The sequence below is a fragment of the Zosterops lateralis genome, assembly GCF_965231275.1.
Source record: "Zosterops lateralis genome assembly, chromosome: 3".
NCBI lineage: Eukaryota > Metazoa > Chordata > Aves > Passeriformes > Zosteropidae > Zosterops > Zosterops lateralis.
The window spans coordinates 26,554,132-26,842,489 of record NC_139764.1 but is presented as its reverse complement, the minus strand read 5'-3'; the positions used below and the strand labels follow the sequence as shown (position 1 = coordinate 26,842,489).

Here is a 288,358-nt window from a genome sequence, read left to right as displayed (position 1 = left end):
GTTTTTTCTTTCTTAGATCACAAATACACAAGAAAATCTGCACTGTCTAGCATAAGGATCCCAGTGAAAATTTGGTTTTAGGAGAGATAGGGAGTGAGCTTATTGGAAGACCAGTAAATTCCTCTACACTTCTTGTAGAAACCAACCTTGTGTCTTTGTTCTCAGGTGATGGATGAGTGAATTTGGGATGACATGTGCAAAGATAATATTAAAATTAATATTAAATATTACTATAAAATAACTTACTTTAGAAAATATAACAGAAAATATCATATATTATGTCTTTTTTGTGCAGATTAATGGAGATAGCTGATCTTTGTTGTTATATGCATTAGGTACAATTTATAATGTGAAAAATATAACTTGGCTGCTTGTGCATCTTCATTTGTAACCTACTGAATCATAGGCCTCTTGGAAATAAACTTTAGAAAGAAATATACACACAGACTGTAGAAACTCCTTTCCAGCAGTTCAAAGTGATGCGTACTGATGGGCTATGCTTGAAGTCAGAGAACATCAATGGAGAGTTATGCAAATGTTTTCTATTTTGTTGTTCATAGAATATCTGGCATAGATATGAATTACATGGCATGATTTAGAGAAAGATGAAATGTTATTAGATTTAGCATTAGTGATCTTCACAAAGATTATATTTGAAGTGTTACCACGAGAAAAGTTGCACATGAGAGATTGTAGTTTAAAGAAACTCCAAACCCCTACAAAACTACCAAAACCCACCACAAAACTAAGCATGTTTCCCAAATTCCAAAGAAACATAAATATGCATCAAGTCATGCAAACTGTGGTATAACTTAAATTCTTCAGTCAGAATTGTTCCAATTGACTTGAACACCTTTTACCACTAGAGAGTGCTGTGCAATAACTAAAATCTTTCCAGAAAGAAGTCTCCAATTGCATCTTCCCTTCTTCACACTGAACAGATAAATTATTGATATTCTACAAATGGCAAATTAATTTACACTTAACATGCAGACTTTAACTGTAGAAAATTGTTTGAGTGACATTAATGGTTTCGTTGCAAGTTATTTAAACTTTTAAGGTTATAATTTACTCGAAGTCATGTAATTCCTTATTTGACTGAATCAAAACAAAATGCTGCTGATGTTGTTCTTAGCATTAATTTAAATGCATACATTAAAAAACCCTCAAAAAATAACAACAGGAAAAAAAACCCAAAAAAAAACCAAACCAAAAAAAACCTACCCAAAAGTCTTTCTGATACATATATTGCTTTCCAGCTGTTATGTGGAAAGAAAGTTTGATGATAAATGTAGTTTTGAAGATTTTATTTTTTAAAATCAGAATTTTCTCAATTTATCTATTCTTTTCTTTCTTCTGCTCAGTTTAATAGTTCTTTATAATTCTTTCTGTGTTTCTGTTCTAGACTTAAAGACAGGATTTGAAGCAAGTGCTGATTCTATGTAGATGTTGTTTCTAAAAAATCTTGACTTTGAAGTAATAATTATACCTTTTTAAATCTGTATGATACTATAAGTTGAGCAGAAGTGAATGTTGTGCTTGTTGAAATAATAACATCAGATAATTGCCAAACAGGGAACTAAAATGTGGACTTAACTGACAGTGGAAGTACTTTAATTCCTGTTGCTGAAGTTAAAACCTCAACATTCAAGCCCAGAGATCTCATCAGGAATTTTTTTGCTCTTTGATACAGATTCAGCTAATAAAGGTGTACAAAAGTACTTCATTGTGCAGTTTTAAAAGGTTCAAATTTACTGAAATTAGCTGCTAGAAGTCTGTAAGAGTCTTGACTGCTTTTCTTGTTTGGAAATTGAATAGCTTACATTGTGTGAGCACTCAATAGTACAGTATTTTGTTATCAGTAGTCCATAGCTATAGCAGTTGAAAAAAGTGCTCTCCAACCTCATTAAAATGTTGGTCAAAATCTTTGCATAAGGTCTATTATTTCACTTTAATTACTGTCAAAGTTATGACAATCAGGATTCTTTCAAATTCCCCTTTACAGAAGCTCCCTTTACAGTTTTCACTAACAACCTTTAATGTCAGTGAGGAATAGCAGTGATGGTACAGCCACCTGATCTAATTTTCCAGGTGCTCAGAGCACTTCAACAAGCCTCTGCTTTTCTTGTCACATCCAGAAACAATATTTAAGAAAGCTTAAGACAGAGTGAGCAATGAAAGTAAGAGTGAATGTTGCCATATGTCTTCCCAAAAGGAGCAGGTACATGATATAAAGCTCAATACAGCCATTATGCTTATGTATTGAATGTGTTTCTTACTGAACCATGGGCTTTAATTTTACAATCATCTCTGACAACTGTGAAGTGATTTTAGGGTGAATTTTCATACATATTAATAGAGGTTGTTTGATAAGAAATACAGTGTTGTCACAGTTTGACAAATAAGCTGTAAATTGTTGTGTAATATAGTCTTAACATTTCTCAGAGATTTTATATTTTAATCAGACCTGATATGGCATTGCCTTAATTATAAAATTGTATCTTGTGAGAAAAACTAGTATGTTGCTACTAGATTTTGGCAAATGATAATTTTCTTAGTTAAGCATCTCTTTAGCCATGTATCTTAATGTTTTCTGTGTGTTTCATTACTTCAGATCTATTTCTTTTGCAATTTGTCATACACTCACATTTTAGCAATTTTAGAAGGAAAGGCATACTTTTTCCTTCTTTTAAGAAAAAGGAAAAGTAGGATAAGTATGTCTGCAAAACAATGCTTGTGCATAGAATTCTGATACTTAGATTTTACAAAGTTTTAAATAGTTATATTAAATTTCCTTAGGGTTATGTGGGTTCGTCTTTACAGGAATGTGTACGAATAGCTTGGGTAGCTTAAATATTGGAAAGCATGTACCACGCTTGTGATGTTCCATCTAGGTCAGTTGCTCTGCAGCTTGGTATGGCCTGGTGGCCTGAGTAAGGTGGTTTTGGAAGCATAGCTGCCTTGTTTCTGTCAGAAACATGTAATAGCATCTGTCAGGCCTGTTCATCTGTTGATGACCCTTTGCCTTCATATTTATTAGGAAGATGCCAGGTTATTCTGGTTGAAGTACTGATGCGGGAGTTGAGTATTTTGGGTGCAGTTCTGTACTTTTCTTCAGGTGCCTGGTGAGATTTCAAGTACAGGTACCCATGTACACCAGCTTCACCACAGGGCCCCTTGTCATCCCCTGCTTCATAGTAAGGCTGTGAGAAGTGCTCTGAGTTGGTGACATGAATTGTGTCCTCTCACTTGATGTCCTGACACACTCACTGTTAGAATAATTCTTCTTAGCAGTGAGGAAATATGTGTTTTCTACTTCTTTGATGCAATTTAGGGGGCTAATTAGTTCATAAGATGGGTTAGCTGTACATGCAAGTACAATCTGTAGCAAGATATTAGGAAGGTTGAAAAAGATCGAAGATCTTTTCCCTCATTCTTGGTTGAACAGAGTTGTCTTGCTCCATTGTGCTGGCTCTGGTGCATGTCTGACCTCTGCATGAACATTTTCAATTCACTGACCCATGACAGGGTAGTTTTCTACCCCCCAATAAGTTAAGTTAATTTAAGTGAATAAGCTCTGTCTGATAAGCACCAAAAGTGTTGCGAGGTGGAATTCCTTGGCCAGAAATTTTAAAAGTTGTAAACTTGAAATAAGGAAATTGGAAATGAAGTGAGACCCCCTCTCTTCAGATGGCAGAGAAGTTGTCAGCTTGATCATCATAATACTGCAGTCTAATCACTTGACAGTTTGTCAGATGATTAGACTCTTGTATTAATTCTGTCTTTGAATTTCTTTCCTCAAAATGAGAGAGAGAGAGCTCTTTGCTCTTAAATTGAGTAGGTCAAAACCATGAGACTTGGAAAAAATGACAGCTTTTACTTTTTCTGCACTAAATATATTATAGAAGTATCTGAAAAGTAGAGTAGCCACAGCTGAAATTTCCATTTCATGGACCTCTATTTAAATTTATTTTTTTCTTTTGTTGGTAAAGTAACATGAAATGACCATTAGTTGTTGAAGCATTTATTTATCTGGAGCATTTATTTCATTTTATTTCTATTTTCTTCTTTTTGTGGGTTTTTTTTTTGTTTTTGTTTTTGTTTTGTTTTGTTTTGTTTTTGTTTTGTTTTTGTTTTGTTTTTGTTTGGTTTTTGGTTTTTTGTTTTTTTTTCTTTCCCATTTTTATTTGAAACATGAAATGGCTGTCCATGTGCAACTTTATAAAGAGAAAAACATTTTGGATTCTTGTGACCTGAGTGATTGTTAACAAGAGATGTTCTGCTTACTCTGTGTTTCTTGGTTCAACCTGAAACATACTTTTCTTTCTTTGATTCCCTTCCCTCATAGGTTTTATTTATTTTTTTATTTATTCCCTTCCCTCATAGGTTGTGACTAATGCCTTAAATAATAACTACCTGACTACTTTTTCATATCAAAGCATTATGGCACTAGAGGATCTACTTTCTTTTTCCCAGGATGACATATTTTCATGGATTACAGGGGCAAAATGTATTTGGGAAGGTAATTTTACAAAAATTTTGGTTTAAGGAAAAACCTGTTCAATTTGGATGCTGTTAAACTGTATCCTGTAGTGTTTATAATGAGTTTGCTGTAATTATCCCTTGTGGCCTCTTGTTCTTTTGTTCTTTTGATGAAACTGTAAGGAATGAGATACTTGACTTTCATGGAGTCTTGTTCTTGCCTTTGCAGAACAACCTGAGTTGCCAGGCTATGTCCTGTCTCTGAGTGGGAGGTTGGAAATTATGTATCAGGAGATAACACAAAAATTATACAGAGTGTTTGGGCATGCAACACTCTACTGGTAGAAAGGAGTTTTTTGTGTCAGGACCTAGAGGTCAGGATATGCACCAACGTGTGAACAGCACTTAGATTTTTGACTATTCTAATCAATATTTTGAAAAGGGTATTTCATTAAGGTTTCTAGCAATCATTCTAACTTGTATTGCTTGGTGGTGTTAACAGATTTTCTGTGCTTTGTTTTTACTTGTCTTACAATATTTTACCTTCCAACTGTACTTCATGTTTTGTTTTCATAAGAAGGGGCACTTAATACAATTGGTCTTACCACTTACTATCATTGTTTCATTTTTGATTCTTAGTAATTTGTAGGCCTAATAAAAGAGTAGAGTAGATATCATGGATTACAATGTCAGTATGTTAAACATGAAGTTCACATTTTTATTTCAGGGTGGTGGTATTTTTCTACCTTTATTTTGCAGTTTATAGTCAGCAATATAGATAATGTGTCTTATTCTTAATTGATTTAATGGTAAATATCTTGATGATTGATGCCCTCAGAAGCATGTGTATTCATTTAAAATACAAGATAATTTTCAACACAAAGGAAATTTAAAAATGAAGTTAAGAAAAATCACCTTTCCAAATCTAAAGTGTGTATGAGTATAAATAAATTAAGAAGAAAAATTAAAACCAAGACTGCTAATTGTGCTGCATTTCTGTTTATACCTAGTGTCACCTTCAGATGTCTTGAACTTTCATAATCAAGTAGGGCACTGGTTTGGAAAAGACTGGGTGGGAATAGACCCAGCAGGCATATGACTAAACTGCTGTCTCCCTCATCTAGTTGATTTTGAAACAGCACCAGAAATTCTTGAATGTTGTTTTTGCTCTGTTGGCAGCAAATACTTGTGAAACTTGTTGAGTGTCCCATTCACCAGTACTGCTGATGGGGGGAGAATGAGTATCTGTTTTTCTTATTTGCTTTTGGTTAACTTTCATTGACAAGCCTGCATGACAAATGTGTACGTTGTGGTCATCTGAATGGACAACAGTGTTACACCATATGATAGACATATTATCTTTAAAGGTCAGAAGTTATTGTCGAACTTTCTTTGTCAATTTTCTTTACAAAGTTGCAAATCCAGTAATTGGATGTTTGGAAAGGCCAAAATCAAGGTGTTAAATATAACCTTACTTGGCCTCCTTATGTTTATTGTAAAGTCTTTCATTTATTGCTATTTTGCGTTGAACTCAGTTTACAATCATGAATGTTAAGTGAAGCCACAGGCTTCAGATATTGAGGAGCCCTACTTGATGGGTGCTTGAGAAAAGCCTGTTCTACCTGAAGTTTTGGGCATCCCATCAAAACTGCAGCCTGCAAAGCGACTGTGGCCAGTTCAACAGTGCAGCATTGGATCATGCAACTTTCCCCAGTTATGCCCTGGACTCTTGTTCATGTTTTACCCTGTAGTTTCATCCAGAGAAATAATGGAACATGTTTTCTGCAGTCAGTCTTATGCTATTTTTAATTTACCATCCTGATTTCTTAGCTCCAACTGTGCACGTGTATTATTTGCTGACTTGTATTTTGTTTTCCTCTGAGGATCCAGGGAGTCTACACATTTGAACAAATGAATTGCTCTCTTCTTGGGATAAAATTAGTTAACCAAGCAGGTTCAAAATCACACTGCAAGCACCAAAATGTCCCTTCTAGCTAGAGCAAACTTCCGCTTTTTGTAGCATTAAATACATTAGAATCTTAAATGTTTTTTTAAATGGATTCGGTTTTAAAATATGTTGAAGTTAAAGCATAGTAGAGAGTGTGATATTTATTGAATTTTTCTGCACAGGGGTATGTCTAATATTATGACTTACCAAAGCTTTATGTAATATATTCATAAATAAAATGTATAGTAGATATAAAGGAAATTAGTTACTAAGAGGAAATTAAATGCTCCAGGATTCATTTCATTAGAACTGTAACTTTAAGGTTTTGTTAGTTTTTTAAAGTATTTTGTTAGGTGTTTTATTTTATGGAGATGCCGTGCAAGTTTCTAAACCCTACAAGTGATGTACAATTGCTTTTGTGTCCCACAAGGCACTTCTAAATTTAACTTCTATTAATTTATATATTCTATTAATATAGAATTTTAGAGACATTATTATGGATTTTATAAAATCTATTCATTTATATTTATAAATTTAACTTATTCACTTCTATTTATCTAAATGTGACTTTAATGTCTTTTCACTGTGAATTTAAAATCATTGCCCATTGACATTTTATGTGGTCTTGTTCGAGCTATAAATATTTTCAGGATATAAGGGAGGTTGAATCATAGTGGTTCAGTTTTACGCTGATATTAGCTTAGCTTTGGTTATGCTACTGAAGTTTTTTTGGATTTTGAGTCACTCATATTTCCATCTTGGAGTTTTCTGTGAATATTTCTAACATATTAAAGCAACAGCTAAGCCCCTATCCTCCAGGCAATGATATAGAACTTTCCTTCCACCTAGCTTAGGCATTTATGAGCCCAGGTTTCATACGTGTGTAGACACACACACTCTCCTACTGCTTGTAAGGGAATAAACATCAATAAATGTAGGAGGAAAAGATCGGACGAACTTGTGCTGGTTGACAGCCAGCTAAAACATGAGCCAGCATGTGCCCAGGTGGCCAAGAAGGCCAATCCTGGCTTGTATCAGCAATAGTAAGGCCAGCAGGACCTGGGCAGTGGTTGTCCCCCTGTACTTGGCCCTGATGAGGCCACATCTTGCATCTTGTGTTTAGTTTTGAGCCTTCACTGCATGAAGGACATTGAGGTGCTGCAGCATGTCCGGAGAAGGGCACCAGGGTAAGTCCTGTGAGGAGCAACTGAGGGAGCTGGAGTTGTTTAGCCTGGAGGAAAGGAGGCTCAGGGGATACCTATGGAATCACAGAATAAGCTGAGATGGAAGTGGCCCACGAGGATTATCAAACTGGCCCTGCACAGGACACCCCAAAAGTGACGCCATGTGCCTGAGAGCATTGTCCAAATGCTTCTTGAACTCTGGAATACAGACTTGGTCTTGTGACCATTCCCTGGGGAACTGTTCCAGTGCCCAACCACCCTCTGGGTGAAGAACCTTTTCCTGACAGCCAACCTAAACCTCCCCTGACACAACTTCAGGCCATTCCCTCAGGTCCTGTCACTGGTCACCACAGAGAAGAGATCAGTGCCTGCCCCTCCTCTTCACCTCACAAGGAAGGTGTAACTGCAGTGAGGTCTCCCCTCAGTCTCCTCCAGGCTGAACAGACCAAGACCTCAGCCACTCCTCATATGACTTCCCCTTAAGGCCCTTCATCATCTTCACAGCCTTTCTTTGGACACTCTGTCATATGTTTCTTACATTGCAGTGACCAAAACTGCACACAATATTCAAGGTGAAGCTGGGCAACCAGCAACAGAACACGAGGACCAAGCTTCAAGTGGTGTCAGGGTAGTTCAGGATGGACATCAAGAAAAATTTATGCGTGGGAAGGGTTGTCCAGCATTGGAACACACTGCCCAGAGAGATGGTGGAGTCACCATCCCAGGAGCTTTTCAAGAAACAACTGGACATGTCACTTAGTGCCATGGCCTATTTGACAAGTTGGTGTTCGGTCATAGGTTGGTTTTAGGGATCTCAGAGGTCTTTTCCAGCCTAATTGATTCTGTGATACTGTGAACTCAGAGCTCTGCCCTTGAGAGTATTACATTTGCTGTCTTAGCATAGAAGCAAATGGTTAAAGCACATGGATTGAGTGTCTTAAGAAGTGGAATACTGAGAAGTGGAAGCACTTCAGGCTGCATGAAGGAACGTAAATGAGTAACTCAGTGAGGCAGGAGTGGGGAATTGGTGTGTACATAGCCAATGGATCATGGAACATAGGGAAAAGTTTTAATTGGATATACTAAGGTGTGTAGTTATTAGATGCGCAGGAGTCTTTCATGTAAGGATGCAAGACTTGCAGGATTTTTATGTGTGGTGCAGAGATTTAGCACTTCTGTTCACCTTTATTTGCAGACTAAGGTGGTACCAGGGATAGCAGAAGTCACTTTTTCACAGTTGTAGATCAAGCCTATACGCAGTTTGTACAATAAAGATATTCACTGATAATTTGCTATGGCTTAAACTAACTTTCATAAAACATTGCATATTGGAAGAACCACTGTGCATCTGTTGAGCGAGAAGAAACTGCAAATAAAGTGACATAACATTGCTAATACTTGTAGTCTTCATTATACTCTCAACATGAATGACAGGCAAATATGAGAAGTATATTATAAACAGAAGGTTCCCCTATTGCCAATAATTTTGTCAAGGAGAGAAGAGAGGTCCACTGGAAAATAACAGAATTTTAAATGACAGGCAGTTATTGCTGTTAAATGTAACAGGGAAAGAAGACATTGGTTCTCAGGAACCTAGCCAAATTCCTACACTTTTTTTTTCTTTATACTTTTTTCCTAGTAGAAATTTGACATTACCTGTCTACTGTAGTGAATATCTTGTAAGCAGCATTTGCTTTTTCTGGCACAGATCTTATGTGCTGTAGCACAGTATCCTCTGTGGGATGGTATAATATGGAGAGTGTAAAAAAACCTCCTGCTCAGGATGCACACACATGGAATGGCCCAGGGCAACTGCAGAGTTGAATCAGTGAAAATGTGAGAGAGTGGTATTATACTAGTTAAAGATCTTAAATCACCATGATGATTGTCATACAGAAATGGAATAGCCTTCATTTGCTTTTGCTTAATCCCACAAATAAATTTTAGTGGCTTGTTTTGGTTTTTAGCACTCCACAGTATAAATATACCAGCATCAAGCCTTTGTAAAAGGAACATTGTTTTCCTGCTCTCTGTAGAGTCATAGAGTGGTTCGGGTTGGAAGGTGCCTCAAAGATCATCTTGTTCCAACCCCCTGCCATGACAGGGACATCTACTGGACCAGGTTGCTCAGAGATCCATCCAACCTGGCCTTTAACACCTCCAGGGATGGGTATATTATATTAATTCCCCAGAAAATTTTGGTGGTAAAGTTATACTGGTTCTGTAGTTTTCCCCTGGTGTGGACATGTTGGTCAAAGTGTAATTTCAGTGTGGTTTTACTTTTTTCTGTATACTGACAGGGATACACACAAGATTTGTTCTTAAATATTATTGTGCTGGCTGGGCTAAAATTCTACAAAGAGCACTCCATTCAGTCCATGAGACTTTTTACTGTTACTTAATTCTTAGTAATTCCTTAATTCTTTGTAAAAATTCTGCTCAGCATTTCAAAGAAATATTTTTAATTTGAAATTTTTGTTAACAATGGGAATAATGCTGTACTTTAAAAAAAATTAAGTTTGCATTTTGAATAATAGGTTTATTGTATAGCAGACATTAAAAGAGCAGAAATGTAAATTTGTATAAAGTAGCATGAGATGTGGTGAATTTGTGATTTGTTTTGTGTATTGCAGACCATTGCTACCTCTGCTGGAATATCCAATTCAAAAAAAGAAAGATAAACCTGTTTAATCAAGTTTTGCCTTTTTTTCCTAAAAATAGGTTTAAGTGGTTTTCATTTGGACTTTTAATTGACATAGTTTGAGGATCAAATATATTGAATGAAAAATATTCTTTTCATGTGATATTCCTGGTTCAGGAACAATGTGGTGAATAGGGAATTTAATTGAAAATAGACTTTGTATCTGTCTTTTGCCAGAAGGTATCCATTTTAGCTTAAAAGAAAGCTGATTTAAATATATTTGCTGAGTTAGGCATTCACACTTCATGTACAAGCTTTGTAGCTATTTTCCTTCTCTGAGTCTGGCAGTAGTGCTGATGTGTTCCTTGCATCCTGTTTTTTAGCCTGCTTTCTCTGAGAGGCCAAAGTATTTGAGGCATTGCCATTCCTGCTAAGTCAGTAGTGTCTGAGGCTGTTACAGCATCATCTTTTATGTCATCACAGAATTGACCCACAGCTGAGGACAGTATGATAAGGAAAATGATGTATTCGAGGTGATTGCTCTGGAGCCTTATCTCTGGGAGATAAAATAAACATATTGAAAAATCAGAATGATAATGTGCCATTGAATGAGTTTGAAAACTGTGGTTTTTTTGGTCTGAAAGTATTAAATGTATCAAGTGTCTTAATAAAGAAGGCTGGAAAAAATTGCCTGTCCACCCGCTTCACTCCTACTGTCTTAGAAAAATAATTATCCTATTTAGAAATTATAGTTCTGGAGATGAAGTACTCTGACTGAAAGCTTCAGACTGAGTTTTCTTTGCTCTGATTTTACACCTGAAACTATATTATCAGTAAGATAATATTGTAATGGGCAGAATAGATTAATCTTTGAGATAAGCAAAAATTGAACTGAGTAATTGTTAGGTGGTTTCTTATCATGTCAAAACCAGAGTTTGTGTTACAAACAAAAGGGCGGTATTGTAACTAGCAAAGCAATACTGAATCTGCTGCTGATGTATTTTCTACCACCCTTTAAACGTGGTGGGTAACAGGAACAGCAGCAAAATCATAGTAATATACTAAATAGTGGTAAAATAAATGTAATTAATTCTCATTTTGTAGGCTTACAATATTTTTTCAAAAACAAAATTTGTTGATGTTACTTGAAATTGCAAAGTGCCAAAACACAGATCTAGTATTCTTGAAACTTCTTTTTGTCAGGCAGCTTCTAGGAATATGGCTCTCAGGTGTTAATTTGTCATTCAATATTTTTCATTTCCAAATATACTTTACTCGGTGTAATTTGCATGTTTTGATTGAGCTATTAATTGAAAAGGAGCTAGTGCTGACTTTGAGATGAAAGATGCTTTTCTGAAAATTGAAAGTGTTTGTTTGATTGCCATCTCTTGTTCATCTGTTAAACAAAAATATCAACAAAATAGAAAAAACAGCAAATAGATGACTTTTCACAGCGGTTTTTATTCTTATAATTTTTGTAATGTTAGCTCTATTTTGGTAGTGTTTATTCCTTTACTAAGGTCAACAAAAGTGTCAGGATCACTGAAGCTGTGATGATTGGCATGCTGTTTTAATGTCCAAACTGCACTGAATAGCTCAAAGTTGCACTTTAGCCTGGACTGTCTTTTGCATTTTAACTCTGTTGGATGGACTTGCAACTGATAAACTGTGATGAAATGCAAGAGCTTATTGTTATTTCACAGAGAAACAGCAAGCTACTGCCAGAATAAAATGTTTGTATTAAAAATAGAGAATGAACTGTTAGCAGAATAATAAGGTAAGCATGTAATTATTCTAGTTGAACATACAGTGAAGAGATTTCCTATAAAAGAAAGTATGATCCCAGGCTGAAAATAAGGATGGAACAGTGTCTTGTCTTTCATTTCAGTGTTCTTCTCCATGACATAAGAAATAGATCCCATAAATTCCTCAGCGGACTACAGCTATTTTCAGTCTTTGAAATTCTACTACTAAACTTAATTAACAGGCCATCTGAAGTGAATGAACATGAGTCCTTGAAGTTAGAAAACTGTAGCTTTACAGTTTGAAGAGCCTTTCATCAAAGGAAAGATGTTATGTTTAACAGTATGCAGACTTTATTTCTTACATTGAATTAAAGTATACAAGTACAGAGAAAAAGGGAGACATTAGTTTTGGCTTTAGGAGTTTGAATGTACTTTTCTACCTTAGCTAAAAATTACAGCTGGGAAAATGGGAGGGCCAGTAGTAGTATTAGCTAGTTGTTAGTAACCAGTAGTCAGTGCCTGGGTTTTAATCCTCTCTTGCTGCAGAGTTCAGCAGAGACATCTCCAAGATGTGTATTTAAGAGCTGCTCAGAGGGGCAGAGTGGGTCATCAGCAACAGCCCCAGTGGAGACTCACTTTCTTTTCTCTGCAAACCTGCCTGGAAGCCTCTGCCCTCATGATCAGGATGATGAGCATCGTCTATTCATGCTATGAAGTTTCTTTCCTTTTTTGTTTACAATCTGTGTACTGGTGTTGTGCTTATTCCAGTATAATTAGCTTGGGTGGAAAATGCTTCAGCAACTCTGCAGGACTTAGCCTGGAAGTGGTTTGAACAGTCTTTGTGGGTTTAAGCTAAATCTGCATGGAAGTACTGCTCTTCCCACACTGAAGTTTCTCCTGATCATGATTCCAGAATTGCAGTGCTAAGACTGACAATTTCTGAAATAATATTTTACAATAATGTTATGTTTTTTTGTTTCTTTTAAGATTTGTATGTCACATGGAGAAAAATTGAATATAAAATTACTGAGCTTTAAATAGGAAGAGCTGGTAATTAATCTCTCTTGTGGAATGGTGCTTATTTTTCTGTTACTTGATTACAGTCATCAAAGGATACTATAATAGATTTGAAAATTAAGCTTACTAAAGCACTCAACTTTTTTTATGAGGTGTATTATTGGATTTTGTCTTGTACCTTGCTATTTCTGAGGCTATTCTTGTCAGAAAATATGTCTAAAGGAGCAAATAGCATTTTTTTTTGCTTACATATTAAATAAACATGTGTTATTTCAACTGCCTCAGAGGGATTTTAAGTGTATCTCTAATCAGAGTAAAAATTTTGGGGGGTACTAAGTTATGGATTTGTCTCACAGGTTTCTGAGCTTTGTTCTTTGTTCTTTTTCCCAATCTCCATTAAATAGTACAAGGATACCAACGTGAAACATACTGGTATGTTACCAACACCATAGGCTATTGTTACTGAAAAGTAAAACACGTTGTAAAACATTTTTAAATGGGCAACCACTTATGTAAAGCAGGAATGCAGCTCTCAGGGTTTTGTTGCAAAACACATAAGATATTCTTATTGAGACAGCTGATTTTCTGTCTGCTCCCTTACCTTGAGTCTCCAAATTTTGAAACAATGGTAAAATTAATGTGCAGGTATTTGCATGAAACAAACAAATGCAATAGATTCTTCTTCCTTGCTTCCCATTTAGCCATACTATAAAGTAGTTATTTCAAATAAATAAAAACTGTGCATCATTTTACCTCAACATTATTACTTTTTGCAAACAGAAGAACAAGACAGAACTAATTGTCTTCCTTGGGTTTGTTGTGCCTTCCAGCACCCAATTTACATAGAAAAAGAAATCATTTTTTAAATATTTCTTCTCTTAATTTTATTATTTATATTTTTAAACCTCCATATATGATACAATGAGACAGACTTTGAAATGTAGTTTCCTGTAGCACTTAGGTTTAGGTAGAAAACCACAGATAATTTTTACAAACACTTAGCAGATACCAGTAGATCAGCTGTCACACTTCCAATGATTTCAGTCAGTGAATTTTAAAAAAATAAGGTGGACTTGTTTTTCAGAGCTGTAAGCATTCTGTCATGGTGTGTGTTGGACAGTGGTTTCTGTGCATTTCCAGTAAGATAAGCATTCAGCTGCAGAGGTTTTCCTCTTGAATGGGATCTTCTCAAGAAGTCAGAAAGCTGTTGGATTCCTCCCTCCCTCCCTCCCTCCTGTCTGTTGCATGAAGACAAATATCTTTCAATTAGTGTGGACAGAAAAGGAGAATTGAGGTGTCAATATTTTTTTTCTGTAGGAGGGTTGCAGCAGAATATGACAGTCTCTCTTAAAGTCTTTTCTCCTGCCTTCCAGTGGAGGTCTCTGAGAAGCCCTCACAGGTGTATTGTTAAGGATACTATTGCATCTGATTAAATGAGTGAACAGAGCTTTTGGCATTATGGATTACATTCTGTCTTAACACCAATTTAAACTAAGTGTTTCCAAATTACTTTTTTTTTTTTTTTTGAGATAAATGTTGAAAAGGTCATGTCATCATGTTTACTTCTTTCTCTATATGTTCTTGATTTGCGCTCCTTAAAGAATATTATTTAGTAAGGTGTAATTTTCCTCTTCTATTTTGAAGTTTTTTTACTTTTATACTCCAGATTGTTTCATGATATGCAAAAGTTAATTCCAAAATTCCTTATTTATTTCACTACAAGGCTGTAAGGAGCAATAGTGATGTTAGGGAAGAGGCAGAATTTGTTCTGTTCATAATAAAATCTCATGAAAATTGAAAGATATCAATAATAAGCTAAACTCTAAATAGCAGCTATTGTCCTTGAAAATGTACAGTATGTAATCTTCTGATTTCTTGACTGTAGTGCTTGCAATTAACAATTTGTAATTATAGAACAAGGAAGAAAGTTGATCTGCTGGTACCTGAAATTTATATTTAAATTCCCATTTTATTTCTCTACAGAAATACAAAACTTGCTTTTTACTAGAAAACAGCTTTTGAACTTGTAGTTGTAGCTTATGCCTATTAGCTTGGAAGACTTAGTGATTTTATTTCATAGAAAATATATAATGAGTACCAAACTTGTTCCTTTCCCATCCTTAAAAGAAGCAAAAAGAGGGAGCTGAGGAGCTGTGTCACACAGCAGTTCCAGAAAAATATTGAGGCAAGTAATTGAACCAAATTGTTTGTAGGCACTCGAAGATAAAGGAATTACTGTCAGCTAAACTGGATTTGTCAAAAACAGATAGTCAATTTAGTTTCCTTCTGAGGCAGAAAAACAGGACATGGATAAGAAATCAGCACATGTTATATTTTGACGTAAGTAAAGCTTTTGACAGTAAAACGGTATTTCCATACACAAGCAAGAGCTACATGGTTTACAGGAAAATATTGTGAAGTGAATATAAAATTTGACTAGCACCTGTTGCAATCATAGTTAAATAGAAATGGAAAATGGAATGATAATGTGAAGTGGGATTTTTATGAGGTCTTTCACGTGGTCCATACTACTCCGTGTATTAGGAATGTATTTTTCTTAAATTGAAGATAGCATGAAACTGTAAAAGAAGATACAGTTATGCAAAGGGCAGAATTAGAGTTAAAAGGGATCTTGACAAGGTGGAGACGCAGTTTGAAATAAATAGAACAGAGTTTCCTAAAAACAAGGGCAAAAATCTGTACATGTGTAGGGAAATATGATTTAGAGGAGGAGGGTAAGGAGTGAATGGTTGAATAGAGCTTCAGCACCAGAAAGTTCTGCAATTTTTAGTGAATGCCTAACTGGATATAGGACTGCAGTGTCACCTGCTGGTGCAAAAAATATTATTTTAATATATAGACAGGAGTAGAACTTGTAGTGTGAATCAGCGTCATTCACTCAGTTCAGTCATATCTGAATTGCTAATTTTGGACCCTTGAGGGAATTATCCTTTTATCATTAGAAAAGAAAAATTCCACTTCAAAAATGTGTGAAGAGTCCAGGAGAGAACACCAAGAACCAGCATAGTCTGACCTAAAAGAAAAGATGGACAGACTTGTGACTGACTGGTTTAGAGAAGAGAGGTCTGAAGGGAGATGTGAAAAACCTCTCAAAAGTTTTAAAAGTCATAGAAAATTTGGAGAATGGCCACTGACCCAAGAATTTGGAAACCTTTGATTTAGCTGGTTTTTTTAAATGCAGGTTTTTCTGCAGTAATATGTAAAACATTGAATTCCTTTTTCTAGCAGAATGGTAACAAATCTGCTGGAATGTATTTTTACCATTGGAAGATTGTTCCTGACTTATCAGACAATCATACAGTGTTTAAAATTGTTGCTGAACATGCTCATGCTTCCTCTTCTAACATATGAATGACTGTGTGTTGCTGAATAATCACAGCAAGGCTCATCGTCCAATTTCTGTCAGAGTTAGTTGCCTACTTGTAACTGTGCAATTGTGCATGATTCAATATCAAAGGATAACCCAGCCAGACTCGAGGAACTCAAATAATCATGCAGAGCTCAGGTAGAACCCAAACTGCTAACTTAAGTCATGTGAATAGTCTTTTACATAGTGTACTCTAATGGTAAATTGATTTGCTTCACAGGAGACTGTTCCTGCATAGCAACATCATCAGAAATAATAGCCTTTAAGTGATACACAGGACAGCTGTTTCAAAGGTTTCAAAAGGGAAGGGAGGGTAAGAAAGGAGGTGAAAAACAGCACCAGAAAGTAAGCAGATTCTGCATGTCATCATCATAGCAGATGAAACATTTAACAAAAGAATGAGTTAACTTATTTGTGCTTGGAAATTCCATTTTACTGCATAGTAAGAATTGTTATAATAGTCTGAGATGAATATGATACAATGGCTAAAACTTTTCCCAACTGAAATTAGTTTCTAATATGACTGGTCGCATGTCATGTTTCTATTACAAAGAACATAGGTAAAACATCTGATTTTTTCTTTATGGTGTTCTGTGGATTCAGTCAATTAGTTTCTGGGGATTTGTTCAAAATAATAACCTTAACCTTTTCATTTGTTAGACAGGAGACATAACTGGGAGAGAAGTGATCTTTACACTTTCTCTATGATTTGCAAATGAATGATTACAACTGTATTTCTGCAACCTTCTTAATTTTTTTTCCATTCAGTGTGCCATAAAGTGGTATACTGGTTTGATGTTTCTCTTTTCTCGTTCTTTTAGTAGAAGTAATGCATTATCTTTCATTGGAATTTTCTTTTTCCTAATCAAAATGTTGCCAGTCTTCTTTATTTCTTCACACAATCAGTTGTCTACCGCCTCTTGCTTTCTTCATTTCTTGTTCTCTTATGCTCTGTTTAGTTCTCTTCTTGAGGTGTTTTGTTGGTGTATTGATTAGTCTTTTTCAAACATCTTATCCCCTGCTTATATGTTCATTACAGTATCTGTGATTTTTTTCTCCTGAAATCAACTTGATAGCAATATTTCAAACTGATAGTAATGTGAAGTTGCAAATCTGTTTTAATGAACAAAGCACAAGGACAAGGCATATTGTGCAGAATTTACAATTAGAGAAAGAAAAGAAACAAACATGAATAACTGACTAGAATAAGAGCTAATCAATACAGATTACTCTTAAAGATGATTCTTCTTGAACAGTTATTTGTACAGTCAGTAATTTTGACAAGCAAGGTAAAGGGAGTCTTTTGCAATTGTATGGGCAAATGAAGTATGGAACTTGATAGTAAAGAGACTGTTAAAAAAGCTTATGTGAAATGGTTAGAAATGCAAGCATTGTTCAAATATTTTAAAAGGTGGAGGTGAAAATTATGTGTTAAGCTTTAGGATTAACATTCACTGGCATTTGTAAATTGTTCAGCTAAAGACCATGGAAGTACAGAAAATGAGCTTTAAGCAGAGAGTGGGGCCACTGCACTCCTTCTCCCAGCTGGGACCTTTCTCTCCATCGCTGTGACCTTTCTCTCCATCAAAGTTCTTCACCATAAAGAACACTTAAAATTAGGTACACCACAAACTCTTGTCTTGGGCAAATAGCTAGCAGATTTTATGTTGGATTCAAGGTTTATACTGGAACTATATAGGAGTGTAAAATTCAATTTTCCTTTCTCATGGATGGACGTTTAAAAACTGTATGAGCTTTAAAGGCTCTAAAGATAGATATCTCAAATATCCTTTCCTTCAGTGACCTGTTAAAACCATTGCATGTCAGAAGTGATGAATAGTTTTTGTGGGTTCTGGGCAGGTTCCTGATCGATTGGTTGCTAGTTAATGAGGGAGAAGAAGGGCAACTGCTGAAGTCCAGCTGACTGTGCGGGAGCACACCTGCCTTTTCTCTTTACCTCATTTTCTCTGTATTGAAGGAACCAATTGGTTTAGAGCAACCAATGCTGACCTGTTAAAATCCGGCAGTTTTCTGGCATTGCCAAGGCAATTAAATTCAGCAGAGCAAGGATTATAAAGGAAAAAATAAGAAAGGACTTGAAACTTTGAACTGAGTAAGAGCTACACTGAGATTTTAAGGTTGGCAAAAACACCCAACCCAGTATAGTTTAAAAGAATTAAATCATTATCATGTTCTCCTTTGTGTGAGATTGGGAATGCCAACATCATTGTGATTTGTCCTTTAAATCCTGTTTCTGTGACTGGAAATTTCTGCAAAATGTAGTGTATGTATTTGGAGGAGACAGATTGCTTCAAAATTTTGTACTGGTGGTTGAAAATTTCCCCCATTGTTCTCTATTGTATTCTGCACTATTGAACTCATAGGCTGTGTGTGCTCATAAAATGATTCATTCCAACTGAGGTAGGTAAAAATAAAGCTCAAATCCTTAGTAAATAGTTGTAGTTCTTGTCAAGTGTTAAGTTTTGAAAATTTGTAATATATTTTAAGAATTCAGTATTAATTTAAATCTTGTTTCCTTGTATGGGTGCCCTTAAAAGGAAATTAATCTGTTTTCTGTAAGAGTTTTGGCCTTATCAAAAGAAATATATTTGGCAAGTTGGAATTCACTCATATCAAATGCTAGTTTCCTGTTCCATATTGTAATTTACAGAGTCATTGACTGTATATGTTAACTGGCAATATTTTTGATGTTAAATAAAATGTCAGGATATCCCTTATGTACTTCTTTCCTCTTTGGAAGAGGCTAAAGCATTGTTCTATAAGGTTCATCCATTCTGAGTCCAGAATAACATTTTTAACATTTCTGTTAAGAAAATAAAATAAACCAGCCAAAACCATTCAGGCAAACCAATAATCTTGGGAAAAAAAATTAGACTATAATATCAAAGCAATAAAGCAAAATATGATTTATCTTTCCATCTGATAAGCTCAATTTTATTTGATTGACCTATGTTTGAGGGCAGAGAGAAGTAACCTTCACCTCTTTCAACTTCAGAAACATCAGAGGTCATGAAAATATATTAAGTTCCTTTAATGATCAACTGCATGTTGTCATTTTAACCATCATCACATCAGCATCCTTTAGCTCATGTTTGCCCTTGAGCAGATGAGCTGTGCAATCCTACTATTTCAAGCTTTTAAAGCATTTTTATTGGAACTTTGTAATGGAATATTGTGTTAAATCAACTTCTTAACTTGAAATCTGAAACTTCTGAGCTAATAGGTCAGGTCCTTTCTGTTTGTTAACTGTGGCTTTGTGCATGTTTATGAATATGTACATGCATGTGTATATACATATAAATAGATATAAAGTTACTATGATCATATATTCTGTCATGGGTAGGAGGAGTGGAAATTTTTATGAGGCTTTCTGATGTGCTATGTTTTTGAAACATTTATTCCCCCTGCAGTAGTCCCCGCCAGTTAGTTTTCAGACACAATTGTAGAAACTCTTTTTCTTTGTTTGAATATGTTGATCTACTTAAAAAAAAAAATTAAATGTGAGGACTTCAGAGGTTATTGTTAGATTGGTACATTTCTGCCCTCGGCATGGAGGGTGTGCTAATGATGACTAGTGCTAGTGGCTTTTGTCCTGAATGTATCCTCTTTTGGATATATCATCTGATACAGTTTTGGCTGATGGTTTTGGCTTTTTGTGGTAATTGCATATTAATAAGGCATGGGACAGGTTTAATGTTAATTTTCACACTGAATTTATTACAGAGTAAGAACACTGGGTATCAGTTGTATCAGTTATCAGTAAAGTGAGTTCTGTGTCCTATGGAGAATACTGATGCTCAACAGCTCTAGAACAGAAAATTTAAAAAAAAGAAGAGCCAAAGAGTATTGATCCCTTGATAGTGAGGAAAATCGGTCCTGGTTTATCCTAATCTGGCGTGGAGCTTAACTAAAATCATAGTGAACACACTAACAACGTTTATAAATATAGAAGAAATTTGGTAGGAGAATATTTCAATCTATCTGTTTTAAAAGGGAAGGGATATGTTAGCCATGTATGAACTCACTCTCAAAAATGTGTGGTTTAAACTTTAGGTTTTATGTCAAAACAAGATGCTTTTTCCAGGCCAAAATGTTCTCCACATTTTCAGCTTTTTTATTTGCATGAAGTTTCGTCTCTAGTCCAGAGTATTCATAAAACTACAGGTCTGAAATATCTCTTTCTGGAAAAAGACATCATAGCATAAAATATAAGTAATACCTCTAAAAATGTATTTTTGATGATGGTTTAATATTTCAAAAGTCATGAAGGTTTAACTTTGAGTTCTAATTTAAATGTGTCTCAGGTCTTCAGCTTTACTATTTATAAGAATGTGAGTGATTTCAAGGTTCAGTTTTTTGGTTTACAGTAGCGAGAATGTGAGTGATTTCGAGGTTCAGTTTTTTGGTTTACAGTAGGCAGATTCATAGACTTCACCAGTGCAAAGCAGACATGGTACATACCAGTCACAGTAAGATGCACCTACACTGCTGTTCATTTGCAGTGCACTAAAGCACTCTTCTGCATTTTATTTATTCATTCTAAATGTCCATTTTGGTTTATGTATGTGCAATATTATTGCTTTGAAACAGAGGTGGAAAACCGAACCTGTAGGTGCAGAACTAAAAGCATATATACAGGGTTTGCTTTTTAGAATACTGACATTCTGCAGTAATACTGAGTTATTGATAATAAAGATGAGCTTTGAATTCTTACTATTTAATATTGACAATGCACACCTAGCAAGATATTTTCAAAATTATGCTGTACTTGCTCATTGTTTTGGTTTGTTTTCATCTTTCACAAAACATAGTGAATATTTCAGTGTCTGAAACTAAATAGGTTAAGAGGTGTCACAGTAAAATCAGATCTCATTTTTATGGGAAAAAATTTTGTTACTTTTTGCCATGAGGTTAAATAGTATTTTAAAGCAAGTTCCTTTAAAAATGGGTTGAAATGAGATAAGTATAGAATAATGTGGACCTACCTATTTACTAATTTTCACTGCCTTTTTTTTTTTTTTTTTTTTTTTTTTTTCTGGTCGCTCTTCCTACTATTTCTGTTTGTTCCTTAGGTTTTGGGGTTGTTTGGTTGATTTTGTTATTGTTTTGAGGGTTTTTTTTTGTTTAAATATCTCTCCTAAAACACAAGTAGATATCAAGTCTTGTAGATTAGTTGATCTTCTCTTAGCATTATGCATTTTGTTAGATACTTGTTGCTCAAATTGCTTGTCATGTATAGTCATACATCTTTATACAAGATCTAGTTGTGATGTTTTCACCCAATAGTTCATGTATGGACTTGATCTCTATAAAGAGAGATCAGATATTGGGCAAATAGTTTTTAGTATTCCAGCTATAGAAAATTATTAGAGCTGAAATTTGTTCATGTCCAGTCCCTGTATTCCTGGTTTACTTACTTATTTATGGAAAATTAACAAATATAGTAGAATTCTTTGGTATAAGAGTGAACTTCAAATGCAGTTTGATAACACAGAAATCCCATTTCTATGGTGTATGTGTATAGCAAAATGAAAGCATGATCCTTACATGAGTTAAGCATCCATGTTTGAACTTTAATCTGGCTACCATGGATAATAATAGCAGTATTGAGTTGTAGGGATGTGGGTTTCAGCTACTGGGATTCTGAGGGTTATTTGTAAGACTCGTGTGTGTTTTAATCTGTAATGTATGGTGTAAACCCAGTGGTACTGTGGCATAAAAAATATAACTTTGTTTCTTTGTGCTTTGGTCACTTTTGCTAATTATCTGTAGTCCTGGACTCCTTTCTCCGAAACCAGTCAATAAACTACTCTTTTGCTGGCATTTTGGTGCTACTGCATCTTTTCCCTGAATTGATGTTTAGAATCTGAAAATTGAAGTATTTAGAGTCAGCTGTGTATATTTAGGTAGAAACAATGACCAGCCTTCTCTGAGCTAATAATATAATGTAATATAAAGAAAAGTATCAGAAAGTTTGAGTTTAGTTTAGGACTGATGCAGTTGAGTCATTAGAGGTTGTAGGACATCAAGAAAGCTCTCTGATGAGATATGTAATAAATGGTTAAGGTGTACATCCATCAAAAGATATGTTACATAGATCAATACTAGAATTACCTGCTAAATATGTAGGCAGCAGAGTTTTTAAACATCATTTTGTGATGAAAAGTACACAGGTTAATTATTGATTTCCAGTAAAATCTGGGGACCGCATTCTAAGTATATCAGGATTCATTTTGAATATATCAAATACACTGTTTCAGGATACATGACATGGTAGGGAGATGGGGTGCCAAGGTGAAGAAAAGATTGCATGAGCAGAGAAGTGGAGAGTAAGACATCTGAAAATTAAATGTGAAAAACTGACTTTCAGCATAGGTAAGGAAGGCCAGAGAGGCCAGGTGAGGAAGGTCAGATGGAGGAGCCTTAGTTCTGAAGTTCAAAGGTTCTAGTCCATGAAGGACAGAAAGAAGACATGGCCTTGTATTCTCTGTAAATTTTTAGTTAATGAAAATATAGCAATAAATAATATTGATTGCCTCCATTTCTAAATGGATATTTATGTCATTATACTGAGAATAATAATATTATTATGGAGGAAAAAGTACTGTTAGACTGATAATAGCCACCTAACTGACATCACTTACAACTAGGAATAAAGCCATGAAGTATAACAAAGAGCTACCTCCTGAAATATGTTTTCACTGCATTCATATATAAGAATAAAATGCATTAACTTATCTTTTAGTTGCATATCAAAATAATACAGTACCGAGTTCAAATTATTAGCTTAATAAAGTGAAGTAGATGATTTAAAAGGTAGTGCAAGACATTCAGGAAAATTGAATTGATGTGCTAATGAAGTTTATGTCTACAGAACTGAGATTCATATAACTGTGTGGTAGATTAATTTAAAAGGTACTCTTCCACAGAGCACTTCTATCACTTCTAAGGCAAGAATCATGTAATTTAGAGGGAAAAAATCTGCTTGAAGAGGATACAATACAACCTAATGCCTTTCAGTGGCCGTTTTTCCAATGTAATGTTGTAATGATCTAATTGGATTTCGAAGAGGAGAGAGTAGTGTGTGCTCATGGCCACTCTGGGAAGGCCACATACAAGGTAATAACAATGGAGAGCTATCAAATATCCTGAGGGTAGCTGTGTTGAAACAAGAACATAAATAGACTAGCTTAGCTGATTCCAACACAAATGTGTAACTGCAGGTTTCTGATGGACTGTACAATTGTTAGAGGTAATATCCTAAATCACTAATTTCATTCTCACTATCTTACCTGCTGTGCACTATAGGGAAATACCTTTTACTTATTTTTCTTTCTTGTCTTCTCCTATATTTTTTTCTTCTGAGTTTTTGGTTCAAGTATAGTGATTTATTTCTTTATTGAGAAGTCACATTCTAAGTGTTAGCTGAGTAAATTCAACAGCAGTCAAAAGTAGAAGTCAAAGGAAACAAGTTCCCATCAAACCAAATGTTGGAAACTGTCAGTGCTAGAGATGTGCTGCATAGGCAGAATTCTTCCAGCTGTTATTGGGGTGAAAACAGAAGCGTAACAGGTTTATGAGGTGGTGTCAAGGATATTGTGGTAAGCATTTAGATGGATCAGAGCACTTAGAAAATCTCCTTCACAGTTTCTTTAGGTATATATATGTATGTATGAATTTTTGAGCTACATTTGAGTGGTTTTGATCATAGTTCCAAACTTAACAGTAGAGGAAAAAGATTTATTTATTTGGGGTCCAGTACCTTTTCGAGTAATGAAAATATTTCAGAAACAGCTTTAAACTCAGAAAAGAAGTCATCTACATGTCATCTGGATTGAAAAAGGCAGAGGTTTATGAAAAATAAATAAGTCTGTTACATTAGAGGATCCTAGGTAGATCATTAAATTATTTAAGAATCCTTTATTTTGTCATAACTTGGCTCTAAGCCTATTGATCTACAACTTCCAGCATTTTCAGCACGGTTCTTACACTCAGTGAGTTTTTGAATGAGTAGATGAAACTGCTCTTTGGCACTTTTTAATATATATATATATAGCCAAATGTATGATGGCTTAATGCATTCTATCTTTTAAGTAGGCATCCAGATAAATCTTTGTTTCATTCTTGGATAAGAGATTCTTTGTTATTACTCTGGTGTTCTTTTCCATGGCCATAAAGCTTTCTTCACTACAGAAGTAGTCATCCTACAACTGTTCAATATTTTTGTGCACAGAGAAGTACTGACTTTTTCAAAGCTCTGTAGAATCTGTTATTAATTATTTGAAAGTCATTACTAAGAAAGATCAAGGCAGATTTGTTGTTGTTACTTATACAAATATGCGTTGTTGTTGTCGTAAACATGGGTTGTTACCTGTGCAGTGTTGATTCACAACTGGGGTGAGGTATTTCTATTTTTTATTCTAGTTTGCTCCAAGTAGATGTCTGGATGGTAACCCACAAAATGCTGGCTCCCCAATAATCAAAACTTTACGCTATTTATACATTTCAACAAACAAATGCATTAGCATTCACTGGTTAGCAGTTACCTAACTTTTGCATTAATTAGTACCCAAACCTCTATTTGTTAGTTTTATTCCTCACTTCCCACATTAATTACTCCGCATGTAGTGTTCTTCCTTCCATTTGAGTCTGGGGTCCATTCTGAGGAGGTGTTCAGTGCAACAGTGGTTGCAGTCTCCTGCTGGATTATTATCACTTAGAAGTAACCTATGTGCAGCTCACTCAGTGTTAGGGAAATTTTGGGCAGGTGAGAACTGTACTTTTTATTACACTCTAAAAGAAACAAAGTTTGGAAGAAAAGCCTTACTTTATTTTTCTGGTTGCCATTTATTCTCTTCTTCCATTGCACCCAAACTGATTTTAACATTTATGAAGTTAGATTTACAACAGTTTTATATTTTTAGGTGCTTAACCCCAGGAAGAGAACTTCTTGAGTGGTTATTGTTCCTTGGTTAAGGAACAAGTTGAAGAGATCTGAATTCAGTAGCTGAGTCAGTATATTTCTGTTCTCTGCAGGTCTGCTCACAAGTTTTAGTGGTGTATTTCGTAAACATGTCAAACAGAAGTTATTTTCATTTTGCAGGAGAACAAGAACTACATTTTAACATAATAATAGTATTTTCTTGGGGCCATGGCACTCAGTGTACCTTCAGTCTGATGGTAGTGTTTCAGTGAATAAATATCTGTTGTAATCAGTTTAATTGGTGCAATACTGCAGAGTGCTGGTCTGAATTAAACAGTTCTTACTGCTTATTAAATCAGCAAGAGAAATGTGGCAAATGTTATGTGATACACGTGGTTCTACTCCACAATTAAAACAAACCACAAAAAAAGTGGAAAAAAGAGACACAGTGAGAACAAGAAATCATTAAAGTAATTGTCTGTCTTCAACGCTCTGTCTTTAACCATAATTCAACTATTCTCACATGAACTTGAGTTTCTGGATATTTTATTATTTGTGTACTTATGTTGGAACTCACTACCCTTCTCTTTTGCCATCTCATTGCTGATGAGCTGTGTAGGAGTGTTTGTACAGGTTAATATAGACCACCTACTTGAAATCCAGATTTATGATCCTTCTTTCACTGTGTCATCAATTATTTCCAGTAAAACACAATTTAAAAGAACTAGACCTATGAAGCTTAAGAAATTGAATCTGTTGCACTGTCTATGTTTGACGAATAGTCCCATAAATAATATTTCTTTTGTCCTTTATTTTATAGTTCAGTTGAGGCCTGCAGTAGCTAAGAGTTGGGTCTTGAATATGCTGGAAAGTATAAGCAAGGATGTTTAGAAACACTGATTAACTGAGATAGCAATAGTATATATGTGTTGCAGATGATACTGCTAACAGATATCAGGTATTATATCAGATATTTCTCATCAAAGACAGAACTTGGTGAATTTAGAAATAATTGGTTGATACTTTCACTATTCTGTCTCATATCAGACATTTGTTTCACAAACATGAAGAATTTGTCTTATAATTTCCAATGAGCCTTCTCTTCTCTTTCATAGTATCTGATTTCATGTGAATTTCAGTCTTCGTTAATAATTTCTAAAATCATTCTAAAGAATTATCATAGTTTAAAAGTTTGGCTAAACTTTGTGTTATCAGGAGCAGAGAACAGATGCCGCACACTTTATGTTAGAAAGGAAAACCAAAGCAGTCAGAACTGACATTCCATTGCTTTGAGTGGGACATTACTGATGATTTTTTATTTTTAGTGGTTTTGTTCCTACAAACATTGCTCCTAATGTTGAACAATTCAAGTTGATGTTTCTTGTGATACAGTTCCTGTTGGCTGGTGTTTGTAAATATGCAAATCACTGGGGTTTAATAGTTGTTTAATACCTTTAGTTAGAGGACCAAATAGTTGTTTAATACCTTTAGTTAGAGGACCAAAGTTTGTTCAGTTAACAAAGGCATTCTTATCCCAGATTCAGACCACACTTGAATAGTAACACTACATGTTATATTGTTAATGTTTAAAAGGTATGACACATACTTTGCTTAATAAATTAGCCCAGATTTCAGCATTCCATAACTGAGTAGCAAATTTGAAATTGAGCCAGCAATACTTTGCATCAATTTTCTAACCACCTGCAACTACGAAGAGTTGTATCTGTAGGTACAAGTTTTTAAATCATGCAAATATTGATGAAAAATATATAAGCAGTCATTTTTACGTTACCAATACTTAACTGATTTCATTGGAATATTGTTTAATAGTTTTCCACTATAATTTTAACATAATGAATGGTAAGGTTTCTTCTATATATGCTTCAATGTATTTTTCTGTAAGTAAAATGTTACACTGTTTGGATAGGGGTGGTGGTTTATTTAGTTGTGCATTTAGTTTATTTATTGTGTGTTTAGTTTATTTGTTGGTTGGTCAGTTTGTTAGGTTGTTTTTTTTTTTTACCCTTTTATAACATTTAATTCTTCATGCCCATTTGTGATCTCCTTTTGAGAGCCCTGGAAGTCTTCTCTTATTCTCTTATACCTGTGAGCTCAAATACCAGAGATTACTGTGTTTCTGATTAGTAATGATTCATCCAAATAAAGTTTATATAAAAAGAATTCTTTAAATAATTGCCTCCTTTTAAAAATAATTTTCAGACTTTTCTTTAAAATCCACTCTTCTTTACCACTGTCTGTCAGATTTTTGTGATGCCAGAGCTAAATACAAATTTTTGTATGTATCTTCATTACAGTTTTATAGGACAAATTTCAAAATTACTTGCTTTATTAAGCACAAGTTAAAACTACAGTAATTTCTTTGTTGAGCTACCTTGATGTAGATTGAAATCAATCCATCTTTTCCTGCCTTCTGTCTTTCTGTCCTTCCATCCTCCCTCACTTTTTTCTAATACTTTTCAGGTATTTCTTTGTCATATTGTTCATATAGTCTGATGCTAGTCAAGATCTAGACAGCACTTACCGAAGTGTCATTGGAGCAAGAAATAAGTATTGCATGCTAAATTCACAGACTGGTGGAGCATGAGAACCTGGGTAAAATGGAAAATATTCTCATATTTCACTGAACAGCACTTTCCAGTATTTTCTTTTGTTTTATTTAGTATGTTTAAAAATGTGGAGGCTACAACGTATCTATATAATGAAGCTAAATCCTAAGTCAAAACCTCATGAGCATTTAATGTGATTCAAAGAAAACGAGACCTACTGAAGATGAGGTTCGCTTTGGAAAGAGTGTGGCTTCATATCACACTGGCCTGGAAAGTGTGCAGAGCCTGCTCATGTCTGTTCTCTGAATCACCCTGTCTAGTTTGTTCTAGAATTATACTTTCTGAAGAACAATGCTTTCTTTTCTATTTAAAAACTAATTTTTTTCTGTACAATTGAATTTATTAGAGTCCCATTTTATGTATTCAATAGAGGTGGCATAAAGATTAAGTGAGGGTGATATTTAAGTTGTGCTTGGCTTCAAAGTCAAATAAGGAATATGGTTTAAATTTAGATTTCTTGACATCCAAATCTTAATATCTTCTTGTGTTTTATTTTGTATTCTTATAGTGGAAGTCCATTATGAGATCAAGTGTAATTGCAGATTTCTGCTCATATCCAGATGGGTTCTAGGAAATTGAGCTGTTTAGGGTTGAGGTCTGACATGAAATAAAACCAGGTGAACCAAGTTCAGGTTTGAGAACTTCACTGGAACTAGAGATGCATACAGTGTGAAGGTGGAAGTTAAAGCAAATTATCTGAAATTTGTCTTTTTCCGTTTTAAAAAATAAAAATTGGAAACCATTAAAAAAGAACAAAGCATTTGTAAACTTATTATTCTTACAGATCATTATGTATGAAATACAAAACATATTATCACATTGTGGAAGTATTACTTATGTTCTGAAGCACATCAGTGTTAATTTGGTTATATCCTTTGAGAAGCATTGGTTGATTGGTTGACATAATGAGGTACACAAAGAATTATATGTCCTGTTTAAGTGTTATATACCAATATTTTTAGTCACTTGAATGCCCCATCGTAAAATACCTGCATACACATTCTGGCCCATTATAAAGTGAAATGTCTCATGTTTTCAAACTGCTTCACTGTCACTTGCATTTCCAAGGTGAAGATGTTTGTTACTGTCCAGAGTTTGTAGGTGTTAGATGTGCTTTTCCTATTGGAGTTCAATGATTTTGTCTTGTGTAAGTGTTTTATTTGATTTGTCACCATTGGTTTCAATATTTGCAGCAGGGATTTCCTTTGGTATAAATTAGACTTTATTAGACTTTCCTGTCTAAGTGCAGGAAAACTTGTCTTCTGTCAAAAGACAGATATGCTTTTCATGTTTGTTCTGGCTTAATTCTTTATTTTATGCATTTATTTATGTCCATTCTTATTCCACATGATTTAATGCTGGCAATGGATTTTTCTTCCTTGTTTTTTCTCTCTTCCTGCCACAGGTCTGTTGATTCAGCTGTGTGAGTCTGCAGGATTATTCGTTTTAGGGAGTTGTCAATAAATGGAGTTTAGATGGTGTTGACTAACACTGTTTCCTTTTCCACTAAAAAACAAACATAATGTCTTCTAATGCCCTTGTGTGTTGGGCTGTGCCTCACACATCTTTGTGGTGGTGATTGGAATGTGAATGTTAGTGTTTCTAAGTAGTTAGAGGAGGTATAAAGTATACAGTAATTCTAGCACTGGTGTCCCATACCAAATGCTTCACAAAGGAAAATTAAATGCCAATTTCATAAGAGCACATTTTATACATATTAGATTTAGTCCTTGGAGTTTGCTGTTGCTGTTCTAGGTTGCTTTGATAGTAATTGAAGAGTGGATATCAGTGCAAAATACCTTTTTATTTCCATTCCCTCTCCTTATTTAGTCTTCTGTCTCAATATTTTCAAGGGATTGGAATCTGTGCTTCATATCTTTTAGAATTTGTCTGTATCTTACTGCTTTTATTATAATGAAAGAGTAAAATTACTCCTAGAGTATGCATACTTTCATGCTTTGACATGTATGTCCTAAACACTGTTGTGATGATGTAGACAGCTGAGCTTGGTGTTTGTAGTCCTCCAGGGTATCCACAGCAGAATCAGTGGTGTGATCTGCAACAGCTGTTATCCGAATTATATGTGTCAACTTTACAAATGTAAAGAGCAGAAGTAAAACATAATTTAGTTGTTCACATATGTAGTCTCAACAGAGTACCAATATAATAATTTCATATAAAGGAGAAGAATTGCTCTGGGATAAATGGGAGATGAATGAGAGATGTTACCATGCAGATGCCTAATTAATCAACTCAGACAGTAGTTTAAAATTCTACCAAGATCCAGTAAAACATGTTGTTTCCCTATAGTCAAAACAATTGCCTTGGTAGTTAGGAAAAAACCCCACCAACTAGATTTTTCTGATGTTCTTATTGTGACAATTTTAGGGTCATGTGTTGCTTGACTCTGTGTGACTACAGAAGTCTGTGACGTATGAATGAAACTCTTAGAGCACTTACGTATTATCAGTATCCATTATTCTCAAAATGGGCCAGAAAATAAAAGCAAGGGGCAAAATTTTCATGTTGCATTCCTGTTTGCCATCTAAGGAAGTTCAGTAAAACCCCACAAATAGATCAAGGTCTTTTCTTCAAAGAATGATTTAGGGTTTTTTTCTGTCTTCCCGTCTTACCAGTTGAGTCTAAAGTCCATTGAGGGTTGAGCTAGTTGAAGAATTGGATTGTGATTCTTTTACTCTGCAATCACACAAAGATTCATAGATAACTTTGTGTCATATGAACTTGCCTTGTGGCTGACAGGAATATGAACAACTTCCAATTGCTCTGAACAAACAATCAAGAAGTTTGCTCTAATGATACAATACACAAAAAATCTAAGTAAATTAGCTTTTAAAGCTAATTATGAAGCAGTTTCTTGTGTTCCTATTAATCTTGTTACTTTGTTTATTCTCTAAGCTCTTTAGGGCAAGGAAGCGTAACTGAAAGATGTCAAAGTACATCTCCATTAGTAACACTCTGTTGGTTTGCCTGGTGCATTTTGTCCAAGCAGCACAACTCAATCAATACCTTCCTTGCCTGGTAGAGACAAGGGAGTCTCCCATGGTAAGCCAGCCTCCATGTACACTTCAAAATGTTCCTAAATTATTCCTGTCTTTAATTGAATTCTGTGCTTCTGTGGCTGGAGGGAATAAGATCACCTACTGTTGTTGAATTTTGGACATTACCTGTGTGTTTGGGGTTCAGACTGTGGCTGTGAGTTCATAAAAAGAAAGTCAGTTGGTTCACATGGGCAGGTCTGGGGAAACACCTTTTGTTTGCCTGTCAACCAAGATTCCTGTGATGCTCTTTGCAGGCACTTGGCACTGCTACAGAGTAACAACTAAGTTCTGCTTTACCCTTGAAACGCAGATTCATCTTTATGACTAATAAATATTTTCTCCACTTTTGCAATTTTATTTTTTCTACATAGACTGACTTTCAGGAAATTTGATACCATCATAATTGATTCATCTATGAGTTAATATAATTAGGCAATAGCATGTAATTCTTTGTTTCAAATTATGATTATTAAAATAATTTCTAAAATAAATTTGGAGATTGAGCATTAGCACAGTAAATAGCTATGATGGTTGTTTTATTGTTTAAAAAGAAAATCTCAGAAAAGATAACGTGTATCTTCTCAACTTGGTTTGATGAAGAACACAAGCCAAAATGATGCTGTTGGTGAGTGACCATTAAGTTAGAAATATAATTATACCATGTAAATGAAAGACAGACAAAAGATATTGCTTAAGATTCATGCATTCTGATAGTTGTAAATTGAAATGAGTTAAATTCATACAAAGCTTTCTGCAAGTGTGGGTAACCCATCTTGTGAAGTAATTGGTATTTGGTTTAGGTAGCTTTCTGGTTGCTTGTTCAGCATTTATTGAGAGGTGTACAATAGCCCTTTTGAGATTTTTCAAAATTTATAGTAAGAACTGTTGGATCTCTTCAGAAAATGCAGAATCAGCCTGAATCAAGGTTAGTGATTTTTTTAATGGAAGGTCAAGCCTCCAGGATAATGCAGCAGGTGAATAGGTCACAATGTTCAAGAGCAGCAATATTTGATTTACAATTGGATTGAAGAAATGTACGTTATATCACTAAGAATGAAACCCAGGGTAGCTTTGTTTCATAATATTTGAATGAGGGGCTTTTTCATTATTAATAAAAGATACATCAACAGAGGTTGATATCCTGTGCATCCAGTGCCAGAATTAGAAACATTCTTAATAAAATGGAATTAATTTCTGGCTTTTGAAGAAAAGCCTGACTCCTTTTTTGGGTTTGTCCTGGTTGTGTGAAATCCTTCACAGTGCTGAAAATTTGTTGGTAAAAGGATGATGATTATTACTGTTGTACTTATTGCTATTAATATTATTACTATTTTTTTATTATTTATAACCTCCATGAGCACGTATTTGCACTAACAGACCATTTCTGAAACAGAAGGTCCCTAATTTTGCTTTTCTTGGCAAATTAATCCAGAATCATTTTTAACAGATTCCACATCTCTTTAAAGATTCTTTTTTTCTTCTTAAATTGCACTGGAGCCAGCATCCTGACTAGATGCAAACCTGCTATGAAACTGATATTCTTTTTTACTCCTTTCTCTTTTTTTTAAACAGTTACTCAGTTCTTATGTGTCTGCACATTATAATCTAACTGAATCAATTATATTTAAGTGCATAGAAATTGGTCATGTTTAACTTGTGCTGTCTACCTTTTTTTGTTTCCCTGTAGGTATATTCGAATTGTTGGGACCCACAACACAGTGAACAAAGTTTTCCATATTGTGGCATTTGAATGCATGTTCACAAACAAATCCTTTACTCTTGAGAAAGGTCTGATAGGTAAGAGATAAAACCATTTTCCTTTTTCATGAACTGTTGTAAACACTCGTCTTTTAAAGCTGGCCATTACTGCATTCTACTTGTTTCCATCCAGAAGTCTCTAAATTGAGTTAAATAGTGTTGAAAGCGTAGATTTAATTGGCTAGTCCTTACAACTTCTATGAAATTCCAATGCTGTGGATTAATTAATGATGCTGCAAGAATGCTAATTTTCAAATCAACCATGCTGACAAAGCCACTGGTAGCTGAGTCAGTCAGTGCTGGCAGTGTGATTTTTCTTTGCATGTGGCAGTATGGTTGCTCATGCCTCCCAGTAGGTTAGCCTGAATTCTCTTACAAGAATGGACTAAGCACAGCTATTTATTGTAGTGATGATGGATTTGGACATTTAGGGCCTCTTATACAGCCTGGTTACAACTGCTGAAAGTAAGCTCTCGTGTGTTGATTTCCCCCCAAAGAGTCATAGACAGGCTTAGCCATGGCAGAACATTATATTGGCTATGCTGCTATTACTCTCAGAACACCAGCCTGATGGTGCTCTCTTAGCTCTGGGCAGCTTATATAACACTGATTTAAGTACCTTTATGTTAGTTAAGGTAGAAATCCCCAACAGACCAACGGTACTGAATGATAAAATGTGTCACAGAAAGACTTAATATTGATTTTTTTCTTAATAGTTCAGGTGGGGTGGTTTCTGTGCTTTCTTCCATATAAACTCATAAAAGTCAGACCCTGAAGTTCATTAGAGAGAGAGTATTTAGTAGTTGTCTGGGTGGGATTTCCCATAGTTTATTACTAATGGTGTAAAAACAAGAATTTCAGCAAAATTCTCAGAGTTCATGCTAGTTTTCAACATATATTTAAATTTTAAATATGTACCCATTATGGAAGGAAGATTTTTATATTGGCTTTAATTTTTTTCCGAAAAAATGGTAATATTTAGCTGCAAAAAACCAAGACCCAATTCCTTCAGCCTGTTCCCTGTGCATTATAGAAAGGCAAATGAAAAGCCTTCCCTTTGTTTTAGGTTGTGTACAAGTAGTGTTGCAATTGCTATTGACTACAAAATAGAATAAGCAGTAAGGAAGAACTGTGTTAAAAGAAAACATTCCTTCAGTAAGCCTAGTTAGCAGAGAAACAAAGTATCTCAGATTTGATAAAACCTTTGAGATAAATTTCATAGGTAGCACTGCCAGCTATAAATTTTTAGAAACTTCATACAAAATCAGTTAGTGTGTGCAAATACTTGTATGTATTTGATTTTGGATGATCAAATTTATTTAGCAAATGGTGAATTTGGGACTTAAATAATTTTTTTTGGAGTGTTAACACAAAGTTTGATCATAACTAGGCAAGGCAGTGAATCTGTGCATGTTCCTGTAAGTGAACTTACACTGTAAGTGACTCGTCTTTCATAGATTCAATTACTTTTTCTGGTTCAGTGATCATTCTGTGAGACAAACAATTTAATCTATTTTAAAACATTTCTTAAGTTTCAAGGGTAATCTAGGGGATGGAGACTTTATATGGCTTTATTAAAAATTCTCTGTGACAATGTTTTTGTAGAATCTTACAGGTGAATAGGCTTTGGGCAGCATAATAGTGAGGGTTTCTGGTCTTAATGGTGATTTTTAATCAAGGGCAGCTTTGCTGTTGTTCAGCGTAGGTCAGTCAAGCTGTTGTAAGCGTAACTAATTTGAAGTGATCAACAATAAGGAAAGAGAAGCCTGTAGGTTTCTACAGCTTTTTCATATTTCAGGGATGTTAGTTAATACAACTGATAGAAAATTGAAATAATAAATTGGGGAGTAGTTAACTGAAAGACTTAATATCGATTTTTTTGAGATGTGGATAGACTTCCAACTGCTGATTAGGCACCAGCAGTTGTATCCATGAGCCAGCAGACTTTGTGATGAGAAAGATAGATACAAATTGAAAGATTTGGGGACTACTTGAGGCCAGTCCAGTTGTAAAATGGAGCAGGGGCACCTATGACTGTTCGATCAGAATTTTTGGCCATCAGTATTGCCTATTCAAAAGTATTCTCAACAGCTTTGATCCAGCAAAGAGATATTATATCCATTTAAGTTATTCTTTTTTTCGTACCTGTGATGATTACTATAAGGCACCATGTTGTATGGCTCCTGTGATCAACCAGACTGTCTGTCCACGGTCCACTTGTGTGAAAACTCAGTATGAGTACCAATGGGTTGGCACAGATTTATTTTATTGTTCTGATGAGGATTTGTAATGTTCGTTTCTGTTTCTGAAGTGACCAGATACAATAAAGAGAATTGAAAGCAGTTAAGAAAAATTAACTAAATATATGAAAGTGCAGTAATCAGAGTAGATTGCTTTTAGACTTGACTGAGTAGAGAAACTTTAATCTTAAACCTTGAAAAGCAGTTCATTGGGTTCATTGCTTATCCCATAGGATATTAAATTCAGTATTAAATTAAGTTAGAACAAACACAGCTGCTGTTTCTCTACCCTGTTTTATTAAAAAAATGAAATATTGGTCAGCCCTCGAAGGCCATAAAGTCCTTTCAAAAAAACTACGTGACCTCTATTTCTACCAAAACAATGCTGAAGATAATATGCGATGACTTTGTCATTTGAAAACTCATTCCAAAGAAATGAGGCCTCTGAGGTATTTGGTTAGAGATGTTATGTGGAGCTTTGAGTAATTATTTATTTATTTTTTGTGAAAGATACTCAACTTGATCAGAGAGCTGTATATGTGAAGAGCATAATTTATCAGATCTATTACTACTGATATATAGTGGCTATGTAATGGCTGTCACTGTACAGTGAAGATTAGAAGGCTGGTAAACAAATAATAAAAATGAAGTGCTATTTCATGGTAACAACGATTTTATGTTGTTTTGGTTTTGTGTACCAGGTTTTAATGAAAAATTACTAACTTGACATATTATGATTAAAAGTGAATATGGAGAACAATTTATGCAGTCACTTTGTACGATACTGGATGTGGTACTGACATGTCCCAATGGTAGCTGAGTAGCAGTTTTGAAGCAAATGCAGCAAAAAATGCTCTTTATAGCACTGTCTGGTGTTTTTAAGTGTTGGTTTACATTTTGTTGTCTTGTGAAATGAGGTGACAGAAAGGAGTGTAATCATATGAAAATATTTCCCTAACGCAGATGTTAGGGTTGAGATGTATTTTTCTTTTTGGCATAGTATTATCTCTAAATGTGTAAGTTAACAGTTTTTCATATTAAATTCATGATATTAACATAACTCTTTCATTTAACAAGGCTGCAAATATTCTTTAATCTCACATAGTGCTTGTTTATAATGAACTAGTGCTTATGAAATTTTGAATGATCATTAGCCATTTAATCTAGAATCCAAAACAAAAGAATATTTTCACGAGTAAGAAACATACTCCTTTGGAAGCAGTACCTGGTGTCATCAACGTATTGTAGAATGTTCTAATCTGCCCAGTGGCAAGAAGTTACAACAGCAGTTAAAGGATTGCTTCTGTGCAAGGCCTCCTTAGGTTTCTGGGAAGTTTTTCCCTCCTTGATAGAAGAAAAAATTCCTCTTTTCTGCCTCAATGGAAAAAAGTGTGATAACTTCAGTTCCCTTCAGTGCTGAGGGGCAGTCAAGGATTACATTGGCTTTACCAACCTTCTGTCTCATTTTGAACCTGGTGAAAGTCATTGGGAGTGCAATGCGGATGGCTTTTCCATGAAGCAGTGTTGGTCTGTAGTCTGTCAGACTATCTGTCTATGAGACTGTTTTGTAACTTGTACATTACACATGAAAGAGAGAACAGTGAATAATGACTGAAGAGGAGAAGATAGATGTAAAACACTGGAATGTCCTTGGTCACCCTCTAGGGAATGCTGTTCAGTTCTTAGGAATCATCATGAACCTTCATTTGTGTGCTGTTCAATGCCTTAGGAGAACTTGTTTTAAAAGGGATAAAATGATACAAATAAATATTCACTTGTCTTTTACTCTGGCAGTTATTTAGAAAAAAAAGAAAAAGAACAAACAAAATTGAATGTGGAACAGGGAGAAACCAGTCATATCAGCTTCCTAGAGTGTGATTCAGCTTTGTAAAAAATTGTTTTGTCTCTCCCCAAGGAAGCAGTGAGAGATCCTGTTTTTTGTCTAGTTTAATGTTGACTCCACACAAAGCCATCATTTTTTTTTCTCTTTTAAAAAGGTTTACATTCTTCCAAAATAATGCAGGCTTACCCAGCAGTGTAAGTCAGCTCTGCTGCAGCCGTAGCTTTAGGAAATTATGAAAAGTTGAAGACAATCTATATACTGCAGGGATTTTCTTTCTTCAAGAAAGGACAGCCACATGGTCGATTTTGAAGAGAGATCTGTTCATATGGTCTCAGTTCTTTTTTTTTATCCTTTTCTGTCTTTTTCCAGTGCTACAAGGAGGAATGCACACTTCCTAAAACGACTGATATTTCTAAAATCCTTCTGCAGACATAATTTTTAATGAAAGAGCCCTGTAGCAGCCAATTAGTTGGCAAAAGTATGGCCAATTCTAGTGACTTGAATGGTTTTGTTCTAATTTATTGGATTAGGAATCATGAGCTGTAGCAAGTATCAAGTGAAAAATCAGCCTTCTCTGAAGTCTTTCTAATACAATTTCTGACAGTTGGATAAAAACATGTATTAGTGAGGTTTTCTTTTCCAGCTAAATATGGCTTGCAGAAAGCTTTTCACTGAAACAGGTGAGAATACTGTTGATACTTTTTTGAAGTTGATTTTTTTGAGCTCTTGATTTCTTTGAATAATTTGATTGAAGATTCAGATTGAATGTAGACATTTCATCAGCAAGTTTCAACTCAAGAAAATAGAAAGATTATGCGGAATGAAAGACAGGACATGTGGCTGTACTTTTAATTAACTGAAAAGTCTGTAGATTTCATATTTTTTCTACCATGTAGCAAATACACAACGGCTAAATCATATATTGAATAAAGATTAGACTTAACACATCTTTTGGCATGTGGGAAATGAGAGCAAAATGCCTAATACCCTTTTAATTCTTTAATACAGTATGATCAAACTCTGAAATAATCCTTGCATCCTTAATTCTCTTCTTCTTTAGTCTCAGCTTTCTGTTTTCCAACCACCCAGGAAGGAAACTTTTGTCAGCCTAGTAGATGTTCAAGGAGAGAAGGAATGCAATTTTATAGTGAAAAATTGAGTGATTGGAAGCTGAACATTTAACAGATGTAATCCTGAGAGCAAAATCACTCCTTCATACTAGCTAAAACAAAAATTTATTTCTTCTAGTGTAACTTCTTGTTTGTAATTTGTTCACAACGCTAATTCTGTGTCTTAAGAGAACTTACTAAAAAGAGCAGTTCTGTTGTAGTGATGACACATAAGGAGAGAACTTTTGACTATTGCCTAGAGTGCAGTATAAATATATTCAACAGTCCATAATGCTTTAAATTGCTTCTCTCCTATAAAATAAGCCCATGTAGTAGATCTACTGTCTCCCTGTATGTTTATTTTAGTAATTTATTTAAGGTTTGTTAATGGCTGATTCTGTGAATCAGTACAAACACCCACTTTGTTCTGTTCCTTCCTGTGTTGCAAAAAGTTATTTGAGGATTTTCTTTCATTTCCCCAGCCAGCCTCATTGTAGTGAATTCACAGTGGAGGGACAGAAAGCAAAAGCTGACCTGTCCAGAATGAGAGATTAAAGCAAGTAGTCTGCTCTCAGATAGGGAAGCCACTTGGCAGTTACAGCATGCACCTTTTTTTCAGAATGCTTCAGTGAAAAAAAAATTTTGGGAAAAAAAAATTCTTATGAAAAATCAAGTATACTAAAAAGACAAAGTAAGAGAAACAAGCTTAAGGAGTGATAAATACAGCTGAGGCTACAACACACTTTGGGTGCATTTTTATTTTGGAAGATCTCTAAAGACAGTTGTATAACATATCTGTCTTATCTTTAAATATAGTCAGTATAGATGACCCTTAGGCCATGTCTTGAAAATTGCAATCCTTTATAAAAATACTATTGCTAGAATTAAATATACTGCCAGTTCTACATCGCTTCATACTGCAGCATAAGACAAGAAGACAAGAAAGTAAGTTTTAATAAATGTTTGCTCCCACTGTCCTGTAACCTCAATCATCTTTTCCTTTTGTTTGCTTACAGAATGTGTTTGCTTTGCTAACACGTCTTTTCGGTTCCATGAAAGCAAATCAGACTTTTCAACCCAAAACTGTTGCATGAACAGTAGGAAAAAAAACCCCACCAATTTTTGTATTTGTAATTGTCTCTTTTCTCTGACAATATTGGTTACTCTAAGAGCTGGATAGCTGTTAGATTAAAAAAAAATAATAATAGAAACAAGTCTGTTGGTTTTGACAGTTTGTATTTGTAAATAAATGTCCTGAATTGAAGCAGAAATTCTAATGGGAAAAAGGAAGACAACCAAAAGACTTGAAAATACAGCACGGAGCAGAGTCCCCACCAGATGGTACTTTTAATAAATTTATCAAGCGTATATAAAATATGATAATGAACATTCAAAATAGGGAGTGGCAGACCCCCTAGAGAAAAGGAACAGGATGACACATTCTGCGCACTTCAATTAGTCAGAGTCGCTTTCTAATTAGCTGTTGTAAGGAAGACCACAGAATTATATTAAAAACACACCAAGACAGTTTCTGTACAGTTTTTAAGGACTTTTTTACTAATCAGGGTAACATCTTCTTACCCATCTTCTCCCATCTTTTTAGGAGGGTCGTGGGTTAGTGCAGAAATCTAAACGTGGGAAGGAGCAGGATGATGCTCAGAGGGCACAGAAGCAAAACATTGCATGAACTGAGCTGCACTGCATTCACTTAATTACTTAGATAGGAGTGTGTCTGGAATATGCCATGGAGCCTCAACATGGGCATTGATTTTGACTCTTTTACTCCTTTTTTTTTTTTACCAAGATTGCAATATCTTCCTCTTCCTATTGAAAAAAAAAAAAAAAAAGGCTCTATGTAGAAATTACTTTAAAGCCTATATAAAATGAATACACAAATAAGTTCCCTTACTCCCAGGGAGGAGAGGAAGAAAAGGAAGTCAAGTAATTTAATTCAATGCCAGTACTCTTAGTTTGCATTGTTAGCCTTTGCTTTATTCAGATTGTTCCCAGTGAACTACTTCTAATGTCTAACACCTGTTCTCCTATGAGAATCTGGGAATTGTTTAGTACCTCTTTTCAGTAACAGGGGAATCCGGAGATTTCAAGAATATTAAAGTGGAGGTTTTAGTAATGTTTTATGAGCAGACAGTGATGATAGTACATTCGATAATGCAGTGGCTTTTCCAGAACTGGTCGCTTTATCATTGTCTTGGATTACTACTTGGCAATGAGGTTGCAGTTTGTTCCTGTGTTCTTTAAGATGTTAAAGGTTGATTGGTGGCTTTCTAGAGATTATGCTTCTGATACCAGGAGCACAGTGAAATCACAGAATCACAGCTCTTCATGGAAAATTCTCTGTTTTTTGCATGCTGAAGACTCATACAGTTAACTCTGAAAGTTCTCATAGCTATATTTTCAGATATTGTATTAGAGGGAGATTTTATCATGAAAACAGGAAGAAATTATTTTAAAATTTCTAAAGTTTTTGCTGGATGAGGTATTTTTTCCCAATTGTGTTAAAAGAGTGCTTTCATATCACCAATACTGAAATCCATCTGTTAATTTACCAAGTTATTCTGGAATCAGTGCTATAAAAACTATCTGTACCACTTGTTCATCACTTGTTCATAGTTCGTGTTATGTGAGTTAAATTTCCTTCTGTTGATCATATTTTCTGTCTTTTTTTTTTTACCAGTTCTTCTCCAGAAATAAAGACCATTGGCATCTGAACTGTTTTCTGACTGTATGTCTGTCATCTTCGTGTTTTTAATTCACAGTTCCCACTGAAAATGTTGCAACAATTGCAGACTGTGCCAGTGTGATTGAGGGTGTGAGTCGCAGTCGCAATGCCTTATTGAATGGAGACACAAAAAACTATGATTGGGATTCTGGATACACGTGCCACCAGCTTGGGAGCGGAGCTATTGTAGTGCAGCTGGCACAGCCCTACATGATTGGATCAATACGGTAAGAGGATTTATTTTTTTCTAAATTAGGGGCCACAGTGAAATTTTTGCTGAGCAGTTATTTTCTTCAGAATGTATGACATTTGGAAATGACATTAATTAGGGGGCTAGTTCAGTAGTTGTCATTTGGCTTCTTTCTTCAGTGTAACAGGCATGTTAAAAATTAAATGTGTGAATTATATGTCAAGACACACAAGTGCAATTCCAGAAAATATTACTTTTCAGAGGCGTAATAGTAATAGCAGTCAAATTATAAGATTAAAGTTATATACTTATTTTAAAATAGAATTTAATTGCAGTCTCACTTATGTTAAATAGGTGCAGTTACTCTTATCCACTTCATTCTGAAAACAATTTTCTTGAAGAAAATCATCATGTCAAGTCAGCCAGGCTTCCTTTTTGCTATACAGTTAGTGCTAGTTCTTCCTTAAACATGGAGGGTGCAAAAAAGATACAGCAACCTGAACATTGATTTACAAGGCTGGATTAATGAATGTGTTTAGATTTGGGTGGAAGTTCATTGGGCTGTTTCTACTGTAAATGTGTGTATACATATGAATATCAAAATTTTGGATGATGTAGGGACTTAGGAAATAGATAGGAGAGCAGGATTTTTCACAGGTGAAAAGAAGAATATTCTTGCCAACTTCAGATTCCCTGACTATAAATGTTTAGAGTGTTAGTTTCATAAAATCAGGCATACAGTACCTTGTCTTAATGGCATCATGGTCTTTGTAAATTTAGACTATGTAGTCAGGGACTTAATTTGTATGCTCTGAGACAGTGAAATAAAGATTTCTGAAGTTCAGAGTACCAGTGATCAAAGACTGAAATCCCAGGTGAGTACTTGGCTTGCAACAGAGACCATGTACATAGATTTGTATTTCTAGGAGCCTCCTGTTAAGAGCTGCCAAGTGAGACATGAAAGCTCTTTTATAACTGCCAATTTCTGTTTTGTGTGGTTTGGTTTTGGCCTATGGCATTGTCATGATGGTTGTAAAACTTTGAAGATAAAGTTTGACATTAGACATCCAGGCAAATCCCTAAGCCAACAAAAGTAGTGTTTTATGTGTATGCAAGCTGGAGATGTTATGCATAATGCAAGTCCAGCATTGTTCTCACTGTGTGAAATGAGTAAGTGTGGTTGGCAAACTCCCGCCCTCATTTGAGTTTGGTGTTAATATTCTATTAAATATTGTATCTGAAGTAGAAAACCAAGCAGGACTCGGATTTCTTTAAATAGATAAATGAAGGTGTAATTCCATCATTTTCATGACACTTTAAGCTTAAGTAGCAGTTAAGGCTTTGGCCATAAAAAAGAGCAAGAGAAGAATATACTGATTGAAATGCATAGTTTTTCAGTTTCTCTGTCTTCCTATCTTACTCTTTTCTGTTATCCTTCAATTGATGCATTGATCTTTTCCAGTTATTGAAAAAAACTGACTTTCCTATAATAAATGCTATGCTATTGTTTGTTCTGGTGCAGCAGATTTTTAATAAGTTTCTTTATTAAATAGTGTGTTAGGTGAAATAAATTTTTGGTTGCCAGGAAATGATAACTATGTAATCAGCAAGTGTGTCAAGCAAATTAAAATAAAAATCTCAAACCTTACATAATTCAAAATTCATAGGCATTTAGTGATTTATGTGGTATTGAATTATACAGGTACAGGTTCAGAATCTCATCTTTCTTTGTCAGTTTTCCTGCATCTATAGTACAAACAAGATTAATAGCTTATTTAACAAAAATAACAATAAAAAGCATCATAGTCTGGGGTATCTTCTGGCAGAGGAGACTACCTGCATTGTCTAGAGACAGAAATGTTAGCAGCATGTCATTTTTCCTTTTTTGTGTACTGCCTAGAAGAGCTTTGGGTTGCAGCCTTGTCTATTGCAGGAGATGGGCAGCCAAGGGAAGCTGCCCCTTGGAGTGGGGAAGTGAAGTTTTGCTCTGCGGCATCTACAGCTTTGGCAAGGGTCTGGACAAGTTCTATATTAAGCAGTGCTAAAGATAGTGACAATGGTCTCTTTATTCAGCATCAGGAAGTCTATGTTTGGTACAGAAATCCAATCATATATAGATGACAAACATAGATGACAGTAAAAAGTCTTAGTATTTAGTATTAATAGAAGCAAGACAATTTTTTGGTTAACAGAATGTCTGCCACAACTGACCGAACGGTATTCACTGCCTGTTTTCCTGCTATTTGCTTGTTTGAAAACTCCCTTGATCTCATGCTCCCACCTAATAAAAAAAAATCTAGGAGCATTTGCTTTAGGCTGGCAGTACACCATGACTACAGAATGACATGAATTCTGCTGCCCTGAGAAACTGAGTCATTTTACCCATGGGTTTGGATTTTAAGTGAATAATTAGGAATTAAAGTATGTATCTTTTTAGTTCAAAAACACAAATGTGCCATTGAATATATTTATTTCAGAGAGGGTAAATATATAAACCTTTGAAAAAAGGTAGTAACTGCTTTTAGTCTATAGAAATGGGAATATCACTGGAGAGAGCCTCCAGGACATATGTTACCATGGCAACTAAATTCTGAGTATGAAAAAAACAGAAGAACTATTGGTGTTCAAATATGCCTTAGAAATGCAGAGAGTTGAATGTTTCAGGAATATATATTGTATGCATGCTTTCTGCCAAAGTCATTCCAATGTCCAAGAATCTTAGCACCCTTCAGGCTGGAAGGGACTTGAGGGAAAAGACATGTAGCGTCAGGTTGTTTCTCAAAGGAGGGTCAGTTATGAAAAAAACCCATCCCAATCAAGGGTTTATGCACTCAGATCTTGAAAATTTCCAGGTCAGGAAATTCCACAACTTCACTGGGTAGCCTGCCATAACCTGTCCTCAGATATTGACAAGTGCTGTTAGGTTCCTCCCCAACCCCAAGCCTCCTTAGGCTAAACAAGTCAGGCTCTCCAGTCTCTTGCACAGGGTGTGTGCTTTAACCTCATGAACACTTTGATGGTCCTCTGCTGGAATTGCTGAGATGTGTCAATGTTCTATTTGGATCCAAAAAAGGATTCAGTATGCCAGGCATGATCTAACAAGTACAGAATAATAATCTCTTTCCATTGTTTTGCTGGCTCAGTTCCTGTTACTCTGGCTCCATATGTTTCTAGCCTTCATTTCTGGGAAGGCACACATGCAACTAATGACACCTGTTTAATTTGACTCAGGGATTCCATGGGAGACCACGCTGAAAGTTTGTAAATATTGAGTATTTCTTCATGTATTTGTATATAAATTCGGAGCTCTTGACTTCCACATCCAAATTTACTCAGAAATTCTGAAGGTGATCTAATGACAATCACAGCTCAATACTATTTTCTAATAGAGAAGACATGGAAAACATGGAGATTTCAACCCATCCCCTTCAATCCAAATTATTCTATGATCCTCTACTGTTTTGGGGTTTTTTTCAACAATTGTTACTAAATTTGGTCTTTTAGATTATGAAATTTTAATTTAAGAGTTTTATTCTTTTATTAGTTCTCAGAACAGCTTGCAAGATACTTGGAACAGTTAACAGAGTAAATGTTAGTTTAGATGTTTTTCCACATAGCTGCCTGTGTGGACACAAAATACCTTTCTCCATTTAGTCCCTGAAAAGGCCCATATTAGTGACAGAAAAACTGTTGTTTTAATTAGGCACAGAAAGAGAGCAACTGGTGTGTGTAACATAGTAAACATAATTTAATTTTTAAATTACTAAAATGTGAATATTGCAGCAGCTGCCATACCACAATAACTTTCTGTCTAATTCTCCATGCATTTATCTGGAATAGAAATACAGTACTGTTATGCTACAGTCTTTGGCTGGTTTTTTCCTATAAATTAAAAAAAAAAAAGGGATTTGTTAGAGTGTATGTGGTAGAGATGGAATTCTATGCCATAGTGATTTTCATGTTGAACACATAGAAATACTTCTTGTCTTTAGAAAAGTACATGAACTGCTTATCCAACTTTAATATTTTTGAAGACTTTAATGCTAGTATAAAAATGATCGCTTTTCATATTCAGAATAGCCCTTAAATTAACAAACAGTATCAGTGAACTTGATTGGGTTTTCTGTTTGCTTATACCATCATCATATACATCTCTTATGCTTTCTGATTTTCCATACCACTTCCACTTAAGAAGCTTTTCTTTCTTTGCTGCTCATTTTCTGTGCTTGCCTGACTCGAGAATAAAATTACTCAGAATGAACGATCATAGGAACACTTAGAAAATATGCAGAAATTTTGTCTCCTTTGTCACATCTTTGTAGGAAAAAAGACTGGTTTCTTGCAGGGTAACTACTGAAACGTAAATATCTGCAGAAAATTGAAGGGGTTTAAACACAACCAGAGGCAAAAATGCAGCAACAGTTGTATTAAAAACCTCTTCCCATGTGGAAGGGTTTATTTCTTTTTCTTTTTCTCTCTTATTCAAGATGTGTCACTACCTCATGTTTTAATTTCTGTCTTTTGGGTTTCTACAAGTATGCAAGTGGTTTATGAACACGGCACTGTCACATACTTATCTGTATGTTCTCTGTAGTGACTTCCAGTACTCAGGAAGCAGGTGTCATCCTGTCAGGTGCACAACTAATATTGTTTGGTATTCTGCTAACACCTTGAGTATATGTAGTTATACAGCAGTCTGAACTAAACAGTGACAATCTTTTTTACAGAAATCTAAAAATAAAAAGTAAGAACAGACAGCAAGAAATGTTTTTTAGAAACACAGGGCAGCACATGACATTTAGGGACATACTGTTTAAGAAAGTACTGCAGCTTTTTTTTTTTTTTTTTTTTTTTTTTTTTTTTTTGTTTAGCAGGTAGCCAATATAATAATTTTCCTATTCCTAAAATGTGAAGTTTTATTCATATTTGAAAAGCTTTTTTTATAAAGTGAGGCATTATGAACATGTGATGTAAACAGCAATGTCATATTAAATGATTCACAGACTTAGACTTCAGATACCCAAAAAAGAAAAACGTTTAAATCTCAAAGTGTTGCAGGGTGTAAGCTGGATAAATCTTCACTCGATTTTTCTTTCTCAGTCCTGAGGGCAAGATACACTAATGAGCTAATTTAGCTTTTTATTTCAATATGGAAAGTCCTAAGAACATGGGCAATTTTGTTATAAACAGATGCATTTCCAATGGGTATAGTTCTGATTTTTTAAGTGGAATATTCTCCTTCCTTTCATTTAATATTCATCTTAGCAAAACATAGCTGTGCTAAAAAAGTTCAGCATGGTAATTTGCCTGTAATGTGTTGCAAAGATTGTTGTGCCTGGCATAAGAAGTGGCCTTTAGGTTCAGTGTGCACTAGTGAATATTCTAGTTGTCACCTGGAAGTTTCACTGCTTATCCAGAAAGGCATTTCAAGCAGAGTAAATTCAAAATAAGTTCTACTGTCAGTCTACGTTCTGAGTCTCTCCTAAAAAGCTACTAGAGAATAAATAACTTATTATTTTCCTTCAGAAGTATCAAAGAAACAGAAATCTCCATTTAGCATTCATGTAAAGTCACTTTGGAAAAGATGCTGCTGACTTTAATTCACTCATTGTTTGGTTTGTAATAATTCTAAACTGTATGATTTTTAAACCTATTTAATGAGATTAGGTTGATTTGGGAGAGGGCAATTATATATTTTTGAAAGGAACAAATATGTTCTGTTAGCCTTTTGCTTTAAAACCAAGCCAGCTCTGTTTTAATTACAGTATTGTTAGTTGAAATTACAGTCACCAGTGTGTTTCTGATATTCAAACTCTTGATCATAGCTTTGAAAACATAGATCAAGGAAACAGCAATGAGTCACCATGATAAAAAGGATTCTGTTGAAAAGCATAATTAGCTATATTTTGATAGCCTTTTTGAAGGAAAACAAATATATTATTTTTTATTATTTTTCCTCTTTTTTTATCATTTAGAATATAAATATTAAATCAATTCAGGACCTGTTGATCAGTAGTAGTTACCAAATAGAGGATTGTAATCAGTAAACTTTTTTTAGGAAAATGCACTTCTTTCAATGTCTTTGGAGACCTTTCAGCTGTAGAAAAGCAGAATGGGACTAATCAGATGAAGGAGAGGTGTTGAAGTTGGGTGGTTATGTTTTGGGGTGTGGAATTTTTTTAAAGTCTGTCATGATGCCACAGACAACACTTTACTCTTTTTTTTTACTAATTTAACTCTGAATTTTTAAATTTGCAAATAGACGGTATTCATATGTGCTAAAAGACTTATGTTCAAAGTGTTTTAATTTAGCTTCTTAAAGCTGCTTTTGACAGCATATTATTTCTGATAATATTAACAAACTGAATTCATAATCTAGGGAATTTGTTTGGAATCTGCTTGGCCACTAGACCTAATTCCACTTTTAACACTCGGATTTCAAAAGCTGAAAAGAAAGGGCTGAATTAGGTTGTTTTCCTCTGTATTTGGAGGAGAGGCAGACTTGGGAGACTGCACCTCGAGTACTGTGTCCAGTTCTGGGCCAAATATCTCTTACAACAGGGAGATAATGCCCATATAAAGAAAAATAAAGAAGTTAAATTTGACAGATGTGGGTTTTGATAATACTTTTGATAATACCTGATGCTTCCCTCTGTAAGACAAGTATGAAAATTAAAGGCTATTCAATATCACCTAGTTCCCTTCCTGAAGGAACGAATGTTTGTTGGACCTATTGTCTTCCTTTTTCTTCTGCCTTTTTAGCAATTTGTTTAACAATTCATTGCCTGTTTTCCTCTTCTGATGAACCAGGACTGGGAATTCCTATTTTCTTTTTTTTAATATAGTTGTGATATATTTGCCAAAACCAAGAAAATAGAATTAAGAAGGCAGCATAATCCTTTTACTCACCTAACTCTTTTTTTTTTCTCTCCTCTCCTAAACTGACTTTTTGAAGCAGATCTTTTCATCATGTCTAAAGAAGGCAGTGCCACGTGGCAAATAAATTAAAAGTAATTGGACGAATGTAATAGATTAGTGTCCATAAATTGGTTATTATAAGCCTGCAAGTCTATTATTTGCCTCACAATATTAAGAATAGAGACACCGTAGTTTGAGATGGAAAAACAGTAAAGACTTGGTTGAATGTTAGAGGTACATTCCGAAAGAAACAGTTACATTTAAAAAGGATTAAATGGAGAGAATAAAAGGCTGGAAAAATTTAAAGGTTAGTTTGATGCTTGTTTAACTTACCACTCAACAACTCCTTCGTACCTAGGTTGCTACTTTGGGACTGTGATGATCGGAGCTACAGCTACTACATTGAGGTTTCAACAAATCAGCAGCAGTGGACCATGGTGGTGGATCGCACAAAAATTTCCTGCAAGTGAGTTTAGTTTTTTTCCACTCATTGGCACAAATCAAGAACTGGAAATGGGTTTTTGGTAGATTTTTTCTTCACTACTTACATAGGTTACTGTGAAAAGAATGATCATTGCATAACTTGTAGATTAATGCAAGACTTTCAAACCAGAATGAATTTCTTAAGATCGGTACTGGATCTTCAGACAATCAGTTGGATTCTTCATTCATAAAAAGTCTGCCTACCATACCCTTGGTTTTACAATGACTAGAAGTTAAACTGTGTTTTTCTGAAGGTAACATGTTTATGGTGACCCCTGGTGTCAAACCACCCTGCCTGAGAAATGTGGTACGAGAGAGAAAAGAGCATACTTGGTAAAGGATTTTGCTAATCAAATGTCTTTCTCCCTTATCAAAAGGCATAAATGTAGTGTATGCCATCTGAAGAGAGTGGGGAGAGTGAAGATAGGAACCAAACCATAATAGACCACACACTTGCCAAAGCTTGACCTGATCTCTGTTCAAAAGCAGAGTAGCTGACTTTTGCACCTAACACTCTGCTTTTGAAAAGCACCTTTCCAGAGAAAAAGAGTGCTCCTTAAGCAGAGATTAAAAAGAGAGAAAAACTTACATTTTCATTTGAATACTTAAATCGGGAGAAATCAGGTATGATGCTCTCCACATGTATACTCTCCATTGCCTTTACTGCAGTTTCTGCTGATAAAATCCATTCCTCAACTATGGAAGAATAATTTAGTGCTAAAGACTCTTCTTAAACCATGTGATGATGGTTCTAATTCCTAGCAAAGAATGACCTAGATAGTGGTTGTGGGACTGAAATGACAGTCTGCAAATTTATGTATTACATATCCAGAAGCCAGGTATGCTCAGCATTCAGTGAATGTTGATGGGATGCGATTTCCTGATTAAGCCCTGGGGTAGCTCAGAATTATAAAAATCTTACGTCTTTCATTTTTCCTGAGTCAGTTTTCCATAAGATTTGCTTGCTTTCTTTGGACAAAATTCAAGTCATCAGCTTATATGGGGTCAGTCCCCACCCATCTTGTATTTGTGCCAACCAAAAAAAAATTGATTTTACAAATTCAGAGGCATTCTGAATTCTCAGTTTGTCACATCAAGCAAGAGAGTTACTTGGTCCTTTGTAGCAGCACTGCTGACACACATTTTTATAAAGTATATTTCATCTCTTAACAAACAGTGTGACTGAAATGCTTTACAATGCACTCTAGACATGTTGGTGAAGGAGAACTTGACATGTCCTTTCAGTGCCTGTAAAGGGCAGGGTATTGATGAGCAAACTTGGGTTCTGCCTGCAGGTCTGGAGAATGATTAAATCTTTACTCGTTCTCAAAGACGTCTCAGCGTAATAGATAAAACTCATCTTTTTGTCTGCCTCCAGCAGTGGGAGCACTAAAAGGCTGAAACCACAAAAGGGAGAGAAAGCAATACCAGGAATCTTTGTACACATTTTCCTTTTACATTTTGATATTGAAAGCCTTCTAACAGTCAAAAGGAGCACTTGCTTAAGTATGCACAGTGCAGGTGAAATTGCTGATAGACTGCCCAGTTCAAATATCTTTTAACCATGTTCAAATCACTCTTTTTTGCCTTTTTTTGTTATTTTCAAAGCCTTAGCCTTGAGCAAATAAAGGTACATCCCTAAAGTAAAGAAAGCTGCCTTCTTTGGGTACACTTCAAAATCTTGATTCAAAACATAGATACTCTGGAAGTTCTCAAAGCTGTGACTGCAGGAACAATTTTCATGTGGATTAAAGAATTGCATTTTGCCTAACTTCTTGCCCTGACAGATGAGCAGTCAGCTGGCATAATGCCAGTCTTTATTCTTGAAGTCTACACACACAGAGTGTCCTAGCACTGTCTGTAACTATCTGCTTTAAACAGATAAAAAGACCTGGTCATGAAGCTTCCAGGGTTCACTGGCCATCAAATTTCAGGTGATTTCTTTGCATCTGATAGCATTTTTTTATGTTCAATTTATGTCTCTTGCCTTTATGATCAGAAATATAGACTGATAGAAATATAGACTTTTTCAGTCAAAGAAAGCTAAATATGTTTCATTTTATATTCAGGTATGATTTGCAGAAATGCTGTCATTACTTCAGCTCAAAAATTACTTGAATTGTAATGGCAGTTTTGATAGCTAAGTACAAGTATCATATAAAAATAAATATGTACTATATTATCTATAATACCAACATCTTTTCTCTAGTAAATATATTAAATAAATATATAAAATGCTATATAACTGCCAAATACTACAAATGTTAGGACTGGTCTGTAAAGAACAGATCATTGTAATTTTGTACAGTGTATAATTACATACAGTACTGGAACACTCATTTTTTTACTGAAATGCAGTATGATATATAAAAGCTATACTGTTAATGCTTAAAAACAGTTGAATGTAGAATGGAAGAGACATCATCATTCAGTGGCTTATGTGCTGAATGAAGGCCCTCACTTAAAATTGTTGTGTAAGCTTTCAATATGGTGGTAGAGACTTCTAAATGAAGAGGGAAAAATTGAACTCTGACTGCACTGCCAGGAAAATGTGAAGAACTAACTTTTTGAGTTAGTTTCTGTAATTAAAAAAAAGAAAAAGCCCAGATTGAAAACCTGGGGAGGGTTGGCATGAAAACAAACAACTTGTTTTCACTAGATAATTTTAACAGCAACAACAAACAGAGAAGATAGAGTTGGATTTTAACCAAAATTAGCAGATGCTGGTAAAGCGGAGGTGGTACAGTTTTTCTGGTTTACTGTCATAGTGTAATGGTGAAAATGCTCCTGTTGGATGCAAAGTATTTCTTTTTTATCTGTCTGTCCTTCTTAGCATTGCATTGTTATTTTTAGTCTACCTCTGAATGCCTTCTGTTACTGATTTACAGTCTCACCAAGGAAAAGGAAGGATCAAACTGAAGTGCTTGTGCCTGGGTTTGACTCACCATCAGGTTTTGGCAGATAGTTACAATACCTACATTTGGTAATTTTCGTTAACCAGACTAGAGCATACAGGAATAGAAACAACAGTACCCTCATCTCTTTGTTCTCTGTGTTTTCAAATGTTGTGCTCCTCTCTGTTGGATGAAACAAAACAAATCTTTTGCTAATGTGGTCCAGTTTTGCAGCTATTTTTTATCTCAGCCAAATTCTATTTTTTTTAATGACTATTTGACATCTCAGCCTGAAATGAACTAGTCCTATGTTGGTATAAAAATTGTCTTCACTTAGACTTGTGTCTTTGTTTAAGGAAAATAAGAAGTAGATATGTCTTTCCATGGGACTGTGATTGCCTTCTTGACTGCAAACACCTCTCAGAGGAACAGTCAACTTTTACACGTATTCATGTCAGGGTAAATTATTGATTCTTTCTTAAAAGTGTGCTCCAAATTCCATCTTTTTCTCTTACCAATACTGGAGATGTGAGTGCAATAGAAGTGGTTGATAAGGTCTTAAGATCCTGAGCTTACCCATTCTGGCATTTGTCCTGTATTTAATATATTGCAGTATACTGAAGAAAAATAACTCATTTGCTTTCCAGTGTAGAAAATCAAAGTGGATGTAGTTAAAACATGGGAGAATTTCACAAGGATCCACATTTGAAGAGACAGAATACTTCAATGAGAAATTTTGCATTACTAGTAATATTCCCTATTAATTTTCCTGTCTTCACAGATGTGTGGGTAAGAGTTCTTTCTGTGGATAAGACTCTTTTTCCTTTGCTGTTTGTTGCTTCGCTTTCTGGCTACCTGTTCTTGCAGTGAAGTTACACTTCTGTGGAAGTCATTAGTCGGCTGTCTTGCAAGTGTTCTGTGAGGTCTCCAAATAATTTTTGCTCAATTGATGGCATAAAGGGTAGGATGAACCGTCTGTCGAACACAGACCTCAACAGACACCTTTGATAATCGGGAAGTGGCAAAAAAAACTATGAGAAAGAAAATTAAATTATGTTTAAAGAGCATGTATTGGTTTTGGCAGACTACTGAAGCATGAACTTCCCCTTTAAACTATCAGTGTGCTGCTTTAGGTTGTTTTAATGGCATTTTTAATGTAGTATTTTGTGCAAATTAATAATTCAATGCTCAAAGGCAGGAAGTGACAGGCTAGTCCTAACCTTCTCTTCTCCCAGTTTTAAAAGGCCGAAGAAAAAACTAGATGTCTGTTATCTTCACAGGAGAAGCTTGTGTACCTTCCCTAAGTGAGAGCCAATTAATGCATACTGGTTGTGTAATTGACAATTTTCACATGCTCTGTGGAGGCATTTTTTTTTTTTTCCCACAATAAGCTGTTTTTCTCTACACAGTATGACAGTAATGAAAAACAGTCATGTTCCTTTCTATTTTTAAAAACATTTATGATAAGTGGACTTGAGTGTGTTAGTGTCAAACAATGGAGACTTGCCCTTGTTAAGAGAATTTGCTGACAGAGTCTGAAAGTCAAATGAAAAAGAGAGGATACCAAAGGCCAGTAGAACCAGACCTCAGAGTGAATGACACTTCTGATAAAATAAACCTTGCAAAGACAAATACTAAATAGGCTATCACAGTGCTCGTCAACTCAGTATCATTCGTCAGAGTTCTCTTCTTTGTAGTTATTGTGAAATTGATCTAATCCCTTGGCAGCAAGTATAGTGTGTTCTGTCTAATACTGTGATGGAATTTGGAAGACAATGAATATTGTTTGTAGGTGGACAGTTCCAAAGCAGTTCTTACCAGCTGCCTGTATGGCTGGTTGAGAGTTTCTTGTGGCAGGCATTACTTGATTTCCAGGAGGTTTATAGCATACTGCATTATACACATATTTTTAATTATTTGTAATTCAGAATGTTCTGCAGTTATAAATGTGTAAAAGCTGCCAAACTTAATTTCACATTTCCATTGCTTATTGAGGTTTTTATTGCATAATACCTATTTCAAATTCTCAATTCTCAGTTTAGTTCCCCTCAAATCTTTTTTCTGTAATTTATGTATAAATATAATCAATACTTTCATGTGAAACAGCCTTTGGGGTGTGGATGCAAGATCGATTACCAAAATTTATTAACCATCTTCTGATCAATTTTTTTAGAATAATTTTCAACTTTGAGGTTTTTGCTGCTGTCCAGTGCTTCATATTTCTACCTTATGTACATTTCAAGTTTTTATTCACTGCCGTATTTTACTTGATAATAATTCACAGGTAAAGAACACCTAGAGAGATCTAGGTCATGATCTTAACAGTCCTAAACCCCTTTCTAAATGTACAGAAAAATATTCTCTGTGTTGTCTGAGGATTTCAAGTGAGAAAATAATCCTTCTCTAAACAATAATAGTGCCAAACTCAAGTTGGGTTTTTTCCTTGGGTATAATTCGGTGAAACCATGTTAATATCTATAATGATATGATTATTACATCTGCTGTTGAGATAATATTTGGAGTGTATGAATATCTATCCTTGTAACAGCACGTGGCACTTATATTTGTAGTTTCTTATATTTAACCACAAACACACCAATTTTTTATTCCTGTCCTCTTCTAGTTCCTGCACTTTGCTGCATGATCCTATTTCTAGAATTCCTTTGCATCAGTTTTCATTCATCATTATTCTCCTTAACTACTTCCAAAGAACTGTTTTCTTGGATAATAAAATGGCTCAAATGTTTCTCAGCTCTGTTTCCAACTGCCTGTATGCCTGCATCACATTTCTTCTGTTGTTTCCCACCAGTTTTGCCTGCATCTATTGTCTTGTCATACCTAGAATGAGAAAACAACATTTTTCCTTATTTCTGTGTAGTCCTTAATTCTGTCTCATTCTTGAGCTCCCAGGTGGTAGGGTGTAACAGGATAAAAGGAACCGCTATTTTACCTCTGATATCAAGCAGATTTTTTTGACCATACTTTGTACATTAAGTTAATTTCATGGCAAAAGTCTTCTTGTACCTCTTCTTCTGTCAAATGGAGTATATTTCAACTATGGTTCATCCTATTTATTTCACATGAAGAAAATTTCACAGCAACTCTGTGAAATCCAGATGCCTGCTCCAGGGTTGCTGAACTCACTGTAGCCACATTCCTACAATACAAAATGAAATATATTTAAGCAAGATGTCTGGGAAATTGCTACACTGTTAAGCTCAATTTCAAGTCTCACTTCAGAAAAATAAACTAAGAGTTCTCATTAGTCTGTTCATTATCCTGGTAATAATGCCTACTGGAACAAGTCAGACAGATATAAAGGGTCATTTTGTGTAATTATTGAGCTTTTAAGCCCTGCACGATTGAGGCATTGAAGTACATATTTTTCCCTGTGTTTATATCCTCACATTTTAGAAAGATTCTAATAAGGCAAAAGAAGAAAGACTCCAGCTTCACAGTGCTGGCTTATTAAGCACAAAGAATTAAGATTTCACAGAGAGAAACCAGAGTTTCCATTTCAGAGCATTAGGAGCCTCTCAGCAGTGTAGAATTTCTGCATCTAATAATTCATTTGCTAGCTTCTATTTTAGGTGATTTTAGCTTGATTGAAGAAAGGTCTGGCATCTTTAAAGTTACATTTCTTAACAGCAGTTCAGGATCACAAGGTTTTCAAATTGTTAATTTCGCTTTTCTGTTTTTTCACTTCTACCTTCAGTTCCTTGTGTTTGCTTTTCAGCCACAAATATACATGGATCTCTTGAGACAGCCTTCAACAGAGTAACAAGAAGCTACAAACTGCAGTGTCCTACTCTGCCTTAAATGTTTTTCCATGTACTTGTTCACTACAGCTCTGCATGTACCATATTCATTAAACTTTTCCCTTGCTCCATTTTGCACTGCAGCTGCCATGGTCTTGGCTCCTCTTCAGGCACATTGCTGTGAGGAGAGCTGTGAAAACACCACAATAACTCTGACATCACTTTGGATGTTAGCTCAGTTCCACCTTAGAGAAAATAGGCAATATCAAATAATATGCACAGTATCACTACCTGTTTCTTTTAGGTATTGGGTTTTTCCCCCATGCCAGCAAAGACTTGAATATCTCTTTGGAGACCAGCAAAAAATGGTTAAATTAAAAATAGATATTTGTATTGCTGTTACCATCTAGAAAAAATACTTTAAGAAGAAAAGGTAATTCAGTATATGTAAAATATTTGTAGTATAGTCTTCTATTCAAAATAAAAAATTGAAACAGTCATTTACTTTCAGGAATTATTATCTTGTGGCAGTACATTGGATTGCCTTCACAGTCATAAATTCTCTTGAAGATGTCTGTGTGTGCATGCATATACCCACATGCATGTAGACATACCCACACATGCACCCTCTCACCACCTCTATAAATAAATATTACTACAAAAAAAGTTATCCAAATTGTTCATCTCTCCTGTAAAACTGGCCCATTTATCTCCCTGAGATAAGAAAGGAATGCCTAATACCTGAACTGTTGTTTTGTGGCTGTTTTTTTACTTTGAAATTCATTATTGCTTAAGATAATGAACTAATGAATAAGAGATACCTAAATGTTCATGATCTAGAGTGTTGGTTTTTTGTCTGTAGCTCTTTCTTACAGGCAAAATCCTTAAATAATACAGCAACTGTTGGCATCTCCTTGTACTGTCAGGAGGCCAGTCAAGTGTTAACATGTCAAATCAAGAGATTTGCCCTGATTTGGTTGTTGATATTCAGAATCTAATTTCATCAAAACGCTGAAAAGTACAAATTTGTTTATGCTGGCCAAAACAGGCATGGTCATTAGGTTTACAAATGTTTTGCAATGAGATTCATGCGGTGTTAAGCCATTGATTTATTCCCAGTAATGTTTTTACCAGGACAGATTATAACATGAAACACGAAGTTAAAGAATTATTATATCTTTAGGTTAATCCTTTGAGGTTTTCTGCACTGTGTGGCATGTAGTCTATTTTTTTAGAGTAATGCTTTGTCAGTTTGTTTCATATTCTTAAAGAGATGATGCTTCCATTTTGCTCCTTTCTATTATGCTGAATTCTTACAGTAAGAATTTCTTATTTCTAAATACCAGTACAGAACATCATCATGTTACCTAATTTCATTCCATTATTTTCCTTCTATACCTGTAAACTAACTTTTCTTTCTTAATGGATTTCATATATTTCATGTACATATTTATAAAATCATTCTACCTTTTTCCAGATACATTGGTTGCTACGCAAACAAGTTTTGCCTGACTTTGTTTTGTGGTTTCATCATGATCATGTTTCCTTTCTTTTTAAAATTCTATTTGTGAAATTTTACCCATTTTTTTTGTCTGTAAGTTTTGAAGGCAGAGAGTTCCCAACTAAATACTAAAATTCAGTTTATCAGACACTATTATGAGGGATTTTCATTTTTTCTGTTCAAAAAGTAACAGAAGAAAAGTTGTATTTGTTACTTTTGTCTCTCTTGGTTCACTTCACTCTCATGTCTAAAATTACTGCAGTCGTGGATTCAGGTTCAGGGTTTTTAGTGGGTGAGTTTCAGTCTGAGGTCACAAGGCTTTCCTTTCTGACATTGAGGTTAATAGATAATTCACTGTGGTAGTAGAAAGGGTAACAGTTTTCCTCCCTTCCATTACCAAACCTCACTATGCTTGTATTGCTGTTGGGAGGAGGCACACGCTGATTTACTTTTTTTACTGTTTTATTCTTCTTAGAGGCTGCGGTTCAATTTACTGCATTCCTTGGAGGTTTGACATGTCAATTAGATGTTATCGACAGTAATAGAAGAGCGGTTGCTGTAAATGCGAAGTTTTTACGAGTGGGCCGTGAAATTACACCCAGGGGAATGTAAGAGACAAGTGCGATAAATAGTGTTAGTGTACACACTACAAAGAAACTGACTAATAGGGAGCATGTTTCTGCCTCATATCTCTGAAAGAATTGTTTATATATTTGTCTTTCATCAACTTTTCCATTGATATGAAAAGTTATGTAATAAAAGTAACCCACAGTCTGTTGTAGATTTATGGGGATGAGGAGTCTTCAAAGTTGAAAGCATCCCATTAATTGTATTATTGGGTATGTTATTGCATTGGATGGGTTTTCATATCTTTGCTACCAGTGTGAACATCAGGAGCAATAACTGTTGGTAATAAATAAGCACAAAAAACCCTGTTCAACCTCTGGGATTATGCAGACTTGTCATGTGCATGTCATGTGCTCTGATGTACGTAGCAGGAAGATGAACTCTCAAGTAACTCCAGTTCGCAGCCTACATCTGCTGTCAGCTTCATCTGCCATGCCAATACCCAAGGATGTGTGTGTAGGTACTACATGCACAGTTCTTGCTACAACATAGAAATTTGGCTATTTGGCTCATGGCATTCTGCCAGTTTCCAGAAAATTGGTAATAACTTAATTTTATGCAAAATTTTAAAATATAAACTATATGTTGGGGAGTACAAAAAGGCAGCCTATTGAAACAAAAAAAAAAAAAATTGTAAGCAAGCCAAATTATATGAACTTATGCAGTACAGAAATGCTAGCAGTTGTCTACATTGCTATGTGAAAATATTTGAAAATCGATTGCTTCATTTAGATAGAAAGATAATTTTGCCATTCCATTTTCCCATAGTTCAATTTGACTATATTTTAACATTTTCTTCTTACAATACCTTTTCTAAAACAGTGAAAATGCCAGTGCTTCAAAAGGCTTTGAAAGTGGGTGTTACTATATAGAGTCTTTCAAGTGAGAAGTTTTATAAAGATGTCAGAAAGCCAGTGTACACTTCATGAAATCTATTTTATGTCAGATTTTTTTTCTAGTAGGTCTGTTTTGTCAAGCCAACATTTGGTTTCTACAGCAAATTCTATGCAATACAACATTTATAGCAGTTTAGTAAAGCGTTCTTATAGAGGAAAGATATTTTGTTTGGATTGGTGCAAGGGACCAAATCATAGAAATAATCCTTCAAATAGCTACAAAGTTAGTTCAGATGCTTTCAGAATTATGCAGTCCTTAAGGGAAGTATATTTACAATAAAAACTTCTGAGGGAAAGCTTCCCAAAAGGTATTAATGCATGTTTTTACTTGTCAATATATAAAGCTATTATGTAACAAATACTGCAGTAGGTGACTTATAGTATTTATTATTGTTCTCACATTTATTCTAGACTCTCTTAATATTTATACAAACCATTTTTATTACCTCTGTTACTACTTAAAGTCCTTTTTGGCTGTTTGATTTTTGGGGTTTTTTGCCAAGATGCGTAATTAGGTCAGTTTTGCCTCCATCTCTGAGAGCAACACATAAAAAGTTGTTGGTTCCAGCTTGTACCTTCCTTGCTTCCTTAGGAGTCACAGGTTTGATAGGCCACCTTTTGAGAAAGTGCTGTCATGGTCACAGCATGAGATGGAAACTCAGTTTTGGCTGAGGTAGACCAGTGGTAGAATTTATCTTAATTGACTTCAATTTATAAACCAAAACATTGATGACCTTTGATTCCTAACAATATTTTCTTTCTCACGCTTTGTCTCCCCACTTCAGTGGCTTGGCAGGCTGGATGGCAAGAGGTTGGCTGAGCCGGCTACTCAGTCTGACTTCTTTATGGGTCTGTCTTTCTGAATTCCTGTGTTAAATTACAGCTGTAACAGGAGAGGGAGTATTATTTCACTTCATTGTTTAATTCTGTTGTGATGGAAAACATGGATTTTATAAGCAATTTATAAGGTAGCTGCAGACCTTTTTATAACAAAGAGTATCTGTATAACAATTACTTTTATAGCATTTAAAATGTGTACTTTCTGTGTTTATTTTATAGGTACTCCATAAGAGAGCTTAGTGTGGTATTCATTAACAAAGCAAGGGGTGTAACATATCCTGCAGAACATACTGTGGTACTCCTCCAGTCTCAGTAAGCTTGCTTATCTGTGCACACAGTTTTTTTATTTGGCAGCATCACATGCTGGTTACAATCTGCCTTCTTTATATCACTGCAGTCATCAGACTAATATATAGAAAAAGAACACAACTCTTCTTTCATTGTCCTGTTACCTGCTTTTGCAAATTCCATTAAAAAAATACATAGTCACAGTTGAAAAAGTCTACATCCAAATAAGCTAAGAAGTGTTTCATCACTTGCTGTAGAATAAGGCATATGTAGATAAATATTAGAAAGTAAAATGGAGGTTACATTTGCTTCCCAGTCTGCTTTGCTTTTTTTTTTTTTTTTTTTCTTGGAGCAAGGAACAGAAAAATGGAAGTTGTTTGTCATCTTGGAAAGTGAGGAGACAGGATCTGCACATTGAAAATGTACATGCTTAGCCTAAAGCAAGCCTTGATATGAATATGATATGGTTATTACAGCTTGATGAATGTTAGTTACGTGTAACAGCTTTCTCCTTTGTCTGACATCTTTAGCCTGAACTGGGTTTCAGCTCTGATCAGTGCTGCTCGGGTAAGCCCACAGTGTGGTAGTCTTCTGCAGTGCCACTGGCTCATTAGAAAACCTCAATAAAATATAAGCTTCCACTTCTTTCCTAATTTGTTCTTTCTGGAAGAGAATGAAATAATGGACAAGAATCACTATTTATGTCCTATTATGTGTAATAAATCTTTAGAAAGATAGCAACTTTTCTTAGAAATAACTAGGGAAATATTCCAAATGCTGAAAAACCCATTATGTTCTTTAGGAGGTGAATTGCTTTTTTGGAGCTATAGATAGGTTAAGGAATAGCAAGGTATTAATTCAATTTACCTGGACATCAGAATCTCTTGCATTCTTCTTGTAATAATCTATTAAGGAAAAAGACAAGAAGAAATATGAAAGCGACGTGATTTCTTGTGAGTTTTTTTCTTCCTCTGAATAGAGTGTGGTGAAGAGATTGTGAGATGCACAAAGCCATCAGGTTTTCAGCTGTTGCTGTTAGAGAGGTGAAAATTCTTGGCCCAAGAGTCTGTTTATATGTTTAAACAGAGAAAGTGATTTCCATTGCAAGGAGCTCTAAGTGAGACAGGCAGAGTCAGAGAATAAGAGAGCAAAAGATAATTATCTAAATTATGTTCAGGCTATTATAGAAGACGAATATAGTTAAAATGTAATTAAATATGACAGGCTCACAGGATGCAAGCATAGCCTTGGAATGCTAATCATCAATTACTGCATCTCCTTAGGGGAGTCAGGCAGAACAAGAGAGTTAGAAGTCATGTGGCTGAGGTGAGACGTAGAGTGTTAAACACTGTAGGACTGTAACAAGGCTAATTTCTTTTTTAAAATGGAGCTGCTAGCCAAGCAACTTGTAGTGCTGCATTTCAGCTTGAGGATCCTGGTATAAATCTGAGTAGGCTGCTCTGGTCCCAGGTCTTCTCTTCCAGATGGAAACCTCAGCTTGACACAGTGATTATTTCTGTTGTGAAAGCAATATCCAGAACTGCTGCAGACTGAGCCAGCAAGTCTAAAACAAATCAACCAGCAAGACAGGTGTCAAAGCATAAAAAATATCAACACTGCCTGAATATTCAATAAAGCTAAACCCTGACAAATATATTTGTTATAGGGTCACTAATAAGATGTACAGAGACACAAAAAGTCCAAAAGACAGCAATGTCATTTTATGGGAGAAGTAAATTCTGATAGCTTCTTTATGACCGTGTTGTAGGTAAAGACAGTAAAAGTATTGCCACCAGTTTGAAAGATTTGTTTATTTGGCATATGGAGAGTAAAGGTGAAGAAATGCTGTCCATTACACATGACTATCTTATCTATCCCAAGCTAATAACAAAGTGCTTTTGATCTGAATTAATGCTGCTGTTCCTGAGATAGAGTGGCTTATGTGTGAATCAATGTGAGAGCAATGTATAAAGTTTGGAGGAAATTTTTCTAAAGGCCATCAAAAGTGATTTTGAGAAGAAAAGGACAGACTTGTGTGAGGAAAGTGTAAAGCAAGCACATATGCATGACAGGACTAGATAAGTGATATGACTACAAAACAATTTGCAAAATAGAATTTCTACAGAGAAACTGGAATTATTAAAATAGTACCAGCAGAGAAAACTAGTAGTAAAAAAGGAAGGTTAAAAAGAAACTTGAGGATTACCTATGATGTCTTTAATTGAGGAACACCACTGAAAAATTGTTATGGCTGTATACATTAATAGAATTCTAAGTGAATTTGTTATATCAGCAAAAAATGCAAAAAAGAGGTCAGATATGCCTTGATAATGTTCTGTCAGTAATCTCTTTTCTCATATGGGTATAGTTACATGCATAAATTATCTCTGCTGCATAATTATACTGTAGAGATATTGCCTTGCATATATCGACATTCTCAAATGTACTTGTTGCAGTCAAATTCACGCATCTTTCTAGTGAAGGTTTGCTGTGCTTATTTCAAAAATTATTCTTTCCAAATCCATTTAGCTTGTTTTCTGTTTTGTTTTTCTCCTTTTTCAGTAAGAAAATAAAATGAGACACCTGATTTTCTCATTATGCAATCAAGTATAAATTCTTTAGTGGCAATATTCTTGATTTTTAATAACCCTTCTATAAATTGTCTATAATTTTGACTTTCTTTTTCCAATGGTGAAGGAATAAAATGGACAGTAAATGAATTTACTGAAAATGGTATCTATCACACCCTCAAGAATTTTTTTTTATTATTTTCTGTTATATTTTATTATTGTTATAGGAGTAATTATAATCCAACACTAATAATAGCATTGTAGCAGAAAGTAAGGATTTGCAATGCAGTGGGAAGTGAACAAACATACCAACTTCCTGGAGGAGTTGATCTGGAAGTATGTCATCAAAACAATCTCCAGAGACTTTTTTCTCAATCTCTCTTACTGTCTATTGTGCTCTTCAGCTGTATTCCCAAATAGGTGCATCAGCTTCCCTGGTATCACATAATAGAACAGACAATGGCATTTATTGCCATTGGAAATTCTGCACTGAGCTCTTGCAGTGTGTATTTGATCAGTGATCAGAAATAGTAGAAATAAATACAGACCCACTTCTATTCTATTCTATGGTGTCCAAAGTATTTTCTTACCATACAACACAAACTCTGCATTAGTGTCTAGGGAGCCACAGGCTCTTCTTAATAGCTTCTCTAGGATTTTAAACTCTTTTATTTAATGCAGCTTTAAAATATTTTCCCAATCACTAGAAAGCAGTCTGGTTTTTACATCGTTGTTCTCCTTGCATAAAGTTTGTGTGTGTAAATGTCAAAGCATATGCATAATGCAAGCTATGGCAATGCTTTGTTATGAGAAGTAGTGCTGTGATCATCTCTTTGCCCAGCCTCTCATCTTTGGGACTTTGTAGTTCAAGGTAGTAAGTTCTGTTTGCCCATGGAGATTGACCAACTGTACTAGAGTATTGTTAAAAGGGATCTCAAGAAGAATAATTCTCCTGTTTAGGGAGCAAATGTTTAAATCATAGCAATCTTTCAGGTCTTGAAACAATCAACAAAATAGTCTGTTCCTATTTTATATTTTATTTAGAGCATGAAGAAACAACCTGAGCTTTAAAATGGAGGTATAGCCACATAAGGGATATAAATAAACCATACCATTAGGTAGGTAACTGTCTGTCTCTGAGGCCTGCCACAGACCTGTTATCATGAATGGCTCTAATCACCCATTACCTCATGGAGTAAGACCAGTAAACTACTTGAAATTAGGACTTGATTGGATTTGTAATCTTCTTTAAGCAAATATAACCAGACAGCAGTGATAAAAGTAATAGCCAACTAAATTAAGCTGAGAAATGCTATGTTTGTGACAAAAGGACTTTTCCCAATAAGGGAAAAACCAAATGTCAGACAAATAAGTCAGCAATGAAGCTGTTCATACTGCCAGGCTTTGGGTTAGTCTGCTGGTAGTGAGTGGTGTTCTATTCCAGTTTTGCTTTGCTCCTCTTTTTCTTACTTGAACACTTCTGAAGCCATTCAGAACCCATTCTGGAAAACTATCCAGCTTTTTTCCATAGTAAGTTAACCAAGTTAGATCTAACTTCATTTTATTTCTGAAGCCTTCTGTGGCAGAGTCTAGATGGCTGAGAAGTTAAATTCTGGATTTTTTTTTTTTTTTCATATTTTATGACTATAAATGAATTTAAATTTTAACGTGTTCAAGTACCGAACTAGTGGAAAACTGGTGTCCAGCTGAAACCTCTAATTCCTGGTATTCTTTTTATTTGTTCTGTTTTACTGTGAGCACAAAGTTATGATGTCCTTTTCCTGCTGTGTGTTAGGCTGCTTGAGGTGTGGCACTTCACTCAGATCAGATGATTTTGAGTGAAGAGCAAAGATTTTAGTGGTCTCAGTGTACCTCTACAGTTCTCAGTCTAGCCTGAAAATTGTACACCAGCTCTGGAAGAGTGGTCTATTCTCCTCACTGCTGCAGTGTTAGGGAAATGCTCACAACCTGAACTGCAAATGATGTTTTTTGACATGTGTAACTTCCTGGAAAGACCTTGGCCCACTCAAAGAAAGTTTGGCTCCTCTTGCTCTACTGCTTCACTTTAGAGTGTGAAAAGGTGGAGGTTTTAGGTGGTTTGGGTTTTCTTTTCCCTACAGTTGAAATTTTCTTTAACCAAGCTCTGGTGATTCCTTGTGAGAAGTTAATAGGAGGATGTATTTACTTTTATTTATCTGACCTTTTATTTATCTGGTACAGTCAATATTAGTCAAGGCTTTTAGACTTTGATCTGGACCTTTTTTTCTTTGACCATTTTCTTAACTTTCAGCAACAGTATGATTGTTGTCCCTGCATACAAATTCTAGTGGTATAAAGATATGTATGAAATGGCACAGGCAGAGTCAAGACACTTAAAAATGAGGAAGTAGTGATGGAAATTTAGGCAATGAAAAGTGTTTCTCCATTTGCCCTGTTAAATGATAATAGTACATACTGTCACCTGAATCCATTCTGTATGTTTTATTGCAGGCTTTTGTGACTGTGTTCAATATTTGAATGTCTTTCTGAATTTTCTTTGTAGATCCTGGCAAACAATCACTTTTGATAAACAGCCTGCATCTTTTATCAGAATAGTTGGAACTCGGAACACAGCTAATGAGGTAAGGAACTTCTAAAAAACCTTATGTTCTTCATGAATATACAACAGCACAGTTTTTCATATCTTGCAGTGAAATTGATAAGGCCTTCTCAAATGTACATACTTCATCTTTTTGCTCTAGCAATCTAGCAAAACACTTGAACAGTGTTATTACCTGTTTCTCATTTTGACCTTTCCACACTGCCATCAAACACTCCTATTTGGTTTGGTTTTAAATTAATCCTTATTTTGATGAACAATTAAAGTACCAGTTGAGTGCACTAGAGAATGGTCTCTGATATACTTGGGTATCTTTTTAATTAATGAAAATAAGAAAAATCTCATTATTCATAAGAAAATCTTATTTGCATAATATTAACTTTAAATTAATTTTTATACCTGGTAGATCAGGTGACTAATAGTGGCCAAACAAGAGATTTTTTCATTTTATACAGAAAAAAATATTTTTATCCTAGCCAATCAAGTGCAATGTCATCCCATATTTGTTTACTTGTGCTTCTCTCTTTTGTAATCATTGTGTATTGTCTCAGATGAAGTCCAGATTTTACTCTTGACTTCAGTGAAACAATTTACAATATGTGAATTTAAGATTACATGTACGTCTTTGTGAGATTAGGACTTTATATGACGATATTAAAAGATGCACCAAAAGCCACTGTTTGTGTGTATAGACCTGCCTGTCTGTATCCCACACATGTATCTCACCACCAAACATAGTACTTTGGTGCTTTACACTGAGCTTGGGGTAGCACTATTCCATCTGGATTCATTAGAATTTGTCAGCTCCAGAGGTGAGGTTTTCCGATTGTATTTAGCATTTGGGGTTGCTGGTTCCTAAGCTCTGGGAGCACCATCCCATGGCATTGTCTGTGCCCAGCTGTAGCACAACCCTTGCAAACAAAAACAGCACCAGATATCAACATCTCAGGCAACTGCTGGAAAGTAGCTGACCAACCAACAGAACTGGGAATACAAATTTTTATTTTGTGTTTCTGAGCAGTGTCTCCCACCACATACAGTTCAGCTTTAATCAGTGAGTCCTTAGTGTCAGAAGCTGCCTATGGGGTAGTACATGTGTGAAGAAAGCTTCTTCCATTACTGATCCATATTGACAGTCTTGTTTCCTCTCATGGCAGTGTTTGTAAATTCCCACCTCTTTGTTAAAAGAGAATGAGTTGCATTGCATAAACTTAGCAAACAAGGAAACATTGCTTTCAACTTTTAATTCTTAAATGTAGCTTTAAGCCCTGAAGAGCAGTGGTTGTTTAGCCATAATTCTAATTTCAAATTGGTTACTATTTCCAAGGAAACATTGCTTTCAACTTTTAATTCTTAAAGGTAGCTTTAAGCCCTGAAGAGCAGTGGTTGTTTAGCCATAATTCTAATTTCAAATTGGTTACTATTTCCAAGGAATTTAATATCCTGTGTAATTATTTATATAGAGCACTGCATAACTATAGTGAAGATGAGTATGGATGGAGGTTACAGCTCTTCATGTAGTGTCTCAGTTGAATCATAAATTCATACTGTTTTCCTTTGTCTTTTCCTCTTTCCTCTTTTATCTGTAAAATCTGCATCTAACACTAATTTGGTTTTTTTAAAAAAATTATTTCTTCTAACACATATAGAAGAGAAACATTGTCAGTGTGCACATATTGCTAAATTACTTATATATATATATATATTAAACAGAGGGTCTATAGCATTTTGTCATAGATTTTAATTTTCCAAAGAAAGCAGCAAGATATTTTTCATATTTACAATTTAAATAGTAACAGTGTAACCAAAGTCTTGGCTTGTTCTATAATCTCAGTACTCTCTTCAGTACGAATACAAGCAGTGTCCAGAATTACTTGTCCACAGCTGGTTCGACAGTATGTCAAACCATTTTCATTTTAAATAAAATATACAGCATATTCAGCAGCATATTCCTATCAAGGAATGTTACTGTAATAGATACAAAATACTCCTTACTTGTTCTACCAACACATACCTTTGAACTTTCAAACACAATCTGTACATCTCAAAGGGAAGAGTTGATTTTTGGAATTTAAAAAAATCCCATAAAAATTCTCCATTTTGTGAATTCTTTAACCTTTTAAACTCATCTTTTCCTTTCCATGTTTTCCAAGTTTCAAAAGACATGACATATTTTTTGAACTGGAGTTTGAATAGTTTTTGGTACCTTAGAACACGATAGAAGTGTAACTTTTGTTTTCTTGAGCTTACACACATCCTACTTCTGTAGAGAAGAGAATTATTTTTCCTTGTCATCATTTATTTGTCAGACAGGTCACCTGATACTTTATGTAAGTTTTCTCTTGTTATTCCTTTCCAGTATTACTGACCTGGAAAGGACACCTAGTTGCTGATGTGAGAGCTTTATCTTACAAATTACTGCGCCAGTGTATTTGTACTTGGCCTTCCTGCTTTGTGTGTCCGACCTCTCTTAAAATACCCATGAAAAGTAGAACATGATGTGGGTCACAGGATGATCTTGAACTGTCATCTTTTTCTGTTGAGAGAAGCACATGCAAGATTGTTTGTTTTAGTGATACTGCTCTGAAATGCTTAATTCTGATACTGGATGAAGCAGCTGGGCTCAACTGTGCTTCTCAGGCTTCACACTCTGTATTCTTTATTCACTGAGGTGGCAGAGTAACTGAGAATAATGTTCCAAATTCACAGGTTTCTCAATATGCCACATGTTTTGACCATTAAGAATTTAATATGAAAGAATCAGTAAAAATGAAAGTTACAATTTAAGAATTGTGTACTTCTCACTTTCTAGACTAGTATTAGCTAAATTTCAGAGCTATCCTCACTATGTTTTAAAAAGCTGTATCACTGTGTAAAGTGAGGTTTTAATTGAGAAACACTATTATTGTGGGATGCAGTAAAGATACAGAATCTTCTGGCTTAGAGACCTCCATCACATTCTGTGTTTCCTTTCAGGGAAAGCAGCATCTTAGAGAGGTGCACTGATGAGAGAATGTTCTTTTCTGCAAGGCATTATCCTGAAAAGTGCAGCTGGAAAAATTTCAATAGCTGTTACTTTAAAAACATGGGAGTGGGATGAGTACAAAAGGGACTTCTCTAGAAGTGTAGATAAATACAAAAATTGGCTTCTCAAGAACTGTAACAGATGGAGAGAATGCATGCCAGTATAGGAATTAGTTCAGCTTTAGGAAAAAAAAGAAGAAATGCAGAGGAAAACCATTTTGTGCACGTGTCTATGTGTGGGTGTTGGTGCAGATTTGTAATCTGTTCATATGTGTATATATAAAGGCATAGCAATACATCTTTATGTGAGCATTAGTGTATATATATAAATATAAGCATGTATTGCAACGTATCTACATAAAAAACTTACACTGAGGGGCACAAGAAAATATAATGGGGATTAAAAAAAAACAAGCAGTGACTGAAGATTTTTAACATTCGTTTTATGTATGCTGTCAGAATTCAAATTAGCTAGCTACATCCTCAGAAAAGACCTGGGGCTACTGCAGACATGTCAGTGCAGATATCTACTCAATGTTCACTTGAGCAGGGGTGGTCAAAAAGAATAATAGGATTTTAGGTTGTATTGAAGAAAAGATAGAAAATATAGTATTCTGTAGTCTTGTATGAATATGTAGTATATCCATGTCTTGTTTATGATATTTGATTTTGCCCATATTAATTTCAAAGGGTCTGGGAAAGGGCAGTTAAGATTATAAGAGATTACCTTTGTGAGAAGAGCTTTAAAGACAAGAGTAACAGATGATGTCATAAAAGTAAACAAAGTTAAGACAATAAGTTTAAAATTCAGGATTTAATATTCATCAAGCTTTAGCTTTTAAACTACAGTGCATGGGAAAATAGCAAATTTAAAGCAATGTAAGAAAATATATTTCTGTTTAGTATGTGGCAAAGTTGTGCAATTCATAGCAATAAGAAATCATATGGAAAGAAGTTTTGTAACAATTTTAAAGAGTTCCTCCCCCTTCTCCTCCCAGGCTCTTCAAGAACAAGTAGAAGTAAGTAAAGTAGAAAATAAATTGGAAAAAATGCTTAAGCACATGGTCCTCTTACTCTAAAGATACAGTCACCTGTACACTGGTCCCAGGTATTGTTTGAATCATCAGAAAATGATCACTATTACAAATGGAATATTTCATCTGATGAAGCAGCAGCCACCTTGGATACTCTGAATGTCTTTCTGCATACTCCAGGACATGTCTGTAGAGCTGCCATTGTTATTACAGCAGAGGGCAATCTTGAAATAGAATCATGTTGGTAATGATTTAAATTTCATTTCTAGTGTGCATGAACATTCAGCCTCTTGAGGAAGTGATTAGATCATAAAATGTGTTTAAGACAATTAATATAATTGTTGTTATTATCCAATAGCATGTGGTGGGTATTTCTGGAAGTTGGTAAAGAAAAAAATTGTTTACAAATATCCCTATCTGCTTTGGAACCATCTTTCTGATTTTTAGTGCCATATCTAAAGGTTGGTATAATTTGAAGGCCTTCTCTTGTTCCAGTTTTGTCCCTGTCTAATGGTTATTGCCCATGAGTAAATGTTTTTGACCTCATGGTGAAACATTCTATTTTGGCTTTGTCACTGATCTGGCCTGCATACTTCTATTTAGACTTCCATATAGACTTCATCTTACTTTGATCATGCTTTTGCCAGCATTAAATTGTTTTGCTTTATCTTAATTTTTTGTTCTCTCCAGGTGTTTCACTGTGTGCATTTTGAGTGTCCAGCACAAAACAGTACCCACAAGGACGAGAGTAGTAAGGAAGTAGCAACAACAGAGGTGGGGACTGGTGGACAGTAGCTTGTTTCTCACCCTGTTGGAGCTGCAGGCACCTGGTTCCCTGCATTCCCCTCCTGGATCCACCTTGCATCCTCATGTTCACCAACCATGAAGGCGGTTGAAAGGGAGCTTTTGCACCCCCACTGACATTCTATGAAATTATTCAGAACCTTTTTGTGCTGGCACCTTTTCTTTCTTTGCGAATGAAGGGGACCTTCATGTGCTGAAAGCTGGAAGTATTGAAATGGAAAAGGTTTTTCCCCAAGGACATGAAGAGACTGTTTCACTCTCCTCAATATGTTCAAATCAGGCTGGTCTCCAAGGGGGGAGAAAATCGGTCTTCAATCTTCATCAAGTACCCCATTAACACCCTACCTCTCTAATCCAACCAAGGCAAGGAAAACAGAAGGAAATAAAAGGCAGAGCTACTCTGGAAATCTAAAATTACTCAAGCAGAATGGAAAGCATATGAAATAAGTATTTGTTCCCTGGAGGCTTTTATTAGCGAAAAAAAATGTTTATGGAACACATCAGTCCATAATATATTTTGTTTTTAAAGTGATTCTTCATCCATATTCCTTTGTAACTAGTAATCTGTTTTCAAAATAATTTTGATTCTGTATTCCACTTAGTTTCTTATTTTTGGCTAATAGCAAATGCTGTACAGTAGATTAAGGAAGTATCAGACATGTTTACCTGCTGAGATGCAAATTCTCTCATTCATCAGTGGGATGACAAGAAAAGCACTCATGATATCAACAAACTAATTAATGTCTCTATATTAATCTTGACCTTAGTTGACTTTTCAAAGTACAAAATTGTCATTTCCTACATTCAAAAGGAAGTTTTAAGTCAAACATCTGTCTTGAAGGAAATTGTATTCTTTCACTCCTGAAGATGATTATTTAAATTTTGCCTGCCTAAGACAACTTGCAACAGAACATCAAAAAATGTTTGGTTTAGAAAAGTGGAACTCCATCTGGTCGTTGACAAGCAGTTGTTCAAATACCGAGAGAAGAATTTGCAGATAATTTACATTTTTCCAAGAAGAGTTCTTTTACAGTCTGGAGCTAAAAATTCAAAGGCTGTGTATGCATTAACATTTCTCACAATCTTCATAAAATGTGATGCTTTTGCACTGTATTGTAAAAGATCTGGTTCTTACTTTACAGTCATCAAATTTGTTATCCATCCATATCTGTCTGGATTACATTGCCTGCTACTTTGCTTATTCTGTTTTCACACTGATGATGATGTAGTCTCTTACTCGCCAGATCTGCATGACTTTTAGGAAGAACTCCATGTCAGTCTTTCAGTATGGGGTAAAGAGATTTTATATTAAGACAAATGCTTATGTAATTGGCAAAATTGATTAGGATGCTTGTTGCTCCTTACAAAGTATATTATATTGGAAATGTCAGCTAACCAGTTTTATGAACTTGGAGTTTCCTGTGGTGATAAATAACCTTGTCAGAAGAAAACAAAGCTAGTGTAGGATAAATACGGTTTTCCTTTACATAACCATAGTGATAAAATGAGTTATATCAACATAGCAAATTGTATGTTAATTTATCACACTACTTAATTTGAAATAATTTCCCTGTTGGATACTAGTTGTGCTAAACCCAAGAAGAAATATAATCAGTGGTAGCAATGAATCAGAGGACATTTCAAACAAGAAAAGCATCCCTTTTCTTTCAAATAAAATTGATTAGGCTTTATCAATAATATTATAGTATTTTTCATTGCCAAATCACAGTTTAGTTCTGACATTTGCATACAGTTCCCTCCCTTTGCACTGCTGTGTTCTGACTTGTGAATGTCTGTTGGTGAAGATGGATGCCCACTGTGCTCTATAAAGCTTGTAATTCATGTGCCACAGCTGCCTTAGACAGTGCGGAGTTCTGAGGCAGGATACTGCTTGTGCCAGCCACCTCCCAGTCTGCAGGGCTGATTACCTTATGGCTTAACAGCCTTTGGAGCATGGAAGAATTGAGACCAGCTACTGGGGACACCACTCTCATGTTTAAGTCCAAAAAGTCAGAATTTTTTTTCCCTTTAAAAGCAGAAAACCTTTTCAGTTGCAATCCATGCTGGAACTACTGAGATGCCTGGAGCATGTTTTGCTTTTGGTATATAAGTCCTTGCATGGCAGTGGTGGTATTTCTTTGCAGTTCCATCAAGCAAGACTGCTTTTTTCAAACTGTGGATAAGCAAAGGGCATAACTTTCTAGCTGTTAGTATTTAGTAGCCACCATTGTAGAGAATGTAAAAAAACTAAAATTAAAAAATATTGTTCTGAGCCTGGGCTATCATAGAAAGAACGGAATTTTTCCATTTGTAATCTTTGATGTGCACAGTTAATTTTTATAATACAAATAACTCTTATAGGCTATAATCTATGGAACATCTGTTTGATCTTGTCCTGTAACTCATTGTGGAACAGAAATGTCTCTTTATTTCCCATGACATTCACTCTCTGCCAAGAATCTGGATGAACATATCTGAGATCCCCAAAGCAAACATTCTGAGGTCCTACAAGGCCCTTCAGTTTCCTAGCCCCATAACTCAATAAAAAGAAAAAATAACTTTGCATTGTCCCTTCATGCAGATGAATAGCAATTTTTAGTATTAGACTTTTCAGTCACAATGGTCTTTCCCAGAGTCTTTATTTTATTTGGAGTTGCTCTGAGAATCTGCCATCAACGTGAGCCCAGTGAGCTCCCAGGCTTTTAAGGCAAGCCCTGCCACAAGCCCTTCACACTTTGAACCTTTACCCTCATTATTTAAAGGTAGAATGTTTACAGAGAGCTGAACTCCACTGGGTCTTCTAATATTGCCCACCAACAAATACCCCTAACCTGTATTGCCTAAAAGAGGTTTCTTGTCTTAAACATGGTGTCAGCAATGTATTAGTAGTGACAAAGGAGGATACAACAACTGATTTGTGGTTTTGTGTGAGTGCTCTCCTTGTTTCTAATTATTGTCTGTATTTTTTGACTCCCAAGTTCAGATGTATTTCTTGTATATTCCTCTGAAGTTGTTTTTTTCTTTTCTTTTTTTATCTTTGCTTTTTCTTTCAGTGAAAGTAAGTTGTGCTGTTATGGCATAGTATCAGGGTTTATCAAACTGATGAAATGCTGAAATTATTCAGAACAGTCTAATCGGTCTTACTTTATTTAGAACAAGGTTAGAGCAGAACTGACCAGGTACTCACTGCTTTCTTATCAGAAACTATAAAATAGACCTGTTGTTAGAGGTTTGCATAATGGAGATAACCATATTGACAATATTAAGCCATTGATTCTATTTTGTCCTTCAGTATCTTTAAATTCCCCATGCCTCCTTTTCTCAATATTACTTCCATATGTTGAATTCAGGCTTAGACTTAACTCATGTGGAGCTCAGCAAAGGCCTTTCTAAAATCTTTTTATTTAGTTAACTTTTTCCAAATGAAAATAAAAGGGGTTTTATTCACAGAATGTAGGGGAAAATTATTATCTGAGGAAATTAATTTTTGAAGTGAGCAAACATTGTGCAGCTTACTTTTTTTCAAGATGCTTTTCAAGCCATTTCCAATCAGCTTTAAAATGAGTTCAAATGGCTGTTAAATGGAATTACAATGAGAGAAGTTAACACAAGCCTAATGTAAAAGACAATACAGAGGAGAAATCACTAATTTTGTTAGAGTAAGAACTCTTTTTCATTGCAGTTTCCTTGCTTTAGAGCTCCATTTCTTTCTTCTTTTCTCCATGAAAATCAGTTTTTCTTATTCATTATGACAACTCATGTAAGAGCTCAGTGCTTCTCAGCATTGCTGAAAAATTCAGTTTAATGCATCTTCATTTGTAATAATAATAACATTAGAGAATTTTTAGTTGAGTACCTGACTTGATTAGAGTTGGTTTCCATGAAAGAAAACAAAAGAAATCTGTAATTGTTTCAGTCTAATTAAATTTTCAGTACAAAAATTAGATTACAAAGTTAATGCCATTCTTGTCTGATTGTTGTGTTGTCGTAGTTCTGGTTATAAAGTGAGACCCACTCAGAGATGCTTAATAAGGGATTAGAACCTTGATTTCACAAGCTATAGATTGCATTTCTATAAGAATATATTAATTGGCTTATATTTTGACAGGTGTTTGTTAGTCTACTGTCAAATAAACAAGTGAATGGATTGGTAATTTTATTGTTGTGGCTAAAGTAGTGAGCAAATGATAGAGCCAGTAAGAGTTAATGTATCCAAGGGTAAACCCTAAAAGGGTTTAGGCTTGTGCATCATCATGTCAGTTGCTAGAGGACTAAACCATGCTTCAAAAATAGTGGATCCCAGAGGATGCTTGAGGCCTGGTTTCCATGCCCGTCTCTCAGTCAGTGGTTCTATTTAGGTTAGTTCTCTCTGAACTGATTCTTGTTGTTGTCAGTTGTACTAGTTGTATGTGTAAGAGAAAGATCCACAAAGCTTTTTTCAGGATACAGAAGGAAATGTCCTGGTTCAAGTTTTAGGACTGCTTAAATATTCACACAGCTATATGTATATTTATATGTGTGTATACATATACATACATATATATGTATATGTCTGTATGTATGTATATGTGTATTAAATTGAGGTTGTAGCTAATTATTTAGCTTGTATTTAGAATATGTTCTAAAGCTCCAAAAAAAAAAAAAATCTATGCAGGCAGATGTGAAATGCTGCTGTTGTGGTATGGCAGGATGCTGGTTACTTTAAAAGTGCTAATGTCTAAAACAGGTACAGGCAAACCAGTCCAAACTTTTTGTCCAGTTGTTAAATATTGGCCATTTGGCTGTAGTGAGGTGTGTGCAATGTAAAGCAAGTTAAATGCTCATCTCAAAGATGGATGCAGTCTGAAGAACACAGACATTACTCCTAGCTACCTTGTCTGCCATGGCTTGCAGTGTTTACAGAGTGCACCTTCATAGGACTTCTGTTACCTGCTGAAAAAACCCTGCAGTCTTTTTGGTCCTCACCAAGCTTTCATTGCAAAGCTTTGGCTGAGGTAATGACTAAGTCCTACTCACATTCCATGGTGGAATCCGGGTCTGTGTTTGAATGCTTACATGAAAAGTTTTTAAATCACTCTGCAACTTTCTTTAGATAAAGAAAGCCCAAATTAAAAAGTGCAGTATAGTATGAGGAAGCTACAGGTATCCTATGCCCATGTACTGACTGCCTGTGCAGCCACATACCCATCTTATGCTGCATGTGTTTAATTCCTATGGTATGTCCAGATGGTGGAAGTGAAGAATGAGCTCTGTACACCCATCACATTATCCATTTTCACACAGCCAGTCATTAGAGAAGTACTTCTCATATTTTTCCTTGCAGCCTAATACAGTAATACAACTTGGGGTTCTGAAAAAATTATAATTGATTATTTACATGAACATAAAGGAATTGAAATTCAGATTGCTAAATATTTAAATGAGTGGTGGCATCACCCTGCTCAGGTGTAAACATGCCCCTTCTACTACTTTAGGCCGTGGGCTACAACAGAGGAGGAAAGCTGCAGTATTGGTTAAATGAACTTTAATTCATCCTTTTTGTACTTATCATCTTGGCACATCTATTCTCTTTGTGCAGCTGCTCAGTTAAAACAAGTTTCTCACATTTTCAGAATTATCCTCTGACTCCTGAAAACTGGCAGACACACATCAACAAATTCAGTCAATTATATTAACTGGTCTAGGAATTTACAAAATTAATCCAATATAGTCTTTACACCAAATTCTATGTGTCCAAAAATACCAGCCAAGTCCTGAAATACCGAGTGAGTTGGGCAGTATTACTGCTCAGATGAGGATGTCTAAACTATCTGCCCTGTAGTCCAAGTGAGCAATAGTTATCACAGTATCTTCCTGTAGAGGAATCAGGGAATCACAGAATGATTGGAAGTGTCCTCAAAGATCATGGAGTTCCCACCTCCCTTCCATGACAGGGACACATTTCACTAGTCCAGGTTTCTCAGAAGACCCATCCAAGTTGGTCTTGAACATTTCCAGGGATGGGCATCTACAGCTTCTCTGGGCAACCTGTTCCAGTGCCTCACCACCCTCACTGTAAAGAATTTCTTCCTAATACCTAATCTAAACCTACTTTCTGTCAGTTTGAAGCCATTCCCCCTTGTCCTGCCACTACATGTCCTTGTAAAACATCCCTCTCTATGTCTCTTGTAGGCTCCCTTTAAGTATTGGACAGCCACAGTCAGGTTATCCCAAATCCTTCCCTTTTCTAGGCTGAGCAATCCCAGTTCAGCCTTTCCTTCATTCATGTAATTTGTGGTCTGCATCACCTATCTGTTGTCTCTCTACTCCTGAGCTATAGTTGCTAGGTGTGACATTTGTGGTTGATACCTAGAATCCAGTAGGTGTGTTTAACCACAGATGTTAAGAATTTTTTGTCTTGGCTCAAGATTGTTAGCTTGTGCTTTTGAAACATGGTCAGGCCACAGAATTGGCTTTTGGGCTATCTTCTATAGCAGTCTGTTGGATTTTTGAATTGTCTTCAGTTGCTAAAAGATGGTAAAATTCCTCTCAGGAATTTCTCATAGAGATTTGTCATGGTGAGAAATGGCTTTTGAAACAATCATGGCAGGTTCATTGCTGGAGAACAGGGGCAAGTTTCTTCTGCTTCTACAGGCCAGGATCCTGTTTGGGTTATTCTCCAGGTTTGTTTTTGCTGTTTTTAATAACAAGCATGTTGGTGTTGTGTGATCTGGATCTGTTTCAGAAATTGTGTCACTTACTCATTTTGAGAGGTAAATACTTAAATGAATGTGTTTATGCAGTAATACAAAGCTCATGAGGCTTGGATGATCAGATTAGAAATATCACTTAAAGCAAGAGCTGGATTTGCAAAACGAGCAGTTTGGGGGAAAGAAAGACTGGTATGGAATTATGTGGTTGCATCTGTGCATATATAGAAATGGAAATGTATGTGTTAAGCAAGTTGAGTGACTATTTGCAAAGATGTGTTTCTATATGGCCTTTTTTTGGTTTAAAAGATGGAATTTTGTTACGGAATCTATCACTTTCCTGAATATGAGTGCTAAAAGAGAACATAGGAAGTGAGACTTTAGTAGTTTTTATGGCAAGAGCAACACAAAGATGCTATTCTTCTGGTCTGAGCTAGTTCTGTTTATCCCCAGTCTTTTCTGCTCTTACTTTTTCCTACATACTTTCCCCAACCTGCTTCTTACTCTTTTATTTTCCTCCCTACATAGCATCATATCACTGTTGCTGAGGTGTTCCCTGTAATTTTCCTCTGTATTGTGATATATTAAGGAATTTTTAAAAATTATTTATTTTTACCTCTTTATCCTACACTGAATAAAATATTATCATCCCCTTTCATTCACATCAGACTCTAAAGGCAACTACCCCTAGCAAGTGCTAGTGAGCAACATTGGAATTTGTCTCTCTATTGATGTGTGAAATACTAGTCGTTTTGGGCCCTGTATCCATGATCTGTTTACAGTCTGTTACCCTTAAGAGGAAAATAAGTACGGAGTTTACTGTTGACTTAGGAAGTAGGTCAGGTTTTATGCTGGCTTACATAAGTTAAGTTTAAATACAAATTTTGAGTATCTCTTTCTCACCATGGTACACCAGATATACACTCACTTTGCTACTTGTGCATTGTTCAAGGCATTAATTGTACATAAATGTTCTTTTCTAAGAAAACTGCTTCATCAAGAGTGAACCTTGAAAGAATTCATAACTTTTCTGTGTTCCTGTGTGAAGGGATTTCAGCTGCCCAGGGATCAGAACATCACACTGAGCACATGAACTCATTTTGTGAAGTACAGCATTACTTCACAATTTGGACCTCATGTCTATTGACCTTGTCCAGTCTCTCATAAAATGTTCTTTTCTTTTTGCTTTGCTCAATTTCACTATTCTCTTTGGTTTTCTTTTTTTTTAAGTGAATATTAATGTTCAGAGCCAGGCTAAATAGAAGTTCAGCTTTTAGTGAACTTTTTCACTCGTTCCTTGTTAGTGGCTCCTCTTTCTTGACAGACAGTAATTTAAATCCATTTTACACTATGCTACCCTACCCTTCTCTTTAGCAATTATAATTGTATCTTGAAATTTTTGTGCATTAAATCCCTTTCCTTCTTTCTCATAGAGTGGTTCTAAACTACCTCAGACTTTGTTGTGAACAGGTACAAGTTTCAGCTGCAGTTTTTAGCCTTTATCATAGTCTTTGAATGTTCTTTAAGTGCATGTGTATGTAGCAAAATCAGCCTGCCAGACCCTGATTGCATTTTCAGGAATACTGTCCCAAGTGAGACATGTAATTGGGATGAATTCACAGCCACACCTGTTCAGGCTCTTGCTGATACCTCTTTCAAGAAAAGCTTTTCAGGAGCGCAACTTCTGGTATGGGAAGCGCTTCAACTTTCTCTTTGAAGGGACATGATGCTGCCTGCACTGGACAACTTCCACCTCTCTGGTATCGTGACAAGCATCATAAAACTGCATCATCAGGCCTCCATCCCTGGCTGCAGGATCCATGCTATTGCATTGGACTGTGCTCATCATATGAGAATAAACCCCACGTGGTGTGTTCTGATGACCTTGGTGTCATTTTATTTTCATTTGATACTGCGGCAGATGTGTGTTACCAACCCTTTGGGCTAATTAGGTTTCAGGTAAAATGGTGGTTGCAGAATGTGCTGCAGTGATAACTTTGGGAATTGTCTGGTTTTGTAAGTAATCCATTGAACAACCCGGCAAACCTCATTAGTACTGATTTCCTGTTCACCAGCAGACATGCACATCATCAAACAAGCATTTTGTAACATGGAATTTTCTATGAGCATCCAGAAAAAGAAGCATCCCAATTATTTTCTTAGTGGTAATGTGTGTATTTGTAATGAAAGTTTTAGAATTATTAAACTGCTGTAAGCTATTTTGTGCATGCTCTGGCATTGTATTAACAGATTGTATTAACAGCTGATAAGCAGGGGGCTGTGGCAAACAAGGAGTGCTGGCTGTGTATTTTACAGTTTCAAAGAGCAGCAGAGTGCCAGAGTAGATGCAGGACCAGACAATGCTCAAAGCAAAAAGTGAAACTGTTGTGCTTTGTATTTATTTCTTTGGGGATTCTTCTTCAAAGTATTTAACTTCACAGGAAAATATAGAGTATATTTAAAATAGTAACAATTAGAAATACACCTTTTCAAGAATGAGAGAGGTGTGATTTGAAAAATAAAGTGATCTTTTGTGCTTAACTGCTTGTCTGTAGTTTTGTTAACATAATGTTAGAACCTGTCTGATGCTGCTCACATATTGCATGTGTGAATAGAAGACTTTGGGGCAGAGCTGTATTGATTTCTCATTGCAGCAAGGAAGTTAGTAACCTCATCATTGATATATTAACTCAACACCATCTTAGTATCAACATAGAAAATGGTGATGATTTTCATGTGACTTCCAGGCCACTGGGCATCCACAAAGGTACTGCTGATGTTTGGACCAAGAGATGCTGGGTGTTGCTACCAGGATGTGCTGTGACACTCTGGAGGAAGTGTATGAATGAGTGCTTCACTTCATTTTACAAAAAAAGTGGACAAATACTGTGAGACTTGGGATTCTGTTTCCTAAAAAACAAACCAAAAAAGGTTTGATTTTTCAGAGTTTTGTAGCTGTAAACCCCCTTGGTGTCCATCAGACTACCATGAAAGCTGAAAGCATTGAACATTTGATTCATGAATATTAGACCTTTATCTTCCTGGCTTATCAGCCTCACATATCAAACAGAATTTTTGTAAGCCTTGCCCACCTTTCAGAACTTCATGCCCTAAAGCAGTGAGTGTTCTCCAGTCTCTCTATGTAGCTATGCATAGAGTACATAACCTCTGTTACCTAGAAAGTGGAGAGGTCAGACTCAAAAAAAGATGATACTAAGCTGTAAGATCAAGCTGAAGTATCACAGCAAACCAAACAATGCCATAATGTAATTAAATCTAGTTTCTTTTGTGCCCTGATTAGTCATACAATAGTAAATATGTTTGACAGTTATTATTAGATTTTGAGAATAAAAATGAAATTTTTAGGTGTCAGATCTTCCTATTCATTTTAAGAAGCAGATGTGTAGATTCTGAAGCATAAGCTGCCACTCAGCTCAGTTCCTAAATTGTGACACGTGGAAATACTGAGGTGAGGAAGCCTTAATTTTGAAATTATGTGTGCGTGATAATGTGTAGGCTCAAAGTTAGCCAGCAAGTGATATAATCCAGTCAATGAGAAGAAGCTCATGCTGGAGTCATCTGCATTCCATGTGTCCAAGTTAAAAGAGAGTCAATGGTTTTTACTGTCTTGACAAATGAGAGGCCTCTTGAGGCCTTTGGGAAATTTTTATTGCAGCCCTCAGCAAAATTTTGATTATATTCATGATAATGCAATTTCTAGTGAGTGCTGGATATATTAGATCTGGAAGAAAAACACATTAAACAAATTAAACACATTAAACAAAACATAGCAGGAAAAGAGGTAGGATGAGAACAAAGCAAAGAAGAAATATTCTTTCTCCTTGCTCTGGTAAGGTCCAGTTTATCTTTGTGCTGAGGTAGAATCATCAGCAGGGAGAGCTCATGAAGGGAGTGCAGACTGAAGGGGAAGTACAACTGCATTTCCAAGCAGTAGTGGAGTGCAGTCAGCACTGTCACTCCTACAGCCTGAGGAGTTATTTCAAAGTTGTTTCTAATTCTAAGTGATGGGCTCACTTGTTAATGAACAGTGGCAATTGAAGCTTAATGAAACACCATGACACATCATTTCAGTAGATACATCGATACAGATCAAATCACAATCATTTTATCTTTACAATACAAAGCCAAATGCACATAAACAGGACGTTTTTGTTGCTTATTCATTTTGTATTTTACCCTCTATTAACTGCTGCTTAAATATCCTCATAGGCTGTGTTAATTAAACTGAACATCCTGGGAAGTAGTCAATGGTTGCCTTATATAAGGCTCAAGGCAAAAAAAGAAATAATCATATAAAATCTTATTTGAGTCTGTATTTACATGCTTTGCCGTTCTCTTTCCCTTTTTCTCATCCAATAATATGCTGACCTTCTGCAGCCTGAAGTGTGTGAGTTTTGCCTCAAAAGCAAGAACTGAGGTGTAGAGATAAAAGCATATCACACTTAATAAGAGCAGACACATCACAGAAGTATTCCTTGTTGCCGCTGAGTCATTGAGAAGTGCCTGGTCTATGCAGTGCCACCTTTAGTCCTGTTTATGAGAGACTGTTCTTCGTTGTCTGCTTTTTAAGGTGGTAAACATTAACTTCAAGGTTGATGTTTCAATTTCTGGGTATTTTTCCTTGGAGACTGCATGACTTGGGGAGAAACTGAAATATTCACCCCCCTCAGCAACAAACCTTCTGGCTTGCAGAGAAGGCACGGGCTGGTTGTTCTCAATGTGTTCATGGAAACGCATCTGTAGCTCTGTTTGATCAAACACCTCTGTGTTTTTCAGATGTGAATGTTCACAGCATGTGTGTAAGGGAGATAGTGGTATTCTCAGCACTGAAATATCACCATCTCTGGAATAAAATCAAGTTGGCAAGAAGGAGGTGTTTTTATAATATAGAAGGTATATTTGGTTTTCTATCGTCTGAGCTTTTTTTTTTTTTTTTTTTGTGAGGGGACATTCTATGCCCTATGACAACTGAGTTCTTTTTGGAAATCTAAATATACCCACTAGATCACTGGTATCCTTGTGTTCATTGACTTCAAGGCATTAAAGGTATTTGTGTGTCAATTATTTCCTCTACAAAGCCATCCTGAGTGTTCCCAATGCGTGTCTGTTGAGAAGGAAATGAAGATGACCCACTCTTCTGTGCACTGTACAATAGCTTTTACATTTTCACATCTGCCAGGTCATATGTGTGCTTTTACCTGAGACTTGCTTGTCAGTCTCCAGTTTCATTCATAGTCCTTCACTCGCACTTGTGGTGTGGTTTTTAGGAGACACGAGCTGCTGCTGGGCAGCTGCATGTGCTGTATGTAGCTGATGAACCTGCCCCAGAATTGCCAAGGGCTTTGGTCACCCTCAGGATCACAGACTCAATTAGATTGGAAAATACCTCTAAGACTGAGTCCAATCTTTGACTGAACACCCCCTTGTTATATAGATGTTGGCATTAAATGCCATTTTGAGTCATTTCTCGAATATCTTCAGGGATGGTGACTGCACCACCTCTCTGGGTTGTCCATTCCAATGTTGAATCACCCTTTCTGTGGAGAAATTCCCCATTACATCCAACCTGAACCTCCCCTGGTGCAGCCTGAGGCTGTGTCTTCTCATCCTGGCACTGGTTGCCTGGGAGAAGAGGCTGATCCTCACCTGGCTACAGCCTCCTTTTGGAGATTGTAGAGAGTGATAAGGTCGCCCCTGGGCTTCCTGTTCTCTGGGCTAAAATCCTCATGGAGGTGTAACTGCTCTCCACCTCAACCTCCCTGATCTACCCTTAACTACTGCCTCGTGCCTTGGGTACTCTCAAACAGTTGGATCTACTGCCTGGAGCTCATGCTGGGCAAGAGCAGAGACTGAGACACAGGTGTGTTTATTTAATACAAAGACCTCTTTGCCTTGTGGGTGATACATACTCGCACATATTTCTGCGCACTTGATTTATGTAAATGGCCACCAGCAAATCAGCTGTGCTCGTGCACATGCTTTGCTAATGAGAGATCCCAAATTAGATACAAAGAATTTGTGAGCTTTGAAAGTATGAGCTGTTGTATCCTTAGGTAGTAAGCTTTGTCACAGGTTGCAGAATTGCTGCTTAAAAGCCATGTGAAAGTGATTCTAGCAACAATTACTCCTAATTGCCCTTGCCTTGGAGATGCATGAGACCAAGTCTGAGCTCTCTTCAGAGGTATTTGCTCTTTGATAAATAGCCATTTTGCAGCTTGATTTAATGGTTTCATTAGGCACATGTACAAAGAGATCATGCATAAACAAATGTACTTGCACATATCAATGAAGGGCATGGTAAGAGTATTAGAAATTTGCTTAAGGCACAGCTGAGGCTGCCTGGTGCAGCTCTATAAGTGTATTCTGTTTACAAGGCAAATTACTATCAATCCATCATTGCAGTGTGTTAAACTGATGCCCCTATAAGGATCTGAAAAGGTGTTGCTTTCCAGCAGTCTAATGAAATGAACACTTATTATGTGTATTTTAAGAAAGGAGAATGTGGTAGAAATAGATCTGTTTCTGTCAGGTATGTTCTTTATGCTGAATGCTCTGTGCTAAACCTCTGCATAAATATCCTTGTTGGTTTAATTCAGATGTGACATTATCACATTTTGTTATCAGTTGCTGGGCGAAAAGATATTTTTGCCAAGGTGCTGACATAGTATGGTTTTATTGCTACTTACGCTGCTCAGGCTTCACATAATGGAGGTGCTGCTTTATTTCATAGACGTATTTCTAAGCTAAAGTTTCACTATTAATAAACAGATAAATGGGGGTTTATTGATATAAATGGAAAATATGTCACAAGGATCCTTTAGCTGTGTTCTATGCTATATAGTGTTAGTAGAAGTTTGCTGCCAATATATAAACTTACATTATAGTTATATTTTGATTTATCTGGTTATTAATGGTAACACCAAATGGAAATGGCTACCTTTGGAAGTGAATGGAACAAGGGAAGGAATTGCCCATGCTTTTGATGCTGTCATAGTACTGTCCTGGTTAAAACTTAGTGGGAGAATAAAAAAGCACAGCTTTACAATTGAGGCTGTTGAAGAAATGTGGTTTTCTAACAAAATGTAGGTTTAGAACAAACACAGGAGACAACACAGGAGATAACAGTAAGGGGTGTTCAAATGTTCCCAGTCAACAACTTTCCAGTTGATGTGTACAGTTCACTCTTTCCCCATATGTTTAATAGTCCTGTTTTCTTGCCCTGCTCCCAGCAGCTTTCATCCTTCTGTAACTCCAGTGTGAAGGGCTTTTTGCCAGCAACAGTTCTGTTCACCAGCTCTCAAGTCCAATCTACAGAAAGGGGAATAAAGCACATAATTACTACACAGATATTTTCTTTCTTCACATTCTCATACAGGCTTGGTACAAATGTTTATTTAAATGGTGGGAAATGCCAGTAGCTCCCTTGTCAAAAGCATCACTCCCAGCTGCAGACCTGGGGGAGTATTTGGGCAGAGAACACTGAATACAGGGTTAGTACTTTAAAAGCCTTGAAAACTAACTGGGGAAAGTTTTGGCACAATTGTGATTTAGTGTTAGCCCCTGATTAGAACAGCCAGCAAGTCCAGTGTTCTTCCTACTTTTCTAGAACTAGGAGCTGTAGTACAAGCATACATACATTACCCTGCATATTTTTATGAGATCTGAATTCCCCATTAAACTGACCTTCCTTTTTGTTACAAACTAGACTAGGCCCCATGACTTACAGCAAGAAATCCTGTAATCTTCTAGCATTTGCCAGATTCAGGTGTGTTTAAGAACTTCCACTGTGCCTCCCATGGCACACAGCTGTTTGGGTGATGGCCCAACATGTGGGAGTTCTAGTACATGACCAGGGTGAATAAAACATCTGCTCAAAGAGGATGCTGCTTTCCCTTCATTTCATTGTTAATACTGGCAGGCTCAGAAACACAAGCCACGAGCTTACTGATACTCCAGGGCATTTTCTTTCTTGTTTTCCAAGTATTAACTCTGGACTGCTCCCAGTAGTAGCTGTTTAGGGAAATTACTGTCCCAATAAGTTAAATGCTATGATTTCTAAGCTTAACTGTTACACATTTCAGATATTCTCTCAGTGGGATAAGAAAACAGGAAGCCAGCTTATTATTCATCTTCAGAAAATGATCCTTTAGCCAGATTTATGTATATGAAACAGCTCTGAAAGGGCCTGGCACTTCACTTTAGGCTATCATATGATCCATAGTCAAGGAGATGTTCTTGTAAACATTGGAATATTTTTCCTCTCTGACAGAGATAGGAGCTGATTAAACATGAATATTCAGTGCCACAACAGCCAATTGACCTACAGGTAAGGCTGGTGTCTACCTGTAACAGTTTCTGAAGTCAAGAGATGACAAAATAATTTAGATTATCTGCTTTCTAAGGCTGTGAAATCCTGACTACATAGTTGAAAGTAGCCTGAACTTTCAAGCTGGCAGATACCTATATTAGGTGGATTGAATATGCTCTCTAATTGTCTCCACTGATTGCAGTAGTGGGCAGGCCAAATAAACCATGCTGTTGGGCAAGACACAGATTTATGTGCCTTCTGCTAAGACACCACAGAGAATGCTCATGGTTGCCTGAAGCAGTCCTGTATCAAATGTACTGGTTGACTTTTATTCCATTAAGATGCCTCTGTAAGATCTAAATCCAAAATGTTAAACATTTTCAACTTGATTACAAGTTTGTGTCAAGGTACAGTCTCTGTCACTAATATCACTTGCAGCACCTCCCTGGTGACGTAAGATCACAGTTTTGGTAGTCATCTAAGTGATGAAAATATTCTCTGCTAGGTACTGTGCAAAAGTGTTATTTCAGGTGTAGTTTGGAAGTTGGCTGGCCCATTTGGTGGCAAGGAAGATAATAACATTCTGTTCCCCCCTTAAAATATTCTAGAAACTATTAGGTAACAGGTACTTCATAGATTGTTCCGAGAATGTGAAGTAGCAAGTTGCTTTAACAGTTTTCCTCTTAAGTGAAAATAAAATTGCCCATTGTTTTTTGAGTGATTTTAATCTTAAGGTTGATGGGCGGATCACAGTCTTGTTTTTCTCAAGATTAATAGGTTTCCTTACCTGTCTTTCTCCCCATTGTTTTTCCTTTTCCACCATCAGAGCCCAACTACTAAAACGTAGCAGATGCTGACAAACAGAAAGAACCCCTTCTGCTCTTAATTTATCAAGAAAGTGCTAAAAAATTAGCTTTCTTGTTCACTTAATCATTTTGACAAGTTGACAGTACAATGTATCATCACTAGACAGGTGACAATGCTAATCCTGCAGCAGGTTCTCAAAGGAGATTTTTATTGTAAGAATTGACATATATTGTATCAAGGCAATCAAAATACATTTAGGAAAACAGCAATTTGCTACTTTCTGCAGTTAAGTATCTCTCTGGGTCTTTATCACTGTTGAGACAGAATTTCCACTAATCTCAGCAGCCTCAGAATGTGGGCTCTGGTAAAGCTGGCAGGTCCTTCATGTCAGTCCCCACTTCTGGAGCTGTCGCGATATTGACAGATAGGAAGTCGACAGATGTTTGCTTAATGGTTCTTTCCCCCGCAGGAAAAGTGGGGAATTGCCTTGGAAATTGCTAACTCACTTTCTCAAAGGGATAGACTGGTGCATTACAAAACAAATTTGACCAGTCTGTGAATGTATGAACTGCCTCCAGAAAGGGAGGGAAACTATTCCTAGCACAGATGCTGTCACACACTCTTGCTCTGTCAAATCAGTTCCATTGCTGTTGGCAAGGATTGGTTGTCTGATGTTTTAGCTGAAGGAAAACATTTTCTAAAACATACATGATTTGAGTGGTCCTGGACAGAAGACAGGAAGCAATTCCTGAGAAAACATCCAGGGTAGTGGGGAGAGGAAAAACAAATTTAATTTTTGTTTCAAGTGCATTTCTAGAAACTGTGGTAATCAGCATGGTATAAGGTTCAGGCAAAGAGAAATTCTAATTATCTCCTCACATAATGACTGTTTGTCCTGCAATGTGGGGTCAGAATACAGTTTTTATTCATGGTTCCCATAGTGGTGGTCAGAGGACCAGGCTGCAGATGGAGGGAACTGAGATGGCCGTACCCCTGTGTGCAATCAGGTGTTGGAAGTGTCAGCTGGCAATATATTACACTGCTTATTTTGCTCCATGGATTATGTACTGGGCCCACATGTTGAGATGCTTTTAACTCATGTACAGACTTTGATCTTTCTTTTTTTTTGCTGGTATTAGTGGGTTTTATGTGTGACCTGTGCAAGAAACAGCCCAAACTGAGGAGAATATCTATGCCTTGCTGATGCCTGCCATATGGTGACTTATCCTGAGATTTATTTTTTCTTGATTTCTCTGATATATTCAACATCACAATCCCCATATGGTTATTGCTTCTTTGTGTATTCCAGTGGGAGTTTATCTTTTGCTTTTCAAAGATTTGCCACAGAGACTATCCTTAGCAGAACAGCACTGTGTGCCTGGCTCATCTAATCATCCTCCCTAGTTAGGGATGCATCAGGGACTCTGTGTTAAATTGGGAAAGGCTTTTAAAGTTGAATATCTGAATACTGAAAGCTGTAGAAACACTGAAGAGCAAACAGAAGGCATCATATATTAGAGTATTCAGTCAGCTTTGACTTCCTACTGCCTACAGCTGACTATGACTTGATTTTCATGGCAAAGCATCACAGTAAAGAGATATCCCCTCCTCCTGAAGTGACCAGAAATATTTTCTTCCATTACAGCAAATTCAAAACATGCAACTTGCTCAAGGATCTTTGCTGAACTATTACAGTAATGTAGGACTTCATCGTAGTTCCACTCATGCAATATCAAAATATAAGAATATCTTGTTGATACTGGCAAGTCATATCCATCTAGGTGCTCAGTAGGTATCTCATAAAATTACAATAAAAAATCAAACCCCTGTTGTTCATCATGAAGCACTTTTCCTGCTGCTTCACCTTACCCTGAAGACCATGACTTTTCATGTCATCATACCAGGGGTATGTCCATGGTAGTGAGTAGTGATTCCATAAGAGAACAAGTGCATCAGCCTGCTTAAGACTCACCTTGTAGAGGGCAACATGAGTCAGTGAAGTCAGAAAACCGTGCTAAAAATTCATGAAACAGAGTCCAAAGAAATGCAGACCCAGTGGGACTCTTCAGGACACAAGAAAAATGCTGCTTCTATGCAATGGTTTCCAGCTGGAACCACAGTGAAAAGATAAACCCAGACCAAAGTTTATGCTGCTTTTTCCAGTTCCCAGTAGACATATCAGTGCATGGCATAGTTAGATTTATTCAATTACATGTTTGTAATTCAGACATCTGTTAGATTTTTATATCCTTAGCCACAGTAATAAAGAAGTTTCATATAATGTCTTATTACAATGGTATCAGATGCTGGAAAGCAGCACCGTGAAAGATGTCACTGTGATTTTGAGAGGTTCAGTGCATGCATATCATCAAGATTAATTAATGGTAACAAACAACATTAGTGTGAGAATTTTATTAACCTAACTGCCTTTGTTTTCAAAACAGAAAATATGTAAACAATTATAATAGTCTGTCCTTCAACCCCCAAGTCCACTCTACTTCCTTTCTCCCTCCCCTTGTTAGTCAAAATCAAGCAGATGGTGTATAGTGAAAGGCTGTGAATCAGGAAGGATATAGTCTAAGGTCTGTGGCATATGTAGTATTTATAGGTATTTCTTATACTCTATTAGTCCTTCATACCTCTAAAGCATCAAGTATACAGAAGCATTAAAAAGACAAAAATAGGAATAGTAGAATAATAAGAACAATTTAAAAAAAAACCACCTTCCAGGGTATCTTTCTGAGATTAATGAACTGCTCATAGATACTGATTGTACAACTACTTTCACCATGTAAGTCTAGACAGACTGGAAAACTCTTCACCCACTTTTCTATACTGGTAAGGTTATGTATGTATGAATCTATGCACATGTATGTACAAAAAATGCAGATGCACACAGACTCACACACAAAGAGCTTTCTTTGATCCAGCTCCCCAAGTCTCTCAGCTAACTGGAAAATACATATCAAAGCTCCAATAAAGTAGCTAAACCAATACAATGTCTTATATTTATCCACAATTTCTACTCTTCTGCTTCTGCCTCACACAAGTCACAGTGTTTGGCAATGTTCTGGCATGGTTTGAACTGCCATAAATCCTGGAGGAGTTCTGTAGCAAGGCCACACAGAGCTGCATGTTACACACTGAATCACACAGTTTTACCAAAGATGCTGCAATATCAGCTGCTTTCCTGAATTGCTTGTATTTATGGGGAGTGTTCATCAGTGATAGATAAGATCAATTTGTGCTGCTATCATCATTGCCCAGAGACCAAAAATGCAACGATTTTTCAGAAAGTCGTTCTGTTTCTTTACTGTACCATGTCACCTGGAAAATGAACTCTGGTAAGAACCATCAACAGAGTGGCACAGCCAGTGCAGTTTCTGGGCACATTTGAGAGACACTTCTGATCTCAGAATTGCACAATTATCTGGTTTACTCTATTACTCATCAATAAAACTATTGTTGAGTTGTTGCTTGCCTGGGCACTCAGGTACTGTAGCCATGAGCACTATCCACACTTAGGTAGTTAAGATGAGCATGGTAAGTTAAGGTTGTAACATTAAACTCTGTGACTGAATCAATATGAGTTTCTGTAATGTAGAAGTTCAGAAAAAGCTTGGAATGTAAAGGCCCCATGCAAAAGCAGAAGGAGGTATCCGTGTCCCAGCAATAGCAAAGTTAGGTATCTGAGAAATGGCTTGAAGCCAACCTCTTCCCCAAAGAGCTGGTATTTTCACAAGACTAAGGGATCTTTAAATAAGCAAGAAATACTCTAAAAACCTTCCTGAGCTAATGACTTTAGTGATGTCTGTGGTGAAATCATCTCCTGATCGGTTAGCTGGGTGGAGTGATTTGTCTTTACTTACACAAATGACAGGAGGTCTGTGAAACTAAAATGTATATATATATATACACTAAAATGTGTGTATATATATATGTATATAATAAGTACACTTTTGCTCCCAGTTTGCCCACATGCAATTTTTAATTCTGAGGCTAACACAAAATTCTTTGTATAAGAAGTCAAAACTGGTGGAGATGTGCAATAATGGAGGTCCATGAAATTGAGAATCACTGCTATGTTATGTTTTCTTCTTTTTAATGTGTTTTTAAAGTCACCTCAGTGTATTCTAAGGATCTCTGTGTTGCATAATATGGGATTCCTGTCTCAAGGAACTTGAAATCTAATTTCAAACACAGAATAATAGATAAGGTTGCAAAAAAGTAGACAGGTCTGTGGCAAAGCACTTCAGTCAGTGCAGGCAATTTTCCTGCACCTGAAAGGAGATGTCAGGTGAAAGTGAGAAAAGGAAGTGAGGTGGGAGTCGGTTGTTTTTCCCAAGTAACAAGTGATAGAAGAGAGGAAACAGTCTCAAGTTGGTCCAGGGGAGGTTTAGATTAGACATTAGGGAAAATTCCTTCACCAAAAGGGTTGTCAAGCATTGGAACAGGCTGCTCAGGGAAGTGGTGGAGTTGCCCTCCCTGGAGGTATTTAATAGATGTGTGGGTGTGGCACTCAGGGATATGAGTGTGTGGTCCAACCAGCAGTGCTGGTTGGACTCGATGATCTTAGAGGTCCCTTCCACCCTAAATGGTTCTATGATTCTAAATGAAAATAAGTTGGTTTTTTTATACCCAGAGGGCAGTTATGGATTTAAAGGGACTTTTCCAAATGTCTATTATATGAAAATAGAAACCACAGAATAGTGGTGTCTCTGTAGAAGACAGATTTTATTTTCATTGTAGTTTTATATTTAGAGAAAGCAGCTGGTATATTCTGTCCCAGGTGGCCTTTCCTCAAAATTTGCTGCAAGTACCCTACCACATAACAAATTTTACTTGGGATGACGGGGTTTGTTTTTTTTTTTCATTCATACCTTGAGGCAAAAGAGATTGTAACAGCTGTCTTTCATATTTCACCATGGTACATCTGTGTCTCAATTACTGTTTTGTCTGAATTTCCCTTTAGCGGGATTTAGATTACCAAACATGATTTAAAGCTTCACTATGCAAAAAAATCAAGACACAGAAGTCTCTGTATTTATACTGATGCTCAGTCTTGATGCATTTCTACAAAACAGCACAACTAAATTGTCTGGGACATCAGACTTACAATTTAGGTGGGCAGGAAGGAACATCTATGTTAAGGGGAAAATACTGCTGAGAGAGGGAGGAGAAAGTAATGTGTGAACCTGGGTATCCTAAATTGATAAATCCTAAGCTCTGCACATTTTTGTCTCCTCCTTTCTAGTTCTTGCTATTGCCCTTTTGGGGGATCACTTTATGGCATGCCTTTGGTGCAAGTGTCCCTTTGGCCAGGAAAGTCCCTTTTTGTCAGGAAAGTGACTATCCTGCAGTATAACCAGCAAGGATCAATACAGTGACAAACTGTTTTACTGTGAAGGGAGTTGATAAAACATAACCAATAAACTTCACTGAAAGGCTGGCAGGGCTGACAGTCACTGAATTCAAAGGGGCCTTGGACTTTGTGATAATCTTTTTGCTTGACTAATTAATGATTAAAGGAAACAAGGAGGCTCAGCACGTGAAGCAGAGTGGGAGGAAACTGCTGGCATGATTAACAGCTGGTAAAAATATGGATTTGAAATAATTGCACTGTTCTCCATGTTCATGGCCTCTTTTTAATCATTCTCTACAGTCCTTTTGATGACAGAAAGAGAACAGGCTAACTAACTCTCTGGCTAGCCTGAGATCTGTAGGAATCCATTTTGTGGCCTCTGATCAAGAGAAAGCACTTCTCTAATGTTTGTAGCAGGGAAGGAGCAAACAAGAATCACTCACTACCATGTCAAGCCAGGGATTTACAATCCATGATTATAGGAAAGTTTAAATTCTCTGTAGGATACAAGCTCAAAAATGGCAAATCTGGGCCTCATTTTAATAAATTCAAGAGTGAAACACAAAATAAACTTGCATTTCTGACTACTGAACAGGTCCCTGCAGGCATGTAGAGGATCTTGTATGACTGTAATTTAACTGCAGATGGAACGTTACAGGCCTTCATTTTTCTGATGTAAATTTTATTTCCAAAACATAGTTTTCTTTTTAAACATCCCTCCTGAAATGCCCTTTTTGGTGAATCTTGGTACATACCTCTGCATTCAAATGGGTTGCTCAGCCTGTTGGATGCTACTGGCAGGGCAGTGATTTGTCTATGGACTTTATTCATTCCCCTGTGATTATTAATCAGCTAATAACCACCTCAAAACTTCCTATAAGCCTCATCAAACCATGACATTTACTTCACCTCTGAAGTGAAAGTTTTGAATAAACATGTGTCCTCACAGCTTGTCCAGGAATTTAGGCCAGTACTGGAGAATGATGTGCAGAAGGAGGAGACAGTGCAGAGAACAGTCAAATTGAAACATAACACTCAAAGCCCCGTGCTATGTTCAGATATTAAGGCTAACACTGACTTTTCTACTCTAAAGGTGGAAGCCATTTTAAAGGTGGAAGGCTTTTCATACAAAGCATGGCAAGAGAAAAATCCTGCAGGACTGTGACAAACAGGAGTTTGTGCTCCACCGTAGAGAGAAGCTGGAAAGAAAATTAAAGGATAGAGGAGTGGAAAGTAAGGAAAAAATAGGAGGAAAAAAAAAGAGATGTGGAGACCCAGAACAAATAAAAAGGGCACTACAGATCCTTAAGAAAAAGATGGAAGAGGTATTAAAAAGGAAAACAGCCAATAGAATTTTCCATTAAGAAAACAGAGTTATTGCCTGGTTCTTTCAAAAAATGGAACCTCAATAAGCAAAATTACTCAGAATTTCAGTTTTTGTATCTCAGCCAAAACAAAGAGAAAAATTAGAAGCTGTGACAAAAATCAGGTACAGGAAGCCAAAAATCTGAAAGAAGCTTAGTTTTAGAAGGGAAATGAAATGTGCAAATATGCTTTCTATTAAATCAGCATGAAGGAAATCACACACATCAATGGTGCAAAAATGACAACCAGGGACATGGGCATAGAAGTAGAAGTAGAGTAGAGATAGAAGTAGAGAAATGGTAGTCATAATCAGCTAGTCCAAACAATTATTTATTTTTATTTCCCTCCAAAGTGCTGGGGTTTTTTTGAACATTAAATGTCCAAAGGATATCAGATTTATTACAAACTACAGTTAATTAATTTAGCACCTCTGCTAGAGAAACCAGTCAATTTTCCTCTGTGTCAGGTGGCCTCTCCAGTAGCATACTCAGCCTTGGCATGCTGCCTGGCATTCCCCAGCCTCTTGGAAATGTAAGACATGTGCTACTTTAGGTTGAATTTGTCGATCTTATCTGTGTGTAAATAAGTAAAACATCAGAGGCAACAAATGAGCTGAGAAAGAAGCTGTGCTTGATAAAGTCACATTTTTGGAATCTCTTGCAAGATGTATTCAACTAAGAATGGAAATGTGGATACTGAGCTGCTACAGTTGCAGGGTTTGGCAATTTGCAAATCTCAGCCACCTTTGTTCTTCCCGGATCCATAAATACTATTGGATAAGAGATGGGAGGGAGATCCTATAGTAGAATCTCCCTTATCAAAGGTGATGGGTAAACCTGTGAGATGAGAAGCCTACAAATGTGCTACTGGGTGCACCTGAGACCACAAAAAAATGATCACAATGTCTTGTGTCCAGTGCAGAGCTGAATTCAGTTGAGCCTAGTATCTGCCTGTATCAGAGCTAGGCTGCCTCTTGCTGTCACACTAGCATTCCCCAGACTTCCAGAGGTGCTTCACTAAAGCAGCACACTGCTAGTCTGGATCTGGGTCTGCAGCTGTGCCATGGCTTGAACAAACAACCAGGAACAGCAACCAGGAGGACAGAGCTGCAGTGCACAGGCAGTGGTTCTGCACAGCTTTAACTCAGATCCAGCTTGCACAGGGCTGCTGTGCACAGCTGTAATCAGTCTCACTGCTTGTGGCTCTGGAAGTTGTTCCTGCACACTATTCCTGACAGCCCACCTGGTCCTGCCATGTGGACCAGGCACTGAGTGACTTTGAATCCAAGGTTTACAGTGGGAGCTCCATGCAACACAAGCTCCATGCTCTGTGATTTCCAAGCCTCTGTCATTGTTCTCCACCTAAGCAATAATACAAACAGCCAACTGTCCCTGCTGCCATACTGGAGATCAACCACAATCCGAATATTCCAATCCGAGAAAACAGAGAGGTGACTCCATGGTATTAGTTTCTCCAAATTACAGCTCTGCACAAGGCTAGGATAGTGTGGAGGTGCACGGGAAGAAAGACTGCAAATGTATCTTGAACTGAACGTGGAAAAGTGCTTGTCTTCTACACTGCCATGATAAATCAGATACTTGACTATGAGTATTCTCAGGGGAAAAGTAGGATGAGCTTCTTAAATCAGCTGAAATGTATATGCAAGAGAGGCAGCTAAACGAAAAATCCCTTGAAGGGAATCCTAGGTACTCAAATATTTAGAGAGAACCAAAGCAGGTTTCATTTGCCTCCTGGATATAGTCATCTCCCTGGGAGAACATCGAAAACTGCGGGGGATAGCAGTAATCTGAAACATTCCCCTTTTTGGCTAATAAGGGAAAAAGGAAAATTCCATTAAAATGAATATGTAACCAACCACTAAAATCAGCTCTCTCTGTGATTCTAAAGCATTTAAAGGAGAGCTGTATTTTCACTGTGACAGCATTAATAGTTTATCCCGATTCTCTAATGGGTAAAGAATACCCAAACACCAGCATCCCTGCCCCCTGAATTACTTATTTCTTTTTTTATCCCTTTGATATCCTGAAGAAAGGACACAAAGGTTTTAGTGCAATTAAGCAAGAGGAGACAATGTTTTTAATAGAAGTGACTAATGTATGTCCTGGGAATGATGTGAATTTATGCCAAAGGAATTTTATTCCTTCCTCTGACTTATCTGATGGTGGAACTGCCCACGTGTGACCAAGACCATTAATCTCAGTAGGCACACTGTTCCGGAGTTCTGTGAGAAAGGGGCACGAGCCTTCATTAACCAGTCTGCTTTAAGGCAGCAGTGCCACGTTTCTAAGATGTCTTCCTGAAGCAATACTCCATGAGCCATAACCTCTCACTCTGTCTCTGTTTACTCATATTTGAAAATGAAAATACTGGCCCCAGCCTATCTCACTGGGGTTTCTGAGCCTGGATTAGCAATTATGAACTGTGATAAGACCTCTGGAGAGCTGACAGGGCATAGTATTACAATCATTTTTCTGCTGTCTTAAAGACTGGGTTTGTGTAAGTTGGTGTATGTATATTCCCCTGGTGTATGTTGCCCTGTTTTGGGGAGACAAAAGGGAGAAGAACAAGTCAGACACAGATTCAGAAATTCTTCTTTATTACTATATAATGAAGGGTAAAAGCACATTGATTCTTTTGACACATTCTTCTGGTTCCCATGTGCTAACTGCTGAGGCTCAGAGACTAGAATTTTGATTGATACCTCTGTGCCAGTACTTCCTTTCCATGAAGAATCAATTGTTCTACTTAACATGAAGCAACAGCCAATATGAGCCCAACATTTCACGTTTGTGGAAAAGGATTCAGAATGAATGTTAATAGAAAAGTTCTGGTTAAAAGTCCCCAGCTTCAGTGAATACCCATTTCCTTTGTTATGTTCATGGCAACAAAAAAGATTACTTGGGAACTGATAGAAAAGTATGACTATTTTGAAGGGTGCAAAAGTCAAGTATGTTCTGAGGGCTGGCATGATTGGACTAGAGATATTATTTGCAAGATTCCTACCAACCAGTATCTACATCTTGCTGCCAAGGCTTTTTGGAAGCTTCAGATTTTCTGGGGAGGTTAGATAAATGTTATTTTCCTAGTCTGTGTAATGGTGATGAGGGGAGTCACGAATCATCTCTCCTGGGTAGCCAATTGCCTTCATAGCAAGGTTCTGTTCACTGGGATCGTAGCCAGCCATAGTCAGCATGAAACAGGTTTCAAATCACCAAGGTTGAGAGGTAGAGTAAGCAATAGGCTAATCATGTTTCTTTAACAGGAAAAGCATAATGCTGTACTCAGTCCCATAATCTTCTCTCTCCAGCCTGCCTGGGAATTTCAGCTCTTTATAAAAGCTCTGGAAGAATAAATCCTGGCTGCCATCTAATGTGATAGTGGCACTGATATAAATGCAGACTGGATTGTCCATCTGAAGTTTCCCTGATTTATACATATTGCCCTTTTTCCCATATCCCACTCAAGCCTCTTTCTCAGAGTGAAACGAAATCATATTCCAAACTCCTCGAGCAAACAGCCCTCATTGTTGGCCACCTTAGGCCACCAGCAAGGAGGGCATGTCAGTCCCTGATACTGACATTACTCAGCCTCATAGAAAACACTTCACCTTCACAAGTTGCTCTGGGTTTTAATGAGCCACATTTAAGCAATTCATCAGCATCAAAATCCCTGTTATTATTATTTCAGCTGTGCCTCTGAGATAAGGCAGGTGGTAAACAGATCCAGTTGGACAGCGGATTTGACTGCAAAAAGTGTGCTTGTTCTTTGGAAATTTTATAGAGCGTTTGCTTGACTTGCCCTTTAGAAAAGCTTTGTTCTATTAGAGCTTCCTCTTTCCTGCCCACAGCTTCATGTTGTCTACTGGAAGCAGCTGACAAAAGCATCGCGTTCGGTTTTTCCATAAAGAAAATCCTTGATGTTCTGTTTGTGCTTTTGTTGATCTGCAGGATGCACCCTTACAAATGTTTTTTTGTGGGTACAGAGAACAGCGACAGACCACCCAGCCTGCCACTGTTGATCTACCTGAGCTATCTGCAACAAATTATTTACCCACTGAGTCTGAATTTTGTTTCTGAACAGAGAACAGTTTCTCACCCAGAGCTACTCACTGAGTATTTTATGTAAAGAAATTTTAACAGAGGGACTGTACTGATAGCCATCACTGTTTGGCACTGTAATGTTTGCAATCTAAAATCAGATTGATATGGGCTTGTTCCATGAGGTCATATAGCTGTTGGAAAATAGCTCATGTCTAATACATTCATCTCTCCCAAACTAATCATTAGCCAATAATATGGGCATGATTTAACTATTCATACTAAATGCAGAATACTCTTTGCTCCTCAGATGTGTAAGTTACGTCAAAACAGCCACATTCACTGTCAGCTGCCATCTGTCAGGTGGTTTTGTAATGTGGAGTTTTGAAAACAATTATTTTTCTACACTTAAAAGGCTGTTCTGTGGTGAGAGATGAGAGACATTAAAACCTTATTAGTAGATCTTTCATGATAGAAAGACCTTTGGGAGTGGCTGCACCCCAATACTGCTCAGCAAAAATTAAGACACACTTTCTCTGCCACTTGTTCATTAATGCTGTTCCCAACATGGTAGGAGGTTCAAGGTGGTGACATTTCCAAAGCTGTTTTCCTAGAGTGACAGTAGTGCCTCCAAAAAAAAAAAAAATACACTTTATTGTTATGCATACAATGCTCTTTCTTGTGGGGAAAGATGTTGAAAGCAGCTAGAGGTTTTGTTTTCTAATCTGATCACTAATTAGAGTGAATTCTTGGAAAAGAAGGGGTTCCAAAATTGATACTTCAGATGGAGATTTCTGAAAGATGGGACTGCTTGTCAATAGACACTCCAGTTTTTCTGTTGTTGCAAGTATTTTGAATGTTTTTAGTGCATTTGAAACATTTTCTGTTTTTATTCTCTATTCAGCACAGTTGCATTCATAACCCTCTGCATAGTATTAATTATAATTATCAAATTAAACAATACTGCACTATGTAGCCAGAAAAGGTTTGGGAGATGTTCCTGTTCCTTATACACAGATTAATCCCAGCAAGAAGCAGGATGACTAAAGCAGAGCAAAGCTTGCTCTTCACCTAATAATTACAGCATGAAAGTGCTCACAGAAATCCTTACAGATGGAAGTCCAGGAATAATATCTATTTGAGATGCTTTGAGACTAGATTCATAAAGATATCACAGTAAAGATTTTGCTGCTTTAAAGGGAAATTTTATTGGGTTTCACTTGTGCATTTACCTACGAAAGTCTTGACAAATGGCATCTTTCTTCTCCCTCACCCTGCTGTTCACTTGCTCCTGCTGTGGTGGGCTGAGATGGCATTAGGGGCTGGCTTATCACCTGGAGTTTCCACTAAGCCAATAAAACCACACCCACTACAAACTTGTTCAGGAGCCAGCAGTAGTCTGCTCCTCAGAAATATCTGTATTTGAAAAATGAATGAGTTGGAGATAAAAGAGAGTGTGTTAACTCTTCTAAGTAAATTATTTAAACTTGCAACCTGTTTCTATCTTTTCCATATGAAAAATTAATGTACCACAGGCCGTTTTGCATCTTCATGGTAAAAAAAATCATCTTTTTATAGGTTTATTCCTCTTATGGGCTTTCCACAGCCAGTATCAGTATTTCAGCTATCAATCCTCAGGCCTCTCTCCCCCATCCCTCTCCCCAAGGGGGACAATTCCATTAATGAGCATCTAAGTATGAACAGAACAGAGCAGGCCCACTAATCTCCAGAACACTGTGTGCTACTGAGAAAGAAAAGCTGAGTCAAAAATGCTGTTCTTAACATTTGCAAAGAATTAAATGAGGATTTTTTTTCCCATGTGCCGCATGGATCTTGCACTGGGCCTTAGAGTGATGCTTGCTAAAACTCATGGCCAAAATCTTCACCCTGGGTGAAAAAATTGGGTTTTTATGTTCAAATTGATGCAATACCTGATTAAAACCACCCTAATTTTCAGCAGTGCTGAGGAAATGCCCCTCCGATTCATTTCACTGGTAGTTAAGATATATCAGCACCTCTGAAAATCAAACAGTGCTTTAATTTACTGCTCCTCTATTTGAAAATATCTCCCTGAGTCTCCATCTATTTAAGTGGAAAACTGTGAAGCCAAGGGCACACGGTGATCTGGGCAGTTAATAATGTTCCTTGCTATATAACAAATCAATGAAACTCTTGGGAATAATGGCATCAACTTGGATTTAACAGTTTCATGACAGCATCAGTTTTCCAACAAATATTGGAAACATGGCATTAGGGAAAGGTGAGTATTGCCCTTCCCATCTTGGAGGAAAGGGAAAGAAAGAGGTGACAGTTCCTGATTTCCCTGCATTACCTTCAGTCATTCCTGAGCAACATCACAGACTTTTAGTGACCTGAAATGGCAGAGTCCCTGATCTTTCTAGGACAGAGCTCATCATTGCAGGTAGGAACTGATTCTCCTTTCCCTTGTGACCTGCAATTAGCATCTGGCTCCTGTGGGAAGCATTAATTTTTCTAGCCCTGGAAGTGCCTGTGCCTGCACTTAGAGTCTTACTGCATCTGCCCTCATCAGTGGCAGCTTTCTCTTCCCCATCCCCTGTGCTGGGTGGCTGTCTGCAAGCAAAGCTGTAGTGTTTGCTCTTTTACAGGACTGCCCTCCTGGGCATTCCCACATCTTTATGGCCCCATGTTTCAAGGCCTTCTGCTTCCCCTCATTATTTATTTATTGCATTTAGCTGCCTATTTGGCTGACAGTGCACTTTCTGTCCTTGTATACCTTGTCCCTTCCAATGCTCCACATATATTTTGAAGACAATTTTATTAAAAAATAAAAGCAGGTGAGTTAAGTAACAGATTGTGGAGACAAGACCTCAAAGGAAGATTTACCTGAGCTACAATACGAGCTTCACACTGTAATAAGCTGAGGCAATATTTGGTTTTGTTTCTTTTACATAATTTCTTGCAGAGTATCCCAAGAAAATGCTGCCTAAGTGCTGGGCAAGGAAAGATTGAAGGGAAAGCAACCTGCAAACTACTGAATGCTTTTTGATATCCACCAGCCAGAAGGGCAATAGTGACATATTAAGTTTGACATTGTGAGCTTGATGCAATCATGTAATTAAGGGTTGACTGCTTTGTTCCAGGACCTCAGTGAAATACAGTGGAAAGAACCCATTGGGGCATTTTGGGTGCCAGGTGTAATTTTGCATTAAAAACTGCTGGGGAAAGTTCTTTTCTCTGTAGGGATGGACAATCTACAATGGCCATCTATTTCTCCCCTTAGTATCAATAACGTGAAGCGTGTATTGAGAACCGCTTTGTGAGAAACCCTTTGATATCTTTGTTATCATTATCCATTGCTACGGCTTTATCTCTAGCCGCAAATCTGGCGTGTTTTGTACAGACGGAACAAACGATAAAAACAACTCGTTTTATTGAAAGGGACCATTCGAACTGGAAAGGAGAACGCTTGTGACAGGAGAGGTGGTTTGTCTGTCCCGGGGGGGAGCTGTGACCAGACACCAGGGGAAGGCGCGGGGCCCGGCCCCTCACGGCCCTCCCTGGGCGGGATTCCCTCACGGCGGGAGAGCGGCGCTCCCTCCCTGGGCTCCGCACCGGGCCCCGAGCCGCCCTCGCTGCGCTTTTCTCGTCTCCTCCTCCTCCAGGGCCCGCTGCTCTTCCCGCGGCCACCCCCTGAGCGTTTCCCCGTGTCCGGCCCCGGCCCCCGGGGTCGCTCCCCGCGGCCGCACCCGGCCCGTCCCTCATCCCGCCGGGCCGGGAGGGCCGTGCCCGCCCAGGGGCCGCTGGCAGCGCTTCTGCGGCCCCGGCAGAGGGAGCCGGAGCCCTTCGAGCCGAGGAGGAGGCGCGGGGGCCCTGGGGCGGGTGTTCTCTCTCTGGGCAGGGCATTCCCTGGCCCTGCCGGGGCCCTCAGGGCAGGGCGCCGCTGGGGGGGGTCACCGGGCCGCTCTACTGCTGCACCTTGCCATCCGTAATTCGTGTAATTTGATTTGACAGTGATTCCATCGTCGACAAGAGATGCCCTGTTAATTTGTTCGGTGTCTGCCGTTTCCGCCGGGTGCCCGGGGGGTTTGGGTTGTACCTGCTCCTCCCTGCCCACCTAAAACCACTATAGTCCTACCTGAAACCTCTCGTTTCATTGTAATATTACAATGAAACAGTGAAATTACAGTGAAATGTGTTTTCCGCTTCCCATCAGTTTAGGTTTGTACGTTTTTCCCCCACCACGTTTATATTTTTAAAAACAACTCGCTGTGTTTACCTTCAGATGCTCGCTTAGTTCAAGAAAAGCAAGGAAGTGTGGCTTCATTTTCATTGTACCAGTTTCTAGCTAGATACCAGAAGCAATTCGGCACAATGAAGTGCAGCACTTTAAATGCCAAAATGTTTTATTTTTTAATCGCTTCTCCTTGGAGCTGAATCTGAAACCTGTATCAAATCCCACTTGTGCTTCTTGAATTGGCTGTAGGAAAAGCTGGGTGTATCAACATGACTTGCAGAACAGTATTTCAAAGTTGGTTTGAAATTACTTCCAGAACAGTGTTTCCAGAACAGTGATGCACAAGATAGATCTAACCAATAGGATATTGTGAATGGAAGGGTTCATTATCCATCATGTCTCTTTTTAGAGCTCAAGTGTTTAATTAGGAAACATTTGGGATACTGTCTGGAGTTCTTTACTGAGCAGAGATACCTGTAAAGAGAAGAGAGTTTTTATTTCTTTCTTAATGCCTCCTCATTGTAGGAGATGAGATGAAGGTATCATCTTGGTGTACAACACCTTGTAGAGAAACTCTACAGCAGGTGAGAGATTGTTCTCTTTGCAACCTCACAAATTTCAAAAGTCACATCTCTCTCTACTCCCAGAAATACTCTAAGCCTGCAGTTCACTGGGAGAGAGGCACAGCACTTGTTACCTGTGTCATCATCCAGAAAATAATACATGAGAAAAGAAGATTTGGTTCCCACACAAAGTACTTCAGTTACCTGGGTGTCCAGAGTTCTGAACACATAGTTGTTTTACCAGTTAATAGTGATCCCTGAGGTAATGCTGAAAAGTGAATTCCGCCTTCTCTCAGGTGTGTATTGTAAGTTCTCAATAAAAGCTCTCTAAAAGCAGACAATTGTCATCAATAGGCAACAGCTGAGTGAAAGCTGTGGATTAGTAATTTGGGGTCTTGATACCTTATGCCTAGAACACAGCTAGGTGGCTTTGTTTTCCTCTTAAAAAAATCAAAGAAATAATGATCTGATCCTCTTTTTCAAGATTTCCTGTAAATATGTATATTTCTCCATACATCTGAATGGTAAGATGATTTTTTAAATTTTTCAGTGATGCAAATGGCTGCTTTGGAAATAATAAGATCATTTAAAAAATCTTGTTTTAATGTCTGAATCATGCCATTGTGTGAGCACAGTGAAAATCTCAGTATGGAGATTTTAAAACTAATGAAAAAATTATGTAAGCATAGACATGTGCCAGATACGGAGATAAAAGTTACAGAAAGAACTTCTAAAGTTGGATTTGCATATATTAACTTTGTAATTGTATGCACAACAGGCAATTACACAAGAGTTAATAAAATAATAGTAATAATGATTTGTACTAGGTAATTGGAATTTATGAAGCAGTTTCGGTGTCTCTAATAAAGCTGTGATGTCTTCAAGTAGAGCTAATGAGTATGATGGAAGTGACTAGCATGAATAAACTTAATTAATGTTGCATTTGTCAAGGAAAGATAGTAAAATATTTTTAAAGGTGCCTGAATATTAGTATCCTGATCATATAAATGGAAAACTGAGGTAGGAATGCCAGTCAGACTTCGATTTGCTTTGCAGCTTCAGTCAGAAGTGGGATACTACAGTCTTTCATCTAAACACCCATGATTCCTACTGAATAAAATCTTGGCTGCTCTTTACAAAAGCCACGTAAGGTGCTGGTGTGCTTCAGCCTTACATCCATGGCTGGGGCATGTTCCCCAAACCAGTGTTGTGTTTAGCTACTCGATTTCTTTTCTCATGTTTGCACCACTTTAACTCTACCTGTTTGTTGCTCTTGAGTTGAGGTGTGTATCCATTATTTTGAAGGAGTAGCCTGGTAGCTTTGGGATCAGGGTGTCTCTGTCTATGCCTTTGAAGAACAGAAGAAAGAAAATCTCTGAATGTGAAAATGTTTTTGTTAGGGCTCACTTTTAAAAATACTGGCTTTGTGCTTAGGGTTTACATTAAGGTTACTTTCTTTATCTTCCATATCTTGGGATGTATTTAGGACGTGATAGCTAGTGCTTTTTCACACCAAAAAAATTCTGTGTGATTTGCAAGTCAGGTAAATACCATACAAATAGAATGGTCCTTACTTTATGTGTTTTGTGGGGGTTTCACCTGGGCAGAAGACCTTTATGCTGGGAAGGGTTTGCTTTTCTTTATGTTCTTGCTTCATTGCAATGTCCATCTCCTAAGAAGGCACATTTACTGTAGGATAGGAGGAGACAGTAGAGAATGGATTCTTACAGCTCTCTCACTGATTGCATTACGTTTTCTTGATGCATAAATTTACTGGATTGCAATGGTGTGGATTATTGGTGGTTTGGGGGGATGCAATTAGGAGGAAGAGGGGCACACTCCAGAAATAAGGTAGTAGAAGTGCTGAGTGAGTCCAGTTGTTGTTGAGGTGTGGTGTTAGTGGTTGGGAGCTCTGCTGCCAGCAGTGAGTAAAGACTGCTGGGGGCACAGAGATCATGAGTCAAGGTAACATGTATTGGCAGAATTACGTATCAGTATTTTGAGAACTAGATAGATGGAATTAGGTTCTCTATTTCTCTCCTCTCCCATTCCTTCCTTGCCTCCAGCTGAGCTCCTAATGGAAATACTGGGGGGAGGGGAAATGGGATGCAGCAGAAGGATGTTTATTGCTGCTTGGTAGGAATGTAAATTAAGTAACTAATGATGTGCATGGAATAAATGCGTTTTGGTTTTTTTGTCTTACTTCTTAGCACATATTGCTACTCACAGCCTGTCTCTGCCCTTCACTCATACATAAGCATGTGTAAATTTGACCTTTTCCTAGGAAGGTATCACCAAACTGAGTTTTGTTTTTGAGCGTCTTCCCCTTCTAAAGGAACCAGAAATTTCTCCAGTCAGGAGTGATATGGCAGATCTCTGCCAACACTTGTCATGTTTATGACTACAATGCAATGTGGGAATGATGGGTTCTGGTTGCCAAAGCTCTGGGAATCATTCTTCTTTTTGAAAGTAAGAAGGTGAGATTTTGGAAAACGTGAGAGCAAATGGAATGGTGGTGCTCCTCCACACCCTTTTTGGGGAAGGACTGGGGAATTCTGAAATGTCTCTGGGTGTGGGGCTGACGGATGTTCATCACTTCCAAATGGGCTCCTCACACCACGAGAAACAGTAAAGGTGCCAGAAAGCTTCACTGATGCAGCTTTTCCTTAAACTGCATTTCTAGATGGAGTTTGACCTGCTATGAAGTGGGAATGTTCCACATTCTCCTCTAGCAAGGGGAAGTAAGAGGAGGGGTTCAATGTTCTTTGTTACTGAGCATGCTGTGTTTGGCACATGACAGAAAAAGGAAGCAAAGGGGTGATGGCCTTAGGTGAGATCAGCTCAGGTCTCTGGTGCTGACGAGCTAAGAGAATAATTGGACTGACACAGGCAGTAAAAATGAGTGATGCTACATGTCATGCCAATTGACCTTGGAATTTAACCTAGGACATTGCCAGTTTAACCTAGGAATGACAAAGAGTAGTTCAGCTCTTTCTGAAAACCAAAGGAACCATCAAAGAACTTTCCATAAATATAGATCATCAGCCTGCATTGTATGTGGATGTACTGCCTGCTTCAGCTGCTTTAGGTTTGCTATAGAAGGTGTTGTGACCCAGTCCCAGAGCGCAGTCTCGTGTCTGAGTTATGTCACACAGCCCTTTACAGCTCAGCTTCCTGATAGTGGCAGGTTCATTCTTATTGTGCAGGATTCTCTTCTTCCCTTGCTAAATAATCCAATTTGTTTCCACCCTAACTTCACTGGCCACTCCGGGGCAGGATCTTCAGACTGGGAGCTGTCTGCTGAAGGCTGCTTTGTTCTGTTTGGTACAAACAATTGCAAAACACAGTACAAAGCCTTGTCTGTGGCCTGCAATGTCTGTCCTCAAGAAATAATAAAGAAGATGAGAGACTGCTTTAAGGCAAAGCTGCAAAAAATATTTTACTTGATTTTTGGTTGGTTGGCAATGGTGGTTGTTTTTCAAATCTTTCCCTCCACTTCCTTGTTTTATCTTTCCACTCTTGCTTTGCCCTTATGCACAGGCTGACCCTGAGAAATAGGGATTATCTGCTAGGGTGGTAAATCCAGCTCCTTCCCAAGCCACTCTCGTAATTCTCACTGTCTCTCTGAGGATCACCCAAGCAGGAAGGTGTGAAGAGAAGTACTGGTGAGAAGGTGTGAAGAGAGGAAAGACTTGCAGAAACAAAGATGCTTTGGCACGAATAGTTATGATCTTTTCCTGCTTGGTTCATTTCTTCCTAAACACCCAGATCCCTGAACTGTGTATTCTCTGGACAGCATGTCACTTAATTATTTTTCACTGGATGGAAAAAAAACTATAATTCCAGTAAATTAAAAATAGAGCTGCAAATGGGCTTGGTTTGATCTCTGTGGTGTCTGAGGCAGAGGAACAAGATTAATTCCCGCAATTAGATGTTAATTGATGTCTGAGCTCGTCTATTCCTAGAAGCAGCAAGACCACGTACAGCATAACCAGCGCCATTAAAACAGCATCGCCTTCCCCCTGTGCTCAGCAAGGGCAGAGCGGGAGGAGGGCGGAACTCACATCTAAATAGAGCAGTGGGGGATGCTGTGAAATGAGCAGAAACTTGTGATGAGGGAGAGGGAGTGCAGCCACCTCAGATGGCTGTGAACTGGTGGTTAAATGCACAGGGTATTACAGGAGAACTGGGCTTTGTTTGCTAAACCTACATGTGCTTTATTTTCATTTCTTTGCTGGTCAAGTCTGCTTGAGATTCACATCATAAGCAACTACAAAGGTTTATTACAAAGTGATGAAATATGTAATAAAGAAAAGAAGGAAAAAAAAAACCCCAGAAATTTTCTTTGGCCTTTGGAAAACCATATACTAACAATTTTGATTAAATGGAATAAGAGGTCATTGAATCTGGTCTTTTACCTACTGTGTGTAACAGCTTCAGCTACATCCATTTCAATAATGAAATTCTGTTCCTGTGCTGCCTGTGCCTTATATATAAAGCACCATGCACTGTATATATTTCATTTTGTTTCCATTTTACAATACAGTAAAAATCTTTTTCAACTAGAATAGATGCTAGCCTTGGATACTGAAGTGCTGAATAGAATAATAAATCCTGTGCATCACTAGCTTGACTTTCATCTAAGAGTCTGAAAAAGCTTTATAAACATCAAGTAATCTTTCTAGCATGCACATTACAACTGGAGATTATTACCACTGCTCTGCAGCTATTATTATTATTTTGTATCATTGCATCTAAGGGCCCCAATCAGACTCAAGACTGTATTCTGTATGTGATGAAAAGTTAAGTCCCGTCCCAAAGACCTTTGAACAATTATTAAAAAAAACAGAGGGATGGAGGCCAGAATAATGCAGGGTAACAGTAGGAGGGGGGAAAAATTGCAACTTGGGAAGTGACCAGTGTTGGAACAGCATGATCCATCCAAGCACTGTCATATATCTTGTAGGCAATGCACTGAAGATGAGACCTGAAGAATTTTCTCAGTGACACTGTAGATTTTACTGTGTGACTGCTTTTGCTTTTAAAGGACAGCACAGAAGGAGCCTGAGGCACACTTGACTTGATGAGCAATTAAGTTTGCCTCAACATTAGGACAAAAATCTGCAGAGTGGAGGTAACTGAACTATTAAGGAGTAAAGGCTGTTGCATTATGTGAGGCAATAATATAAATGGAACCAGTAGGCTGAGGGAAAGAGGAAAATAGTGGCCAGCCCCTTGCCCTAACAGAGGTGACAAATGGAATGTGGATAGAACCTCACTGTCCCAACACCTTGTGATAATCTCAGCTTTGTATTTCTGTTTCCAGACATTGCTTAATGAGGAGTTTCTAGCAGCAAAAGGAAAGTACGAAGACTGTACCAGCATATATAGAATATTGTATTGTACAGCCTGGTCACCTCTGGCCAAACCAATTAAACCACAGCAGGTGCAGAGTGAATGCTTCTGTTGATTTTACAGCTACAGAAGCAGTTTTAGGAAGCAGCATGTTGAGGCTGTGCAGTGATTCTGTGTCACTCAGGATTGCCCTTGCATTCTCTGTGTAGTCTATCAAGTAGGACTTTCACTAGTGTTTTGGTGGAAGGAAGAACTTCCTTCTGGGATTTCCTCCTAGCCCAGTGCCAGTTACCGCCTGGGCTGCAGGGACAGTGTTTAGCTCAGAGCACCCCCTACATGGGCAGTCAAGGGAGGGGTGAAGTGCATCTAAATCATCTATGGCATGATTTCTTTATTGCTAAGCTGATAAAAAAGTATGCTGAATGTCTCTCAATTTACAGCTTCTCTACTGCAGCAAAATTGCAGAGCTAACAGAGGTTTTATACTTTCCATCTTGGGTCTCTCAAGATGCAGAGTTTGATGAGCATCTACAGAAGAGTTTATTCATTTTACCCTGAGACGTGTTTTCCCATTTCAGAGATGCTCATGCCCAATTCTTACCAAAGGCAGAGATCACACCTCTGACTGCTCCCAGCTGTTGAGTACAGAAAACACCAGGGAGAGGAGAGTGTTTGCAATTGCTGTGTGCTGCTGCTGTTGGACTGGACCTCTCCTTGTTTAGTTTCACCCTGTGACCCCATCTCTGTTTTTCTCGTTTGTTTTCTGATCACCTGGCTGTTCATGGGAAATCTGAAGCAGAATTTGCTTCCCAGTCCAAACTTAGACAGCAGTCTGCTTTTTTTGAGTAGATTGTCTCTACCGTCTGTCTCCTTTCAGCAGCTCAGACTGGTCCAGGTCATCCCTGATGTAAGAGTACAGATGTGCAAAAAGCTGTACCATTGAAAGGACAGCTGTCTGTAGAATATAAGAACCTGTGTCAACAGCAAACCAAGAGAACCCTCAGAGCCCTCACACTGCTTCTACAAACCACACTGTGGGATCCCAGATGCTTCTTAGGTACACACTGCTTCTCCCATCTCCACATGGCCACGTCACAGGACTCCCACAGGCTTCCTTCATGCCACGACTGCAGCTCACACCTCCAAAGTGCCAGGCAGAGGTCATTAGCCCAGGTTTGTTAGCCTGGGCCTTTTGCTATTCCACACTATTCCTGCTGCCAGACCTTGCTGCTGAGGTTTGCCTCAGGTCCTGCAGCCAGTGAGGTGGGCACATGAACCTGCTGAAATCTTGTGTTTGTGCTGTTCCTCTGCATCATCAGTGGGCTGGGGTGGCTGCTGTGTCAGAGGGTTGGGGTTCCTGAATCCTGGGCAGTGAATCTCTGCCTCTATTGTGTAAAATGTGTGCTTGAGAAACTCCTCTTGTGAAATTTGTGCTCTTTGCATTCTGCCATGTTATCCCTGGCTTTAATCTAGAATCCCAAAGACTTTGTGGTCTAGGGAGATGTCTTCTAACCCAAGATAATGGACTGTGATATAAACATAGGCTATGCCTTGAATGTTTCAAGTCAGGCTGACTTTGAAATACTGGCTGTTGAATCCTTCTCTTCCTGACTAGTGCCCTTCCAGAAAGCTATTTAGTCTGTCTGGGACTTGCACAGGTGAAAGAAAAGAGGGATGATTATTTGGATGACTGCCCTTTAACATCAATAAATGTGGTATTCCCTTTGTGTGTCTTGTTTTCCCATTCTACTACGCATCTCCTTGTTGGTCTCCAATATCTGTGTCCCATGGTGGTGCAGTGGGATTTCACAGCCATTTTAGTGCCAGACTGTTGTCATGAGCTGTGCAATATCTTCCAGCTGGTCTCTTTGAGGATGTCACTGGAGTTGGGGATCCAACTCAAAGGCAATCAGTCAAGCTAGAAAAAAGACACTGCGCAGATCAGAGTAGCATTTTGATTGGCACACTGGCCATCTTCCACAGGCTATGATTCTGTTAACTTTTGTAAGATAATGCAGGTTCAAATCTGGTCAGTTCTCAGTGGGAGAATACTGAGGGAAAAGCTTGTGCTGCAAGGAGTGAAGTTCATTGATGGAGGAGTTGGCATTCCTCTCTCTTCAAGGGCAGACAGCACTTTGCTGTGATAACAGGGGATGTTGTCCTTCTAGAAGTGCCATCATTCACACACTGCATGAAAATTGCATCTGGTTTATGCTGCACTTAAAAACTTCTCAAGGCAGTGAGAATCTTATTCTGCATGGCCTGTTCAAATTTCCATGTAAACAACTTCAGTGCTGCCTCCCTAAATCTACATTCCTATGATAACAAATGTTTGAGGTACTGTGTGTGAAGGCCTGTGTTTGAAGAGGAGAATGCATGAGAAGAATTACTGAAGTGCTGGTGATAGGTGGTAACTTAGTACAAGATTTTCAGCTAGGCCACGTGGAAGTGGTTTTACTTTGCAATGGTTTAAGGGCACACCATGGCCTGGGCTGCTGCTGCTGCTCAACAGACAAGCTCTGACCCACTGTACACCACAGTAAATCAATCTCTTGCAGCTCCATTCAGGATAGAGGCAGCAATCTCATTTGAAAATGACTGGGTTTTTACATGCCAAAGAAAAGTGCAGTGTTGCCAGTGTGCTCAGAGGGACAGTGATGAATCTTCTCTTTAATTCACACATTTGATGATTTTCCTGTGTGAAAAGGATTGGATTTTATTTACCTCTGTGTAGGCAACTCAGCAGGACAAGAGTGCTCTTCATATTAGAGATTTTCCTTTTTGAAAGAACAAATTGTTTGTGACTGGAGCTCTTTGCAATTGAGGCTACATCTAGCAGTAAAATTTCAGCAGTAGAGTGAATGTTTGGATTTTTCTAGTGTAAAGGATAATGAGATGTTCTGATGCTTTATACCATCTCCAAAGGGCAGATCTCTGATGCTTGTGGCATTCTAAATGCCACGTGAGGCATTTCACTGCTCTGATCAGGAATTGTTTGGCACCAAGGCTTTGCGTGGGATTTCTAATACTTCTTTGTTGCATTTAGGCTTTGGCTTGATTGCAGAAACTCCTAGCAAATACTTCTGATGATTTATTAGCATTTTTGCTGCCTTTTAAAATCTAAGATGAAAAAGAATGTAATGAGCCACCTAATCTGTGCAGTACTTGCTCTCTCTTTCTTACATATAAAAGGAACTGCTCTTTTTCCTTTTGGCACTAATTGACTTGATCTTCCCTTTATGCTGCTGAAGTTAAGATGCTGCTATGCTCTTGCATCAAGGAGGAAAAATGGCATGTACAAGGTAGGTCAGCTCAGCTACCACTGAGAAACAGGTACTAATTGCACTGATTTTTCACCTGCATCTTAAATGACAGAATTGCTTGAGAGACAGAGGGTGGGAGCCAAGATTAACTATTGTAACCAAACTTGCTTTTGAATGGAAAACCTTCTGGCTAATTTTTTTGCCTGCTGGGTGCCTGTTTTACAAAGCCATTAAATGATTCCAAATGAGAGAAAAGCCTAGCCAACATATGCCTTCTCAGCTGTCTTCTTTGGATGGTGAGGAGATAAGAAAGATTTACGGGTGCTGCATTGCTGTAATTAATGAAAGAAGATAAATTTATTTTTGCTATTCAAAAAGCACTTTGGTTCAGCATCTGACATTGACTGACTTGCACAGTTTGCCTGTAGACTTCTGGAATTCTGATCTCAGTGGAAAGGTATTGGAGAAGACAGAAATGGAACAAATTAGGAACCAAAGACTTCTTCATGTTAACTAATTGAGTATGTCTGTAAACACTGAACAACCCCACAATTGCTGCTGAAGCTATTGCATGTAACAGCTATGGAAATTCTCAAAGCATGTAGATATAAAACATGTTGGCAGCTGAGACAGGAAGCCGTAAAAAGGGACAGCATTTTAAAAACTTTTGGATTACAGGTTCCCACACCTCATTTAAAAACAAACAAGCTTAACAATAGGACTGTTATGCAAACCACGTCTCTCTGATTCCTGAACAGTGTTGTCAACACGTGCCCTTTCCATTGCACAGTAAAGAGCAGCCATTCAGAATGATCCGAGCCACTGCACAGGTTTTCAGGCCATCTGTCAAACAGTGCTCATCACTGGAGACCTGGAGTTACCTCTGTGCTCGTGCAGACCTGCTGTTAGCTCAGTTTCTCTATTATTGTCATTTGTTGACATCGAGACATGGAGGTTATGGGAAATATTATTTACGTGACTAAAACAAATGGTACGTTATTGGCAGCTACCCTCTGTCTAGATTTTCCTTTGTAAAAGGAAGAATATTGTCTTCATAGCTCTTCATGGCATATTTTTAAGTTGCCCACAAAATCTGACAGCAAAAATCCAGGTTTAATACTCTGCATTAAATTTAACAAGCTAAATTTTTCCCAGCTTTCCTATTTATTCTGAATGACTCTTTAGTTTTTCTTGGCTGCAGGAAATTCACTTTCTAGGGTGTACAGTAATGCAGGTCGGGCGCATCAGCTGAGCTGTCCTGGTTCTTGTAAACAGTTTTTGTTTAGCAGATGCAGGTGGTACCAGATGCAGGCCTTTGCAGCAAAGGGTGCAGCTGCTTAATTTGTTCCCTTTGTTTCTTGTGAGGTGTGTTGTAGTGGAGAAGCAGTGAGGAAGGGCTGCCTGTGTGTCTTGCAGCTGCTACATAAGGGTGAAATACTGTTGGAAGTACTTGTACTTTCTCTTTGGAGTGGTGGGGGAAAAGCCATTCTTCTCAGTTAGAAAATCTTCAGCAGGAAAGATCAGCAACGTGGGTAGGGAAACTCTAACAGAGAGACAGAGTCCCTCTCTTTTTCCATAAAAACGGTGATGGGAAAGGGAGAATGTACTCTGAAACTCTCTTATTGACTGCCTTACCATGCAAATCTCAGGTTTTTATCTATTTGAAGAAAGGGCTTATTTTAGAGTCTAATAAACTAGAACATCTCCTGGTTTAGAGATTAAGAGCTTTGTGGTGTACCTTGATGTGCTTATCTGAAAGAAAAGGTGGAGAGTTGTTCCACATGAATACTCAGGCTGTTTCAGGGTTCTGTCACAGCCTATTTTTCTTCTCTCCTTTTACTTTAATTGGACAAATGGAAAATAATGAAGAAGGTACATAGAACAGGCTACCTGGATCAATAAAAATGTCAGTTTGGCCGCATCAATGTAATAGGCAGGGCTAATGTCATTTGGCTAAATAAATGGGTATGTTTTGTGCAGCATTGTGGTTGTCTAGAGTGCTTTAAAAGCAAAGATAACAACAGAGCTCAGCAGCTGGCAATCAGTGTGGCCTGGTGATCTTAGAGCAGAAGATTTTGTCCAGTTTTCAGCAGGAAAGGGTCTTTATGCCCAAGCACTGGCTCTGCTGGGGCCAGAGGAGGGCTGTGAGGCTCAGCAGGGCAAGGCTGGACATGGTTTACCTGATAAATGGCAATTCTGCTAAATAAAAGAAACAGCACAAGGTTTTGCTGAAGTCTGGTCAGTGTTGCTGCTGTCTTTGTTGCATTGTGGCAGTAGTGTGTTGATACTGAGGTACTGAGCACTGTATGGATGTTAAATCTGCAGTCAGATCTCAGTACTGGATATGTCCAAGACCCACAGATTAAATTGTGACCAGAATTTAACCAGACAAGTACATGTAGACAAGTACAGCCTAACTGGTGGCCAGGTTTGCAAATCAGCTTGAGCAAAGCCTTTGCAAGGCAAGCACTGCACGCTGAGCAATGCCCCAGTGAAGTTCAGAGCTGCTTTTGCGTCTCTGAGGAGTGGAGGGATGGTCAGTGCTACCACAGCTACCCAGCTGTTTTCTGTGCTCTGGGTGGCTGCCTCTCTCCTGGCAGGAGACCCCTTTGTTGCTATAAAGCAGTATTTCTTCTTTTGCACACTTTATCTCCCACAGCACTTGAGCAGAATTCCATATACTGTCGTATCTGTGCATTTGATTTCAGTCCACAGGACTGCTATTAGCAGTACCAAACTAAAACTCTTTATGAAAGGTCACAACGTGTCACTTAGTCTTTGCTGCCTAAAGAGATGGCAGCAAAAATGCATTTCCATGGCATTGATATTTTTTGGGGTTTTTAAAAATTCTGTTAGCCCAGAAATTTACAGAAGTCTTGTGCAATTTCTGTGATGCTGCAGCATTCCCAGAGAGGTTTTCTTTTAGTACCAGTGGAATTGGGAGGAATCTTAATGGTCAGGATAATAATCAGGAACTTCTGGTTTATCTAGGATCTAGTTTCATTCCAGCCAGACACCAGAAGTTTTCACAGTTATTTGGTGTCTTAATTCTCAGCTTTAGTTTTTAGCTGCAATATGTGGCAGTTCAATACATTTTCTCCACTTATTAATAAATACAGATGTGAAATTGAAGTGCTACCAAAGACCTGATCTGTGGAAGAGGTAGCCTGCTGAGATGGGGAGAATTTCTACTTTCAAGGCTGCTAAAACAAAAATGAAAGGGAAGTCCTGTAAACCCTACCCTTCAGGTTCTGGGTCAACAATGTTCATGTTCTTCTTCAGAAGCCACATACTGACTTTATTTATATTTAGGGTCACAGACTTATTTTACTTTCTGCTACACACAGGTTATTCTGAAATGAATACTGACAGACAGCCTCTTAATAGCCTGTATGCAGCACTTTTTTGCAAGTATTTCTGTGCTTTACAAATTGGATTGCACACTGTGATCCCTTTCCCAAAGGGCAAATACCTCTGGGAGGAACCTGACACATTTACAACATCGCGAGCTAAATCAAACACCCTCTTAGTGTGGGAAAGAGGAGAATAGTACTCCAGCTAACCTTAGGAAACTTGAATGGCTTGTAAGAAGTCAGTGTAATGTAGTGCCCAGTCACCCCGGCTAGTGACCTGTCCTTTCAGTAATCTTCCATGTCTATTTGTTTTTCATTTCTTGTGAAAATGAAATACTGAGTCAAAGCATTAGTTCAGCATGGAGCCAGATATTTTATGTCGCACCTTGACATTGTGCAGTCACTGATGCAGGGCTCAGCTTGAGCAGAGAATGAAACTGTGGCAGAGAGATTTACTGTTCCTGTTCCTGAGGAATAGTCTTGTACCCAGAGGTCGGGTCACTGACTAAAACTTTCTTCTGCAGGCAGCTCTGTGTCCAAAATGATAAAATGGGCACAGTCAGCTGACTAAACAGAGGCTGGTTCTTGCTAGTTTTTAAAAACAGCAAAGCAACTTCCCTTGTTGTGTGTCAAGAGGACATTCCACCCGAGTTTTGCATCCCATGCCATCTGCACCAAACTTTCCAGTACCATCAAATACTGAGCCATCACTGCAGCTTTGGAGAGGAGTTAGTGGGATGTTGGGAGGATGTTTGTGTGGAGCATGTGTGTCCCTTTACTGGCCTTTGCTTGACAGATGTTCAGGACCTGAAACAAGATTTGGAGAATGGGGAAAGGGAAGGTTTCAAAATGGCCTTCAGCAGTCCCAAGCAGCACAGGGAGTTCTACTCTTTTTCCTTCCTCTTTAAGGGCTTTTGGTCAAGCATTTGCCATGTTGATCTGCCACTTTTCTGATAGGAGAACATGGGTGGATGTTATTGCAGAGGAGCTCTTAAGCCCTTTCTACTCCTGGAAGAGAGGGTCTGTAGAGGACAGAGGGTCTGCTGCTGGAAGAGAGGGACTGCAAGTCATGGCCAAGTGATGTAGGGGCAGAGCATGGAGCTCACACAGGAGGTGCCTCAGGAGCTCCAGCACTGCACAGTTGCTGTAGTGACAGTATCTTACACACAGATGCCCTTCTGTCCTGCCTACCAAAGTCAGTGTAGGAATGTCAGTCACGGTGACTTCTCTCCACAGTAGCAGAGGGTTGTACCCTTTCTCTGCACAGAGGCTGCTGCACAAGTCTCAGCCTGGCCTGGCCAATCTGAACTCCTTGATGCTGCATATGACTTTGGAGTGACAAGGGACTTGTATGACAATCACACCATGGATGGCATTTTTTACTGGTTTGGCACAGTCAGTATAGGCAAGCATAGAAATGGAGCTCGATTCTTTTATGTGGGTTAGTGTGGACTGTAACTCAGAGCTGGCTACCACATTCAGATAAATTTGGGATAAGTGGATACTTTAGGGCCCAGTATAACTTCTCTCTCCTTGCCGAATTACATGAACTAGTTGCTGAACTGCCTGCCAGGTGAAGGTTGCATTGTCTGTCATCTCTGAAGAAATAATGCCTGTGTGAGACTCCCCTGTGAGTGTTGTAGGCCCTATAACAACTCGAGAAATGTGACTGGGTTTCATATTCTCCAGAAGGAAAGATCCTTTTATTTTGGGGATGGTTATGTGCAGTGTTTAAGTCTTAGTTGGCCTGGCACCTCACAAAACAAAGGCATTTATTACACTTCTCCTTAAGGACCTACATGCCAGCAAAGAAGTAAAACAAAAGATGTTAGAGCAGCATTGTGTAAACCCATTATCTGTTGCAAACCTTTGAAGTTCAGCTGCCTTCGTAGACTGTGAGAGTTGGCATGCAAAGCTTGTGCTTCTATTTGTGTGGCTGTGCTGGCTGGCACAGGCAGGGCCCCAGCAGTCACAGATAATTCGTATGGAACAGAAGCATGGCATGAAAAATGTGCCTGTGGCTGGAGTGAGCCAGTCACTTTATCACTGAGGCTTTTCTTAAACTGAAGACTGTTTACCTGGCAGCTCTCAATTAACATGCTGATGAAATCTGTGCAGGAAGTTTACAGAGGCTCCTTGAGAAAATTTGCTACTTTAAATTTGCCTGGTTTTTCTATATTTAGGGGATCAACCCCTTAGCCATGTGCCTAAAAATAAAGGATAAAAACTAGACATTCTAAGACTTAATGCTTTCATTCTTCTCACAGACTCTGGAGTAGCAGTTATCTAGCAATGGAATTACACAGTATCCACAAACTGTAGTTCACCATTAAGCTCTCTCAAACAGAAAATTACACCAAGAAATCCATAAACAGTAAGAACAGCAAGCATCAGACTGTTTTACCGTGAAGAATTATATGGTGTGGGAAGCCTATTGCCTTTTGGTTTTTTTCTGCTGTTAATGCATTAAGCTCGCCTCCCATGGAGCTTTCTGAGAAATCAGAAATGTAGTGTTGTATTTGAAATGCATTGCAGTATTAGAATTCTATTTTGGTACACTTTACACAAAACTGTAATCCTCATAGTAGATATTTAACTCTGATATGTTTTATCTGCAGACTGTTCTCAAAATGATTGATCCTCCTTGCCTTTACTCTAGAAAGATGCTGAATGTTGGCTGAGGGAAACTGATCTGTGTTGATGTTAAATGACTGCATTAGGGCCGGTGTGAAATAAAAGCATTAATCTTTCCACCTTGCTGGATGTATGCAGACTGCATAAGGCCTAACATTTGTTTCAGTTCCTGTGGAGAGATTTAAGTTCCATAGGCTTGTTGAAGTTCCTTACCCACCTTACTGCTACCAGCCAAAGGCTGCTAAGAGAAAGCCACCCCAGAATGCTGCAGGCCAGCACTGTCTTGTTTAATACATCACATTTCTTCACAAAATAATTTTATTGTTTTGCAGAACAAACATGTTTAGAAAGAGGAGGTACAATGTACAGCTTGATTGCCTTCAGGGACTCATGGCTGATGGTTCTGACTCCTGAGATCTTTCGGGGCACAGCACAGAGCATCCCTCCAGCTGCTGAGCCAGGGAACGACTGGCACAGGCAATGCAGCTGAGGCAGCAGAGTTGGCTTTACCTTCATTCTCCACACGGAGAACAGCAAAAGCAAGGAAGTGCTTCTGATTCATGTTAACAAGTCTACTTGGGTCTGCCTAACCCATGGTTTCTGTGTTAGTCAGATTTGCCTGTTTCAGTAGTTAACACTTGAGCACTGTCTTTATGAGGCTTGAAGAAACCAAATATACCCACAGTATCAACCACATGCTAAAGGTGTTAAATCAATCACTGTGATTGATAAATGTTTAGCATTGCCTGGCAAATGATTGATAGCTTTATATTTTATCCACAGAATAGCAATATTGGGTTAACAAAAGAAAGAAAGAACTAAAGCAGAACAAAGGGACTTTTTTTTCTTGTTCTGGATGGGTATTTGGTACTTGCAGAGGTGCTATTAAACACTGCCTGTGTCTCTCCAGTGGCTGCAAGCTAGCCTAAGGTTCCTCAGATGGAGAAAGTCCAGGGTTAAGAGCAAGGAAGAAGAGGGTTGAGTTGGAAGTAGAACACAGCCTTAATGTTATTTGCTACAGTGTTTTAAAACAGCTCTAGGAATTTCACATATTAAAGAGCAGCAGTCATTTAACATTTAAAAATTAATGTTTCCATTACAGATGGCAATACAAGCCCCAGCACCTTTAGATACGTGATCATCTCTCCTGTTGTCTTCACACAGACTCTATCTCTGAACATGACAATTGGATGTAGGAGTGGGTATGCTGATGAGGGAAAATTTGCAAAAGGGATGATGGAGAAAAGCTTATAGAAATCATGGCAAATAAAGCAAGCCAGCAGGGGTGCTGAAACAGGCTGATAGATATTTATTGGTTAGTAAGTTTCAAATAGAACGTATTTACCTGCTCCCACTAATTCAGCAGGAGTTGCTGCTTCAGAGGTAAAGTATTTCTGTTAAGGCAGCAGCTGGAATACAATCAGCATCATCTTGCTGATCGTGCACACCCCTGTCATCCCTCAGGTCTCCGTGCCCCAGAACAGTGGGACACACACTATGGAGAAACACCAGAACTGCTGGCAGTCACTCAAACCTCCCACCTGCTCGAGGGAATGTTTTTAGAGGAATTGCAAATGAACATGATGGTGATTCCAGGGCCCAGGCTATAGTAGTCGACAATAATTTAACTACAGCGACTATTAACCAGACAAATTGAGATATGGGGACAAGCAACATATCACCAGAAAACAAGCTAGACAAGGATAATACACATGTGAGTGTGCTGGAAGTGAAAGCTGGCTTATTCCAGCATCATCATTCTGCTACAGCCATTTGATGTCCCAGAAGATTTCAGTGTATATAGGTCCATGCACAGGAAATACATGTAGAACTATTATTTTTGACAACACCTGAGACCAAACAGTCCAAAGGAGAAAACAAGGGATATACAGAGTGACTGGAAAATGGGTGTATAGCTGTAGAATTTGTAACTAACTGCTGCTTACCTGATGAGCATTTCTACCTATAGAAATGTTGGGGTGGGTGTGTGTAACAAAGGGCAAAGTCTGCTTGCAGACAGGACAAAGGTCACACCTCTGGCTCCTGTGCACATGACAGATTACCCAAATGAAAAGGATTCATGCAAAGCTGATACAGGAGGACGACCTAAAACATTTCTAGGTAGCCATTCTTTTACCACTCTAGTGTGGACAAGAGTTGTCCTGGCCAACAGTGATTAATTTTCATTTTAACCTACTGGAGCTCATCCTCTTCCTCATGCTGCTGCTAAATGCAGTGTGTTAAAAGACTTCTCCAGAAGCTGGTGTAGCTGAAACTTTCAGGAATCTAAAGCAAATCTGATATAAACCCTTCAGAAGGAGGAGGTGGGGGGGAAAAAGACAAACTGTTGCTAGAATGAACAATGAATTTAGCTGAGCTTTAGCTCACACTCTTTCCTCCCTCCTCTAAGAGTCTTGCATTTATGTGCTCCTTTGAAAAGTGGAGAAATGAGACTGAGCGTTTCAGGAGTCAACAATGAACCTTTCATTGAGCTGGCATAAAGCAGCAGTGCTGAGCACGCAGGCCCCTTTCAAAGGAAGATACAATGCTGTGCTTTTATTTTTTTGATTTTTTAAGGATTAGCTCTTCTTCAAAGAGATCCTAAACAATCTATGAAAATAAAGACACCGCAAATTTCCAAGTGTTCCTTTCAAGAACCCTAAGGAGAACTCTTTCTGGAGTTGCATCTCTGATATGGAGGATGACTTCAATACTTTGACTTCAGGTATTCAAATTTTTTTATTTTCCACCCTCCTCGAGCATACTGGTAGAGGGAAGGAAAGTGTCTTCTGCAACTCAGAAAAGAATAAAGGGGACTAAGCAGCAAGGAGACAGTGGGTGTTACCTGTCCTTTCCTGTGAAGGGAGAGGCACAGACAGGAGTAGGTCTCTATAATTTTATTCTCATAACTTACACAGTCACTGCACCGTGCTACAAGTTAGTAACTCACAGCATCCTACTGCATGTTATTGGCTTTGCACAAACCTAGCAGAAAGGAACATTCTGCTTATGGTTAAACCATTGCCATCAATACTTGCTACTATGTAAGGAACAAAACCCTTTTGTTAGAGGATGCAGTCATCATCATCATCTTTAAAGACCTATATGTATTTTCAGTAATCTCTTCCTAATGCTTCAGATGCATGTATTGAATTTGAAATAATTTACAGTTCGTCTTACAAAGTTCTGCTTGTTTTTCTTCCAAAGAAAATAGCAGCATATTGCAAAATAGGAAGGTCCAGTAGCAAAATATGTAGTTATTACTAAATAATCCATCAAAAATGTTTTCTTATTATGACGGTCCCATTTCATTTCTTTGCATACATCTGCTGCGGAATCGACTCAGACAAACTCTACACAGGTATAGTCACAAAGATAAAGCAAAATGATTTTCTGTAGTACCAAGTCAAAAAAAGCTGCTGCTGTTTGGCAAGTGATTACCTGCCTCTTTCCTATTCTGTGATCCAATATGACTTGAAGAGAAAGGTGGATGTGATCACTAGGCATTTGTCACTTTGCATCCTCTCCCTCCTGTTTTCATGCCTTCTTTTGTCCTTATTGAACTTGAGTGGAAAGATGAAGCACGCAAGATGAAGCACAGAAGATGATGTTTATGGGAAGGTGCGTGTGAACAGAATCACAGAACTGAAGTTTAAAAACCCCACAGCCCAACATCCAGAACAGGTAAATCGTGTCTGCATTGTTTCAGTTAACTGAAGAAACAGCCTGTCACTGCAGTAAAACACAAGGAGGTCATCACTTCTGTAGACCAACACCTGTATTTTCCCTGCTTGTACTTACATGCAGGGACTTGCAAGAACAAAAAAGTTGATGCTTCTTTTTTTTTTGGTGGGGAAACACTAAAAAGCCAAAAAGAGGAACATTTAAGCAGAACTACTTTCAAATGCCCAGCTGCACATGCTGACTGCCTCAACAAAAAGGAAAAATGAATGAAGATGAGGAAGTCCTTCTCACAGATGTATTTCAGGACCATTATTTAAGAGTGGCTCTTTCCAGCAGCAGTGAACTTTGTTCTCCCAAAACAGCTGCTGATAGTGAGAAGTAAAACCCATTATTGCACCAGTTCACCATGTAAAATGTGCACTGCAAATACTTTTGAGCAGTTTAATCTTATGCGCTCTTCTTTCACTGTGGTCCTTTGTGTAGTAAAGTATGTACAGACGCAGCCTTAACTAAGCATCATCTTATAAACCAGTTATACTAAAACTACATCCTTACACAGCAGCTCCTGCCAGCACAGCCTTTGTGTTGAACCACACGTATTATTTTTGTTCTTTATGCAGAATTCTATTCAGGTATTTAAATAACGAGCTAAACATCTGGTGCCAATAAAGATTTTCATTTTAAATGCAGTCTTAAATGTTTCCATTGGTTTTCTAGGCATAAAAGTTTTGAGGAGAATATGAATTTATTTCCAGTGTGAACTGGCTACAAGCTCATTGTTACATTAAGGGATTACTTTGCTTAGACCTCCTCTGATGGCTGACAATATCAGTTACTACAATACAACAGAGAGAATGTTACTACAATTTGTCAGGGCACTTAACTGTCTACACATCAACTGTGAGGACAGGTGCTGTCAGATATTACACTGGCATACTTCTTGGAGTCTATTATAAAATCTGTATTTTTATGACACAGTTAATATCAGTTTTCCTCCCTGGTGAGCCTTTGTACTGAAATAATCATTGTAAAAATTTTTTTTTAAAAAGTGCTTTTATCCCCTAGAGATTTATATCTAAGATGTAGCATAATCACAGAAGGAACTGCTGGTTACAGAATGAACTGAACACCACAGTGAGTACAAAGCCAAATATAAAGAGGACATTGTATTCACTAGGCCAGGGGATTACAATTTGTCCAAAAGAAAAGTCATGTAAAATTCAAGTTTTGAATATATTTATCACCTGCTGTTGAGTTGATAAAAGCAGCTAATACAACTTCTGGATTGCTGGATTTGCACCAGGGCTATTTTCAAGGTGCTGCCTGTGCACTACTGAAGAGCAGTTCATGTTCTCAGGTACTTCACGTTACAGATGTGCTGCTGCTCACTCAAGACATGGAGCTGCCTCAAAATGGAACATGTACACAGCAACACTCCCAGGTAATTCTTACTCTTCCTTAGAAGCCCTGGCTTGCACTTAGTCACAGGTTTAAAACTGGATGAAAAGGCAGAGCTGTTTTATGTAACTTACCTTTACTAGAACACAGCCAGCCATCTTGTTCAAGAACTGTGCAGCTTTATAATTGAAAGTAAGAATTTGAGAAAAAAAAAAAAAAAAGGGTGTATGCGTCCCATGAGCCAGGCACAATTTCAATTCCGAACGATTCCAAAATTTTTAAAAATTATTAGTTTGACATTCTCTCTCCATCTAATACAGTAAATTGTGGGATTTTTTAATTAGCCTTGTGTTTTAGCATCTAAATGATTAAGAAACAATAGTTATTCCTCTGTTTATCTATTATGAATATAGCCCATTCTGATTTGGAATATAGCTACTCTAGGTGAAGCTGTCGAAGTGCATGAAAGAACATTTAAGACATTTTAATGCCAATGATACAGTGTACAGGATGCATTTGACTTGAAGAGTATGTACAACTTATTCATTTGATTACTGTATCTAACCTCAAAGTTAAATGGACCAAACTGGCTACATTACATTTGCTTACGAAACAAATCCCTCAATTCAAACCCAGCAGGAATACTATCCTTCCCTTCCATGCCTGCAGAAAATCCTGTCCACCCTTCACCAATTGTAAATTCAGCTTGAAGTTACTGACCTAACCTTGGTCTTTTTCCTGTTCATATTTCTTACATGAATTTACAGTAGAGATGGTGCAAAATAGCAAGACCTGTTGGAATAGGCAGAAAGGAATTCAAACTTTAATCTGATTGGTTTAATTTTTTTTAGCATGAGGAAAAAGAATAAAGTTACAAGATTCTTTTAATATTTTCACAATGTTAAACTAAAACTGAGCTCTAGGCTACATGTGTAAGTAAATCTAGAACACAAAAGGGTTAAATAAGATCTTCTTTTAAGATACAAGAACTTAAGCTTTCTTTACGTTTAACAAACTTCACAGAACAGATACTGCAAAGGAACAACCCCCTCCCCAACTTTTTATTTAAAGTGAACATTGTCCATAATTCACATGAACTTTAAGTAGTGTCCTCTCAAGAGCCACCTTGAAACTGTCTGTGCACTTGTAACGAGATTAAAGAGAATATTAAGAAGGAACAAAATAGCATCTTCAGTATTAATGCAGGAAAGTCTTGTTTATCAATCAGAATGCCCATCAAATGCTAGGATAGGATTTTGTAGGAAAAGAAAGTGCGTATCACAGCAGCCGCCAAAATCCATGTTTTTTTAAACTCCTCACAGCAAATGTAAATAATATCATTGGACAGTCCCTCTCACCAGGACCACTTCCGGAAAATGCAGCCCACTACAGAAGCTTTTGCTGCTGGTTCATATTCTTGAATAAGAACAAGGGAAAAAAAAACAGCTTGCCTTCCAGACAGCTTGCATTTAAAATGATGGGACACTTCTGATTTGCTTCATGGTTAATGCTAATACAGTCAGATGCTGAGTGTGTGTGTGGAGAGACATTATATATATATGTGTGTGTTCTTTTTTTAATTAGTTGTCTCATTGTTAAATGTTCCTAACTGGCTACCAAAGTAACAGTATAATTTGGCCTAGAAGGAGTTAATTACCTGTAACAAGTAGAATGGAGGATGACTCATACAAGCTGGGGTTTTCCAAGTGACAGGTTACTTCACCCCCGATGTTTCAGATCTGCCCAGTATTTGAAGATGAGACAAAGTCAATCCCTCCCTCAGGTTTTCTTACGAATTTACCCACTTGTTAATAACTTACTAATCGACTGAGAAGTTAAATTCATTCAGTATTTAGCTGGGCGACATCGGCACGAATCATCTTTACCTGCATAAGCCCTGTGTGCAGCAGGAGACAGCCCGGTTATGGTGTTTGCTTTTATGTTTCCAAAGTGGCAAAGCTGGTGCGGTTGGGCTCAGCTCAGCGTGACACACCGGAACACAGAACCACCACGGCTCTAACCAGATCCAGAACGTTCTATCCAGGTAATGCTTTTCACATCCACTTGCTATACTCACTTTGCGGGATTTTCGTGGGCGCGTTCAGCTGCATAGAAGGAGGGCTGGTGGGGCCCCTTTGATTATCTCATTGACACTCTGAACGTGAGGAACACGAATTCATTCTGACAAAGGGTGTTTGTTTTACAGGTTGTTCCCCAATACTGTTACTGAATTCCGTTTGCTACAAAATGTCCTTTTTTCCCCAATATGTAAGTCTAGCTACAGAAAGTCAGTCTGTAGAATCCAGCCATGGCTACTGTGCTGTGAATTAGCCTTATTTGATCAATCATCAGATACCTGCACTTAGCAAAAGGCAAACAAGAGCCAATCAGGTTTCGGCCAGTGGGAATGGCTGCACTGCTCAAGGTATGTGGAATCTGTTCACACAACGTGTAGAATCTCTGTGGATGCCATGTAAAAAGTTATGCACCATTTACTGCTCCAGGATGGAGTTGGCTTTAAAGAGAGATCATAATTTAACAGAGAAGAAAGAAAAAAAAAAAAAGAAAAAGAAGAAAAAAAACCAACCCTGATAGGTTCTTTATAGTAAGATACATATAAAAATTTTTCATAAGAATCTCTGTCCCCCTTTTGGCTTCCTGGGAAGAACCAGAAAGGTGTTCCTACCCCAACAGAATCCCTGATGCTGGTGACACTGCCTAACTCAAAAGCCACACGCGATGAAGGCACGAGTGACCAGTCAGGTCTTCTGGGCTTAAGCAGCTGCATTGCTGCTCCAAGTAGTATTTCACCTCCTCAGGATTCAGTAGCAGTGAAGAGGTGAAAGGCTGCACATTAAACAGTTTGTCCGAAAGCCATGTGCATAGCAAACTTTTACACCAGCTTCTATACAACTATTTGTTTTAACTCTGCAGCTGGAATGTTTCCAGCATAAGGCTTTTAGAGTGACTCCAGCAATAACAGAAGCCTTTGGATATTTCTTGCTTTGTTTAAATCCACTAGCCATACTCAAAAATAATATTTCTTCATGTTTTATTTTTATACGGTGGCTAGCAGGCACCTTAGTAACCAGCCAGAGATCAATTTCAACCACCATCAATCCCTAAACTACAGTACCAGGACGGTTGGCTAAAGAAAGGAAACTGATTGGCTGTAGTCTGAAACTTGCCTAGTACAAGGTGTCTGGCTGACTTTGTCCTAAATAAGGCTAACATTAGTGAACTAAGAGAACAGCATTTGGTTGCAGTCTTGCACTCAGGAACATCCTTCGCCAATGCGTTGGCAAGATCTCCCTACTTTCCGATCCAGTTTCACCATTTTCATGATGGCCTCCTCGCGCCCGCGGCCCATGTGGTCGAACGTGCAGTCGTGCTGTTCAGGCAGGCGGTGCAACATGCAGAACACGTAACCTGCCAGAGGAGACAAGAGACACAGTGAGGGACTGCTTACAGAGGTGACATCTCACCTGAACCACAAGCGAAGGAACCCCACCTACTGGGGGATTCATTTCTCAAAAATTAGTGCCAGTTTAAAGCTTTCACTTATTGTCTTACAGGGCAACGAGTATTTCATCATTTTCTGCATTTTGTTGAGAATTTATCAACACAGTACCAAAGCTGAAGTCATATGAGAGTTGTGGGGTTTTTTTGCCATCCTCTCATCTTATACAGGAAACCTCCAAAATCATATAGGCTACATATGTCCACATAGTAACAAAGCTAATGCTTTTGTGTTTTAATCACCTTCGCTGAAATCTTTCCTACTTTTAAGTGGATTTCGATGCAATTTCTGACATTCATGCCTATGGTACTCTAGGGTGAGCTCCCAAGCAGATTTTCAAGTCAGAACTGTTTAATTTAAGCACCTTTCTTCCTCCTCACTGCCAGTGTTGGCAGTGACGGCAGGAGAGTTCACTGCTCCTTTGCTATCCCGTCTTTAGAAGCTTCTCCCCATGAACCATTCTGACACCATCCACAGGGGCGAACAGGCATTTGACACAGGGACATGTCATGCCACATCACTTTGCTCTGTAGCTGAAAAAATGAGGTTGTCTCATTGTCTAAAGCTCCTCGAAGTTACTCAGCTTTCCAGGGAGCACGTGACTTAGAAACATGCCAATACTTTTCCCTGCAGGTGAGGAGGGCACAGCACAGCCACCACTTTCTAGTCTACAACAGAAATCAGCTTTTTTCTTCTTTGTCCCTAACATTTTTTAACAGTAGAGAAACTGCCTCAAATTTCCCACCACCAAAATGAATGTTAAATAGCAGTAAGTGGCAGTAAGATGCTATAGGAGGGGAAAGTCACACAGGTACAGGGCTCACCAGCCCTCTGTATACACCACCATCTATGGTTCATACAATATCACCTGTGCTGGGATATTTTTCCTGCCTTATGGTGCAAAGAGTAACACTCTGCCTCTTACTTGAATGCTTTACATTACTGCTGCTCCTCAAATACTCAAAAGATATTAAGCCCACAAAATTATGATATTTGAGAGATGGAAAAGGATAAAAATGAGTGAGTGAATGATTGGGAGAATTTTGTGCATCTATACACACACACACATATATATATATATATATATGAGAATATGTGTGTGAAGCAATTTAAGTTCCTGGGCTGTAAAACATCAATTGCAGGAGAGAGCAACATGTTACCTTTATATTAGAGTGATCGTTAAGAAAATAAAGAAGGAAGAAGTGTCATACATGGAATTATTTTTAAAAAGTGAAGACAAATTGATTTATCTTTGCTCTTTGTTTCAGTAGCACCAGGCTCTGAAAAGACATGCCTATTATCTGTAGCTGGCTTTGAAACCCAGTTCCAGGAACAAAGCCAAAAAAGACAAGTTTTCTGTATTGGTATGTACAATTCAGAAATATGGATGGAAACTCACAGATTGAATTGATATGTATCTCACCCCTTGTGATCACTGCCTCCACTTCAATCTCAATCTGGGTCACACCACACTCAAATGTGACAAGTATCTTTCCTGAGGTGGCAAAAATTCAAGGTCTGATTGTTAAAATTAAAATATCCCTGGACTATAGTGCCAATACTGAAAAAGCATTTCACTCAGTTCTCTCTCACAGAAAGCAGGGTCTGAAGGCTTCCCTTATTTCTTGAAATGAGATTTCAAATTGCTGAACCAATGTCCACTGCGAGTACCAGAATCATAAACACCTGACTGGGTGAGCTCAAAATTCAAGTTCATCATCTTATCTGCTATGAATGTCTAAGAAGCAGATGCAAGACACCACAAAGATACAGACTGGGCAGAAGGTGTCTCAGTCCCTTCTAAATAAAAATTGGTTTTAAATCCTGGCAGTTTTACAGATCCTTTCCAAATGTTTAACAAGTGTATGTAAAAATGCCATCTAATGTTACTGAAAAGAGATCTTGAAAATGTATACAATCTTCTGCACTGCTTCACCAAGACTCTTTGACAATTCTGTAAATCTAGTAAGGAAGTACATATGCCACATGATTTATCACTTTTGAATGTGACCTTTCAACTGCCCCATCTCTTCCCCTTCTACAAAGCCTCGTACAGACCAGCACAGCTTCATGATGCTCCTTTCACCCTGCCACCCCCAATACAATCTATCCTATGCTTTGCCTGGTCTTGATTTAATTTTTGAACACCTTTTATTTCTTTATAGAGAACCTGTTTTCACACAGGAAAATCTGTGCTGCATGCTATATTTATTCCACATGACATATTATTTATTTTTTTCTGTTCATCAAGGGGTTTTTTGTGTATTCTTGAACAAAGTTTCAGTAACTGTTCACAAAAGAATGGCAAGTGATTTTTATATTTCCCAGAGTATTGGAATAGTATGTCTAATTTTAGCAACTAAATGTTCTAAGCCTGTTATTAATATATATATATTTAAATATGTACTGCTAATTAGAACAGATAGTATCTAATGAAAGAATACCCAAGCTCATTTTAAATGTAACGAAAATAGTTCTGCATATATTGGCTGATTTATGGAAGGGGGCTTATTCTGGTTGAATTAGCAATGCAGATCTCCTGGAAGCTCCATTTCCAAAAAGAGAATTCAGATCTTCAGTTTCATTGCTACAAATGCTTAAATCACTTTAAAGACTGGAATTTGTATTTTTGTAGGTTTTATTTAAAATTTAAAGGCCTTTAAAACACTATTATTCAGCAAGTAATTGAGTGACAGTAGTTCTGAACATTTTTTCATTAGTTCAGAGTGGGCATATTGAATTAAGTTATTACTGCTGTATCCTCTCCTTGCTTCTTCTGTGGTTTGAAAATCATAATGGACATTCTGTGGTCTGCATGTGCACAAGTGCCTGGTGTCGTATCAAGGCCATCAGATTTTACAGCAGTTCCATTATTATCTTGTGTGTGCTGGGGCAGAAGGCCAATAGATGCATCTGTATTTTGATCCTTAATGCCAATCCATATTTAGTAGAGGTGAAACCTTTTCTCTTGGGAACTCTGCTTTTATGGTTACAAAGTTAGTTAGATAAATGAACTCCTGCACTGTATTTGCGGTTAAGTTCATTATGGGATGGTATATCAAATACAGGTTGTCTCCCCTAAAGGAATTTCCTGCAGAAATGCTTCTTTTAGCACCCAATAACTAAAAGGCAAAATAAATAACTTTCTACTAGTGGAAAGAGCATTGCAAAAGGGAATCCATTTGCCAACTAAAGTTCGTTTACCCAAGTCATCAACCTAAAACATGCCAGACTTCCACTGCCAGCACAGAATATTTCAATCTAGTAAATGTAATAACACATCTCACAACACTGCAGTTGTTGTTTTCTGATGTTAGAAGTAAACTATGAATCACCCATTCCTCAGGTCTCTAATGCAAACATCTTGGAAAAACATTATGTAGCGCCTCAAAACATTTGAGCTCCTCTGAGCACAACAGAAACTTCTTCACAATGCATCATAAAAAAATTCCCTTCCATTACATTGCCAGAGCAGAAATGGCAAAAGACATAAAGCAGAGCACCACCCCTGCCTTACAGAGGAGTCACTCAAAGGAAGCCCAAGACTCCACAGCAGTGACTGTGAAACTGCTTTCATCATTCCTGAGGAACCTGGTGGGAAAGGGATATTGGAGACAACAGAAAACAAAACAGGCTTCCATAATCCAGACTAGAGAGTATCACAGACCTACACCCAGTATGCTGGGTGGGGGTAATGAAAAACAATCCCCTTTTCTTCATTGCTACACTCAAGAGCCCTGGTACATTTTTGAGTTTCTGAAAGTTGAGCCATTCAAGTATCACTGCTGACATGGAAAGGCAAAGCCCTTCATTACCAAGTACCATCAATCCTCTTAATTGTTCACTCTAGACATTTATGCTTTCATTGCAGGCACCAACTGTTTTGAAGGTTTAGCCTTCTGTACTACAGTTGATACATTCAAAGAAACTCCCACTGGAAGGTAAAAGAAAGTGAAGTCAACATTACCATAAAACCCTGAGCTTCTGATACTTATCATCTTACCTGCCCACTAGGATCAGTATTCATCACATTTTCATTCCCAAGTCAACAGGCAGAAGTTCAAAACTCTCAGAACTTGCAGCTTACACCATTTCCAAATTTTATTTAAAAAACAACCTGTGTTTGTATAGAGCCCTATACAAAGCCTATTCAAAAGCAGTCCTAGTAAAGTGCATTGACTTCTTCACAAGATATTTTACTTCTCTTGCAGATTTGAAATTCTAATCAACATATGTTCCAACAGAATTTAAAAATACCTTGTGACTTAGGAGTTGACGAGGCTGCAAAAATTCTCAACCAAAGCTTAGAAGTCAACTGTATAAGGTTAGAAGTAAACTAACTTCACCAAAGCTGTATTATCTAACAAGGTATTGTGAGAGTCTAAAAGTAGATTTCTGTGCAAGAACAGATTTTAACATCTCTTTAAACAATGAACATACCTGCAGGCTATCACACATCACAGCCAAACCAGGCAGATGAGCAAGCAGAGATCAGCTCATGCTGCTGCAGCACTGTTCAGAACTGCACACCATTCACTGCAAGTGTCTAATAATCCCCCAAATAACATTCATGCATCTCCCCCATTCCTTCCAACTGGAAAGATGATTTAATGTGTTGCAAATTATACTAATAAAACTGTAAGTTAGTGTGGGAAAAATATTTTTTGGTTTGTTTTTTTTTTTTTTTTTTTTTTTTTTGAAGACATAAAATAGGTAAGAAATGAATGGAAGAGTAGAACAAAGAGCTATGAAGATGCAAAGCAAGATCCTAAAGGCTTGAGTACCTGAGAACAGCAGTATGATCCAGCTTGCTTCCCTGTGTTCTGGAGGTTGTTTAGCAGGAACACACAGTAACGGAAGGACAGGAATGTGCACTATAGTACAGCCAGGCAAAGCTTCCAGTGCGGCTCCTATGCACTGTTTGGCAATATATTCTTCTCTGCTGGCATCTTGTATCATTTTCTTTTGCACAGCTCCATTCTTGTATATACTCTAATTACTTCTCTCTCTTCTGTGGGAATGTGCTCACTATCAGCTTTCATTACACAAACTCAAGGAATTTTCAGTTTTACTGACATTTTCTATAAAACCAAACCAAATTCTACCAAGCTAAACAGTTAGGTTTTGGAAATAAGTGAACTGAACTCTTCTGTTTCTCTTTCCCGGCTTTGCAAGTTGTCATGGACTATGATTGCTAAGTACCTCAGAATAACTTGGTTGGGAATCTTGTCATTCATTTCCAAAGGGAAAGGGAAGCAAGCCACAGTATGATGAAGCTTTTTAACCAGATAGATGTATTTATTAAAACTCCTCAAAACTGAGGCAGTCCTTTCTGTCACTTCCACTCCAAACTGAGTGGATCGGGAATGTTACCCTCCAGGTGTTCAGAGTTAGAAGTCTCTAAATATCAATTCACATTGTCTTAAGCATTGCCCTCTCAAAAGGCATTTCAGTTCCATGAATCTTCACAAACAGCACAGCTGCAAAAGGTTCACAAAACTTATTTTTCTAACCATTTTCTATGATCACTGCAACTTAAGTTTTCAGTATTTTCTTTTTCATACAGATTGTTGATACTTACAACTTCCATCCTGCTCTCAGTCATTGATAATCTCAGGTGTCATGGCAGAGGCATATAGCTCTGTGATATCTCTGGTGCTACATAAGAGTGCTCATGACATCTTACAGATTCATTTTGTATTTCTACTACTGGTTTTATGCTTAAGAGAAAAGAAGGAAACAAAGAATTTTTTTCCCTTCTTCGGTTTTGCTCTCTGCCATAAAGAGGGTAAAGCAATGTGTTTGTATCTATCTGCATTAGAGACAGAAAAAACATTTGTGGAAAGGACAAGAAGTGAATGGAAGAAGTTGTATACAAAAGAGAGAGGACAAAATCTTAATACAGTAACAGTCAATGGACAGCTATGGTTAAAGATTCTACAAGAATTCTTTCCACTGCAAGGAAAAGACTGTATTTCCAAGCTTGGTCACGTATAACCTGAGTTTCAAAGTTGTTTTCTGTCTACTTTCTTTAACATCATAAGCCTGGGAAGCTGCTTTGGGGAGTACACAGGAGAAGCACTTTGGCACTGTAGAGACCCTGCAAACAAAGTACATTTTATCCCAATTCGTGCTAATTTCAAATACACTTTCCTTTTTATCTGACTGCTTGCACAGATAGATGTCAAACTGTTTTTTCCTACGTTAAATGTGCCACAGATTTTGAACAGAGAATTTGTATCACTTTAGGATGGAGCACGTGCTGACTTTTAGGGGAATTTTTTTGATCAACAATTCTTAAGGAGGTTCTACAAAAGAATTCTATTCTATTCCTTGTCTTTGGAGCTAAGAAAAATTACTCAAAGTTTCCTCCTGTTTCTTTTGAAGACATTGTATTTGGACTGGGAAAAATTAAGATATGGCACTCCTCGAGACTGAATTCTTAATTTCGCTGTAGTGAACACTAACCCTAGAGAAGTAGGGAAAATGTTAAGGAACAGAACTGAGGTTTCCAGGAAATTATTTCTGACTTTCAAAAAATCCCTAATGAATCAAAGTCATAAATACAGCACATCTACATTGTAATAGCAAGCTGCCAGTAAAAAATGTTTGCTATGGGTCACGTCTGGCTGAGTATTGCAGGTCTCAGTCAGGACTGTGTCCCAGTTCCACGATGTATCAGAAGAAGACAGAGGTAAATCATTTGATTTGGACCAGATATTTTTCATGCATTTGAGAGTAAACACTTGCACATCACAACTTCACCCACTATAAATTTTTAAGTTAAGGCCATTATCTACTGGGGACACACTATCAGTGCAATTCAGGTCCAGGATTTCTCCCACAGATACACCATGCAATCAATAGTTCTGAACTGCTTCATACCTCCGAGGTCACTGACACAGTGGTGACAATGACATCTTTAGGCTCCCCTTCTGACTTTATACACCGTCCCTGGTTTTTAGTCTCACCTTTCACCCACAGCAGTCAGGCACAAGCAGCAGCTGTGACACCACAAACTCACTCTCCAGCCACCACAACTGCTGGGCTACTGCTCTTGTGAAATCTCTGAAGAACTGGGCTCTGGTCTCAGTTCATCTGTGATAAAGGATGCAACTTCCCAGAAATTTGCATTTTAATTTGTCATGTAATTGATTGATATAACTGGAAGAAACATTTTTCACCAAAGGCTTGTGCAATTATTGAACCACAAAGGCAGGGAAAAAACCCTCAACAGCCAACCAAAACTGGTTAAACTTTAATTTAATGAGAGAATTTTTAGAGAAACCATTTTGCTCCCAAGAACTTAAAGCATCAAGTGAGGTATCAGATAGTGAACATCAACAATCAACTTATTTTAAGGAGAGGAAAAGCAAGGTTCAAAATTAAAAGTTTAGACTTTAGGTAGGTGAAAAGTTTCCTTATTTAAATAACTGTGTGATTTTGCAATGATGTATTCAAGAGGAATTAGTATCAGTGCTACACTTGTAAAAGGAATATTCATTGCCACGTTCACACGACCAAGACACACTGAAATAATACTGCACCTGCCAAATCATTCCCAGTTCCACAAGGTTATATCCTGTAGTATGTGGGAAAATGAATCCAAATAACAGAATGTACAGTAAAAAAGCAGAATTATGCCAAAAAGGCCTCCTAGTGTCCAAAGTAGCTAATGAAGTACAGGTAACTCATACTAACAGGCTACACTATTGCAAATGTTAGTACTGCAATAAAATTAGATCTTCCATGGGTTATATCAGCTTATCAAGAGGCATAAGTTTCCTACTCAACAGATTTAGATTTGAGCAGTGTAGACTCTATAGATTTGAGTGGTGTGAAACCTTAATTAAACTGTCCTGAGAAACGGCAGGTGGATGACAGAGCTCTCCTAAGGTCAGAGCAGGGACTTGTGCAGTATTTAACACTTTACAAAGAGCTGCATGAGCATTAATACTTCTAGAATTCTTTACACCAAGCCCACCTGAGCTAATACACTTCTCCCAGAAGCTGAGAATTTAATTAAAAGCTGAAGTGTACCCAGAAAGTTAATTAAAATAGCAAGCAATACCTAGTGATTCAATAATGTATGTGTGTAATTTTGTTTAGCCCAATGAAAATGCAGGAGAGATAAGGCTGCTAATAAAGAACTGGAATGAATAATAAAAGGGCCTGTACTAATATCCAGTATGTGCTGCACTAATTCTAACAGTTCTCCTGGATCCTGCATGTATTTTGACTTCATCACTTGCTGAATATGATTCCAGGTTTGACCTTCGGTGTATTATTTCCTGAATTGTATGATTTATGCCCTGGGTTTCAGTAGCTTCCTAGAGGTTGCACCATAGTGATCCACAGTCTGGCAGCACAGCTAGGCTCGCTGACCAAACGGGAGTGAAGCACTTCTACTTCTTTTAAACCTAAATAAAATGTGTTTTATGTCTTCATTCCCACTTTACACCTTATGTCCAGGGTCTCTTAGATTACACCTGCTCCATGAAAGTCTTCTGTTACTGTAGCCTCTTGCAATCTATGTCAAGAGTAATTCTAATTACAGGAAAACAGAGTTCCATTCAGAAGCCCCATTTATACCACAAAGGAAAACAAATGCTTAGAGCAATGTAAACTTCCAGGGTTTTTTTGCTTTTGTTGTAGACTTACAAAACATTCCTGGCTCCTGCTTGTTCAGAATATGGCAGGACCCCTATATATTAAGATTGTGCCTATAACTTGCAAAACTTCCAGCAACTCAGGAATGTTTAACAGCTCTGAACACCTCTGTGAACATTTGCGTTTCAATACATGTAAAGATACAGTAAATAAACTTTAAAAAACTTACTGAATACTTGTTAGTGATTATAATATCCATTGATACAGTTTTTCTTGAAACTTTCTCCAAGGCCAGTAATACTTAATACTAAAAGGCCCTGACACAGACTAATACTATTCTTTCTACTTTTGAGGAAACTGATGCACACTGATCTTAATGCCATTTCCTTAGGACATCAATTTCCTTAGAACATCCACATCAAGTAGTCTCAAGCCTCAGTACCTACTGTTAACACCTTCTTATAAATGAATTATGTAATTTAGGGCCACAGGTGGTATTTTCTTCTAAGATAAGATTTTATTTATTTAGTTTGGAGGGGCAAAAAACTCTAGCTCCTAGAAAGAACCCTGACTTTTCAAGCAAATTTAGACAATTCCTTTCAATATCCTTTTTCTCCGCCCAGTTCTGATGCAGCAGCTGTGACTATGTTCTTTCCCCACTTCTTCTTGTGAATAATTTAGATTTTCATCAGAAAAATTCACACTCCTCCCTACCTAAGCTTTACCTAGTGGTCAGTTAACTAGATGGTAATGTTCCTTCAGGATTTGTCAGATTATTGTGTCATATTTTTGGGCCTTCTGTGTCTACTTCAAATATCAAACAGTACTAGAATTCTGTGTACAGCTATTGGTTAACATATGGACAAACATGTTTGAATCACTTTCAGGAGGACTTATCTGTCCTTTTGTCATAAAAAAAAAATTACTCAGAGACTGAGCAAATACTCCCCTAAAGGTACTGGAAGAGATATAAGGTGGTCTCAGATAGATTTTTATGTTCAAGTTCACTAAGCCATGGGTCTCTTGTGCATACAAAACAATTAAAAACTGCATCATCTTTCACTTTATGGATATACTTCATTCTTCTGTAACCACAATACAGGTATGTAGGGAAGAAGAGACACAATGTGGCACATCTACAAAACACTGATTTTTTTTCCCAGTACTGCGGTTTCCATTTGAAAACCCCCAGAAGATTATATACTGAAGGACTTACCAAATCAGTAATGTCAAAATAAACCCTTTGTTTTTTTTTTTAGAAGGAACACCCTAATTTGTTTTACTTAAGGAGAACTTGGGGACTTAAGAGCAGCCCATTACAATTACATGCACTGATTGGGACTACAGGAAGGTAAGGACACATTACTAAATCAACATTGCAAAACTTTGGTAGCACAATGGAAGAAACCGAAATCAGCACATCCTGTAAGAAACCCACATTAATTGAACAAGCTGGAGAAATATACTGGGGCCTCTTCAAACAGTATTTCATAATTCTTAATTATAAGGAGCATGAACTCCATTAACACCTTTAAAGCTGTGGACAGCTTTTCTGAAACCTAGACACGAAAGCATTTTTCTGGGTCCTACACTTGGAATCTGTGATGCACCAATTAATCAACTACTTTTTAATTTCCAGTACTTTCAGAATACGTATTAGTTAGAAAGACCAACATTAGCTAATAGCTCCTATTCCCCATCAATTAAATTGGAGTCTTGGAATAATACCTTCATAAAATACAACAACCGCCTCCCCGCACCCCGAGTTCAAACTTCAATAGACTTTGTGGGGTTTGGGGTATTTTTTAAATACTTTCAGCAACATAAGGTAAGATGCTGGACATTCCTGAAATGGCTGAAGCAAAAGAACTATTCTGGAAGCAACTCCCTTAGGAGAAGAGCCAACACAAGACAGCTGAATGTGGTACATCTTACAGGCTGACAGTAAGACTTGCCAGAACTGTAGTACATAACCAGTCACTAATAAGATTTATTTTAATACTTCTTACAGAATTGGCTGACTCATACTCTCCAGAAGCACTGTGCATATTTCATCTTAATCAATGGAAGTACATCTGTTATACCAAGACATAATCATGCCCTGAAACCATTTTGGTTTGTACCAGATAAACCTTAGCCATCTAGAAAGTGAATTTACCAGCACCATTACAAATTCTCCTCCACAGAAAAAGGTTCCATGAAAATGGAACCATGATTTAATATTTTACCAAGTTTTAAGAGAAATATTCATTACAATACATGTTTGACAACTTCGTATAAAGATGGAGCAGCTTATCTATTCAAATCTGTTTCTTTTTTCTTTCTGAAGATTATTTCTAAATTAACTGAGTAAATCAAATCACTCCAAATTTATTTTGGCACAATCCAAACAAGTGCTTCATCTCCTGTGTTTACAGACCAGTGGTTCTGTTATCAAAGTTAAGAATCTGCAGCTGCTTTTCTTCCACTTTTTTGATTACTCAATGACAGTGAGACTTGCTGTGATTTTATCTGCAAAATAGGTACAGTCTCTGCTGTGTGGATGCATTTTGTTTCTGCTGGTGCTTGATAGGAGTCTGTTTTTCTCTCCCTCCTATCCCTGTGCTTGGACCAAAACAAAATAAACCAACAGTAACACCAAGAAAAGAATTTAAGTAGATTCAGATATTAGAGATCTATACAGAACTAAACTAGAAATAGGGATGTGGAAAAATAAGCACTAGGAAGGAAATTTATGCCGTTCTAAAGGAGCAGTCTGTGGTGGGCCATGTGCTCCACACCCCCAGTTCCAGGTGCCCAGCACCCCGAGGTGGCTCTCTGGCCGACTGGCCAAGTTTGACTCGTTTCCTGGCTCACTCTTAACTGCTGCAGAGGTCACTTGGCATTCTTTCCGATCAAAAACAGACAAACATCAGTACTTGCCAACATCTCATAAATTAAAATTGCAAACCACCACATTCTGCCTTCACCTCTGCTTGAGGTTAGTGCTCAGAGCAGCCTCCCCCAAGAGCAGCAGGGAGCACACAGCTGTTAGGCCAGATGCATTCCAGGAAACTGTAGCTTCTTACAACATAACCTAGGTCAGTAAAATTCCAAGAAAAGCTTTCTTGTCCAGACAGGCAAGAAATATGGCTAGCAATTGTTTGACCAGAATGCAACATGACTGAACAAATATTTATTTTTTAAGTGTGATCAAGCTGGAAGGTTTCAACACCTTCCTATTCTCTTAAGTATCTCCTCTGGCCCAAGAACATGAAAAACATTATTATTCCTATCTGAGAAGCACACAAACAAATGGCATTGCCACTGGAAACTAAAGCCTGGCTTGCTTTGCAGGGCCCATTATCTCTGCCTTCCCACTGACTACCAAGAGACAGCTGGAGTCTGAGGCACAGACACACCCATAAGGATGTGGCCTACAAACACCAAACCCTTCTGACACAAAAGCTGCTGCAGAGCTGGCACACAACACTAATTTTTCTTTAACTGCTGACTAGAAGTGGATCTAACTGACAAATGTAAAATTCCTTTACTGATTATCTAGAATATCATCATGTTTCTCATGCAATTCCAATAACGAGGTCACTGCAGACTTCTGCATGTTGGCTTTACAGAAATAGTGGTACCAGAACTGCTTTTTACTGTAAAATTGTAAGCCTCTTACTTTCTGTGCAAATAATTTCTATAGATTAAAAGTTTACAGCTCAGTGTCTTTCTTAGAACTGTATACAACTTTATTTAGTAGCAATATACATCTAGTCAAGGAATTAAAAACCAGGCTTAGAAATTTACAGTGTGATTTGCAACTAATCAACCTGCCCTTTTTACAATACATTTCCAGAACTCAGTGTTTCCTAGCTACTTCCACTCACACATTCCCTGCCTCTAGTTTTGAAGCAACTCTCTGGTAACCACCCAGTTATGACACCACTGAGACAACAACTTCCTTTTCAGATCCAGGATCACAGGCAGTCAGTTGATTTCAGACTGCTTGCAGAAATGCTGCAACAGAGTGTAACTTTAAGAATATGATTCCTGCAGTTCTTTGATGATAAAACTGACTCCTATATCTAATAGTCATTATCCATTGTGAGACACTAAACTACTGGAAGGTCCATCCAGCCAAAACTAGAGAACGCTGCTGTCTGTAGGACTTGTCCACTCTTACTGTCAGCTACAAACAGTGCGCAGGAAGCTCATTTTGTTTTAGTGGTGTTGATATAAAGGTTACCCTGTCAGAAGCTCAAAATGAGAATTCATTTTAAATTTTCTCTCACTGGAGCTTGCAAAGTGCATCAGCAATTAACAATTCCTATCACTTCTCCCAGTTTGCTGTGTGAAAAGGCTCAGAACTCGTCTTACAAATTGCTCTTTTGAAGATCAAAGAGAAGCTGAATTTGTCTTGTGTGTGCTCTGGATGAGTTTGTAATTTACTGGAACTTTCAGAGGAGGCTTGGCAGCACACTCGTTTGACAGCCCCAGGGCACAGGATTCAGGGGAGCTCTGTGACTCTTCCCTTCTGAGTTCCTTCCTTAGCTTTAATTGGCACCTCATTAGAAATTAATGAAAATGACATCCTCTGTTCTTCCTGCTCCGGGCGTAGAACGCTACAAAAAGGCCCATCACAATTCATAACATATTCGATTTATACAGCAATAGCTCTTAAGCATTATTTATGAGATGTGAATTTCTTGTCAGCAGTTAATAACTTGAACAGAGCGGAAGAAGAATGAAAAAGATCTTGAGAATATGTGTGTATGAAAACAAACAAATCTTTCTACATCTGAAAAATGTTGTGTTTGAATTGCTGGAACTCCTTTCTCAGTAGTGAATTGTTGTTCTTCACAGCAAAGCCCTGCAGCACTGTCAAATCTGTCTAAAATTTCATGTAGTGTCAAGGGAACGAGCTCAGCAGCATCACCTCTCTCTGGACAGGGCTTACAGGAGACAGGAGAGCGAATACAGCAGCCTCCCAATGATCTCTGAGCCCGTGTAAAGCACCAGTCACTCTCTCTGTCTCCTTGCCAAAAAGCTGTGCCTTGTTGGACAAGTCCCAGTTAACTGGATCAGTATTTGCAGATATGTCCACATTAATATAAAAAATTGTTCAGTATGTATATATTTTCCTTTCTACTATGTCGCACTAAAAATCTCACTAGAGGACTCACCAGGACAAATAATCAAAAAGGAAGATGATTTCCAGTACTTTTAACATTAGGACAAGAAGATGTGCAACGGCAAACAATTAAATTGTTGGTCTGTGGAGTTTATTTGGATTTTAACAAGACTGTTTTAGACACAGCTTTGGATCAACACTTTTATGCTTTAAATCCTTTTTCCTTACATCCAGGCAAACCCACACATTTGTCATTCTGAAGATGGTGTCTGCCTTTTTATTGATCCTGATATCAGATCTTTTCTTAATGTTTAAAACTGGGAGGGGCTTCCTCCTTTTTTCCCATTGCTTCAGTTCAGGATTAAGATGCCAAGAATTTAACAGCAGTGGTTCAAAGCCCAGTTCAAACTATGTTCTATGCTGACCATTAGTTTTGAAGAGTGTACGTGCTTATTTTACACCAGTGGATTCTATCCCATCAGCTCCACCTGACCACACATCATTACCTGTGCTTCACATTAGGACAGAAAAGGATAACCCAGTCATGTGTGGATTTAGGAAATATTTTAAACAAATGAAAATTTGACAGATTTGTTCTACTGCATTTCCATCACCTCCTCCCAGGGTTTTTGAATGGGCTTGTCATTTGTGACCTAAAGCAACCTAATTTTACAGACAGCAGCACAAGTTAGCAAGATTGGTTTCTCAGGCAGCATTTTTGAAACTGACCAGAGGCACATGCTGCTGACTGGTGAAGCAGTTTGGGTGATGTGAAGCTGAGGTGTCCTATGTTGCCCAGTGGTAGCATTTTGCTTCTTATTAATTTGACTATGAAATGTAAGTGACAGAGGGTATATGCTCACATTCACATCACATCAGAGCACAGATAACACACCCTTACTGCACACAGTATTAATGAAACATTTTAACTGCACAGAAACCAAAGATCCCCACTCTTTTCAGCCCTGTTGTACACATGGAAATAGACTCCAGCCTTCTATTTTCTCATTAAAAGTATGGAATAGAAATGTTTATAATAGAAACTATAAACTATATAGGATGTAATACAGGAATGCAAATTTTCATCTCCTCACTTATTGCTGAGGAATTCAGAATTTTTTTCATATTCATGTTTTATTAACACATGTTATGAACTTTAACAGAAATACCTCCATAAAGCTATATATATCCAGTAGAAGAAAATTAAAGAATGATTCCTACAACATTTATATTGCAACAGTATTGCATTATGGAACCACATTATGAAAACTTGAGAGGAACCAATCAAATATATCTTTAATCCAGTTTACAGAAAAAAAAAAAAGGCAAGTCTTATGTTATAATTTTAAAAGCATTACTAATCAATAAAAGGGCTTTTTAAAAGTTGCTTTCAACTTAATTGCTCTCACATAGCTCCAATATTGCAGAATGCAGGAAAGAAACATTAATGATGTTACACAGTGGTTAAGCAATCACTTATCCAATCCACCTCAAAATTCAAACTTTCTTGCTCCCAGTATTAGGGACCATTCTGCTATTTCAGTCAGGTACCCGTGAGCCACCTGAGTTGTTGTATACATGACAACAGCAGACCAAGAGCAGAAATTCCTGCCTCTACCATGCTGAGCAGAAAGAGCCATACCAAAATGTGTCATTGATAGCCCTGAATTCCTTCAGTTTGATAAAAATGTTACCAGACACTTCAAAGTATCCTGACACGTTATTTCCATAACAAGAATTTCCACATTACAGCTTTTGATTTCATGTTTGGTGGCTTCACAGATAATGTATGTTAGTTCTGTGCCAGTGCTCCAGTAGTGAAACAAAGCCTATCTCATGTCCAAAAGAGCCCAACACAACAGTAATCTCTACAGCCTGAAGACAGACAGATGCTGAAGAAAACAAAGCATAAGAAAATCTTTGCAGCTTTTATTGCCTTTCTTCACTTGGCATTTGGTATTCAGTATAGGATTAACTGCCTTTGTAACTACTTTAGCCCACCCTTCCCTTCCACACTGCTGCTCAGAAGGACATGCCTTCTCTCCTGAAAATGGCTTTAACACAGGATTTTGTATTTCACAGGTGCAATGTGAATCACACCTATCATCTGTGCAGATCCTTTGGAAATTATTCCCTGTGTAAGACACAATGGAGTAACTGAAACAAACTTCTCCAAATGTACCAATACAAGCATTGTCAGAGAGTTCAATGCAACCTTCAACACATGATTATATGAAAAAATAATTAGCAGGTAAAACTACCACATGCATTATCACTGGGTCTAATAAGCACATTTAAACCAGTTAAGAATGCAATTGTTCCATGAAGGAGAGAGCATCTCCTTTGGAATCTAGTCACATTAATTATTGTTTCAGAAAGATTATTTGCATTTAATATGAAGCCCGAAATTAGCTGTCTGCATGGGCTTATCGTCCTCAATTCAACTATCTGAACAGTGTCATCAACTTTGGAAAAGCCAATTTAGATGATTTTAAGTGTACGATTTTAAATCTTTCCCCCCAAACTAAGTGTGAGAATAAAAATATTTTCAGTTAGAGGGGGTTTTTTGATTTAAGTTTTTAATATTAATGTAATTATAACATGCAGAAACAGATAGTGACCTATGTTCCTTTACATCCTATAGAAACCTTCTTTGCATATTTATTGATGTGCTTTGTGCTTCTTCTCCTGTCAAGTGGGTATGATGCCCTTCCTGCCTTACAGGGACTTCTGAAGTTAAATTCATTAATTTCTGGCATCTCTTGAGACAAGGCAGTACATCAAGGCCGAAGTTTTAAAGGGGAAATTAGACAGGAACTAATTATAACTTTTTGCAGTGGAAGCTGTAGCTTCTGTTTAAAGCACATATTGAAGGTGAAAAACACGAGTGTTGTCTGTATTTCCACGTGTGACACAGATGTGAGCACGGCTGCATTTGGAAGGTGGATGCTACTGACACACAGTACTCACCACAGCGACATGATCCCAGCTCCTGCTGGACTAGTTCCAGTTTTGTTTGGCACTGGAAGCATCGACGTCTACTCTTCTGTTTGGATCTGGTTTCTTCAGGCCTGTCATTACTGTCATCCAGTAGCCGTGGCCGTTTCACAGGAGAAGCCTCACTTTCCGACTGTGAATCTGTTGTATTCACAACAAATATTTTAGGAAAAATATTAGAATTTCCTTGCTGAGGCATCGCTTTAGGCAGACTGAAGGTATATTGCCTTAAGCTGGGGTCACCACCAAGCACTGTGATACCTCCCATTCTACTGCATATGCATGTTTTCTTACCAACCAAAATCAGCATCAAGTAAAGGACATATTATCTTTGTTGCCTCTAAGAACCCCTCCTGCTGTCAATACTGAATATAAAATGAACTGATTAGCTTCCTTGCAGCCTCGGCTGGGTCATACAGAGATACATGTAGAGCATACACCATCCTAAACAATTGCAGGCTTCATCTGTCATCTCATTTATTTTCTCCTGTGCGCCGCCTTTGGTGTCCCCACGCAAACTGACTGAAGTGATGAAAAACAACTGAGCACAGGTTTGACCTATTTCCTCCCTGGGCAGGAGGGAGATTTTTCAAGCACAGCTTGTAAATTGTATCTCTTATGACTGAAGGCGGTACATGAAAGCACCATACCATGCTTGCCTCTCTTTCCACATGGATAACAATTTAAATGTAAATTAGTATACACCAACAATACAACCCTAAACAAAATAAGCATGATCTGTACACACATTCTATAAATTCCAAATGCTCAGCCATTTCTAAAGTATTAGTCAGAATACTATTTGCATTAATAACTTCATAAATTTCAGCTTGTAAGAAAACGGTGTGTGGAAAGCCTTCAGAAGTTAAAGTTTACAACAGTCTTACTTCAGGTAGCATAGTGCCTTTTTTCCAGTCTTTTTTTTTTTACAATGGAGAGAGTATTGAAAAGGGTTCTAGAGTAGCACATGGAAGGCACATTACTGACCGAACCGTGAGATGCCCAAGCCTTGTTTTTGCAGCATGTCAGAGACATGACATTTCAGTGGACTGACAGCTCTGCAATCCAAGTCAGGCCAGGAAAGACATTTTCCCTTCTCAGATCTGAGCACGGCAGAATCAATGCTGTATTTCTTTGTAATAAGAGCTGCAAACAAATGTAATCCCAACTGTACTAAAAATTAAATTGTTTGTTGTAGTGCTGCAAGGAGCTGCTGAAAGACATTACTGTAATCAGTCATTATTCTACTGCATGATGGTGAACAAGGTAAAAAAAGCCCATTAGCTGAGTTAAATCCCTTTTGAACCAACATTAATCCAACAAATAACAGGCTAAATCTATCTTTTTGGCAGGATGGTAACCTATTGAACATGTCTGTACCATTATTCTAAGATTCCATTGCTTATGTCTGCTTTGTGCTGTCCTGGATTAGGCAGGAAAAGGTAACTGCCATGGACAGAACACTGTCCATAACCTTGTTATGTAGCTATCTTACCTGAGCCACTGCTTATCAACATCATGACTTTCCTTGAGTAAACACCTAAAGGAGTCAGACTTGGAATACTTGGTAGCTTCTCCCTTTGGGGACGCTCTGTTAAGTCCTGGCTCCTCACATGCAACACAGACTAATTCACATTTCTTACCTGTGTTTCAGTCCTTGTGTCACAGTATTTTTCCAGCTGTTGTACACTGTTACAGCCATCACAAATATACACCTTGCCTCACTGGGGCCTACTTTATTTCTGTCATACCACTCTCAAGATATGCTGAAAATGTGTCTGGCTTTACAAAAAGTATAAAGCCTCTGTATCTCACATTTCATAGAAGAGCGAATTGCTTTTTGCACTGCATACAGGTGATAAGTTTTTATTAAGCTGCAATGATTTTATCTGATGTGTGCCTCAAGACAGCTACCTTTTTGATCAGTGTCACAGATTACAATTTACACCCTACAAAATACATATATTAGGCCTAAACTAACATCCAGTACATAACGTACTTCACCTCTGCACGCTTGGCTGTGCAGGAGCCCTTGGCAAGGAAAGAAAGAAGTGAATAATGCATTAATACAGCTATGGAACAACTGGGCCTGTCTTAAATCTCTGGAGAAAACAGTCCAAGGGAAAGATCCTCTGAACAGACTGTCTGACTACCTGAACAGAGATCCCAGAACAGAACTCACACTCCAAGGCCAACAGTCCTGTTCCATGAACACTTGTTTTCAGAGTGCCCGGAACACCAGGCTGGCCTTGAGTGTTAAGGACACTCCCTCCAACAGGCAGATTCTGTTCTGTGACCTGGCTCAGTGTTCAGTAAAACCTGCTCCAGCCCACCTTGCTGCCCCAGATGGAGTTCTACATCATTTGCAGTTTATTCACTACTCAAAGAAACAGGTACATTGCCATTATGGAACAGCTGCCTCCCACACATCTTGGCTCCTGGAAATACAAGCTATTCTGGTAGCTCTCAGAAGCCAGTTTGGTATTCTGAATTATGCTGATGGAAACCATAGTGGTTTGCTGATCCTCAATTCCAAATAAGGGATTCATGGTGTGAGTCAAGCAGTGTCTAGTAAGTTAATGAAACCATATGCCTTAAGAGAAAAATAGCTATGTCAAGTCAAGCCAGTAGTCCTACAAATGGAAATACTTAACACACTTTCTGTTAATCGGTAATGACTAACTGAATAGTAACATGAGTTGGTCATTATCATAGAAATTATAGATATCTCGTTTTTTACAATGTGTTTCAGAAATAATCAGTTTCTGCCATAAACTAAAACATTTAGCACTGGGGTAAACTCAGCCTGGCTCTCAGGGACAGCACCATCTCTCTGATCACTGATTGCCCAGGGCCTTGAACACAGGAGTCCAAGCTAATACAAACCAGCCCCACGGCACACACACTTCCCTCTCCCCATGGGCAAGAACAGCGAGCAAGGAGAAAGCACAGAGCAGAGATTAGACCTTTTAGAGTCAGTTCTGTGTGCATTTCCTCCAGATCATGTTACTTTTCATGATACTGATACGTGCAATACAGGACACAAAATACATCTTCCAGCACCTGGAATCTTGCAACCTGAAAGTGCAAAGATCTGACAGCAAAACAGAATTGTCATACATAGCTTTACTACCTGGAGTGCAACTGAAAAAAACCCCCTAGGAATACAGGCTGAAGTGCTGCAACTAGAATCAAGAGCAAATTCCCAGTATGAACCTTTAAACAACAAAAAAAAGGCTAAGAGAAGAGGATTCTTTCAGCCAGTGACTCACAGTGGCTTTTCTCAAAAGGTTGGTTTGTTCAACAATTACTTCTTCCTTTGTTTCTAAGAAACATTTTCCATGCTCAACTTGCACTTTAGCATTGCACCCAAACCAACAAATACCCAGCCCGAGAGAAAAACCAAAAATGTTCTTTTACTCACAGATGTCAAAAATCATAAAACTTCTAAAAATGAACAATAAGGATGAGAAATCCCCAAAATTTCAGGGAGAAACTGCTTAGCAAAGTAACTGCCATTGACACACTCCCACTGCAATTTTAATTCCGAGTTAAGAAACAAGGATTCTTCTAACTGATATCTGATGGTGGAGATTCTGCTAATAGTGTATCAAACTCCCATTTGAAATGAGAGAACAAAGAAGTTCAGTCAGGCAAGGCTGAAACTGGAGGCTCGTCTGGAATCAACAAACAGAGCAGTGTTCTTAAAACTATTATGTCATGGACAGAGACTCACATTTATTTCTCACTGTCACTGTTCTAATCTTCATTACTCATGTTCTCCCCTCAAAATTTTTCAAAAAAGTCGCACCTGAGCTGAATTCCAGTCCCTTGCTCTCCAGCCTTGGAGGACTCTGGAGGCTGCATGCAGAAGGCTTCAGTTACAACCACGATGTCTCCTCCATGGCATTTCAGGGGAGAGTGGGATGCTCTAGGCCAACAGAGATGTGGGCTAACAAAACTTTACAGGGGAGGAGGAAGGTTGGGAGACATGGGGAAATAGTAAGAAAAAGAGCATCTCTGCTGCTGCCTTCTTCAAGAAGATGAATCTGTTTAATCTCTGGTTTCATGACAGCTTTTGAGGCACTCAGTCAGGTTTTTTTTCTTATCATAAAGAACCCATCACACAGACTGGCATTTATGATCTCAGCTGTCTGTGCAAACACCAGAACAAGCAGTCTTTAATGAACCCTCAAACATTACTGCCATCTCCCCTGAAACTATTTTAGAAGCAGCTTAAGCTGTTAAAACCTCTCTCCATGAAGAAACTTGCACAGTCACAGACAATAACTATGTAACATGGATTAACTAAAATTTGAGCAATAGCTTGCTGCCAATTTCTAGTTGTTGTTTGTTTTAGGTTTTTTTTATTATTCATTATTCTGTTCTTATATGAGGGATTACTTAACTGCCTGGCATGTTGATTATGCATTAAAAATTTCATCTAGAGAAAACTGCCTCTATACAAATCTTCCCTATCACATTTACCAGAATCATCATTTAAAATAATCTCTCTAGTTCAAATGAATCTAAAATTAACATAGTTGTTCCAAAGCCCTTTTGCTTGTTGACTGTTAATGAAGAAACAGAAACTCAAGATTAACATCTCATAAGCCGAGTCTGACAGCTGTGACTGCCTCAGTCCCTCCCTGTTGCTGAACAGTGCTGTGGAAAATGTTATCCTGAAACTCTGATATTTCATTGAAATGAACATCCTATCTTGTCTTCTCACACAATTGTGACTGCATCTCAAGGCTGTGCACCTCTTCAGAAGCACTCACACTCATAAGAAATGTATTTCTTTTGTGAATTCACCTCAGTGGTTTTTTTTAAAGACTACAGATAGATGTCTCAAAAATATCTTACATAAATCCTTTGGTAATATTTAACCACACAATCTCTTTTCTAGTATCATTGCAGGGCCCTTAGCATCATTATTTCAGAGATTTAGGCATTTTTTCCCCTCCATAGAGTTTAAAAGCAACTGCACTAAAACTCAATGTCCCTAAACAACGTGGAATCGAGAGACCACATGGGAACAGTCTCTATAGAACTCACATCCTGTCAGTTGCTTCTTTGCCTCAGGAGGCTCTCCATGAAATCACACTAGAGACTATAAATAACACCCATAAGTTGCATTACGTAAGTTACTATTTCTCATCCATCACCACAACCATGCAACAGTAGTTGTTTCCAGCTCTAATGAGTAAAAACAACCAATAAAATATCCCGACAACTTTCAGCCTAGCTGTTGGAAACACATAAATGGAGGAATTGCTGCAAGATGTTCCAAATGTGAAACATTACTGATGTGCTTCAAACTCTTGACAGAAAAATTCTCTTTCCCCCTTTGCAATAGAGCTAAGAAAATGGATTCCATTACAGACCTGAAGTGTTGGATTAATTAAAAAACACCCAAAACCCAACCAAACAATCAAAAATAAAAATGGAAAAACAAAAAAGGAACTTAGCACGTATACTGCTTTGGGTGTAAGTGGTATTTCTGTGTTCAACAACAGCATGTCTTCATTTCTCCAAAATAAGAGCTGGCACACGACATGTTGCTTGAAAAAGAGGATATACATATACATGTATGTATGTATGTATGTATGTATGTGACTGAATAAGTATTAATTACTATGATTTCAGGAAAACAGACAAGTGTGGAGGCATAACCATACACACAGTCTGGGTAACATTCCACTTGCACATAAGAAAATGCTTTCTTACTGTGGGGGAGAGCTGACACTGGCACAAGTTGCCCAGGTGGGTTTGTGGAAGCTCCATACTTGAAGGTACTCAAAACCTGACTGGACAGAAGCCCCAGCTTGCTCTGGGTGACTCTGCTCTGTATAGGGAGTGTGGATCAGTCTCCTGAGCTCTCTCCCATCCTCGGCCTTTCTTACTTCTAAGATTCATGGATAGAAAAATAAACTTTAAAATTATATACTAATTCCTTTCCCCCACTCACATTTTTTGTTCTCCTCTAAACCTGCATTGTCAGTATTATCACTTGGAAAAAGGAGGTGAACTATACTGCAGTGTAACTTAATGAAGGTGTTAACTACCATCTCTAATGAAACAGAAGAGACTAATCTAATGCACGTTGAAAATGTACGACAAATAGTGAACTACACAGGGTTCTGCATGCATTTTAGCTAAGCTAAACTGGGAAAAGTGTGAAAATGGCTATTTATCCTTTCCTGTGAATAAAATTCATAATTGTTAAATTATGTGAAAAGCTAATTAGTTTTCATCTCGTATTTAGGCTCCTATACTACATCTGTTTTATTTTTAAGCTTTTGCATTACTTTCCCCATACTCTCTGATGTTAGCATGTCTTTAGTTAATAGAAATGTTAATTTATTTCTCAAACATTTTTACTTATATATACCAGATTGCTTCAAACAAGCAGATATTTAAATGCATTCAGGCACCTGTACCGTACAGTTCCTTTGATGGATTAACTTTGGGCATTCCAATTAGTTAGAACATTTCCTAAGGCAATGGTCACCTCCACTGCTGCCGGCTGGCAGAAGGATTTTGTTTGTTTAGAAAACTACGTGAGTGGGGTTCCTTTCCTGAATTACACCCATGGGAGAAGTCTGCAAACTTCCAGAGCCACAAGAGATGAGCTTGTGAAGAGAGAACAGGTTGGACACTCCTGGCCTGCTGTTCCTCTCATGCTCCAAGGGCAAACACCTGAAGAACGTGTCTAAAAACAGCTGCTGACAGCAACATCACACACACAGTAACTGCTGGTGTGTACAGGCATGAGGTTGAATTCCCTTTGCCTCGATTACTGGGGGCAATTGATGCAGGGTAGAAGCTTGATACTATTCTAAGGATGCTAAGGGAAGTTGGTTCAGGTTCTTGGTGGGGGTTTTTGTAATGGCTCACAAGCATCACCTCATCTTCATATATTCAGACTATTATACAGAAGGAACCTTGAAAAGGCCAGAAGAGAAAAAGGGCCACAATGCTAAACTCAAAAAAAATTACAAAAAAAAAAATTTATTATGTCAATTTGAACTTTTTTTTCTCATTATTAAATTATGTACTTTAATAGTACAGGGTTAGGGCTGGGAGAGGGACAAAGACCAGCTCTGGTGACACTCGAAACTGGAGAACAAATGACATCCTATATGGCCTGAATAATCAGAACATGATTATTAAGTGAAGGGATAATGCACATATACAAATAGCTAAATGGAAGAACAAGACAAGTACAAAGAAAAAAGCCATAACAGTAATACACATGATGAAAAACCTATGAAGACAAATCTTGAACATCCTGGCCATTCCGCAGCACCTGAAGAGTGCTTACTAGTACTCAAATATGCATATTTACATATCTGAATATGTATGTAGAAATACACACAAATACGCTCAAACTGGTTCTGATAAAATAGGAAATTTAACAGCATTCAGCAATATCACAGTTTTGGTTTTGCTGACTTTAATGAGAACCTTCTTATGCTTTGTGAAATTCTCTAAAATATGATTAGCAAGAATAGATAATGCTATAAATATTTCATACTTGCTAGTCAGCTCCAGTGTGCATAAATAAGCAGTACTGCTCTGCTTCCAAATCCTAGTGGTATACTCCAGCTATGTCCTCATCAATCAGATGGTATACAGTATTCAGGAAGGTAATTCTTCAAACTAATAGCCTAAAACCAGTTCTATATAGAAAATATTTGCTCTGTTATTTTTCACTCATACACAGAGTTTTCCTTAGTCGACCCTTCCCCCACTGGTATAATGAGGGTTTTCCAAGGCTAACAGAGATATTCAGAAGAGGAATTGTAAAGAACTCTTGCCTGCTAGCAGTGGAAAAAAATGCTTAGCAATATTTATCTTTCAAAAAACTGATTTGTCTTTTAACTGCAGAACTTCAGTGATGTCATTAGTAACAGAAATCTTGCCATGAGAGACTATAGTTCCAAGGATAGCACCTGATTAATGCCAAGGGAAAAACCCTAAAAGCTCTTGTATTTTGATAAAAAATTTCCTGAATGCATTGTGAGAACGTTCTGAAATGTACAGCTAATTCATCTTCAAAGTACACTTAAGTTTTAATTCTGTTACTTTAAATAAAGCTTAACGATCAGGTTATATTTTGACTGTGTTTCTTTTTCTAGTAATTTTTTTGGTGGGGGAAACAACCAGCCCTGGCACAGGACACAATTCCTGTATATCTGATTGGTGTCTACAGTCCATCAGAAGTTGGGATGGTTTACCAGGCAGTTCTTACTGTTGGGAGATATTTGGGAAGCTTCTACACTAACCTGAACCAAAGACCAAGGGAGAAGAAAAACAGATCAGTGAAACTTGGAGGATGCAACAGTACATGCACTGTCTTGTAGCTTACATTCAGCTCTTTGTCAATCCTCTTTTCCTCCAAGATGTTGCTCTCATTAGTCATTAGTTATTCCTCAAAGTTCATGTTACAGAAATAATTTGGAACAGAAACAGGAAAAAGACATCACTTGTATGTTCATGGAACTGTCATGCAAACAACTTCCTCACTTTCTAGGAAGATACACTTTCCCTGTGTATATTGAACAGACTAAAGAATACTTCCAAAAGGCTTTAAAATTACCTTCATATATTTTTGAAGTCCTTATGGAAACTATCATCTAAATGAAAATACTGAAAGCTTGTTCTTAGAAGTTGTGTGATGCTCACGGAAATAACTGGTCAGAATAGAGAACTTCATCAAGAGTCAGATGAAATCTCTGGGGCACTCACATCAAAAAGTACAGTAGGAATCTGATCATGGATTTGCTCCCTGCAGCTTACATGTATTTTAAAATAGTAAAAAAACATAGAACTGAATTAAAAAGTAAATTAAAGTGGCTATTTGTTTCAAATATATTTCAGGCCAGTTATTTAATGCTTAATTTAATTTTAAAAATCTCCAGTGCAGTAAAGTAACTATTTTAAAATTATAAACTAGGAGTTTATAATTAGAAATTTAAAATTATGCATCTCATTTGCTAAAGCATACCTGTAAGGAAGCTGTCTGATCTGAACAGATCAGATCAGGCCGCTGACTGCTGAGGTAAAATCAATTCAATTCTTCAGCCTGACAGGAGACAGGTCTTTAAAGTTAATGATCTCAACTATTCTTTGTGACATTCTCCATACTGTCAAAATTAAAACAAACCCTAGGCTTACCAAATCCTCTTCCAGTAGAGTGTAGCTGAGAAATGCAAGACGTATAACCCTGATTTCTTTACCCTTGAAATTCATGGAGATGTGCTTTGTTCAAAGTTATGAGATACAATTTTTTGAGCACTCTCTGGTTATAAAACAAGGAGTTCAGAGCTGTTGGGAGAACAATATTAAGTAAGGGTAATAGATGCATATTCTCTCACAGTATATACCTACTGCCAAGAGATCATTTAATTAATCATAAAGATCTTGAGAGTTCTGAAAACTAAACATTGCATGAAACCATTAAAAAATAATCAAGGTTAAGCTTTTTCATTTTAAATAAAATGTACATAAAGGCCAAAATATTTGCTCTTCAGTTTCAACAAACTGAAGACAAATCCTTTGTCATAATTCCCTAAGACTTTGGTTAAAAGAGGTGGTAATATCTGAATTTTAAGACAATGACCTTTTAATTGCACAGTTTTGTGTTTGGCAACAATTTCATCAACCAGACTGAAAAACATCAGCCCATAGAGAAAGTGTGAGAAAATGTTGAGGGCAGCAGCACACATTTTTTCAGGACAGAAGAGTCTCATTTACAAAAGCACAGGTCATTTTTTCCTGCTCAAGGCCCAAGAGAACAGTGCCGCATGGACTGCTCTCCAAACTCTTTGCTTTGCATTGACCATCCCAATTGTCCCACCTTTCCAAGAGTCTCTCTCCTGGCTCTTCTCCACAGTGGCTGAGGCACTAAATGCTTAACTGTACTTCCAGACCTCAGTTCTCATTAAGTGCTATGAATGCTACTGAGATCAGACTAAGTATCTCTAAACACTCATATTGTATTTGTTTTCCATTAGTGTCACTGAAAAAATTAGGTTGCAAGGGATTTCTGGAGGTCATGCAGTTCAGCCTCCTGCTTGATGCAGAGTAAAACATCAAAGAAATTGGATCAGGTTGCTCAGGGTCTGGTCCATTTTCAAAAATTTTCAAAGACTAAGACTTCACAGCCTCTGAGGGTACCTATTCCAGCGCCAGCTAGAGGGGAAAAATCTCTTAATCAACCAGCTATACTGTTCCTAACACAGTTAATCCAGAGATATCACCTGGTACCTTTAGTTTGACATTCAAAATAATTTTCTTACTGGCTGACAATTCAATGTCAACTCCTCTCAGGAGATCATCCTGTCCTATTGACCCAAGTACATTTTCTTCCAAGTTGTTCTTTTTCACAGGATTCAGAATATGGAAATGAAAACAGATGAAAAATTTGAAACAAAAAGAGCAAAGAGAGATAAAGACAAGTGAAAGCTGAGGAATGGACTTACACAAACCCAGAAAGTCTTAAAGAGGTTATTTGGTGAAGAATGAAAAAGTTTCAAGGGCTTATCTGAACTGCACGAAGGATAAAAGAAGACGAATTTGGGTGATTTGAGAGGATAAATAAAGATAGTTGGAATAACAGTTTAAAGTACTTGGAGGATATTTTCTGTTAGGATGCTGAACTTGAACTGACCTCAGACAGCTGGGAGTACTATGAGGTACAGAGGTGTGTGTGTCAGCACCTGCTGGGAGCTCACATAGGCCAGGAGGCCCTTATTCCCCACCCAGAGGGAGATTTTGATTATTGTTTTTTACTTCTATTTTACTGGGTTGGGTTTTTTCCCTCTCCATAAGGGAAAAAACAGTTGATTCTAACCTATGAACTTCTGAATAACCAAAATCTACCTGAATTATTGCACATTTCTGCCACTGACACCAGCATAGACCAAATCCCACTTTCTGCATGAGGTAGTAGTGTCCTGGTTTCCACTAGAATTTTCTTCCTAGTAGCTGGTAAGAGTGCTGTGCTTTGGATTTGGGATGAAAAAAATGTTGATAACACAGTGATGTTTTAGATGTTGCTAAGCAGTGTTTATACAGGGTAAAGAGCTTTTCAGCTTCTCATCCCACCAGTGAGAGGGACTGGAGGGACAGAATAAGCTGGGAGGGGACCCAGCCAGGGACAGCTGACCCCACTGGATGCTCTGTATCTTATGGAGTCATGATCAGCACATAAACTGAGGGGAAAGCTGGGCAGGGGCTGCTGCTCAGGAACTGGTTGGCAAAAGCTGGTTATTTCTCTCTCCTTTTTGCTATTTTCCTTTTTTACAATTTATTATTATTTTAATTATTAAACTGTTCTTATACCCGGGAGTTTTCTTTCTTGGAGATCATGTAAGACTGCCTTACATGCTCTGAAGAGAACTGATGTGAGTTAGTGTGGTTTTAGGGAATAAAATGTTATAAAATGGGAAACAATAATAAGCATCTAAGTTATCGTGTTCATCTTTTTATCTTATTCCACAACAGTAATTTTATTTCTTAAGGCCAACAGTCTTTTCAAGAATGACTTCAACAGGCTGGTAAGAAAAAGGAGTTAATCCTAAATAAAAATTACTGCATGTCTTTTAAGTATTGATGATCAATGCAAAGAAAAGATACACCTAGGAGCCACTAAGTGTGGAAGTTAATTTCTAAGTAATACTGTGAAAGTTTCTATTCATCTCAGTTTAGTGTACTTCAACACAGGCAGATAAAAGTGTTCTTGTCCTAATACCATAAGATGATAAAAAAATAATCTATTTATTTTATCCTGCCTGTACTGAACAGACAGGAACAGGAGTGACTGTTTTCATATGCTGTCATGCTGCTGCACGCCTTTTCATTTCTGAATGCTGTGGTTTTTCCACTACTTGGAAGAAAATTCTCTTCAAAAGTAAACAGCATGAGTGATTAATGTATGAACTATGAAGATGCTTGCAAAACTTCTCTTTAGATCAAAGCAAATATGGACTAAAATTCAAGCCATTTTTTTCACTGCAGTTTAGTAAAGCGATGATTTAGATGTCTAGCACAGAAATGTGCCAGACTGTGATAGATAAAAATCAAGAAAGGCTTTTTTACAAAAAATATATTACCAATTATTGTGTGCTAACAAGCTCTTATAAACCTTCCCAGGAACAGCTGAAGTTTTTAAACTCGGAGGCAAGGATCATCACAGCTATAGCTGACTTTTAACAAACTATTTGAGGTATTGACCCCAAATGCATCACTTTGGATTCTCCAACTAACTCAATTAATCTAAAATTTGGGATGCCTTCACTGAAAGAAAGTGTTAAAGAAAGTTCAGGCGAACCATATCCACTGTTTTTAATGAACAAGGGTGGCTTTGTAAAGCTGAGAAAGATAAGAGTGGAAATAAATCATACAATTAGAGCAAGTCCTTAATTTTGTTTACTGCTATGACTATTACGATCCTTACCACTAGGAGAATTTTAATCTACAATCATCATAATGTTTTGAGAAGGCTCTTAGGTAACCAGGAGGAGAGGAAACCAATCTGTCCATCCAGATAGATATGGGAGCACAGAACAGATAATCCAGCATGTCACAGAAATAGGCAATAAGCTGAGGCAGTAAAAAGCCATCAACATACATCATCTGATCATGGTACAGCGTCATCTCCCAGCCTCTATCAGCTCCTGCTGCATCAATGCCAGTCCCAGGCACTTCATCCTGTTTGTAATTGCTGATGAGCAGCAATAAGGCCTCCATGCCTCAGCTCCCGTCCGTTCCACTTCAGCACCTACCTATTAGGTTGTAACTTTTATTTACAGCCTTGCTTGATGTGCTGCTCTATTAGTACAGCTGGAAACTGAGCAGAGGGAGGGGGAAGAGCGTCCCTAATGGGCACTATTATTGCTGGGGCTGGGTGATTTACTATGCTGCTCAAAGGCTGTTCTATCATCACTTTCCTGTAGGTGAGAGAGCTCCAAGAAGACTGGATTTCAACACAGTGCCCTCCAGAAGTCAAACACTAGAGAACACATTAAGAGTCCCTTGAAACGCCAATGAAAAACAGACCTCAAAGTTGGTTTAGTGCTATGAGGCCCCCTTCAGTAATCTTTTGTGTATTTTTTGCTCAGGAGCTTAACACTTTGGAGCAATTAAAAAAGAAAATCTAATTAGTGGTGCATGAGGTCCTTTTGTCCTTACTCAACACATAAGGTTTGATAAAAAAATGATCATATCAATGTAACGATTTCATGGTTTTGGCTCAAATTCAAAATCTGTGTACTTCTATTTCCACAACTCGACTTTCCTATAACTCCTCAAAGGCTGTCCTTTCAATTGTGCAGGTTCAACCTCAAAGCATTTGGATTCCTGGCACTGTTACAAGCAAGCACAAATCTTAGTACAAGAACATCAATAAATTCGAGACTTCAAAAAGGACCACAGTCCTGTTTAACAGCTTTACTCAAGCAGTGAAATAATTATTTCCATCTTCTAAACTCAAATTTTAAACTAGAAAACAGAGAGAAGACACAGATTCTCATCTTGTACAATATAAACACCACCACACTAATCTACCATATTGTCATAAAATGTGAGCCATCTACACATATAACTATACAAAATATTACAGATGAACATTTCCCATGAACTGCTACTGAGAAATAAAGTACTTAAACCTCACCACCTTTATGGATAAAATGTATGAATTGACTGCATCATTACCACATTTTATCTGCCTGTTTCTACTACCTTCTCTACCACACAATTAAAAATTAACTGAGCACACTCACACAGCTCCATCAATTTTTTTCCAAGTTTCTTTAAGCTGCATGAAAATGTTATAAAATCTGGCAGTTTAGAGTTGTGTAGTAAATCATCATTGAAGCAGTACAGCAGAAAAACAAGACTAATATGCTACTTGGTACTGCACTTTCCCAACACGGGCACCTGATACAAATGGGATGTGGATGCCCTGCAGACTGGAGCAAGCCTCCCAGTACCTGCCATCAATCATCACATTACCCAACCATTAAGAAACAAATCAAAATACATAAGAAGCTATACACCAGGCCACACATCTTTCTTCCTACAAAATCCTCAGACTGCCAGTGCTCAGAAGCCTTTGAGGCATCATCCAAACTAATGATTGCAAGGCTTTATTCATTCTTTTCATTATAATCCTTTTCCTGTGGGTACACTGGAATAGAAATACTTTTACCACAGTGATGATTCTGGTGAACAGGAGAAAAAAACCCACTCTTTGGTGTCATAATACTATTTTTTATCGGAACAGCTCCTTCAGCATGCAGGTTGACAAGTGCATTAGGTAAAACTTTTTTTTTCTCTATGAGAACTTTTCCTGTACCTTGACAGATTTATTGTTTTGATCTTTCTTCAATTGTTACACTCATTCTGATAAAATATGAAAGGTTTGTCTCCTTCCTTAAAATTTTGATGGAAACTTACATATAAGATAAGTAAGTCAAATTTCTAACTTTCCGTCTCAAATGCTGATTTAGGGAACTTTGGGGAAAAACTATACTTGAAGGGTGAACAGAATTACTCAGATAAAATCCAATGCAACATTTTTTCTTCAAAACTCTTCCAGGCAGAAGAATAACAGGATACTTACAGAAAACAGGCTTATAAACAATGTGTAATGTTGACCAATACTGCTTGCATCATTTAAGTAGCTTCCCAGGAAGCTGAAGTGATTCTAGTCTGAAAGTATCTCCTGGTTTTGGAGAGTAAATTTTCTTCACAGTAAATAATGGGGATAATTTTTGGCCTTGTGGTTAAACCCTAGGAAATGTTCACCTACATGGTATGCTGCTCATGCCTGAAGATGTCACAGCACTTCTGGGCAATATTTTATAGCCAATGTTTTCTTGTCAATTCCCATGACAACGTGGTAATTTATTTTAAAAATGAAAGTTTGCTAAAAATTCAAGATCTGGAAAAGAAAACTAATTCATTGTAACAGGTTTATTCATGTAAGGAACTATAAAGAAAATATGTAGATAACTGAGAAAATAATGTAAAAACCTCAAGCAAATTTGAGGTAATACAAAATCAGTAGATTTAGTTGACTAAAGATTATAGTTGTGCATCAAATTAAGGTCATCTCCTCATTTTCTTGAAAAATTCACTAAATGAAAAACATACAAGCACATACAGACCAAACAAGAACGCAAACTGAAAAGGAGAACTACTGAGCAAAGTTAGCCAAGACATTTTTCTATATGTCTCACGGTTTCATTTGCTTTACTCCAAGGAGCTTTTACTGGTGCCATTTGACACTCTAAATAATGAACTTACATTTATTTTTGCTAAGCACACACACGAAAAATTTCCAATGGTACTCTCAGTTTACTGTATCTGTAGCATCATAGCAAGCTTTTAAATTCTTCTGCCACGAAAAGCAGTTGAACATTATAACAGCTAACATTTAAAGAAAACACAATTTAGTAATACCATGAGCAAAGCAGATTAGTTTGCAAGGGATATAGTGGCAAACATTCCATCCTGTTTAGATACACCTCCATGGCTACACAGAAAAGAAAATCCAGTCTTCCCGTTTTGAAGAACTACTTCCAGTTCCAAACTCAGTTCTTTGGCAAACAACACTCACAGTGACAGATTACCATGTGTTACTTGAGAAGGCTCTTAGATAACCAGATTTGATTACCTGCACCAAGAACAAGGTAATGCAGCTTCTCTGTAACCTTCCTTCACTGCAGAACAAGCCAACACATCTGCTGCAAGCTAACAACGCTCACCTATGGAATAACTACAGTTCAGCTCAGCAAACAGGAGCTTGAAACACGTTTTGAAAGAATGACTTCAGAGGAAAATTCCCTTGAACTCCTTAAAGAGCAAAGGTCCTTACTCAAACTGGAATTCCCTTCCTTTCTGCACATAAATGCAAATATAGGCAAAAAATATTTTTGAAACACAGATTTCAACAATATTACCACTACCTACACACCCACCACTCCCCAGGACATTATTATTTTCAACAGTGGTGCTGGTGGAAAGGATGGTGTGAGTTCTCATTAATCCACATAAAACCAAAGCCAGGAGAAGACCTGAGCCAATGCAGGTAACTCGGCTGCCTGACTGAGCGAGTGCACACATGGTTCTACAGGACAGGTCTGAGGCAGAAGGAGTGACTTCAGCCTGGCAATGACCTAACATGTCACTAGTAATTCCAGCTCTGTGAGACATTATCCATCTACATCCTGCACAAAGAAATAAAGGCATCAAAAGGATCCAAAGCAGGTAAAATTTAGTCTCAGTGCAAAGATCAGTTGTCTATACTGCCTCTTCAATCAGGGAAAGTCAATGTACTTAGAACAGTTTTCTACTTAACACTTTGCATTTCAAGGACAGGATTCCCAGAACACCGTCACAATCATTAGACAATCTGATTACTCCTGCATGTCCTTGTTTTTACAAAGATTAACTGAAAACAGAGTGTATTTATAGAATTATGTTTAACAGGATTCTCAGATGAACTATCTGCCATACTTATCATTTTATATGTACATTTCTGTCAGCAAAACAACAATATTTGTTCTCATTTGGTATTTGCCAGATATGGTTATTACTCGTTACTATTAAACTATAACTGCTAAATATAATGCCAAACCTAATTCCTTGATCCCACAAAACACATACCTGAGTCGCAAGATCTTTTGGTTGGTGTGGTTAACGAGGCATGAGCTGTACCTGTGCATGGCCCACCTGGAAACAGAGAAGATTGGATGTCTCAAAACACCACCCATATTTAACATTTTCAGCCACATCAAGATTATACTTAAGAATATAAAACACAGAGGAGCACTTGTCTTTGGAGAGCACATATGGAAATAGTTCTACTCTGAGTACTTCTCTCCCAGATGAATCTGAATGTCTTGTGGTAAAAAAAAAACAAAAACAGATGAAAAGTTGGGACAAAGTTACACTTTTAAAAATATACTTTATAAATATTTCAAGAGACATTTTTAGGAAAATATATACCATTATTGAGATCCTAGAAATGTATTTAAGACCCACAAGTTACACAAGGGACAAAGTGATCACTTCTCTGATATCAAACCTTGTTACTGACTCCAGTGAGATAATGACTTTGCCTCTTATCTTGTTCTCATTATGTGTTCTAAGTGTGGCACAAGCATATGCTAAACAAGCTCTTTCCATGTTTAAGGTTTTCTGGCTCTGGACTCTTGCCCACTCATCTGGCATCTGCTTGGTAGTAAATTGCTTTCTGCCTTTTTTCTTAACATGCATCATCGTTGAGGGGTTCTCCAGAGATCTTGTTAAAATAGCAACCAATTGAGTGTACACAGTGACTTGCAGTAAAAATAAATAAATAAAAATAAACTCCATGCAGGGAAGCCAAAACAAATTGACAGTAGCATTACCAATGGTAATAACACATCATAGCTTTGAAAATTGGATATTATAAATGGCAAGATGCTAGAGAGCCTGAAATTGAGTTGGATCTATTAGAGTTTGGCTATCAAGATACCAATAATCAAGTTTGCACTAAACTGCTAGTGATTTGGTAATACTTGCTGGCAATATAACAGAGCTTAGTATAACAGGATAACTTTTAACATTAGGTCTTCATGCACTGAAAAATACTAAAACTACTTTTTCCTTCCCCACCCCACAGTCTTTGCATGTCTGGAAAGCAGTGCCGTGACTGTGGCAATGTTTTTATCTTTTCAAGTATTTTCAAGCTGGCCTGTTAATAAACTATTTTTGCTTCTCTCTGGGATGCTCATTCTTGAAGCTTTCCTTCATTTCTCATTTTCACTGAGTTTCAGGTCTCAAGCAAAGCATCAGGACATGGGAAAGTATTGAACCTGACATAAGAAATTGCTATTTGTGACAGGCAACAGCATAAGCAGCTGGCAGATGTTACAGACAGCATTGCAAGGCACTGTTGGATTCCCCAGGCTGGTAAGGAGGGAGCTGGTGAGAAATGGCTGAACTGCACAGGTAAGGGGAAGGGAGTGGTAGGGACCTCTCTGCAGGGTCAAGTCTGCATTTGAGAAGAAACAAGCTTGCTTTTGCAGTGAGGAGGCTTGGAAGTCCTGGGATGGGTCCTTTCCTAGCATCCTGGATGGATGGATAAAGCATCCTGGTGTCACCAAAGTGGTGTTGGCTTCAAGCCTGACAGGACTAGCAAGCAACAACCTCTTCTCAACAACCAGAAGTGGTCAAGTAAATAGAAATAATTTTTTACAACATAGTATTTTTTTTTTTTTTTTATATTCTGGCCTAGAAAAAGTAATCTTGATCTATTTTAGTACTACTACTGCAAAAGGCTCAAATAATGCTTGGTGTAGGGTTTGGTGCATTTGGGAAAAAAATCAATACTGAAACAGAATCCTTACCAAGTTTTCTAGTGAAACGTTCTGCATATTCAAAAACACTACAGAGCAGATCTGTTAAGTCAGTCTCTACATTCAGACACCAAGTATTTGGTTTCAATACAGAACATGTGCAAATAATAAATTCAACAGGGTATGGAATTTCAATGAACTGACTTTAGATGCAGCTGCCTCTTAAAATGCAGCAGCTCTTCTGTAAATAATTTTAGTTACATTCTCCCAGTTTTCACTGAATAGACAGTGAGAGGCATCATCACTGTGGACCAACAAATAAGACTAATCTTTTCAATTATTGTAAAGTAAATATTTACAGTAGCTGATACTTTCAGCATCCAGCCAAACGTAGGAACTTTATTTCTCACTCTCTAAAGTACAATAAGTTGGTATGTATTCTGCACTTCCCTTTGTCAGAGTTTTTCTGTTATTTATTCTTCCCTCATTAGGTATGGCTTTCATACAGCTTTGATTTGTATAGCACAGCACCAGAGTTTTAATAAAGAGTATCTTGGGATTTGCATGCATGTACACTAGTGCCTAATATCCAGTGAAGGCAGCACGTATTTTGCAGCATTTCCTTCTGCTACTCTTTTTGTTCCACCATTAAAATTGTCATGCATAATTCAGTACTGTGGGCTTGACTGTGCAGTTCTATGTGGAAGTCACTATGTGGAATCTTTTGGTATACATAACTGCTAATTCAGGCATATTTGTATTGTTTGAAACAGAACAGTGTATTTCTCACAGCTTTGATTAAAATTCTGTGTGCGAGAAAGAAAAGGGAAGTCATAACAATACAACACCAGTCCATCTTGGCTATTCACAAAGGTAGGCTTATAACTTCACATGATTCAGGATATATCTGCATCTTCACTGTCAAAAAAGTAAATTTTTCAAGGTTATTTAACTGTGCTACATAAAACACTTCAGTGCACAGTGAAAGGCCACACGTCTAGCTTCTAACACAACCCACACGGCTGTAAAGCTCTTTTTTGCTCAGCACAAACAAGACATTAAAATGGAAGAACAGAAGTATCTTTCTACTCTATATCCAATTAACAGATAACACAACAGCTTCTGCTCCTATTTTTTCCAGTGTATGGTTTCTGACATTTGCAACTCCTCTTTCAAAGAAAAGCAGCCACTGCCCGGGGATAATGTAATCCCCAGAGAAGACAATTTTAAATGCAAAAAGCCTAAAATTTACTGTAGAAGTCAGAAGAATTATGAGAATTTTGAGAATCCTCAAGTTTGCAAATTCAGACAGAATTAATAAAGGACAAAACAAGATAATTCAAACCTTATTATATATTAATACAATAGGTCTTGTTCATGTAGTTGTAACGTTTTTGGCTTCTGATATCCACAGGTCTCCATAACTTACTGTTAGCTGTACTCAAAATATATTGATTGGAAAAAACAGATTCAAACCAAATGTCTCTAATTATCCGAAGTAGTAAAATTTTATACATTGCTTCTATTTCTATGGATACATTAATATTGCTATTATTTACTACTGTAGACTATTCTAAATTCTGTATGTTTAAATTGTCCTTCAGAATGCCCTTCTGCATTGCCCACCTCCCGTCTTGAACTATGTTAACTGCTGCCAAGCAGTACTTGTCCTGAGGACATCCCTGAGTCAAGGCAACTTGTTGTTTCCCCTTCCTGAAGTCTGTAAAGTGAAGTGACTCCACTCGGTCAGAGCCTCCTATGCAGAAAAAAGTTAAATACTAGGGGGTTTAATACCCTCTTCTTGCTGTTCAAAGAAGCATTAAGTTTGAGCACAGGCAGATCTGAACAGCACTCAGAAGTTCTTACTGTGCAGAGAAAGAGATGCAGAATGGAGCAAATCTAAGTTAGCATGTGAGTAAAAAGTCTAAATTACAGTAACACATTGAAACAATTTCAGATGCCACAAAAACTGCAAGCCAGATAATGAACGAAGGTGAAAACTAAGTGGAGGAGCCTGAAGCTCAGTAACATGTGATCACAGTAACATAAGGACAAAGGAACTCCATTTTGAGCTTTTGGTACTGTGATGCTTCCTTCCCAGATAAGCCACACTGACTCTTTGAATGCAACAGGCTGGAAGAGGGTAGTAAGAGCTGGATTTCCTTGGACAGCAGTGCTCTAGCCAGGACAGGAACCATTTCATGACTATTTGTAATGCAGGAAAGAACCCACCTTGGAAAACCTGTCCAAAACAGCTAACCTAGTTGTACATTTCCTGAATTGGGCGAGACGTAATCTAATTAATCTACACAACTGACTCTGAAGGCAGTCATTGATTACGAACACCAATATATAAACAAATGAGAACATAAATCTCCAAGTTCAGTCTGCACAGACAGACTGTGCTATATTTAAGGAAAAAAGGCAAAAGAACTTTCCAACACTTAAGACCTGCTTATTTGCTGCAGAAGGGGCAAGATGCATGATCACCTAAGTGATGTCATTACTACACACATAAGAGGATTATATAACATAAAAATACTTTTTAAAATCTAGTTTTACAAATTGGCCTTTAGGTACTGTTGTAGATTTTTGTCTGCATGAAGCTTTTGGAGCAGGAAATGAAACCTGGATTGCTTTGTTGCTGAGTGGATGGTAAATTTAACAACTATAATGAGGTAAAGGGAGACAGGATTCAAATTCCCCCTTCTTCCCTACTATTGTCTCACTTTGTTACCTGTTTATCCTCAGTAAAAGACATAATATTCTCCTTCTTTGTAAGTTGAACTGTAAAATGTGCTTTCAAAACCAACAGTTAAATGTTAAATAAATAACATTTTATTTAACCTCAATAGCTGTGCAGCTCTAACCCACATTTTTCCAATGTGACTGTGTTTCTATTTTGTGTTCCATGGGGTCCTTTGACTCTATTAAATGTGACTGTAGGATACACTGTCTACTCTGTGATGTAAGGTGACTATAAATCAGAAGAACAATTAAAAGTAGTATAGCATCCCTGGTCTTCATTATGTTTCAAAATTTTCATGCCACAGACAGGGAAAGAAGTGCTCATTTCATAAATCTATGTGTCAGATCTTTGCTTGTTAGAAAATGTAGATATGTTCTTTATATGAAACTGAGACTGTATGGAATAGTTGGAAACTTACAGAAATATCTTCACTGATGAAAAGATGACAATGACACTTCTTATTCAAATTTCTAACTGCCTTTATGTCCTGTACTAATTCTAATAGCATTGGTATGCACCTAATACTGGTGGAATTTCTCAAAAGACAACTCAAATAGCCCACAGCTCAACACAGTTGTACATTTGAAAGCATTCTTACAAATTCCCAGAGAAAAAGTTCTTGCATCAATATTAAAATATATGTATTTTGTGATAAATATTAAAAAATATCAGATTCAATGATAATCAAACTAAAAGACTGAGTTAGTTAATATTAGCATTAAAAAACTGTAGAAAAGACTAATTGTAAATAGCTTCTAATGAAAACAAGCCTAAAAATTAAAAAATCCCGGATAATGTAAAACAACTTTTACTATTATCTAATTTAAGAAAAGCAAAAGCCTGAGAAAATAGGTAGTTCTTGTTTTGTGGCATAGAAACCCAAAAATGACTATAACATCAAAAAGTAGGCAGGTGCAAATCCTGTGTTAGAGGTGTGTCCCCACTTGCTTTAATACAGGACACAAAACTGACTACAATGAGAAACAACACATGACAATCTTGTGGCTTGATAAAGAAGATAATTAGAATTATTTGCCATCACCCAGCTGCAGGTTTCTCAGTTATGTTTGGGTATAGGTTTAATTTAATACTGGGTCCTGTGGGCTTCACTGTAGCCTGGTACAATTTTACTAGTTACTGCATTCTTTTAAATATGAGAAAAACATAGAAATTGGTATGAAAATAAATCAGGTTAGCAACAAAGCAAATTACTTTCTACGACCATTTGTGACAAGCAAGACAAACCCAGGCAGCTTCAGCTGTTTATACATTTACTACTTATAGAACTGGGTATGCACATAACCTTCAGACTGAGATGAGCAGAAAACAAAGTTGCCCATCGACTGAACTAGGGAAAAAACAAACTCAAAACAAAACAAAAACACAGCTCCCACTCCCCAGAAAAAACAAACAAACAAACAAACCCCACCACCACCACCACAAAAACAAAACAAAACAAACCAACCAACCAACCAAACAAACAAAAAATAAACCCCAACAACAACAAAAAGCCCGCAAAAACTAACTGGAAAACCTCCAAAGCAAATGAAGACAGGAAGTACAAAACTGACTCCTACTTCAATAGGCAGCTGAATTCTCCAAGTCAGGGCATTTACAAAGTATGCAATGAATAACATCCACGAACAACTGTATTTTTAAAAATCACTCTCCTTAAAATGCACAAATTGAAGTTAAGGATGTCATCATCATAACTCAAAATGTGAAGTATTTTCAGAGCACACACAGAAAAGCTGTCATCTAGGACTCTACTCACAAACCCAGGAAAAATACAAAAACAGTGAAGTTGTTATAAATTGGCAGAAACCTTTTGCATAGTGTCAGAGAAAAGGCCATTCAGCAAGAAAGAAGCAAAGAAAGAATGCACTTGTTTATCCATTTTTCACAAATTTATGTTGAAAAAAATGACATACATTTTTATTTTATTCCAAAGAGAAAAAAATACCATTACTTTTTGAGTGCTATAGCCTATGTGGCTTTTTACACAGTCATGCTTCAACAAGCAATAAAATTCAAAGTATAAACATCCAATAGGTGCAGTAGGAAAAAACAATCTCTCACCCTTCTGCCAGATATCTTTTATAGAAGCCTACTGCACCTTTGTCTCAGGACTAGTACACTTAATGTACATTAACTTTAAAATTATTCTATAACTGGGGGTATTTCAGTGCTTCCACTGCACAAAAATGCTTAATAAAATAAATGATTTTATACAGTATTTTTCTAACTGTATCTTGCAAATTTAAATGTTTGAGACAAAGGTGTCTTAGTTTTGATGTGCAATGGCTCAAATTCTGAAGGGCATCAGGAAACTAGCTAAAATTTACAGACATCCAGTCGTGAAATACCTTTGTATTTGGGCATCTAAAATTCAGCACAGAGAGGTAAGATGTGGTCAGTGATCATCACCATCTTTCTGGGCTGAAATCTCCCGTGTATTTTCTGACATTCATACTAGTAGCTCAGACCTTTGTTTATCTTCTTATAAATTCTTCAACACAGGAATGAAGAGCATTTAAGGCTTTTAGAAACAGCAGATATTCCTTTTGTCCTTTTGAATTGTGGTTCTTGCTCTTCAAGAAGGCCAAGAAAAGTTAAGCACACAATTAAAATAAAATCCTGTCAGCTGAAGCTAAAAACTACGGAAATACCAAATCTGATCAAGCTGCCAGAGTCAGTGTTCTTCACACTGACATTTCTCCTGTCACATAACAACACAGTTAATTTCAAACCTGCACAGAATCAGCTTTAGCTCTGCTCATACAGTGACAGAAAAATGATGTGACAGCCCCAAAGAAAGCACTGAAGGCCTGAAACTAAGCAAAATTATTCCATGTGCAGTGTGACCTTTTCTCTACCAAAATACATAGAACCTTGCTTAATAAGCTGCCTTTTTTTTTTTTTTTTTTTTTTTTTTTAAAGAATGTTGGTGGCTGAAAGTAAGGACACAGAGAAGTGAGGGCCATTGTCAAATCCATTTTTTCCTGTCTGCTAAAAATAATCAAAAACCTTGCCCACCCAATATGAAAAGGAAATCTCTGACAGAGCAACTGGCTGATATAGTGACTGATGCTGAAATAACTACCATTAGGAGCTCCTAAATGAAAGGAGGAGACAGAAGGAAAAATGACAACAGATGAAACTTATCTGCACATAAAGCAGCAGCAGAACAGAAGTTAGACTGATTTAACTACCTGTTAAGAAATGGATTAGTAATATCCATGCAGCTCTAGACTAACTAGAGCTATATCAATATCAATATTACTCTTTGTCTGCAAGTTTATTTCAGAAAATTAACTGCAACTGGTGAGACCTGAAGGTTTTGGATAGAAACAGGCAATTCAAGAAGTATTTGTGGATGGAGAAAAAAAAAGAATTCCATAGAATTCTCCCCTCACTAATTTCAACAGCATTTTTAAAAAATTAATGACCAGTAATATTTCATAAAAGATCAAATACATGTGAAGGAGGGGAAAAAAATCACTGAAGTTGTGTCACTGTCTCTGGGTATAAATTTTTAACACCTTTTCGTTGACTGTAAATATAATATTGAGAATTACCTTTCACCTCCAAGGGAGAGGGATATTAGAAGGCACAGCAGCCATTGTGGTAGGTAACTTCAGAACTGAGGCTGGTGGGAGATGGAAAGTCACTACAACCTGGTTGTATATGTAAGATACTCAGGAATGTAAATGCAACTCTCACATAAAATCAAAACAATAACAAAAAACCACAAACAGTTGCACACTGTCAAACTGAGCTCTTGCAAAATATAGTTCCAGGCCTATATAATTCATTCTGTGATAAAAAAGGGAAATAGCTATTTAAAAACAAGTACAAAAAACCCTTTCACTTTCTCTGATACAGAGTATGAATCTTATCACATGTGATTTCTATGATTTTCTTCAGTTGTTGTAACATGAATGACTTTAATTGCCTAAATGACTTGCTGCAATTTTGTCCCCTGTTTATCCTGTGGACTCAAGTACTGTGGCAAATGCCTTGATGCAAGACTCTCCCCAAAATCTTGAAAGGAAGAAAAGATGAGTGGAATGAAACATGAGGATCTTTTCTGATTAGATCAATTTTCCCACACTTGGATAGGGATTAGCACAATGATCCCATACAACTGATTTCTGGTGAATTACCACAATTCTGTTCAGAACAGAACACGGCTGTATATCATCACACGACAATGAAAAGTATCAATCTTTGAGAACACAGCTGTACTAAGAGCAGTGAATACTTTACAGAATATGCTGCAAAATAAATAAATATTGCACAGAAAAAGACACCCTCAAACTGAAATCAAAAAGACATTTAAGTCTGGGCATTCTTCATTAAAGGAAAGAACCTTGCAAAATAAGGTCATTATCCATCAGAAAATCTCCATCTGTATATAATTATTTCTGATAAATTATATTAAGCTTCATTAAAGGGGTAGTGGGGATGTGAAAGAAAGCAGAGCTGTAAATAAATCTCTCTACTGTATTCCACTTAAAAACATCCCAGCAGGAAGTCATAAAGAGAGTTTTTTTAATAGGCAATATTTTCAAATGCTCTGCAGGCTGTGCTGCCTAATATCCATCACGTTCAGGGTATGCTCACAAGCTCACAGCAATTCAGTATGAAGGACACTATTTAATTTCTTTCCCATTCCTGTAATCACTTTCCCACTTACCAAATCTTTCTCAGTTACAAGAGAAACACTTGGTTGTAACACAATTTCATTTCTACCTGAACAGATTTTCAGAAAAGCTGACCCAGTAAGCACCACAGCAGTACCCTGTGACACTGGCTAATAAGTGAGGAGGGTGCTGAAATCCCCTGCACTGTGAAGGCCCAAATGTGTTGCTGAAGCACAATGTGTTTCCCTGAATTCTGCAGGAAGCTAGTTTTAAGGCCTTGCTTTACAGCAGGTTAACAGGTGTCCCCTGAAGAAGCACTGAACAGAAAGAAGAAATGTAAGGGTGGTCAGCAGCAGCTGTGTACATGAAGCAGAGACAAGAGTTACATGGCAAGTTTAGTCTTATGACAAGAACTCATCACAGAACATTCACATTTGGACACTTGTATTTCTGACAATATTCTCAAATGCAGTAGATAACATCACAGTTTAAAAGTTTTACTTCAGTTAGTCTAATAAACCACCCAATCCCAAAATGATATTTTATGATTTGTCCACAGCCAACCTGCATAGTTAAAAACTCTTCATACCTGTAAACAGAATAAATACTTGGACAACTCAGCAAAACCATCCAATGCAAATAGTTAACACAATTGAACACAAGACGTTTTAGTCCTAGCCAACATTAGCTCTGTCAACATTATTTCCAGCAGTTGTCTAAATGTTCAAGAACCAGAGTAGCTCTTGCAAGTTTCCTACTTAAAACCAAGCATTTTCTTGTAATGTGTAGATCTATTCACTAGCCACAACCTAAAGTAATCTCAGTGCAAGACAGTTTCTCTCCACAGAGCACCTTCTAAAATAGATCTACAACTGGAGAAAAATGAAGCTACAAATTACACATTGGAGCTTAGATTGTCGAATGCAGATTTCGAAACTCAGTATTTTAGATGCAAGATGAACTTTATACAGAGGTTTAGAAAAAATTAAAAGTCAATTTTATCTCACTGTGTTTGCTAAGCATTCTAACTTACCTTCAGGGAGAATTTTTGCCTGACAGTTCAATAAAGACAAAAGATATGTCATGAAAGAACAGATAAATTACCACATGAAACAAGTTATAAGCAAGTAGCAGTCTAGATAAACATGCATTACAGTCAGTGTTACGTGCAACTAGTAATTAAAAACCAACATATTTAAAAGTCAAATTTCACAAGATACTGGTGTTGATGCTAGAATATACACATGATTTTACCACTAATGTGGAGGACAAGGAAGAGGCAAGAAGGAGCTTCTCCCAATTAAATTTTTTCCCACACATCAAATGGCTTACATATACATAAAATGCATCAAATGTAAAGTTAGTTAAAAACTCCTATTTGTTCTTCAGTTAAAGCTGTCAATGTCTAGTTTGTGAACACCTTCTAACCTTTCCCTTCACCCCAAAAACCAGGCCATTAACTTCCAGAGGGAGTCAGTGAAACATAAACCTGAGAACAAAGCAAAATGTTTATGCCTCCTCTGCTTTCACTTACATTCCTCTTTGCTCGGTGAAGTTACATTCAGTTCTGTCAAAAGTTGCTGGTTGGAGTTAGCGGCCTGCGTGGTTAGAGAGGTATTGCTGTTGTCACTGTTCGTTTCCCCAGAGAACAAATCTGACTGGCTGTTGCTTGTGCTGGGAGTAGAGTCATCGTCTGGCTGTTTCTTCTGGAAATCTATCAAAACCAAGATTTCATGTGTCATCATACTTGCTCCGTCTAATCATCAAATTTTATGCAAAACCCCCCATGTAACAAAAATAAGCCCAAAACACTGCCAGAGGTATCATCACTTTGATAAACACAAACAGTGGCCTTCAAATTTTTACTTCAGATTTTAAATATCTTAAAAGTTATTTCCTGGAGAAAAAAAACATTTTCAGAATACACAAAGGTCTTGTTTCCCCAGCCATCCAAGAGCATTCAAAGCTTACCACAGCACATGGAATCATTTTCAAAAGGGTTTACCCAAAGCATGTACAGAAACATAAAGAGAGCAGACATCCAGTGAGGGAAGAACCAAGACATGTAATACAGCACTATGGGAATGTTACACTTTTCATTGGCATTATATAAAATCCCATCAGTCACCGTTTTGGCAGAGCCAGTGTAGACAGCTACAGTTCCAGGTCAGCATAGGGAGATGGGGAGGGATTGCCTCTGCATCATTGGTTTGATGGGTATTTGGGGGGGAATGTGTGGGAGGAGGGGGAGGAAGGTTGGGGTGTTTCCTCCTTCCTTCACTTACTCCAACACTGGTACTAAAACTTGCCCACACCGATTCAAGAGCAGAGTAAGTTATGGAAGGTAAATCACTAAAATATATTAAAGATGTGTACAAATGATTTGGCTTCAAAGTTTTCTCTTTTTTATCAGCAAACGCCAAGTCACACTTGACTCCAAACTGCCCCCATAGTCCAAATCCCATGTGTCTGACAAATGTCACCCTCCAGCTTACTCTGCCTCCAACCCAGATTCAGGTTTGAGGGGAAATATTTTCAAATGCAAATCCTCCACCAAAAGCTTCTTCCCAAATCTGCAGGCCTTATAGATGATTGATTATAGCATTAGTTTACCAGCTACACTACTGGATTTCAGTCTGGCACACTTGGCCTCTGGGAAGCACACCTGCCAACCAAATAAATTTTGGTTTGCTTAGTATCTAGTTCTCTCACTTCCTGTAAAGAAACAGCTGAGGATGAAGTGCACCACCACTTGGTATGTAAGTACTTTTTTCTAAACTACATACAAGGGGAGAATTTATTCAATACACAAATACATAGATAAATCAATATTTGGTTGTTCATTATGATGTCATGACAGAGCAGAAAACAGCAATCTATAAATATTTGCAGATGATGATGTGTTAGAAACACAGGTTGCCAACATGACTCATTGGGATTGGGAAGCACTACAGTGAAACAGTCCCTAAATGCTGATTTAGGATTTAAGTGATTTGCCAGAAAAACTAAGTTTTTACTTTTGCTATGGAAGAGTCAGCCAGAAGTCCAGATAGGAGAGGAGCAAGCTCAAAGCCAGGGAAGAGGAGGAGAGAGGAGGAGATGAGGAGGAGAAGGGAGGAGGTGGCAGACAGGAAATCACCTACCTCCACAAGACACCTCTGAAAAACCAGTGGGAAGCCTTTTGTCAGGGATGAGGCTACAGGACTCAGGAAGATGTTCTACTCAGGCCTCACTAGTTACCAACAAAGTTTAACCCAAATTGGGCTTCTGGATTTCATTTGTGTGTTTGTGCAACCAAGCAGCTTCAGACCCTTTTCTGCAGCAGCCACAATCAGGCAGCTGTGTCAATTGTAACAGCTCAGAGCTGCCGCAGCAGCAAAATCCGCCGTGGCAGTGAAATGCTCTTTGCCTCCATGAACTCATGACCTCCTGTTCAGAACTAACTTTTACTCAGACTGCAAATCAATTAACTTTCAAAAAAGTTTTAGCCTGCTCACTTGAGTGGAACCCAAGAATACCTCCCACCCCTGTTTTAACCCCTTCTTCATTACAAGGAAGAGTACTTGAGAAAAGCCTTAAGACTGATGATCCCAAGCTCCTGAAACACAAGAACTGTAACTGAAGCTGCCTTGTATTTTGTCCCTCTGTGGGGGGCATTTGGCCTCTGTCAACCAGCAGGTCTCATTAACAAAAATAACTTGCAGATCACCTTCTCTCCCTGCAAGCCCCATAAAAGTTGGCACTGTTTCCAGGAGAGCCGAGCCTGAATAAATCCAGTTAAGCCTTAACTGCTTAACAAATAAAACAAAAACACACACATGATACAGGAAAGACCCTGGCAAGTTTTGAAAGGTAAGCTTTATTCTGATTAAAATCAGAATGCAATTCTGTTGACAGAACAATGACCTCACCTAATAATCTCAACAAGGAAAACCAGGACAAGAGTTGGCAAGACATTAATCACCAATTGCAGAAGTTCCTATTTAACTGGAAAGGCATGAGAAACACTTTAATTTTTTTTTTTAATTTTTCCTGAGACTTTCACTATACTAGCAAAATCTGTGCCAAAATGCACAAGGGTGACCAAAAGTCCATGAAAACTGCACTGCCCTTTCCCAGTTAATGAAATGCATCTTTGCAATTTTTAAACCTTCTCCATTTGTCAGAAAAGATGTTTTCTTTTTCCTCTTGACATCGTCTCCCTTTCTCCACTGCCTTCAGGTTTGGTGTTTTTAGCTTTTGGGGTTTTTTGGGGTGGCTGTGGTGGTTTGGTTTTTTTTTTTTTTTTTGTTAAACTGCAAAGTATCCTGTTGTTAATTATATGGTAGAGTCACATCAAAATAACACATGAAATTTTGCTCTTTCCTGCAAATATGGGAAAATAGTAGATGGAAAGATCTATCAATAAAATGCATGAAATGCATTCAATAAATTATTACTGCATGGGAGAGAAGCTGCTAGGAATAAGCAGCTGTCAGTCTTCAAGCTCCAAAATCCTTTTGTTTTGTTGAGTTCAAGGGTTACACACCCAGTATCTCAAAGTCCAGCAAGAAGAGAGTATCTCAGAGCTCTCATGCACTGGATATTAATACTAAGAGTGTTATTTTTGTTCTGTTGCTTAGTATTTCTTCATAAACAAAACAACCACTATGTGAATAGACAGACATGATACAAACATTCCATATTCTATATATACAATAAATTCTAATTGCTTAAACTAAAGGAAGGCAAAAAAAGCTGCATTTGTTTCCAGACTTCAGGGAAGAAGTTATTTTGCAGGACAATCTTCTGCCATTTTTATTAATAATGAAAGCCATTGCCTTTACAGCTTTTGATTCCAGCCCCTAAAACTGGAGTTGCCACACAAAATCACACCTTCTGCAAAACCCTAAAACTTTCAAGCTCAGTTGTCCAGTTACTGTTACCAGGTTACAGTGAGCAATCCGCAAGAGCCCACCTTCCCAGCATGTTCATTTCATCCATTGCCTCAAGAACAAGTATTTAGGACACCAAACCCCTTCCACCATCTAAAATACATGATTCTGTGACACAAGAAATCAGACAGTCCCAATTCCAGTACCTAGCCTTCTTCAGCCATCAATATCCAACAAAATACCTAAGAAAATCTTGAGTTCTCAACCTTTGCTCAACTATGGGCTCTGTGACCCTTCACAACTTCTGGTAACTCCTGTGATCACAATCAGTTAAAACTTAAGGTAAAGATAAGTACGGCCATCATCAGTATATCACAAAGCATTTCATCTGAAAAAGACAGGCATGTCAAAGTATTACATGAAATGATTTAATAGTAAGCCAGACTGTTTCCTCATTTGCACTTCTGCTATGGTATAAGAAATCACTTCATCTCCAAAAATCTCCTTTTCAGAGTCTAAGTTACAAACAATTCCTATTCTCTGACCTATAACAGATGTTTCCTTAAAAAAAAATAAGTTCATTCAAATATGTTATGGAAGAGATGTCAAAGGAAAGAGCATGCTAAGGGAAGAAAATGAGAGTCTTTAAAGTAATTATTTTAACTGATAGGAAATAGTACACTTCGTTACTCTTCAATCCTACAGTTCCCATAACACAGCAATGTGAACTAGCAAAAAGGTTATTTGGAGAGTGCTACCTTCTTACACTGCATTAAATGCACAATCTGCATGTTTTTTATTCTCAGAGCAACCTGTTCTTTTGCAGAGCATAAATTAATGTGTTGATGGAACATCCAATCTCTCCAACCTATAGCATCCCCATGTGCACAGACTTACTGTAACAGACTTACTGTAGTCTACTCAGAAAACAGCTCCACAATTAAAAGAAAGTGCTTTCTGAGAGTACTCTATGGGAAGTAACACAAATGTTATGACATTGAAACTGCTACTGTGAAATCTTTATGTTATGGCCTTATTTTCTTCTTCATGTGTCTGTTCACAGAACTGAGTACAGAGAACCTGTTCATGTATGGCCAGGGAATAGTAGTGAAAGTCCTAAAGATTTTATTTACTTACTGAGAACTCTTCGCTGACTTCTCTGGTTCATAGCTTACTGAAGGCATTTCAAGCGTCATTCATACATAACTACATTTTGCATAATAAATTAAGGTGAGATGGATAAAACCTTCACTTTCAGTATACACCTGAATGCAATCTAGAGCTCCAATGACAATCTGGCAATAAAACTCCACTTGGAAAGAGATGTTTTAGCTTTTTTCTTTTTAAGTAACATGCAGACAGAAAGATGCATTAGCCCATTTGGAGAATAAACACAGATATCTGGCTATTAGGGGAACGCACCAGGGAATGCACAAGCATTTGCATTAAGAGGTGACAAACAAAGTCATAAAACAGAATCTGAGGTATGTATTAATTATAGTAAATTATATTTATAAATATATAAATAAAATATATTGGACTGGAAAGTACAAAATTACAACTGCAGTATAATCTCATATGAGCTATCAGCAGATCTCATCGCTTTCACAATACAAAATACTGAAAGAATTAAGCAGTAAAAATACTAGAAAAGTGATTTTCTGTAAAACAACTTTATTTAAAGTTATGAGCACGTATAATACAGGAAAGCTATTCAGCTCTTAGGGGTATTATTCATAAATACAACATTTTCTCTTCTTTTCAGCTTTTCTTCTTCATGAAGAAAAACAAATGAGTTCTTTATGCTAAGTTATCCTTTATGATTGCTATACTTTTAAAAATTGCAACACATTATTAATAGGTTTCAAATAACACCGAGCTTTGCACATTGCATATATTGAGTTTTTCATAAGCATTTCATTGTCTTTTCAAATAAGCAGAGAAGTATTACAAAGGCAAAATAAAAAAGATGCATCTGCAAGGGTGGCAAACACTGAGACAACACAGCTGCAATTGCATGTATTTATCACTCAGGAATAAGGATCAAGTTCTGTAACACTGCCTTATTTGTAAAGCTTATGCAATGTATCAGTATTTTAGGGATTTAGCTTGGTGGGAGTTTTGTTGTAGGGTTTTTTGTTTGTTTTGGTTGGTTAGGTTTTTGAGGGGTGGAAGGTTGGGGGGCTCTCCTCAGGAAGTCTGATGATGGTGTGTTCTGAGCTGGTTTTCTCTCCAAAAAAGACACTCCTTGCTTAAAGATGACATTCCATAATAAACCTTATTTCCCTTGGCTCAATCAAATGATTCTTCCCCAAAGCTACACAGGAAGCTTTAGATTTGACTACCAGATTTTGCCAATTATTTAACAAGAAAATCCATGAATAGTTAATAAGCAAAGACCATCAAGACAACAAGCGTAACATTGTTACAGATGACCTTCAACTCAAGATCCAGGTCATTATTATATATGCAGGCAGGTTTTCAAGGAAGGAAAATGCAGTTTTGTACAAAAGAGTCTACAGCAACTGTATTAACCAGGCTTATAAACACATTGCATGGTAGACACGAAAATAATTGCCAGTTTTACAGCATATGATCCCACCATTTCCAAAACAGTTGTGAAATCCTAAATTGATGAAATAGGAATTTCATTATCATCTAGGAAATATTGCCTGAGAGCAGTTTCCCCACAGAACAAATACTCCTGGCTCTGCCTGATAATAACAATTTACTTACTGTAGCTATCTCAGTACAGACCAGGATCAAGGTCACTTAAAACTTCTGTATCCTGGTGTCACATTTCCCATTTTTACATAAAGCAGCAGGCTTACTATTATGACTTATTATTTCAACTAAAATTTCATTATTCCAGAAAACTCACCAACATAAAAAATAAATGTTATTGACTGTTACAGGACCCAAAGTGCTGGAGCCATGAAGAGTAAACTCCTATTTTAACAATCCACTTTAAAATTCCTGCCAGAGAATCCCTAAGGTCCACAGTTAGCATTCATACTTTAATTTAGTACAGAGCACATACAGTGAGAAAGCTCTGCTTGAAGGTACTGTTATGTTACATTGCAAAACCTAAAAGCAGTGAGGGGCTGGCTTATACAGCATCTGGTGAAACTAGGACATGAAGACAATTTAATACCCAACTAACTGACATTCTATGTATTCTTGAATCTGTATCAAAGGATATTGGTAACAGACTAATGCAAGGTTAAAGCATGAAATTTAGGTAACTGAGGAAGACAAGGCAACCACTCTATCATGACTGCAAGAAATATTTTATTTTTCAATGATACAACATGGAGTGGGTATTCATTAAGAAGGGCATATACCAGAATGGCCTAGTAGTAAGACACCGAGAGGGCAGCTTGCCGAGGACAATTACGTGCACCTCTGCTAAAGACAACAATCGCAACAATTTTACCTACTCCAAGAAACAAGACAAGGAACTCCACTACTTAACAACCAGGAAAAGTAAAATCCTACAGCCATCTGAAGATCCATCTGGCACTTAAGAAGAATAAACACTTAACGTGATCTGAGGGTAGTACACTGGACAATTAAATATGGGAAAATTTTTAAGTACCTGGGGAAAACATCTAAGCAGCTGTGATCTGTAGAATTTGCTCTCAAAGACAACTTGGAAAATGTGACATGGGCATTTTACAATAAACAAGACAATTCCAGAAAATGCTAAAAAATGTAAGAATAAAACTAAGAGCAGCACACTACCCATAAAAAATGCACCTCTGTTATTCCCCTAAATTTCGGTATGTGTAGCACTAGAATTCTTTCAGTATTAGTATTCCTTTACAAAACTAAACAGATTAGTAAATGTAAAACTTTGAACTAAATTCAGAGTGATGAGACATCAAAATTTATGCTCCTAAAGGGGGAGAAACATTTGTTCTGATGAGGAAACTGACCCATGAACCCATAAACCAAGCACTTTGCAACAGCAGCAAGTCCTATGAAACAAACTAATGAAGTGAACTTCTCAAGGTGTGTTTATAACAAATGAGAGATCTTGAAAACAGGATTGTTAACTGACAGAATTTAATTATAACTCATATTTATTCTGGACACATAGGAACTATTATTTTAATAAAAGAAATGTTTCAATTAGCTTTTCTTATACTGGAGCTATCTTTCAAGTCACCTTACCATGCCCTTTCCAATATCAAGAGAGAACCTTCCAATTTCAAGACACATGTCTATTATTTTTTAATTAATTCCTCCAGTCTAATTTATGTGATTCCAATTAACGTGTACATTTGCCTCATTTTCTGTCAATAATAGTCAAATTTATGGTTCAAGCATTCCCAAATGTTTGACTATGCCATAAATTGAGAGGATTTTCACAAGGGACAAAAGGCCTGTGCGGTAGATTAAACCTTGCTTAGTAGTAAGCCACTCATCACTTCCCTCTCCCTCATCTTCAGTTAGGGCATCTTAATAACCACCAATACTGAAACTCTGAAAACATCTCCCAGAATCACTTATTTATCAGATTCTTTTCTTTCTAACAGCCTAGAGGATGTTCTGGAAGAAAAGGGAGAGCAGGCACTCTCACTTCCTGGCCTCACTTCCCCAGACCCGACCAAACACTTTGTAATGTGTCCCTGTAAGGAAGATTTAGTATTTTCTCACTATTTAGGTTTTTCCACCAAAGCAATGAATAGTGAAGTATAATAGGGAATATTCCCACTCTTCTCAAGCTTACTGCAACAGGATGCTTCTTCTTGTAATACACATCTGCCTTTCACACAAAGTAGCTACAGGAAAGCCTGGAGAGGAAACTCCCAGTCTGACAGTCCTCAGTTCTGAGGGAATAACTTTGCAACAGTTTGACAATCCGTGACTTCAATAATCTACAATAATACAAAGAAAACTTAAGTAATGTTTTAATCATACAAGTGAGAACACTCACTGAAATCTCATCTGACACCTTTCTGCAAGAGCTTATTAACTGTGCAAGGAGTCCAGGGGCTTAAGGGAGCAGCTGTAGTCTCCCAGTTACCGTCCTCCCCATCACAGTCTATAACCATGGAGAGTAGTGCTCAACCTGCCAGCAACAACAAGAAACAACCAACCAACAACAACAAAAAGCAAGAGCTCAAGGGAAAAGAAAAGAAAAGCTGATTTAGGTCTCTAAATCCCAAAGCTCAAACACTGAGAACTCTCCCTAGTTGTGGTTGCCACAAACCACCACGTGACAATTAATTTCGACTATGGAACACCACGGCTCAGAAACCAAGCCCAGACTTAAGCATACCATGCTTATTTTCAGTAAGGTTTAAATATACATATTTCTTTTCCAGTCCTTCAGGAACAAAAATATCAGACACAGACATTAAATGTCTATATAAAATAAACATTGCTTAGGCCTCTCTGTGAGCAACAAAACATGACAAAGTTTTGACTTAGTAAGTTTATTTCTTATTAAAATTGTTTTGTAGAAGAAGGCATTAGAAGTGTTGAAAGAAGTCGAAGACAACATCGATTTTTCCTTATTAGCCAATTGGTCCCCCCAAAAAAAGCTGGAACACATCACAACATATGAAATCAGTACAAAATGGCTGCAAAAAAAGTCATCTATTGAGTAAATATCTGAAGTTCATGGATTTTTAAGTACTTTTTTCCTTACAAATGCTGACTATTTTGATATTGATGCTTCTTTTAATGGAAAGAAACCAGAGAAGTGTAGAAAAGGAAAAGGAATGGAAAAACTGCTCTCCTCAGAATGTTGCATTCCTGTCTCACCAGTGGAAAACAGATAAATACACTTCTCCTCAATTCACCTTATTTTTATATAACAAAGACATGAGAACTTAAAGCATCTCTTATGAAGATGAAGTGATCCTTCTGCCTGTCAGTACTGGAGGATCACTGCTGAAATTGCCTAAAACACCCACTCTTGCCTATGTCTGTATCTCCGTATTAAGACAAAGTAATAAGCAATAAAACAGAAGTGTAAGAAGAAAACAATCCTTTTGTTCTCGTATCCATGATTTGTCACTTGATGTGATTTGACTTCTTGTGCTATCACTTTCAAGTTAATGCAGATATGGAAAACTAGCCTTTTATCAGTGGTGTTTCCAGAGCTCTGGCTTGCAAATGGTTGCTATTTAGCCCAATAGGTATGGAATCCCTTAAAGGGGAGTCTTCAGTAGCAAAGCACAAACCTGCAAAGCAGAGCAGCAATGTGCTGACCTTGAACAATGTAATAATTAAATGCTGGTAATGTTGGGATCCTGCACATAAAAACAGGCTCTGTAGCCAGTCCTCCACGTCTAAAGTTTTGTTTCTCTGAGTCTAACAACATCACAGTCAGGGAATTAGGACTCCTACTCATGGAAACATCCCTGATTTTTTGCTTTTCAACTGAATCCTTGGAGAAGATTTAAAAGATTTCATAGGTTCTTCTATTAATGACATACAAAACAAAGCTGAAAGTGTTTTGGGTGTTCAACCTGGATGGGCGGGATAAGAGCAGTTTTCACTATGCTGTGAAAGAACAACAGGAAAAATCATCATAAAATTCTTACTAAACAGAAAGGAAAGCAAGGATCAAAAATGTTATTCTCACACATTCTGCCAGTTTGCTACACTTTCTGAAGTGTACTGGGCATGAAAAGCAAGGAACTAAAATATGCCTTCAAGAAGCATTTTAAAGCATTTTTGTTATGCCTAAACAGAGCTAGAAATAATAATTCTACAGCTGAGCTCACATGCCTGACTGATAGATTGAACCCTGAGCAGCTTATTAAAAAAACCCAAAAAAATCTGTTTAAAATAATCTGTTTCTTGGCGTTAGTACTCTACAAGATAAACAGTTAACAGCAAGCCTTCTCCTACAGTTAGGGTGGCTAATTGTGTTTCAAGTTCAAGTCATTATAGACATTACTTTGGAAACTGAGGACTGGCACATAAAATTCACCAAGCAGCTAAATATGAATAAACTACGAGATTAATTAAATTTTCAGAAAGAGCCAAATGACTGCTAGAAGCTATGAGCTGTTTCGTGTGTACTGTTCTGATTACCTGCTTAGAAAACCAACATCCATAGAGCCCATCGCTACAGCCCAGCAAAAATGGCAAAATCCCAGCAGCAAGAGGGGAGGAGAAGAAAGCAAGGAATACCTGTCAAACTCAGAGTGAAGGGGGTCAAGCAGCCTAAACCTCCCCCATCATACCCAATGAGCTACAGGGGCAGGAAACTATATATGCAATTCAATTATCTCTTTACTAAGTTCTCCCAGATTTTCAGTAGCAGTGGCATTCCCCGCCATGAAGGTTCCAGTTCACGGTGTGACAGAGAAGACTAAACTGTAATATCTACCACCAGAGGGAGGTGTTCTATTAGGCTGCATTTTTCAAAACATTCCTTCCTTGCACATTACATTTCTATTATCATCTTCAGCAGAGAAAAAGCTTCCTTATTTCTGTAAAGACACTTGGAAGAGTCTCTTTTTATGCGTATCAATTTTAGAGTAAGTACTGCTATGGTAAATTTGATTATTTAAGAGAAGCCCCTTGTAACTAAATCCATCCTTTCCATCTCAAACAATCAACAAAAACCTTGCCCTTGATCCTCTTTCTGACACATAAAACAAAGACAGAATAAATGTTCATCTTTCATTTTGTCTGGGGACCATTACATTTTTTTTTTCCAAAACAGAAACAACAACTTTATTCAGTGAGGAGGGAGGGAAAAAATTTTTGAAAAGTGAAGTGGTATCACCTTGTTGTACATTAAATTATCAAACTTGAAAGATAAATTTTAAATTAAACAGGAGAAAAAGAGATATAGTTGCAGAAGAAAGACAGATGTAATTTCATCTTTGGTAAATTCTGCTGTATAAATCTGTGGGAACAAACAGTAACGTAGTTTTCTACGAGACAAGGGAGTGGTACCAACAATGTCTAACCGCAAGAACTTAGTTCTGGGGGAAGTTTGAGATGACTGAGGCTGAGACCTCTGGAAAAACAAAACACATTCATAGTGCCTACATTAGCAAAAAACCAACTATAATATAGAAGAGCCTAAATAGCTCTCTTGAAATACCCACTCCTACTAACTACAGTGAGCAACTCAGTTATGCATAGAAAAAAACATAAAGAAGGATCTCACAACCCTGCTATCTTGCTTTACAATGATTTTTCCTGTTCTGCCTAAGTAATAAAAACAAAATTTAAAAATAAAAACAAATGAAAAAAAAAAGGACAAGAGTTGTATGTTCCGGACAGAGCTGAACAGGTAATACCTGCAACACTCAAACCAGCAAACAGAAATGCAGATGAAAAATAGGGAATGAGGATTTCCTGTAACACTTCAAATACAGGGTACACCAAATGCCAGTCTGCAGGAGAAGAAATCTGTCATCCATTGCATTGACTATTTCTAATTAAAGTCTTCAATATATGAACACTAGATGGTAACTTTTATCAGGACAATATCCAATGTTAAATCTGATCTTGCTGGAGAAAGAGAAATATATCTAAGAAAAAAAGGAGAGAAAAGTTTTACCATTAAATGGATTTTGCTTGGAAACAGTGACAGTAAATCTAAATTGTAATGCTTTGTGACTGATGTTCCAGTGTTTGTCCTCACCTAAAATCCCCTAAGGCAACATTTCAATCCTGCCTAATTGTCTGTACATTAAAATATCTGAGGCAAACAACTTCAGAAGTTACTGTTCTGAAGCATAGATTTTTTTCTTATAATCATATACTAGGACCATAGTGACATATGTAACACCAGATACATTTTAATGGCTATTTATAAAATAAAATTCAACAAAAACAAAATATATTTAGCACAGGTAAAAATGAAAGAATTTTTTCCTACATAGGACAGGAGCAATAGAACCACTCATTTTATTCATACTGTGGGCTTGGATTATCTCTATAAACACTGCTTACACACACAAAAAGATGTTTCATGTGTTTATTCAAATAAAAAATAGGGTGCACTAGACATTCTGTAAGACAACATCAGGAAACATCTGTCTTTCTATTAGTTGTCCAAGGGTTCTGTAAACATTAGTACATTAAGATTCACAGCAAATAACAGTGGCAGCTTAACTGAAAGCAGAAGTAAAATTAAGGGATTTTAGGTAATTAAATCAATCCACAGCCCAACACTTGGATTTTTCTTTTCCTAGAACTAAATGCCAAGGTGATGCATGTTTTCTCCAAGACTTTTAATTAAGAAATTAATTTGTAGACCTCCATACTAACTATACTGATATTCCATAGGAACCCAAAGTCTGAATCTTAAATCTTGTTTCATAAAGGGAAATCATCTGCAAATCTCCTACAGTCGATTTCACAGACTCAAGAGAGTTGCTGGTTATGCCCTACGTTCTTCCTGCCAAATTCAGCAATGACTAAGAACACATTAGCACTACAAACCCTCTGATATGAAACCCATATATTCAATTCCATCAACATACTCCCTTGGTAATTAATTTGTGACCTCTACAATGCACTGTGGGACTTCAATCTATAATCTCCTTCAGTTTCCCGTTCAGAACATAACTCAGTCTTGACTGCAACGCTGGTCTGGCTTCCTGCTTCCTTCATTTCCAAGTTCCCCAGGCTATACTAGAATGTGTCAGCTGCATCTGAGATAAACAGTATGATTACAAAAGCTGAACTTTCAATTACAAGATTTCAAGACCTCATATTTAATTTAAGCAAGAACACTCATTTTTATGTTTTGCAGACATTTACAGTAACAGCTGTGCTACTTCTGCTTTGCCTGGTCTGTCCCAAGTTGAATCCTGCTCTATCAAATTACCAACAAACCAAGTTGTGGCTGTGATGCTACTTAAATTAGCAGATTCAAATTTGCACATTTAAAAGATTTTTTTAAAAACAGAGACAAATAAATTAGTAGCCCAGAAGGGACCACGGTGGCAGAGGTGATAGATGAAACCCAAGCTTCTGTAGCACATTCAACTGGATTATTTCAAGTTGCTTTACACTGAACAACACACCATTTAGAGTGAAAAATGTCCCATGCTGTATGACTGAAGGTTAAATTTGTGTTCACTGTTGATCTTTTCAGCATTATCAAATACAGTTTCGGTACTGTTAGCTATATTTTCATAACCATTTTCTAAGGGTATCCAACTGTCTTTAGAGATAGGGAAAAGCTATGTACAAGGAAAATTAAGCTACTAGCCCAATTTCATGCTGGGGATGCATGACAAAGTCAGGAAGCCAACATCCATTTCAAATTTAGGAAGAGTTTCTTTGTTGAGTATTTTTAGAAATTTTGAGAACAGTTCGCCCTATTTGGTTAGTCTGGCACCTTGCTCACAACTGATGAGAGGGTGATGACTAGTCATAGCTTTGGCTGACCCTGTACAAACATTTATTTTATTCAAATTAATGAATTATTTAGGAATTGCTCACTTGTGAACAGGAAACAGTTTGCAGAGAGCAAGTAATGTTGTAGCATAAAATGGAGCTGAGGAAAGAACAACAGAATAGAAATAATAGTTTGTAACTGTATACTGTGTGAAGAACTCAATGTCACAGATCGATTAATATGAAAATTCTGCAAATAACCATTTTGCTTGTGAATTGTAAGGCTTGCCACTTTTATCTTACTTAATTATCTTAATCCTTCTAGATAAACAAACCTGTTTTTAAAAATAATTTTTGAAAAGGCGATCTTCTAGTCCTTCTGAAAAGAAATAGCACTTGTAACATCTTTATAAACATTACACAATACTTAAGTAGCTTGTTATTTTGCTAAGAGCAAAGTGACTAGCATAACTTTAAATGAAGTAATGCCACAGCTGACATGAAGAGCTTTTCAGTACCTGACTTTTGCTCTCTTTTTCCAGAGAAGCCTGAAGTAGCTCATTATAACGTATGGAAAAATTAACTGTCTCATTCTCGAGCTACTTTCTCTTATTCTTGCTTTATCAAACCTGAAATCTCTTTCCTTCTCCACACTGCCTCAAGAAAGTAGTTTTAGAAACGTGCATCTTTCACTCCCTGGTCAATTTAAAGATGATTTACACAGTCAGTATTTCCCATCAAACTTGCTTCACAAGAAAACTACACAGTAGTATTGATTTGCAATGCCAGGAGAAAAACTGCATCAGTCTGAAAATCTGCAGCAGTCCCTCATGTTGAAGACATGGCACTCACCTTAAGTATTTTCAGACTAGTTTTCACATCAAAATTAGGTAGCAGAAAAGCAATGACTTCTTAAAAAGCATTACAGTCACAAAGACAGCTAGGACCAGGCTTGTGTGTCAAATTATTGCAAAGCTGGATTCTCAAGCTTTCCATTCTATTAACGCTCAAGACCGAGGCAGACATTGGCCAGTGGGGAGTGGTAACGGTACATGCCCAGAAATGACGTTGCCATCAGCTTCTAAATTCAAGACTTTTGTTTGTGATTTTCTGCACTAGTTGCCTTCTAGGCTTCTTTCAGTGCTTTAAAAAGTATTTTATCTTAGTGATACACGTCTTCTTTACAACACTTATTTTTAGGGAGCAGTATCAGACAATGATTGACACTTCATGCATTTTCTTTCCTCTCCTTTTTGATAATATCCCCAATCAAATGATATCTTAAAGACATTATACAAAAGGGAAGTTAAGAGAATTGTAGGTCATATTTGCATTGTTGTCTCACATGAACATAATTCTACTTTCTTTTTCTTTAAGTCATTCTCTTACTTCTGTTATCAAGCACAAGGGGAAAAGAACCCCACGATTGAAGCAAGTTAGAGCAACTTTATTCCTAACCTGCTGAAAGAGCAAAACACGCTAACACCAGGCAAATGCAAAGCAGTCCCAATGCAGCTGAATCCTGTCAAAGCAGACCATGCCAGAAGTATCACATTTAAGAAGATCTGAAAGTTCAGCAAAGGTACAGAGCTATCCTGCTATTCTCAACTCGTTTTCATAGCTTCTTTAGGGAAACAAATCCCGGCCAGCTATTCTGATGCTGAGAAAGGAGAGTTTCTATTCTCTTCTTTACCTGTTCAATGACAGCAGAATGAAAGGCTTTCATCAAATCTCATGTGTGAAGAACGGAAAGCTGTAGCTTTCCACCTGGATGCCTGATTAGTTCTAAAATACCTTCAAAGACATCTGCTTTTAAAAATAGAGGTTGGTAGCACAGCATCTCTATGTTAATACAAAATTGCTGTCTAATTGAAGTTCAAATGAAAGTGATCCAGAAGTGCCAAGCTAAAACTATTCTGCAGACTTCTGTCTTGCTTACAAAGTTTTACCACTTTTCACAAGAGGAGACAAACTCTCCACTGCGCGCTGTGTCATGGATCTGTCATTGATGCCTAGAAGTTCCTTGGTACCTTCACTTGCTCAGTTTTTCAGGAGTCAGATGTGGAAAGTCCACAACTATGAATTTCTGAAAGTTTTAAGCCAGAGGTTACATGACTTGTTTAGGCAAACTCCAACATCTAGTCTGTATTCAGCTGCCAACAATGCATTTCTGGAAATACTCTCTAGGCTAAAGAACCTAAAACTTGCATCAAGAAACTAAAGAACACTAGAATATATATGTATCCAATTAAGAACAGGAGCTACTTCTTGCAAATGTTCAGAGTATATAAAAACAAATTATGAGGTTCATCTAAAAACACATCAGACTGATGAATAATTGAATTAAGAAGTGATTAGAAATGTGTAGATGCAAATGAAAAAGCAGTCAAGATGATAACAACTTCACACATTTTATCCAACTAAACTGTAAGTGCAACTAAAATATATTTATTTGAGATTTATTCAGCAACTAAATATAATGAGAGAAAAGGAAATAAACAGAGAGCGATTAGCTATACCACGAGAGAAAAGATGCTCTTTAGGTATCATGAACCTGAAAGGAATTTTATCAGAAAATAAAAATCAAAAAGAGATATTGCAATAACAGCATGCAATTTACACACTGCTTTTTAAAAAAGCAATTGTCATCTTTAAGAAAGCACTCAACAGTCCTAAGTTAATCAAGATTCAAAATTATTAGAGGAATATATATATATATGCATATAAACCAAGCACTCACTAAATTATTTTAAAAGTAGTTTAGGAACAAAAATTTGTAACAAAAATACATCTACAAGCAAAATACATCTAAAGTAAATCTATCTTAAATCTAATGATATTTATGCATTTCTGCTGCTCTCCTAAAAATGATTTGGTAAGAAAAACGTTTGTGAGGAAATCCAGTTAGTCCATTACCATTTCTGTTGTCCCTGTAGAGATTTGAACAGGCTGGGACCCATTTCCTCCTCTAAACTCTACCACATAGTCCCTCTTTTCAAATGCAAATGGTGTGTGAGAGCACAACTATTTAATTCACCCATTTAATCCTCTTAATACTTTAAATATGCCAGAATTTGGTCACAATGAAGAAAGTTTTTCTCTTGTGGCACAGTATTACCTTCATCTACTGCATTTTAGTATCTATTTTTCATGCTCATTCACACTAATTAGGGCTTTACTGAGCAAGAAGGTAACAATTACTGTGTTCTCTAGGCAGCATAACATTGCTTCTTCTAATCAACATGTTGTAAAAAGACAAGACAAAGAGAACGACAAAAAAATCCTGAAAACCAAAAAACATCAAGTTACTTTAATCGAGCACCATGACAGGCAGTTATTATCAGAGACTCTGATACACAGTATAGTGTCAAATCACATTCTTAGTAAATACATGAGCTAGAATTACAAGAGATGCTACTCTGCCCTTTTTAAAATACAAATCCATACTCAAATGCAAAACTGGAATTTTCTCAGAAGTGAAAAGAAGAGCAAAGAAGAAGTGCAAGAGAGGAAACTTGCATTAGGCTTCAGAAACTTCTACTACTTTAATTATCTGCACTGACTTCATGACATCTTACTTTTTACTGATTAAGAAACCTTCCCCTTCAGTGTCTATTATTGGTTGCATAGTCTTGGCTAACAGCAGTCCTTTATATAAATATCACAAGGCAGACAGCTGTGAAAAATTTTCTTCTTCAAAACTTCCTATTGATTTTCTGTGGCTTCACCTATTATTATAGAAATTGAATTAGTTATAGAATTCCACCAGGATTTTAATCCTTTGTATGTTCATTGTTATTTTATTTATTTGATTAAAAGGATTTTAAAAATATATACTTTCAAAGTGGTTTGTATACAAGAAGTATGCTTTAGGAGACTGTGTGGCAAAGAACTTTGCCACAGAACTTTAGGAAGTTGAGGAAAACAAAACCTATGAAGTGCATTTTATTTCTGTTCTCTTTATTGCACCAGACTCAAAAGAATGAAGTAACTTCTCAATCTTCATTCACTGTTTCATGGCTTACCAGTTCACCTGCAGACTTCTGGAATTTGAGAGCAATGCAACTCTTCAGAACATCTTTTGACATTTACACTTAACACAGCCATAACATGTTCCCAGCATTTGCTGAGTTATTTTCTGATGAAAAAAGAGAAAAGGGGAAGGAAAGCAGTTTGGAAAACATACAAGGATTTTGATTGTACTGATAAAATTCTTTGTGCAAACAAGTTACTGAACGTGTCTGACATTTCTTGTCAATACTTTAACACTTAACGACCAATTTTTAAGTTATAAGCAGTAAATAAATGGATCTATGTCAGACATCAGTTAAACATTCATCAGATACCAGTTACAAGTATCTAAGCAAGGAAAGGCTTAACCTGAATTAATACCTTTTCAATATGAAACAAACCCTTGTACTTGTGAAGTATTCTGCTTCCCAGTGCTAGAATCTCAAAGATCTTTGATTAACATACTAGTGATTTTATGGTTTGCTATTTCTATGTCAAGTCTTAAAGTCTAAATTTCTCTTACTCAAATCTTCCAGAGTTCAAAATTTCCTTCAAGCACCCGGGAAACTCCGAACCTGTAACGTAATCACCACATAGCCCCAAATATTTATCAGGCCTCAGTTTACAGGGTCAGGGGTAAAAGTCTGGATTAAAGGAAAATATTAAAACTCTTTTTTTTTTTCCTGCTTGTTGAGATGATTTACCATTTATTGCAAGGAGAACTATTTTTATTTACACAATACTCTGACCTGAATTTTCATCTCAGATATTTAAATGCTATTGAGTCCTCATAAATACACATTTTATAAATCAGACACGTTAGAAAAATTAAATATTTGTGTTTAGGGTAGAAAAATCATATGTGGGAAATTCCAAACTATCCCACATCTTCAGATCCTTTTCTTTTCCTACTTTCATTTCTTACTTTTTAACATTACTTTATAGACTTACTTCCTGGATAATTAGTGAGCACACACATTTATATCTATATCTAAATATCAGCACATTATAAGTAAATAAAAAATACGAGTCCTTAAATGACTACAAGCCTAAGAGCCCTCACAAAGCTGTGTTCTACCATCTTCCATGTAAAGATACCCAAAAGTCACTCTTGAAATTATGATTTTCTGATTCCTAATGGACAATTTGACTGCACTTAAAAGAGCTCTGCTTTCACCTCAAATGGACTCCATTGACGGGAAACAATAGTTACTGCTGTTATTTTCTCCTGGCTAAAGGATTTTTTCCCATCTCAGTGGCAGATAATCCTGGTTTTGATTTCAAGTATGTTTTTTAAGTGTACACTGAAACACAGCTGTGGATACACACAAGCCCATCTGCTCAAAACCCAGAGGGTGTTGTGGGATTAAACAGATCCTTACTTTTGATATGGCTACCAAAACTGCTGGAATCATCAAGAAAGGCCAGGTTTAAAGGTGTTCTGCTAGAGATGGGCACTGACATAGTGGCTGACAGATCTCTGGAGTAATAAAATATTTTTTTAACTGTAAAAGTCAGGTAAAACGGGGGAGGCAAACTGTTCATATAGACATCTACCTGCTCAGTAGTCCCATCCCTTCCCCAAAATCTTTCAAACAAAAAAACACTTACATAGCCTACACAGGATTTTACCCCTGGCAAAAGAACAAGGGAAGTGTCAGCATGAAGATATCATACTTTTTCAGCACTGTCAGAAAATGATCAAAACATACAGTGACACATGGTAAAGGATCCTGCATAAAATGTTATACAGATGTGCCTTAAAGCTGATTTAATTTTAACTAATGCTGGGCAAGATGGAGCAGTAGGCACTCCCAGGATTTTGAGAGGCAATAAAAACCACAAAAACATTTATGGTTTACAAGAAAATCTGAAGCACAAAACAGGAAAGTTGAACATAAGCATTTCTAAAAGGGCGGTTTTTTGTATTTTGTTTTAGATGTTGGTTTGTTTTTCACATTTTCATAACCATCAACATTTTATCAGCAACAATGCAATGATTACTAAAGAGCAGAAAGGAACTCCAAGTCAGATGTTGACCATTATTTTATAGTGCTACCTTCAAGTGGCCTAGAAACTACTTGGAATAAAACATACTCAGTGATAAAGTTGATTTTATTCCTGCATCAGGAATAGGTTTATCTAACTGTATTTGTACATAGCATAGAGATGCTGGGTTAAAAGAAATACCACATAGGGATAAAACAGAGAACACAAATTTCTATGTGAGAAAGTAATGAAGATCCTGATCGCTGTTAAAAAGAGTTTATTTCACCAATATGCTGTGACCAGGGGAAATGGGCAGCTCACCACCAGCAGGCTTGGTAGGAGAGATAAATGTGATCAACCACTGGGTGCCTGAAAAGCAGCACTGAACAAGCATCAAAAGACCAATTCAATATATTCAGCCGAATGTATAAAACACAAAGATTCTGAAGAGAGAGCTGGGTGAAAAATTCACAGTCCTGCACAGTGTAAGAAGACACAGAAAACTGAACAAATAGAAGAAATTGAGGTAATTTTTAGAAGCACAGAGGATACTTACTGGTATCAAAGCACTTGGGAGCTATTCAGCTCTCAAACACTGCTATTCGAGGTGATGTTGCACAAGTCATTATACATGGTCATGTCAAATTGGCTTGTAAACTCATCAACACAATGATTTGTTCTTAAAATTCATCTACAAAGGATGCTCCAGAATGTTAAATTAAACACGAATTAACATCTGAAGTCTCTGAGCATAGGACTAAGCATAATAAAGTCTCGTGTAAATTTCTGCAACATAAGCTCGAGATTGAACTTCACACCTCCAGCCAATACACTTGAGTTTCCCCACATCTTGCACTGCCCTGCCACACATTCAGAAGTAGATTTCCAAAGTAATATTTAAATAAGAGCTTGGATATACAAAATCACTGCTTCAACTCCTTAATTATTTACTATGGCTTTAACTGCTTCAAGTAGTACAAAGGAATTTTCACTCAAAAAAAGATTCTAAAAAGATCCTTTGTTTTAAGAACTAGAATCAAAATTTCCTATTCTAAAAAAAAAAAAAAAAATACACATTAATATGCAGCAAATTAGCTGCAGCCCATCAAATTAAGCCAGCACACCTTCTGCATTTTAGTACATTTCTTGAAAAGCCTCATGCTAATAACCCATCTATATACCGATTTTCATGGACAAATCATTAAACTTCCCCACACTGCTTGTCTCAGGTAGAATAATGTTTGATCTAATCCTAACAGATTTTCATTTCAGAACCAACTGTAAATCTCAGCATGGGATTATATACAACTTCAACAGGACAGTCTCATGCAAGAATCTGCTGACATACACTTGTTTAGATGTGCAGTATTTTCCTTCTGGAGGTCGGAGCTCAAGGAGAAAGGTTAGTTGAAAAAAGAAAATTTAAAAAGAAGTGACACTTCTTTCCTGCTAATCATATTGATATGGCTATATATGAAATATGACTTAACTGCTCATGGCATTTCTATTTACCTTTAGAAATTTCAAGACAAACTGTGCTCTCTGTTTATAGGTGCTTTTCACTGCATCTACTGAGTTGCAGAAATTAATGCAAAGCAAGAAAGCAGCTCTGTAAACCTGCTGACAGCCATTTAATGGGAGAGGTGGCAAGTGGTGGACATGTCCTGGCACTGTGCTTAATGGATACACAAACACCCACAGTCATCAGCCTAAAGTGATACTGGCACAAAATTAACTGAGAGATGCAAAGTGCATTTAACAAAGAGACTCAAAGCAATCTGGACAATATAAGGCTGTATAAAGGTTGGAAGAAGGAAAACAGGATTCATTTCTTCAAGGAGATGGCAGTCTTTAATTTCACTTAAAATTACTTCATTTCACTTAAAATGGCCTTAAAAAGTGATTTTATTTAGCCTTGTTGCTTCAGTGCAGAAGCAACTCCTCTGCTTTGCAAAGCAAATGCTTTTGTACAAATCTTTAAGTTCCCTGGACAGAGCATGTCACAGAACTGCTTGAGTTCAAAGGAGATTTTCATGTTAATAACACTGCCACCATATCATGTTTTCTTCAGACACCTCAGAACGTGGCTGCAATAGAAATCATAGTCTCTCTCTCACATTGTGACCATTTCAAAAAGCAAACCTCAGCCACTGTCAGACCTTTTGCAATTACTGATAGAAAAACAAACCAGTATATTGAATTATACCAACTACTGGCAAGGGGAAACAGAGAGAGAAACCTACAAACAATGATTTTAAAAAATCCCAAAACACAAATAAAAAAAACCCCCAAACACCACAAAACCTTTCTACGTGGTAAATAAGAAAAAAACCCAAACCATTCTTTATCTATCCATACTGCAGTAGTAACCAGCTGCCCAAACAAGTGAGGACTGCTGCTCTACTGCACAAGGTGAGCTGTGAACAAAAAACAACACACAAAAGCAAGACTGCAGAGAAGTATATCTGGGATATTACAGAGGACTTCAAATAACATAATGAAATCACAAATTCAGTCTTCTGTAACATTTCTATGGGATTCTGTCTTTGTGGTGACTAAAAGATCAAATTAAGGTGTTTTATGATCTACTATAAAAGGAATCATCCTCTTCATTAGTATTTTTAAGCAACTTTTTTTAAGTCCGTCTTATTGCAGAGCAGTGAAATTTCAAGTGCATGAATCCTTTGCAATAAGAAAAATAAGGAAAATATCAGACTGTCTGTTTCTAGGATGTGACATTTCCCAACACAGACCTGAAGTGACCTGTAAATCCACTATTCTCTTCCTCCAGACCTTCTCTTTGAGCCATCTGTACAGCAAAAGCTAGAACAGAATCTTCAAGTCCCCAAATATTGTAACAGGATAATTAGGCAGCATTTCTTTAGGTTTTACAATTATGCAGCTAATGCTAAGCCTTGCCCTCCTCTCTTCTTATGTAAAATTTTAAAAAAAGACACAGTACGTAATGCTGCAATTACAAGAAGTTTTCTCCTTAGCTAAAATAGAACTTCATTCACTTTTAAAAAGTAATTTTCCTAATACAGTTCATCCAATCTCTAGTTGAGGATGACTTTATTCTTCAAACAGAAAAAAAAAATCCTAAACCTATCCCATCCTATTATCTGCATGAGCCAGAAGTCTGGAATTCTGTCCAATGCAAAAATAACTGAAGTACTTTTCACCCAAATTGTATCCAAAACAAGATGACTGCATCATTAAAAAATTTCATCTTGAAGGGATAAACATGCCAAAGTTCAGAAAGCATTTCTTCCAACAGCCAGTTTAAGGAGCTTTCCCTGTGTGTTCCTCAGGCGACTGTGCTACACCAAGTGTGATGCACCACACCAGAAAGCTGAATGTGGAAAAAATGCACCACCTCCTCTCATCCTAAAGAGCCACACATTTTTGTTGTCATTTTTTTTTTATTCTGGTCAACATCACTTACTTCCCAGCCCAGATTACCCAAAAGAACTGGAGGTGAGTGAGGAGGAAACAGACAAAAGAGTGTCCTTGAAACTATAAATCACAGTAGAAATGTACTTGAAACTCTTGACTTCAGTTTCATATATCTGTAGAGTAAGCAGTGATAAATTTTCAGAGCAGTTGTATTCTCACTATCTGAAAACTGGCTGCAAAATCAACTAACATAGTTACCTTTGCTTCAGCAGCTTTGTGGGAAATTTCTTAAATTATACCCTCTACCTACAGAAGCACATACATTTTAGTATCAATGAATGATTCCACACTTGGAGATAGTATGTCAACACCCTAGACCCTTCCCCCTCCCCTCTACGCAGCTCCATCCACTTCCTAACAGTAAAACTTTAAAATACCTTTCATCTTTTGGTATGACAATCTCAAATAAGATTTTCAGTATATTTTCCTTGAGAAGTAACTCTCTAAACCATAAGTACTACTGCCTGTCTGACACAGTCAAATATTTATAACAAACATACTAAATGCAACCACACATCTTCCACAATTTTCTCTTCCATTTTTTTTCAGCTAAAGAACAGAATTCTTTTCTTTGTAGCCACACATATATTTACTAAACATATCATGGGAGTTAACATTTTAGACAGATTTAGAAGAGAGAAAAAAGACAATGCTTTTATCTGAAAGAATAAATAAACTATAAATTAAATCCTCCTGCTTGAGGCCAATCAGTTGCGAACAAGGGTCAAAAATAAGTCTTTGCTATCAGTTACTAGACAGTTGCATATTTTGTGTTCTAGATAATTTTTTACTACTTTTCTTAGTAAAAGTCCTGGATACCTCCCACTCGTTACAAGATTTTAAATGCAATACAAACTCAAGTGTCATTTCCATCATATTATGAACTTTTCTTGGCAATAATAAAGGGAATTCATAAATTTATTTTTATCTTTCAGATTTCACTACCGTATTACTCTGGTTGGAAGGCACCTCTAGGCATTGCTGTGTCAAAAATATGTAAGAACATGCCATTACTACTGATTTCTTTATTCTAAGATGCAGATGACAAAATCAAGATATCTCTATTCCTAAACTGATTGTCAGTTTAATAATATATCTTTAGTTTGAGATTAGTTTATTAATTTCCAGTACCCATCTATGCTAACCCATGTATAATTGCCCCTTCCCTTGTCTCAAAGTTATTTGTGAGGTGCTGAAATACAATGAAATACAGAACTCATCCAGGTGTTTGCATTCTGATGGGATATCTCGCTCCTAGTTCAGTCTGCTGTGTGGCCAAAACCACCACACCCACAGAGGGAAATATCAAATAAGGCTTTCTAATTCAGTTTACCTAAACCAGTCTGTACTGACAGTGAAACTCTATAGTGAGCTACATTTGAGCTAACTTGACTTCAATCATCTAAACATAGAAAGCTTGATCACCTACAGCTTCAGATGAAACTTCCAAACACTAAGCCAGGAACCAGCCACTGAGAGGGGTGTAACACCGGTCCAAATATAGACAAACTCAACAAAATAAAAACAAGAGTGAGAAACTGGAGCAAACTGGACAACTCAGTAACTGAAGCTCTTTGAGGCATGGTTACAGTTTCACAGGCAAGAATGGGGAAAGTAATACATAAAGTCTAATAAAGCAATCTATACCACCATGCGTCTAATTCTATAGGACCTATAAGATGATGTCCAAAACAAATTGACTTTTTTCAGATTTTGAAGTGCAAAAGATACTAGATAAAAGCAGCTATTAAATCAGTAGACAGTACAAGTCTTCTAAAAGGGATTTACAGAAAAAGTAGTAACCTGAAACATGACATGATGTCTCTAGAGGATGGTTTTATCTTTGATATAAAAAAAATTGAACACATCATAGTGTCACTTCACTGTCTGCTGAGAAACCTGTATCCTGTCGTCTGTTCAACCCCAAGAACAACACCAGGAAAAAATTCAGTAGTGAGCTCCACAGCTTCTGAGAGGTTATGTGATTTTCTGCTCTCGCTTTCAGGTTAAGCAATTCTTACAAAGATGTGGAATTTTATTTTCCTCCTATTGCTTCTACATTGTCAGGAGACAGTAGAAAAAGCCTTAAGAAGAAATACATATTTTAGAAATTATCTTGAAGCCCTGTATGCATGGAGTAAAGAGAGGCAGTAAAGTGTTTTCAAAAACAGGAACACTGATACAGTGGAACTAAGCAGATCAAGCTCTCAGACTGTATTTTAAAGCACTGAATACATGGCTGGCTGGGCACACTAATAAACAACTTCAAACACCAGCTGAAGGAGCTCTATAATGGAAAGACAGACTAACTAAATAAAAGCCAAGTAGGAAAAGCAGCTTATTTTTCCACTACTCCTACTTGTTTGTCCACAAAACCCACAACAGAAGTCTTCGCTATTAGTTCTCTATTTATTTTACATATTGAAAAATAATATATACAAACTTATGTAAGTGGAACTTCTGAACTATTTTGTGTACAAGACTCGTGGCTTGGGTTTTATTTCTCAGAAGTACCCTGTTGTTTTGATTGATTTAGGAAGTGTTACTCACTGTTGTGAAAATAAAGTCACAATTATTTAACTATTCTGAATCTGGACAAAAGTTTTTTTAGGTTTAGGAGCACTTTGCTAAGTAAAAAGCAAACACTTGCTTTTTACTCTCCTTATATCCAGAACAGTGAGAGTGACTTCCCTATTATTTTTTTCCATGTCTACAGAAGGTATAAACCACATATATCCCCTTTTAATTGTCAGCCTGGGATACCCAATCATGTTCTCACTGGGTATGGTGCAGTACTTCAGTTTCTACAACTATTTTACTTATGTGAGGTCAACACATGTTCCTATGTTCGCTGATGGAAGTTGGAATGTAAAGACTCAAAATGTGCGTCCCAGCTACCAATGCAAAGTCTAACAGATACAGTCAACAAAGTATTTTTAAACCATTAAGAGACAGAAATTTAGAGATGCAACACTGAAATCTATAGCAGAATCCAAGATAAACATCACAGGTCTTTAACTATAAAGTCATTCCTGCTCTTAAAAATATCCTGTACTGTTCAAGGCATGGGAGACACATGGAAAGCAAGAGAATTAGCATCCAGTAGTGAAAACAGAATAATCTCTTGAAAATTTGCATATTCATTACCATACTAGCACTAAGTCCAGTGCTGGCTACCACTCAAGTTAGGAATTCTGTCTCCTGGGAAAAAATTCTGAGCTAGAAGTTCTCTTCAAGAGTGACAGAAATTTTAGAATTTGTTATTTTTCAGAGTCGATGAAATGTATTGGCAACCAGTATAATGCCAAATTAAAAATTCAAGTAAGCAAAGCAGTACAAACTTTTATTAATCATCCAAATATTTATCACATTAGTAATAGGAAGCCTGGGGACAGATGAGGAAGCTGAAATTTCCTACATGGAATAAAGAACTTAGAGGACCATGACACAAGTCTCAAAGCACAGAAATTTGCTTTGGCAGGCTGCTGCAAAAACAACAGGGGCAAAAGACAGGTTTAAAAATGTTAAATTGTTTCACTTGTTATCCCCAACTACATTTGGTGAACTGGGAAACAAATCCTGTTCTCAGCAGCTATGAGGCTGTGTTTTGGAAGAGATACCATGCCACAGAGACAAACGGTGAAATATCATCTATAATTACAAATACTCATGTATGCAAGAGTGATTAGATAGGACACTGCTTCTGTCATTTGCACACTGGACATCAGCAAATACTTTCCCCATTGCATGACAAAACAAGACACTAAATAAACACAACTGTTTTACCAATGATGTCTGTTCATTGTGTTGGAAGGCACATTGTGCAGCTGCTTTCCCACTCATTTCTATTACTATGACAGTAATGTACAGTAAAGGAAACTTTCAATAACAAGTGAGAAACAATAAATAGTAATTTACCTTAATGGGTTGACAAGATGTATAAGTGATGCTTTATTTTTACAGAAACACCTAAAAAGCAGACTTGAAGCACTTAAATGTCTTCTATTAGGGAAGAAAAATGCAGACACACCTGAGAATTTGTTCCTATCATTTTCTACAAAAAGAGAATTCAAAATAAAGGACTGGCAGATGTTATCTGAGGTTCTTGATAACTAGTTTTATTCTTTAAATATTTAAAGCCAAATAAATTCAAGATATTTTTGCACTAAAATTTTGTTTAGTGAGAATATGAAATAGGTAACTGAACAATTACACCATCAGGGTCCAGCTTAAGAAATGCAGTATGGTCATCTGCAGTTGCAGAACTTGCACATACTTTGAAGCCACAGAAACTCTTCTCTAGGAAGGAGATACTTATATTACGCCTAACACAATCATCAGCTCATCTGGAAAAGGGCCAAGGCCACTTCAGCCCTCCTTTAGAATCAGCCAAGGGGTAACACTTCACACCACCCACGAGCAGTGGTTACCAAGTGGCACAGCTACCATGCACTGCTTGGAGCACATTCCCATACAGAATGCATTCCTATCAAGTCACTTGTGGATCATGTGGATACATTGTTGTGGGGGTCAGGGAAGAGACTACAGCAATAAAAATACGTTTAGGTAAATACATGTAGTAATCAACATCCTTAAATGAAAAATGATGTTATTTTTTTCACCCAAAACCAGTAACATGATTTTCCATGTAGCAACTTCAGTGTTTCTGAACCACATGCAGACAACATTTCATTAATTTAGGATTAGTTTACCACCTCATACAGCCAATTATCTGACCAAAGTCACTAGTTTAAAACAGTTCCCAAAAATTATTTAATACTTTAACAAGAATACGAGCTTTGTTTTTACTGCTGTTTTACCTAGTCTTAATTACTTCATACAAAAACCAGAAAATAAACGCTTAGTTCCTAATAAAACATTATTTTATCAATTACAAAGCACTTAAAACTATATAGATAATTTTAAAAAATACTTAAATGTAAATTAAATTTATGCCAAGGCTAGATTTTATACATATCAGTCCCGTATACAGTTCACTTGCATGCATTTGCATGATTAATAGTTCAGGTTCAATATGGGATACGATAAACTACACTCACAGCATCTCTCTCTCTGTATATACATATATACACACCCCCCCCTCTATATGGATAGGTTTTCATTTAATTCTAGGTACAGGTAAGATGTGAACACTATTTTCACTTCCAAAGAGACTTTGTAGCTAAAACATTGATTTTTCCCTCCAATATATGTCAGCTTGAGGGTACTTTTCAACTAACACATTGATCCCTAAAGCAACTTTGATTTTAGAAAGTGTTTTTGTATAACCATTAGCAATCAGCTTCTCAAGAGGGCTCTCATTTATGGTGCATGACTTCATCCTGGACATTTTTCAAATTAGCTGACACCAAGATGCTACAGCTTCTCATAATGAGGAAGTGCTATTTATTCTGTTAGCATATGGTGCTGCCTTTCTGCTGTCCATCGAAGAATACAGGAGTTGCCAAGGGATGGAACCACTTCATAATTATTTAGAGCCTCTCAAATTAACACCTTCATCCCCATATCTTGTATATGGATAATTTTTTTCTGAATGCCATTTGCTGTTAATTTCTCCCTGAGAATCTCTAGCTAGCCCTGTGACCTCAAACACCTCCAGGAAACACATGTAAAGGCAAATTACCAGGATTTTGAAGAACTATGCAGCTTATTATTCAACTACCCCAAGTCAGGCAACCCAGGACAAACTGCAATCTTTTAACAAATGCAAATCAGTCAAGGAATGAGACAAAGGCAACTCAGTAGCCACCTCAGGCATCATTTGCAATGAAGTCCTGTTTCAACTCAGTTACAAGTAATATGCTAACCCTTCAAGGCACCACAATGAAGAGAAGTGAATGTATTTTGGGACTTAGTTTGATTAAATCTCGGGGTTTACATTTAATTTAGAGAGGGCATTCTCTTAAATACGAGAGTCTTTTCATGCTTTGCATGAAAAAGAAACAATTAGAACAATCTGAAATAAAATGAGTGTGAAATTTCACCAGCATCCCACATGCCACTGCAGCAAATGCAAAGACGTGCAACAGCTGGTCAATTTAACTTACATTCTCAGTTATTAAACACTACCTGAAGGTTCATTAAACTCTTTTCTACTGGAAACATGGTATAAAGTACTTTATATCCACAATGCTAAGGATTAACCTGACCTTTCTCTAGAGCATGATACATTCCTGCTCCAAGTCACTCAAATATAAACCTAAAATTATTTTAGCTGTTCTTCTAGTGTAACATTTTAGAGTTACATCTTTTGTAGGTGACTTGGAGAGTGTCAGTCATCTACCTTATTGTTCCTTTATGAGGAAACACCATGGAGTTAATGGATGCTAGGGAAAAAAAAAAAAAAGGAGGTACATTGATAGATTAAGGTTCTATTACATAGTCATAAAAACTCAGGATTGAGAATCCTGGTAAGCCCTTGAGGGAGACAAATAGATATAAGTACTCTTTCACATGGCTGGTATCTGTGCCTGTTGTATGCAAATTATGGAACAACTTTTGCCTATTCTTATAAAATTACTTCAATAGCTCCTGGAAATGACAAGCCATAATACTGGGACACTGCTTTTAATTCTCTGCCTGGAAAAACTGAGATAGTGAGAACTTGGCCAAATACTGGTTTTATCTGAATTAACTGCTTGCCATATGACAAGCTACGAATTATTTACTTTGTGTATCATAGTAATTGTATGTAAATTAAGATGATTTCCGAAATCCATCATTACAGCTAACCCAATTATTTAATACATTACAATCCTTGTAAACAGCATAGAGGAAGAACAGTTGTTTGTTATCATTAAAACTTCACGTAAATCTACTCCTGCTTCAAATTTTGGGAGATATGCTGTTGCTTCCTGTCATGTGACCTTTAACACCTGGACTGTAAAGAAACAAACTTCTCATCATTTTCAAGAAGTTTACTTCTGCTTGACTGAGCTCTAAGACACAATAAAGTTAAGTGAAATGGACTACTGCTATGCAGCATAGAATGGCAATTCAAAGATATATTTGGCTAGTAACACCATTATGCATTTAGACACATGACTGTGTCAAAGCAAACAACTTTGAAACAATATTCTTTCCATGTAACGACTTCAACACACAACAGCCCAAGGAAGCAATGAATATTCCTTGAAGCAACCTGAACCATTAAAAATCTAATTATACTTTCTTTCCTTCTAACAAATGTTTATTTTGGAATGGCAAGAGTATGTACTCAGAGTACTTGCTCATCTTGCTCCTTCCCTGACAACCACATTCCTTCAAATACAGGCAATGGGCACAAAATGAAACGTGAGCCTCCATCCAAATATGAAGAAACACAAGACCCAAGGGAACTGCCTGAAATTGTGTCAGGGTTAGGCTGGATATCAGGAAAAGGTTATTCTCCCAGAGGGTGGTTGGGCACTAGAACAGGCTCCCCAGGGAAGTGGTCACAGCAGCAGCCTGAAAGAGTTCGAAGAAATGTTTGGACAATACTCTTAAGCACAGATGATTATTGGGGATGGTCTTTGGTCTCAATGATCCCTGTAGGTCTCATCCAAATCCATCTATTCTGTGATCCTGTGAACACTTTTCACCATGACAGTGACTGAGCACTGGCACAGGTTGCCCAGGCAGGTTGCAGTCCCCATCCCTGCATCTATTCAAAACTATCTGAACGTGGTCCTGAGCAATCAGATGTAGGTGGCCCTACCTAAGCAGGGGGCTTGGATCAGATGATCTCCAAAGGTCCCTTCAGACCTCAAGCAGTCTGTGATTCTGTGTGAAATGTTCAGCAGTCTGACCAATGACAAGAATCCCTCTCAACATAAAGGATTTCTCATTAATTGCAGGCAGTATCTGCAGTACTATTCCTGATGCTACTGTTTGAGAACAGGAACAAACAAAAGATTTGGACAGCATACGGAACATTAAATCCATGTGAAAACCACAGGAGACAACAACCCATAAATACCCACAATCTACGGGTAAATATGATCTCTAAGAAATGGCTACTGTAAGGGAAGCTGCAGCCCAGCTGATGGTGATGATCTGGCCTGAACTACATTCAACTTCGTCATACCCAGGATGCTCTACAGCAATGCTGATAGCCCAAACCCTCAGGGAACTACAACTAGAGCTGAATATAGTAGTCATCATCATACTGCCAGTAGCACATGGAACCTGTCCAAACCTTTATCCTGGCTTCTCAGAGAGGAATTTCAGGTGAGATGTCAGATCTTATCTTTGTGATAAGTGTTATCTGCCAACATGGTGCTAGAAGGCATCTGAAGAGAACCGTGCAGAACACACCACAAATTGCCTAAAGCAAGGGTGAAGCTCAGATATGTCCACAGTCAATTCAAGTCTCTGTGATGGATTCCTACAGAAACTCAACTCACTGCAAATATTAGCACTATCTTCTCTAAAGGCAAGGTATACTCTGTTGATGTAGCTTTCACTAACAAATATAGAACATATAATAAATAAAGGAGCATATTTAGTAACAACCCTACAGGACTTACCCTGGGGAAAGAAAGAACAAACCACACATAGCAGATGCTAATCAGATTGCTTGTCTAATTTCAGGCATTACAATAAGGAGAACTATATATGAAAAAATAACCCACACTAAGAAGGTAAATTCATTAGAAAATGTCACAACTGAGCCAATACAATCAGCATTCAAGGACACTGAAAATGCTATATTTAGGGCAGACTAGCAGCTAGGCTAGAACACAGTGCCTCTAGAAGATCACACAATGCCATGGAGATCGAGAGACTGCCTGTGCTCTTGCTGAGTATAACATTACCATGAAGGTCTGCCAACAGCTTGGAAGCATTCTTCTGTAGGTATTTAAATACAAATAAATAAACTTTAAATACATCGGGCATAGGTTTTTGCAGTCCTGACACGGTTCCACAGTAAAGATGACTTTAGTATTAACAGAGAATATCTCTGGATATTTCTTAAAGACACCATGTAATAATTAATTTCTCTCATGAATTTTAACACATTTCCCTTCTGTTTACAAACATTCTCCTTTTAAAACTAATTTTATGGGCATTTTTGTTTCACATCCATTACACTGCAAACTAACTCTCATTTTTGTTCTGTAATAGTGACATGCACTAAAAGTATATGGAGTATAAGTGTAAGATTAAAGCCTTTCTCCAATGCAAATATCTGTGCAGGTTTACACTTTGGGACAAAATGCATTCTAGACCATATTCTACACTCAAATCTAGGGTATGGCAACTGATAAATTAAAGGAAGTGTATTTATAAAACATTTGTTTTCTTCTCACATAGAAAATATTGCATAGATATAATCAGTATTAAACAGACATTAATTTTGTTTAGTTCAGTAAATGTAAGGCATACCTCCATTATTATTCTCCAGAGCTACCACCTTCCTTTGAGATTTATTGCATCTGTGATGACAGTGACTGATGTCCTCTTTTCCATCCTTCTTATCTTTCAGCTAATGAAAATTTTACTTCTGAAACTGCATTTTATAACTGTACAGTTCTGGTAATTCTTAACTTCTTATAGGAATTCTTATCTGCTAAAATTTTTGTACTGTGCGATCAACACAACAAAGACAATTACCATACATGAAATGAAGAAAAAAAAAATTAGAGATAATTTAAATGAGAAATTCACAGCAGAATGCAAAAACCCACATGAAACTTATCTGTATGAAAATATTTAAATACTATGAAATGGGTTTAAAAGTTATCAAAGTAGTGCACGATGTATTGTAATCTGCTCAAAACCAGTAAAATGTACAGTTTTACTTATATTATCATTATCAATGGAAAAAATTGCTTTCAATTATGCCTTTTTATGTCTTCAGATAGAAGATGTTCTTAGAGAGGATGGAAGTCCAACTTAATACTGTATGTTGATGTTCTTATGCAAATGGGAATTGGTTTTTTCCTCCCTTTACCGCTTAACTAAACACTTTCGTAATGCACATTTTCTATATCCCACATGTGAATTGCACCTTCCAGAAGGGAAAACCTGTTGGCAGCTAAGGTGTATATTCACCCACAGCAGAATAACTGCATGCTAGACATCACCAGACAGAACTCACTGAGGAAATTTCTAGTTTGATTTGCCTAAAACTACAGAAATAGAGATTTATTTCTAAGAACTTGAACTAAAACTCAGAATAAACCATCTGATACAAATTAGTTTTTCTACAGGAATGCAACAGAGGCAAAGAAAAATGTCTGTCATGTCAGCAAATTAAATTTCTACTAAGAAGCCTCCTAAATTGAGAAAAATCTGTTTAATGCAATCTCTGCTACAGTCAATAGCTTCCACTATGGCCCTGACACAGGACAGTGCATTAACAGAACTAATGTTATTTTAGTAATGTCTCCAGCATTATGGTGCTCCCACCTTCCCTTTTCTGTTTCCACCTTGCAATCTTCCATTCATTCACTGTCAAACACAATGCAGCTGATCAATTCTTATCTCACTATTAGCAATGGAGACATTTTCTATTTACAACTGTTGAGGACACACTTCAGGCCATGCTGAACACATTTCCCCTCCCTTTTCATGATGTCCTTACATGTTTAATGAGGCTTTTACCAGGGAAAGAAAATAAATTATGCACATAATATGCATGGAGAATGTCCTCTTGCAAAGGTCCATCCAGAACTCCAGTAAGATGCAAACAAATTTTGTTGTTCTGTCAAGTGTTTTCTATATGTTGTTAGAAATAAGTTAGAAAGTAGACGAAAAGGTATTTTACCGATTAAGCATTCTCATTACCTACAATGGCAGGTAAAAAGAATAAAATGCTCCAGTAGTTACTCTGAGAAAGGAGTGTGTCTTCAATCAAGGAATAAAACTTGAAATGAGGAATACATCTTCTTTCTACTGAGACTGGGATAGCTGTCATTTATTTCTATGGAAACAGCCAAAACAGTCTCTCAGTATTCGAGAAACTTATATAACTATAAGGGAAACTAATATAAATAAATGGCTGTGCACACATGCACACAGTCTCTCTTAAGATGGCCACAACCATACAACATAATTTAGAAACCAGAAAAAAATCTATTCCAACAAACTATAACAAATGAAAGGTCTTCAGAAAGAAGTTGCACTCAAAGTCAAAAACCAATATATTTGGCTCTAAGAAGAAAACCAAGCAACAGTTTCAATGGTTTGCCACTGTCAGCAGTTTCAGAAGCTATTACATCCTACATGGTTTTACAGGACAAGTATGCCTTTTACAGCCTCCTCATGCACTTCCACCTCTCTGGCAATTGCATATCTTGCTTTGATGAATGCAAGAAAATCTGAACACTTACTAGAGGAGCTTCTGTTCTGAAAGAAAATACAGGAACAGTTCTTTTTAAAGCAGCTTACTCTCAACAAATCCAAAATATGCTATATATGGGGCCATCTGATCAAGAAAAAGAAAAGAAAAAACCCTGATGTGTAAATGCTTACATACTTCAGGAGCATTAGCTGAGCACTTCTCACAACGTTTCAGGTTTTACCTTGTGAGTAAAAAGCCTGCATCCATACAGAAATTTCAATGAGTTCTGTGCGCCCTGCTTTAACCTGCACTCACATTTTTTCATAAATTCTTCCTCTCTATGACACCAGAAATTAAAAAGGAAGAGTGAAAATTCTATATCCAGGTATAAAGAGGCAGCTCTGTGTAAGGCACTATTTCAAACCAGACATAGATTTGTCTCGCTCTCCTGCACCATTCAAGAAACTCCCCTCAAAAGCCCACATGAGCTCCACATGGAAGGAGAGGAACCAGAACTCCTTCTCTCAAAAAGGAACCTTCACCTTTTTCCATTCAATCTATTCACTATATATTTCCCTTTCCCATGCTACTTGCTCAGGATCATAATCTCTGACAAGATTGAACTATGGCAAGAAAAGAGTTAGACTGAGCTGGATGGAGCACCTGAGCCCTCTCTCCCTTTAAATGTTAAGAAGTTTAATCTATGCCTCACTTTTATTCAGTATTATTTATTATACAGTACACAGCTCTATCTCTGACTGAAGCATACAGAAATTACAATGCTTACTGCTAAATAGCGAAAATCCATACAATGAAATTCCAGAAACACTACTGCCATGGTAAAAAAACCCTGAAATTAGCATCCATTTTTTCACTTTTAATGAAGATGACCTAGAAGATTCATTATTGTGACTAGAGCACTAGGGAGTAAATATTTTTTTCAGGCTTCCTAATAACTTTTCATCACCAGTGGTATCACATGGTACCATCAACTCATGGAGACTCAATTGCTTTAAAATTTACTAATTACTGAATAGCTTTGCTGTGCTCTAAGAGAGTAGTGTGATTTTCCAATCCAGATGCCAACCCTACATAATTGAATACAGCACCATTGTTTAATGCTTTCGAGAAATTTGACAGGAATGGTATGAAATACCGGCCTGTTAAAAAAAAAAGCAACTCAGATTTTTGTCAAAATGTTTAAATTGAATCCTAAGACTCAATATAAATTCTCAAACTTTTATTTTATACAAGTCTCTCATCTCTTTAGCCCTGTGGATAGAGTTCTATATATTCACTTCACTGGCTAATGGCAGAAGAGAAGCTACAGCTGCAGTTCCCCCAGAATGTCCAGGGGAGACAGATACAAGCTACTGAACTAAAATTAAAATTAAATATTAACGATTTTCAAAGGGGGGCATAGTTTCTCTACAGATTCTCTTCCAGCTAGCTCCTATACCTTTCACAATTTATCTGTCAGTACCTCGTAAATTAACCTTACCCTAAATTTTTAATCATGGAGCAGTCCCATATCACACACATACACTATTTCCAGGTTAGAGTTAAGATTAATTTCCAGTTTCTTTGGAAAATTAATAAGCATACAGACAGAAAAAAAAATACTCTGCTCATAACCCAGTACATTTCAAGCATGAACATATCTGAAAGCTTCAGTCAGAAATGAAAACAGTTTTGAAATCTCATTATAAGAGTTAAAGAAAAGGCCCAATCAATTTAAACATCAAACAGCACAGATGCAGAAAAATCCTTCAAAAATGCAGTTCACATTTACCATTTATATCTACATGGAAAAAGATGATAGGAAATCACTTACCATACTAACAAAGAATAAAGATGGTTAAGGTTTCACTTACTTTCTCTTAGTGAAAAAACAGTAGGAGCATGCTGCTCAACATGTTAATGCACATCTGCCTCTCAGAAACCTTCATAATATTGGTTTTACAATTCTTGAAATCTGTGGGTTCGACTTCAAGAATTCAAAAAGGTTACCAGAGAACACCTGATTTGAAGGGAACACCTTCCACTGATCATACAAGACAGACAATGTATTGTATTCTAGATATTAAAACAGCTTCTCAGAAAGCTATCAGAGATACAGATGCTTTCCTTTAACCACTTTGTACTGCACTCTGTAAGGTATTTCCACACTGACAGATGTGTGATCTTCTGAATTAAACCAGGAAACAAAAAAGGTGGAGGGACAGAGGCTTTACAAAGAACCGTCCAGTATAAGGGAACTGTTTCCAGCAGACACCCACAGACATGGCAGCACAAACTGTTGCCATCTGGAACACAGAGATTCCCAGCTCAGTCCCTCATTAGATGAAGACTTTTCTGTTTGAACAGATCTCCCATTTTCTTTAGTGCATTTCTGTAGATCAAGTTGAATAATACAAACTTTCATACAAGCCTTTAAAAAAAAACCAACCAAACAAGGTAATGATCCATTCTGAGTTGGGCTCCATCATGAGTTTAAAAAAAAAACAACAACAAAAAAACAAGGTAATGATCCGAGTTGGGCTCAATCATGAGTACCTTCTAAGGCAGAAGCCATAGCCTATGAGGCCAAGTTAGAAAAAGCTAAGTTAGACTGACAGGATTATAAGAATTCCTGAAGAAGATAAGTCCAAGGTCAGGTATGTGCCTCAGATTCTTCATGCCTATTGGGCGCCAAGCTACACCTGACATCCTGTGAAGGTCTCACTTCTCAGAAGGAAGGAGAATGATTAAAAGGAAAAATATAAAAAATTAGAATCAGTGTTACCTATAACTTACTTTAATCCTAGAAAACTCACACTTATGTTTTGTGCTTTATTGGTAAACTAATATATTGACAAACCTCATGTTATTATTTTAAAACCTCTATAAAATCCTCTAGGAGCAAATCTAGCTCAAGAGCAAAAATAGTGTTTGACAACATGATTTTATTTTTGTATTTGTAGCGCAATTGTCAGATTTTAAGCAAATATATTTCAACCCCTGGTATCTCTTTCCACATCAGCGGAATTAGTTTTCCCTTTTTTCTTTGAAAAAAAATGAAGTAATTCCTTGAATTTATTTGCCTTTAATCCTCTAAATGACTTCTGTAGCCCACACCAGATGCCAAAAAAGAGTATCAGAAATCCCATATCATCTGCAGCTGGACTAGGTCATCAAACTGGTTTTACTACACTGGGTTATGGCTTCTGTAGAAGCTTTTGTCAGTCTCACCTCATGAGCACATGGCTTGGACTTTCAGTAGAAAAGTTTCCAACTACTACTTTTGTGATCTAAATTTGAGCAGTATCAGCCACATAAAGAAACTAACTAATCCTAACTTTCCTATTTCAACTCCATCCAGTGCATGACTCCACTTCTACTTCCTGGTTAAAACCAACAGTTTGCACCAGTTATAAAAGTCTCAGGCACAACACTTAAAACCAATGTAAAGCAGATTTCATTTTTTAACATAGCCAGTTGAATATCATTTGAAGACATTAACCAAATGCATTAAAAGAGGACACTTTGTATGATTCTGCTGTCACTCTACAAGAGAGCAAGCAGATGACAGGACGCTAGAAAAACTTCTGGAAAACCACAATTGCCCCACAGAACAAATTGAACATTATTTTCTTTTTCCTCAACTGCTGTGTGCTGGCCATCCCACTAGGGCAAAAAACCCACAACAAATACAAAACACTAAGAGCAAATTCCGACTTGCCTAAGGAATGCAGCACATTCTGAAATGCCCAACTTAAAAACTATCAAGAAACTGAGTGCTTCTGTCTAGGGCTGTTAATTGGTGAGTTATTTTCCACTCACCTTTTCTGTTGCTGTAGAACAGCTGAGTGGTTTTCCTGTACACACCAGCCCCCTTGGCAGAAGTCTGTGCCCCACCCCTTGTCAAATACCAACTCACCTACATTTACACCTAAGCTTTGTCTCAGGGCTGTAAGCCTTCAAGTGGGATGATTAAATTATCTTATAAGCAAAACAAGTAATTTCTTTCCATATCACAAACCTCTTACTAGCTATGCTGAGCACTCCAGCTTCATCTATACAGACCTATCACTTTGCTAAAGTTAAAAGCAAATGCTTCATCTGAAATTTTTACAAAGTATTCAATAGAAACAGGATTATGAAGCCTGTTTATCTTCCACAGGCAAACAGAAATCCCTCATCCACAACTTCTAGTTAAGGCTGATCTGAGCTGAATCAGGGCAAAAATCTATAGTGAAAGCATTTGCAAAACGCCAGCTCCAAACCTGCACCCAATTTTGTAAAAAAGCACTGTTTAAAGCAAACAAAACCAAACCACCAGGATTGACATTTAATATCAAACAGCTCTCCCACCTCTCCATACATTGCACAAATTCACATCACCAGTGTCACAAGGCAGTTATTGAAAAGGCATTATAATGCTCACTAAAGGCAGAACTCTGAAGAGCTGTTTTCCCTTGCTGTACTAACACAGATGGACAAGAGTATCTCCTCTTCCTCAGGAGTTTGTTCTTTTCTTAGTGTGATTTCCATTCATCCTTCTCTATTCTCCTGGTGCTTTGAATGCTCCACAAGCACTTTTTCACACACAAAAACAAAGCTAAATCATACTTTGATTTTACATTATAATCTCTTTAGTTGAATTATACTTCAAGGAAAGTATTTAAACAACTAATATAAATGTACTAGCAGTAAGATTTTTTTCCATTATGTTCCTATCTGAAGACAAGAACAAATCCAGTAACAGAGCGTCAACATTAATTTAAGAGAAGACAAATGACTTAATAACACTGCAGAAATAGACCATTCTTCAACAGGTCATGGAGGCATAAAATTTTCAACAAATTCACTCTTGTACCACAGTATATTCCTGCTAATAGGCCAGGGCACAACTGAAAAATTGTTAATAACTTGCTGCACAAACTTACATAGTGGAAAGAGAAGTTAACTTTTATATTCTCTGTTTCCCTGATCAGCAGTAAAACTGGGGAAAGAGGTGGGAAGCCTCCTACTTGCTTTCTGTTGAGCAAAGGGCAGAAAATGAGCTGCAGTTAACCATGAAATGCAACTCAATATTAAGCCTCTATTTAATAAGTTGTACTAAACAATACTTCAGACATATTCTAGTGAAGAAAGCTGTGCACCTAGAGAGCCAGAACAGCGCAGAACAGCCACAACAATAATTTGCTACTAGTTTCATCCAACCAACTGGAACCTGCATGTACATTTAAAACTCAAGAAACTTTCTCTTCAATAACCCAGTTATGCATCTCATGTCTCGTGCTCGTGTCCTTACTAGAATACAATACCTTGCTGAATGCAATATAAAGCACAATATAAAAGGAAAGAAGAGTTTTCTAACACAAGGGAGGGGAGAAAAAGTCTGTTTTGGGCACAGTAAATACCATGTCACTTTAACTTCTCCAACTCGGAGTATTGAGAACCAGAGAGGGAAGAAGGTGGCCCAGATATGTGCCAAGCTAAAGGGCTTCCACTGAGAGTCTAGAAGCCAAAGCTCCTTTTGGCTAAGCAAAAAAGGAAGGCTGGTTAGAAACCAGCAAACATCTCATGCAGTTAGCTGCTTATACAGGTTCTACAGCTCCTCAGCCTCAAACCTGATGTAGAACCCAAAACAGAACATGGGATTTCACCACGTGCTCAAGAATACAATCCCACAGTAACTTATGATTTTCCTCAATTTTCAGAGCCTGAATTCCTTTGAGTTTCACTGAGGAAAGAAAATGGAAGAAATAGGTTCTAACCTGGCAGCTCTAGAAAGAGTTTTCAGATGTTAAACTTAGAAAATCTAATCCTGGTCCACAAGGACTTATTTTAACCAAAATGTTTTATTATTTGGTGAACATTTTTAAAGACTGATTCTTAGTCACTGTTCACATTTAATAATGAAATTTAGAACTTCTTTTTCTTAACTAAAAAAACTAAGGGCTACCGACATGCATTTACAAAATAATTAAGCTTAGTACTTGTCCTGTTTGTTGGACACTTTAGGTTTTCTAGTTCGTTTGTCTATTCATGGTTTAGGAATACAGGAAACTGGAATTTCATAGAAGGTTCACAAATACAGCAACTTAAAATTGATTACTTAGTTGAATAAGAAGTTATCTCAAATATTTCGTATTTATTTAGAGGCACCACTACTGTTAGTAAAAATGACTGCTTTTATGATAAAATATTAGTAAAAATTTCACAGAAATCATCTTCAACTTGAATTTTTCTAAATTATGTATCATCACATCAACACAATTATCTGCTCAGCCTTTTTTTAACATAAAGTAGCTAGACTTTTATTTGAACACTTTGCTAACTCTAACTAAATAACAAACTGCCACGAGAGCATACAAGATTTAGTACTTTAATTGTTTTCCGAAGTCTCCTAAATGAAAATACAGTCTCAAGTCCTATTGACAACATCACCCTCAGAAGTCTTAAGAGAATGAGCCATGATTTTCCCTTCCTTGTAAGTTCATGCATGACTAATTTCTCAGGCCCAGGTGTGTGGATGGAGTCACATCTGCCCATTCTATCTTTTGGGAGTTACTGCAGCTTGCTGTATGAAAGAGAAAATGGTTTCAAGTTAAAATAATTACTCCTGCTCTCTTGTAATGGACATTCTCTACTTTGTTACAGTACCTGCAGAAAAGACCACAATAAGTATCTTAAAATTCCTTTCACCGAGGCATGGTCAGCAGTACACAGTGCTGCTCACAATGTCAGATCTTTATGCAGTACTAACTCACAATAAATATCTTATAAATCAAGTGCAAAATAGCTTTCCTTCTGTCAAAAAAGAGTTCAAGTGGGAACAAATACATGAAATCTGACCTTTACATGAAGAAAAGAAGAAGAAGCTCATTTAGTTACCACAAAGGAAAACTGGTTCTGTTACAAAAGCTTTCAGCACTCCACATTTCTAAATCTATTAGATTAATATTTCTATATATTTTTCCTCAACTAAAGCACACCATGACCCTTTCGAAAAAAGAGAAAGAAAAAAAAGAAAAAAGAAAGAGGAAAAAAAAAAAAGGACTGAAATGCAGTGGAGACCTACTGCTACCCACAGCTACCAGATATTTTAATTTGGAGAATATTGCCAGCCATCTTGATTTTGAATTGAGAGATACTCTTTCTTACAATTCAGTTGTGCACATATTTAAGAGCTCATTTAGGAAAAAAAAAAGAAAATATTCATACTGGATCACATCCAGTTACCTCCAGCTAGCTGCAGCTGCATACCAACTATGATTTTCCTATGCTGATTATCAAAACAAGTTACTGCTATGTCTACCTTAAATTAAACTTTTACAGTCAAAAGTTTCCAGTTATAAAATAATTTTAACTCTTTTTAGATAATAATTATGGACACTAACAGAAGCAGTGCAGGATGAAGAATAATGTTTGAGCAATTGTTAACTTATCTATGTCAATTGAGTAGATGTCAACATTCATTGTATGTGTTTGCGTTTTTGGGATTATTTACACCTATCACAATTTTCTCTAGATATTAGTGAGTCTCAAGGGAAAAAGAATAGAAGCCAACATTGTGAAACTACTTTTCAAATTGCTCCTCAAAGTGTTTCATCAGCAGATGGCAGTTCTGCTGAGAACTTGAAGCTAAGCACTGACTTTGCTGAGGCACAGAAAACGTCATGGTGAAAGACTGCATTCACATACACTGGGATCAACTTCCTATTTCTTCACATATTGCAGGGCAAGACATGTCAACAGAGGAGAACGAAAGTTTGTCTATGAAGTGCAGTGATGCGATACTAAACATTGCTAGAACACAAAGGTAAATAGCACAGTGTATTTCCTTCTCAGCCTGGAAATGAGCCAGACTGGTATTTACCTCCACAAACACCCTGTAAAGTTGAAAGTTTTGGGGTTTTTTTCTATTCTGAAGCAAAACACAAGATGGAAGGCAAAACTCCAGTGTCTTTTGTTGAAAGAGCAAAGCCTGTAACTTACAGAATTGCCAATAAAAGAAATGAGTCTTTTATTGCTGACTGAGTACAAACAACTTCCAGTGAATATCATGTCCACTTCAAGCAATCCTAAAGCATTTGAGATGTACAAATGTATTTTTGGTCATTTCTACTGCTTACCAACCCCGCAAGACATCTGTTGTCTGCTCATAATTTGCTCTTCACTTATATGGGACCTTTTCCAGAGAGCTGGACAGAAACGCTCCAACCTCAAAATATAAAAGCTCCATTTTTAATGGAGCATAGTTTAGGAGCTGAAACTCAATAAAAATGCTACCAATATTGCTAAAATATTAATGTAGATAAATGTACACAAATACAGATGTTTTGAAAGCTCCAAGGTTCTTCCTTATACATTGGATCATTAACCTTGTACATCATGAAATTCATCTGTTCACTTATCCAAGTAATAAACAGCTAGGATGTGGGTAACATTAGTAGTTATAAATATACAAACCAGAGCCTCCTTCCACATTTGTCTGATCAGAAGCCTTAATGCATAGAAGAGATTTTAAAAAATCTTGCATTATGTTCTAAAGACTATTACTAGAGATGCTTTGTTGCAGCAAGAAAAAAGCAATCTCAGAAGATAGACTCTACAGAAGACCCTGATCAGACTGCTTGTTCAGCTTCAGCACTTCTGACCAACTGTGACAGAGCATTTGGGTCCAACCTGACTGCAACCCAACAGCTCAGAATCAACATTCCTGATTCATGGTTTCCAAATGCTTTGGCCCAGTAACAGTTAACAGCTCCACATAAATGCATTTATTTATACTAGAAGATTGGGGGTTGCATTACAGGATGGCAAAATCCTACACTGAGCCTGAAAAGTCAAGCAGTCTGAAATAAAGAAGTGCCTGACCTAATGAATATTTTACACTTGTGATCTGACCCCTTTATTTAATTTTAAATTACTTTCATAATGCATGCAAGTCACAGAACTTCTCTTTTAGAGGACCCTTAACTTTCTTACTGGATAGAATGAAAGACATTCCAAATGTGCAATTGGAATTTTATAGAATGCAAAGCAAAGCTTAGCTCCTTTCTGCCCTTGACTTTGTTTTAACCCCAAGGAAGATTCCAAAGAAAAATCAAAGAGAACTAAATTCTACCTACTTTCTCTGCTACAGAATTTTGACATGACTTTTGTAATGTATTTATTGTATTTATTTTCAGGATGTTCCAAGTTATTCTTAGGTTCACCAACAGAAGCATTAAATACCTTTGCAGTTCCAGAGGTAGGGAAGTGAGCACTTTTAATGCTTAAAGCATCAAAAAATTTAATGTTTTGGGGAGGGCTATAAAGAAAGGACTGCAGTTCCAAGGCTTCTCAAAGTTGATACTCAGTATCTGTGGATGTTTGACATTTATGCTTTAGATTCTTATTTAGGCTAGGTATAGTGAACAAGAATATCACCAACTCTGACTCATAAAAATGTCAAGATGCTAAATTACCTGTTTTCTTGAAACACTAGGGGGATAATGAGTTCTTTAAAGAAATTCTCTAACGAAAATAATTATTCTCTATTCAGCTCAATGTGCAAATGTCATCCCCATAATGTTGCAATTAAGAAGGCATACCTTAATATTACTTAATAGTGAGGGGGCATATTCATTAGAAATACTACCCACCATGGTGCATTCAGAACCCCCAGCATCCTCACATCAAGACAAAGTAGCTGTTTAAAGGAGAAATTTTCAGCAAACAGAGTTACCTAGATGATACTTAATGACTTGTGATTTCAACCAGGAGATTAGGCCAGTAATCTTGTGCTTTCCTGTACTCTGATCCTTTTATCATAATTAAAAGACGGTTACAATGCAAACACATAGACTGGATTAATTATTACAGCACTATAACCTGTCTCGTCATTTCCTAAATCTTTAGTGCCAGATTCAGCCTATGCTTTCTGCAAAGGAAAGGAACAAAATCTTACAGGTTCAACTACTAGAGATGCAGCTATTTCAGGTGTCTTTTCAAGAAAGGCATTATCTGTATCTCCAGCACAGGATTACACACACACCTGCCCCCATAACAGAGAGGCATCTACTTGAAATTAAGGATAAAGACACTCCTGCTGAAAACTGTTTTAAGCTACTTTTTTTTTCCCTGACTAATAGTTAAGTGATCTTTAATTATTATTTAGTAAGGGATATTTATTGTGATAACAAGGAAGAAGATTATCTAAAGGGGTTTTTTTTTTCCCCCCAATGCTTGAAAATTAACCCAACAGTTTAAATTTTACCTTTTAAAAATTCCATCTCATTCAGTGTAAAATTATAACTTCTTTCTCTCTGAAGACAACAGTCACTAAACTTCTCATTTAATTAATACTTCATGGAAACTCACTCATAGACTGTTGGGCTTTTTTAAAAAAAGCAGAAAGTTACAGTTGTATTGACTAAATCTGCATGAGCAGTTTGCCCTCTGGTGACTAACTTTGTGAGAATATTTTGCAATACATATAAGAAGTCTGGTATGAATAAACAATGACTGGCATGTTTGCAGGCTCTGTAAGAAAATGCATTAGAAGTTTTAAAAGAAATGGTATGCATTAATTGTAGCAGTACAGTATGATTTCCTTTAAATTAAGAAGAGAAAGAAACTGGACTGAAAATAAAGTGTTAAGAAGATGAAGAACAGAAATACAACTGCAGAAAAGACACATACAGAAAAGAACTGAAATCTCAAAATTTTGCCTAAGACTTTTGAAGGCTAAGACAAAACGAAGGAATAAAAGGTTCCAAAAACTGCATACATTCCTCAAGAGTATGAAAGGCAAATCCAAAATCAGGCTGACCAAGATCAGCAGGGAAATAGTACCATCTCTCAGTAACTGATGAGAAACAGAAGTGCAAGGCAGAAAAACCCAACTTGTCTAGTATCACAAAGAAATCCTCATTGACTGTGAAAAGGAAATCAAGTCAGGATCCTAGCTAGCTGTCTAGCTGCTAGACATTTCTTTCATATGAAATGGCTAAAGAACTGAAACGTCATCAGTTACTTTTCATTCTATTATCCAGATCACACTTGTCCCATACACCTGCTTTCCCTAACAGCTTAAATCACTTCAGCAAACAGCTGTACTCCCCTAACAGCTACCTGCTCAACAAAAATGTTTTCACAAGGGAGGTCTTTCTTGGTCTTGCCTTGCTTTTGTATACATGGACTGCTGAAATGTTGTCTAAGGTACCTGCCATGACTGTTCACCTGAATTCTTTCTCACTGTCCTTAGCTAAGACTTGCTGTTGGACAGTAACTACTTCCATGTGGAGATACTCAAGCTTGTAGATGTACAAGTTAATAGTAATGACAGAGGAAAGCAGATGTTCAGGGTGGAAAGCAAGAAAGAAGTGCAAAGTAGAGTTAACTTCCTAAATCATTGTTATGTATTGCTTGAATTCACCAGGAAGTTTAGTTAGTTTGAAGATCAGTAAAATGCTGGATAATTTCTTCAATGATCACAAATACTGATCATAAACACCCATCTTCCCAGCTACCTCAAAATGGTAACTTCCTCTTGGTCATCTAGCACGTAACCTTAGCGCTCTAATTAAATAAATGCTGCTTCTAGACTACTTCCCTCATAAAATTCCTTCTGAAATCAGCTCTTTCAACATTTGGCACTCCTCCTGCTCTCTCTCAGCCTCTTCTGTAGCAGTACAAGGGGAAAGAAAAAGGTAGCTGCTAGTCCTGTACAATTTTGATGTGGCATTAGCAATCAGAATCCTAGAAAACATGCAGTCAGCTCGACAGATATCCTTATGAATTCTTAAATACTCCACAGGCAGCAGTGCCAAACACATCTCCAATGGCAAACTACATTTTATTTAAAAGACAAACCATGAATCTGCATAATACTTTTTAAAGGAATGAGTTGAATGTTTCTAAAATGCACACTGTGATATTGCCCTCTCTTCTCAGGCAGAAAGAGTTAAATATCCTCTTTTTATTCCCCGAAGGCTGCTGGTCCCACGCAGAGGTGCCATGTTTTATTTAAAACATGCTCTCTCTCAGTAACCACTTGTTCTAATTGGCAAGGCAAGGCTGGGTCCCCAAAGCACATAGCTCGTTAGATTCAGTTTGGATTACAAAAACACGATGAAACAAACTGCATCGAAATGTACAAATTAACAGCTCAGGAGTGCACGACACGGACATGGAATTAGATTGTAATATGGAACAAACTCCACAGGGAGGCTAAGGAACAAATCACTAGTGTCTCTATAAACTATAGAATGGTTCCAAATGAGCAAATACACGAAACAGAGCGTAGACTTTTCCATATATCAAGCAAATTGCTAAATTAGAAAAAAAAGAGTAACATTCCTTCTTCTATCTTATGCACACATTTATAAAAGAATGGAGTCATAAAAAAGTTAAATAAATTAAACCCGTGGGTTGCACATCCTCAATAGGTAACTCCACTTCCATGCTGGCAAAGTGCAAACATCACGGCAATTAAGTCATATTTCTAAACATTTTTTCTACATCAATACAGAACTTATACACAAGAGACTAAATTACAGCTGGTGCTCCAACGAGTCATTTGGAAAGGTTACAAGTTAGAATGGGAACAAGATATTAAGAAAAGAGAAAGAAACTGGCTTTACCATAAAGAAAAAAAAATACTAGAAAACAAAGCTATGAAAAACTAAAAATACAAGTCTGAGGAAAAAAAGAGCTTGAGCGTTTTTCTTTGCTTGTAGATCAATCTATACAATGGGACTGGCAATACCTTGAGACAAAAAAAGAAAACACATGGAAAATATCAATGATGTCTTGTCAAGACAGAGCAAAAAATTAAATGAAGTCTTTTTGGTAGTATTTTCAAGTAGTCAGTGTTTAGAAAAGGTCATGTTTTTGCTTGAGTGAAATTTGTATTTTTAACAAATGATCCCCAGTCTACTAGACTGAATTTTGCAGGACACAATCGAACAGCCACTGATGTTCGACATGGTAGTTTGCTGATAGGACTGATTGACTGTAAAATTATAATAGTTATTAATTAAAATACCTTCAATTTTACTAGACAGTGTTGGTGAAAAGACACTTATGTGATAGGATAATGCCCCACAAACCTAAAGCAGCCAGAAAGAAGAGAAAAGAAAAATCTGTTCTACTTCAATACACAACATTTGAGTGACAGCTGTCAAAGAAATTCTTTCTTCCACTAAAAATTGCACAGAAACTTCATGGGTCTGTCCTCCATCAGTTCTTGCCCCTTCCCACTATTTCATCCAGGGTAATTTAAAGGAGGATGAAAAAGGACAAAATAATTGAGCACACCAAACCAGGAGCTGAGCCATTGGCCATTGGCCCTGCTGAGACTCTTCATTGCACTGCTGTACACGCAATGATGCTTTACACAGTCAGGTCCTGGGAAGGTGAGGGTTGTGCCTTGTACACAGCATCTTCCACAACTTCTTATGGAATGCACAGCCAAATCATACCAGTATTGCCGCAAAGCAACACAGGAGCACTGCATTCTGCAGCTTCCATGCCATGACAATGTAGATATGGACCCCTCAAGCAATGTTTTACTAACTTCACTTAACATGTGATCTGTGTTTAACTCCAGCAAGGCTAGAAACTCTCAGGTATCCCTCTCTCCAAATTTCCAATTCTTCTGTATATATTGAGACCTAGAAAGGTACTGTATAAATATGCTGGATGATTTGGTTGATGTTTACTTTTGACAATTATAACATGATTAGTTCTACATACATTAGATCATACAACTGTATTTGAATAAATTAATTTTCTCCTGATTTGTATTCCCCCTCCAAACCTTTAAGACAGGTTAGGGTAAAAGGAGCTAACTAAAAATCCCTTCCTAACCTTTCCACAAAATTTTGCTGTGTTTTAACAATCCAAACACAGCAACTACTAGTTTTTAAATTTTTTTTTCTCATTTTTTTAAAGCCAAAGAATAATGAGTAGTATCAGAGTAAAAGGAATGATTGGGGTCAGCAGTGCAAATCAAGCTTATAAATAACTGAAGCAATAAACTGAAGTTTATCCAATATTTTTCTTAATTCCATTTCATGGTGACTCTCTTCTTCAAGCTTAGCACACATCTCATATGTCAAGCTTACTAATTACACTAAGACATCTTTTTCCTACCATTTGGAAATTCTTTGGGTACAGAATACAAAAAAGAAATCAAGTGTATGCCAAACAATATCTATGGTTATATCTGAAATTACATATTTCTTACTAGAAGGTGCTCTAGAAATAAACATTTTTGTTGCCACTGTAACAGTTACACAATTTTCCCAAGAAACATTTAGCTGCAAGCTTGGCTGTGTAACAGATGTTAAAGATGAAGCTTGATTACTCTCAAACTCTAGACAGCGAGGGCCATTTTTTTAGCAAGCAGTCCTTGTACTTCAATACAAAGATGCGAATACAGCAGCAAATTCTAACCTAATGAAGCAACATATTGAGGCACTGGCTTCTCTTATGAGCTAACAAAGAAAATACCATACTGAAATCTTGTGTAGTGGTAAAGAAAACTAGTTCTTAGTGATGATTTCAAATTTCTGGAAACACTTCTTGCTGCATTTATAACAAAGTTCTAAAACTTGCGGATTCACATCAGAAATTACAAGTGTATGAAAAATACAAATGCAACAGATTTGTATCATTCATTTAGGACTGAAAATTTTATGAACACAATGCTGAATGAAGCATAATTTAATAATTACCATACAATAGAGTACAGCAAAAAAAGCATAATATGAACTAGCAACATGAAAGATGCACCTGCTGAAAAGGTTTCCAGTAAGCAAGCTGAAAGCTTGACTAAGAATCAAATCAGCGGTTAATTAACAGTAAAAATCTATTTAGGCAGAAACGCTGATTTTTGCCAGCTCATGCTTACAATAGGAGTCATTACTGCCAAATGTGCCAGCAATAACAGACAAGTTCTAAAGAGCTCCCAAGATTTACAAAAACTGGGAGAAAAGGAAATTGTACTATTCAATAAGTCTGAGACACAAAAAACTCCCAATTCTGAAAGCTCCAAAAACTGCATGTTATTTAAGCATGACAAAATAAAGGTCTGCTCAATGAAGGAGAGAGGTTAAGATATGAAAAAATATTAAGTAACTCTACAGTCAGACATCTGAGTTCAGGCAATAGGTGAATAATCTGACACTTCTAGACCCAGACAATATAAAGGACATATTAATGTTTATTTTTCTTTTTCACTCCATATCAGAAACATGAAAAATACTACCAAACTTTCAAAATTTCATAATAACCTAGCGTACAGTGAAGTGGTTCTAGAAATACTGACTTTCTGCTAGGTATAACAAAGACTTAAAAATTCTAATTTTATACTCATCAAGAATCCAGTAAGTAAAAAAAAGTGTTTTATTTCAACCTAACAGTAAGACCAAACTATGAGTGGAAGCCCCTAAAGCTCAGACAATTCTTGGGTTTTATGTATGAGCCATTTTTTCAATTTCAGTGATGCTGATCTAGTACTTTGCACAACACAAATATAAATATTGCACAGATGGATTAAGGGATGGACAGCCACCTCTACAAGTTTCAATTACATGTTCAGACAGAATGTCTATGATTTTGATTCACAAATCCATGAATACACCAATCATATTTTATCTTCTTCCAGTTTTGCAATTGCATCTCTCCACCAAACCATCCAGTGCTGCGCTTACCTTTAGCTTCACACACTACTGAACAAGCTGAAATCCACCTCCTGTACCTCTCCTTCCATTGCTGATAGGGACATAACACAAATTAAGCCTTCCAGGCTCACAATCAAATGGATTTAAAATAGACTGCTTTTTTTCAGGGGTGATGTAAGTAGAAAGTGTATTCTTGTCATTTTCTCCATTTAAATTTTTGTTCTTACTCTGTAATAGTTCATTCCGTGACTGTTCCTAGAGGTTCCAATTAAAACTCAATTCTTGAGGTAACAGGTGTTGTTCCCATGAATGCAGAATTCCTGCCTGAAAGTTCCTATTTTATCAAGTGGCATTTCTAAAAGAACTCAAAAGAATGTCCCTACCTGAACCTGATACTAGAACTTCTATAAACATAATGAGAGCAAAGATAGGTTAATAGAGTACTTTTGAAAATTTTAACTCATCACTGTTCTGTAATCAATCACTCAGAACTTGCAGTTTACTGTATTGAAAGAAGAAAGGCTGCAGCATCCTTGAAAGATGAGACATCGCTAAGGGAGATACTCTGGCCATAATTTACATTTGTTACTCACCAGCCTATATTCTCACCAAAAAAACCTTCAAAACCCACACCACTTTACTGCATTTGTATTCTAGATGCATGGGAAGTCTGAAACAACTATGTCTTCACCATCTAAAGAGCATATTTATTTGAAGCACTTCAATATGTAGGGTTACACTTGTTCTGTATCTGCAGACTCTGGGGCATTGAAAACACACGGTCAGCACTGAATTGGAGACAGAATGTTGTGAAGTACAATTAACTTGAAATTATTTCAAAGAAGCTCTTGAACATTTCAGAGTCTGTTGCTTCTACAAGGTTTAAGTAAAACAAGTCAGGTATTTCTTATTGGAATAGGCAGATGGTGTGAAGAGGAGGCAAAAACAGCTGAAGAGGGTAGCTAACTTTAAGCTCTTCTACAGTATTTATCAACCCTTATGTGCAAGCTAAGAACTACTCTGTGGTAAATGAACAGCAATTTTCTGGTTGTACAGAAGAGCTTAGTTAACTTTCTGGATCTAGATCAAAACACTGGGCAGTTACAGGCAAAGAGCTGCATGTATCTGTGCAGTATGCAGCTCATCCTTGCCACAGAAAACTGAACAACTTAACCTCTGTAATAAATTGTGAGCTATATTCCCACAGTTAATTAAGAAAAAGTACAAAAGACAGCCAAAACAAGGAGCCTCCCTGCTACATTAGCTAGTTGCTTTTGCAGTTTGTCTCATCTTTGGACAAATGTGAGTGAACATTCAGTGAATTTATTTCGATAATAAATTTAGAAAACACAAGTATTTGATCAAACAGTAAGGCAGATTGATACTACCCCTTTGCTCCAATTCTGGACTAATTAATGTGATGGATGTCAAACTTGACCATTTTCTCCCCAAGGGATGGGTTGCACGGTTTAGGAATGGTACTGCAGAATTTAATGTCCCACTGAAACTCCAAACCACAAGTGGCTTCCTCACTTCCCCCCCTCCCCTTGTGGCAGGCTGGAGAGGAGAATTGGAGGCACAAAGGTAAAGATCACAGGCTGAGATAACAATAATTTACTGGAAACAGCAATGAGATAAGGAAACCAACATTAACAGTGACAATATTAATAACAAAAACATACCAGAGAGAGGAGAGTGGTTCACATGCAAAATGCTCAGAACTGGTGTTGTTCAACCACTCCTTTTGCCAGACTTCCTTGACTGGAAGGCAACCCCTTCTCCCAGGAGGACTGTCCCTTTCCCCCCCCCCCCAGCAATGAGGTGAGGTGGTACAAAATAACCTCCTGTCCCAGCCATGCCTGCTCCTGGCTACTGCAGAAATTAACCCTGTCCTGGCAGAACCAGAACAATGGAGAAGCCAGGAAATGCAGAAGCAAAGAACACTTCACCATCATGTATTTACAAGCTTGTTCGGAAAGTCTGAAAAACCAGCCAAGACAGGGAGGTTCCACAAATAAATCATACTGCACTGTAAACAGAACTTGTTGCCCTTCTCCTCTGATATATATAAAAAGGGAATGCTTACACAAATGTAAGGGTCCTTCCTGCTGTGTGTGTGTGTGTCTCAAATTATTATTTTTTTTAAAAGGAAGACTGGATTCTTCCATCTAGAAAAAACTGAACCAAAAAAGTAATTTAAAGAGTTACTAACCTTTTTCGTTGTGTGGATTTCTTTTTTCTGAAATAAAAGAAAAAGGATATGATGGTCAAGAGAAATAATATTTTGAAATTTTCCCTCTGCTTCATCACATTTGAATAAATAACCTGCCATATTAAAATAGAAAAAAGAGGAACTATTTTTCATATCTTATTCTGGAGTGCCTGAAACAGTGAAAAACATTTTTCAACACTTTATTTGCCTAAAATCTTGCTACCTGTGGTGGTTAAATTTACAGAAACAGGGGTACATTTCTTTTTATACTAATATGTAGCTAAAAACCCAGTACAGAAAATATGCTAAAAGTATTTCAGCAACATCAGGGAAAAAAAAAATAGAAAAACAGTTTTATGTTGGAAGGATGACACTGAGAGGTTTTGAGTTATGACTCCAACAGAACTGGTTATTTCAATACTACTTGTTGAAGAAACCATAGTTAAGATCTAAAGAAGATAGAGTAAATTTGTCTTTTTCCACAGTACCTTCTACAGTACCTTTATTCCAATCACTAGTAGCTCTTTAAATTACAAAATCTCCTCCAAAGACTTATATCATTAAAATACACAGGCTCTAAGGAACATCTTGAAAATTTAAAAACACAAGATCTCCCACCCCCATCCCGCCAATCACACAAGGTCTCATCTTATAATTTTACAGCAGAGAAAAATTAACTTTATCAGAGGTAATGGCATTTAAGAAAAATTGCAGCATAGAAGCCAACAACTCTACTTCTTGTCAAAAAGAAAGAAAATTACAAACAACCAAAAAAACATCCAAACCAGTAAAAACCACAAGATGCTGTGCCTAATGCCTGGTCTGCTGGCTGTGAAGTGTTGGGTACTCTGCTAAACTCAGCAAATGAGGGATGGGCTGTTTTGATGTCTCAGAATCAGAACGCCTGCACTGCTAAGTACACAAACACACGTTATTTACAGAGTTAATATGAACATAAAAGTCCTACTGAGTCAAATCAAAGACTTGCTTGTGGCTGTGGTCAGTAGGGAAAGAATACAAGAAATTACTTATACTTTTCTTCTATATACACTTTCCAGAGAGCCATGTCTTTGGAAAACAGGCAGAGAAATAAATTTTGCTGAACAACCCCTTAACAATCCTTATTTCCCATGTGTTTGTTTAATGAAGTGATACTGAACCCAAGATATGAAATCTAAGTAAAAGATAATTTTTAAAAAATTGCTAAAAAAGCTTTAAAGTTGAAAAAAAACCATGCTGAACCTTTTAAAATTTTATCTGTTACCTCAAGGCAGTTAAAAATCATGAGCTATGACAGGACCTTAATTACAATTAAAAGTAAGCTTACAATACTAAAGAATACCAAAAAATTAATTCAGAAGGGTAAAACTAGAAGCTGCTAACAGGAAAAGGTCAATAACAATTCCTAAGATTTTACACAATAGCAATGACCTTATAATGAGAAAATAATATGAAGTAATTAGAACAGCCTACTGATGATTTAATGTTCAAGGGCTGGAAGTTAAAGGAAATGGAACAAGGTGTTCTATACCAACTTTTCCTTTTAATTTTTTTATCCATTCTATATATCAGAGGTTATTACAAAATAAATCCTACAAAATTCCAAATTCCAATTCAGACTTAAGTGTTGTGGAAACTATATCATCCATACAGGAGCTGTGCTGGCAACTGAGCTCTGTAGTTCAAGCATGTACCAAAATTCCATAAACTTCAAGAACAAGGTTTGATGGGTACATTTACACAAGGGGTTCTTGATTAGCAAATAAAGGAAGCACCAGAGTGAGGAAAATCTGATTACATATACACACTGAAGGAAGAGAAACCCATGCACAAATCCTAAGGGAGATGCCAACAATGTGGTTTCAATAATCTAAGGGAAACACAAAACCTTTTACTGCACTTACCAGCAAAGCATTTGGAACAGAGATTCATAGTCTTGCTGGACCTGGGGCAAAAAATAAAAAAAAAATAGAGCTAAAAAATTCATTATATATCTAATCAATACAGGGAAATTTTGGGGGTATGAAGCAAGGGTACAGAGAAGGTAAGAACTTAAATGGCAAGGAATCAAAGGTAAGTGGCTAGAAGTGGCTGAACTAGAAACAAGGCATGGAAAGAGACTTTGTACGGTAATCTCTTTCCAAGAGTTTCCAAAATATGACTTCTACACATTTACCTCTTATATGAAAATAAACTTAACTAATGTATATGTTACACATTCAACATTCAAATCTTTGTATTGCAATGTGATAATAATGACAGACAGGAAGTACCAATACATTCCACTTGAATATTAGACTCCCTTTGGCAACAACTCTGCAGTCCTGACAATTCCTGAATACAATACAGCAATGGAGAGATTAAAGTATTATACTTATAAGGACACAGACAGATGTGCTCTTGGAAGTCTAGCTGGAATGCTTTAAGGAGTTATTACATCAAGCTGTTCATTACTACCCTCAGCTGCACGCAGCAGTAATTTAAAATAACCTGGCTGACTTTGCACTGACATGGACTAGGACAGTTCACATGATCCACAAGGGTGGCTCAGCTTTGAGGGCAGCAACCTTCAGCTGAGAGAAAAACAGCAGTAGAACAGCAGTAGTATCTTAAGCCTCCCAGATGTCTACAAAGTGCACATGCAATTAAACCTCAGAAAGTCAGTAGCCTCACAAAAACCTCTCAGGTTATAAGACCTCTCTAGGGCTCCCATGAAAATACCCAAAGCCATACACTGTTTCCCCCAGTTTACAAAAAGTTCTCTTCTAACATCACATCTCCCTTACAAAGCAACCTGGAGAATATTCTCAGAAGTTCTCTGTGTGTAGGAGTATCTTTAGGTAAGAATGAACTAGTTTCTGTGCATGCTGCCCAATATTTGATTTTTTCAGCATTCCTGAATCAACTCTACATTATCTGTGATTATCTACAGGCATCAGTGCCATCCTGGGCAAGTCTGAAAGTACCTATTAACAGGCAGGGTTGTACCAAAACTGTCCATGCCCATAAGACATTTTTTCCTCCCCAGGGCACCCTCCAGGTGGAACGTATCATTTAGCCAAATTAGCTGTACCTTTCTCTCTAGAAAAATGCTACCAAATACTACCAAAACAGCTGCTTTCTCTCTCCAACCAAACAGTAATGGAACTTTGAGAGGAGATCTGTGTCGAACAATACATAAATTATAAAAACTGTTTGTTACTTTGAGACAAAAAAATTGACAATTTTTTCAAAGCAATTATATCACAAATTAACACATATTAGAATTATAGATTCCCCCTACCCGAATTTGCACATGGTTATTGTGAATGACTTTCCAGTAATAAAGTAAATCCAGACTTGGTCTATCATATCTTGGTATCAGTCATCAAAACATCAAAACATTACAGATGCTTTTCAATTCATGCACATCTGAAAGCTGGTTTACATCAGGTTCAAAAATTCTGTAAGAACACGTATCACTGGAGATTTGAGACACAACCATTTGCCATCTATAGCAAGAGCCACAGATACATGAAAGCTAGTTTTAAATGCAAACAGTATGTGCACCGGAGAAAAGTTAATTCCCAAAAAAAGGAAAGCAGAACACATTTGTAGCCATACAAATATATCATCAGATTGGTAGATACCCAAGATTCAATGCGTGGACAGTCTGCACAGACTATCTACCTTCAAGAGAACCGCAATTAACAACAGCATGGTGAGTCAACACCGACAGCATTAGTGTGCTGCAGTTCAGTACTCACTGCTTATGGGTTACACCTTCTGCAGCAGCTCAATATGCCCGGCAGGACCTTCTCTGCAAAGCCATTAAACCCCAGGGGCAGCAAAGAAAAAGAAAGGCAAAGTTCAGCTGGTTCATACTGATGACATTGGAATGGGCAATGACAAATGTTTTCAGTGGTATAATCAACCATCTCAGCTGTTAAATATCAATCTAAAGCCTCATATAATATTTACTCATCAGCACACCAACAATGGAAAACACAGATGCAAACACAACATAGAGCTCTGTGAAAAAGAGAAAAAAGGCTGCCACGTACTTCTAACACACAAAACCCCATGAAATTTTCTCAAAGCACAGCACTACTGGACAAGTGACCTTGTAAGTCAAGTAACACTGTTACAGTTTCGAGGATCACTTTCCCTTCGATCCCTGTATATGCCTTTTCAAGGCATCCAAGTCAGTCTGAAGCTGCTACCATGATGAGAACCTGAACCTTGAGTGTTTTTTTTTATTAGTTTCTTTTAACAGTCACTTATGTGAGAGCAGATACACCAACATTTCACTAGAACTAAGAAAATGGCAAAGAGAGAGTAACAGCATTAATCAACAATCAGCTTCTTTGTGAAAATGCAGTATTTAATAAGAGGAATAGGTTTATGAAGAAAATGCATTACACAGTTAATATACATCAAATGTAGTAGGTCACTGTCTGTCAAGTAAAATGTTTGTCATCTTTTTGCTACACTGCAAATCCCTCCTCTCATTGCTAGGATCTCCTCTTTTCAGCAGGCAAGGCTCACCAGACTCAAAATTGAGCAAACCTGCATACTGCCGCTCTCTCACAAAGCACATGTTAACCACATCACTGGTTTAATTATTTCTCAGTGACTCCAGAATTCGCCAGAAGCTCATAGTGCTAGAGAGGAACATGAAAATGTAAAATTTCTTTGTTCCTAACAACCTTCTTAAATATATCATACATCTGCAATATCAGTTACTTCTAGAGACAATTTTATTTGAAATACTCAAAGTTCTGAAATATCAAAGAGTCTTGATCACAACACAGCCTTCTGTTTCCACTTCATAAGAAAAAGACCGTTATGGATGACTTTTAGGGAAGGCAATACAATTCCTGTTTCTAGGAACACATAGCAAAATCATGACTGTAATGGTGTATAAGGCACAGCAAAGCTAGAATTCCAAGTTAGTCCTGGCAATGAGAATTGTGTGTTTTAGACTGCAAGTCTTTAGGCTGACACCCAACACTTCTACACCCTTGTGACACAACTGGCTCGGGATACGCTTCTGAATCTGAAATCAAATCAGCACGGCTTTTAACTGCACATATTATGGTAATTCCTAGATTTCCCTCATAAAATGTCAGCTTCATGCTGAACAGCACCTAATCCAGAATTACTCACACTATACATTTTATATGTACAATATCCCTAGAAAGTAATTTTTATACAGATAATTTATAATCTCCACTTGTACATAATTTAAGCCGGTATTCAGAAAGACATTCATATTTATAGATAAATCAAATCAAATAGAATGGCATTATCACTGAGGCAGAATATATAGTTAAACCCTCTTTGAAGGCACTTCCATCTGTCAAAAAGAAACCATTTAACTAAAGTGTGGCACAAAATTATTATGTAGATAGGAAACCACAAGGTGAAGCAAGCTCAGAAGGTCAAGTGGCAGATTAAGTTAAAGGCAGAGGATACTTCAAGCCCAGAGGCTAGAGAATGATTGCATGGAACAGCTCTGCAGGGTTTGGTCTGAAAGAAGTGAGGGTATTAAAACTGCCTCTGATGCCAAAGGAAAAAAAGACTGCCTTAACAACATGTCCATGAAAGCAGTAGCAACGACATAGGGACTCTGAAAGAGGAAGACACTTCCAGAAATGGGAAATCCTGGAAGTTCTAACACATTTATACTTTAAGCAGGAAATAAATTGCATGGAAGGGTAAAAAATAAAATGCACCTTGGAGGCTCTCCAAACCATCATCCCTTACTTGTGCTGCTGTGCCCAGAACTCACCATAGCAAAGGGAACTATTTGAGATTTCAGAGAGATGTGCACTGAGACCCCTATAAGGTCCCAGCCTCAGAGAGATGCATTTCTGCATCTCCAGTTAAAGATGCATAATGCTAACTGAGAGCCAGCAGTGGGCATTAAATAGCAAAAACCACATACTTCAAATCCTGTACGTGCTCATATTGTGTGACACAATTGGTATGTAACTAATTATGAAAACTGAAGAGGTTGCTTCCCTGACTCCATTTTCTTATGGTACTTCCATTACATTCTTATGAAGTGTGAAGTGGCCTTATCTGCTCCAAGAAGAGTACTTGATCTTATAAACTTAGTTTTATGCTCTATACTATCAATTATTCCTTTCATTCCCTGCCATTTTACAGTATATCATTGCAAGGTACCATTCAAATCAATGCACATTCTACTCTGTCTTCACTGGAAATTTGGTTTTCCTTCCCCCTCTTCCAGTAAATGACTACCTATACAAAACCACATTCAGAGAATGCAATCGAATTCTAGCCCTAAATCTCAAAGACACAACTGTTAGATGCACAGCAGCTGATCAGAATAAACAGAATCAAAAGACAATCTCACTCTAAAGATTCAAGAACAAATCAAATGTGGAAATTTTGTGCAGTCAGAATTAAAAAGAAGTATACCAAAATTTGACTGATCTCAACACGCAAACTTCTTCCAAGAAACTTGGATAGGCACACCTAATAAATAATGAAGGTTTTGGTAACAGAATCCTCCATTTTCCAGCAGATGGTCAGGCACTTCATAACTTCCCCATCCCATCTTTAAGACAAAAAACAAAAGGAGACCAAAAAGACTAAAAACTATTACTAGCTTTACTCTACGCCAGTGCCAAAGGGCAATACAAGTGCTCAGTTTCACCTGTATTAGCATGCCACCTAGACTTTTTAAGGTAATGGTGAACTAGTATTATTAGTGCAGATGCTCACCAATAAGAAGAACTGTGCAGCTGTCTCAGAGTAAAAATTCTACTACTACACACAGGTATGTATTCTCAATGCTTGAAAAACAACACTAGAATAATCATAATTCTTAAAACTAATTTTTGTTCATATGTCTTTTGATAATGGAAGAATAAGAATTTAGGAGAAAAATGCTTTCATGTAGTACATGTGCACAAGACATCTAATTTTAAAGATACTAAAACCACAGATGCTAATTAAGTATGACTATAAAATCCCAGGTTCTGCATTTTTATTGGAAACAAAGCCTTCCAGCATATCTCGTAATGGTTTGTTACGATTCAGAAGTTGCTATGGCTTGGTAGCAGGAAAACGTATCTACTTCAGTGTCCCTGTAATTGCACTGGTGATTAAATGCAGCACGTTAAACGCTGCTTGGTCCCCTTCCAGCACAGCAATTACAGTGGGATCACAGTGTCACTACACTACAAATGTATCTCAGCCCCTGAATGATACCTGTCCAACATTGTCAGGAGCCCCAAGTTTGAGAAAGATTAACATAGTATGAATCATGTCATTAATCAGTTAAAACCACAAAGATACTCCCTATACGCTCAGCACATACTGTGTTATGCATTCTGCAACTTCGGACGACTATACACATGTTAAATCAATGCATTCATACTACTGTAGTTAATGATCTGTCACCATTTCCATTAGAAAGCAATTTTCAAAGCCTTAGACCTGTGCTAAGAATTCACTCTGAGCTGAATCCTGGCACACGGGAAAAGCAAAACCATACCAGACACATTTACTTTCATCCAAATAAATTAGAAGGATTATTTATTATTAAAAGAAAATCGATCCAATTCTCTATTTCCCTGACACTTTTCATCATTCATTAGAGCATCTAACGCTTCACCTTGTACAGGAGGGAGGTTAATTAGCTGTGTTAATAAAATCCTCAGTTGTCCTTTGAAAGTTCTATACATCCTTTACACTAGCTTCTGAAAAAAGCCATTTTACTTTTCTAAATCAGAAGTCACCTCACTGATTTCATATATGCTGCATATTTGATATTTACAGGTCCTCTGTAATTTATAATCTTGTTAAGGGAATACAGGCAAGTTTTGGGGGGCAGTTTAAATAATTATTCATATTTTTAAACTAAAGTAGTTCAATTATTCTTCATAAATAATGCATGCTAAATTCCTTTCAAATAAAAGAGCAGAAGTGGACCATGGCAAACACAGGTAGACCTACAGAAAATTTGGCAATGAGGAAGTCACATGCATTCAGAAACAGATTTTTAAGTGAATTAAGATCTGAAATTAAATATCCCACAAATTCATTCAAAATCTTCTACTTCATCATCTGTTCTATACCTATGTGCTCAGAGTTAGGAACTCTGGTTCAATTAGAAAAGTGTTATCAGTAACATTTTTTAATGATTACAGCTACAATACGGGGTTGTGGTTTAAAAACATCAGTATTCTGGTGTTGTACTTCTCCTTTTCACCCCAATTTAAACAATTTAAATGTTGCTTATCATCCAAAGATTTTCAGTAAGCTGCTGAAAATGATGCATCAGTCAGTGAGCCACACATTCCTACCTCAATTTGAAATTAAATGGAGGGCAACTTTAGGAACATGACAGTGTACTAGTGCAATGCCCTTCTGGCAGCTTTCCACACTCAAAAGATATGCTGATGTAGCCCAAAGGAGTAGCTGGATCCTAATTTATTATTTTTTCCAATGGGTACACTAAAGCCTCCTTTTAAAATTCTATGACTGAAAGACTTTTTATGTTTTAAATACATTAGTATTTAAAACATAAAAAGTCTTTCAGTCATAGCCACTGAAGTGCTCAGCTGACAATTAGTCTACAAAGGAGCACAAACACGAAAGTGGTAAAAAGGGAGAATGTGGAAAATACACAGTAAAGTAGCTGAGTCTTACAAAACACACAAAAACACTGATAGAGTTTTCACTGAAAGCCTTCTCCAACAATTCTTAAAACAAACTGCAAAAGAACCCAGTGCATTTAAATTAGCTAAGACAGGTTGTGAGAACTTCAATCTGATTCATCTGGGTTTCTAGTTGAACTTTGTGTTGTTGCCCTCCAGTCAAAGCTAAATGGTTCATATTCCCATGAATATGCAATTCTATGCTTTAAAAAAACCCCAACAATCTCAGCAGCAAAATCATATACCAAACATTTCTCTGATAACTCTTCAAAATCTTTTTCAAGAAGATGTGCAGCCGACTATTTAAAGGACAATTAAAAGGTTGGAATTCTAAGAGTTGAAGAGGCTTTTAGTGAAGTAGGAATAAAACTTGAAAGTTGTGATCTACCCACCTTCTACCAATTCCTCAAGGATATTATTTTGCTGTACATTGCAGGTAATAACTAACATTGCCCTATGACAACACAATCATCCTCCTGAGATTTACAATATGAGATTAACTTTATCTTTTTCTTCAGATCAGACACTCCAATAAATGCTCTGCTGATAAGCACCACTCAAAAAATCTATTCCAGTTCTGTTATTCCTTTTACCACAGGATCAGTAAATAGATACTAAATAGTAAAACATTCTTAGAAAAAAAAAAGCAGCTGGAAGAAGCCTCAAAAAAGAAACCGTATTGTCTCCGACTTAAAGGTCTGGGTAATTACATATCAAACCTTGCCAGGAAACCCTCCTAAAATACTTCCTGACCTGAACTGCCAGATTTAGCACAGAAAGCAAGAAAATGTTTGATTCTTGCTGATTTTAAGCCCAGTGTGTCTCTTCTCTATGCAAATGCATGGAGAAGCATTATATTTTTTTTTCATCCCAGTTCTTTTTCTATGGCACAAGTACACTTAAAAATGCCTGTCACTGTGATGGCTTAGAATGGATAGCACTTTAGAATTCTTGGTGGGGGGAGATGAGAACAGCTTGGCAAAGTATTTCCAAGACTGCAGGGTTTATGTCAAGTAACATTTAAAAGGACAAGGCATGCAAAAAAAAAAAAAATGGTTTAAAAATGCTGTTGTTGCATTAGTATTAACAAATCCCACTAATAAAGTCTGGTGTAAATACTGTGCCACGTGTATTCTCTCAGAAGCCAGCAGAACACAGTAATTATAAAACAAAGTACTTTGTTGCAGAGCTCTACATTTTGTGTCTAACAAGTCAAACATCAATCAAGCAAAAAGGAGTTTCAAGTGTTGACCATCTCAAATGTGGAGAGAGAAAGGACTTGAAGGTGCACTACATGCAAAACTCATCTGACAGGATGAGTTAAAATCTAATTATTATTTTGGCTATGCACTTCTACGAGTTAAAAAGCACAGAAAGCGAGGTTCAGAAATAAAGCAGCCAAACCCAAGAGGGGAAAGAGTATCCCTTGGAACAAAGCAAGAAAGCATGATTATTATGAGATGGGTAAGCAGCCATGCCTGATTTAGTAACAAGCAGGCTGTCCAGCCAGGATCTCTCACATGCCTAGACAACCCCAAAAAGCAGCAATATTTTGTGAATGAGAGACAAACTCCCTTTTATGGTTCCCTGCACTCCTTGGCTATCAAGTCCTTCTGGAACTGCACACCATGGTAGAATTGTGGCACTTCTGGAAAAGCAGATGAAGAATTTTGACAAGGTGCCTGCAATCCTATCTTATTACATTGTTCATGAACACATCTGAAATAAGGTAATGGAAATTAGCAGGCATTTTTCCTCCTCCCCATTTAAAACAGGTTTCAGTAGTCCCCAAAAGTTTAGCTGGATGTTCACCATAGGAAATTCACTTTCTTCCATCCTAGCATGCCTTATATCCAATTGTACAGTCAAGAAGCAATGGGGCTCTTACTCTGGGTCACTGCTGTCTCTTATGCTTGACTGACTACACACAGACATTCCCAGTTCTCAGGTGTGAAAATGCAGCTGTGTCTCATAAACCTATTCTAGAAAACAAGAGTACTTCAGCAACTCCTCAGGAATTTGAATTAAGATTGTACCTACACTGGTAGCAATCTGTCAGTTAATTAAACAAAACATTCCTGGAAGCAGATCTACCTACACTGTCAGAAAACAATTCTACCCTGCTGTTACAATAGCGGAAAAATAAGACAAAGAAAGTAGGGAAAAAAAACCGCATAAAAAGGTCACTTTTAAAATTGGAATAAACCACCCAGGACTATCTTACTCTAAGCAAAAGCAGGTTTACATGTTCATCTTGGTCACCCCAAAATTTTGGCCAATCTCCTAACAGCTCTCAGGTGGACACCTGTCCCTGATTTTGTATCTATCAGGTAAAGAACAGAGGCTCCCACCCTCAAAAGAAGCATCCCAGAGTAAAAAAAAGAGTGTATCTCTCTTGCTATACTGCAGAAATGTTATGAACTAATGTTTCTATCAACACATCACACAAAGTCTTGGCTCAGAACAACTGTTTGGATGTTTAACCTGGAGAAGAGATATCCTCTCATAAACAACTTTGGAGTTTTCTAACAGTTAAGCAAAATTCCAACCAATACAGCATTTCTAACCAGCATAAAACTGCTTATAAATAATTCCTTCACAAGGTTTCTGTGTTAAACGTTCAACTTCTAAAGTGTCTGAAAAAGAATAAATAAAACAGGCAAAATTTAGAACAACAAAGAGTTAAGTAACAAACCAACACACACGTTTGGTAACACCACTTCAAAAAGCAAACAAGCCCTCAAAAAAACCCCAAAACACTATAAGCAAGAATTAGGTTGATAATAACAAAGACTTACACAAAGCAAGACATGAATCTGAACATAGAAAAAGGTGTGATTTTTTTCTTTCCCAATTGTGCACCCAGGCACAAACAGTGGTGAAGAAATACAACAGCAGCTATAGACGAACCACCATTAATTCAGTGCAACATGACACTTGATAAGCTGGGACCTACAGCTCCATTGGCAGCTCATATAAGGCACCATCCTCTTTTCAGCAGTGTTCAGTACAAATTTGTCTTCTCAAGAGCTTCTAAGACACACTGGATGCTGGTCATGGGAAATGTCTTCAGCCCCAAGACCATTCATGCTCTATGAAACATCTCAAATCAGACCATGCAAAAACAGATCCCAAAGTGGGAGGTGTAGGAAATCTGCAGAATTAAGAAATCCAAAATGAAATGGAAGCACTTGAAAGACTAAGTAGTTTTTTTAGGGGGAAGGGGAACAATATTTTGGGCTTTTTGCTTGGTTTCTTTTGAGGTTTTCTTAAGCTGTGATTAAAACATTAAACATGAAAGGTATTTTAATACCTGAAAATCTCAACCCCTCCCTATATCTTCAACACGATTTCCAAGACCTAGCTTGACCCAGGGAATGCTGCTCAATGCCATTCTTTTGTTTCAAGTAAAGAATTTTGGAAAGTTAATGAGTTAACAGTGTGGTAGAGTTCAGTAACTAAACTGCAAGTAAACGTGCTCTTTAACTGAAATCATATGACTCATGTGCCCAGGAGGAACAGCTGCCTCAACTCTACTTCATGCAGCTGTTATTGGAAAACTCTTCTCAATTTTACTTTGGATAGAAAAATGCTTAAGTTTAACACTAAAGAACTACACGTTAAAAAATAGACTGTAATAAACACCCTGAGCCCAAATGACTTGAGCCATAATGTCCAGAATCTGTGGTAGATAAACAGGAAACAACTTTAAAATACTGCAATGCATCACCGTGCCCATGTCTTCCATTTTCCAGCATTCTGAATGCAAATGAGTGATCTCCAAGAGCAATTACAATAGAAATTAGTACTCCAAGTTTTTTTCATAAGAAAGCATCTTAAATACTCCACTACAATTCTAGAGGGAGAAAAGAAATTATTTTCTAAATGCAAATTTTAAACCTGCCTATCACTGAATAGCAAATACTAAATTATTATTACAGTAAATCTTCTCATTACTTACAGTTAGCTATTAGGTCTGGCTGCTGGTCTCTCTATAATTGCAGTCATACACTTTGGTTCTACTACCGAAGAACTACATTTACTAAGTTACTGTAGGAAAGTCTTTTCAAAACACAGATAAGGAGCACCCTATACATTCTTTCAGTAGACAGTATTCCAGTCTTTGCTATTTTCTTTTATCACATGTTAATTCAAATTAACATGTACCTGACTCACTGAATAAAACTGACATTTTACTAGTCTATGTTTATTAATTTCTTCCACAGAGAAAATTGAAACTCTCAAACAAACATCTGATACAGGAAACTAATAACCTCTTACGTGAAAGCTTGTTGCATAAATGTTTGCATGTTTAACTTCCTCTGTAAATAATGAAACAAAAGGATACAATTAAATAAAAGTATTTTGAGTCTTAATATGTAAATGTTAATAATTATAAAGATGCTTTTCATTTTTCTTTTAAATAGACCAATATCTTTCCATTCTCTTTTGCAGCACTACTATGGTCACTCCTACTCTCACGGTACTGATCAGGAAGTCAACAGCATGAAGTATTTTCCATAAGAACTGAAACAGAATGAGCCCAGTAGACAAAAAACAACCCAGACAGCATCAGTGCTGAATTGGATCTATTACACAATTGTCACAATGTCCTAATGGAACACTGGTATTTTTATGCTAGATTATTCTGAGTTTCTTATTTTTGCATCTTTCAACTCTCTATACCTTTTCAAAATATTACATAAAACTACATTTCTCAGAATTCTTAAAGGAAGCAACAGCAACCTGCTTCCACATAGTCAGATTTGGCAGTTAATGGAGCTATCCCAAAAAAACACTATTATTTGAAATATCCAAGTCCTGGGGATCTTGTCAGAGTCCTCAATTGTTTCATTTCTGACTGTGACCAAGAACTGCTCTCTCTGCATGTTCAACTGCAGCATACCTGAAAATCAATCCCTTATATTCCAGTGTGAGCATCTGTACCCGTGGAAGTAGAGAAAGGATGAGGGAAAAGAACAGATTCACAGATACATTTAAAGTACCTTTCTCCATACAACCTGTCATCTCAGGCTTAAAGGACTCCCTGTTTGAAATTTTAACTAAACACTCATCACTGTAAATGCTGCTGCTGCTATCCCTGACACAGAACAAATCATTCCTTAGGCTGTCAATCAGCATTGCTCACAATCTGCTACAGGCATATTCTAATCATTACACATGGGCTAACTTCCAGCTATCACCCATGATACCTGGGGACTCCTAGGATTTGTTAACTGGGAACCAGTGGCACAAACATCAAACTCTTATTTACTTGATTACCACCTTAGAAGACAGACAGATCTATGACAACAATACTCTCTAATCAGAAGTTTAATCTTTATTTTCTTAGAGGTATTAGGGAGAATTGGTGCAAAAGAAATAATATAGGTGTTGTGATATGTATGCAACTATAGCCAACTTTGAAAATATCCTGTAAATACAATTCTTAAAATCACTTCTTTTCCTGAGAGATGTTTATGGTATGAGCTTGGTATGCATTAAATCAAAAGTGTTTCTAAGAAAGACCAACTGTGTCCCACAGTGTTCACTAATACAGGAGGTTATTTAATAGTAAATATTCCACCTGTTTTTTCTTGAGCACATCCTATGAAGAACTGGCAAATTGTTCCAGTGTATCTAATTGACCTACTAAGGGAAAGTGGACCAGACTCCAAATCTCAATTTAGTTCTTGGGTTAAAAAGTCTGGAGAACTTTAAAAAAATTTAAAATATTAATATCAGATATGGCAATACAAAAGCAGCAAAGGAAGCAGGAGAGAGACTGTTCAATCTTTATTAGATGGTGCTCATTTCCCCTTAGCCTTCACACATAACCAAGGTCAGAAAATTAAGTTTACTGTTTATTCAATAAAAAAATGTTAACGAATCAATGGACTTTCAAATATACTACTGGTCTAACATCCATGGGTTGTTCCTAGCACCCTTAAAATGATGTGGCATCACATAAAAGTATCCACACAGGCAGGGGTTAACATAGTGCCTGTCTGCTACGTTAATCCATACTCTGTGTCTCTGCTAGTTTGAGCTGAACATTTATAATTCTCTAGGTACTCTAACATCTGTGAAACATTTTACAGCTCAAACTATCAGCACACATGGGTTTCTGCTGTTGTAAACACTGAATCAGCTGAACTACTAGAAACACTAAAAAGAATTTAATGTATAAAGGAAATGCATTACAGGACCAGGCTACCACACTCCACTACCAATGGGTGAGTGACAACAGGACTTACGGCAAGTTCCGAAGATCATCCCTCAGCTCTACAAAATTCCAGTTACATCATACCCTGTTTACACTTGCATTGCAAGGCTGCAGTGACTGACATTTGTGGTGGGCACTACTATATGATAATTTAGACTGCAAATGCCCATGTCTGCAAATAAAGCTATAGGGAAGAAATACTACTCACCAAAATTAGCATTCAGTAATTAAATACATTTATTGAGGTGGTAATCTTTTGTGTTATTAGAAGGGGAAATGCTGAATACTGTATTAAATGAAACGCGATAAATATTACAACTTTGCATATTACAGGATTCAGTATCCCATAAGCAAAACAACCCAGAAAACTTACCCAGCATAGAAAAGAAAATACGAGCAATTACACAAGCTTGTATCTGTTTGCCTCCTTTTTTACACTTCATTACAAGAATCTTGGTCTATTTTTTCTGCTTTTCTTATCAGCACAATCAAACTAGCAAATCAGAAGGTGAGAGAATGAACACATTGGAAGGTATTATTACCAAGGAAAGAATCTATTTAAAAAAAATGAATATTTACTATATTTAAATAGAATGAGACTCATTCACAAAATGCTTGAGCAATGTCCAAGTGAATAAAATTGTAATTTCAACTCACTTCCTGCTCCCTCAGTGAAGGTTTGCAGGAACTCCCATTTCTGCTTTTGAGACTTTAGTAATTTCAGCAGAAGCAAAGAAGTAGTTTGACAAGCCCACCAGTTCCACTGAAAAATTTCAGTCTTTAAGTGTCTCTAAGGTTAAAACAACAACAGAATAAAAGCAAGTGAGATTTTTTCAGCAGTCCCTTTTTAAAAGGTAAGTGGCTTAGTATTTTCAAACAGCTGGGGCTTCAGACTCCATAATTTTATTCTCCTCCTAATTTGATTTGCAAGTCATCTGAGAACTGTAATTATCGGATTTTCTAAACATTGATAAAGCTTTTCCTTTTCTATGTATCACATAAGAAATTTTGTTTCCCTATATCTTAAAGTTTAAAAAAAGGTAACACAGTTTCTTTGCTAAAGTCAGCCATGACAGACTAAATGTTCAATTTAGTAAGAAAGCACTACAGTCCATGGCTTCAGTATAAGTGAGATATAAAGATACAGAGAAGTATATATACACACATCACAGGATAGCCTGAGCTGGAAGGGTATCACAAGGATTACCAAGTCCAAGTAATGGCCTATACAGGGATTGAACCCACAACCCTGGCATTATCACCACCATGCTCCAACTGAGATAGAAAAATACACCCACAGACAGATTAATATATGTATATTTGTATTAGTATACTGTTAATATTGTCAGTTTATGGCTTGGAAAACGTGCTGTCTGGAAACCTGAATCATAAGCTCAAGCAATCAGCTCTTGGCTTTCGTAATGCAGGAATACCAAGCAATAAAAAGATACATTGCTTAAAAGTCATTTTCTCTAGACAACTTTCTAAATACACATCAAACCATCACACCTGAAATAAAATGCCTTAAAATTCTGAAACAATGCTGTTCCCTGATACGATACTTATTCTAGTGGAAAGAGGAGGGGGAAAAACCCAACAAAAAACCACCCAAAAAACCTCAACAAATATCCACAAATCCTCCCATCTTCCCTGCTATCCTAAACTATTTTTGCTATTGAGCTAAATTTTTTTATTATTTGTGAATCTGTGACCAACGATTTCCTAAAGCTTCAAGACGCAAATACAATTGTAGCTTGCATTTAACTAAATCACGTTCCACAGTTTATCCATCAGCTGACAGCAACCATCACTGTAAGTAGTTTCAGAGGAATAAAAGTTATATTCAGTTTTGTATTTTTGCTACTGTGTAAGAGAACCATAACTACACTGCAGGTTTCATTTTCCTTATAACACCTATACTAAAACTAGTTGCACAATGTGGGCAAGGTTTGTTCGTGTAACACAGCGTGAACATTTCATCCCAGAGCACAAGGTCCAGAAGCCTCCTCAAGAACAGTGACAAAATGGTCCAAAGGAAAAAAAAAATAAGTTTTTGAACTGCTTGCTTCTTACCTCTCAGCTGCCAATGGGACAGACTGTCATATCTGTCTCTCCTTGTTCTGCTTTTTGTTCCCTAGAGGTAAGTGTCTTATTTTGAATCATCACTTTCAGTTGAAAAGAAGTATTACAGCTATGATTAAAAAAAAAAAAAAAAAAATCCTGTGAATGGGAATACTCAGTTGAATACTCTGGTCTTCACTCTTCAGTGAAGTTTCCCTGATGTACAAAGCAATGCACTTATATATCAGCCTCAAAGGTTCTGAAAAAATTTATCTTACTACGATGCAGCTGAAGGTCAGTGATTGCAGCTCTACTTCTGGCATTTACAGCATAATAAGAAAAAAAAAAAAGTTGTATGATTTTATAGAAGTGTCTCAAATAATTCAAAGGCTGCTCAGAGGAAGGCAGAACACCCCTAAAAACATTAGCCTTCTCCATAAAAGCTGTGTTGTATGAAAGTTTTACATTCTGTTGATACCATATGTAATTACAAAAGCAGAATTTGTGTGGATGGAGTAATGCGTTTTTTCTTTCACTACTGACTCATCTTCCAAGTTACTGAGGCTTTTGAAACTGTACTGAGTCAAGCATCACACCCTGGAACGTCAGAGCTTACAGTTTGTCTGGGCTCACGGACTATTTCTTACCCAGAGTAGGTATCCACATCTCACTGAAACTAGAGGGGCTTTTTGGGGCGTATTTATTATGGCAAGCATATTCCAAAAGTCTTTTAAGTTCACAGGATTGAACATTAAACACGCATACTAATGACAGCTATTGTCCCTGCCTCCTCTCCTATGAATTTAACAAGGAACTATGGGAATTTGAAAACCCGCTGAATCAGGATACCCAAACTTAAGTATATTTTAAACACTTTTTTTTCCATTACCATCATGTAAATTATTCCCCTCACACCAGTCAATGTGTTCAGTAATCCCATCTTGTCCCCTACTTCAAACAATTTATTTGATTGCTTTGTTCAGGAAAGATTCTACTGCTACCAGCGCCCAGATTCCATGAGATACTTAAACATATTGCACAATGAGGCTGCAGAGAAACTCATTGAGGAGTTAAAATGCAGCAGAATGAACCCACTACACTTAGGATTTCCCAGTTTTCCCTCTAAATTGTATACCATTTTTCAGGCTGTAAAAACATACTCATGCAACAACATTTTGCAAAGAAAAATTACTGAATCTTTTTGAAGCACAACAAACACCTGAAGGAATTTCCAACTCAAAACTCGAGGTAAGTCAAATGATGTATTTGGTATACTGTTACAGGGTCTGTCATAAAAACAGTCATAAACAGAATGTCAACATAGTGCTGATAAAGCATTTCTTCCAAAACAGTTTACGATTAGAAACAGTAATAGGTTATTGTGGAGTGATGCATCTTATGAATGCATTTATATTTTTGTACACACACAAGATGATCTCCACCAGTAATCAAACATATAAAAGAGTAACTAGTAAAAAGTAAAAACCAAAGCCTGCCTTATGAAATTATTAAATAATTATTGTGAAACTACAATAAAAACAACTGCATTCCTGTCCACAGAAAAACATTTCATGTGGATATTCAAAAATATTAATGTCATCGTCTGTTTATTACTTATTACTTATTTTCAGATGTGTAAACCAGGGACAGAAGTTAGTTATCTTATTTCATGGCATTCCTTTAAAATGTTTTGAATTTTTAGCACAAGCCTGAATGTGAACTACAGATTGCATATGCAACAGGTTTTGCTGTGTTGTATTGCCAGTTGAGGAAAAGATTAAAATGTAAAACTGTATTATTGATTCCAACATGTAACTCCTTTCAGAGTTGTTAAAAGCTGGTTCAATATAAATATATACATGTTTGCTAAAAGAAATGGACTACACAACTACATTTTAAATACACTTGGGTGAAGTCATACATAAGCCTATCCAGTGCTGACTCTGCCACTGAAGTAAATCACCCCCACTACGATATTCACCACAGTTCTGCCTCTGGATTGAGTCCTGCAAACCTACAATCACTGTTTGATTGCATTACATAAGTATGGATGGTAATGGAACATTTTCAAAGGCTCCTGAGTGTCAGGGGGTTTAACACACAAGTCATTTAAATGCTTTGAAATAATTTATTATATTTAGATTTTCAGTGAAGGACATTCAGTTAGAAGAACTATGTTTGTTTTGTTACTCATGAAAGATAATGAGTTCTTTTGGTTTTAACCCAATCATGTCATTTTCAGGGCATCTCTAACTAGATAAAAGGCCCTCCCAGGAAATCACTCAAAACTCAAGTTGCACAAGGAAAAAAATACAATGGACTCTATGATTCAATATCAGTATTCAGTTGTGTTTACATCGGTCTTAAACTTTTAAATATTTGAAAGCATACAAAAACCACCTCAGCAAGAGAAACACAGAAGACGAGACTGTAATACTCTCTAGAATGAAAATACCCATTTGATTCATGATTTCTATCTATGTAAAGAAATATTTTTACATTTTCATGCTTCAAGGTGTAGTGAGGCATTTTAGCTGTTTTTCTCACAGATCTCTTTCAACCTTGTACATTTCAGCGTCATCCTCATTCCTCTTAATGACATAAGAGAGGAAAAATAAAGCCTGAGTTCTTTCTGTTTGTCTCCCAAAGATGGAGTTTGATAATACCCATCCACTGCAACAAAAAGTTGTTCTGCGCTTGCTCTGAAATTGAGTTCAAATGACTCCCCACAGGTTGTACAGCTGTGCAAGCAACCCTGCTCTTACCCAGTCACCATGCAAATTTTGCTCCTGTAAGTAGCAAATTATACACCCAGGAGAGATCATTCAGCATTCCTCACATACACCTGCCATTCACAAACCTCCCTTTACGTTTGCAGTAGGATAACAAATAATTGGATTTTCAATCTCCTCTGCATTTTCCCCAGTGTTATACTTTTGTACCTGAACTCATTTGTATCTCTACTAGACACAGGTATTTCCTGTACCACACTTCTTTTATGTAGTTTGGAAAGCAATTCCATTTTAGGATTTTGAACTACTCTAGTGCAGAACACGCTGATTTAGTAACAGTTGATAATTCTGCATTATGTCAACTTGACAAATTATCCTTCCAATTTAGGGAACTCTTTGTGTCCCTAAAGTACAAATAAATATTTTCATATGATTGGTCTTTCAAGTTTAGGTTTAGGAGAACCAAAATATTAATGAAAAAATGTATTTATCTTACATTTCAGTCTCTCTGTGACAGCTTTGCAAAGGAGGATGTACACGGCTATCACTTGCAAATTGTAACAAATCACATAAAGCTCAAAGAAACAAGTAGAAGCTTTTCCTTTTTGAAAAACCCAGCATTTCCTATTTAACATCTTAGCAATGCAGCAGTACAAGAAAGTGTTATACAAGAATCTGCCAAAACATAAACAAAACCTGCTAATCTCATTTCCTCTCAGCATCTAACTAATGAGAAATGCAACTAAGTAAACACTATGCATGCTTAATCACAGGGGGGTTAGTTAAGTGTTTAGGTCAATCATCAAATGTGCTATTAACAGCAGTAAGTCTTGTTTGGAAACAACTTTAACAAAACCAAATCTGTTGAGACAATCAGTGACCCACAAATCTGAATCCCAAATTTAAAGAGACTGATCTACACCAGGCCATTTTTTTGCATTTTAAACATATAATTTCTGTTAATTCATATGATTAATTGAAGAGAAGTACTTCAAAACTACATAAAACCCATCAACAGCCTCTTTTAAGTAAATAATCAGGATCACTCAAACATCTTAAACCTTACCCTCTGATGTCCTATTGACTCCATCAAGATCTAAAGCAAAACTGTAAAAAGCATTGGTGCTTACCATTCTGTAATGTTTCTTGCTGTCGTAATTCAATTGCACATAAGCAGTGAATTTCTAAATTCATAAGCAGTTTTTTCTGAAGAGTTTTAAGCAGTATGTGAAGAAGCTTGCAGTGTCTACATAATAAGATAGATCACACTTTGTGACTACCCACTTGACATTTTCCTTATAAATTTATAACTAAAGCCTTTATGCAAGTGCAGCAGAACTAAAATTTAATGGCTGGAGGACAGACAGAACAAGGTCACCCAGAACTATTACATTCTTTCGTTAACAAAAATAAAAATACCTAGGTTTTTCTTTAGTACTTGGAGAACTTAGCAGAAAAGGCATCAAGGGAAATAAAGGAATAATCAAAATGTGAACATGCTTTACCCTCCCCCCTTCCTATCTCCTTTAAGGTTTTGTCAGCCTAAATTTATTCTTGAGTGTAGATGTTTGTGGACAGTCTTTCTCACATGGTGTCTTGGAAGCTGAGTCAGGAGCTCTTATTCCACTGCTGTTCAGGTGAAAAGCCCCCTAAGGAAGACCACAGCTACTATAGAAGGCAGTGTGGACCAGTTGTAGGGACAGAGGGACAGCTCACTCTTCTCCACTAAGTTTGCCCTGGTCATGTCTCCTTGGGAAGTGGAGGAAATGAACTACTCCACATGCCCTTCAGTGGCTGACAGGTCAGGGAATGGCACTTTCTAGGAAGGGAGTCAGTCAGATGTGAAGATGGGATGGGACCCCTGTGTAATGCACTGTGCCTCTCTCCCTTGTCACACAGCACACTATCCAGGTCTCAGGCAACTGCACTTCAATTACCAGGGTAAAAGAATTCAGAATGCACATTTTGCTTTAAAGTTCAAGGGTTTTAAACATCTAGTGAAAAAAATATATCCTTCATCCCACGACAGGAGAAGGAAACCTTTACTCAAGGTGATATTTCGGCTTTTCCACCGTCAGATAAATGTAAACTGTAATGTTCACAGCTGTCATTTTCACAAGGTAGTTTTTACTATTTCCTAAGTGCTCAAAGTAGACAGTTTAAAATTATTTACATGAACAAAAACAAGGGTACCACAGCACTCACAGAAAACAGTATTAGTCTCATCATTTTCCTATTTTAGAATAACATGGAGAAAGTGTGGGAACAAGCCTCAACTTCTTATTTTCCTCTAATAATGGAGACTGAGGAAATAAATCACAATCAGTACATTTATTTCATCCAATTCTGACAGTGGGAAATCAGGGCCAAGTTAAATATTTTATTCTCATGCATGCAAACAGCAAAGGCTCTTTCGTTAGAGCAGCTTTTTCTGCATCTCTGAAGGCAATCTCAGGCAAAGGCACGGTAAGCAAGCGGAGTGATCATTAACAGCAAATAACACAAATGAGCCCCAAACCTTACTTCATCCTCAACTCCCATCCAAGCCGTGTGTAACCACCTCAGTACACAAGAACAACGAGCAGGTTTTAACCACCTAACCATTGTGCCAGGCTGCAGCTGCAAACTGCAACTCTAATGCTTCATTAACTACATTAAATTAATGCTAAATCCTAAACAGAAGCAGGAGTTACAATGAGTTTTAAAAACCAGGCAAGCAGCAGTTGCAGCCCATAACTCTTCAATCATCTCTAGTCTTCAAGTAAAATAAAAATGAAAACCCGGTATTTCCATGATTCTGCCTAACTTCAGGCTTATAATCATAAAACTGTGAACCTTCTTCAGCTACATCCTTTACACATGGAAGGTCCCTTATGAGAGGAGCCCATAGAATCTTTTGTCACTCTCCATTTACACTAATGCGTGACACAAGTCTGGGAAATTTAGTGACCTGTAACTAAAAAAACTAAAAGTTTAAAAGACCTAAAAAAAAAAAGCATCTTCAGCTATTAATTTAATGAACAGCAAGTATGTATATGACTAATTTCATGTACATTGTTTTTGTGCCCTCTTACTTCCCAAAACTTTTACCAAACATCTGACCCTGTGCCAACAGTAGGCTGGCAGATGACAATTTTGGATTTTCAGCTAAGCATCATTTTTCTCCAGTCAATTCATGTAGATGATTTTGCTCTGTTTTGGGAAAGTAAAATACTACCTATACCCACTCAAAGAAAACGTTTACGCTCACCTACTTCAACTAGACTCAAAGCGATTTCAACACATCTCTAACTTTTTCTAGATGGTACAAATTGAATAGTTCTATCTTTTGTGGTAAGGAGAATACCACATTTAGTGTTTGCTACATATCATGCCAGAAACAGGGGTTTCTGAACAACATACACATGAAAACAGCAGAAAAAAATACAGAAATGTTAAATCAGGGCACCTGTCCTGGCTGGTAGAACACATTTGTCTCTCATGTCATTGCTGCAGCCGTGGTGACCTAAGGGTATGGGCATGACTCATTTTGGGGACAGAGCTAATATCTAGGTATATACTTAGAAACAGTAGATTAACTTTCCCATACACTAAAGAAATGCCTGTGCCTCCAAAAGCTGGTCTACTTTTTCCAAATTAAGTAGTCAGCTGTGCTACTAAAAATGTAACACTTACCTTATGAATTTGTCCTGCAGAATGATGAGGGACAAGAAAACTAAGCCAAAGAAAGTTAAGAACCACTGATTAACCAGCTAACAATCCCAAGATGAGAATCATGCTCACCATTTCCCATGCCCTCTTCTGTAACTGCCTTCATGGACACCCAAAGAACACAAGTCCTTAAAGCTTCCACTTGTGTCATAATTTTACTGGGTAACCTTAAAAGAACTATAATCCATTTGGACCACAAACTAATTTAAATACTCATTGGCTGTTTAGTGGCCTTAAATAGTCCTCAGAAAACAATAACTAAAAAAAAAAAATAAATAAAAAAAAAAAAATAAATCTCTTCTTTATACAAGTTTCCAAAAAACACCTTGCTAGCCGAAATCAGAAAGCCACTCTAAATCAGCAAATTAAAATAAGAAGAACAAAAAGAATGCTAATAAGAAAGCAGCTAAATCACTGTCTGTCTCAATGGCATCTAAGATTGTGATGTAAACTTGATCTGAAAGGTGGGGGAAAAAAACACAGAAAGCAAAAAAAAAAAAATTAAAATAAATTATAACAATCTCTGAAAGCTGCAAACTTAAGTTCCTCAAAGCACTGGTCTAGTTCTGTTTACTTTGAGATTCCAATTACAGCAGTTTCAACACCAACCAGTACTTTCTGTTATCTGAATTTCAGCTGTGCTTCAGCTCAGGCAACTGAATTTTAAACTGTAATGCTGGAGTTCTTGTTATACCACTGAGTGATGTCATTTTCAGTATAATATAATGCATCAATTAGCTATATAATAATACACATCACTGTAATACACATTACTGTGGTTTTGTTTTTACCTTTTGAATCTCTCTTTGCAAGTCACTTGAGCAGAACAGGAAGTGTTAATTATTCACCAGAAAGATTTCTGGTCTTTCCTGAATTAGTCACACAAGAACTTTAATAGTCAAAGGAGAGACTGCATCACAGAATACTAGATAATAATGGGGTCCTATCTTCATCAAGAGAGTGCTGCAAAACCACCTGAGACTTGCAGATGTGTAATGCAGGCAGTTCTTGCTATTCTAATTGCATAGCAACTCTTCTGATTGAAAGAGATTTCCTCCACCCACCACAAACACTTCCTTCTAGCTGAACCACCTGGGAAACAACATGTCAATGGGGCAATATTGTCCTGCAGCAAGTTCTGATTTAAAACAAACACCTGTTTCTAAATTAAAATACTCCTTGCTCCATCTCTCACTCAAGGCTCCTAAAGCACTGTGGGATTGAATGAAGAGGGATATATGATCCACAAATAAAAACAGAGAGAATACATGCAGAGAAAAGCATGGACTGACTGTCACACAGTGTATCAGCAGCAGAAATAGCAATAAATCCTTTCCAAACTTAAATGTCAAGAAGGGGACTTTTATTAAAAAAGGAACATCCTACTACCCATATCTTTATGGGTTTATAGCCTCTAAAGTCTTGTAATAAACAGATGTCTTAAAAAAAAAAAAATCAGCATTAGAGCACAACATCTAAAGCAGTACCCAAGAGAAAGCTAAACAGGAACACATGACTGTTTGGACACATAAGTGGCCAAAATAAAACAACTGCTAATAAACTACAGTCAAAATAAGAGAAGAATACATAGTGACATTCAACACTATAGCCACAGGCATTCTAACATGTAACTTGGATGTTGGATTCTGGAAAAGAATCATACTCCAAAATAGATATGCTAGGAGTATCACAAACACTCCATGTATTTGACAAAGCCAGGAGTTAACGAGCAGCAGAGTTAGTCCACTTTCCCAAACAAAAGGAGTCAACCTGCTCCATCTTAATTATTATTTCCAAAGCAAGTTTGATTTCAATTATTTTGCCACGAAATACTAATCACAGAGTGTCAATGACAAGAAAAATATATTTGAAGTGTGCAAATATTATTGTTAATTGCTTTCTTTCAAAAATTCAAAAATGAGTCAGCACCTAGGGAAGGTACTGAATATATACGGACTAATCCTAAAAGCCCTTTATAAGTTATAGCAAAAATGATTGTTCATCCACACATCTATGCAAAAAAAATTAAAACCTCCAATATTTCAGCTTCTTTAAAGAATTTTAAATGTATTTTAAATTTTGTAAAATTCTGAGCATTTTAAAAATTTAAATTACAATGCTTTTTTTTCCAATTAAAAATTGAGTAATTATGCTAACACACTTGCAAATTAAAAGTGGAGAGAATCTTCATTATGGAAACATGCTATATGAGAACTGCTTTAATTCCCTCAGAGAAGTACACTGTCAAAAGTTTATTCTAAAAATAGAAATGAATAGATTTTAAGTTGATAAACATGCTAACAATTCAAGGGAACATTTGAAAGCTATCTGCATGAATAAGCAAGCATTTGTTAACACCCAGACCATTTTGGGAACCATTACTGTCCATTAGTTCACTGAAGGAGATTACTAAGGAAAAGGTAACAGTAGGGCATTAAGCAATGAACAAACATTACTAACACCTCATCCTGCAAACTGGCATCAGCAATATCCAACCTAGAACTTTTCTTGGTCAAGTAAAAAATCTATTTCACTCAGTGGATACCTGTTAAAGAAAAGTTTCAAAGACAATTGATTTATCAAAAAGCCAGGCCCCTTAATATTGACATTATCTTGGACCAAAATAACATCTAATCTATAGTTAAAGGACAATACAATTTCCAATACTGAGGGACTCTTGCTAAATGACAGCATTTTGCCTACTTTATATATGCAGTTTCCTCTGAGACACCTCTGACTATAATAATTAAAGATAAAAATGCTGCAGTTATGGCGACAGAGATGATGTCAGTAACAGTCATATTGTGAAGGATGGTTGTGTTTTAGTAATTAAACCAATGAGGACATGACTGGATTCTGCTTTTCCAAGGGCACAACTAGGTGGTTATCATGAAACCAGCCTGCTTTTCACTCTTTTAAACACTGCTTCAAATCTACTATTGTGCCCCCCCTTCCTTAGATGCTTAGGATTTAAATAGGACTTTCAACTTAAATAGTACATTCAACCAAGCAGAAGTTAAATATACACATTACTAAGACAGGCCTTCAAATAAACAACTCACCCAACATTAGACACTATATAATCTAAAGAGCCAAAATCTAAAGACAGTAATCATCAACCCAACTCTCTTTCTCTGTCTGACTGCTTATTAAAATTATTTTAGGAAAACCGGTTTTATCTCCATTCAAAATTTTTCATTACTTCCAGTTAGTCTCTAATTTAACAAACACTGTAAACCCAACACTAGCCAAAGTACATTTATTAAAGGACTTAACACATGATGAAAGTAGTATTAGAAATAAATTTCCTTAAAACACTAACAAAATTACTACAATATTTAGAAACTGAAGCTTATCTTCCTTGTATTGACTTATATTGTCCTAGTTCAGAGCATGCAAATGATGACCATTAAACAGATGGAACTGAACAGGATACCTGAAAATCTTTCATACATAACTTGGAGCAGCATTCTCTGCTGCACAGGAGATGCCAGCTGACACATTAAGTGTAAAAATCCATCAACAATTTTCTAATACAACTTCTCTGTACCAGCAAGTACTGCACTTACCACAATGCTACTAGTCAGATGCTATAAACAGAAACTGAACACACAACTGCAAACATTTTCCTCCTCCTCATGGAATACTGAAACTCTTCAACTATTATGTTTTCCTGAGTATAGGTAAGGAATAACTTAAGAGTTAATAGAGCTATGCATTACAATACACAGCTTGACATTCAAGATTTCAAAAAAGTGTCAAAAAAATACAAGTTTAACCCCACACTCTGTAAATATATAAACTTTCTACAATTTCAAATAAAAGACCCATCTCTATTACAAAAATAGCTTTACATCAAAATCTTAAATTAGAGGATAATGACTGGGCTTTTTTGCAGAATCTATAAATACCAACCCACTACTTCTGTACATTAATGTCATCTCCACAGCCTGAAACCTTTGTGGTCATTCACACAAGGGTTTCATTTGCCAGAACCATTTATTATTCAATGCATATGGTGTCCTCAACAATATTTTGTTACATGGCCTTCTCAGTGTCCCAAGGAGATGACATTTTAATATCAGCAGCTACTCTGAGCTAAGTTCCTTCACAGATCTATCATCAAGAGAAGTTTTGCAGCTACTGCCTGATTTTCAATTCTTCTTCCAAAAGCAATGAAGGGACTCCATCCTAGTGAACTATGACTATTCAAAATAGACAGGAAATATTTCTGACACGTCAGTTAAAAAAGGAGAAAAAAAAGGGAGAAAGTATCAGTGGAATTTACCAGCCTAAAGTGAATATGAAATTTATCTTAACCCAAATAAGGGTTTCAACATAATCAAGGTCAAATACTGTCCAACAACACTCACAAAACAAATTTGTCTTAACTTGTGAAGTACATTAATTACATCAGTCAAGGTTGCCTATTTGAGGAGACACATGAACACAATTACACTTTTAACTTCAAAGAATATAAGTAGTAATTGGCTGAGAAAGTATATCACATTTGTAATTTTTACCCATTGGCCTAAAGAAAGCCTATGTCTATTTATATGCACTAACTTCTAATTTAAAAAGAAACTAAAATCCAGTAATGGCAGAGCATGTTAGTGAAAACACTCAAGCCAAAACCAGACATCTCCAATAAATACATCAATCAAGGATCATTTTTCTCTAGTTAATGTTTTGCATCACTGATTTCAACACCTCAAAAGAAATACTCAGTCATGAGACTTCCCCCAGTTTGAGACTTCAACAGCAGTCCAGCATGCAGCAATAATATTAACAGCAATTTTTTACAGAAGTGGTAAATTGTTTGAAATTTACGGAATTAAAACCAGCAGCAGTATTTCTACAAAACTGATATCTATATTATAACCCTCTGACTGACTGGGCTTACCATCAGAAACTTTTGAGAACCGAAAGCATCTTCACCAAAATGAAGCATTATACAAAACACATCTATGGCACCATACAGCATTTGAACATTTTACTAATTAGCATTAAGACAGATATTTCCTAGCACTAACTGTGGAATAATTGTCAGCACTGCCCACACAGTAATACCTTTGACTAATCACAGTTTACAGAAGACAAGAAGAAGATTCTGTCACACAGGAAGACAGAAACCCAGAAGGTGACCTAGACACAGTAACTTTTAACTCCTCCAAGCCTCAAAAAGGAGGACAATCTACTTCTTCCTTGTTTGTTCCACTTGTAAGAATATCAGCTACAACAGTGAATTTCATTCTAACTGATGAGGAAGTTACAATTAGATTAAAAGGTGCTAGATATGCCTGTCTATAATTAACACAGCACACGTTCAAAATTAGAAAATATTTATAAAACATTTTGTACACAGATTTTGAATAAATTCATGGTTTAAGCAAGAGGGCTTTTTCTTCAAATTCTGGCTGCACTAAGTTAACAGACATTTTTAATCAAGCAGGCCTATTTTTGGATCTTCTTAAATAAAACGCCCTCATACACCAGCTGTTTGAATTTTTCACCCCTTAAAATTATCACACAGCAAGTTTAAAGGAAACAAAATCAATTACTTTTTTTCCCCACAGAGTGAATGGCTAAGTTATGGAACGTCTTCCTGCAGGACACTGTAAGGGTCAAGAGTACATATGGCCTCACCAATTCATTATGCAAATTTATTGAAAAATAGGTAAGACCTACTAAGCTGTAAATCTATAAAACAGAGGACAACCTTATGTGAGACTGCCAGAAGCAAAGGAGGTATACCAAGATAAGCATCAGTCACTGCGTGCTTGCTCTGTCCTTATGCTTATTCCCTCAGCACCACTTATCACCCAAATCAGAAATAGGGCTGGATGTATCTTCACTCTGATCCAGAACAGCTGGTTTTCATTAAGTAACAAAATCTCCTTTCTGTTTTGTCTATTCTATTAAGTACTGCAAAAGAAAGCATTGTTTTCACGTTCCCAGAAAAGTGCTTATTACAGTTAAAGTATTAAATCCAGTTCATCTGCTTTTACTTCAAGTGCCAATACGCCCCATTTCACAAGGTAAGCTTCTACAGCAAATGGAAAACTTAGCAAAAATGGTACCTTGCAATGGCAGTTGCAAGAGGCAAGTGCTCGCTGTACAAAAAAGTGGATAAAATTTATATCTTTTGACTTTATTTGATATGTCCTCCCAGTTGTATTATGACTGAGGGAAATCACAATGTATCATTCTTTCTCCTGCATATTTTTATTCCAACAGGGAACATGACAAAGCTCAATTCCTCACCACCACTCTCTCCTCACACAGAAGCTTCTCTATATCATAATTCTCAATATCGTCTAAAATTAGGATATAAGCAAGTAAATTTCAGTGTCTCTCCAATATCCCTTATCATACACTGTAGCACTTTGTAGAAAAGTTGCAAATAAATCAATTTCTCATCAGACTCTTTGTTTCTCAGTTAAATAATCTGTCGCTTCTATTTGTGCAACACACCAACAGATATGTTAATACAGCAGTTAATGCTGGATTTAAATATAAACTGCTTTATGTTCTTTTACCCAAGAATTTAACAGATGTTATCTAAGTTCATGCATAATATTAAAGAATTGAAATATAAAGTACTTTTAATCTTAACCTAAGAGCAAAATAGGGTACACTGTCTCACATAAATCAACAAATTCACTGCTTATTCCAGCATCTAATCCAAAATGCCAGCCAGTGAAAGCCTGGCTAAGGAACTGCATGATCCAGGCCCATAGAAAACAGCTTCTCAGAGGGAGAAGTACATATTTTAACAGTTTACTCAAACCTCATTTATGAACATCTATGTAAAATTGCAACAACAATTAAAGTAAAATTAGTTTTAGGGAGGCATTATGCATCCACAATGACCTACACTGCCCATGAGATTAGACAGTGTTTATTAAAAAGGCAGTGTTTACTAAAAAGGAACAGTGAGAGTTCCTAGGGAATGAACAGCCGTAATCACCAAAAGAAATAAAGAAAAGACTAGTCAGAAAAGAGGCTTCTAAATGGCACATATATATAACCATTGTTTGTTTAGAAGCTAAAAGCAAGCTTTGGTGATATACACTGACAAACTCATCATGCTTATGTTAAATGATTCACCGTTTGATCAAATGCTTAATTTTAGCAAACAAAATTGAGGAAAGAGCCAGATTGGCATGGCAAGGATCTGATGATACACAAGTGACTGGAAAATCCAGACTCAGAAATAAACTCTGAATTGGGCCTGCACAGAATGCTTGGGGCACAGTGTCTCATCACACGTATGATGCACAAAGTGTCAGAGAAAGGCAGAGCAAATGGCAACATCCTGCAAAAGCCCTGCTGGCATGTTCTCAAACAATATTGCTATCAGTTTTAGCTGAGTACAGTACCTTAGAGTTGCCAGAACTAAGATGAGATGAAACTAATCATACTGTGTTTTCAATCAACTTCCTGCTGGCTTCCACCATTTCAAGAATGGAATTCATTTGTTTTATGTCTATTAACGTATTTCCCTCTTTTCTGGTTCTAAGGCACTAAATGCAGTGGTTTGGTATCAGTCTGGACAATAAAAAAGATAAGCAGCAGTCACTACAGTACAAATAAAACTGTAAAAGTATTACCCTCTCTGACATACTTCACAGTATATGCTACCACCAGCTTACAGGCCCCTTCTATGCATATAACCATTTAACAGCCCCTCTGATGGTTTCACTCACAAGTGAAACCTTCTGGAGATCTTTAAAAGCCAAAGGGAAATTGCCAACATGTAGGTCATTAAAGAATCAGCCTCATGTCTAATAAGCAAAAAGGTTTAACTGGAATATAATACATCCAGTAATATTTTCATGTATTTATAAAATCTTCAACCTCATATACCCCATAAGGGAAAGGCTTCTGAAATCCAGTAGTCTAAGAAAAAATAAACATCGCATGATTCTACGATTCTCTGCTCTGTTAATCAGGAATGTAAGAAAGCGTTTTTCCAGGTCTTAAGAATCTAAAGTTAAGTACAGCATATTTTAGATGAAGTAATCTAAAATAAAAACTTGCACCCTTTCCAATCTTTGTACACTAAGACTATGCCAATAAATAGTGAGATAGTTGCTAATAACTGAAGTTGAAGATATAAAAATAGGGAGAAAGGGGAGCAAAATATTTCCAAACATTAAGTTGTATGAATTTTTTATAAATAGCATGAATACTGATGAGGTTTCCCAATTGAGATTATCTGGGTAAGTGAAATGATGTTTTAAAATATAAAGATCATCTCAGTGATCCATTTAAACTTTACTTGAGCAGAAATGACAGGCTGGAGATTCTAAAATGAAGGGCAAGTCTGCAGATTTGAGGATGGATTCCCTGATCTTCAACAAGAGGCAAGCAAATGTTAGTTGTTGACCTTAAGCAGATGTTTCAGAAGTTCTTAACAGCCTCACTCAAAAGTATCTTCTTTCAGCTGTTCATTTTTCAGTCTCTTAGATCTTGAAACATCAAGAGTTTAGTAGTTTTCCAGTCTCTAGAGATTCTTGAAACCTAGAGGATCTAAATTTTTAATATAAACCCAAGTCCTTTAAAAGAAGAACCCCTCCAACTTCAATGCAATAGCACATACTAGTCTGCTCCTGTAATCTGTTTGCATGCCATCACTATCAACACAGTGTCTCTGCAGCTACTTCTGTCCCTGTTCAACCAATGGGCAAGCTTTAGCCCAGTAACCCACAGCTTACTTCAATTTTAATACTTATTTCAGTTTTTTCCTTAACATTTCCTGTCATTGTGGCTTATTGCAGAAAGCGTGCATCTTACTACAAAGAGTCCTATAAGCATTACATAAAATCAATTAAAAAAATAATAAAAGCATCATCTTTTATACTTGGTAAAATCTAGACCTTATTGTTAGAGCCCCAGACACAGAATTGCTCTGCTGCTTACCTGGCTTGGGCTCACTCAAGAACTGTGAAAGGGTTCTCAACCACAGACATGGGACTGTCTGGCACTGACAGGGACCAGAAAACATAAAGCAATTTTGTTCCTCTACACTACCTTGTTTACAAATTCAATTGAAATGACTACAATCAACTACAAGTTTCCGAACTTTTCACAGCTTTAAATGTCCTGGCCCTGTTGTTCCAAAATGTGACTTGACAGACATTAAGATGACATGAAAGTCACAGATAAGACTGTGTCTGTCTTAAGATGCGTGGTTGGTGCTAACCCTAGCTGAAATCTAGATCAGCTGAATTTCAACTTCAGACAAACAGAAGTATTTTTTCCTATCATGACTTACTTTCTTCAGAGAGCTGGCATAAAACTGTAACCCCTTAAGAACTCCTGACAATGCAACTTCAACAGAAAGGCTCATCTGCACTGATTCACCAGACAATCCATTCAAGCACTAGCGAGGCCTAGAGGTAAATAAGGTCATGTAGTCACTTCAGCTTTTCCAGGACTGAAAAGCACAGCAATCAACTCTGGAAACTGACAACAGCACATTTTTTTAAGTGGAAAAATAGATATTTAGTTTGCCACTGTGTATTGAAATGCACCTGGCAGACACTTTAAGAGACTGAAAAAAAGGGTAATTCATTCATTGTATTAGTGGAAAAAGTGAGAGTTTTGTTCCACATTGCTGTCTTTCAAAATTATCATACAAAAACACTCCGGCATGGATGGTACTCTGAAGGGAAAAAAAAAAAGGAGAGGGCAAAAAAATACCACTTGATATTTGCTTGTGCAAGGAAAGCATGTTTAAAAAAAAAAACAGCTTTAAAGGCAATGGGTTTTCTAGAGAGCCTCCTGTTACCATTAAGGAGATCCTTGAACACAAAGCACCAGATTTTCTTCTCATTATCAAAACATGCTGAACTAGCCAAGAAGTTGAGCCCAAAGAAAAAGTTCACTTTCAACTTTCTACAATTCTCCCATAAGTATCACGTTGCAGAAGTCAGTGCACAGAGATAGCAAAAACTTGTTCTCCACTACTTTACAAAAAAAAAATACGGGAGCCAAAAAAAAAAAAAAAAAAAAAAAAAAAGACAAAATAATTTACTATGTATTTATAATCTGTCTTGCAAGATCACTCCCAACAGGGCCATGGCATTTGTTGCAATTCGGGCTTCTATCATAACTCAAAAATGGGATTTCATTTAAAATCCTGCCACTTCAATAAAGCAACCAAATGTACAGTGACATCACTAAATCACTCTTATTGCTTCTCTTTTCTCTCAGCCTCCACTTCCCCAGAGTACCTTAAATTGCACGACATAAATCCCAAGAAGGTACAATCACAGACAAGTGTAAATCTCAGGTGGGCCCTCAAAAGTCTATTTAGTCACATATTCTTTGAATTTTCCATAAATAAGAACATTAGGGACTAATGTTGCTGTGATAGACACTAAAGACATTTTATGACGATGTGGATCTGCTAGAATACCATCCCCCATGGTACATCGGATTTAAAAAAAAAAAATCAGTAACGGAAATATCTTCAACAGAAACGAAGCGAGAAGTGGTAGTTTAGGAAGGAATAGATTTACTCTTTTTTTTTTCCACCTTTGGCAAACAGGAATGACCCCTTACTTCCCTCTCCCTAAAAGGGTATCAGCCAGCAGCTAACAAGGGCCTTATCTATTATGAACCATTTCGCTTTCACAAGGTGGAGAAAGAAGGGGGGTTTTTTTGTCCTTAGCCTTTTTCCCTCATTAGTTATGCTGCCCTGCGTGAATTGCAGCGACAGCTCCCGGTTCGCGGGCACAGGGCAGGGATGTGTCAGGGACACCATCAGGACACCCAGGGGCCCGCATTACTCATCTGCGCCTTTGGGGAGCTCAAGGCAGGCCCCGGAGCGCAGCCCGCGGCCCCAGAGGAGGGGCGGCCTCTCCAGGAAAGCGGCCGGGCCTCCCCCGCCGGCTGCCGGGAAGGCCGCGGTGTCCGGGCGGGGGGGGGCGGCGGGCGGCCTCGGCACCCCCTCCCCCTCCGCTCCCCCGGGCACCCGCCGCCTCCGAGCCGGGAGCGGGCACCGCGGGTCAGGCCCGCGGGACCGGCACCCGCAGGCAGGGAGACATCCCTCCTCCGAGGGGGGGAACCCTCCTGCCCGCCCGGCGGGGGCCCCGGGCCGCCCCCTCCCCACCCGCCACCGGCCGGCGCTCGGTAACGACCGGCCCGCTCCCCCCGCCGCCTCGCCCTTCGCCCGCCCCCCTCCGTCCCCGTCCGCCCCAGCCCAGCCCCGGGCCCGGCTCACCCCCAGAAGCCGCAGGGGCAGCGCGGGGGCAGGCTGGGCGCCTTGCTGCGCTCGCTGCCGGCGTCTCCCATGGCGGGGCCGGGGCCGGGGCGGCGGCGGGCGGGGGGCGCGCGGCTCCCGGCCGGGATTCCAGGCCGGTCAGCTGGAGCCGGGCAGCACCACTGGGGAGGCGGCGGAGGGGAGGGCGCGGGGGGGCCCGGCCGCACCCTGCCGATGGGGCGGGCAGGGGAGCGGGGAGGCGGCGGCGCGGGGACGCGGAGCTCCGAGCGGCGGGGCCGCCCGCCCGCCGGTGCCGGTGACCGCTCCGGTTCCGCAGCGGAGCGCGCCCGCCCGCCCCGGAGCGCCGCTCGGCCCCTCGCGCAACAATGCGTTGCCCCCCTCCGGCACCGCGGCTCCCCCCGTCCTGAGCGCGATGGTTTCGTCAAACCACCGAATCAGCTGGGAGCGGCGCGTACCACAGCACATCCCCGGGGGAAGATGGGGTAGATCGCGTGCGGGAACCGGGTGAGAAGCGAATTTGGAGGGTGGCCACAGGCTCGAGAACAGAACAGGATTCTCAATAACGAGTCTCAGGCGGGGCTGAGGCCACAGAGCTGCCGCTCCCGCTGTCCTCTTTGGCTCTACCCGTACGTTGGGCACACAGTGGTACAGCCAGGGACGGCCGGCAGGGTGGGGGGCGGGGGGAACCGCTCCGCTCGCACATGCGCAGCCGGGCGCCGACGCGGAAGTCTGTTGGAGGGAGCGGGTCCCGGGGGGCCGGGCCGGGCTGCGGCTCCCCCCGTGCCGGGAGCGGCTCCGCCGGGGGGGAACACCCAATATCTTTCATTTGCTCTGGTCTGCTAGCGCAGTGTGCCGGGGCCGGGCCGGCTGTGCGCGCTCGGGAGCTCTCCCCGGAGGCTGGGGGGCTCCGGTGAGGTGCAGGGTGAGGGCAGGGACTTGTTCCCTTTGGGCTGCGCTTGGAGAGAGCTCTGCAGGGCCCCGAGGGCGGCTTTGGGCCTTCTGTTCGCCTTCTTATCCTCGTTCTCGTTTCCCTCAGCCCGAAATAAAGCCGTGTAGGCGTTTGCCGTGTCCGGGGGTGTCCTGAGCTGTGGTGAACACCCCTCGCTGTGTGAGTGAGGACACGGCGCTGGGCCGGGGGAAGGCCAAGGCAGCCTGGCCCCGAGCTCTGCGACCTGCCAGAGGTAAGGGATGGCAGGAGGGAAGAGCACAGAGCGCACGGTCATTGCTGGATGCCGCCCTTTGACGGACAGGAAAGGAGAGGGGAAATTCCAGCACCTGGACTTGAAGGCTGAGTAATGGGGATTGTACTTCTGGTACTGGTTTGGCCAACCAGTTACAGCCTGGCACTCTTTGTATCTTGGTTTTGTCTGTGAAATGGAAATATTGCTGATCCCCCCTCCAGAAATCTAAGTGGAAAAATACTGGTGTGGCATTAATGAAGGTGGATTTTTGATCTATTCCTGACTGCTGATGCCTGTCTTACACTTTGATTGTTGCTTTGCACTTAAAACCAAGGTTATTAAACTTTGAAAATAATAAACATTCTTAACAAAGTTCAGCGTATGCGATTCTTTGTGAACAACTAATTAATTCCAACAAAGATGTTATGGCTTTAGTATTAAGCTTCCTAAAGCATCTTCTATCAAATTAATTCACGACAGAAAAAAAAGCAATAACAAAGTACACATAGACACATGCTTAAAACTTTTTTTTAAAAAAAGTTGGAATTTAATGAAATCATATAAACAGACTTCTTGTGAAAAGGCTGGTTTGTGGCAGTTTAGTAATGGTGGTGATTTTATCAAACCATTCTTGTCTGGGGGTGCCTGACTCCCAGCTGATGCAACTCTCTGCCCTCTCTAAAGTGTCTGTGGCTGCAGAGCACCCTGTGCACAAGGGCTGCCCCTTGCCAGGGCTCTCTGAGGACAAAGCTGAGCTGCTGAGGGCACCAAGAGAAGTGAATGCGTGCAGAAAAATAGCCTTGGCCTTGTTAACTCAGCCCTTTAGGCCACTAAGTCAACTGGAAACTGAAATGGTCTCTTTTGTGCTGGTTACCTGCAGCAGAGGATGTAAACTCCCCTCAGATAAGGAGTGGCTTCTTAAAGATGATTTAATAGGCTTTATGTCTATAATTGCTATTAAAGTAAGCTCATACTGAGTTACCTTTCAACCATTACAAATGTTGTGGAGAAGCATTCTCTCTGCTCAGTACTCTTGTGTCATTTCAAATAAACCTTGGCTTTCAGCACCTGAAGGGAGCCCAGAAGAAAGATTGGGAGAGTCTATTTACATGGGCATGTAGGGACAAGGACAAGGGGAATGGCTTTAAACTGACAGAGAGTAGATTTAGATTAGATAATTGGAAAAAAAAGATTTAACTGTGAGAGTGGTGAGGCAGGTTGCCTAGAGAAACTCTGGATGCTCCATCCCTGAGAGTGAGGCCAGCTTGGATGGGGTTCTGAACAACTTGGTCTACTGGAATTTGTCCCTGCCCCTAGCAGGGGGGTTGGAATAAGATGATCTATCTTTAAGTCCCTTCCAATCCAGGCCATTCTATAATTTTGTAAGGTTGTTGGGATAATGTCAAAATTCCAGTTTTACAAGTAGTTCAGATTTTTAAAACCCCTGCTAGGGTGTGGTACCTCACTCCAAAGTTAAACACAAGAAAAGCATAAATTTAAGGACGAAGCTGTTACACAAAGCAAACACTTATTAAGCATGCTGCCAATGAAGATACACAAACAACTAACTCTGGCCGCTACTAATACCCTAAGGAGGGATAATCTTAGGGACAGACACATGATAGACTTCAGGATTATAGTGCAGTTGAATACTATGGGACCCAGAAGAGGGGAGCATGTGCTTTGATTTCATGCCATGTTTGTAATTATGTATTTGGCCTTTTTTTTAACATGACCTTTGCAACACTGGGTTTGTATATTTGTGATATTTCCTGCTTTGTTTAGACAACAGAAATTTATCGATGTATCAGTTCAGCTTCGTTTCATGGAAATTCAGTATGTTAATCTGTACCTGCTTTTCTAAACCCTCTAATGTTTTGATTTGTGTCACTTGTCTGCTAATCCCATCCATCCATTTCCAACCACCAGAAAGTCTGTTTTTGTGTTGAAATGTGGCAGCAAAGAGAAGTACGGCTGAGCGGCGCTTCTCTAGAGGCTGGCAAGGAGAAAACTGGTTCAGCTGATCTAAAATTAATGCAATCATAAACAGGGCATTGCAACCTCCATTCAGTGTGTGGGCTCTCCCTCCAACAGATCTCCTCTTGAGCCAGGCCTCTGGCACCTGAGGAGTTTTGGTGCTAACTGGCATTTTCTCTGGCTTTTTTGATCCAGAGTCCAGGCCCTGGATGTTTTCTCATCAATATACAAGAATTCACAGACAAATGGACACACAGCATGTAGGAAACGTGGAGGGATAGGCAGCAGATTAGTTGGACAGGGCTGTGAATATTCATATGCAGGAAGTTATCAAATGATCCAGATACAGCAAAGCATGTTTCAACCTTTGGAAGCAAATATGCATTGTAAATATACATTAGATGGGGGGAAAAAACTTCCTGAGTGATGGGAAGGTAATTTGGAGAAGAGTGATGCCTGGAGTAGTGAGCAACTGTTTAAGCACATAACAAGAGAAACAGCTCATGCAATTTTAGTTCTGTGTATCTGAATGCATAAAAGAGATGGGGAAGGTGCTAATTCTTTTTAATGAATGACCCTGCAGCTATTCTCCTGGCATATTTTTGTAGACAATTCAGAGAATACTGAGAAAAGCAGCCAAAATACAGGCTGCAGATGCTGAAGTACTTGAAAAATCTAATGTTTACTGTCTGGCCATTTAAGGAGAGATTATAACCATACATTCTTATTTAAAATTGTCACCAAAAATAGAAGGTATTTGCTAGCAGGACATACAGAATTTAGTAATAAATACAAACAGATGTCTCTAAGGAAGTAAATGTTTGGACATATGCAGAAAGTGCTCTCATGGTAAAGTCTGATTTTAACCTCTCATTGAGGTTCACTTCTAGTTCATTCTCAGCAGGACCCCATTACAGGATTAGATGAGGTAATAGACCTCACAGAATCAGGAGGCAAAACTCCACCAAATTTAGCAGCTTCAATTAAATACCATTGTTTCTCAAGAGCTCCTTCTTTTTTTTTTTTTTTTTTTTTCTCTGTATGCTAGAAAAGGTTGTACCTGTTTATAATCAGAACATTTGGGGGTGGTTTATTTTAGTATAAACATGATTGCCTGACTGAAATACATGTGCACAACCATAAAGTGGAGCAGGTGGAGAATGTCACAAGTATTGTACGTCTTCTCATTTTGAGATCTAAATTACCATGAAATGATAAAAGTGACTCGTGATGCCAGTCTCTTTGAGAGACTCTTGAACTGATTGAAATAATCACCGCTTTTTAATTCCTCTCCAGTAGGCAGATATTCTTAGTGAAATAATTTCTTTTGGAAGATCATTCCTGTTAAAACCTGTACCGAGGCTGCGAAATAAAATGAGCTTGTGGGAAAGGGCAGTGGAGAGGACATGTCTGAGCTCAAGCCATAGCAAACAATAAAAGTGAACGATTATGATGATTCACTAGAGCCCAGGGCATGGACTGCGGATCATGAAGGCATTAACCTGCAGCAAGTCAGCAACATAGATCTGACCCCAGAAAAGGTGACTGAACTGTGCCAAAGGCTGGCTGAATCGGGACTGAGGCTGCCAGGCTTGCAAGTGCCTGCTCCTCGCTGCATAGCTCACTTCATTTTCTCCATTTGAAACGCATGCCTTGGGTTTTATATGCACCTGGCCTGGCAGGGTGTGATCCAGCTGAATGCTTCAGCATTTGCTTATTCATTTTATTTTAAGTTAGGTGTCAGTGCAAGCTGTCTGAAGAGAGAAGTGCCCGCACCTTAGCCTCTGGCTTGGCCTCAATGAATCCAACTCAGTTTTCTTTGCTGCTTGAAGGAAGTTTCCAGATTAAAGAAAGCAAGCTGAGCTCACTTGGCCCTCAAAATTGCTTGTGTTGACAAAGAAAAAAAAAAACAAAAAACACCAGCCATGAATTATGAATTTATGAGTCACGCAGATTAGAAGGTTTTTGTAGCTGTGTCTTTTTAAAACATAAAACATAAGCTCGAAAAGTAAAGGGCAAGTTTAAATAGTTACAACACAGAATTTGGAGTTCGGACTTCAACATTCTTCTGGTTATTTTAAGTCTCTCTGTGCCTCAGTTTCATTTTCTCAAATGGAAACAATAATCTCAAGGGCAGTCTGGTAAAAGAGTCTTTATTGGATGGTGTTTTTAGAAATGAAAAACTGCTGTTGCTATTGCTGTGACTAAGAGAGTGCCATTTCTTTGCAATTAATGGCTGGATGGAGGGTCCAAGGTCAAAGAGAAAATTCTTAACCAGTTGCAATTTGCATTATTATGACTAACCCAGAGGCAATTAATAATATTTCTATTTTTTTCATACATGTAGTTCTTCCCCTTCCTGCCCCTTATGTAATCCAGGGCACTTTGAAAAAAGCACAGATGGAAAAATTGGAGTCCAATTAAACAAACATTCTAGGCTAGTCTAAGCATGCCACATAATATATTTCAAATAAAAAAACCAGAATATTAGACATTATTTAGTAAAAGGAGTGAGGATGCCTAGAAAACAAAAGTGAGTAGTGACCTCACACTGTGGGGTGACAGCAACTAATACTGAAATCATTCACACAAAAATAAACCTGCAGATGTTAAAAGACATGTAGATGTGGCACTTTGGGACATGGCTTAGCAGCAGTGCTGGGTTAACGGCTGAACACAATGATCTTAAAGGTCTTTTCCAACCTAAATGATGCAATGGTTCTATGTTCTATATACGTGAGACTTTCATTATTATTAGAAACCATGAGACCTATGAATCTGTAATGATGCTGAATTTGTGCTAGGCATTTCCTGGTTGCTGGATAGCAGACTCAGCAAAGACCATTCTTAGCCTTTGAATGTTCTTTTTAGCAAATGATCTCCAGTACTTCTTAAAAAAAAAAAATAAAAAAAAGGTAAGCATTTTGATGTGAGAGCAATTTTACCAGGAGGAAAGCAGCTTTGGAAAGTGAAACAAGCTGCCTCAAGTCATGCAAGAAGACACCTGCAGATCTAGTAATAACATTCACACTGCTCAACTCCCAGTATAGCAACCGATGCAGAGTCTGTACCGTCTTGCTGAACTCATGCCTTGGGTGCTCCTATAAGCATCTCCCAGGACCTGCTTCCTCTGCCACAGTGTCCAGGGTTGCTCAACAGTGGTCTCCCAGGTCATCTTTGCTGCAGCTGCTTGGTTTATAAATTGCACGGATGAAAACTAATAAAGTACTATACATGTCATTCCATTTCAAAAAGCAGCTTAGGCCAAAAGAATATGGTTAAATGGAAAGGTAGAATATGAGTAATATTTATATATTTCTTCTATTTTCTTTACCTGTCTTCATGATTTTCATAATGCCTTGTGCAAAGGGATCTTGTCTGCACCTAGGTTTTCTGGGTCCTACCGCAACACAGATGAAGCACTATAAAACTCTCATCTTGTATAAATATGAAAAAGTTCACCCTTCATTAGATTGGAAGGTGCCTGCCCCTGATAATCTGTTTGAATATAAGGTATTTCTGCTCTTTCCTCCACTGCTCTGAAGATGTCAGCCCCAGGGGCACAGCAACTGAACATATTTCTTGCCACCTCAATAGGTTTATTAATTCTCTGACTTCTGACCTGGTGTTTCTGAGCACAGCTGAGATGAGCAGTAATTCCCTCATAAACACTCCAGTGTCAGGGAGGCTTAATTGCTTGGCGTCATGAGAAAGTGTTTGGTGGTTCAATGACAAAAGGTCTTAGAGAACGTGAAATGAGGGCCAACAGTTCTCCCTTGCTGCCCCTGCCTGCTCCCCTCCATAATGTATCCAGCATTTCGCTTTTTCAGGGCTGTGGCACCAACGTTAGCAGAGCAAACCCTGATCCTGGCGTTTATGGTATCCATGTGATCACAGCAAGATCAGAAGTTAGAAGTCATAAGTGCAGCTTGGGTAATTTTGTAAACAGCAGCAGCACCAATTTCTTTTACAGCAAGTAAAAAAACCAAAAACATTGCAACTGGAAATGAAGAGCATACAGAGCAGCTGTTTCAAATTTGTCTGATGCTGTTATAAAACAAGTTTAAAGTGTTAACAGTTGTACCCATGGCACAGTTTCCCCTGCTGTGTGCACACTGACAGCTTTCCTTTATGCCATATAACTGAGCTACCACATTTGTGCTCAGTTCCCTTGCTGTTCCTCTGAGATGCATTTCTCCAGCTGTGGGTTGGAAATGACTGGGCAGGCTCCTGGACTTGCAGGAATGCTGTGCAGCCAACGACAACTATCATGCCATGCAGCAGCATCTGCTGAGCTGGCCAGTGCTTGTGGTGGTCCTCAAACCTTTTGCCCATTCTGTGAAATGTGTGTTGCCTTCTGACTCAGGAGGAGAGTCACACCTCCAGAGAGCCCCAAGTGTTTCACACTCTGCCTGTCACATCAAGGTGATGGCAGGATACAAGCAGGAAAAGTTGGAGGGGGTGGTGGTGGCCCTCACCAGCGTAGTGCTCCCCAGGCCACAACAGCAGCCACTGAATATACTGATACAGATACTGAAGAGGAGGTGAACTGGTGAGGGGCTGCTGGAGAATCCTGTCCTGCCTCTTGCAGTAACGTACCTGGGACAGTGTGCTCTGATCTCCTCTCCCTGGGCTGAAAACACTGAGATCTGAAGGAGTCTTTCGCCTAAAGGGCAGAACTGCTACTCTAGTTTAGAGGAGCTGGAATATTTGCCAAAGGGTGAGGAAATGGTGCTCGTTGAAGGTAGGGAGAATGCTGAGGCTTTGAATTTTCCTTAGAAACTCAGCAGGGGATTTCTGTACCCCCCTCTGTCAAGCAGCAAAGCATTTCACTCTAACAGGCTACTGCTAAACCCAGGATATCCCATTTTGTTTCAGTCAGGTGAGAAATTTGAGGAGAAACTAGACAGCAAAGCAACAGATAAGAAATCCAAGCAGCAAGTCATGAAAGAATGGTTTCCAGGGAACTGGGGGAGTTAGGACTCAGAATCTGGAAGTGAAGCAGTAGTTAGGGAGATGCTTCTGACAAGATACCAGCCATGGTGAGAATCCTTGGCCCAGCTGCAAGAGAAAGAAATTGATCTGCAAAACAACACTGTAGTTGGGATGGAAAGTGGAGAGCAGACTGGATGAGAGACAGGCTGAAGCAGCTGAACTTCATGACTACAAGCCCCAGTGGGAGCAGCTGGGAAACTCCAGCTGCTGATCCTTACTTTGTTCCTGTACAGCTCTGTTGATGGTACCAGCAGTGCAGAAAGAGGAATGGGCTGCATGGTGTGGGGCCACTCCTGGGTGGAGGTGGGGAGATGCTATCTCCCCACAGCACAAGGAACAGCCATCCTTGTCCCAAAGTCTCTGGAACTCTCCATCCCAGATTTCATAGCCTGTAACACACTAAGTACATAGGTGGCCCCCGAGTCACACAGCTGCTGTGAGAGGGAGGATTTCTTACGAGTAGGTGGGAGGGAAAGTGGCTGTCAGTGTTTGTGGATGAGTGAGGTAGGTGGAGGTCTCAGAGTGGGGAGAGGGGAGGGAAATGAGCTCACTGCAGCTTCTTCACTTTCTGAAGGTTGACTTACTGTTTTCCAGCTTCCCAAACTCATCTTTGACTTCAGCAGTGAGTCTGGCCTGGATGGGCTCCAAATGCGTGGATTTGTAAGATAAATTGAGGCTGTGAGTGGTGCAAGAGTCTGGCTAGAAGATCAGTGCAAATGCTTATGCTCAGGTGTGGAGCTGAGTGCTGGCACAGAAATGAAACACTGGGTGATCTAAACTATGTGTGCAAGAGACAGAGAATAAATCACTGTTGGGGTTTGCATATCAGTTTCAGGAAGATTATTGCATTTTACATTTTACAGAAAACTTCAGCAGGACAGCTTACATCTCGAAGGCTGCTCAGGAGAAGAGGTGGAACCTGGGGCAGGTCAATGGTTAACAAGCTGAAAAGAATTCAGTGAAATAATACAGGCAGAAACCATAGCAATGGAGAAAGGAGTAACAAGAGGGTAGGAAAGAGGAAGTTATCAGCGAGCTCTTAGAAAGCAATACAAAAACTGAGAGACTTCTGAGCAGGGATCCTCAAGCCCTTAATGTCACAATTAGCCTCATGAAGGTTGTCTGTGTTGCTGGGACTGTCACTTGTGTTACCTGCTGAGTTTATTAATTTCTTTATTAACCCCCACAGCAGTGGTTAACAGGAGAGGTTTAGGAAGACCAAGGGAAAAACTGGTAGAGTGGCTTTGTCTGTAATGACTTCTATTTCTGAAAAAATGTGACAGTTCAACACCTCAAAATGGGATCTGGGACAAACTGCTTTGTTTTCCAATTCTGTTATCCATAGTCAAGGGTGGATTAACACTGCGTCAGTGCAAGCCTAATCATTTCACTAGTGAAGAAAGCTTTCTGCTGTCCTGGTGAAGAAAACCTTGAAAAACCCTATTCAGGAATTTCTACCACCTTTTGAAGGCAATTTATAGACAACAGCTCTGAGGTGTGAGCTGCCTGTGCTTATTAGTGAAGTACTGTTGTTACCGACTTTGGTTACCAAGTAAGCTCATTCACTTCTGGGATCAGAAGGTGTCACAAGTCCTTTAGGAGCATGATTGGGAGTAGGTGTTGATAGCCATTTTTCACTCTCAGAGGTACCTCTCTGCATTTCTGGGATGGGCCCATAACCTCCCTACTTCCAGAAGTCCACACACTGTGACTCTCTCACTCCAGCACTTTCTGGCAATGCTGATTTACTGCAGAGGGGGTGATAGCTGCTCTCACACTTGGAATCATTCACCTGGCCCTTGGGTTGCCCTGGGTCAGGGCTCAGGAACTAGGCAAGGGAGGCTGTATTGCTGAAACTTGAAAGCTGGGCATCTCTTTTTAATGAAGAACAGACTGCATGGCTCTGGTCCCAGAAGTTAAATGCTGAAATCTAAGTACCTGAGAGCCAGTGGTTTGTATATTTTGAACTGCTGCTAGTGCACACATCTGATGCACTGAAGGCATGGCCATGCTGGTAGCAAAGCCCACTGGAAGCAGCTCATCTTTCCTGCAACACAGTGCATCTGCATAACATTTGTGAGAAGATCAGGAGACTTATCCAGCAAGGAGTTCAAAGCTTTGCTAGTTTGCACACACGCATGAGCAGCAGATTTCAGCACCTGTTGACTGATCATCATCAGAATGAATAGGGAGAGCTAGCTGGCAGCTGTTGGACATTCATCCTGCTTGTTAATACCAGAGCTTATAGCAAGTGTGTCCTCTGAAAAAAAAAAAAAAAAAAAAAAGGAACCACCTAGTAAGGAATAAAGAGGATGAACATCCAGGTTAGTGTTGAAACCAAGAACCAGAAGATGATTAAAAATTATTTCTTCTCCAGCTTTCTGCATAATTCCCAAATAGCAGGCTGTGAACAATAATCTTTAGTATTCCTGTCAACGTTTTCATCCAGTATAGCCCTGGGACTGGTAAGGGCCTGTGTGAGACAATGTTGCATCACTGGTATCATCATAACCAGTCACATCCGGTTAAAAATGCACTGACCTGCTCAAAAGAAATGTACTCATGTAGGCCATGATTCTCCATTTCCTGTCTTATGCTGAAAAATGCATCATTTCCTTTATACATAGCTACAGATACAACTCTGCTGCTCCATTTATTCTGAGCCCATTCCCCAAGAGATCTTTAAAACACAATTATCTCCAGCTCCACTTAATCACACAATCTGTCCCAAGGTCTATTCTTGTTTTTTTGGCCCTCCTGTTGCCAAGGGCTCTTACAAGGACTCTGCTCTCTCTGCTTTGATCCTGTATCAACACTTGTCCGTGTGCCTTGTCAGTCACCTTGCTGTGGAACAGCCTCAAGGCAGCTCTTGCTGTTGAGGCACATTGCCTTGTAAAGCAGATAGTGAGGTGGTCTAATTGTGTTTAACATGCCCCAAAGCAGGACATACATCTGCCCAAGACTTTCCTTTGCCATCTTCCCATGTCTGTTTTCATCTGTGTCATGACACCCATGTAGGTGTTGGTGTGCTTACTCAAACCACGTTGTTTCCCCTTCTCTCACAAGTGAACACCCAGGACTGAGCACTCAGCCCAGCAAGTAGTCCATTCAAGAAGTGTCTTTTCAGGCTGTTGAAGAAGTCTCAGCAGTGAAGCAATGCAATATTTTGGGTTTCAGCTTTGCTAGAAACAAGCAGGTGGCTTCTAGTAAGCTGGAGGAAAAGGAGGGGCAATAGAGAGTCTGGAAAATACAGGCTTAGGAAATGTGATGGCATTGAAGAACTACTAAAATTAAACTCTGCTGTCTAGGTTTCAGCTGTGTCCAGCTTGGGTTCAGCTTACACTGAAACCTAGGCTCTAATTTATACCCCTTCAAAAAGGTCTATGTCTAGATTTCTCTTTTTCTAGAGGTTGAAGTAAAATGCATGAGGACAGTGGCTGTAGGTAAGGCAGTACAAAAATGGATGGGAGACAAACTACCAGTAGTTAGCTGTAGCTTAATCCATAATTATTTACGGCAGAATCTCTTACACCCATGTTAGTCTCCTGGGTTCTATTTCTGGCGACAGCCTGTTAGACATTGGTTAAGCAGGTGGTTTGCCAATGACTCCCACATTATATATTGATTTGTTCTGGGCTCCCTTTTCCTGGCTGGTAACTTTATCAAGGCATAACTGCCTATGTAGTTTATATTGTGACACTGCCCAGAAGTACTGGGCTCCTGAATGAAACACATAAAATCCTCTAAAGGTACAGAACTAAAAGCCCCAGGCTAAAGTACCCACTTTTTGAACTTCCTCTCCTCTCTCTTGTTGGCCCATGCCATGCCAACCCTGGACAAAACCTAGCAGAAAAGCTGTGATCATTCATTCTCCTCCTTGCAAGGTGCTAAAGCTGCTTCTCAGTCCCCCACCAAACTTGGGCCAGTGTCTCTCAGGAAGGCCCATAGGATTAGACATGTCACCCCTATATAAGACCACTGAGTGCTCTTTGTCCCCTTTGCTCTCTGATCCTTTGCTCCATGAGCCAGCCTAGACTGATCTCCTCCTTTATCAGTACCAGCATCAACTGCTTCTTGATGAATATTTGCCCCAGCTTTGGATATGAAAGGTAGCATACACTTTCTTTTCTTATACTGCCTTTTTCCCAGCTCGTGCAGGCTAACACATGAACCAAGGGGAACTTGATTGTGCACTTCAGATTTTATGCTGTATCTTTGTGGGACTTAGACATTTGGGATAACATATCTCTTCATCATTTTCTCATCCAAATCCACTAATACTTCATATTTTGGATCTGTTTAATCTAAAGATGTGCCTTCTTCGTTGGATAGCACTGACAGTACTCCCATATTTTCATAAAGTGACAGAACTGGGCCTTTGGTATTTGTTATTTTACCTACCCTGCTGTATTGTCCCAACACCAGAAAAATGTAGGACAGCCCAAGGGCACCAAGTTAGCATTTTGGTTTCCACAATCAAATGCTCTGCCCAGAGATGTAAAGAAGTGATGCTGCAAATGTGTGGATTAGGTGAAAGGTGCAAATTGGTTCCTAGCTAGACATAGCTCAGTCAGAGATATTTCCCTCTTCACACCTTCAATAAACACTCAAAAAAGATTGTAAATGGACTTCATAGAAGGCAGAAAGTGAGAATGACCTTGGGGAAGGATGAAGTTCCCCTATGGGATGACAGGAATAGTTTGAATACCCAGGCTATTTTTCTCCCATTGAGTTTGGTTATAAATCTTCTCTTTCAGAGAAGAGCTCTTTTTGCCTTTTTTTTTGTGCATTCTTTTTGCTCAGTCATACCATTTCTTTCCAGTAGCTGATTTTACATGTCACCTTTTGCCTGGCAGCAAAATCTCTGAGAATTGTTTGAAAATCATGGAGGACAATCTTACAGCAGAGAAATAAAAATGCCTTATTCCAAGCTCAGTTCTGCATAATATCAGTAAGATGCAGTTACTTATGCTGTCTGAATCAAAAGCATTTATTGCCATTATAAAAAAAATATTTCAGGAGTTTCAAATGGGAACTTGTAGCTTGATGCACTGATTGGTGCTCACAGATTTATTAGACATGTGATAAGTAACTTGAGAATAAGAAAAAAGCTGTTATCAATTGAAGATGCATTTAACTTTGAAAGATATGGAACCAAAATAAGTATATATTAGTTGTAACACTAAGTAAGCATGTGCCCTTTTCCTACAGTAAAGGGTGACCTGTCTTGAACTTTGCAGTCATAGTTCAGAAGCAGTTTCCATCAGCTCATGCAGACAGCTAGGAAATAGGTTTCCTATTCTGTTGAAATGAAATAAAATCTCTTACCAGGATCTGTTCAAATGTGTTTATAAATGTTCTACACAGTTCAGCATCTCCTTGTATTCTTTCCTCAGGTGGTCTACAAATTGTTTCTGACACGTTTAATTTATTCCTGAAGGAATGGCCTTCTCAGAAAACACAAGATCTGGTTCTTCTCCTGCTTTCTTGGCTTTCAAAGCATGAGATCCTATTGATGAAAGGAAATGACACCTGCTTTATACCAGTTAAAAGCTACAATTATTAATGCTATCTTAGCCTTAGTAACACCTATACATCCATTCTTAGGATTAGTACCAAAGTGAAGGAGAAGTGGAACACATTGGTCTCTTGGAGTTTCAGGAAGCTTTGTTGACTAAGTGATAGATGGGGAATCTGAGAAACTGAGTTTCTGCTATTGGTACTACTATGCATTAATTGCTACAGATTGCTTCATCTTTATGTGTCTTGGTTTGCAATACCTTTAATACTTTTGCTGTCAGGGAGACGTAACCTCTTAACAATTGTAGAATGCTTTGAGACAATTGCATAGAAAGTACTGCATGAAAGCTGAAAATTAAATAGAGCAAGTCTGACTTAAGACTTCTTGTTGCTTTTCTGGATGACTGATTTTAATTGCAGTGGGTTAAACAGCTGTAAACATGCAATTGCTGCACATTGAACAAAGGTTTTCATTCCTGGGTTCCCATGCAAGTGTGTGGCTGTGACCTGACCAATACTGTCTCTGCTGATCCTCCTCTGGTTTCTCCCTTACAATCGATTCCAGCAGTGATGAATTCACCTCTTGAAATTAATAATGTCAAGTTTGTCAATATTTTAAAAGCTAAACTTGATTTTGTTCTCTTGAGCCTTGCCTTTGGCTTGTGAAAGCAGAAGCTTTAAACTCTATTATTTGGGAAGTCTACTGGGATGCCTTGGTGTGGCAGGTGCTATATAAGTTTAGTGCTGCATCACTATTGAAGTCCATTAAGAAAGATCTTTCTGGAGCTGTCAGCACTCTGCAGATTAAAACCAGAAAAATAAAGGCACTCAATAAATGCTGCTATAATGGTTCAGATAGCTGCAGAGAGAGGACTTATCTTTGGCTTGCGATCAGTTTACTTCTGGGTTCAATGTAAAGGTTTTTTGGCTTCCTGTATAAGCTCTGAGAAAAAAAAAAATCAATGTGGAGAAGCTTGGATGAGTGCCAGAAGAAATATTGTACTGAATCCAGAATATAGAAATCCTTCAGAATTTCTATATTTTGCTCCATGCAGGCTCTTTATAGTCCAGCAAGAACTTGGCTTTACTATCACGACTCCAGTACCACTTCAGGGTTGTACAGGATGTGAACAAATTGTCAGATTTTATTAGATCATTTAAAAACATGTATCAAACCCTCCCAACCCCCAAAGATACTGTTAAAAAGGCAAGGTGGGTAAAAGGTGAGAGGAAGAAGCACCAAACACCTGCAAAAGGGCTGGAAACAAAACATAGGAATAAGCGTTCAGTTTTAAAGTTGGTGAAGATTGGCAGCAAGACACCTCCTTATCCCTGCCATGGCTACTATTTAACTCTTTGGAAAAGGGAAAGCAAAGTGAGCTATTAGAGGTGGATTGGACACTGCCACAGAGTCTCCTCACATGTAGAGGAGATGGAGCAATGGCAGAGGCATCCTGCATGAGCAAGCATAGGACAGTGCCTCTGGAAGTGGTGGTGGAGAGCACCCAGGCACTTGCAGGGTTTTCCTGGGACTGTAATGCCTCAGGAAAGGAACTGTGAGAGTGCAGTGGATTCTCCTGCTCAAGGCATAATGGGGTGCTCAAATTTGCAGATAATGCCAGTCAGAGTATTGGTCAAAGCAGCCTGCAGCCATGGTAATGCCTTTGGTTGGGTCAATGGCACAATACTTTTACTCTATTCTGGTTTCTGTTTGGTAAAGATACAGAATAAGGCTCTCAGATACAAGTGGCAGAAATTGCAAAGCAATCTGAATGGGATGTTTGACTGGGGAACATCTGGAAACACTGGAAGTTGTACATCAAAGAGGAGGTCCCTGACTGGGATGTGAAAACTGTGGGTGGTAGAAAGAAGAAGAAATAGGGAGAAACTGATGCTCCTATTCATGCTCCCAGAATACAAGGACAAGAGAATATTCAATGGAAATATAAGGCAGCGAATATAAAACTGTTAAAAGGAAATACATTTTATACAATGCCTAATTAGCTCATTCCCATAAGATAATGTTAAGCCTAAGAGATTAGTAGGATTTAAATAAAGGGATTAGACATTTATATGGATAATGTAATTGGGGATGTTCTTATTAAATCGAATACATATTTTCTTTTGTTAGGGAAGGATATAAGCCCCCTTGCTTCAGGGCCTAGGCTAGTTACTAACTGATAAGAATTAAAAAGAAACTTCCTCTTTTGGCAAGTCTTTCTCTACTTGTCTTCTGCTAGATTCCTTGTACTTTATCTGAATTGTTTCTACAGGCCCCATCACAGCAGGATTATTAAACTATATGGTCCATTTGTTTGGTAAAGCATGGCAATTCTGTTTCTTCATAATCAGATGTCTCACTGACAGATCACACAAATCTCAGTGGTCTGAAACAAAATTCTCTTTTTCTTCTTTTAATTCCATAAGAGGATTGACCTTGAGTGCCCACCTATTAGACACCACCAAATCAGCACCAACAAATCTCTTTTACCTGTCCTAACAGTAATATCTTCCAGCTCTCATTCAAGACTCACACAAGCTCAGTTAGAGATGGCAGGACACCAAAGATCCCTCAACCTTCACCAAGTGGGTTGTCGAGCATTGAAACAGGTTGCCCAATGGAAGTGATGGAGCCATCACGCCTTAACTTTTTTGAAAGTTGTGTAGATGTGGCACTTAAGGACATGCTTTAGAGTTGGACTTCACAATGTTGGGTTAATGGTTGGACTTGATGGAGGATCTTGAAGCTGTTTTCCAACTTGAACAATTCTATGATTCTGTGTCCTCCCACAGATGTGAATGGGAGTGTCTCATGGATGCTGCAGGCTGTCAGAATTTGGAACAAAACCCAATGATAATCAAAAGTAAAAATTGATTCAGAACTCTTCCTTTTACTTCCAGGCAAGATAAGAAAATTGCTGCTAGTAGTCTAGTCTTCCCATTAAAAAGCATCAGATGGTCTTATCTAACCTAGCTAAAATTCAATTGTCTTGCCTTTTGATTACTGAAATATCCTTCTCTTTGGTCTTGCCAGGTGTATTTTCATTCTGTGCACATCCCTGAAAAATACTGCTATAAAGATCATCCTCCTAATCCATCAGTTTGGGATTTCTTGCATTCTTTCCTCCTCTCTACTACATTCTGCTTCTTTACTCCATCAAACACAAGCTATTTGTCTTTTCTGTCAAGCCCCTTCCCACCCTGCCAAAGAGCTCTCCTTTGCTATGACAATGTCATCTCCTTCTCATCATTCTGTCAGTCTCTATTTCTCACTTGTTAACATTTTTATAGAACACTTTCTGGGCTTTTTTCCTTGCTGCTATTGGGAAGAATCTTGGTAAAGAGCAGCAAAATAGACTCATTTTCTTCCCAAATCTCTGTTGAAAACACTTTACTGTATTGCGTATGAAAAGCTTGCCAGTGATGTGGCAACTCTCCATCATACTGACAAACAGTGCAACAAACAACCAACTGAACAACCAACCCACTGCCCTTTGTGCCCAGATGCACCTGCTGCCCTTTACATACACCTCTAAGGTAGGGATGGTCTATTTGGTTCTGCAAAGTGTCTTCACAACAACTTCCCCGTCATTGACTGGGACTTCTGAGGGCCACTACAAAACAAACATTGATTTTTCTTCATTCTTTTGTGCCAGTGAAACACCCAAGTTAGGAACTGCTTTCTGTAGGAGCTATATGTGTGGTCATCATGCTCTCCAGCCAAGGTCTCTTCCAAAGGCACATGCAGTGAAAAGTGGGCCCCAGAGAAGAAATGTTCAGCTTAGCCCTGTGTTTGGCAATGTTGCTTTTCCCTCATCAGATAATGACTCCTGCAAATCCTCCAGTTCAAGAGAGCGTCTTTTGTGTACTAAATGCTGCCATTATTTATAAAGAACTCTTGCTGAATGTGCCTCAAGTCAGTCCTGCAGGACAGTTTCAATCAAATTGTGTTCAATTTATTCCAGCTGAATAACTCTGAAATGTAAATAAAATTAAATTAATGGTGTTGTATTTGTTTTGTGTTACAAATGTAATAAGCTTGAAGTAATGCTGACTGTAAAATCAGATGAAGACTACAGAGTAAAAAACAACCCCTAGAAAACAGTGCAAAATTTGATATCTTGCTTGCAAGAGCAATCAGGGTACATATAATCCAGAAGGTATTTTTAATTATACCTGTTCATACTGTTTCTCTAATTCATTCTAATAAAAGACAAATAATACTCTCCTATAATGGTTATGTTTGGTTTGACAAACATACAGAACTGTATCTGTTCCTAGCTGATTGTTTTGGGACTTGCAGAGATACTGTTACTAATAATTATCTTACATTTATTGGACACCTTTAATCCCAAAGCACATTATAAGTTAGAAATTAGGTCCAAAGTGCTTACATAGCACTGTCAAAATATGTGTGTTTTCTTCCACTTATTTGGTGACACTGCCAATTTGGTCCTAGAAATTTTAAATATTGATATATATGTAGCAGAATATCTTATCTATTGAATACCTCCCTGGAAAATTTACTCCCCAGAAGGTCTAGGATTCCTGTCAGTTAGATATTTGGATAATTCCCGGTGCAAACATTACCCAGAATCACTGGGGAAAACCCAGCTTTCACCAAGAGTGCTACAAAATATGTTGCAGGCATACAAAGCGGGCACAGCTTCAGGATATGATGTCTTATCTAAAGCATTAGAGACAGGAAAATACGTGGAATGCAGTTGGGTAACTGGGAATAGCTGGTTGAATTTGCCCTGTTGGAACTCAAGCCTCTGGCTTAGGGGAGCCCAGGCATTTTGAACACTGCCATCTCTTCAGTCACAAGCTGCTCTGCTTTGAGCTGTCCAGGGAGTAGTTTGGAACCCATCCAGGCTCTCACATACCCTTCTGTTTATCTTACAGGAGAATCAAGGCTTCGTTGTGTGCAGACAGGATTCCATAGACTCAGGGAAAGGATGAAAACCTATCTGGGGTAGCACAGGTGGAAGGAAAGGGAAAGTGGGACTCAGCTGACAGATACCCAGTGCCAACCCATCATGAGATATGCAAACTGCACTGGGGAGGGGTGATGGAGCCCCTCAGAGCCATGCTTTTTTTTTCCCACCAATTGGTTCTTTTCCAAAGGCGCTAAAGCACAGTGCAGTAAAGTTGTTCCCACAGTAAACAATGCTCCAAATCTCAGAAGATCTCAGGTCTTCACCAGGACTGGCAACAGCCACCTCTGTGTATGAAGCAAATTCTCTTTGGTCAAGTAATCTGTATCAGGTTACCAGAGGCAAAGTGAGGTTTTCAGTGGAGAAGAAACTCTTCTGACCTGCTAACAATGTGCAGATATTAAGGACATCTGGTTTCCAATACATTTGTGACCTCAAAGTGCTTGGACAGTCTCCTCTGAAAGCCTGACAAATTGTCTATGAATCCTGGTGTTTAAAGTGATACAGAAAATATTAAATCAGTGTCAGTGTTGATAGACTTAAAAAAACTGATGCCTTAATATTCCATGACTTTAAAAGCTTGCCTAGAAATCTTTCCAAGTTCATTTGGACTGGAGTAAAATTCATGAAGCTGCAGGCATGCAGTTCTTTCTATTTCATTTCTGCTTCATACATTCCTTTCATAACTACCGAGCACAGTTATGTGGCCCCAGGAAGAGAGGGCAAAGTCAGCTCTATTGAACTAGGGAGCATCTTGGTAGAAGGCACTGGGATTATGCCAAAGCAATGTTCAGTCCAAAGGGTACCATCTCAAAGTGCTGAATTAAGGTATCCTTAATGTATCATCCAAGAACCATGGAGGTCTTTCAGTAATCTTTTATTTTTAATTAAACAAATGAGCAGTCAGCGGGTTAAATAAATTCTAAAGAAGAAGAAGCTCTAACATTCCCTCTGATCCTCCTTTCTTTTGTGGCTCTCGTATGTGCTGCTCACGTGCTTCCCTCGGTTATTCACAGCCATATGACAAATGCTACCTAATGGCTGGCTTATTCTATTTGTGCTTTTGTACTACCCTCTCCTTACAAACCTGAAACACTTTGAATTCACACAGTGAACTACAGCAAGTCAATGTTCACTTTTGATACACTGGATTTATTTTAAAAGTGGCTTGTGCAAAAATCTTTGGATGAGCTATGGTGTATTAAGTTTTGTGTGGACATATCTATACTTTGAAGTTTTCTACCTGGCCTCTTGCTGATATCCCATATGATATTTCTTCATGCCGGGGTTGTTTCATCTGCTTACATGTAGGCTCTCACTGGATCAAGGGCCAAACTAATGGGATTCAGCTAATGGTGCATGTACCCCAAAAGTAGCCTGTGAATACATGCTTGAAATCTCATGCAGTCTTTCACACCTCACAATCTCCTTGCCCAGAAAATGAGGAGTCATCCAGGATTCATAGGTCAATATATACCCAGGAAAAGCAGGCCGATCAGACATGCTGCGAGTGACCTGGAGATATAGGAGTATATACTAAAATGTTGGAGAAGGATGTGCTTAGGATATAGCTCATTGCAACAAGGATGAAATAAAACTGGCAAAAATAGGAGGAAAAAACTCTGAGTCTGTAAACAAGCTCTCTGACAGTGTTTCATATACCAACTTCTTCCCCAAGGCTTTGTGTCTGATACTTGGTGCAGAATCTTGCGTGCTGTGACCTGTGCTGGTGGAAGAGAGGATTCTGTCCTAACTTAGTCAGGCCTACAAGAATGTAAAATTCCTGTAAACTTAGGACCTTTTCCCTGTGGAAAAACAAACAAACAAAAACCCTGGACAGACCCAGACAAGGATGCTCCTTAAATACAGCATAAACTTGCTGTACAGCTCCGGTAAAAGAGTGCTCAAGATGGTGGTGGTAGACTTCACGTTCAGGTATGTCTTGGGGTTGTTAGAGGGAGGGATGAGGGAAGGCACAGAAATATGTTCTGCAAGCCCTGCAATTGATGTCATTTTAGGCCAAAAGAATTAGGCAGTTTCTTCAATCTGTTTGGGTTGTGGATTCTAAGTCTGCTGAAAGCAGAATCCATGCCAAGGAAGTTTTGTTTGGTGATGATCATTCCTCTAAAATTTGCATAGTAATTGCATACTGTCACTTACTTACCATCCCCATTCTCCCAGCCTTTTGCATTTTCATACTTTCCAGGCCAATCACTGTGGTACAGGCCTGCACCTCAATCAAACTAATGACAGTGCAGCAGTTTCAGGTGGATAAATACTTTATAGGGGCATGCAAGTCTACTGCAGCTAGGGAGAGTTTGGGCAATAAACAAGACACTTTGCTATTTGATGGACACTGTCAGCTTTCAGCTCCTGTGGCATTTTACGAGGTATCTTTCCCAAAACAAGATGTGTGGAAATGGAAGGAGATTAAATACCCCTGGGCTGGTGACTGTCACAGTCAGACTCTTGGCATCGTCAGAGTTTAGGTCTGGTAAGGTTACCGCAGGACTCGACTTGGCATTGTGCTTTGAATGTGTCCCCTAGTGGAAAGAGGGAGAAGAGCGAGCAAGGCGGTGCTGCACCTTCTCACCAAGACTGCAGACACAGCCGGTCCAGAAGGGCTGTTGGTGAAGTGATGACCTCTGAGAGGACTCTTTGGTTATGCAAAGTGATCACATCTCCCTTCTCTGTGCTCTGCTTTAAAATAGCTCCCTCCTCTGCCCTTTAGGGCTTGATTTAATTAAAAAAACCCCAACCTTTTGAAATTGAAATACTGTGGTCACAATGCTCTTTTTGCTCTTCCAATACCAAAATATCATGTACGTTTTGAAAAACAACTGTTTAAAAGACAACAGTCACTCTATTGGTGTAATGTAGTACATTTACACCATTTTCACTGTGAACCTTAGAATACATAAAAACAGTGCAAAAAGTACCAGTTGGAAATTGCAAGCTTTCATGCATTTAGTTTTTTATTTCTTCCAGTACTCTAGCAGTGGTTATTGGTAATAAGTCTATTTGAGTATTAGGTCTGTTTCATTTTGATACATCATGGAGCAAGCTGTAAATGTAAGTGCAGAAACAGGGATGTGGTTTAGTGGTGGATTTGGCAGTGCTAGGTTACAGTTGGCCTCTTGAAGGTCTTTTCTAAGCTCAGAAACATTATGGTTCTATGATTCATCCTATGCAGGATGAACTCCTCCAGCATAAGAACAGTGTGTCTTGACACACAGGCAGAGCTGACTTCATTCTCTCCCCATCCCTACTCTTTCAGCTACTTAGTGCATGGATTTCTCCTGACTAACCTCCCAACACCTCTCATCCCCACCACCTTTCCAACTCTTTAGGGTTCCTTAGCAAAGTGGAAGCAGTGGAACATTTTATTGTTGCTACATCTTTCCCTGCCTAGGAAGAGAGACTTGGGAATGACATTCCAAAATCCTCATTTTGGAAATGTTGTCATGGCTATGATCAAGATCCCAGTTGCCACATAGTGGCTTAATCTGTTTATCAGCCTGTCCTGCTGCCACATCAGAGTCTCCAAGAAAGGGGAGAGCATCAATTGCAGAGTGCCAAATTGACCTCCTAAGTAAGAAAGCAAAGGGAAGAGATCAAGTGTTTCGCATCATCTTGATGGTATTGTGGAGGATGAACAAAAGAAAAAAAATGAGAAGAAAGGAGCTCTCTGAGCAGAAATACAAGACAGCTTTTTACTTCAAGGGGGTGTAGGAGGGAGAGAGAAATGAACATCAGTAAATGAAAAGCAACAACAGCAACAAAGAAAAAGAACAGCCCTGCTGCAAGGGTTTCTGGATTGGCGACAGAGCAGAGAGGTGGTGGAGGATGTGCTTGTGGCTCATTCCTGTGCACTATGTCAACCCCAGCCAGCTGTGTTCTGAAAAGCAGAGGGACAAGGGATTATTATGGGCAGCAGTACACAACACAGAGCCAAGCACAGAGCCAGAAGCTCATTCCTTCCTTCTGCAAAAGCTGGGGCAACAAAACCAGCAGGCCCCTGACTTGTAGTCAGGCAAGGACATCAGACGGAATGGTCACATCTGCACCCAGGTGGGAGCATTGCAGCCTTCCTGCATGCACCCAGCATCTCTTCACTGCTTTACAGCACAGATTTTATTGACAGTATTTCACAGATTGTTCTGTGGATGAGTCTGTACCTTGCTTGATGGAAAATTCTGCCTGGATTTTTCTGATGGGAGGTTTTACTACTTGCATTATTTGATTTCCAGCAAAGGCTATTTTTGACAAAAATATTACAGTTTCATAAATTTATATGCTATCTCATAAACATCATAAAATGCCTTTTTGACAAATCTAATAAACATAACAAAATGCCCTTTCAATAAAATTGCTGAAATCTTGCCAGGCTGCATAATAAACTTGCATTTTAGCATGGTTAGCATCTGGGCTTAAAGAAGAAGTGTAAAACCACCCACACCTTTGAGCTATGACTTTCTGAAATTTGCTGATCTTGCCATGTCCAAAGACCCAGCACTTCACCTTTCTACCAGCCAGTGAGGCTCAGAACTAGGTTAATCTATGGGTCAAAAAAAAAAAAAAAAAAAATACAATGGGTTTACACTTCACAGAAACAGAAATTGCTCATTAGCCTCTAGCTTTGTCATGCCTTTGTCAGCCTTTCAAATATATATTTCATTTGCATTCCACGTTAACTCTTTGTAGAATGGAGTGGTTCTTGTAGAAGTGTCCTAGAAAAAAATGTTTCCTGAGCTGGGGGAAGCTGATGGATAGAATTTCTTAGAACAGGAAAAAGTCACAACACACTTGTCAAAGTGTTGCTGGGGGTGAGAAGAGCTACATACTCCCAGAGAGTTGTGTGACTCTGTGTGTGTGTGTCCCCAAACTTGGTAGTTACCAGCTGGTGGTAGCTGGGGGTGGTGAACTTGTAGTGTAATGACATAGTGATATTCATAGTGACAAGCAGAAAAGGGAAACAACCTCTGGGATACATGTCCAGAATTGCAGAGCTCCTGTTTCTCAAAACCTACTACAACCTCCTGCTGGTAAACACACTCAGCCAAGCTTTCCTTAGGTGCACTGCTCTATGCATAGCTTTCCTGAAAGTAAGTGGATGCATGTCTTTCTTTGTGCTTTTGCCTCTCCATTGGGGAGGGAATGTGTGCTGGTTTTGCATTGATTGATTTGTGGTGAAAAAGGAAGAAGGAAGTGCTCAACCCAGCACAGAATGTAAGACATCCATAGTTACTTTAGTTTCTGCTGCCTGTTTGTGAGTCAGGCATCCTGTTTTCTCTGTTTGCTATCATCCCTCCCTCTTATCCAAGAATTGGAGGAAGGTGATAAACTGATGGGAGATGGGAAACTAGGGAGAGAGGAACACTGCCAGATAAATAAGGCAGTGGAAGCACAGTCCAGAGGTACATGGGTAGTTCTCCCACCTGATTCATGTATGTTCATGACTTCATGGGCTTATTCTTAAGCTGGAGTAACTTTGGCAACATCCAGAATTTCTTAGGAAAAAGGAGACTGTAACTCTGACACTGCTAAAGAGGCATGGATGCTGAAAGGTGCTCTCTCGACTTTTCTGTGCTACACAAGCACTTGTCTGGCCCTATCTCCCCCTGCTCTGTCCACCATGATGTAGTTGAGAGAGGTTTGGCAGTGGCACCCCAAAGCCATGGAATGCTGCTAGTAGCACTGAGCTGCTCCTTGCAAGGAAAATTCCATTTTCTTCCACTGGCCTGATGAATTTAGTGTAGAATATCAATGGTAAGACAAGTGTCACCACTGAGCTTACTGAGCTGTGCTCTCTCCTAATGAAACCAGTGAGTCCTCTCTAACTCGTATTTTCCTGAAGTATTATCTTCTGGGTGTTAGTTGTCTTCCACAAACACTTGCAGAATGGGCATGGAAATAATTTGAAGTTATGTCTTGCTCTGACAGATGAACTGCCAAGTCTGAACTGCCTCTCTACTGGTGGTATTTATTAGGATCCTTCTGGAAATGACATGCATCTTCCAATGGGCTCTAGGTTGGCAGCTGATAACTGAACATAAATGTGAACTCCTGCTTGCAGAGCTAAAGATAAACAGCAGGAAACAACAAAATACATCTCAGTCCCACGAATGAAGTGGCATTCTTCAACATTTTTTTCTGCTTTCTCCAATTTCATGGAATGTATTTAATTACTTTCCATTATAAGTGAGAGTTAAATTGGACAAATGTGCTCAGAAATCTTCTTTTCATTGCATAGTTATATTAGCTTTGTGATGTCACAAGTATCAAAATAAAACATTTACATTCTTTTCTTTATTGGTTAAAGTTCATCTGTGGCTGTAAATCCACAGAATTAAATTAGATCACACCAGTTAGCAATTTGATCCTGTTTGTTTAGGTTCTGAGGTGAAAAGATTTACTGATGGCTCTAATTCCCTCATTTCCAGAGTTAGTTATCAAATTCACTTAAATGATATTCTGCCTTCAGTGTCATGGAGTTTTATCAAAAGTGGAGGTAAAGGAGAGATTTTTCTCTCTGTGTTAGATATTCTTGGCATAACCTGAGAATGCAACATGACAAAAGTGCTCAGCTTTTGCTTGGCCCCCATCTGACCTAGATTCCCTCTTAAGACTGGTAAGTCTCTGTGTTTTCTCTGTCCAATTTCATATTTGATAGGTCAGGCCATTTATCCATTGTTTTAAGATTTATAACCCACCTAATGCCTCACTGTATGGGGCAGTGAGATTTCACTGATTTCCACCTGCAAAGTGTGGCTCTTTGCTGGGTGGTCAGTAGGTGATGTGGCCTTCCAGAGCTTCAGGATGAGCTGCTTAGGCTGCAGGAAAGGACTTTGCAGCAGTGCGAAGCAGAATGGGCTGCAAGTGCTGGTTATGAAAATACCTTTAATTAATAAGCTCATGTGCTGCAAAGGAGAGTCAAAGCATTACACCAAAGGCTGTAAACAGGTTCTCTCACTGGTTCCTTTGGGATGAAAGGTACTACAGAAATGTAAGATGTTATTGCAGTGGTACCATCAATACGGCTTGGTGCGGGAAGGCATTGTTTAGTATGACAATACAGGTTTGCTTAACCTGGTCAAGTCATGCCTGTTCTGGAGCTTTTATGGGGAGTCTGAGGAGCTGATGAGAAGTGCTGGCTCTAGTCATCTGTAGTTTCCTTTCTCCAAATGAAATGGACATAAGATATATGATTTTATCAATATAAGTCTGCAGTATCACAACTAAATAAGCTAAAATAGTCTATATTACCATAAAACTGCTGAAATTTCAATGAATTCCGTGGATTCATTCCAGACTTAATGTCACTAGGAAATGAATCTGTCCTAATTGTTATTCACTGACTCATAAGGTCAAAAGTCCACTTTGGCCATGGGAGCCTGCACTTCCAGGTACAGTTGTGCCACTAAGCCAGCTGTAGAGATGTTAACACTGCAGTGGTATAACTGTGAAAGATAAGCATTATTAAGCCAGAGCACTCCAGAACACTGCTTCTGGAAGATGTCATTATAATGTCATATTGCATCCCTTGGACAATTACATCTCTTTTGACCTAGATCTTAGGTGTCCAGAAAAACACTTTTGCAGAGCTCAGCTTGGATCTGCTTTCCTCCACAGTCAGTCTTTAATTGAGCAAAGTTTCCTGAGCTCATTTCAATTAATATTGAGTGGGTATGTCAGAGAGTTTGTTTCTGAGCCCTCTGAGATCTCATTTGCTGTGACATCTCTAGTCTCCATCAATTTTACTTTGTCTAGACTGGAACAGATTTGTACCCATCCTTTCACCTGTTTGTACACAAATAGAAGGTAATGCCTGAAGAATGAACAAAATTCCAGGAGAAACTTTTCATATTCTGTTTATCCATTTCTTTTTTACATGTCCATTGTTTAATCATCATTTAGCTCTTTCTCCAGAAGGAGCTTGAGTAAAGACTGATTTAAAACTGAGCTAGAACCTCAGAGAATTGGGCAGCACTAAATGCTTTGTTTTTTTCTTTTTACATATAACATTGCTGTATAGATAAAGTGCTGGCACCAAGGAAAACTAAAGTGAGAAACTGAATAGAGATTTGGATCAATGTGGCAGTCAGGTTCTTCAGTACCTTCCAACACTATTATGGACCCCAACCCAATCCCAGAAAAGCATCTCCTTTATTAGTTTCTAGGTATGTGTCATTTTCTGCTATTTGTGTTACTGCTGATTATTATCCTCAAGTTCTTTTCAGGCAAAAAATGAAGGGGAAAAAGGAGAATAATAGAACAGGAAGGCAGAAGTGGCCTCAGTGTCTCTTTCAGCATCTTCAAACCTATGCCTAGAATAGCTGGCCTTTCCAGACTTTTCTCACAGGCTGCACTCTTTCTATACTTCCTCATGCCCATGTGTCCAAGGGAAGTGTTTCACATAAGAAAGGAGTTTCTCAAAATGAAAAAGGAAGCCCCAGGAGGTTTTTTAATTCAAACACCCAAAAATGTAACTGTGCCCTGAAAGAATGAAATGAACTTTGGAAGTTTCTGAACACTCTCACTTTCTCACTGGGTGCCCTGGACTGGGAGAGACTTTCTTCCATGCATCCTTTTTCCTTCCATGTGAAGAAGAAATCTACTTCACCTGCCTGCAAACTCTCAGATCACTAACTAGGTGATCTGTGCATTTTCATCCTGCAATAGCTTGCTGCTTTGTTGTTTCTTTACTCCTTACTCATAGGGTGATGTCAAAAATGTCATTCCTTCTGAAGGAGGAAAGGACAATGTCAGTGTGTGATGTGTAGGGACTGTGACAGGGAGAGAGGCCATAGAAATAGGTCTTATGTGACTAATAATACATGAGGCAGCATAATGGGAGGTCTCTGGAGAGGAAGGTAGCACTTAAGAGATTCTGGACATGTGGAATTCAGTCCTCCTTTGGGGGTTAATGATACCACTTGGCCCAATATATCCTGGTGTTTCACCTTCTTTAGTATATTAGATTTCAAACATTTAACCTTGCAATGACAGAGCTGCTGTGTCTGTTCTTACATGGTCTTGCCTAATTAATTTAGACTCGGGTGGGTCAGCTTGAAGTCTCTGCCTCTGAGTCTTGCAGAGATGATGGGTTTATTGCCAAAGGAACCTTTCCAGCTAAAGGCACAGACAGAAGAATATCAGTAGTGTCTCTGATAGTATAAATTTTAAACTATTCTGGTTCTTGATTCAGTATTACCTAAAGTTCTCATTCTCTCAGCTCCCAATGACTTCATTGGGAGTGCAGGCTGAGCACTGCACCTGAGACACACAACAACTTACATGTCAGGTAACAATTAGACATTTGAGGGTACTGCCATTGTAAAAGAGAAAAAATTCCAGTAGGCTCCATGCCAGCCATAACCCCTTCCTTACCCATCACATAGGGAAAGCTGCTGGAGGGAACACAAAGATGGTAGAACAGTGTCTTTCCTGTCCCTTTCTTGAGAGGAGACTCCAAGAGGCCAAGCACTCATTGTCTAAGTGCTGTACAAATATTGGTAACTAATTTGTATTCTATTCTATTCTGATAAAGCAAACAAGTAATTTTGTCTATACACTGAAGGCTCTTTCCCTACCTGGTTATATTAAATTAAAGTTTGAGTCAAGATCATTCAATGTTCTTTAAATTAGAGTGAAAATATGGATGTCACATTTGTGATTGAATTGGCACGTGAAATTTGTGATTGTGTTTATGTCAGTAGGATTATATTAAAGTACAGGGTTTATTTTTACACTACTTCACGTCTCTCACAGGGTGGGCCTTTGGCAGAGAGTTGTCAAGACTGTCAGAAAGATGGTTGTGGGATTTTTTGCTGCAATGACAGTGAGACAACCAACATGATCCATGTCTCCTGGTACCTCCTTGAGCCAGCTGATACTGAACACCCGTGCTCCACTGCAGAGTTGGTGCTTTCCTGGTTGCCACTTTTTCTCTCTTCAGTACTCTTGCCTCTCAGCACTATTTCTAGTTCACTATGCACACCCCCAGCAGGGCTCAGCCCTGACCCTAAGCTCCTTGGAGAGCTTCCTGGCATTTTTCCTGGAATACTATGGGAGTCTGAGCGTGAAAAATGCCTATTCCAAAGAGCTGAAAAGCCAGAGGGCAGTGTTCCTCCTTTCTCTTGCTACACCAAACTCGGCTCCACCAGGCACAACTTTGCTTCGGGTCTTTCATTTTGTTCAGTGAGAATCAAGCTTCAGCAATTGTATTCCATTGAAATCGATGTCAGGCACTCAAAGGCAGCTCTAACATTTGGCATCTGAGCAGGAACTCCCCGATTTACATGGGGAAAGCACTGGGCAGCATCCAGCTTAGAGCTCTGCTTGCTGCACAACAAACAAACAGGGGCTTATTTAGCTTTCAGTAGCCTTGGAGGCAGGCACTTATCACCAGATGCAGCTCCTGTTGCGAAGCACTAGCCTTGGAGAAGGCTCTCAACAAATCATGAGCTTCTTGTTTGCAAGACTTCTGCTGCCTTTATATCTCTGTGCTGTGTTCAGAGATATTGCATGAGAGGAATAACAACTGCTCCAGTGGCATTTGCTGGCTGTCCTTGATGGCTGAGCAGGGAAGCTGGTGCTTCCAGTGGGCTGACCTGTGTTTCTCCAGGTAAATCTCTGAGAAGGTAAGGACCCACGGTAATAAAAGAGGAGGGTAGGGGATTTTATTTTGTACCTGGGGTAGGCCACAGGTATGAACAACAGGTTTTACTGTTTATTAGCAGCCCTCACCTCTGGGGTCACAGTGTCATTGTTTCTTCACGTGGCTCCCACATTGGTTAGGAGGTCACTCCCTCAATCCCTACTAGTAGGTGAAAATGACAAAGATTAAATTTCACATGCCCTGCATTCAGCACTATGGCTGCTTCTTCTGAAGCAGAGCAAGTGTCACATGCTGATACTGCTCACTGAAAGCCCTTTACAGACCTGATCTTTGCACTAACCCAGGCTCGCTTCCTTCAAGCTTAATTTGACCATGTGTCAGCACCAGACACAGCTCAGCTTTTATAGTCAGTCTTTGTCAGAGAGGGCTGTGGCATGAGGAACTCACCCCACCATCACTCCTCTGCTAAATCCATCTAAACCACATTTTCTCACACTGTGCTTTGAAACAAAACTATTGTAACCACATATTTATTCCCTTCTGACATCTCCATGGCTCTGCCTCTCTGGGACTCAGCATGTTTTATTTGAATTATAAGATGTTTTTAATACTGTGTTTGTATTGTGTTCTGAAGCATTTCTATTGTTGTTCTGCAGTGCCCCAAGTGTTCTGGCTGCAAAGTGCTGTAAGTACAACTGGATTACTATTTGCTTAAGTAAACATCAGAAGATAGGTTTAGAATCATAGAATCATAGAATGATTTAGATGGGAAAAGAGTTTTAAGATCATTGAGTCTAGCCATTAACACAGCACTGCCAAATGCACTGCTAAGCCCTATCTCTAAGTGCCACATCTACATGACTTTTAAATACTTCCAGGGATGGTGACTGCAACACATCCCTGGAGAGCCTGTTCCAAAGCTTGGTAACCTGTTCAGTGAAGAAATTTTTTCATATCCAATTTAAACCTTCCCTAGTGCAACTTCCTAGGCCATTTTCTCTCATCCTGTCACTTGTTACCGGGGAGAAGAGGCTGACCCCCTCATTTCTACAACCTCCTGTCAGGTGGTTGTAAAAGCAATAAGGTCACCCCTGAGCCTCCTTCCCTCCAGGCTAAACACCCTCAGCTCAAAGAGTAAGCCCTGGATGTACGTACACACATATATTTCAGAGAATATATGCCAGAATTCAAATAAATAATCAGCATGTAAATATACACACATAACACAGATACATACTCACACACATATACCACAAAATTGTATTCATGCACTTGAACATCCAGAAGACACCAAGGAATCACACTGCAAAAGATCACCTCCAATTTCTCTGCCTTTGAAGTCTGAGGTAATGTTTGAATGCAAATCTGAGTTCATTGATTGCACTTCCTGATATCTATAAAAGCTTTTCTTTCTTTCTTTCTTTCTTTCTTTCTTTCTTTCTTTCTTTCTTTCTTTCTTTCTTTCTTTCTTTCTTTCTTTCTTTCTTTCTTTCTTTCTTTCTTTCTTTCTTTCTTTCTTTCTTTCTGTGAAAATATTTCTCATTTCTGGCTTGCATAGCCTGTACCCACAACAACAGGCATGTGGAAAACCCTGTTAAACCAAGAGTTTTGTGTCCCTGTGAGAGAAAGCTAAGCTGAGGGAGAAATGTTCATTAGGTTGTGGCAGCAGTAATTCAGAAGGCAAACCTAATCATGTTGGGAGGCACCCTGGGCACTCAGTAATGCACTTTCCTCCTCCTGGATATCTATCCCTGTGAGACAGGAAAAGCTACCAGCAGCCAAGTTGCAGTGGGCCGTGCATGAGGATGCACAATCAAAGACACCAAAAGTATATTTCCTTCCAGGCTGGACAAACAGGCAGACTCAATGAAGGAAAAGGCTCCTTTACTACTGGTAGTTGCTCATGTAACTACAATGATTCTGGCACAGAAAAAGACAAGTGCCTGAAGCCTTTGCCTTTCTAAAGCAGATGAAGACAGAAGCTTTTCAGTTCAGTGGGGGGAGTGGAAGAGAAGAAAAGAAAGCCAGATTTTAATTCAACTTTATTTCTCTGTTACCAACCAGTGGCTTTTGAGATGGGTATTTTTTCAGCTATACTATATTTGGCTTATTTTCTCTGAAATCCTAAAGTTATTTCTCTCTCCAATTTGACTAGGAATGAAAGGGTTCAGGTCATCAATAGCACAAGGAGCACATTTTATTCTTAGATTGTTAGATTTATCTTAGATAGCCAGGCCTTGTTCTTTGCTTTTATTTTGCCTTGTTTATTTTTATATATGATTGTGCCTGCAGAAATCCAGTAGGAAATAAAGTTACCTTTCAGAGAGCTCAACATTGTCCTTTACTGAATTTTCTAGGACCCTGGGCAGCAGGATAGGAGAAAATCTTGCTCTATTCCCTTGTTCCAAAGCCTGAGTAATAGACAACAAATAAGATTTCATTACTGTGCATTGACTAAGGGTCTCTTGTTTACCAAATTATTAAAGTTTAACTGAAAGAACTGTTGAGTTTCTTAATTTCTATAAGCAGAAAATAAAGTTGTATTGTTATTATCTCCTCAAGAGAACCAGATCATCCCCATCTTCTGGGTCTCTTTACTAGGCACCTTCAGCATCCTCCTAATTCCTTCACATCTGCTATACTCTTGTCCTACCTTAGTTGCCTCTATTATTCATTTGCAGGACCCAGCTCTGCTCAGGTGTGCTTGGAAGTGCAAGTCCAGTTACCTTCCCTTGTTTTTGTAGACCCAGCTCCACAGCTGGATTTCCACCTGGCAGGCCTCTGATCTTGTCTGGAGCACTTCATCCCACATTAGAGAATTTTCCTATTAAAATTTCTATTTTATTAAACTTTCTATTAATCAGTGTGTCCAATCTAGCTGGTTAATCATGGAGCTTGTGCCTCAATGCTTGCCTTTTTTTTTTTTTTTTTTTTTTTTTTTTTGTGGCCTTGTTTTAGTCACAGTTGGCCACACAGTGAGATCTCCCAGTGTTTTATTTCTCTGTGACACTCCACCTAGGGACATAAAAAAATATGAGGACTTGCTCTCAGGCAGAGTTTTTAGTTGCTGAAATGGCTTCAACTTTCGATGTCAGCAGTGGTAGACATTAAGTGAATCAGCAACCCAAATTCTTCACCGTAAGAGGCATAGCAACAGCATTCTAAATCCAATCCGAATGATATTTTTTTCATAATTTATTTTCTTTGCACATTTTTAGCTCTCGTTATCCTCACTATAAGTCTCAGTGGGGCCACATCTCTCTTTGCCTTTTAACAATGCCTAAGTCCATGGCTACAAGCACCCCTCTCCAAACATCCTTTTGTAGCTCAACACCTGTAGGCTGAAGCTGAGGATTCATCAGCAAATAGGAGCTAAAATGACCCCAAGGAAGATCTGAATTAAATCTTTCAAAGCTCTCAGATTACAGTACTTTAATTAGCTAACAGGCAGCTAAGCACTCTGGAACCTGCAGCTTGCTGCCCTTGTGGGCTGAGAGCTTTACACTAGCAGAAATTTGGGAGATTTTCATCTCATCTCTTTTGAAAACTTTGCCATTGGATTTTGAATGTGATGCTTGGTAATGCAACAGTACAGCATGAAAAAAAAAAAAAAAAAAAAGAGGAAAAAAACCCCTCTCAGACTCCAGAGAAGAATAGCTCCTACCATTTCCCTTTTGTATCCTCTGCTGAGGTATTTGAAAAGCGCAGGAGATAAGTAACCTCATGACTACTACAGATTAGCAGGCTGAGGTACCAAACGAGATTGCTGCTGCTGGGAGCATAATGGCTATTGAAATTCACATTTATACAGACATTTTCATGGTGGCACTGCAAAGAGCAGGGTGTATAGGAGGCTACAGACTATAAATGCTGAGGCCATGCAAAATAGGACAAGGAGCAAAATCCCTGTCATTGGGAAGCAGCAGGGCACTGACCAGTTCCTGCCGTGCAGGAGACCCTCTCCAGCTTCAGAATATGGATCTTCCTCAGAGACAAACGATACACTAAAGCTTGGAAAATTACTGCCAGAGGCTTTCTATAGGGAAGGGAACACAAGTCCCTGACCTGCAAGGCTGAATGACAAACTGCCGTGAAGTGTCTGCTGTCCTGCCAGGCTCTCCAAGACAGATCATAGGCACTGAGGAACTTCTGCCAGGTGAGCCAGGGAAGCTCTGGAGGACAAAGGCACAGCAGAGGTTTTGTCTCTTGTAGCCTCTGTTTTTGTTTATGGTTTGTTCTGTAGAGCTCACTGAACAGAGATGGGGCTTCATGCAAGAGGTGGTAAGGGTTGTCACTATGGCAGAGGCAGCTGCATGCTGTGTGGCTGCCCTTGACACAAGGGCCACAGTGTGCCATGTCATCCTTTTCCAAGGTGTGTACATCAGAAAGCACAGGCAGTTTGCTCAAGGCTGGTTAAAGCAGGACTGAATTTTGCTTTCCTTG

At 37.9% G+C, this 288,358-nt stretch overlaps 2 protein-coding genes across 4 annotated transcripts in view; one reads left to right on the top strand and one right to left on the bottom strand.

Annotated features, from left to right (window-relative positions):
- Window positions 1–70,849, top strand: part of BTBD9 (BTB domain containing 9) — a 106,263-nt gene extending 35,414 nt beyond the window's left edge. Inside the window, exons 8-13 of one of the 2 annotated variants that reach the window (XM_083856378.1) lie at window positions 32,723–32,832; window positions 40,763–40,952; window positions 48,192–48,299; window positions 64,233–64,311; window positions 68,312–68,332; window positions 69,038–70,849. In XM_083856378.1, coding sequence (XP_083712504.1) covers window positions 32,723–32,832; window positions 40,763–40,952; window positions 48,192–48,299; window positions 64,233–64,311; window positions 68,312–68,332; window positions 69,038–69,142 — 613 coding nt within the window. In that variant the 3' untranslated portion in view covers window positions 69,143–70,849. The remainder of the gene's footprint in view (window positions 1–32,722; window positions 32,833–40,762; window positions 40,953–48,191; window positions 48,300–64,232; window positions 64,312–68,311; window positions 68,333–69,037) is intronic. The other variant, XM_083856379.1, reaches the window with a different exon arrangement.
- Window positions 70,850–118,979: 48,130 nt separating this feature from the next.
- Window positions 118,980–254,770, bottom strand: ZFAND3 (zinc finger AN1-type containing 3). Of its 2 annotated transcripts, none has more exons than XM_083858637.1 (7): window positions 254,685–254,770; window positions 221,951–221,991; window positions 220,047–220,073; window positions 167,755–167,934; window positions 157,150–157,215; window positions 140,443–140,610; window positions 118,980–123,655 (listed from the first exon to the last, which is right to left on the bottom strand). In XM_083858637.1, the coding sequence occupies exons 1-7, from the start codon at window positions 254,753–254,755 to the stop codon at window positions 123,501–123,503; spliced, it is 708 nt and encodes a 235-aa protein (XP_083714763.1). In that variant the 5' UTR covers window positions 254,756–254,770; the 3' UTR covers window positions 118,980–123,500. The 2 variants fall into 2 exon arrangements, with proteins under 2 accessions (XP_083714763.1, XP_083714764.1); XM_083858638.1 differs by lacking the exon at window positions 254,685–254,770 and adding an exon at window positions 223,793–223,909.
- Between the last annotated feature and the right edge of the window lie 33,588 nt (window positions 254,771–288,358).

Bases quoted from the DNA above. Each gene is read 5' to 3' on its own strand.
- ZFAND3 (XM_083858637.1), bottom strand. From the start codon at position 254,755: ATGGGAGACGCCGGCAGCGAGCGCAGCAAGGCGCCCAGCCTGCCCCCG. The intron at 221,992-254,684 runs GTGAGCCGGGCC...TTTTTGCCCCAG, and splicing joins TGCCCCTGCGGCTTCTGGGG to GTCCAGCAAGACTATGAATC. The intron at 157,216-167,754 runs GTAAGTGAAAGC...CTCTGTTTCCAG, and splicing joins TTCACCGAGCAAAGAGGAAT to GTGGGCCATGCACAGGTACA.